This window comes from Candoia aspera, chromosome 2 (assembly GCF_035149785.1).
Source record: "Candoia aspera isolate rCanAsp1 chromosome 2, rCanAsp1.hap2, whole genome shotgun sequence".
In the NCBI taxonomy this organism is placed as follows: Eukaryota; Metazoa; Chordata; class Lepidosauria; order Squamata; family Boidae; genus Candoia; species Candoia aspera.
This window is the reverse complement of record NC_086154.1, coordinates 125,987,728-126,249,338: the sequence shown is the minus strand read 5'-3', so window position 1 is coordinate 126,249,338 and position 261,611 is coordinate 125,987,728. Positions and strand designations below refer to the sequence as shown.

The window sequence follows — 261,611 nt, the reverse complement described above, 5'->3', positions numbered from 1 at the left end:
CCTTTTGCTTTCCTTCTTTCTTGGGCTACTTCTAGTGTCTCAGCAGACAGCCATTTTGCCTTCTTGGTTTTCTCTTTCTTTGGGATGTATTTTGTTGCCGCCTCCTGAACAATGCTGCCAACTTCTGTCCAGAGTTCTTCCGGGACCCTATCTACTAAGTCCAGTCCCTTAAATCTATTCTTCATCTCCACTGTATATTCCTTAGGAATATTAGTGAGCTCATATCTAGCTGATCTGTGGGTCTTCCCTAATCTCTTTAGTCTGATCCTAAATTGTGCAATAAGAAGTTCGTGATCAGAACTACAGTCAGCTCCAGGTCTTGTTTTTACCGACTGTACAGATGTCTGCCACCTTTGGCTGCAAAGGATGTAGTCAATCTGATTTTGGTGTTGTCCATCTGGGGAAGTCCATGTATAAAGCCGTCTCTTAGGTTGTTGGAAGAGAGTGTTTGTTATGCAGACTGAATTGTCTTGGCAAAATTCTATCAGCCTATGTCCTTCGTTTTGTTCTCCCAGGCCATGCTTACCTGTAATTCCAGGTGTCATTTGACTGCCCACTTTAGCATTCCAGTCTCCTGTGATGAAAATAACATCTCTTTTAGGCGTGTCGTCCAGTAGGTGCTGCAGATCCTCATAGAACTGCTCTACTTCAGCTTCTTCAGCATTTGTGGTTGGGGCGTATATTTGGATCACTGTGATGTTAGATGGTTGCCCTGAATTCGAATTGAGATCATTCTGTCGTTTTTTGGATTGTATCCAAGCACTGCTTTCGCCACTTTACTATTAATTATGAATTAATATTACACAACCAGAATTAGGAAGCAGTTATGTCGTAGCTTTATGTCTATGTAAATAACCATATTCCGTGGACTTGCTGCATAATTGACACATCTTGTCCATCTTCTCTCCCCCAGAATATCAAGATTCTGGCTCTTTACCCAGGTGCTGGGTAGAGTGATGGGAGCCTGTGGATAGTTGTTGGGGCATCCTAGGAGGATGACTGAGGCGCTGGGTTTTTAGTTTTTGTTTCATGGCTTTTATGGTTTTGCAGTTTTATTGTTGTTATGAGCTACTCAGAGTTGTTCTCTAAGATGGGTGGCTATACAGATCTTTTAAATAAAATAAAATAAAGGTTGGGGTAGGGTAGGCAATTGAGTGTCTCCAGATGCTTTGGACTAGGACTTCAAAGCAGGCTATGCTAGCTGGGAATATTGGGAACTGAAATCCCAGCCAATCAGCAAGCACCAGCTCTCTTACCCCAACTCTGTGGTTTACTAAATATTTATAGTTACTGTGAGAGTAGCAGATGGAGAGAATTTTTTTATCAGTTCTGTTGCATTTAACCAATTCTTATTTGGCAGTCATGAGGATAGGATACACATCTCCTGGCTTCTAGTCAGTTGAGAATATTCAAGCCCATAACTGACAATAAGACAGACACTTCTTTGATCACCATTGACAGGCGCCCACTACAGTGTGAAGGAAGTTTGCCAGCAGTTTTAAAAAAGAAACAAAACAAATGTAGTGGCGACCAGTTGCCACCTGATGGCAGCCTGGTTTCAAAAGCCTCATGAGTGCTTTCTGTTTTTACCTTTTTAACACACTTCGTGCTAATTTAAGAGCAACTGTTAAATCAAGGACATAAAGGTGGACTTTGTAGAAAGTGATGACTTCGTTTCTGAACAGTCTTTAATTACACAAAGCAGAATTGAGCCTCTATTTATTCCCCCCGAAAATTCATTTCCTTGAAACACATGGGACCGATGGCATCACAACTTGAACTGAAAGGTCACTCAGGACCCATTCCTTCCTTCTGTCTTGCTTCTGTTAGGTATGCTATTCAGAGCACACAGAGAACCGATGCACTGCTGGTGCAGCAAATGGTTTTAGATTATTTTTGCAAGTGTGCAAGTTACCTGTGGACACAACCCAACGCAAGTGCTTGACTGACTGTATTTGCATACATTGCACCCTATATTTGATTAGATCCAATTCTGTAAAGGCTGAACCCTCCATTATGGTATGCCCTGAATTGGGACCCTACCAACATTTCTTTTTTTCTGATTCTTACTTGCTAGAATCTTCTCTGCTTTTGCAAATGTTCAGTTCTAATGGAATAGAAAAGTCTGCAACAGGCACCAAGGTCCCAATGTTCTATCTGCAGCTTATGCTACTATATTTGAATTGCTGCAGAAAGGAGGGAGGGTCTTTTACTAAAAGAATCCATTGTGACATCCTCATTCACATCCCACCAATCAGTGGGCAGAACAGTATTAAATAATCTCATGCTGCATTAGATTTTTTTTTCCAAGTTGTGCTGCATCAGTTTCCCCCCTAGTTTTTTGCAGTTGCTTTTTCAATTAACAGGGAGGTGGTAGTGGAAAATAAATTTCAAAATTTAATAAAAACAGTGAGCAAAGGAAGACAGTTCTTAATAACAAGTTGTCCTTCACAAGGAGAAAGGGCGACTGACAAACTAATCATTCCATGGGTTGATTAGGAACAAAAGGAAAGAGAGTCACTCAAGATCTACATATCTGGAAATTAGAACAGCGACAGTTCCATTCAAAATTAGGCTGGGTCTGCTCCAATAGCCTAGTAGTAAAGTGGGTTTTGCTTTCACCGGCAATCTTCATGTTAGATATTACACAAATAATAGAAATAAATACACAATATTTATTATGTGCAATGAAAGGAGAAAGAGTAAAAAAATCCCATAGTTTTAAAAGTTGAAATACCCAGGTTTCTCAGTGTGGATCAGTCTGAAGATGAAACGGAGGATCAAGGATTTTGCCAACTCACTTAAATTAGAGCAGGGATCCCCAGAGCTTTGGGGCCAGGGACATTGGCCCCAATGCTTGGAACATTGAGAGTTGATCAGTCGCAAAACAGCTGCCCCTGTCAATTCCTCAGAACAAATGGGTGAGGCTAAAGGAGAACTGTCAAATTCAAGGTTCTTCAGTATTACGCAGGAATGCTGAGTTCCCAATTACCATTCAGGAATCTGTTTTCTCTTCTGACAGACAACTCACCTGTCCAGAAACTGAAGAAGAGATAATAAAGATTTGAGCCGCCAAAGCCAAACTGCATATTTCCCATCACAGAAAGGAATAAAGTAGCTATTCCACAAGGGGCAGGCTGGGGATGCTCAGAAAATACATTCATAACTATGCACAAGTCCAAAACCCTTGCAAAACACCCAGACTTGCTACAGGGTCAATCAATAGCCCAAACTTGCCAGAGGTTCAGTAAATAAATCAACAGCCCAAGCTTGCTACAGGTTCAATCAATAAACAGCTAGCTAGCATCATTTCAAACTCATGTTCCTGCTTTACTAGTACCTTTCTACAATTCTATTCTTTGCCTCATATGGGCTCAGTTCATCCGAGTAACTCTAGAGCTAAATAATAAATGTCTCTCTTCTTTTACTAAGAGATCATAACTATTGTTCCTTCACCCCAGTGTAACTTGGTGTATCCTACAATTTTTTTTCTTTGTGCTGGGCTGCCCCTAACTTAGCACAGTCAGCAGCACATCTGTTGTAGCCCCTCTTAGGCCGATTACAGACTTGTCGCCTTTTTATCATGTTTTGTAGCACCCTTTTGTCTGTCCAGCATTCAACCTGCAGGTGGATCTCAGTGAACTCCAAGGTAAGATCAAACAGTCAATCAAACAGCACATCTTGGAACAGAAGCAATTCTGATGTGCCAGATCGGCTATGGGTGAGAATTAGCTATATGGGAGCAAGCATCTGAAGACAGTCATTTTCAAGTGTCAATATTAGCACCAATTACTTTTTCTGGAGAATAGGCTTTCAGGACTTATCAGAATAGGTTTAATCCTCTGTCTAGAACAGCAGTTTGATTTACAAAGATTAGCAAGTGAAGCTTTAGTATGAAGGAGTTGATTTTTCCCAGCCGCTGTCTGCCAAGTGAACTTCTCGCTAGGATGTGATGCCTTTGAGGAGAACAACCTAAGTGTGGAGTAGGGGGTGCTAGCCTGCCCACCGTTTGTCAGAGAGAGGGCTGACCATGCTACTATCCATGTTAGGCCTGTGCAGAGCAATCTGGCCTTCTCCCTGAGCAGTTCAGGCTGGGGGAGTGCGGAGCTGTCAACTGCTTGGGGAATAAAGTTGGATTGGGACCAGCGTCCTGGAGTGAAAGAAACCTCAGTAGTGAAGCCACCTAGGTCCTTAGACTTTCAGTCTGAAAGACGCACAATGATAAAGGGAGAGGAGGAAAGAAAATACAAATTCTTATGAAAACTATTGGCAACAATTCAGGTGGAAGCTAAAGCAGAGGCAAAGAAATAGCTCTGTTTCTTTGCTCTTTTGCTGCTCTGCAGCTTGATGGGTCTAGTGTGGTCCTTCAACTTCAGAGAAGCTCTCCTGTGCTGTAAGCTATGACGAGCACCTGCCCAGACTTTTTTTTTTTAAGGAAACATCCTCCACCCTGAGCTCTTGTTCTGTTGCCGAACACTTTATGCAGAATACAGTAGTTTAGGTTTTTTATTTTTGTCTGAATCTATGGCATTCCAGAAGAAATAAAATTGGGGGAATTCCCACCTTCTGCCAACTTCTCGGTTAGCTTTTTCTGACAATGGATATTCCCTAGCACTGGAAAAGTCAAAAATCAGGATTCAGCAGAGATGGGACTGTGTATTCAAAACTGTTGAGTAGTCCCAGCTGAAGATCCCCTCCTAAGTTAGAGCAATTCTCATGTCACTCTATTTCTCAAGGCTTGCCAGAGAAAAACACAGAAAGAGAAATGAATGCGGTTCCTGCTGTCCTGGGCTGGTCTGTCTGCCCACTTCCTGTCATGAACATCCATTGCTTCTGCTGACCTCTGTGGCTATCTGGTTAATCATTCTTATCTCCCAGCCCTTCTGAAATACTTGACCCTGGCTGGCTCATTGTCTGTTCTGCTTGCCATTCCTTTGTGCCGGCAAAATAATCCATATCAGTCATTCCTTTGGTTACAGGATTCGCCTTGTAGGGTCCTCTGCCCCCCACCCCCTTCTGGCTGCCTTGCAAACAGCAAAATGTAATCTTTATGGCTAATTGCTCCATGAAGTGAGAGCTGTGTTGCTCATTTAGTGCTGCAAACAGTCCCCAGATTGAGGGGGAGGGGGGAGCAGAAGAATCATTGGTGGTGTTTGTGTTTTCTAATGGAGAACCCTTGATTTGGGGGCAGGGCGTGTTCCCACTCCTTTTCAGAATTCAAGCTAACTCAAGCCTTAAAGAGAGAGCCAGTGGTGTAGCATGAACAAGTAGAGCAAGTAGTTTGTTCCAGGCGAGGAACTCGGAGACCAGATTTAAGCCTTAGCGTGAATGCCAGCTGGGGACTGTGAGCCAATCACTCTCAGCCTTAAGAAGGTACTGGCAAGCTACTTCCGGAAAGCGTCATCAAGAAAACTGCATGGACTTGTTCTGTAATCATCAGGAGTCAGGATTTCCCTGAAGGACCCTGGCAAGAGCAAACCCTACGGTGCCCAAACTTTCTCATATGAAATGAATGTCGGTCTGTATTGCAGCTTCTCACAGAAATAAATACACTCATTACTACCACAGCTTCCGTAAATGCCAACATGGCCTTAGAACATTCCTTCTCTGAAGATGTGCCCAGGTGATAATTAACACAGACCTTGCTTTTGGATTTGGGTATGATCAGCGTGGGTTTTTGACTCTGCAGTGTGTACACGTATTGGGAAGCAGCGCTGCGCTTCTCAAAAGTTACATAAGTCTTCCCTAACTTGGTGCCCTGCAGATGTATTGGTGAGACTGCCAGTTCCCAGAATCCCCAAAAGTTGTGTTCCATGGTGTGAAGCCTTCCCCGTCTCCCACATAGCCAATGATGCTTCTCATAGTGAGCAACCAGAGCACTGCCAATGGTTTATGGGAGATTATGGCTTGTTCTCCTTGTTACCCTCTGGGAAAAGGTCCCGCTGCATTCAATGCAGAACAGCTAGATCAGGTAATAGGTTTGTCCCCTGGGCTGTTAGACTCCTGAACTCTTAATAGTCCCCTCTTATTTTATTGTGGCACATGTTGTATGTAGGACCGTGATATTTATTAGGGATAATGATTAGGGGAGTGGAATGGAAAAGAATAGGTATTATATATTATAGTAATTATTGTTTGTGAGCCAATTGCAACAAAATTTCATTTTAACGTGCACCTTGGTGTATAGTGGAATGACAATAAAAGTCCTATTCTATTCTATTCTATTCTATTCTATTCTATTCTATTCTATTCTATTCTATTCTATTCTATTCTATTGTGTTTTAGTTCTTTATATATACATATTAATCCTTTTATTCCATATCTCCTTTTTTAAAAATCTAATCCTGATTTTGCCTAATCCTGGTCTCTCAGCATGCCAAAAAAAAAGGCAAATAGCAGCAGGTTTTTATGAGAGCTTCATGAACTATCATCCTGAAAACTGATGACTGTCCATGCTGACAAACCTCTGTATCCATGATGCAGCCAGAGTTGCTAAGGTAGGGGGATAAATCCAGGTCTCAGATAGGCAAACAGTGACAGGAGAGGCCAATAGGGAGAGAGGAAACAGCACAGCTTCCAGTTGCATAACATCATTTTAATGGGACTTTGCTGCTGGGAGTGCCCTGGTTTGAGGGGCCCTGGTCTGGAAGGGGCCACAAGCTTAAGCATCCCTATGAGCTGGCACAGGACTGAGTCATCCATTGCGAGGGATGCATAAAATCTTTGCAAGAGATGAGCTCAGAACTGGCTTTAGACTGTGCTTCAGATGGTCACTCATGCCCTGGTCACCTCATGACTGGATTACAGTAATGCTCGCTACATGAGGCCTCCCTTGAAGACCATCTGGAAGCTACAGTTGTTCCAGAATGTAGAGGTGCAGGCAGTGTGTGTAGTGTCATGTTATGCTTATGGGACTCCACTGTTTTGCAAGCTACACTGGTTACCAGCTGGCTTCCAGGTGTAATTCAAGATGCTAGTTATCACCTTTAAAGGCCTGCTTTCTGAGGGACTGCCTCTCTCCAGTTGTTTCTGCCCATCTGGTGAGCAGAGTGGGTGCACTCTGGGTCCTATTGATTAAACAGTGCCATTTTGTGAACTTTCTCTGTTCTACCACCTGCCCTCTGAAATCACATTTCCCCAAGATTCATGCAGCTCCCAGTCATGTGATGTTTGGGAAGCTATTAAAAACCTGATTGTCCTCCCAGGCCTTGAGATAGGATGGTTGGGGGCCCCCTTTTGTTATGTCTGCCAAATGGCTGGGTGTATTGTTCTTCTAGCCAGCCAGGGTCCCTTGATACTCTAGACCAGCCTTTCTCAACCTTTTGACCCTGGAGGAACCCTTGAAATATTTTTCAGGCCTCAGAGAACCCCTGCACATTCAGGCTCAAATATAGGCCAGAAGTTACAAAATTATTATATTTGTTTCACGTGTAGGCCTGTATATGTACATTAACAGTGTTCTTAAACTAAAAATAAAGAATGAAACTTACCTCTTCAATGTGAAGTTGCCCAAATTTGAAATATTTTTTTAAATAAATCATGATCTCCCAGGGAACCCCTTGTGACCTCTTGTGGAACTCTTGGGCTCCACGGAAGCCTGGTTGAGAAATCCTGCCCTATAGGCTGTTCTTTTGTATTTTAAGCCACCCAGAGTCATTAAAGAGTTATTAAGGAGTCAGTGACAGGGAAGGAAGGAAGGAAGGAAGGAAGGAAGGAAGGAAGGAAGGAAGGAAGGAAGGAAGGAAGGAAGGAAGGAAGGAAGGAAGGAAGGAAGGAAGGAAGGAAGGAAGGAAGGAAGGAAGGAAGGAAGGAAGGAAGGAAGGAAGGAAGGAAGGAAGGAAGGAAGGAAGGAAGGAAGGAAGGAAGGAAGGAAGGAAGGAAGGAAGGAAGGAGTCTATGTGGATTTGAGAACTCATGTTCTCTAAGCAAACCAGATTCAGCAGCAGCTGGGTATAATGCAAATGAAAGGAGACACAGAAAAAGGTATGAATCTAGGCTTCCACACTGCCTTCAATACAATGGGGTTTCCACACTGCCTTCAGTACAAATGTAGGTTAAACTTCAAATATGTGATTTGAAATCTTTAGTGAAGGTGCAGGTGTTCTGAAAATGCACGCTAGGTTAGGAATGTCTTTCACCAGTGTGGTTAGACTACCACCACCCCACTTTATCCCACCTAGATTGGCATGCAACTCTGAAACTAGCCTGAAAGGATCTCCTCGTTGGGACACTGGTACCTTTTATCTACCTTACCTGGTAGCATCTTCTAAATGTTTTGGTCTTCTGCCTTCCTGGCTGGGAGTCAACGTAGCAGTCTAAAACCTTTCAGCACTGCATTTCTGACTACTGCCTTACAGTCCTTTTTCTCAGTCAGAACGCAGAAGAGTTAGAAAACATTCCTACCAGTGTGAGACTGAATGTTGGATGGTACCAGGATCTATTCTTGCATTCAGAGATACAGCTAATTAAGAAAGCAGAATAGGCTCCTTACTACAGGCTGTGGCCCATCTGATTAAACTGTTTTGAAAGTTGTATCTCTTTAACAAGAACCCCAAATGTGAACAGCAGAGATGATTCTGCTGATGTTGCTGGGAGTTTCCAAGGAAGTCTGAAGGGAGTAGCCTAAGCAACAATGACATTAATTGTGCTGCTTTCTGATGAGAGAAGACAACAGAGACACTTGCTTCTAAAATAATTACTCTTTGATCCTGTGCATCCCAGAACATAATATTTAAAGATAGATGCTACCTGCCCTGCTGTTTATTTAGTCGTCTCATTCTGCCATCTTTCCTCCCAGAATCTTCCTTGAGTTCTCTGGGCTACCGAAATATCCTTCTTTCATTTCTGCCTGATAGATGATGTATATGATGTATGATGGCATAGCTCAAAGTATAAGAACATTTAGAATTCCCTCTGAAAGGAGCAAAACTAATCTAAACTGAGCACTGACATTTCTGTAGCAATATTTCCATCTATTCTACAAGCAAAACAAGCATTTATTACAAATAAATGACACACATTTTGCTGAGAAAGTAAAACAAGTCCAACTAGGTAATACATCCTAGAATTCAAATAGTAAAGGGAACACATTTGCCCCTCATTACTTACTGGATCACTGACATCACATGCTGTCTTTTTCCTGAAAGCTTGCTGTGGTGGCACGTCTCTGTTTTTCATAACCAATGTGTACTTTTCGCAGAAGAACATTCAGTATACCCCAGTGATGAGCTAAAGCAAGTGCTGTAGTCTGCTTCAGGCATGCAGTATTGGAGTCTAGGCATGTGTCCATGTGTGCATAGGCAGCCAGTACCCCTGAGAATGCTATCTTGGACCTTCCCTTTGCCAAGGTAATGGTCCAGGTGAACAAAACGATGTGGTCCTATGTCTTTCACATGAAGATAATGGAGAAAAAAAATACTTCAAGGAGAATAATTGTGCCTTTGGTGCCCCAACTAGGCTGGGATGTGGAAGCAGAAGTCAGGGCTCTTCTCAGCAGGATTCAAATATATCGAAGTTGGCTTCCTGGATGGAGAAATCCATGACATAATGCATAATGCTGTAAGGAGCTGCCTCCCACAGTACATTATGTCCAGGATTTAAGACTACCTTAATGAACCACACTGTACCCACCCAAATGTCCTCTTTGTGACAACTGTTAAAGGAAGGGCTGCTCTTATGTTGAGGCTCATCTCAAGAGGGCAGGGAATTGGTATGAAGTCCGCCCCCTCTCTCCAGCCTCAAAGATGCCAGTGTGCAGTTGGGTCACTTGCATCTGCCTCCCTCCTGCACTGATCTCAAGATGTGGGAGCCCTTAATTTTACTGCATATCAGAACTGATTAAGCTCGGGTTTGGGGCTGCTGTTAGGCAGAGAGAAGCAGCTGCCTCAATGACATGTCCACTCGGGCATGCCCTCTCTCAGAGAAGAGAGGGAGATGTTAGAAAATGAGAACATAGAATCTGGGTTGCCTGTTTTGACCAAAGGCTCAAATCAGGGAGTAGTGGTGGAAACAGAATTGCCTCCTTTTGAATTCTGCAACTTAAATCCCTGATCCATAGCTCCTAAGCATTGTTGATGCTGAGTGGGCCCTTGGAAAGACCATTTCTCAACCATCTCTGTAGGACAGATTTCCCAGTTCTCTCTAGTTTGGCTATAAGACTATTCTCTTTCTTAATCCTTGCATCTCTGTGGGGCTAAATCTTCTGGCCTATGAGGTTGCCATATGAATTGGACATAGGTAGGAACAGCGCTTAGTTCTGCTCTTACAGCTTGTTTAACTGGGTCAGTGGGGTGGTGGTTGTGGTGGTGGTTAGAACATAAGGAAGGGTTCAGCTGACCCAATCAACAAATTCCCAATAGGTTAATTTTAATTTGAAGAAGATTCAGTATAGCCAGTCTGTTTTAAGAACATCAAAACCTCATCAACTGTCCCATGTTGCATATCTAGTCCCCTGAGGGAAAGAACTACAGAACAGCTAAAACAGCAAGCCTTTCAGTTTACAGCACTTACTGGCAAAATCTGGCAACACAAACATATCCCCCAAACGCAGACTGACTGCAATGGCCAGGCCACATCTATTGCCACCTGACCAACTGGGAAGGGCTAGAGATGTCACCTCCCTTTGGTGATAGGATCTGAGATATCAGGAAATTCCTGGCAAAAGTGGGTAGTGACTTTGGAATAAGGTCATTTGATACGCCCTTGGCAAAACCACAGTGAGGTGGTTTAGTCTATTTATTTATTATTGATTGATTGATTGATCAAATTTATCACCGCCCATCTCCTACAAAAGGGACTCTGGGTGGTTTACAATAAATACAATACAATTGTATTGTATTGTAAGAACAGCATCTTTGCCTGAATGAACACCAATAAAGCTACAATTTTTGTGGATGTATATAAAATGCATTGATGTATAAAAGACCCTTTTGGAAGGATAGTTGATGCTGAAAATACAACAGCAACCTTTTCGTTTCTTCTCCTGCTCTTTATGCAGTGACTTTGTCCCTTGAGAACCAGCTCCATGTGTGGACAAGCTATGGCAGCACTGAGCCTGGGTTAGAGCAAGTATAATGCTGACAAGAATAGGACTTTCCCATTTCTTTTGGAAGGTTTCTGATCTGAAAATGCTCATAATTGGGGGGTGGGGGGTGGGGTGGCAGGATGATCAGACAGAGAGAAGGGCTTTGGGTTTTTCAGAAGCATGGCTTGAGGCAAACCTCCCTCCAAAACCCCCAAACCACCAACAAATAAATTTTTAAAAGCCAGAGGAAGTAAAAAAAAAAAGAAAGCTTGTTTCATTGCTGTATAAATAATGAAGAATGAAAGGGCTGAAAGGCAGAGGAAAGTATCACACAGTTCAGTGTTCTTTCCTGTACAGAGACAAAATGGAATCTTGGCAGCTCTCTATCTACAAAGCAGGGCACAAGCTGCAGAGATGCTCTTGAAGAAGCTGGGGAAGAACATCTGCATTCTGAATGTGAAGAGAACCCACTTCTTATTTCCTTGGGAGACCAAAGAGACAAAAGGGGTTCTGTATAACCTGTGGTTAAGAAGTAAAGCTTATTTTGCAAAAAAGACCGGACAAGCCAGACTGGAATGCTAGTGAGATCTTTAACCTTAAAAAGAACGGGATGTGGGCTTGGAAGATCAAGAGACTACCTGGAGCAGAATTTGGGGAGGTACATCAGCAGCTGGAGAGGGAAAGGGGGAATTATCCCCTTTAGGTTTCAATAATGGAAGTGCTTCCTCATTGATGTTTGCTATCGCTGGCAGTGTTTCTCAACCTCGGCGACTTTAAGATGTGCAGATTTCAGCTCCCAGAATTCCCCAGCCAGTGTGGCTACACATCTTAAAGTCATCAAGGTTGAGAAACACTGATCGCTGGTATCCATGAGCTAATCGCTTCAAGGCTGTCTGTCTGAGCAAAAGTAGTGCAGCATGGATCCAGAAGTAATCTTGATTTGCCTCAGCATACGGTGGAGTCATCCTTCCAGCCTCCTCTAGCATGGGGTCTGGATAGATAAAAGAACACTTCCCACTTGAATCGAATCATATCTGAAATTATTCCCTGAAGTCCTTCTATAGGTCTTCTTACCCTTACAACTCAATGTTTTTTGTGACCAGGGCAAAGGCTGAATTAGACCAGGCCAGACTTTTCCTTTCTGCTTCCTCTGAATGGCAGTGGCCCTCCACAGCCAGAAGATCTTCCATAATATCTGTTGCTAGAGATGCCAGAGGCTGAAACTTGATCTTCCTGCACAATCTGGCAGAAGGTGTGGATGAGGTGGCGGCCCAGGAAAAGGGAGTTAGGTGGGATAATACGTTTGTCTGTACCAGGATGGAATTAGCCTGCTGCCTTTTGACCTCACCGAGCAGCTTCTACACTGAATCCTGTGAGGAATCTTGAGAATTGGGGAACATCCTCTTTAGTTTGGGCTAATCCCTCTGTGAGGGTGAGCATGAGAGCTGGCCAGGACTCCTCCTTGTGAAGAAAAGTTACAACATCTGGGGCTTTTCCCATTTAGAGAAAAGCTAAGGAAGGGAGATGGGATATATCACATTATACATAAAGGCACGGGGAAAGAAAATGGGGAGGCAAGTAAAGCAGGGTCGCCATCAGCTCTCCTGAGGAACAGCTCCTCCAGGATTGGCCTCTTCCCCAGTGGTCAGCCAGCAGCCGTTCTATCAGGCTGCAGACAAGATTCTGAACTCATTAAAAATGGGCGTGGAGGCATTCCTTTTCATGCCTCAGCTCATACCTCAGTTCTTCCCCCTTTTTGTGCCTCATTAAATTGTGAGCTATCAATGGGAAGGAAGGAAGGAAGGAAGGGCTTTTCTCTCAAAATATAAGAACCTGGGATGACTGAATAATGGGGTAACTAAAAATAAACTTCCATGCAGCACAAACAACGCAATTCAAGGTGTTGGCTGTCACCTACAAAGCCCTTCAAGGCACCGAGCCAGGATATTTGCGGGACCATCTCTATCCAATTGTCTCAACCCGCCTAACAAGATCAGACGGAGTTGCCATGCTCCAGATCCCATCTATGAGACAGGGCTATCTAATGGGGCCCAGGAATTGCACCTTCCCTGTTGCTGCCCCTTCCCTGTGGAACAGCATCCCTCCTGAGCTCCAGATTACTCCGGTCCTGCTAGCCATCTGAAATGCCTGGAGGCTTAGCTCTTCCCTCAGGCCATGTGAGCCATCAGTTCTTGTTAATATATGTCAGGTTAAATGTGACCCTGGTGCTATAGGTGTTTAGATGTGTTTTCTTGTGGTCCTTTTTTTCTTTTCTTTTCTGGATTTTGATTTTTATTATTTCTATTTTTATGTTTATTTTTAATGCTGTTAGCTGCCCAGAGCAGTGTAGAAAGGAGGCAGCCATAGAACATGAATTAGTTAAACAAACAAATTGCTATTGCAGTTTGTAGGGAAGGCTACCATCTTGGGTGACTTTAAAAGAAAAGACAAGGTCATCAGTTATGGTTGCACATGACCACCAGGAAGAAAAGCAGAAGGCTATTCAATGTGCATGGCTGCAGAATATGAGCAGGAAAGGGCCACTGTCCTCATGTGTGATATTTAAGGATACCCAGCAACGGACTTATCATTATTACTATCCAGTTATTCCTGTGGCCATAAAGATGCAGAGGGAGACATTCTAGCTTGCCTGCTCATTGGCAAACTTGCTGAGCAACTGTTTTTGCATTCCCCCTTGCAGAGATGTAGCTGAGGGAAAACTCCATGCAACATGTGTATATTCCATATATATTATGTTCCATTGCTTATATTCCATTGAGCAGCAATCTTACAATGAATACAACCCAAATGCTTGCAAGCTGTTAAACATCCACATGCCAAGGCTGCCCTTGATACAGAGGTAAGCACCCTTGGGTCATTGAAAGCAGCTGCACATGCAAATACTGAAAATAGTTTCCCTGAGGTTCTTGGCAAGCAGAGAAGGTGGAACGTGCTCCTGTTTACTCTTCCATATTGGGAAGATTTTGTTAAAAACTGTACTGAGCATTATAAAAGAATCCCTCAAACAATATTCCCTTAAGAATTGTGGGGGGGGATTAAGGAGTGGCAATGAGGACATCCAAGGAATCCAGTAGCCATCTACGGAATAAAATTACACTGAGCTCCGTATATTCCTTTATAAGCAAAAGCTGTATATGTTCCTCATTTCATTTACTCAGATAATGTGTATTACTGGATGGACAAAAATATGAGCAGAATCCAATGTTGAACAAGTAGAAACTTGCTTATGCCAAGGAACTATATATTCTTCTCCCCTGCAGGGCGATACACACATTCACAATCTGTTCTGAGCAGTCCCCCTGAGCTCCTTCAAATATGGCAAGGATTTCCAATTAGAAATGGATGATAAACTTGACTTGAGGAATGATCCACAAAGTTGAAGGGAAGAACATGATGCAGGGGACTCTGAAAGCATTTTATCTGTTTCTATGTTTGTGGCCTGTCAGAGTACAAACTTCTATCCTGGATCTCACTGTCCTTCAGAAGATCTGTCTCTTCAACTCTTTTGAGCTTCCCTCAACATATAGCAGAACCAGAGAAAAGGGGTGTGCACTTCTTTTAAAAAGGAACTCCAGAGTTTCAGGATTTCACATTCTGTGCAGAGACAGAAACAATAGACACAGATTGTCAGAACATTGTAAGCACTAGATATTTGGTAACTAGCAAGAGAATTCCTAGCAAGAAATAACAATTCTACATCCTGAATTGGTTATTTACAAAACAAACATAGTTTTTAAATCACTGCTTCAGATACACAATATATTTGGATACTGTGTGTGTGTGTGTGTGTGTGTGTGTGTATTTGTAATACTGAGCTGCATTAGCAGGTTAGATTGATTTATCCTGGTGCGATCAATTGTAAAAGGTACAAGCACAGCCATGCCAGTGTCTGTGGTCAGTTGATAATCTGAATTTAACCAAGTGGCCAGTCTTGCAGTATAAGTTTTTATTTGCTAGAAATATTAAGTTTCCACATTCATATTTTCTTTGCAGCAAGTGGCACCACAATAACAACAACAACAACAATTTGCCTTTAAAGTCCATGCTATACTTACTAGTTTCAGTGTTTTCACAAAATCCAAAAGCTAGTGTCAGTGTTTTTACTAAATCCAAAAGCTACTGGGCAGAGAATTAATTACAAGCATGAGTTCTTTTATGTTTTAATTAAGCTATAATTACTAATAAGCCTTTTGGATCATTCAGATCACTTGCTGCTACACAAGCACAGGAACTCCTCAGTGCGTTGAGGTGGTAAGCCCAGTACTTTGAGCAGATAATAATTTGAAAGGGTTGTATTAGTGTCAGTTTTGTGGTCCATCTAAACAGGGTACCCTCCATTTTAGTTTAGCAGCAATCTTCCTCCAGCTGAGTTGAATTACAACTCTCAAATTTCCCAGGTAGCATCATCTATCCCAATTGCTAATAGGTTGTACAGATTGCTAGACTTAACTTTATACTAATTTTATTGAAGTTTAAAGATACAAAGTTAAAAAACTAATACAAACTAAGAAAAATATGAAAAATAAAATGTGCAGAGGAAAAAAGAAAACAAAGAAAAAATATATAGTAAAGAAAAAATAAATGAGATATATAAAGAAATGACTTCCCCCTTCATCACAAGTACAAACTATTTCACTACTTGAGGTTGGGGATCAGCTGCAGGGGATCCTAAAGAAAACAGACCCTTGATCACTGGGATGGGGATGGATGACCTTTGTCCCAACGTAAATGGGAGGAATGCATTCCTCTTAGCCCTACTAGACCTCTCAGTGGTGTTTGTTGTTATGGATGAGAGTTTCCTTCTAGATGACTTTTACAAGGGAGGTGAGTCTATTGTGCCATATTATGGAGGTTTCGTTCCAATATGAGTGTATGGATCCAGGGAGTAGTTAGGGATGGGGGGTGGCAACTCTCGAATCCTTAGTTACTTTACTGTGGGATTCCACAGGACTCAATGCTCTCCCCTGTTATTTAACATCTATATGAAGCTGGCAATAGAGGTCACCTGTTGGCTTGGAGAAGTGTTTGATATCCAATTATCCATTGCCACTATAGGCTGAGCTGGAGATATTGTAGAAAGACTGAATTGGTATCTAGAAGCTTTTAGGGATTAGATGGGGGAAAACAACAAGGAGTTACGCTGTCAATCAACATCTGGGTAATCCAGTAATCAGTCCCAGTAGCTGCTCTGGATAGGGTTTTGAATTCCTTCTGCCCTTGTGAATCCTGCTCAGACAGTGGGTGAAAGCTATAGTTTGGAGGGCCTTTGCCCAGGTTCAAGTGACGCACCAGTTCCAAGCATACCTGGATCACGATGCCCTGGAAAGGGGAGCTCACATTTGTTCACCATGCAGCCAGACTATGCTAATGTACCACAGGAGCAGCACATGGGGATGCCTTGGGAAGCTGCAGCTGGTACAGAATGTGGGCATCACGCTGAATGTGGGCAGGACAGACCCACCACTGCAGAAGAACACCAATTTTAATGTTGCTGCCCTGGTTATCTGTAGGCTTCCAGGTCTAATTCAAAGTACTGGTCATCACCTGTAAAGCCTTATACCTTGCAGCACCAGTATACTGTACATCTGGCACCACTGTGGCCAGATTGAATTTTCCTGTGTGGGCTAAATGGCAGGCCTTTTCCATGGTGGTCCCCAAGCTCTGGAACATGCTTAGGCTGGCTCCATCTCTCTTTGCATTTTGCAAGCCTGTTAAACAGCACTTTTCCACTGACCTTTTGCTACAATTGATTGTGGGTGTCTATCCTAGGTATGTATGTGTAAATTGTATTTTTAAAATTCATTTGACATTAGGTTTTTTTGTGGAGTCCTTGGTGCTCTCTGAGCCTTGCAGTTGAACAAACACCAACTAGCAGTTGACTAGTCTGACTGCTAGTTGGTGTTCATGGACAAACACCAACTAGCAGTCAGAAGACACGATGAGAACTCCTTAATCTCACAACACACGGACAGACTCAACCATAGTTTCAACTGGGAAACTGTGAGCATCCTAAACAAGGCCAAATCCAAAAACACCAGAGAATTCCTGGAAGCCTGGCACTCAGATAAACAGCCATCAACAAACACAAAGAGGTAAACAACATTTACATACCATTCAGAAGAGACAGTAGAAAAGCCAAAAGACCAGGACACTCCCTTGCCAGCAATCAACACCCAGATATGCAAAAATCAATACTAGGATTAACACCAGATGAACCATCAAACAGCACAATATACCCTAATCAAGGAACTATCAACTCAGGCAATCAACCAAGCAGCAAACAACAGCCCAATTAAAGCACTCCCAAGGAGAGAACAACACCCCCAGCAACACAAGCAGGGCAAGCCACGGTATATAAACTGAGAGCAAGGCCCACTCCCTGTTCGCACTGAAGGTGTTGCCTAGTCTGGCAATGAAACTCCTGCAAGAAAACAACAAGGCTCAGAGAGCACCAAGGACTCCACAGTTCAACCCTGAGCTACAAATATTCGCTTTGTTTTTTTTTTCTGTCTTATTCTTGCTTTGTATTTCATTACTCAGAGTCTTAACTGATTGGGATGGTCTACAAGCAAGGTAAATGAATAACTGGATCTTCTATGACTCTGTCTAATCTCATTTTAAAACCATCTAAATTGGTGGCCCATCTCATACCAAGCACATTTACAGATTAACTATGGGTTGCATACGGAAATAATTCCTTTCGACCATCTTGAATCTTTCTGCATGCAAGAGGGATTGACCAATCCCCCTCCCCTAAGTTCTAACACTGTGAAAGAAAGGAAAACTTCTCTTCCTGTTCATGCTTTCCACATGTAACACACAATTTTATAAGCCTCCATCACTTCTTTCTTTACCTGATCTCTTTCTAAACAAAAAGAACTGAGGTCCTTCCTCATGGGTGTCGCGTGTGTGAGAAAGAAGACATTTTGAAAAGAGACGTACACACACACACACAAGCTGAGTAAGGGCTAAAGCACTTCTATTCATAAGTGGTTCTTCCTACAATGAGGGTACTACATGTTTTATCTTGTAGTAGTCACTGCTGTTTCCTTTCACTTAGGTTTTGCTTTAATAAGAGGAAAATCTCTCCCTTGAGCGGAGCTTGTGAATTCGTGGCCAAATCCCTGTAATTTCCTTGGCACAATATAGAAGTGGTTGGCCACTGTCTTCTTCTAGGATGTTTTTCTTTCTTTTCTTTTAATCCCTGCCTATGCTATTGCCCCAGGTTTCCCCAGAGGTCTCCTGTGTAAGAGGGCAGAGGGAATGGCCGGGAAGGCCAGGAGGAAGAGCCGCTAGCAAGGCAACGGTCAGATAAGAGGGGCTTGAGCCCCGGCCAAGAAAATAATTTGAGAAAACGTCTCAGACAAACCCCTCCCTAGTTCCCACAAAGAAGGAGGGGGAAGCGCGTTCAGACGTGCAGGATTCTGTTACAACACAAGTAGTCCTGACCTAGTATATGGCATTGGTTTCTTAGTCTGGTCTACCTGGTTGAGCTGACACAAGTCAGACAAGGTCAGACAAGTGCTGCCACTTGTGGAGACTGTATTTTTCTATCTGAAAATAAAAAGCCAGTCTAGGTATCCAGGAAAAAGAGGAACGTGTCTTAAGATAATCACAAATCTCACTTGAACTTCTTTCAACAGGGAAATTAACATTTCTGTTTGGGTCCGGTCATCTAACAGCCCTCAGGCTCTTAACATCTCTCTCTTATTTGTCACTGCATATTCATGAATTGACCTTTCTGCATTATTACACTTGAAGGAACCTATTATCCTCTCAAGATCACAATGCAGGTTGCAATGTCAGGGAAGGCTTGCTTGTGTTCTTCAAACTTTATGGAGATACAGGACCGATATCTTTCCAGAGTGCTCACACCGTAGATGATCGTTTTATAAGCTCCAACCATCTGGAACTCAATAAGGAGAAAATAAACCTGTCTAAATCAAGAGGCTCTCAAGACGTCATGTGAATAAGCAGCAAATCCCTTAATTTAAAAGATGCAATTTTTCTTAGAAGTCAATGGTAGCTCAGATGTCATTCAGATTTCTTGGATAGAATCAGAGCTGTGGACTGCACACTTTTAACTAGGGTGACGGAATAATGAAGAACTAGAGATATCTGACTGCTGGGTTTTTTTTTGCAGAGACGTTTACACCTCCTGAAATAACTCACTAGTGTGTGACTGTATATGAGAAAGAGTGTTAATCAAAGGTGTTACATTATCAGCCCACAATTTTACAGATGATTCCTTTGAATTGATATAAACAGGAACACTACGCATAAAGAGAGAACACAGTGAGATTCTTGAGTAGTTGCTGGAAATGAGTCTGTTGTGAGAATAATGCCATTTAGGCTGTGTGATCTTGTCTAGCAACAAGCCCCACTAAATTCAGTTGAACATAAAACAGAGCAAACATGCGTAGGATGGTGGCCTTAAGCATGGTTTTAGATGCAGGATTCTTGATGCATGGTCAGATGAGCATAGTGCATAGCATCTTCCCTTGGTTGTTGTTGTTTTTTTCTTTTTTAAACAGGCCAGCTATTCCGTGCTGGGAGATTACTAATTTGACTACCATTATGTATGTTCTACTAACACCCAGCCAAGGTTAAACTGTATGTAGGGATCCCTCCTACAAGAATTTAGAAATTGTAGATTGCTAACCTGCACTGGTTGTCCTGAATGTTAATTAGTTTGCTTGAAGTGTTTGTATTAGCTGAGAGATGCACAATTAAACAATAACAACTGAAGAATTACAGTACATGGGAGGAAGATCAAATTAAAAAAGATTGTGTACAAATCTGAAATAAAAAGTGCCATTACCAACACCAGTAATAAAAATTATGATTAATAAAATATTACTGTTGTTACATTAAAACGCCTAAGGAGAAAAAAAGGCAGAAAAAAAGAAATTGCTAGAAAAAAATATTTATACTGTTATGTAAGAGCAAGTCGGCTCCTAGTTTGTCTGGAGCTCAAACTGCTGCTTTAATCTTCAAAACCTTAAATGGCCCAAAATTTTCAGATGAATCTCCTACTTAGTTCTGAGACTTTTCTCCATATATCCCTGCCATTTGAAGCTTCTGTTTTAATTTATTTTAATACAAGGCTTTCTCATACTAGTCCTTTCTTTCTAATGTATATAAGTTGTACATTAGTTTTAAGTGTATATTTACCACATTCCCAGAAAGTCTGCAGAGAGGGCAAAACATGAAAATAGGTGTGGCAAAGACCTTGGGAGATGGGGCTGCCCAGGGAATGGCCAGATAAGAGACAGCATAGCCCAGAGCTGGAAAGTGGGCGGGGCAAGAGGCTCAGAAGGGACCTTCCCTAGTTTCTCGGGCTGTAAAGGAGATGGCAGAAGATTTGTACTTTCAGATTTGCAAGATTCTCTTAATGTAGCTTTACAATAAAGTAGAATTAACTTATCTGGTCCTGTCTGGTCTACCTGGTAAGGATGACAATAGGAAAACAGATGTTGAGCAATAAAACCAGTATGCTAAGAAACCTTAAGTTGGATAGGGGACATCAGAGTGATATTGCTGTGGTTCCTCCTATCTGTCCCATTTCATAGCAGGAAAAAATTATTCTGGTCAGACTTTGGTGAATATTGCCCCACTGTCTGGAATATTTAAAATATTCACAGGGCTGCCTAACTGGTGCACTTTAAGCTACAGATATCCACTGAATCCTGACTGGTTTAGCTCAAAGCAAGCCAACCTTTCTGAGGACAGAGCTGCACTTTTGCTATTTTGCCAGTTACTGAGGGCTGTTGAATTTATTTCATTAATTTACTAAATAATTTAAACTGCCCACTAGCCAAAGTTCTCTGGGTACTTTACAATAAAACACACTAAAAGATAAAAATTGAATTAAAACATATACAATAAAATCCACTAAATGCAAAAAACAAAAACACCATACAGTACAAACTAGGTAGCTGCAAGGTGGTCAGTCAAAATCTAAAACAATATTAATTAAAATACAATTAACAATCAAAATGCAAAACCCAGGCAAATAGAAAGGTCTCAACTGGTGTCAAAACAATGCTAGTGGGGGTACCAGTTGGGCCTTTCTGGGGAGAGAATGGGATGCCACCCCAGAAAAAGCTCTCTTCCTCACTTTTTCTGTGGTGACATCCCATTCTCTCCGCAGAAAGGCCCAACTGGTACCCCCACTAGCATCGTTTTGACACCAGTTGAGAGACCCATCTTTCTTCCTTGGGTGGGGAGACTTCTAAGTAATGACAATGATGGGGGTTCAAGAGGTTACACAAAGAGGTGAGAGGGGTGTACATTCTGCCCACAGGTAATCTTCCCCTGGTTTAAGGGAGACATACAGGTTTGAAAGAACCAGTAATGCAGAAAAGAAGATGTGAAAGCAGATGCAAGATGCTGACAAGCTGTTGAAAGAATGTAGGCTCCCTGTTGATTCAGCTTCTATGTGTTCTTGCAGGTGGCTCTGGGCCAGCATATTTTCAGTGGGTTTCCTGTAACAGGAAGGCCTAGAGATGTGCTTTAAAATGCAAACTGATAGAACAAAATACTAGAGTTAAGATTCCTATAGGTCCTTCTGCACAGAAACCCCAACTATTTCCTTGCTGCATTCCACCCACTCCTCTACAATTATTGGCAAAAGGGATCTGCAGTCTCCAGAAATATGAATGTACTGCAGCCAGATGATCTTCATCAGGAGCACTGTAGAGTAAACATCAGACTTCACCAGGCACAGCAACAGATATTGACTCTCCAGAGACTCAACTCTGCATCTATTATCAGCAGAAATTTCACAGCTTGACACAACAATATGAGTTACTTTACTGCAGATAAGCAAGAAGTCACATATAGGCAGACCCCGAGTTAGGCAAGAGTTCCCTTCCTGGAGTTTTTGTGGAAGCCATGCAAAACTCTGTGTGCACGCAGAAAACGGCAGCCAGCCGCCACCCGACTACCTCAAGTCACGCTTGACTCCTGGAAACTTAATGTTGTTTTCTTTTACCAGTATGGATGTAATTTGCTATTGCTTCTTCCAGGTCGGCTTTTGACTGAGATGTTTGAGGTTGGCTTTTGACTGAGATTTCCTGATGGTCTGCTATCCAAATACTAGCCTGTTCCTAGCTCAGCTGAGTTTTGCCAATTGCTGCCACCTGCTGAAAGCCAAGACAGCAAGATAACCTTAGAAAACCTATAAATGCTTTCCCACATCTTGCTATGCCATGGTTTGTTCAATTATGGTCTTCTGAATTGACTATAATTTGTTGGGTTCATGCAGCGGCGAGAGTTGGCTCCCCCCCCAGTCAGGAAGAATGAACTCGAGAGCAAATAGTTTTGACCCTTGTCAGAACCAGGGACAAACGGAAACAGAGTCCCTGTCTCAAAATAGGGGACCAACAGCCCATTGAATAGGGCAGGCAAGAGAAAGAGGTGTAAATATTCCAGAGAAAGAGGTGTAAATATTCCAATCTATAAATAGGGTTTTGTCCTGCAAAACAACAGCTGTCCAAGTGGTTCCAGGCCTGCCTGTTGTCTGAAACCTGACAAGGACATGCTAAACTATTTTGGCTTAAGATGATGCGTGAACTCAGCTTCCAAATCCACTTATGCAGGTCTAGTGTGAAAAGGATGGAAACACTTGTTGGGATCCAGGCTTAGGGCTCGCTCTTCCATCATGCTTACAGTGGTAGGAAGGTACCTTGACACCTGTTTTTAAGGGACATGTCCTCCTGGTCTTGTGTCTGTCTCATCCCTAACTCACTGTGGAAGCAATCTAAAGTTGTCTTCAGCTCTTCTTCTCCCAATCAAACTCTTACCATATAAATCTACAGTGCCAAATTGACGATGTAGTCAATGAAACAATCAGGTGCAATTGAGAGTCCTATGTCAAACAAACGAACACAGCTGGCTGGCTGGCTGGTTAGTGGAGATAGGAGAGTCATGGGACAAAGCAGGAGACAAGTCTATTCAAATAGGGTTTTTTCCATCTGCTTATTTTCAGTGTGGAAATATTGATATTTCCTTACTTTTGTCCATCCATCCAACTCCTGGCTGACTGGTTGGTAGCTGTGCTTCCTATTTCTGTTCTCTAACAGAAGTCCAGAAATGCCTACAGAGATTATTAAGCAAATGCTCTCAAGGAAAATAAATCATTTTTAAACCAAAAAGTTTGGTTCCCTTCTTGTTCCGGTGGATCATACAGCTATGTCTCCACACAGAGAGAAAACCTGCCATTTCACTGGGTCCATCTTTTCCCCATCCCCCTGAAATGAAGCTCGTCTTTAAAAATTTGGGAGAGAATAATGAGAACTTCCGTGGTGAACTGGGAAGAAATAACAGAGATTGTCCTGTCCACTTCAGGGCTTCCCAACCTGGTGGTGATTTGCCCATGAGTACCACAGCTCTGGATCAGGCTGGATGTGACATTTCCTCTCACTGGGGAGGAACTGGTGGGTGAGAGGCTGCCCACCTCCTCTGACAGTTGCACCAGCTGAACTCAAGTCAACCCTCACAGGGGTGAAAAGGACAAACAGGTGTCCCAAAGCATCAGAGCACCTTTGCAGCTATTCACTGTGAACTACTGTTTAAAGGAAATGGAAATTCTCTACATTTCCAAGCAGACACTATCACCAAAGGAAGGAGTTTCCACATTTGAGGATTCATTTCTAACATCTTTTGAGGTTTCGTCTCCTGCCAAACTTTTTTGCCACTCTGAGAGAGAATCCCTGGCATCTCTAAACTCTACCTTGCCTCACATCCCCCTTTTATTTGCTTGAACAACAGGTTTGGTACAAGAACTGCTGAACTAAATGGCAAATACAAAATAGGTCTTCAGAGTGATGTAGTTCCTTGCTTCATGAATGCCCCATTTCACTGTTTTGGTTTTGGTTTTTTTGTGGACAGGAAAGATGAGTGGGAACCAGTGGCACTCCCCACAGTCCTCACAGGTTGCTTTCATTTGGTCACTGTTGTAGAGAGCGAGGAAGGTGATCTTGATGCAGTTATGCCAGCTTTGTGCCAAGGCAAGAAAGGGCAAACTATATTTTAAGTCCAAATCAGACAGATAAAATTTGGAAGAGGCTCAGACAGACACCTCCCTAATTCACTGAACTGTAAGGAGGAGGAGGAAGCACACAATCAGTTTTGCAAGATTCTCTTAGTGTAGCCACTCCCAGTAAAAGTAGTTTTAGCCTTCCTGTGGAGCTGATTTCCTGGCCTGGTCTATCTAGTGGGCTGACAGCTGTGTTTTCACTTAATACATTTTAAGATCCAGCCAGTAGCTTCACTTGTACATCCAGGGAGGTGAGATCCGAACCAAAATAATTGGTTTGAATAATTGGTAAGGTGAGGTTTGAATGAGATTAATTAGTTCACCAACTTTGTTTTTGCTTTATTTTTCCCCCCATGGGACAATTGATAGTCCTAGGACAAAAACTTATCAACAAAAACATTTGACTGGCCACAGCAACCCTATGTCCAGATGGTGGGTGTCTTTGCCGCTGGTAGATGACACTTGCCAGGAGTGGAAAGAAGGTGGAGAATCCACCAGTCACTTCCTGGAACTGTCCCCCATTAAGCCTGTAAGGAGAGGAAGACTGCTCAGCCTCATTGCTAAGGTACAGTAAATCTCTGCTGTGGGGACAAGGCTGTTTCTGCTGACATCTTTTTTTGTAGACTCAAGAACGGGAGAGTCCCCCTCTTGGGAGGAGATGGGCGGTAATAGAAATGTGATAAATAAATAAATAAATAAATAAAATGTGTATACAGTAAATGCTGCCATGAGTAAGAACCTGATTCATTCTCAAAAGACCCCTCCAGAAATCAGCATGCTTTCTTAAGACATGACTACATCTTAAGCAGGATAAGAAAAGTGTTGATGCTTCTGAACTTTGGTGTTGGAGAAGACTCCTGAGAATACCGTGGACAGCCAAGAAAACAAACTGATGGATCATCAAACAAATTAACCCAGAGTTCTCACTCGAGGCACAAATGGCCAGGCTCAAATTATTCTACTTTGGACACGTTATGCGAAGACCCAGATCTCTGGAAAAGGCTCTGATGCTGGGAAAGGTGGAAGGAAAGAGAAGAAGAGGACGACCAGCAGCAAGGTGGATGGACTCAGTTACAGTGGTGATGAGTGCACCATTGGAACGCCTGAAAAACCAGGTTAGTGACTGATCGCCGTGGAGAAAATCTATCTATGTGGATGCTAGGAGTCAAAAACAACTTGATGGTACATAATCAATCAATCAATCACAGCTTGAAAGCACAATTTCTCATTTCCTCAGGTGCACAACATAACACTCTGGCAACACTGAAAGGGCTGTTCTAGCCAGAGTTCTTCCTGCAACACTCTGGAGTGTGAACAAATTGACGAATTGGCTTGGGGGGGAAAAGGCAAACTAAATAAAACCAGATGTTAACAGACCAGTCAAAGAAGGCAAAGTCTTTTTGAAACAGACAGATTATCAACAAATATTAGCCAAGACTCTAAGGGCAAAAGCAGTTCCTTTCTGAATGGGAGATCCCGACATCTCTGCCTCTATGTCTGCCTGCAAGCTTCAAAGGTGGAGACAGAGTATTAGTTCAAAGGGATTTTGCTCTGATTTGGCAGGGCTATTCAAATGTTCTTACGAAGGGGGAAAAGGAAGACTGGTTTGATCACCAACATTTTGAGTGATCTTACAGCAATATTTTCTAATGGGAAAAAGAGCACGCCCATTTGGTTCACACACAATGGTGAGCTTTTCCTTCTTCACTTGGGAAACGGCAGATGCTGAGTCATAGAGCTGCAGTTAATTCATCCCTGAAATGCTATCATCCAGGTGTCAAATGGACCTTAATAGTTGATACCAAAATTAGAAGCAAAGTAATAATCGATATTAAAAAAACAAAACAAGAGGCAGATGTTTAATGCAAACCTGGGAATTCTAATATGAAGTGATAAGCCCGAATGTGGAAACATTAAACATGCACACACTTTAATAGCAGCTTGCCATCTGTCTTCCTGTGTGGATCGAAGCAGTGATAAATCTTCAGAGTGCGTGTGTATGTGTGTGTGTGTGTGAGAGAGAGACTTAAAAAAAAAAGAGAGGACATTATATTGTGAATTTTTCTATCACCACTTCTCCAAGGAGCGAGCCTGTCTGCATAGATGGGCTTTGCAGTACCATGACAGAAACAAATTGCACTAATTTGTATGGTAAGGATGTAATTCTGCTTCTATGGATCTGGTGCTTAGTGCCTGTTCCTGTGCTGCTATGATCAGTGCCTCAGTGCTGTCTTTTAGTCCAGCCCTTTCCAGCCCCTGGTAGGATTTCCCAAGGTCAGCCACCTCAGCTATCAGTCGATGGTACATCCCATGCAGGGTCTTGTCTTGCCATGGCACTTCCTCTGCTTGATCTTCCTCCCATGTCTGCTGCTGCCTCAGGCATTCTCTCAGCAGCTCATCCCTGGGTGCCATCTTACTGATGTACTCCTGGATGCTCTGGGTCTCATCCCTGTGTGTGTGTGTGTGTGTATCTTCTGTATGCTGAGAATCAACTGAGGATGGCAGGAATTCAAACCTTTCACTTGAAGTAGACTATCAGCTACATAAGGATATTTAACAATTTATTTCGTTTTATTAAGCTAATATAACCAACTAGAGACAATACACATATTATAGAAATAATAAAGGCGGGATAGAAAAAATATATAAAATACACCGACACACACTCAACAGTATTAAAGGGTGAACACAATCCTGCATTTGGCATGCAGAGCAGTTTTTAGAAGAGAGAAAAGAAAGCACTCTCTGTCTTACACACAGCATTCTCTGCTAACAATAAGGACAGTCCTGATCAATTTGGGGACATTTGGGAGAGTAGGCCACAAGTGCAAGCACAGCTCAGCATGTTCCTGCTATTCTAGGCAATACAGGACTCTAATTTACAGGCTACCTTGAAAGCCAACACATGGTTGCTTGCATTTCACCAGCTGGGAGGGACGTGAGGGAACTGATACATGCTTGGATACCAAATAAATATATGAAGGAAGAGTGATGAGGTCTTTAAAAAAAAGAGACAACATGAAACAACAATGCATGAATCAATTGATGGGCATGGTGGAAGCAGTAATGATTTGTAAGGTTAGGAAAGGGGGATAAACCAGTTTTAGCTGTATTTCTTTTTCTTATCTCATGCCTTTAATTTCTCTGGCTTATTATTTCATGCTTCCTTGTTTCCCCCAAAAGGGGATCGTGTAATGGGTATGTCTGTATGGAGAACTCCAAAAAAGTTGACCATTGTGTTTGTTGACAACTACAAATCAAGTAGTTTTCTCCTTCCAGTATTGCATAATAATTATTTTAGCTACCCCACTTTCCATCACCACAGTATTTGTAGCTTTTTCCCCTTCCTTGTATAGACATTATTTATCCTGGGGAGTGGAGTTTAATGTAGGGTTTTAAAAAAATCTCACCATTAAAAAAAATTAAAACCCATTCCTGAAAAATCCACAATCCTTGATATTTTGATTGATCTCAAATCCTGGGGATAGAGCCAATTGGAACATGCACATTTTAACATACAGTAATGGGTCCAGAGTCATGTCTGAGAGCCAGTTTGTGTCGTGGTTGAGGTGCTGGTCTAGAAACCAGGAGAGTGTGAGTTCTAGGCCTCCTTAGGCATGAAAGCCGGCTGGGTGACCTTGGGCCGGTCACTCCCTCACCTCATAGGGTTGTTGTTGTGGGGATAATAGGAGACAGGAGCATTAGGTATGTTCACCGCCTAGATAGATACAGGTAGTCTTCGCTTAACGACCTCAGTTGGGACTGGAATTTCAGTTGCTAAGTGAAGCAATCATTAATGAATCTGACCTGATTTTACGACCTTTTTTGCAACAGTTGTTAAGTGAATCACCACAACCATGAAGCGAACCACATGTCGTTAAGTGAACCACGTGGTTCCCCACTGATTTTGCTTGCCAGAAACCAGCTGGGAAGGTCGAAAATGGCAATTACGTGACCACTGGATGCTGCAACAGTTATAAATGTGAACTGGTTGCCAAGTGCCCAAATCATGATCATGGGGACTCTGCAACAGTCGTAAGTGTGAGGACTGCTCCTAAGTCAGTTTTTTCCACACTGTCATAAGTCCGAACCATCACTAAACAAATGGTTGTTATGCGAGGGCTACCAGTAGATAGATAGATATAATCTAATAATATTGTTAAGAAACCTACTGATGTCAACAATGTATTTCTAAGGCAATGGCACTATTGAGAGACAGAAATCTTTTGCTCTTAGTTCATCCAAATATTTTCAAAGGGTGAACCTGTATAAGAAACAATTTGGTCTAAGAAATCAAGGTTTAGATCCCTCTCAGCCTTGTATGCAGCAAATTCACAATTCTTCAGGTTCAGTTTTCCAAATGGGAAGCTAATTATCAGGAACTAGATTATTAATGGAAAGAAAGAAATAGCTGTATCCAAATAGCCTACTATCCTCTGCTCCCGTTGAACAGAACTTACTCATTGGGGCCTTCCTACCAGTCAATAAAGAATACTAAAGACTGCGTTCAAGTAACCAGCTCTTGTCTTTAAAATAGATTAATCTGCAGATACCAGCATGAGGGAAAGGCGATCTTCTACTGAGAAACAGCTGCAGGTAGGTCCAGAGGATGTGGTTGTCGGGCATCGGCTTGCCAGGAAGAAGTCCTCAGCTCCACTCCCGTCGCCTTCCCGGGCAGCGAAAGCAGAGAAGGAAGCTAGGCCGGGCTTCGAGTCCCCTTCTCTGATGGAAAGCCTCATTTGCATCTACAGATGAATGACGGGGATTACTGGAGAAAAACGGGCCGGTGGGATTACTCTCGATTTAGCCGCTCCCTCCCCAAGCCACAGCCTCCCCCGCCACCTGCCGGCCGAGGATTTCCGAAGGAAAGCCCTGTGCCCAGTCGCCCCCCCCCACCGCCTGGCTTCGGACTCTTCACCGCTGGCGCATTGACCACGTGCGACCTGCAACGCGTCATTCTCCCTATGTAAACAAGGGGGCGGGGCTATGCTAAACAAGATCCCGCGCTTTCTCGAAAGTAAGGGGGACTCCCAGTTCATGAGTCCTCCGGGGATCGTGGCGGGTGATTAATAAACTTCCAATAAATCACTCGTCTCCCTTCTCCCCCCTCCCCTCCCCCCCCTCCGCTTGTAGCGCAGAGTAAAGCGAAGAGAGACCGAGGCTGCTGGGCTCGCGGCCAGGAAGGGCGCGCCCCGTCCCGTCCCGTCCGTCAGATCCTGCGGGCAGCCGCAAATCCCCCAGTTTGCCAAGCCGCGCTCGGATTGAAGAAAAATCCCGGTGGCAAAGCAATGCAGCAAACGGCGCTCCTGCGGCCGGTCCTGGCGGCGAGGACGCGCTTCGCTCGCTCGCTCTAAGCGCCCCCTCGGGCTTGCGATGCCAGCCCGGGGAACCCACGTGCTGTTTAGATCCACAGCCGGCTCGGAGCGTCGGTTCCTCGTCTATCTCCATTTTCTGCCGCTTCGCCCCGGCGATGATCTGATCGCTCTTCCCTGCTGTGGCTGGAGGCAATCGCCGTTGAGTTCTTGCAGCGATCGGCTGCGTTGCCTTCCGCAAAGAGGACCTATGGCAACATCGAGCGACGTTCTTTGCCTGGTCGTCCCGAGGTGGTCGCAGAGTTACCGGCTCATCAGAGGTCGAGATTGCAATTCTGACAACGCCGGGAATCGGGGAGCATCTGGGAGATAGACCTTCTTTGCAAGGTCACCGGAGAAGAGAAGGAGAAAGGGCTGGCGCTCTTTGCACGCGTGCCCTTGCCTTATTTGGGGCTTGTTGCAGTGGTTTGCAGCCGGAGAAGGAAGCCGACTTTGGCACCATAGCGCGGAGGGCTCCAAATCCTCCGCAGTCAAGGGACTGTGGACGGAAAGTTGTGCGCCTTTGCAGCGCCTGTAACGCGGCAGCCGCTTTCCCTTGGCAATCGCGTCTGAGGAAGGACAGGAACTCTGCGCAGGCGGGCGACCTTCTTCCAGGATCCCTGTCTAGGAAATCTCTTGGTTGGCTCCCTAGGGTGTAGCCCCGAGGCGTTTGCCAGCCGGGGTGGGGAGTGGGGGTGAGGCGTCCTGCCAATCTTCGGAAGAAGCGCGGCCCCCACTTGCTTGAGAGAAAAGGGGAGGGATGAACGCGGCGACGGCTCTGGGGCCGCCACGGAAGAGCGGTTGTCCCCTGCCCGCGTGGCGCGGCGCTGCTCCCGGTGAGACTAAGGCGGCGGCGGCGGCGGCGGCGGCGCGGGCTCCGTGCCCGAAGGTGCTTTGAACAGTCGCCTGCTGGTCCCGCATGAACCCGGAGCGGAGGAGACGCTGCCCGAGTGACAAAAGTTTGGCCGAGCCTCTCTCCTCTTTTTAAAGTGAGCCGGCCGTGGTAAGTTCGCATCCCTTCCCCGGCGCGACGGATTCCGGATCGCCATTTGGACTTCTTGTGGACTTGGACCCGAGACAGCCCAGCCTGATCATGCCCGTTGGAGAGCTCGACCACGTTGTGCCTCTTGCCCTCTGGGGCTATCGCTCCTAAGGCGCATTCGCCCCTGCCCCCGGGCTGCGAGCGGCATGGGAGAGCGCCGGAGCAGCGGCACGCTGCGGGGGCGGCGTTGAAAGTTGGGCGCGCCGTCCCTTCTAGGGCGCTCGCGCCCTCCGCCGCTCGCACCCACGAGAGGAGTGCCCAAGAAGGAGGGGAGGGAATCGGCGGGCGAGGCGTCGTCTGCTGCTTCCAAGGATGGGAGACGGATTGCCGGAGCCAGCCCGTGTTGCAAAGCCTTCTCCCGCCGTGGCCGCCTGCTCCGAGGCAGAAGCGATCGAGGTCCTGGAGAGCGCGGAGGAGGGCTTTCCTGGAGCTCCAGAGGACGTAAGTTTCATCTGAGGTCGCCCTCCGTGGACGTTAATCGCTTCAAGCGCTTTAAAAGTAAACGTTAGCATCCCAGAGAGGGAAGTTTGACTCCTTCTAGGAAGAGAAAGTCGGAAGATACTTCCCGGGATCTTTGTGGGTGCCTGCCCTGCCGCAGATTTACGGGAAGTAGCCCCGCTGAATTCACCGAATTTACCAGTGGGAAAGTGTGCACGGGACCCGAGTTTTTTAACAGGAGGGGAAAAAAGGGTTTTCCTCTCCCCCTCCCTTTTAATCTCTGGGACACTGAATAAATATAATGACCAGTGATGTTTTCCTTCTTTTTTATTAGCGTATTTCAGCTTTCCCAACCTGGTGCTTCTGAATATGTTGAACAACAAAACAGCCATGGGGGGGAGGGGTTATGGAAGTTGAAGTCCTTTGCAACTGGAGGCACCAGGTTAGGAAAGGCTAGTAAAAACCAGATTCATTTCCTGGTTTTATTTATGTGGCATAACAAGCTTTTTTTTTTTTTTTTTTTTACTAAATGTATCTTTCCACAGTCTTCTCAAATGCTTGGTGATAGTTGCCACCAACATAAGCTAGTCAGCCTCTGTACTCCAGCGTTTCCCAAACCAGGCAGCTTCCAGATGTGTGGACTTCCAGAGCTTCCCTGTCAGCAGGGCCATTGCTGAAAAGTCTTTGGTTGGGAAATACTGGTCTAGGCCATAGAAACATAGGCTGGCTGGATATATATGCCCAGGAGTGGCTGTTATTGCTCTGTGTCTCAGCAGCTGAGTTAAAGCGGAATGAGCAATTCCAAGAAAAAAGAAAAGAATTTCAATAAATCTCATATTCTGGACCATTTTGGCCCCACACATGGCTCTTATTGAGCTGCACAGCATGCTGGACAATCTTTGGCCACATCATCTCTCAAGCTGACCTGCTTATCTGGCAGGGTTGTTTTGAGGATCAAATGGGATCATTCCTTACACTGTTTAATTAGAGAGTTTGGAAAGCAGAATGATGGTTGGGTTTATTCATCATGAGAATCCATAATGTGGCTTGGTTCTGGCTTGGCCTGATATGTGAACTCAGCCATAGTGGCTTATTCAACAAAGCAGGATGAAAGCATAGTTTAATGTCATGTGTGAACCCAGCTAAATCAGTGTTGTCTTCTATACTATTGTTACCTCCTACTTCAGTATTGGATAATTGCTTCAGGCTTATCACCACTTACATTACTGCTGCACCTCTTTGGCTGAATGATTGCTTCCTGCTGTGCACTGCAATGGGGCATCAATGTCCTTCCCTTAACTTACTTGGGTTGGTGACATGGGAACAATAGTGTATAACATGATATAGTATAATCTGGAAAGACGTGGTATATATTGAAGCAAGTCCTGAATATTCTGTTCTCCAAAGAATTCCTAATGAGATTTTATTGGTTTTACTGCAAGCCATGGGTGTCCACACTATGACAATGTGTGTAGTGACCTCATGATGCACGCCCCACACTTTTGTACCTGCATTCTGGTATCAGTATAGAAAGGAAGGGATTTGTGTCCTGATGTCATGATGTGTGTTTAATCACTTCTCTCCCCCACCACAGATGCCTATGTTACAGGTTATGACTATCATTTCACCTCTGCCCATTTATTTACTCCTTAGTAATGTTAACATTACTTAAAAGAAATAAGTTCTAGAATTTCTGAAAATTTCTTGACAATGTACATTCATCTGAAGCCCCACAGCCTGTTTAGAATGTGTCCACATGTATGTTCGTTTTCATTAAGTGTGACACCATGCTTTAAATGTGAACCTCCAATCTTACTAAGCAGCCTAACTTAGTTTTAAGCCTTAATCTCTAAAGATTCTTAAACAGTGAACCTTATTATTTACCATGTATGGCATCTTTCTTTGAGGATGCATCCCCCTTCATCTCCACAACTGTGTTCTGGAAGATTTTAAGATGTCCCGCCTTGCTCTTAACCCACTGTTGTTGCAAGATGAATTGCTAAGGGGTCCCAGGGACAGCCTGCACATATATTTACACATCTGAATAGTGAATTGCCTTATTCCAAGGAGGAATTCTGTGGATGCTCATTCTGGCAGGATTCTAAAGAAGGCCTCTCTTTTCCGTACTGCTTATTTCTGAAAACTGACCAGTAGAAAAAACAGCCAAGTATTCAGATGCCTGGTGATCCCATTCTGCTTCTCCACAGGGGGATCTGTGTGAACCTTCATAATGTTTTGCTCAGTGTGGGATATGCAGAACTCTCCTAGCCCCTCAATACGTTCTTCGTAAAATTATAGGGGACGGGTTGCATCTGAAGATTCAAGGAAGTTTATCCTATCCAAATTGTGCACCACTAAAGTTCTTTGGAACTGCTGGTTTTTTTCCTGGCAATGTGCAGCAAGTTTGATATGGGCTGTAGGGCAGGGCTGTGAAGCTTGTGAACTCTGAACACAAGAGTTCCCAAATCTGTTTTTTATAGATCCTAGAACCTTAAAAAAAAAATTGACAACAGGATTGCCAGAAGTCAGCAATGTGGCATGCTGTGTTTTTGAGGTAGCATGGAAGCAATAGTCTAAGCCTAAAATGGCCTTGGCATAATTTTAAAAAAGCACCACAAAACGGAAAGAAAAACCTTTGGAAAATCTCAGACTTTCTATGCGAATTATGCAGCTGCTGATTTGCATAACCCCCCTGTCTCAGTAGCTCTTGATAGCTTTTGGTCTCTGAAAGTTTTCCCACCCTCTTCTTGGTCACCGTCCAGGTGCATTGAACTACAACATGTAAGATGGGCATTTGGTCTAGCAGGCGCTGTAGCAGTCCAGATGTTTGGAAGGCGTCTCGTTTGGAAAAGCTGTTTTAGAGAATGGAGTAATCCTGAAGCTCAAGTGGCCTCTTTGCAAACTAGGAATCCCCCTGCCATTACTTGAAGCACCTCCTGGGGGGTGGGGTTCAGCTGAGAAAATAACATGGAAAGAATTTGCTGGATGGAAGGTCTGGAAACCATGGTGCAAGTCTAGGTCTCTCTCCTCGGAGAGTATTGCTCTCTGCACTAAATCCCATCCCTTGTTCATGCATGAACCAACTCTGCTCGTTAAACTGAATGTCACCCAAACGTTCATCCAAAATGTCACCTAAAACTGTCATGCATTTGAGAGATGCTTTTGCAGTTCAAGAAACGTAGTAGGTCCTGTACGTGTTAAAGATATCTATACCACCAGTACAGTCTCCAACAGCTTTTTCTGATCCGGGGCCTATCCACACGTCCGAAGTTTGGGAAGTTATGGGAGTTGCAATCTAACACGTCCGAAAGGCATCTGTCGGAGAAGACCAATCTGTGGTGTAACCTCATGGCAAAGCTAAGCAGTTTAGTTTTTGGCTTGGGTTACTGTTTAACTCTTTCATGTAAGTGGCTTCAGGTTAATGGCATCCCTAAAGTGTTTTTATTGTAAATAAAGATGCTGGACTTTCTTTGTGAATGACCCCCAGCAACTTCACAGGTTCTAGGATTCCTTGGATAGGAGCCATGGCAGTTAGAAATGGGCTTAGATTTCCAGTGCAGACATGCAAGAGAATTCTCATAGGATGTCAGGTAAAAACAAACAGAAAAATGAATCGATATGGATGCTGCTGATGTGGGGTGAAACAGCACTCAATCAGGTATAATTTCCTACGTTCAGATGGAGCCTGTTGGGTTTATTCATGAACCTGGAGAAGCAACATGAGATGGTCCCTCATCTCTGTGCACTTTATAACCCCTGCTGATGGAACTTTGGAATTCCAACTCAAGTCTCGCTTCCCAGTCTATTTGAAACAACATGGAACTGAGGAATCCATTACAGATTTTGGTCGGGTTTGTGTGTGAATCATCTGCACGACAACCCTCTGAACTGCCAGTTTGCTCATGCAGGATTGATATTTTTTGCAGTCATGTGAGAAATATCCCTCTCACCCCAATCTCAAGTACCCCCTTCTCCCCTGGAGATTTCCAGCTTGACTTTTTATTTATTTAAAAGCCTTTGTACATCTCCCTAATCTAACAGATTTGAGCGAGAACAGCCTGATCCTCCAACAGATATCTTGAGGGATTACAACTTGGTAGGCATTCAGCATCTGACCCATGGAAGGAAGTGGGTGCTGTATTTTGCTAGTATTTTCAGTTAACCTCTGCCCAAGGGGCAGACAGAAAATCTATCTGTTGTTTCTTGCCTTCTCCCTATCCATGCATCCCATTACTTCCTGCTTTATAGAACCCTACAGTGGGAAGGAACCAAAGTTCATCTGCTCCAACAGGCTGCCCACAGGCAAAGCTGCCAAGCCACCAGCCCCCCACAGACCAGCCTTTCCCGACCAGAGCACAGAGTGACCCAAGCAGAGGGCAGAAGCATGCCAGAAAGGTAGGTGCAGATGCAGTAGATGTAGCTTAGTGTGAAAAAGCCCTGTCTCTAGATCTGTGTGTTTTTTCACTCACTAAATGGGAAACACAATTACATGGGCAGGGGGAATCATGGGGAAGGTTGGGGAAAGGGGCTGTAGCAAGCTGCATTAAACTGCTGTACAATATTCTTGGCCTGGCTCTGTTTACACTGCAATATGAGGCAGTTTCATTTGGGGGAAAGGAAGGTAAGTGTACCAGCCCAAAGTGAGTGTGACCATGACACATAGCAGTTACTGCACACCTCCTGCAGAGTTCTGTTCATCTGAGGTCCCAGGGTGATTGGATTACACTTGCAAAAATGCATTCAGCATTTTTCAGGGACCAGGTAGCATTGCACAATCTCACTGAAACCCCCTCTATTTTTTTCTCATGCAATCTTAGCCCCCAAGATCTTATACAATGGTTGTGTTGGTATGACTCATATCCCCACAGCTAAATGAACTGTCATTCATTCAGCTAACCCAGTTTTCAGGGTCTGCACAGCACACTGAACCAGACACAAACCATGAGTTGGGTCTGCACAACATTCTGTACTAAAGTTTGTGGTTAAGAGCATTGTCTGAACCCAGTCTTAAGCAAGAACACTGGAATCTCATGTGGGGTGCTGAATTGCAGATCCTAGCATTATGGTCTCCTGTGGCTAGATATCAGTACTAAAACACAAACAGTCAAACAAGCTGAGAGTTAAGTGTGAGTACAAGGAAGATTAGGTTCAAGGATGGATTGAGATAGTCCTATTGATTTAGTCCTAAGTGCAATTTCATAGGACTGAGTTCTCCTAGATTCTGTAGCTCTTGCTGGCACTTTTATTGATTAGTGTCTTTATTTATAGAACAATTTTCTGTCCTGCACTTCTAATGTGAGTACATTACTCAAAGTGGCTGAGTCTGTGCAGGCAAAAGAACCCACAAGTTGCCCATAGGATGGAGGGATTATTACCATAATAAACCTACACATTGTAGGTTAAAATTTCAGAAAGATAACTGCAGAGATAACAGGAATAAATTCTACCAATAGGAGCACTGGCCTCAACACATGGGTGAGATGTCAACATGCTGCCTTGCAATGTCTTTCATTTTTTCTTCCCCTGTGAAACAAGCTTCTGTTTTACTTTCCTGTCCTCAGGGAGCTTGAGAACTTTTTTTGCATTTCTCTTGATGATGTTTCTGAGCTCACTTTTTTTGTCAGAGCTGCTAGAGGAGGCGACTGTGGCTGCCCCTCTTTCCCCTATGAAGCCTCCTTGGCAACTTATACTTCCCAGAGAATCCCCTTTGGATGGCTTCCCTTGGGATCTAATTGAAAGGTAGGAAGCCAGGAAGGCTACTTACTGCTGGAGAGACAGCTGTACATCAAAGGACAAGTTATTCACACACTCTTAGTCCACCTTGTAACTAAATAAAATGCAAGAAAGCAGCATTCCTCCCATGAGACTCTATGCAAAATTATCTTCTCCTTTAAAGGAAATGTTGAAAGCAAGTTCTCTTTCATCAAATTAAGTAAGAACTGGTAGAAAATACACAGGACAATTAATTGCACATAATATTTTCAGCCTCTAGCTGAGTGCACAAAATAAGTGACTTTAGATCCCTGTGATAGGAACCAATGCTCAGGGAGTTGTACTTGCCCTATTGCTGTGCTTGGCTAAGACTACCATTCAGAGAGCTGCAAGGTAAAGCATTTAAATAAAGGGTATGAAAGACCCCAAACCCCAACAGTGCTTCCAAATTTTTCAAGACAGACTATGCATCTTTGGGGGCAAGAAGAAGCCAATAGGCTCCTTTCATAGGTTTATACTAGCCAAGAAAAGGGAGGCTTAGATGATGGCTTAATTTTTCCTCTTGCCTGAATGAGATCCATGTTGAGAATGAGATCCACGTTGGCCCAGGATTCACATTTCCCAGGAATATGATGATCATGGGAAGGATTTTCTACACAGCCCCAGTGGGAAGTATCAGATTCCTTAACGCTTGTACCCATCCTTAATATTTAAAGTCATTTGACTTGCTGGATTTTTTTTCCCAGGGAGTAATAATAAGCCTGGTATTATTACCTGGGAAAGCTGTGTTTAACAATACATGTAATTAGAGAGAAGAAGCTGCATTTAATATTACACAAGAGACCGGAACCAGCCTTTCAGAAGCAAACAGGCTTTTAACCCTCCCTAATTATAGCCCCCTGAATGTCTACCATTTAAAGTGTCTCCAATCTTGTTTTTGAATTCCTTCTTGCAATCACTTGGCTAGCCTGGCTGGGTATGTGCCTTTTCTACTGCAAAGGAGTTAAAAGCATACAATTCTTTTAGACTGGAGGATGAAATCTGCAACAACTCCATTGCTAGAGCTGATAACTGACTAGGGAAAAGAAAGGGTCTTGGAATTTTTTACAGGCTGGCCAAAATCATCTGGAGAAGGTTAAGATTGCATGCCATTAAGATCTGCGGTTCATACTCTGTCAAAGGCCCAGCCATAGAAGCTGGTGGACCTGAGGGCAACTGGATTTGGTGGGAGAGTTCCAGAGGATGTTCTATCAGTAGCAGCATCTCTTGATGAGCATTCTGCTTCAATTTATTTTCCTGGCAAAACGAAGAGGTTGCAGCATGGCTTTGCACGTGCTTTCCTCCATGCCTCTTTCCTAACACCTTCTCATAAAGCACAGACTCTTAAAAAAAAAGCCTCCTCCCTTTTTCCATCAGAGGGATTTCACTGCTGAATCAAAAGCTTTTCAGGGTTAGAAAGATCAATCCATGGGAAGCCTATTCTGGATGCCAATGAGTCTTAGTCTTGCCCTCTCTTCTAAGAGTGTCCAATAGCTAAGCCCAGATGGGAGTTCCATTGGTGGAGATCCAGTGGGCTTAAGGACAACTTTGGAATGTGTGAAGTAGTAAAGAAAAAAAAAAGGAATGGAGTAAGTACCCAGCACATTTTGCTAAGCTGTGACTGATTCTTTTTCACACTTGGAACTATCACACCTGGAAAGGTGGTCTGTCACATCTGTAAAAGTGAGATTGCCCTTCATGAGTTCAGCTGGTTTTCTGCATTGGTACACTGAACGATAGCTAAATTGGAGAAAACCAGAGCTCTTCCAAGTGCAAAGCATGTGCTCTGTCATCAAGCAATGCGCCCTTTCACACGTGCTCCTATCATATTTGCAACAACAGCTCATGTGAATTCAGATTCTGAATTTCCCAGAGCGAAAGAATGATGAATTCATGTACTTTATTATAGTCAGCAACCAGATCATGCCAGAGAATGTTTGGTCCATTATTGTTCTTTGGCATAAACATCTGACCTTCTGTTACTCTTCAGACAACCAGTTTGGGTGAGCAATGCAGCTCAGCAGGAATTATGTCACACAGGGCCCCAATATGGCTCTGTTCAGCTTCTGAACTTGGGTCAGCATGTGGGTGTGAGTTGCCCTTCTCTCTGCTTCCTTGCCAGACACACTAGCATGGCCTTTTCCAGGCTGATGCTCTCTACATGTATTGGAAATTCTGGGAAGGGTATTTGCAAGGTTGAAGAAAACTGGTCACATCTTTTCCAGACAATTTAACACTTGGTTGGTAGATTCTACATGGTGGCCAGGATTAGCATCCATATATTTTATGGAAAAGTAGCAGCTTCCTTGCACTTGAATTGGGGCCTGCGTCCATATGTGTTAAATATTAAGAATGTCATGTCTTACAAGCACTAAGACGGTCTTTAGTTTATAAGTTGCATTTGGCTCTTTATAGGTTTGTACCAGCGAGCCAGTTTTTAACAGCAAAAACAAATCGAACCTGGGAATCGTCAGAGGCAAGGCCTTCACTGTGTAGCAGTAGTAGGTGCTGCTTTTCTTGCTCGTGACTAGCAAGCTGTCCCCATCAAAACACCCCTTCTGCAAAACTATGATGGCTGCAGGAAGCCTCCTCTCCATCTGTCCATTCTAGAAGGGAATAATAGACATGTGAGTGGAATTCTATTAAGCAGGCCCTCATGTTGTAGATTGGGATTAAAGGTGACTCTGGGATAGTTGAGATGTGATGTACATCGAAAGCATCAAAGTACCATCCAGAGTTGTGGGGATTCCCGCTCTCAGCATTTCAAGCGATTGCAGCCCAAAGCAAAGGATTTTGGAAGCTGGGGTCCCAACATACCTGAAGGGTGCCGTGGTGAGAGAGGGAGAGACTGTTGAGGCATTGATGCAATTTGTCAAAGTGGTGTCCAGTTGTATTAATGCTTATGAAGGATCATTGAAAGTTTTGTGCAAGCATTTTCCTACCCATCTCCTTTCTTTCGGGATTTTCACCAAAGAGAATATAATATTGGCCTTATGGAGATGTATTAAAAGCAGTGGTGACAGTAATGTTGGCAGCACATGCCCTACCAGGACTGTTGCACAGGAAAGTTTTTCAATAGCGGCTGAGCTGTGATGTTGCTATTCTGTCTGGCAGCTTCTGGAATCATATTAAATAAAGCTGAGACTGAACATTAAATCACTGGGAAGATTTACAGTGACAAGTGGGAATTTTATATAATTGAATATTCACTTAGGCAAGAACTTGATCGTTGTTAATGTGTAAACTCTGGACTCTCCAACACTTTCTGACGCAGATTTGACTGACAGACGTTGTATGATCTTCTTGGTGTAGAATCTGCTGGTCTTTCTCATTTGTGATACAAATTCTTATTCCTATCCCTCTTGCAATCAACATAAAAGTAATACTTTATTATCACCTCCTGAGTCCATGCAAAGATGTAAAAATTGATGAGTTGTGTGATCAGGCAGACTCTGTCCGTGCTAGGAAAAAAATGAATAATCAAGGATTGAAATGGAAGTGTGAGGTTCCCTCCAAAGTCCTGGAAATATTGCAGAACTAACAGAAAAACATAAGAAGAGAATGGAAAAAAAGGGGATTTGCATTTTCCCCTGATAAAGGTAGTCCTTGCTTCATGACTACTTGTTCAGCAACCTTCAAAGTTACAACAGTGCTGAGCAAGAGACTTATGACCGGTCCTCATAGTTGCTGCCATCACAGTGTCCCTGCGGTCACATGATCATCATTTGGGCACTTGGCAACTGGCTCACAATTACAGCAGTTGCAGTGTCCTGTGGTCATGTGAATGCTATTTGCAACCTTCCCTGCCAGCTTCCAACAAGCAAAGTCAATGGGGAATCTGGCAGAGGGTCACAAATGGCGATCATGTGATGCCACGCTTAACAATTGCATGGGATTTGCTTAACAACGGCAACTGGAATTACTTCAACTGCTGTCAGAAGTCAGCACAGTCACATGACATTGTGTTTTATGACTACATCACTTAGTGATGGAGTTGCTGGTCCCAATTACTATCATTAAGCGAGGACTACCTATACTTCCAGGTCTTCTGAAATATACACTGGAGTGGTGCTCTCCTCCTTTAGGGTCTGACTTGTAGATCATCTAGGGGGAAACTACTCATTGTCCCGCACTTCTGAAAGGTGAGGGAAGCTGAAGACAGAAGGCACTGCTTCTCTGAGGCAGCCCCAGGGCTTCAGAATATCTCCTGCTGGAAATTAGGCAGGCCCCCTCTTTGTTGGCTTTCAGGAAGATACTAAAAACTGAACTATTTTGGAGAGTGTTTTAACTGAGCTGATGCACTCTGCGATCTTTTATTCCTTTTTATTTTCGTCTCCTTTTTCTGGTATTTTATTTTGGTTCCATTAAGTATTTCAGTTTGGGGGTTTATGACTGTCATTTTATTACTATTTTTAATAACTGCAGATGTTTTAACTTGTTGCTATATTGTATATCACATAAGCTGATGGGGGTTGTTGAATTGCAGTGGGATAAACTGAAATAAATAAGCCAACAAATAAATAAATAACCATCTTTGCCAAAATACCCCTACTGAAAGAAATGAACTCTCTGCAATATATAAATAACAATTTTAAAAAGTCAATAAAGATGTACTGAAATCAACTCTCTTCAGGAGTGTTTCTCAGCCTCAGCAACTTTAAGCTGTGTGGACTTCAACTCCCAGAATTCCCCAGCCAGCTATGTTGGCTAGGGGGTTCTGGAACTTGAAGTCCACACAGCTTAAAGTTGGGGAGGTTGAGAAACACTGCTCTACAGAATACTGTGCGAACGAAAGCTACGCTCTCCCGAAAAACTAAATGTGGCTCTGAAGGTGTTTGGGTTGGGGGAGGGGGGAATAGCTCTCTGAGAACTAGGGATGCCCCTTGTACGTTCTTCCCCTCCACCTCCCTCAGGCTAGACTAAAGTAAGCAGATCTTCCCTTTCCTATATTCCCTATTTGGTATTTTGTTTCTTGCAAGTAGAGTTCTAGCATGAATTGCATTTCTGTGTTCTTACATTTTCCTCCCCTTTCCTTTTTCTTTCCTTTATGCCTCACCGCTAACTTCTCAGCACTGGAAAGCTCTGTTTGATCAGGTAAGTGAACAATTTGGAAATGTTTGCTTTAACACCTGTTAACAAGGGGGATCAAATGAGTCTCTCCATCAGGGAGGAATTCCTGAGTGTCCTGTAATGTATGACCTTTTATGCTGTTGGCACAACACCAACTGGTTGGGTTTATATTATGTCCTGTGTCCTTCCTTTGCCCTCTACTTCCCGTTGTGCTTTTTATTGTGTCACTTGAATTTTTTCCTTTATTGACTGAGTTTTTCCTCCAGATTGATGTCCTTAAAAAGCAAGGAGCTTAATGTATTCAAGTTTGTTTTGCCTTTTTGTAGAACTCATACTTCAAGATTGCCTTTGCCAGCCCAGCTCCTCAGAAGGAAGGCTAAATTCATCCTCCAGGGGTCAGTTTCTTAGGTAGGGTATACTGATTCTGAATTTAACGTCAAATTATTTGCAAGTGTTACCAAAGAAGGCCGAGGGTAAGGGCTGATAAAATCTCCATGTCTGAAGTTCCAACAACACATGGAGCAGATAAATACTAGGGATTTATGTTGATTTAACCAAGCAGGCCACCTGATCACTGAGTTCATTCAATACAGGCTTTAGTATTGAGGTACCTTATGCCTAAATATTTTATAGTGGTATGTAAATATTTTAAATCTTTTTATCCCTTTGTGTGCTGCTGATACAGTTAAGTTAAATCAGCACATGCAGAAATGGAAACATCATGGGGATATTACTGTCCCACACACGTGCAGCAGAACCCTGTGCTGACAAACCGTGGTTGCTTGTTAAGCAGGTGGAGTTTGTGGCCTGTTCAGAAAGCAGAGTCCTAGAATGATGGAGCCAGTCAGAGTCTGGTGATTTGGCAGCTGAAGTGGGCCCCTAGAACACCATTTTGAGATGAATTGAGGTGTATCAAGGCCTTTTGGATCCAATAATAAGGAACAAAATATTTTCACCCATCTATACATTAAGGTTTTGTTGTTGTTTATTCATTTAGTCGCTTCCGACTCTTCGTGACTTCATGGACCAGCCCACGCCAGAGCTTCCTGTCGGTCGTCAACACCCCCAGCTCCCCCAGGGACGAGTCCGTCACCTCTAGAATATCATCCATCCATCTTGCCCTTGGTCGGCCCCTCTTCCTTTTGCCTTCCACTCTCCCTAGCATCAGCATCTTCTCCAGGGTGTCCTGTCTTCTCATTATGTGGCCAAAGTATTTCAGTTTTGCCTTTAATATCATTCCCTCAAGTGAGCAGTCTGGCTTGATTTCCTGGAGGATGGACTGGTTTGATCTTCTTGCAGTCCAAGGCACTCTCAGAATTTTCCTCCAACACCACAGTTCAAAAGCATCGATCTTCCTTCGCTCAGCCTTCTTTATGGTCCAGCTCTCGCAGCCATATGTTACTACAGGGAACACCATTGCTTTAACTATGCGGACCTTTGTTGTCAGTGTCATGTCCCTGCTCTTAACTATTTGATCGAGATTTGTCATTGCTCTTCCCCCAAGGATTAAGCGTCTTCTGATTTCCTGACTGCAGTCAGCATCTGCAGTAATCTTTGCACCTAGGAATACAAAGTCTGTCACTGCTTCTACATTTTCTCCCTCTATTTGCCAGTTATCAATCAAGCTGGTTGCCATAATCTTGGTTTTTTTGAGGTTTAGCTGCAAGCCAGCTTTTGCACTTTCTTCTTTCACCTTCATCATAAGGCTCCTCAGTTCCTCTTCGCTTTCAGCCATCAAAGTGGTATCATCTGCATATCTGAGATTGTTAATGTTTCTTCCAGAGATTTTAACTCCAGCCTTGGATTCCTCAAGCCCAGCTTGTCGCATGATGTGTTCTGCATACAAGTTGAATAGGTAGGGTGAGAGTATACAGCCCTGCCGTACTCCTTTCCCAATCTTAAACCAGTCCGTTGTTCCGTGGTCTGTTCTTACTGTTGCTACTTGGTCGTTATACAGATTCTTCAGGAGGCAGACAAGATGACTTGGTATCCCCATACCGCTAAGAACTTGCCACAGTTTGTTATGGTCCACACAGTCAAAGGCTTTAGAATAGTCAATAAAACAGAAATAGATGTTTTTCTGAAACTCCCTGGCTTTTTCCATTATCCAGCGGATATTGGCAATTTGGTCTCTAGTTCCTCTGCCTTTTCTAAACCCAGCTTGTACATCTGGCAATTCTCGCTCCATGAATTGCTGAAGTCTACCTTGCAGGATCTTGAGAATTAGCTTACTGGCATGTGAAATGAGTGCCACTGTTCAATAGTTTGAACATTCTTTAGTGTTTCCCTTTTTTGGTATGGGGATATAAGTTGATTTTTTCCAATCTGATGGCCATTCTTGTGTTTTCCAAATTTGCTGGCATATAGCATGCATTACCTTGACAGCATCATCTTGCAAGATTTTGAACAGTTCAGCTGGGATGCCGTCGTCTCCTGCTGCCTTGTTATTAGCAATGCTTCTTAAGGCCCACTCAACCTCACTCTTCAGGATGTCTGGCTCTAGCTCACTGACCACACCGTCAAAGCTATCCCCGATATTGTTATCCTTCCTATACAGGTCTTCTGTATATTCTTGCCACCTTTTCTTGATCTCTTCTTCTTCTGTTAGGTCCTTGCCATCTTTGTTTTTGATCATACCCATTTTTGCCTGGAATACATTAAGGTGGCACAACCAATTTGGTAGGGGTGCTTATCAATGTGTTAGTAGCATTTAAATGTATTTTTGTTGATTAACTCAAGCAGAGGATCTTTAAACTTGGGTTTAAAAAGGTAACAAACTGTAGTTTATTATTTCTCAAGAATGTGATGCAAACAGGATCTCCACTGCACACAGGTAAGCTACAAGCTTGGCCCTTAGAATGGATAGACCAAGGCCTTCTGCTGTGTTTTATAGTAAGCCATCACCCAGTGGTTTTGCCCTGTGGGCTATATATTCCTTGTTTGCATTTATAGATTGGATGGTGCTTGCAGAATGCTTGTTTTGAGGCCCCTTCTAACAGGTGAAAATTCATATGGTGCTTATGAATCTTTTAACACTGACATGTTAAAATGCCCATGTGGAAAAAAGTAGTGTTCAAGGTAGAGTTCCTCTCAAACCCCATTTTCTTTTTAGTAGCATCTTAATAAATATTTAGAAGAAATATGAAGCATGTGCATTCTTATGCAGAGCTTAGCCACAGACTCACTTGTAGCTTAAAGAATTAGTATCTCTTTATGCCACTGAGCTGTTGTTACTTCATCTGGACTTGCTGAAGGGCAGGGTCCATCCACAGATCTATGAGGCAATTTACTAATTTGGTTCCTGCAAGTGGCTGAACCCAGAAACTCCTACTGAAGCAGGCTGGCCTGTCAGGGATGTACTCCTCTAGTCCTAGAGATGGCTTATTATCATTCCCTAAGTAATCTTGCTGCCAGTGGTGATGAGTGTCTGTTTATAACCTGGTAAGCTGAGCCCTATATTTAGCCCATAAATCTGGTCTGAGCAATATTCTTCATGGTATGCCCTGTACATCTGGCGAGGGCAGGGGAAGGATCAGGCAGTCGCGTTATAGAACGGCCTCTGACCTGTGATAGTCAGGCAGTGGGATGAATTACTCCTGTTTTTACCAGATATGGGCAATCTTCTAGGCAGACCAAGGAAAATACCTGAGTCTCTTCCCTGCTTACGTACAGTGAGTTACTTCATAAGGGAAGGAGGTTCTTTGCTGCTCTCAGGATGGAGGTAGTTGTGACTTATTCTCTTGCCTTCTGTTTGAAGAGTTCTGTGGAAGAATGCCTGCTTTGCATGCAGACGTTCCCAGATTTGACCACTAGTCTCAGGCAGGCTGAGAAAGGCTTCTGTATGAAACCCTGGAGAACCATTGCCTGTTGTAATAAATCTAGCTGGGCTACATGGACAATGTTACTGCTCGTGGCAGCGCCTTGTAGAACTTGGTTGTTTTTTGGGGGGAAATAAGCAGGGTTGGATCTGGTAAATATTTGGACCCAGGAAATCTTAGGTCTTTAGATTAGACTGGGAAGTCAAAAGCCATCCTAGGAGGAAGAAAACTATATGGATGTATCACCAGGATTTGAGCTCCACTTGAGAGGGCCTTTAAAATCAATTTTAAATGGACAAATAGTCTGGCTGGCTGAATATGGCTTCCAACAATCCAGTGAACCCCTTTCTCGGTTCAGAGCTAGTGCCTGCGTGCTTCTCATCCCCACCCCTGGTATTTCCCAATTATAAAGAGAAGTGATATGCTTCATTTGTGGCCACAGCCCTTTCAATTGGAAAGAGAGTGCGGTATTAGTCTGGATCATCCAGCATGCTAAGCTGTAATGTGGCTGTCTTGTTCGTGGCAGTGTTAGCGTACACCAGCTCTTACAATTTGTTAATGATCTTTTCTGGATTAGGAAGTCATATTAACCCAGAAAACTGTGTTTTGTTCAATATGTGGTGGCTAAACGAATCGTATTAAAATCTCTTTCAAGTCAAGGTGGAGCCCTAGTGACATCACAGACACATCTGTCCACTTATTTTGGCATGATACATTGGTCATTTGCTGTTGTGTTCTTCTGATTTTTTTTTTAAAAATTGACTTCCCAGTCTAGTTTACAGTCCTGCTACTCTCTTCTGGTCTCCCATCCAACCACCAACAAGACTCAACCCTGCTTAGTTTCTGAACTTAGACAAGGTCAGCCATGTGCTGCAGTCTGCTGGGACAAGGAAACCATAGCTGGGTGAACCAAATAATTGTGTTAAGTTCCCAACGTTTTCCTGCAAGGACCCCTGTCCTGATGTTTGTAAGGTATCAAAGAGCTCCTGAAATTACTATATCATGGCTGAGGAAAAGAGGAGAATATTACTAAACTCTGGCTACATATTGGAGTGCTTACTTTTAGTGTAGTTGTGCTGCATTGATGGCAATAATGGCATCTTTCAGTAGCTAGAATACTGGAATGGGAGATTAATCTTGCTTCATGCTGAACGATCTGGATACTCCCTGCACTGAAATCTCTTTGGACCTGCAGTGAAGTTACAGATGCAAACCAAATATCATTCTCAGTTGATCCTGAAGTTAAGCCTAGAATCCAGGCATGCCATTCAAGCTGTCTGCTCTTTGCAACTTCTCTCCTGGAAGCATTGGGAGATACTGAGGTTCTTGCCCACCCAAACTGAGCAGGAGAGTGAGCAAAAAATAGAAGGAATAATGTTGTGTTGCCAAATAAGAGACTAGTACAAATGAGCTACTAACATCACCTTAAGAACTACAGAGACTTGGTTAGAATGGACTAGAAGTTAATTCACATCTCAAAATAATTAGCTCCTCTCAAGACAGGGGCCTGTGCTGAAATTTAATCTGTCTCTGGGGCATGATTACCAAAGATAGCACATCGCATGAAAACTGGTCTTCAGGTCTTCAGTGAGTTTGTAAAAATTTTTATTGCCTGTGGCAAACCAGATGTCCTGCGTCTCCTAGATTCTAAAAACCAAGGCTGGAAGCCTACTAGAATATGTGTGTGTAACAAAATATGTCTTTCTTATAACTAAAGATCTATTCTTCCATCTGGGGTGTCTGCAAGCAGATTTTAATAAGCCTTTATTTATTCCATTGGTATGACACTACTACAGTTTCATGCCAATTAAGTGTGGCTACATATGCTTTTTCAATGTTTGTCTTTACATAGCCTTGTGAGATTGGCTAGTTAAAAAGTGACTAATGGTTACCGAGTAAGTTTCATGGCTAAAAGGAAATCTGAATCTAATGTTAAATTAGGCAATATTAAGCCCAGCATTCTATCCACTGTTCCTGTGGTCAATTAGTGGGAGGCCAGGAGGTATAACTGAAAATAAGCTATGGGACACAAACTTTTAAACAGACCACAATCAGGACAATTGTTCAGCAAAGGAGCTGCCTGGAGATGAAGTCCTATTGATTTAGAAGAGTCTGCTGGCAAGTTGAGAATCATTGCTGAAGAAGCTACTCAATCCACAGCTAATGGCTCATCTCATCTCATCTCAGTCTCAGACATTCAGAGTTGAGGGGTGCTAGTTGTAGTCCCACTGTGTCCCACCACCCACTAACAAATAAAGGTTTGCAGTAGTATGGTGAAAACCTCCAGCTCTGCACGATGTGCTGACATACATTAAAAGCTTACTATATGGTAATAGTGTAAGCCATTTGGTCACAGTGTCTAAACCAACCCTCTGTCTTAATAATAAATCAGGAAAACCAACACACAATCCACTAATCCAGTGCGAAGTATTGTGTAATGACCTACTGCAGCTTTTACTCTTTCTTTTTTTCCTCTCAGTTTCATCTGCTTAATGGGTGGTAATAAGGGTAATGACATTACAAAATTCATTTGTCATTTCGGGTACTTTGCTTGGGTATGAAAGTCTAAAAGTGTAATGGCTGCTGTTCGGCTTCTCAGATCTATGAAAAGAGCTTTGAAGAAGGGCAAACTCATTTGCTCATGGAGGGCAAGGGAGCCAAGCAAGGTGCAGATGGGTGGCTCCTCTGCCTAAGGATTGTTCTATTCCTTTTCAACAGAGGACACCTATCTGTAATACTTGTAGCCAAGTGAGTCAATGTAGTCTTTTCCATCATGGTACCTTCCTGGCATCTCCAGCTAGGCTTTTCCCATCCCTTTTCCATAAGAGCCTTTTTCACTTGAGGTGCTGAGTGTTAAACCTGGCTGTGTACATAGGAGAGCACACACTGTGTTACTCACCTGTGGACTTCTCTACTCGATTGTACACCAACTACAGTTCTATGAGATACATCAAATGCATGAGGGTGGGTGACAAAGTCACAGAAGCCAGTTGCTGCATGGCCAGACTGGGGTTGCAGGACCCTGGATAGCTCCAGGCAGGCAATCAAGCCTTTTCTCCCTCTTGTGCCAGGCTACCACTCTGAGGTTCAGAGCCTGAAAAATAGTCTTGTGAGAATCCCAGTGTGTGGAATGGGTGCTGAAGTGGGGACTATTTGTGATCTTATTAGAGAAGAAGAAGGGAGATTGGAACATGGGTGCAACCAAGTGATAGAAAGAGTTAAGAAGGCAGGGGTAGGGGGAAGGATGTTAGTCTGGGGTCTCTATGTATGCATATTTCGATACTAGATGTGCTTGAAAGGGAATATATGTGCTGGTAGGTGTGCATAAAAGTGAAATGAAAGAATGGAGAGAATGAAACCTACATATTTGGGATATGAATGGGAAAGAGGGGGAGGGGAGCGTTATTTGCAGAAGACAAAACCTATGGGTTCCAAGAAGTGTCTCTGTGTTTTGAAATTTAAACTCAACATTTGTCTTATATTCAGTTCTTGGGCAGGTAAATTCTTTGTCTTTTAGTTTATTTTGCCTCCGCTTCCTTGAAATGGAACATGTTTTGAATCCCCCACTCCCCCTTGATCTAAAAAGTGTAGTGTGGTTCTTGCACAGAAATATGGTAGGTTCTTCCCCACCTTCATCTTTTCACCTTTCAGGGCTGGAAGTATTAACAGGATAAGTCATTTACCCAGAAACAAATAGAATGCAAATTGCAAGACTTGACTTCCTATATTTTAAACCATCCCAAATCCATCCTTACCTTCCCAGGAGAAATTCACCTGTAGAAAACACTGGCCTTGAGCTGGATGTCTAGTTGCTCTATTGAAGCTCTCCCCCCCCACTCTGCAGAGGTGATGCCTGCTCTTTAATGATTCAGCAAGCTGACTTGAACTTGCTGTTTCTCACTAGTAACGTCACTTTTCTCCTTTCTGGTAGTAATATAGGTGAGCTTACTCTGACAGCTCTGTATTCCAGCTGTAGGCCAGGAAAATGCAGCAGTGGCATCATTATGCTTACCGCATCTTGTCTGTAAGTATGAACATGTTTTGCTTATCCGAATGGCTAAGCTGATGCCTGAATGAAAAAGGGCTGCAGTTCCAATTGTTTCACACTGTGGGGATCTTTACTAGAGCCCATAAACTTCAAATATAGTAAGAATATTTCTAGAGTAAAGCTTGCAACCGCCTTCCCAGTTTGGCATTCTGCAGATATGATAGACTAGAACTCACAGCCTATTGAAACAGCCTTCGGTCATGCTAGCTGGCTGGAAATGATGGGAATTGCACTTCAGTACATCTGGAAGGCAATAGGCTAGGAAGACAGGGATATCCCAGTGAGCCTCTCCATGTTGCCTAAGTTCAGGTTTCATTTTTACCCTACCCTGGTAGTCTTGTGGACATAAGCCTGTTCAGCAGCTTCATGGAAAGGAGGCCCTCTTTGTCACATGTTATGTTGGGTCTCTTGGGCAGAAGTCAGCACTGTCACATGGCACCATCTTGAATTACAGGGATGCTTAGAGTCACCTTTCTGACCCAAAACATTGAGGTAGATCTACCCAGGCCTGTATGGGGCTGTTCCAAAATGTTACCTTTCTCATGCTCTGAAACCTCTTTTCAGGCCTGAGGCTAATTTTTACCTTCTCTTCTGGGTTGTGCTTGTTGTTTTGCATGTGCAAAGCAGTTGGAATTACGTGTACATTCCCCAAACTTATGCATTTCCTACTATCTGGGTCCCCCAGCCCATCACTAGTGGGTGGATGAACAACAGGAGCTGGTACAGATGCTGAATTTGAACTATTTGTCCTTTTGCAGCTTCCTTTTTCATTAATGAAACCACTTACATTCATTTAGTGCTCCTCTCATCAGTGCCTCTGATCATAGCCACTGGCCACTAAGCAGGGACATCCCATTCACACGTGGTTATGTGTTTATCTCCTTGTGTTCATTGTGTTGGGTCTTTGTAGTATGCAGATGGGAAGCACACCCAGAATCACAGTTACATTGGCTGCACATGGCAGGAAATAGGATTTCTACTCATCAATCCCCTTGTAACCTCAATTGGTCTCCATCTTGGGCTGTGTTAAGTCTTCTGATTTGTGCCTGAAACAGATCAGAAGCATCCCACTCCACCACAGCCTCCCCTTCTTGATCAGTGCTCTCACAGTGATCTTGACCAACTTCAGCTTAGTTAATCTTGGTTTGGAAGATGAGAGTTTTGGCCTGCATTCCTAACAGGAGTTAGTACCACACCCCAGTGTAGAGGACAATCTTGGAGATGCTTCTGCCTGTTTGTGGAGTACTGACTGTAGGAAGGAGGCTTAAGTAAGCAGCTTTGCGTAATTCATCTGTTTGCTACTCCTCTGGGTTGGTAAATGTTTCAGGGGCTTTTCTCTTCTCATTAAAAATATATACATCTGCTTTTCTTCCCACCTCTGAAATGCCTGGAAATAAATCTTACACGAAGGACTGCAAGGCAAGAGCAGAACAATTGCACTAGATGTGGCATTGAAAGGAAACTGTGCTTGAAGTATTACTTCTGGGTTGCCTTTATTCCCCAGTGTTTCCTTACGTGCAAAGATAGAGGTTTGTGTGTTTCTCAGAAGCACATAATGTACTGACGGTGTACTGACAATCCAGCCAAATATGCCAAGATATTTTTTTCCTTGGTTAGTGCGTAGGTTCTTTTTAATGCATTGCTCTGATCACCACCTCCTTCATGTGCATGTCCATTAAAGCAAGATTATATTTTAAAACTTATGCATAGATGGGAGGGTGGGAGGAAATGCTCAGCATCTTTTGGCCAAGTATTGTTATGCAAGTCAGCCGTGTGTTTATGGTCTCATTCCTCCTGGCTGCCCTATTGTCCAGGAGAGAATCCTGTCTCTGTAGGAACAGTGCCAGCTGGCTGGCTAGCCTAAACAAGGTCCTTCTTTTCTTTGAAGGCTGCTGTCTGTGGGGACAATAGACTGTCCTGGGATTTGTAAAAATCTTCGGGTTTTACCCTAACAATTCCATGCCGGGTTAGCAAGGTTTCCCTGTGGTTGAAAATGACTCTAGAATGCCTGTGTTTTATTTATAGTCCTGCATTTTCCTGCTGTACACAATCTATTAAGATCTATGCCTGTGTCTAGATTTGCTGTATTACTGTTGTCAATTAGAGAAGGCAGCCTGCAGCCCTCAAGCTAATTCATGTAGCTCTTGCTGCAATTTCAGCTCTTTCTATATAGATGAGATTAGCTCGGACCTCTAGCAAACACCATCTGTCCTTTACCTGCAGCCTGTAGCTTGGAAGAGAAAATGGACAGCCAGAGAAAGAATGGTTCTTCCCACTGATTTTTGGCTCTACCAGAGGGCCCCTTAGCCCAATGTACCATGCAATGTCAGTGGAGGAAAAAGTTACTCATTCTTGACTAAATGCTTTCAGTAGGCAAAAGACAGACCATTTTATTCTCCCTGAGTTTGAAATAAATCTAAAACAGAGGTCATGACTTTTGATTTGCAGGCCCATACCATTTTTATCTCCAGTAAACAGGATTTGGGGAGGAGTTGGGCTTGTCCCCCTTCCCACAGCTGTTTTTTGTTGATCTGGCAAAAGAAATGTGCCTGCACCCTCTAGTGTCTTCTAGAGCCACTGGAATTTATAGTCTAACACATTCACAGGGTAACAGATTGGGAAAGACTGGTTTTCAAAACAGAATGAGATTCCTCTCCTGTGTTGCTTTCACTTCAGTACATCTAAAGACCCGTATAGACACCTGAGTGCTTGATCTGTGTGGTATCAACAATAACACTAATTTAGGCATTCTCCTGCTGTTTTCTCCTGCTAGATCTTTGAACATTTTAAATAAATATAGCTGAAGATCTGTACACTGACACTTATTCATTACTCAGTAGTTAAATTCTGTAAAATAGTAACTTTTGGAGGAAGGGGAAAAAAGCTGCTAAAAGAAACTGAATCAAAAGAGAACATGAACCACAACCAAAGCTCCAATCCCCAACTGAAGCATCATTTGAAAGCATGAATCCTTGAAGTCCTAGTTAGTAATGCAGGCTCAGCACTACAGCCTGGAGCCCAACTAAGTTATCTGTACTTGTTCTGGTTAAAATCAATAGAGCTTGACACAACTAATTTGCCCCACTGATCTCAAAAGCTTGTATGGTAAGCTAATTAACAGCACAATCCTCCATCATGTCTACTCTAAACAGGATTCTACTCAACTGAATCCAACCAGTCGTACTGCCAGGGAATGAGTATGAGACTACAGCACAGTCTGGATCCAGTTTTGCACCCAAATTCACTTTCTCTTTCCTCTGATGTGCCAGAAAGTTGCCTGTCACGTTGTATGTACAATCCTAAGGCAACGTACCATTTAGCCTTCAACATGTTGGCTGTACTTGATGCCCAGTTGATCAGCTTGAGTTCTTCTTGAAGAAGTATTATATTCTCTGAATCCCCACACGCTTGCTTTGAAAATTTAGTTTCTCTTCCTATAGAGATAATTCTTTTCTTGACCACAGAACAAAAATGAAAACTACAAGTTAGTATGAAGGGCAGGCTTTAGAAGGTATCTCTGAAGGTATTCAGTGGTGCTACAGGTATTAATCTCGTCCCAATTTGGGGCTACTACTAAAACAGCATGCTCCAATTGAGATCTCCATTATAACACGCAAGGATACGCCTTTGTTATAATGTCGTCATGTTGTACATTTGTCTATTCCCATCCTACATCAGTAGCTGCTCTGATGAGTGTGCTGACATGATGTAGAGGGAACATCCTATGGAAGAGAAGGGAATAATTCAAAGCAAGGAAACCATTCCCAGGGTAGCCCAGTGGATCACTTACTGGCTACATTCATGTATTATGCTAAACTATAACAGACTTTCTTTGGGTTGGGCTTAAGGCAGCAGTCCAGAATTATGGAGAATGCTGTGCTCCAAGAAGGGCAAATCAATATTTAATTTAAATGTAAACTCTATTGAATTAATTGTTATTGTGACTGAATACCCAAATATTGCACCCAGCCAAAACTGAATAAACCACGATTGAGCCCTGTTTCATGTAATACATGAACTCAGCTGTAGTTCCAATCTGTAGATTTTCACCTTTGCATTTGGATTGCATCCTGGCTTGATGAAGATAGTTTTGCTTTCCTCTGGGATTCTCTTGGGCAGCTATTATTATTATTATTTTAGGCTGCATCATTGCAAGATGGTGCCTGGCTTTTTACCTACATAGTATGCATACCCCGTGATGGTTCCTGCAGCTGAACCAAGGTCCAGTTGCATTGATTTATAGCATTACTTAGGATGACTAGTGGAAAAAGAAAGTTGCAGTTGAAAGACGCTTGCTGACAGCTGATTTGTGAGTCCAGGAAAGAGTCCTGAAAGGTTCACTGAGAATTCATTTGCCTCCACCTAGTTTGTGATGGCTGCCATTTCTGCTGCTACCTCCTCCTTTATAAGCAGTAGAGCCTAGAAAGCAAATTAGCATCTAGGCCTGTTGCAAAGTAAGTCACAGGGAAAGGGGGTGCATGAAACTCTCTTCTGGTTGGAAGAGTTGAGCTTGTGAAGAAGTAAGCTGGAGTTAAACAAGAAAACAGTGACAATGCTTGCATGTTCATTGAACACCTATTAAGACTAAATGTTATGCTGCCCTTTAAAGCCATCTTATTATTTTCTGACCAAACCACCCTTCTGTTCTATATAACGGCCAAACTGTTCAAGTCATTTATTTGACAAATATGTGCCGCATAGGCTTTCTGTGTGATTTGTTCAGACCCTTTAAAGGGGTGGGTAGCAAGGCGTTGTCTGGTAGCAGGAACACAAAAGCAACCTGCGAGTTTTCCCTGACTTTCAGTGGAGCCCCCAGGATGAAACAGGTGTCGAAGAGTAGCTTCCTTAGTTTGTCAGATAGTGACTTTACAATTCAGCATTTTCCACCTCCTTTATTTTAGGCTGCTGGCTGCTTCTTGGGTTGGGATAATGACAGGGGCTGGGATCTGGGATCCCTTTTGGTCCCTGCTATCTGTACCACTTCGGCTGGAAGGTACCAGCATTCCATGCATGTCCTGCTGGCCACATGACTGCGGAAGTGTCTTTGGACAACGCTGGCTCTTCGGCCATGAAACAGAGATGAGCACCGCCCCCTAGTGTCAGACACGACTAAACGGGGACCTTTACCTATCTTGAAACAACCCTTTGCTGAAGAGTGGAGGGGGGCTGCCAGTCAGAGTAGGCAGTACAAGGCTAGCTGGACAAATAGTCTAATCTGGAATTAGGCCATAGGTTGCCTCCAGCACGATAAGCATTAGGATTTGCTCTTGAAGGCATTGTGTTGCCAGCCGACTGAGCCTTTTCTTGGTCTTTGCCCTTTGGGAAGCTGCTGCTGCTGCTGCTACTATATGTCCTGGCAAAACGTTGCAGAACGGCGGCCCTACCGGCTTCTGAACATGCGTCCTGCCTTCTGGTGCATCTGGCAGATTCCCAGCTTCGAAGAGCTCCAAACAAGAGACCACACACTGTGCTCCCAGGCTGCCGGAAGTTTTCCTCACTGCCAAAAAGCAACCTGCGTGTGCAGCTTGCTGGAACGGTGAATGAAATGCGTGAGAGCAATTGTCCGCTGTGACTCTGGGCTCAGTTGTGCTGCTTGCCAAGCCCGTTACTCAGTGAAAGCCAGCAGGGTGAAGAACCAGCAGCTTAGCACCAGCCGTTAGCACCTCTTCTTGCATCTTGGATGGATGAACTACATTTTCTTAGAAGATGCTTATCTTGATGATAGTCCATGTGAGGGAAGGTCCATAAGCTGTAGCACCTGGGACAGAAGGATGCTATGATGCTTTTTTTTTTTTTTTGGTTTTACAACCCTGTTAGCTGTATGAGTTTTTTTAATTTAAAAAAAGTTTTAGTTGCTCAGGCTTTCTAACATTAATAATTAGGTGTCAAATTGAAATCCCACTGGAATGGATCAGAGTAGCTGGAAAGAACATGTTGTATCTTCTTGATTAAATAGTATAGATTGTTATAAATAGTATAGATGTGACACATACTATGTCTTGGCTGCACAGTGTTTCCAGGCACTTAGGATAGGTGAAAATCCAAGGGAACAGTTGAGTGTGTGCTCATTTTTCTAAGTTTCATTTGCTCCTTTTGAAAATGTTCAGCATTTGTTTCAGAAGCTCTCATGCTGTCTTTTGGAATGCTGTAGAGCAAGGCTTCCCAAACTGTGGCTTGCAGCCCCATGGGGGAGTTGCAAACAACTTTTGTGTGAGGGGAGGTCGTCACATATTTTTTGTCAAGTTGATCAGGCTTGTACAGGCAAAGCAAGAGGGCTGTCAACGTTTGCTTCTGCTTTGCCTGAGGGGGCGGGGGGGGGCAGTCACAGAACTTTGTCGGTGGAGTTGAGAACCCCTGTTACGATTTATAATAGCCATCCTCAGATGGGATGCCTTCCAGGTAAATTGGGATTATAATTTCCAGAATTCCTAGGCAAAGTTTGGTTCTTCTGGCTGGGAATCCTAAAAGCAATAGTCCAATGCACCGGAATGAAATTGATGTTAGTTACAATTTGTACTTCAGGCTGCAGTCTTCTTGGTTTTGGATGTACAGAAGCTTTGAGGGTGGGATCATTAATATTATAATAATGCAAAATATGAATGCCTAAGGATGATCTGTTGCATTGTCACATATGTCTATTTTCAGCATTCCTTCTATTTACCAATATTCTACTAATGCCAAATGCAAGAAGGCATGTCATTGGAGAGAGATTGCAGTGAACACTCCATAACTGTGGATTGTTATAACATTGTGTATTATACATTACTGTATATGCATACTGAATTTTAACCTAACCACAGTGTCTTGTTGCATTATGCACAAATATGACTGCATGGAGTAGGCCATTCTACAAACCACTACGCAGTGGAAATTCCCTTTGGCACCTGGGGTGCAGAGTATGATCTGGAGGCTGTAGGTTGATGCCATCAGTGGCTGGACCAATCTCTTCTCTGGGTCAGGGTCCAATAGAGTTGTCAGCCTGGGTAGCTGCTCTTCTCCCTCTAATGGCAGCTCAGTATACATGATGAAGCTCATATATGATTAGGGGAAAGTGGCTGTATGTTTTTGGCCCTGTCTTCAACTCAGTGTCTCTTCAAACCTTGTCCTCTGACTTCTGCTGATTGAGATCTAACAAAGGGAACGTTGCGGTCTAGAACTTTTCATCCTGCAGGTTCCATATAGCTTCAGTACCTAGATGAGGGCCTCTGCTCAGTTCAAAGATCATGCTCAAGGGTGACTGTGTGTGTGTGTGTGTGTGTCTGTAAAGAGGTATGTGACATTGGAGGCAGCCTCCCAATCAGATAAAGCTCCCTGAATAATGCATGCTGTGGACTAAGGCTTATCTCCATTGTCTGCAGATCAAGCTGTCTTTAAAGGCACAGGAGCAGGGCAGTCGCCTAACTGATCAATTTATGTATGTATGTATGTATGTATGTATGTATGTATTTATTTTCTATCCCTCTATTATTTTTATAAATAAAGCAAGGCAGTGAACATTTATTTGTTTGTTTGTTTATTTAATTTCTCCCCACCCATCTCCTCCCACCGGGGGACTCTGGGCGGTTTACAATAATTGATTAAAACAACAACCATACAATAAAAATAGAATATACAAATATAAACTTACTCTAATAAATAAATATAAACAAGAGTAAAAAGTAAAAAAGTCCAAGTCCCTCCTCCTATTTTCCCCACAACAACAGCCCTGTGAGGTGAGTTGGATTGAGCGAGAAGGACTGGCCCAAGGTCACCCAGCCGGCTTTCATGCCTAAGGCAGGACTAGAGCTCATCGTCACCTGGTTTCTAGCCCGTTGCCTTAACCACTAGACCCAAGTGGCAACACTAGACCATTTGGCAACTATAAAAGGGGCTAAGCTTTTGAAGGAAGGGAGGGAGTCTAATTCATTTTCCTATCCAAAGTGCAGTCTGAAATCAACCGGACACTGTCAGCTGTCACCCATATTTGCAAGAAATAGACTTACATGTAGTCTAGCTAATCAATATCTTTAAGTTCACATTTTAAGTTCACCAGCAGTTGATTTTAATTTTGCTTTTATTGTTTTAGTATATTATTATTACTTTAAATACTTCTATTAAAAGCAAAATCTTAGGTCTTTCATTGTTTATATATACTGTTATTTTTTAATATATTGTGTTCTGCCTTGGTGACTTTTGTAGAAAGTTAGCATACAGATGCTATAAGTAAATGACATGCAGGCCACAGACCCCAGAGACCTTGCTTGAATTCCCAGTTCAGGCTTGGGGCCCTGCTCTACTTTGTGCTCTTTGGACACCTTTCTGCCCCGTTCCCCAAGCCTGCAGATTAAATTGAGATACGCTGGATGTTAATTTCTGTTTTAGGGATTCATGTATTCATACAGCTCTTGCCCACTGACCCTTGCAGCAGCTTGCAGGCTGGGTATGTAAATTGCTAGTTACAGAGAATGACTGATCCATTCAGAAATGGGATTTGATACGTAAGAGGTAACTGATGTTGCTGTAATGGCAGGGAGGCAGTGGCTTCTTTGAATGTGTAAGGAGCTGGCGGACCTCTGATTGGAGTCCGCGTCCCACATTCTCTCATCGTGGGAACCCCAGAGCCAAGGTGAGCAGATGGCTCCTGTCTGGCCTTGTCTGGCACATCATGTTGCTGGCTGGGTTTCAGATCAGCTCCAGTGAAAGCAATCTGGTGGTGTGCCAGATCCGCGCCTGGAATGGAGTGGAGCAGCGTTACTCCAGCAAAAGGGAATGCCACTGCTTTACAGAACTGCATTCTGATAAGAAACGTTGGTGCTGATCCTAGGGATGTGCATCATCGTGTGATTGCATCACGAGCCTGATGTAAAAAAAAGGTGCTTCGAGTTTAATTAATTAAAAATAAGGAAACAGATCACATGGCCAAGCCAATTAAAGATGGTATGATAGAGGTATTGCTTCTTGGGTTAGAGGTGAAGGGAGAGGATAGGTGCTCTTATTGTAAAAACAAACATCATTGTTCCTCAGTACTGTTTGATATGTTCCATTTTTCCCCAGAAATTCAATATGTGTATATATTTTGACTGAAAGTTATGGGCTAGAGCCTGGCCCTATAGTCAGTCACAGATTTTTTTTTTCATTTTATGGGTGTAACAAAAAGCCAAGAGTACTGTTTACTTACTGCAGAATCGATTAAGCACATTGCAAGCCGTTGTTGAATACAAGGGGATGTTTCCCTATTAATCAATCTACTATCCCCGGAAATAAAGATTCACAGCATAAACACCAGCCATTCACCATCTTGCTATATTTATGTTGTCCCCCTTCTGCGGCAAATTGTGCTCCCCTGGCCGATGTTGGCTGATTATGAAAAAGCCAAACTGGTTTAAATTTGGTCCATTCATGGATGGGAGACCCTAAGGAAACCTGTGGCACTTTTGTCTTGTTGGCACAGCAGCTATGTGGATGTGTCTAAATAATCCCATGAAGCCAAATTTGACTCAGAGGAATCTTACAATTTTGCCTGGTGAGAATTTTGACCATTAGAGAGCTTGCAAACTATTTTGTGACCTTAATGACCTTAATGAATGTAGCTTAATGAAGGTTAGGGTTAGGGAAACACTGTGTACTACCACGGTGGTAGTACAAACCCAACACTGGGTTAAAAAACAGTACGGGCTTTTTATTTTGATGAATGCAACAAAATAAGTACTCTGGGAATAAGACAGCTACACCAAATAATAGGCAACTTAGAGCTACGTTTCAAAGCTAGCAATTCTTTCCCTGTAACAAGACCAGCAGACATAAGAACATCCAGTAACCAGTGCCCTGCTGGATCAAACCCCAGGTCCATCTAGTACAGCGGTCTGTTCTCACGGTGGCCAACCAACTGCACAAGGAAGCCCACTAGTCTCCCAGCAGAGAGGGAGGAGTGGGACTCCCTTCAGAGGCAGTCCCACTCCATCCAGCCTAATAGCCATTGATCCCCATGACTTCCATGAATTGTTCCAACACCTTTTTGAAGCCAGCCAAGCCTTGTGGCTGCGGATTCCGAAGTTTAATTACTTGTTAATTGTATAATTACTTCATTGGGTGACCTCTGGTTCTAGAATTTTGGGAAGGGGAAAATAGCTTCTCCAGGCCCTTGTCCTCCTTTGAACCTTCTCTAGCTCCACTATATCCTATTTTATATTTATTTATTTTGAATTTCGTCACTGAAACGATTCTGGGCAGTTGAGGTGTGACAACCAGAACTGCACACAACTCTCCAGATGCACTCATACCATTGACTTATATAAGGGCACTATGGAATTGGCATCTCTATTTTCAGTACCATTCCTTATTATCCCTAACATACTGTTGACCCATTTTACTGTGGATGCACGCAAAGAAGGAAGAGAAGGAGGAAAAGAATTAACAAAGGGTCATTTTCCACTACGTATGTATGTCTAAACCTTGTGCTTCAATGGGTGCAGGTGTGGTAAAGTCACACCACTCCCATCATGACCAGATAACAGAGATACTTGGCTTGCCATCATCATTTGAGGCACCCATCATGGCAAACTGCTTTCTGGCTAAAGGTTATGTTCATCTGATATTAACTCTTTCAGCATCAGCCACTAGCTGCATATTTTGATCAGAACATATTAAAATTGAGAGCCAGTTTGGTATAGTGGTTAGAAACCAGGAGACTGTGAGTTCTAGTCCCACCTTGGGCATGTAGCCAGCTGGGTGACCTTCAGCCAGCCACTCTGTCTCAGCCCTATGAAGCAGGCAAGGGCAAACCACTTCCGAAACGTTGCCAAGAAAACTGCAGGGACTGGTCCAACACTGACTCAAAGGCAACCATCCCCAAATACTGAAATTAGTCAAGGTAACTTATTTATGTTTTTAAAGTGTGACTGAAGCTCAGATGTTTTTATTATTGTTTTTATTGTAAGCCACCCAGAGTCCCCCATTGGGGGAGATGGCCAGTAATATAAATTTAATAAATACATAAATACATAAATAATAACTTGTATAAGATCCCAGAGAAGAATCTATTTTTACAAGGCAGAATGGGCAGTCGCCTAAGAATACTGTATAATACCCACTCTGATACTTTTCTGATCACATATTTTCGTCTGATGTGTGCTAGAATTATCCTTATTGTTTGGTCAGTGCTGTGATCGCAGTTACCAGGGACTAAAATGTTTTTAAAAATATCAAATCAAGAAACCAGCATCTGTTTTAGTTATTAGAAGCTGTGATTGTTTCAGTGTTGTTTACACAGAAACACTCAAAGTTGGTTTCATTTACTGCATTAATGGGTTTTGTTGTAGAATGTGACCCCCACAAATTATGACTACATCAACAAAGTATGGCTAAGTGAGTGATCGCTTAATGTGATTGGAGACATTTTTGGAAAGTTTTTTTTAAATAACCAGAATAACCTAAACATTATTTGAATTTGTGGTACCAGTCTACAAAAAGATGGGGGAGAAAAGTATTATCTCAACCAAACTTTTAGCTTGTGGAGAAGCAATATAATACATTTTAAGTCAATCCTACTGCATTCAGATGGATGGATGGATGGATAAATGACAGGTAGAATGTGATTTGGAAAGATGTGAATATTCCTGCTACCCCCACTCTAAGAATTCTCAAGAAGGAAGCATCAAATCTGGAATATGTTCTTGTAGCAACAGGTCTGAGCCCATAGTAAAAAGTTGTTTTTATTTGGCAGCAAATATATGGGGATTCCACTGGTTGCAAAAGAAGGGGAGAATGGAGGCCATGCCTGTCCTGTGGCCCATCCACTCTTAGTATCAAGAGATATGAAATGGAGATGAAAGATATTGGCTTTTTACAACAGAAAGATTGCAAAGGGTTACCTTTTGAAAGAAGGAAAAAGATAGTTAGAAGCTAAATATATTCTTGTTGCCATCCAAAAATATCTTGCAAATTTCTCCAACTTGCAGAGATCTGAGACTCATCTGAATTGGCTCACAAGAGCTGCCTTAGGGAACAAGCAGGCAGCTACAGGTTGGAAGCAACTTTAGTCCATTTATATACAGTAATTTAATTTTAGATATTATTTTAATGTATTCCCCTACTTTGCCTATACAGCAGCCAACAACTTAAAATATAACCAATTGAAATCATTGCAAAAATTGCAGTTGTTCTACTCAAAGACCTGGCTGGCTTAACTTCTTTTTTCAACCCCTCTCCTAGTCTTAGCAACCAGCTATGACCATCCCATCTTGGTGGAGATTCATTGAGCAGACCCATGGGGAATGGAAAGGATGGAAACCTCCTCCTCTTTGGCATATGCAGGGGAAGGGCAGGAAAAGAAAAGATAATATGGCAGCAGTGGCAGCCATCTTGCCTTTTTTGTTACCACCTATGGATGCTGCTGCTTTATGTAATATATTCAATTGATTACATAGAAATTGAATTAATGAACTTAGCCAGTGCTATTAATTTGCTCCAAATACCATTCTGGAAAAGACTTTGCACCTACCGACCCTAGATACAAATGGATGGCTCTTTGCGGTGCTGTGGGGATCTCAGGCAGGCAGTTCAGCTTTGGTTAGTCCTTCCAGCCCAATGGAATGTGGGAAAGAACTGAGGTACCGGGGCTCAGGATTTCTTGGTGGGATAAATCTCTGAAGACAAAACAGAATGGTACCAAATTGGATGTAGCAGGAGAAGCCAACAAAAGAAAGACTGAGTTTGAAATGGGCCAGGTCCCTGCAGGGGGCTGCAGACAAAAAAGAAATCCAGAAAAGAAAAGTCCCATGGATTCCTATGGAAGAGGCAGCTGGGCAGCAGCTTGGAAGGTTGGAGACTGTGAGGGTTCTTTGCTTTCCAAGGACTGGACACACCACAGGATAGCAAATCTGTACACAGTGCTTTATTACAGCACACACCTTCCCCAACATCAGACTATTGCTCTCCACCCTTCTAGGACTTGCAAGGTGATGCTGCCATGTAAATACAGATGGTCCTTGTTTAACTACCACAGTTGGGACCGGAATTTCAGTTGCTAAGCAATGCAGCTGTTAAGCAAATCTGATCCAATTTTTCGACCATTTTTGGAGCAGTCGTTAAGCGAATCACATGGTTGTTAAGCAAACCACATAGTTATTAAGCGAATCATGGAGTTCCCCATTGATCTTGCTTGCTGGAAGCTGGCTGGGAAGGTTGAAAATGGCTATCACGTGACTGCGGGAAGCTGTGATGGTTGTAAATGCGAACTAATGCCAAGCACCTGAATCATGATCACGTGACTGTGGGGATGCTGTGACAGTTGTAAGTGCGAAGACTGGTCATAAGTCAGGTTTTTTTAGTGCTGCCTTAAGTGTGAACTGTCACTAAATGAATGGTAATTAAGCAAGGACTACCTATTCTTTAATACTCAGTCCTTTAACACTCAGTTCAAGCAAAAATCTCAAAGTCTGCAAAGTGGAATACAACCTTCACCTCCTTCCAGAAGTTCTTACACTAGTTGGGTTGAGGTGCTGCCTCAGTATAATTGTTCCTCTTCTAGTTGCTACTGAGCTCCCGGCAAAGCTCCAAGCTCCAGGCAGGACTCCCACCAGGATATGCTGCTCACCATAACCTGTGGTCTTCAGCAAAGGATCGTTACCTTGTCGTGGTGCTGGAGCTTAAGCACCTCAGTGATGCCATGAGCTAAACCATGAAGGGCCACCCAAGACAGGAAGGTCATGACAGAGAGGTCAGACTAAATGCGATCCCTGGGGAAGGTAATGGCAACCCACCCCAGTATTCTTGCTGTGAAAACTAAATGGATCAGTACAACCAGAGATATGTCGGTATACCATCAGAAGATGAGACTCCCAGGTCGGAAGATGGTCAAAATGCTACTGGGGAGGAACAGAGGATGAGCTCAACTAGCCCCAGACGTGATGACGCAGCTAGCTCAAAGCCGAAAGGACGGCTAGCGGCCAACGGTGCTGGTGGTGAACGGCGAATCCGATGTTCTAAGGATCAACACACCATCGGAACCTGGAATGTAAGATCTATGAGCCAGGGCAAATTGGATGTGGTTATTGGTGAGATGTCAAGATTAAAGATAGACATTTTGGGCGTCAGTGAACTGAAATGGGCTGGAATGGGCCACTTCACATCAAATGACCACCAGATCTACTACTGTGGACAAGAGGACCAGAGAAGAAATGGAGTAGCCTTCATAATTAATAGTAAAGTGGCTAAAGCAGTGCTTGGATACAATCCAAAAAGCGATAGAATGATCTCAATTCGAATTCAGGGCAAGCCATCTAACATCACAGTGATCCAAATATATGCCCCAACCACAGATGCTGAAGAAGCTGAAGTAGAGCAGTTCTATGAGGATCTGCAGCACCTACTGGACAACACGCCTAAAAGAGATGTTATTTTCATCACGGGAGACTGGAATGCTAAGGTGGGCAGTCAAATGACACCTGGAATTACAGGTAAGCATGGCCTGGGAGAACAAAACGAAGCAGGACATAGGCTGATAGAATTTTGCCAAGACAACTCACTCTGCATAACAAACACTCTCTTCCAACAACCTAAGAGACGGCTTTATACATGGACTTCCCCAGATGGACAACACCGAAATCAGATTGACTACATCCTTTGCAGCCAAAGGTGGTGGACATCTATACAGTCGGTAAAAACAAGACCTGGAGCTGACTGTAGTTCAGATCATGAACTTCTTATTGCACAATTTAGGATCAGACTAAAGAGATTAGGGAAGACCCACAGATCAGCTAGATATGAGCTCACTAATATTCCTAAGGAATATGCAGTGGAGGTGAAGAATAGATTTAAGGGACTGGACTTAGTAGATAGGGTCCCGGAAGAACTCTGGACAGAAGTCTGCAACATTGTTCAGGAGGCAGCAACAAAATACATCCCAAAGAAAGAGAAAACCAAGAAGGCAAAATGGCTGTATGCTGAGACACTAGAAGTAGCCCAAGAAAGAAGGAAAGCAAAAGGCAACAGTGATAGGGGGAGATATGCCCAATTAAATGCAAAATTCCAGAGGTTAGCCAGAAGAGATAAGGAATTATTTTTAAACAAGCAATGTGTGGAAGTGGAAGAAGACAATAGAATAGGAAGGACAAGAGACCTCTTCCAGAAAATTAGAAACATTGGAGGTAAATTTCAGGCCAAAATGGGTATGATCAAAAACAAAGATGGCAAGAACCTAACAGAAGAAGAAGAGATCAAGAATAGGTGGCAAGAATATACAGAAGACTTGTATAGGAAAGATAACAATATCGGGGATAGCTTTGACGGTGTGGTCAGTGAGCTAGAGCCAGACATCCTGAAGAGTGAGGTTGAATGGGCCTTAAGAAGCATTGCTAATAACAAGGCAGCAGGAAACGATGGCATCCCAGCTGAACTGTTCAAAATCTTGCGAGATGATCCTGTCAAGGTAATGCATGCTATATGCCAGCAAATTTGGAAAACACAAGAATGGCCATCAGACTGGAAAAAATCAACTTATATCCCCATGCCAAAAAAGGGAAACACTAAAGTATGTTCAAACTATTGAACAGTGGCACTCATTTCACATGCCAGTAAGGTAATGCTCAAGATCCTGCAAGGTAGACTTCAGCAATTCATGGAGCGAGAATTGCCAGATGTACAAGCTGGGTTTAGAAAAGGCAGAGGAACTAGGGACCAAATTGCCAATATCCGCTGGATAATGGAAAAAGCCAGGGAGTTTCAGAAAAACATCTATTTCTGTTTTATTGACTATTCTAAAGCCTTTGACTGTGTGGACCATAACAAATTGTGGCAAGTTCTTAGCGGTATGGGGATACCAAGTCATCTTGTCTGCCTCCTGAGGAATCTGTATAACAACCAAGTAGCAACGGTAAGAACAGACCACGGAACAACGGACTGGTTTAAGATTGGGAAAGGAGTACGGCAGGGCTGTATACTCTCACCCTACCTATTCAACTTGTATGCAGAACACATCATGCGATATGCTGGGCTTGAGGAATCCAAGGCTGGAGTTAAAATCTCTGGAAGAAACATTAACAATCTCAGATATGCAGATGATACCACTTTGATGGCTGAAAGCGAAGAGGAACTGAGGAGCCTTATGATGAAGGTGAAAGAAGGAAGTGCAAAAGCTGGCTTGCAGCTAAACCTCAAAAAAGCCAAGATTATGGCAACCAGCTTGATTGATAACTGGCAAATAGAGGGAGAGAATGTAGAAGCAGTGAAAGACTTTGTATTTCTAGGTGCAAAGATTACTGCAGATGCTGACTGCAGTCAGGAAATCAGAAGACGCTTAATCCTTGGGAGAAGAGCAATGACAAATCTCAATAAAATAGATAAGAGCAGAGACATCACGCTGACAACAAAGGTCCGCATAGTTAAAGCAATGGTGTTCCCTGTAGTAACATATGACTGCGAGAGCTGGACCATAAGGAAGGCTGAGAGAAGGAAGATAGATGCTTTGGAACTGTGGTGTTGGAGGAAAATTCTGAGAGTGCCTTGGACTGCAAGAAGATCAAACCAGTCCATCCTCCAGGAAATTAAGCCAGACTGCTCACTTGAGGGAATGATATTAAAGGCAAAACTGAAATACTTTGGCCACATAATGAGAAGACAGGACACCCTGGAGAAGATGCTGATGCTAGGGAGAGTGGAGGGCAAAAGGAAGAGGGGCCGACCAAGGGCAAGGTGGATAGATGATATTCTAGAGGTGATGGACTCGTCACTGGGGGAGCTGGGGGTGTTGACGACCGACAGGAAGCTCTGGCGTGGGCTGGTCCATGAAGTCACGAAGAGTCAGAAGCGACTAAACGAATAAACAACAATAACCTGTGGTCCTGGCGGTTGAATGATAGTCCTCTTGCCTCCCTGTAATAGCTGTCAATCTCCAGATGTCGCCTCCCGCTTCCTTGTCTGCTTGCCATTTTCCTATCTACTTTTCTCCTACATACCCACACACACTCTGTCTTAGCGTTTGCTTTTGTAAGCTAAGATCCTGGTGGGGTGAGGCTGTCTCTGGATTTTGGTGCATCCTTGAAAATGCCAGGGTGTGGCTCAATTATCACAGGCAGCTGGAACACCAGCTTGGATGCTTATGAGTAAAGTTATGAGTTAATGAATGAATATATGACAGAAATGGGGTGAGAAGTATTTCTGCCTGGCTGCAGCTACTGTTCCCAACTTCACTCCCTCACAGTGACCCCTCTGTTCCAAGCCCCCTCCCTCTTCCTTCCCAGTCATGCAGTTTAGAGCAGAGATATTTTAAGGGGTTCGGAAGAATTCCAGGAGGCCTGCTCTGGTCCGTCTCCCTGGCTGGTTTTTTAATTAGGCCTTCAGAACAATCAATCTGGATGATGCTCAGAAATGTTCATTCAGAATTCTGAGCCCAGGAATTGGCTAAGAGCACCAGACCTGAACTTAGCATGTTCCCACTTAAAATCCTTGATTATCCTAAGCAATGTAATTATGGGCAGAGGGAGACAACAGTCATTTTTTTATTGCCATTGTAAAGGAATTAGGACTTGGCAATTCTGGGCTGTTCATCACAGATTGCCCCAGATTCCTTCCACTGTATCCAAATCTACTTTCTGTCCATCCTAGTCTTTGATCCTAGAGTGTCTGCAGGCCTACAGAGACTCAAGAGAGGCATTTCAGTACCCACCTCGCAGCCAGCCCTCCCACAAAGTGTTTATGTTCTCTGAATTGTTTTGCAGTTGTGTTGGTACAGCAAAGAACTCAAACAAAAAAGACCACCGGGGAGTGGAGGGTAAAGGGTTTTCCCGCCTCTGCCTGCATTCAAAAGCCATGGTGATGGGTGGGGAAAGGGTCTTGTTCTTCATGGCAGGATTTAAGATGAGGTTACTTTGTTTTGTTTGAGAGTTTTCTTCTGGGGCTGCCATGCCGACCCGAGCGGACAACAGTACAAAGCCAGCACATGAAATTTCATAGGACTAGTGCATGAAAGGGTTGGGGCTGGAGAGCATAAATGACAGAAGGAGCGTTTCTCTGACAGATGCTTTTCTCTGAAAAAGCGGCCTGTGTCCTATCATTCTTGTAGAGGAAGGCTTTTGGCTTTCTGTCCCTTTCACAGCTCCAGCTAATGATGATCAGTGCTTGGAGAAATGTAGATGAGAAATGAAGGGTGGTGGTTTGGGGCAACCCCCTCCAATATGCTAATGTTGCTTGGTGACCTCTCTAAGGATAGTTTACCCAGGCACAATTCACTGCATAGCTCACTGCCATTCGAGGCACGATACAAATCAGCCTTGGACCAAAACCAAAGTGTGAGTTGTGACTTCATATCCATGTATTCCATTGGGCCTTTCGATTTATGGTTGCTGCTCCTCCGCTTACTGCAGATCCCCTTCAGCAGTGCAGAGCTTAGCTAATGATGCTGAAATGCTGCCGAAATAGAAACGCATAGGACGGTTGGGGACACATAAAAACTGACCCAGGTAACCTATACGTTGAAGGTCCTTTCTGGAAATTAGACCAGGTAGAACGATCAGAACAATCTTTATGGGTTGCATGAAGAACCGAGTCAAGACATCAGTGGCAGGTTTTCCTTAGACTGATGTGCTTCCTTCAGTTAATATGTTTACAAGCCCAGCGTTTATATGGAACATCATTTCACAAGGTACCCCTTAATTTTATACTTAAGAACCTGAAGCTTCTATCTCCTACAGTATTACTGCTGTAATCTGTTTTGCAAAAAGGACCTATAGGGGTTTAGATTATGTGATGATGTATTAAAAGCATTCAAATGTTCATGTAAATAACAAGATACTGGTTTCGGAAACGGTGGAATATTGTGTTATGGTCACAAATTCATGCCTGAATAATTTTGCATCTTTTACCCCCTTCTTTTTTAATTAAAAATCAGAATGGATTCCCTCCTCCAGGGTTGAAAGGATAGTACTGTATGGCAGCACAAACATAAAACTGAGCATCAGTCTTAATGGTATCATTAAGCAGATCGTTTTGTTTTTTTCTCTGCGACTGTTCTGCATCTAATTATAGGGATTCATGTACTACGTGAAGTTAACTTTTTCGTTTGTACATCCAAGATCACGCATCTCATTTAGTCAAGATATCAAAGATGGGCTTATTTCAAATATTTTAATTAGCTGGTGTAAACATATCGCAGTCTTAATTGATTGGCTGGTGTAAACATATGTATGTTCGCTGTGGCTTCTTCAGCAAGCCATGTTTTTTTAAAAAACAAAATTTAGTGGGATTTGAACCCAGGCCTCTGCGTTCTGGTCCTGTTCTTTGTTCACTAAATCATTCTGATTACACCTCTGTTGCTTTTGCAATTGCCTTTTCCTGCCTGGACCTCCCTTTCTCTTGCTGAGACTTTTCTTAAGTATTTTCACCTACCTTCATTCCCGGTACAATTCCTTCTCCATCTTTGTGATCTTTTGCTATATCGCTTCCTTTCCAGTATATTAAGTACTTTTGGGATTCATTGTTGAGAAGAATTCACATTGTAATGATTTCTTGAAGTACCTGAGCTGTTTCTCACGCTTGCAAAAATCTAATGTGGTGAAGACCTCAGAGAAGCTGTCTTAACTATCTCCTGGTTATTGGGTATGAATTTTCCTATGAGTCACCTGTTTTTTGAAGTAGAAATGACCTTTGCTTTCTTGAATTGTCTAGAAAATCAGGTCTAAAAGGAAAAAGCTTAGGATTCTTAGGAATCCCCCCCATGGGGGAGAGATGGGCAGTGAATAAATTTATAAAATAAATAAAATAAATAGAAATAAATTCTTCTCTTCTTTCTTCGGAAGGAAGTTGTCTTGTGTCATAGACCAGCCTTCACCTTGTGGCCCAAAGATGTGCTGGAATTTTGCACCTCCCAGAATTCCCAGCCAAGGGGGCTGAAGGAAACCATCATTCAGGAGCATGCTAGATTTGGGAAGACTGCCATAGATATACTCCCACATCATACACTAGTGACAAGGAAGTACTGGTTAGAATTTGGTCACAGAAAAAGCCTCCAGAAAGCACACAGTGGACTTTGGCTTGCATTATTTAACAGTACCCAGCCTTTCCCCTCTCTTGAAGAATTGCATTAGAGGCAGACATGGAAGAGGTATAGCATTTCTCATAGTCATGTTCTCAGAATAAGCTTAGCAGCTGGGGATTTCCTCAAATCATCTGGATATTCATGCTGGGTTTCACACTGTATTTTAGCCAAGGGCTTCGTGGCTGGCCCTACTAAAATCAGGTAGATCTGACAAGAAGGAGTGAAAACCAAATTTGACTCAAATTAAATTATATTGCATCAATGCAGTCCATAGGAGTACACCTTTGTATCTAATAATTTCCCTATTCTGTCACATTAACAGCTTTTTGAGGAACTTTTTGAAGGGCCTGGGGAAGCTGCACCAGGGCTCTGGAGTGCACGGGCAGGACTGGGTCTCTAGGCATGACCTCCCTCTCCTAAGGCTTAGAAGCTGCTCCCATAAAAGGAAGGGGGCACTTCTTTGGCTGATCATCTCTGTTCTGGGCTAGGGCCCTCTTCTCAAAACCTGGAAGACACCTGGGAATGAACTGTCTCCTTAATGGTGGGTCTGCTATACAGACATAGCACGAGGCATGTGGTGGTGGGTATTACCTTTTTTTCTCTCTTTCTCTCTGCTGGTAACTCCTCACCCCTTCACAGACTTTTGCCTGAGGCAAAGTTCTACCAGAAATGTGTGCAGGGGAAGAATCAAGAACAGACACAGTATTTTTGTATTATCTGTTGTACCTGCCTCACTATATCTCATCTAGTGTGGTCACCTGCAGTAAAACCCAGAGACCCGTTTACTCATCTCTTTCCAACTCCTAGCCATTTTCATGTAATCTCCCCTGGATCTCATAATTTCATCCTCAACCCCTTTGTAATTTGACCCAGTCGGTTCCAAAGGCCAGCTGCTAAAGAGCAGGTGTTATCAAACATGACACTGAAACCTCATCTTGATAGCTTTTCAAGAGGTTACTTTTGACCTGTTCGCCTCACAAAGCCTCATCATGTGTAGGAGGTGGGGGCAGGCAGGCAGGAGTGGAGCATTTCATAGGTTAGAGAGCTGGCAACAACACAATCTATTGTGTTTTCTATCTACCTTGTTGAGCTGAGCTTCCTGTGTAATCTGATATCTTTAAGTGCAGACTAGCAGATGGAAAGCAAGAATCAGTTACATGGACAATTACGATTCCTGGTTGTTTTGGCTTGCCCTGAGATGCATCTAATTTTGCAGTGTGTGGGTGTTCTGGAACTACATTTCTGTCGCCCCCACCCCCCACCCACTTTCCAATTTAACTCTCTATTACTTAGCAGAAGCTTTCTTGCTTGCTGCAGTTTTCTTCAGAACCTCCCAACAGCCTGGAGGTGCCCTTTGCTGCTTTAGGCTCTTCTTCTGGATTCACAGATTGCCACTCTGGCTGACCATTGCCAACTTTTCATGGTTTTTCTGCTAACAGACTTTCAATGGAATTTCTTTTTCTTGGGCAGGATCAACTCCAATAAGTGTTTTGGAAACAGCAGCAAAGTGCAAACACTGTCTAAAGCTGACATTTCTTTAATGGCCCTCTGGATATTTATAAATAAAACATATCATTTCTAAATTTTCTTTCTCCAGTATTGTGATTATCCTCCACTGAACTGCAGATGCAGCTGACTCTGGATGAGAATCTACCTTTCTAAGTTCCCTTTAAGGTCAGGCATGTATTCTCCTAACTCTTAAGGTCAAATGTGCAAGTGGACCTTGCTCTGGATGGGATTCTATCCTTGGAAATTTTTCTCTTTTCTCTTTAAGGTCAAAGATGTATTCCTTGCAGCAAGGTGAGGGCTATAGCATGGTTCTGGTAATGCTGACTGATCCCACCACAGATGTGGTGCTTTATATGGTTTCTTCTCACACCAGTGGCTCTTCAAGATTACTAGCATAGCTAAGGTCATTGCCGTCTTTGGATGCTAAGCAGGCATTCTATAGTAAACTCTGTGTTGCCGTGATTAATACATGCATCTGGCTGAAGGCAAACCAAACCTTCATGGCATGCTGCCAGTCATTATTAGTTATTTGTGATAGACAAAATTGGTTTGAGGAAGTTACCTCCCCATGGCAAGCCTGGACTTCTTTATGTTTTGGTGAGATTTATATCCACATTTCTTCCAGAATCTGAAAGCAGCATACATAGCATCCTTCCTACAATTTTATAATGGACTTGGTTTGCCCAAAGTCACCCAAACAGCTTCTATAGCTAAGGGTGGGCTTGAACCTGGTTTCCAATAGCCAGAGTCTAACATCTGGAACATTCCATTAATGGTTAGAAATATTTCATGTATGTTATCTGAGGATCCTTGACTGGTCTTGTTGTATTCCAGATACGTATGGAATATATTTTCAATCTCAATAAAGTAAGTTAAAATAATCAAGCCCCCATTCAACAGTGAAAACGGCAAAACTAAAAACAGGCTAACAGTAACCGTGTGCATCCAAATCAGGGGTAAATCCAGCTCAAGGCAACTGATGTCTCAGGAGCAGGGTTAAAGCAAGTTACCTTAAACTAGAAGTGGAAGGAGGCCTTCCATGGGCCCTAAAGATGGATCTCCACCAACTGGATGCTACCAAAGGTTAGGCCCTCCAGTTTTTTTTATATGGACAAAAAACCATTCAAATCTAAAGGCCCCAAAGAGATGTTACTTCAGTTACAGTATCAAGAAATTATTGAACTCAAAACTATATTACTTTGCGCTACAGATTTTGTCGGTTGCATTCATTTTGCCTTGTTGGTGATTGTCACTGTGGGATGAGGTTAATGTACTACCCTGTATTTCTACAGTGCCAAACCTCACTGCATATCTACTGGGTCCTGCTTGTTCTGTTGCAGAGACAGACCCTTAGGCCTGCCTGGGGCTGTGTCCTCTGGCACCGTGGCTTTTCCAGCGTCCCACTGGTTACTTTGGAACACGTTTGTTGTTCTCTTGATGAATCAGGGTTTGGCCACAGGTTCCCTTGGGACAGTGTTTGCTCAGGGTTCGTGAGAACTTGGTGACTAATAGAAGGGAAGGTGCTTGGCTCACAGGGATTATGAAGGGGCTCTCAGATGGGAACAGTCTATTGCAGACTGCTTGTCTTGCTTTTGGATTAAAGTTCACGCTTGGTGTTTGCCGCTCCTTTGAAAACCATGTTGAGTGATGTGAGATGCCATTCTGTTCCTGTAATTCTACTTTGCACCATTCTTCTTCTCGCCTGCTTCATTTAGCCTCTCATTTTTAGCCTCCCATTCAAGTAGCATCTTTTACTCTCCCTCACCCATTCAGCTTTCCCTTTGCTGTCTGCTCCTTGTGAGCGTTGCTGCCTTCAGCTCCATTCATCCCCTCCTCTGCTCATTCACATCCCTGCTTTCCTTTGCTCCATTCATATCTCACAATCTGTCTGGCCAAGCAAAGAACTTCTCTTCTTCCCCAGCTTGTCCTTTTGTCCTTGGCAATCCCCTTAAACTTTGGACATCTGACAAAGCATGATATTTTAGACCGATAATTCTGATGCCTACAGGTTTCCTGTCAACCCTTACAATTTATCCCTGGAACATATTAAATTGACCCTCCTAAAAATAATTCAATGATGTGTTCCAAAATGACAGTACAGAAGCGTGGGTTATCCCACCTATACTTTGCTAGTTATGTGCCGTTTGCATAATGGATATCCTGTGCTTGTGGGAGAACTGAGCAATTCCTAGAAGAGCAAAGACGGCTGTTCTAACTTTATACTGAAATGTAAGCCTGATGTCTAAAATAAGACAAAATAAGGACATTTTATATTCATGTTTTAAGATATGCATATATTCCACTTTTCCTCATGCTTCTTCTAGTTCTTGCTTTTATTCTTTTTATGCAGGGGAAAATAAAAGCAGCAGTGAAAAAAGGTTTTTAAAAGAGTGTTAAAATTGACATGATTAAAACATGGCAGTTATTTTATGACTTAAAAGCATTTTCATCCTGGGGCAATTATTATTCTACAAAAGTATGGGGAAACAATCATCCTGTAAGTTCTCTGTGTAGCCTTCAGACAGACTTTGTTCAGGAAGAAGTTCTAAAATGGAGGTGCCACCAATGAGAAGGCCCTTGTCACAAAACCATGAGCCAGATCTCCAGATGGGACTGCAAGCAAGGCCTCCTTAGATGCCCTTAGTGTCCTTAGTGCCCAGGTTGGATGGGGTGGTTTAATTGCTTTCTAAGAAATTTCATAGTGAGGAGTCTGGTCATGGATGGTGAATTGAATGTTGTCGTTGACAAGGGGAGAATAAGGGCTTAAAGCCCTTAGAGGATGGTCTTTGGCAAATAGTAACCCCTCAGTCCCATCTACTGGCATAACTGGGAATCTGCTTTCCTGAATCCCTTAGAAACAGGACAAAAACTGTCAAATTTCCATGTCTACTTTCTTTACTTTAAAAGCTTGCATAAAGAATATAAATAAATAAAGCACTGAGTCAATAGAGAAGTTATTCTAAAAAAGGTTTCCCTAGGAATATTTTGAGGTATAAAGTACACTGGCTCTATAATCAACCTGGCCCTTGCAAGGTCCAACACTGACTGTGATCATTGTCCCTTTCCCATCCAGATTTCTGACAGTATCAGACTTCAGGATGAGAATCTATAGGATCTGCACAGTGAAAAGAAATGAACATTATAATCGCTCTGTATGCTACTTGACATCTTCCATCATGCTTCAACTTGCACTTCTAACTTAATACTAATGCATCAAATCTGCAATGGGAGATGGAGGAGTGGCTGGTGAAGATGACAGAATTAGCAGAGATGTTAAAATTGACTTGTTAGATTAGAGAAAAGACAATAATTACATTTATTAGTGACTGGAACCCCCTTATGGACTTTTTGCTGAAACAAGAAAAAAATGAACTTGTGATTTATGGGTTTGGTGATTTAAAAGGATAGACTATGGAAAGAAGGAAATTATGTTGTAACCATAGAGAGAGAGGGTAAAATATAAATGTACTTGTAACTACTGTTAAGAAGACCAGAAGCCACTTCTTTATAACATTTTCCTTTCCTTTCCTTTCCATTTTTCCCTGCTCTATTTCTTTTTTTGCACTTTTTTCACTTACTTATTACTTTTCTTTACTTCCTTGCTTTTTTCTTTCAAAATTTGTATTGCTGTTATTCTTTTAAAAAATTACTTAATAAAAATTATATCATATATGCACACACACACACAAACACACACACACATACAGAAAGAGAGAGAGAGAGAGAGAGAGAGAGAACTGCAATGGGAGAAATTGCTGTCTGATCCAACCCTGAGAAGACAGAGAATGATTCCTAATTCTTATTTATATCAGTCTTTTTTTCAGTGTTTCCAAATTGTATCCTTCTTAGTGCTGGCTTATTGAAGTCTGAGAATAAAGACATGCCATATTTTCATAATAGGCCTTGAGTTTCATTGGTTTCACAACTTACTGTTTGCTATTTTTACATGTAATACTATGCCCAAAATTGTTTCAACCACAGTTGATTGAACAAGGCAGAGTTAGTTTTGCAGACAGAGACTGGGTTTCTCCATGGTTTGTTTAACCAGGTTTTGTTGAATAAATAACAACTGGCTGATTTCATGCAATATGATCATAAGACATAGACTATCTTTGCTTATTTGAATGGTGTATCATGAAGTTGGCATGTTGAATCCCATTTTTCATTGAAGGAACCTACTTCAGGAATTCCATAGTAGCTTGATATGCTCTGCCAGAACCAAACAAATATATATATAACAATGGACATATAAAAATATTAAATATAAATATAAATATATCTTTTTGGGCAAAGATGTAGAAGAATGAAGACACCCAAGTAGAAGAATGGGGACTTTTCTCCTCTTTGGGCTGTTATAAAACCACAAGGTGACAAGGAGGAACTAACTGGGCCTATTGGTGGCTATCATCAATTCCCTCTTTATTTCCTTCTTATTAGGATTATTTTTCTTCCTGAATAGATCCTCCACTAAGCTGATGCTTAAAACAGATACATTTCACCATGTATCAGGTTTCCCCAATCTAGTGTCTTCTCTACATGTGGGACTAAGCCCTCAGAATTCTCAATCAACATGGTCACATTTGCTGAACCTATCACCTCCTCAGGACGTCTATACGCCATTTTAACTTACTGTATGCACATATGTCAGGGTATAGCCATGACAGTGTTTGTGCTCATGATTGAGGAAATGAGCTGACTGTATAAGAACCTACTCCAGTTTTGCACCAGTCTTTTCTTAAGAGTTACAGCCATTTCTCTTGCTCCTGGCTTCAGCCTTACTGAAAATGACAGACAAGTCAGACATTCCTGGGAATCTTGTGCTGAGGTCTGGAAAGTTGATGAGGATCACATGAAGGTGCGTTATGTGACCTGTTGGGTCTTGAGAGTATTACATGGTGATCTCAGAATATGATGTCTAGGAATTACCATATTCAGATATCACCACACCCACAGATCCTTTAGACGGTCTGGGGAAGTGGCCCTCTTTATCTGCCATCACTTTTTCCTAACCCACTTATTTTGTGGGGCTGTTGTTAGAATGATTGGGATAATCTACACAGTGTACTTTGAATGTTGTAAATGTACTACCCAAAACCCTGATTTTGAGTGCTTTGAATGTTTGCTGGAAACAGATGGTTATCATCTAATCCAGTAGCATTTCCTGCAGGGTCCCCCGTTGGGGGAGATGGGCAGTGATATAAATGTAAATAATAAAGAAATAAATAAAATGTCTTACTCCAAATTTCCTTTCCCTGTTGCAGATGTCAGAGGTCACAGGATAGAGACTGAAGGATGGCATATTCCTTGCCACATATTGAGCACCGAGGAAGTCGAAAACCTCAATTTCTAAGTTGGGAGCTGAAAAGGGCTCCAAGTCTCATCCTGTTCCTTTTTCCATTCATTGTAATGGACATGCATAAATAATAGAAGAGGAAGTAGCTGAGCTGAGAAGGGCTGGGTTGACAAATGCATCACTTTGTTGTAATACAGACAAACTAAAGGCATCTTCTGCTGCTCTTCAGTTTTCTTAAAAACTTCACCCCTAAGCGTTACACCTTATTTGATTGATAGCAAAACTTGTTTTAATGTTAGCCAAACCTGAAATGATAGAGAGGGTTAGAGGCAGGCAGGCAGGCAGGCAGGCTCGGGTAAACAGGCCTGTGATCTGGCACGAGCATACGGTACATTCTTAAATTTAAACAACTGTCAGTTATCCCTCCCTGGAAACTCATTATGTCTCAGCAATAAACTAGCAGCAGAAAGCATTCTTTTGACCCCAGTGATCTGAATCAGTGGTAGGCTGGTGGCTAAAACTGCAAATGGGTTACCAACAACTGGGGCAGGCAGATCTCGATCAGCTGTGGGCAGTCTCTTTGGCTGGAGGGCCCTACTTCCTCTTCCATTCCTGCCCCGAAGCTGCAAGATGTGGCCAGTGACATCCCCATCAGAAATGGGTGGGTAGGGAAGCTCAATGGTCTTTCACTCCTTTTTCACTTTGGGGTGCTTGGGAACTCTTTGACTAAAGGCATTCATTTCACCCCTTCAAGCTACAGAAAACGAGAAAAAAAAGTCAGCCCAAGTTCTGGAGGACATACAGAGTTTTTAATAGTGCTATGCATTATAGAGATTTAAGGCACCCATTTTTCACCCTGAAGAATGCAAGAAGGGACCCCGATTTTGGTAGAGCTCTAGAGGGCACATATAGGATGCTAGGATTGCATGTGATCTGTAAGTTGCAGGGGGTGAAAAAAGATGGAAAACACTGCATAGTCCTCTTTTTAAAGTGCACATTACAATGGGGAGGGAAGGTGCAATGCAGGAGCATTTGCAGGGGGTTAAAAAAGTCAAGGTGGTGGCCACAGCTGTATGATTAAACCCCCTTTTTTATGTGCATTGTGCATGTGTACACACCCAATACAGTGTGGTCCCAGGAGGGTACAGCAGCTCTAGACCTTCTCATCCCAGTGTGTTGATCCAAGATAGAAAATTAATACTTTGCATACATTGCCAGGTAGGTACATGTGGGCAAAAGATAGCCCACTTCTGCTTTACATTGCATAGCCTCTTAGATAGATGTCATTTGCATCAGATGACCTCAAGAAAATGAAATAAAACCAATGGAGAAGGCAACTTTGATTTCCTATAGATGTTCTTAGGACGTTATAGTTGCCTGAGGAATGGAAAGTTCTTGCCCCTTCTTTAAAAGAAGGGCTTTCTCATTAGGAAAAAAAGTAGTCTTTGAACAATATGACACTCATCTAAATGGGGAGCCATATTGTACCTCCATTTCTTTGAATGAAGATGAAAGAACATGTAACTTTGGATTATGCTGATTTTTGACATTAATTCCATAGTTTTTCTTCTCTTCTGGATGTGGAAATACAGTCTCTTTACTGGAGTTTCTTTGGCAGATGATCTGTGTCTACTGGAGATCCACAGCTGCAAAGTTTTTTTTTTTCCCTCTAGATTCATCAGCTGCTCTTTTTTTAAAAAAAAAAAAAAAGAAAAATTAAAACCTGGACATGATTGTGATGGATTTCCTAAGATTTTGTACATTCAGAAAACATAGACCATCCAATCCATCAAAACTGGCCATATGGACAATAAAGTACAGTATCGTGTTTCACTTGCCAGAAGCCCTGGTTTGATGATGGATATCTTTAGTGAAAAAGACGTTCTAAAGAGAGATAGAAAAGCCATTTTATACTGAATACCAGTACATCTAGGTCAGAGGATTCTACATTGATTTCCCCATCTTTACTGGAGATGCAGTAACTTCCCCAGCACTCCAAGGAAATGCCACTGTTTCAACCTGGGATGTTTGCAATCAAGACAGCTGCTCTGCCAGAGTTAACTGGACAAAACTCTGTGATGAAAGAATCCAGCTGCTACAGCAGTTCTGATCTTTGCCCTAGCCTGGTTGTATGCCTAGACTTACAACATCCTTTTTCCAAACTAGCATATGCTAGGAAATCTAAATCTCCTGGCTTTCAACTGTCTGACTGGTACAGTCACTTTTGGATTATGCTTTTCGGTTCCAAATCAGCCCAGCTATTCTCATCAGCTAGACTGGAGTTGCTTTGAGCATCTGTGATGCAATTCCACAGCTCAGGAGCTGTCCAGCATATTGGCGTGGTGGTTTAGCAGGGCACTTAAGTGATATCTGGCTGCTTGTGAACGGGAGGGTACTTCTATCGCTCAGATTTGCCGTGGGTCAGAGCAATCTAAGGCTTGTGAAACACCCAGCAGGATGGTATTTAATCATCTGGGGCTGTCTGCAGAAGGAAAGAACTTTAACATACAGAATGTTCTCTATTCTGTGGTATGAGAAAAACGGAGAGAGGCTTAGGTGAATCTATTAATTCTTGTGGAGGAACAGAGCTGAGTTATAGCCTGTTAAAGTAGCCTTCTTGGGCACTTCCCTTTCTCCTCATTCATTCTTCCTCCTGTCAGATGGTGGAAGGAAGGAAGGAAGGAAGGAAGGAAGGAAGGAAGGAAGGAAGGACGGACAAATTTCTACCACAGTGGCTTCTATCACTTCTCCACTTTCAGAGGGATTATTATATTAAAAACTTCAGACCAGCCAGATGTTTTTGCAGTTCAGTCCTAGTGAACAAAACTGCCCTATATTGCTTTCATCTTAGAAATCGTATTGGCGATGATGCAGTTTTGAACAGGGCTGTAAAAATGCAGACCACCATTATATGGCAGCAAAAGAGACACAGAAACCTGTATCCCAGATCTGGTAGGCCTGACTATGGTGATTCAGTGGAACTAGGATCTGCCCCAAATTTAGAGTCACATCCCAAATAACTGGAGATCTGGAAGCTCCTGCCCGGGTAGTTTTCTTTCATTCTTTTGCTCTGGGCCCGTGGTCTATTTTGTAGTGTAGATACGATCATCCTATTTTTTAATGTGGAATGTGCTATATTGTCACCAGCATCAAATGGAGTTTACTGCATCAGAACATGGAGGCCATTAGCTCAATATTGTTAATAGTTATTAATGACTTTTCCATAAATTTGCCTAAGAATACAAACATGATGGCAGAAGGTAGCTTGGTGGTCTATGTAAGTAAAAAGAGGTTGAGGGGAAGGAAGTCAGAGGCAAGAAAGGAGGACCAACATTCAGGAGGAGAACACAAGCTTTGTGTGCAGAATATCCCAGTATCAGTCTCATATATTCTTAGAGTAGGGCTGGGAGGACCGTTTGTCTGAAACCTTTGCATTCTGCTGGCACCCATTGTAAACCAGAGGTAGAAAACCTATGCCCTTTCATATACAACTTCCAGAATCTCTTTCAGTTGGGCATGCCAACAGATGCTACTCCATGTTGTTATTAGCAACACCTGGATGCTGCGTGTTCTCCATCCTTGGGGTAGAAAAGAATGAGCTTAGTGGACCAATGAGTCTATTTTAGTATAAGGTGGTTGTTGTTAGTTGCCGTTGAGTCATTTACAACTCATGGCGACCCTATGTATAACAGAATGAAATGCTGCTCGGTCTTGCGCCATATGACTGTCTGTTCCAATGTTTGCATCCATTGTTGTGGTAATTGTATAAATCCATCACATACAAGGTAGGCCCCTATATTCCTCCTCCTTCCCCTGGTAACACAATAATGGTAAAAGCTTTGTAGCACTTCAGGGTAATTTCCAAAAAGGTGCTTTGGAACATGAGGAAGTATATATGTAGCACCTTTCTGCATCCCTTTAAGCCAGCTGCATCTTTTCTTGAGATTGCACATCAGCTGTGGAAGGCAGTGGGGCAACCCCAAGAAATGATATAGCTGCTCTAAAGAGTTGCAGAAAGGTGCTATGCTTGTATTCTGAAGCACCCTTTTAGAAATGGATCTGAAGTGGTGCATCGTCCTAGTAGAAGAGCTACCATACCTGACCTCCAAAAATCTGGGTGACCATTAGAGAGGAGCAAGGAGGCAAGAAAAGCTTCACCTCTTTGCTGCCATCTAATGGTCATCTAGATTTTTGCAACTACAGTTATTGTTTTATTGTGTTGGGGGGGTACAATCACACTGTACTCTTTTAAATAAACATTTTTAAAAGGCTCCTTCTCAAGGCAGATTTGTTTACCTGGCAATGGATCTATGAAACAGGGCTCTGCTCTCCCTACTTCATTTCGGGTGGATGGAGGGATGTCTCTGTTTCTATGGCTCTGATAGGTCCCAGAGCTACTTGAAATGGGAAAGAAGATATGGGTTGAGCAGTGTTGTGGCACTGATTTCCCCAGATATCAGGCCTTTGTTTAACAGCCATGTGTTATCCACCCTATTTGTGAGCCCAGACGTGACTAATGTGCCTTTAATTAAAGCAGAAAAAATAATTTTGAAGTTCTGGATTAAAAACTAAAAAAAAAGCTTCTCCCCCTATAAAGGAAAGATTCCTGAATAATCTTTCCCCAACTTCTTTATTAGAGCATCTATTAATTTCACTAGATTATAGAAAATCTAAGAGGTGTGAGAGAAGCCTATCTCAGGTTGGTTTGTGATTAAGTCCATGAACATATTTACATTTTTGCGTAAAAGCCTGGTAGGGGGATCGAGGGAATTAAGGGCAATTGTCATTAAAATGCAGAGGAAATCTTGCATGAAATTACTGTTAGTGCTCTATTGTCAAAGAGATTCCCAGCCTTCCACACTCTTGAGCAGTTTGGTTGCATTTTGTTCATTGAAGTATGAAGTTAGAGGCAAGAGGAATGCAACTGAACTTAAAATAGGAAAGCATTATGTCGGCCTGATGATAATGTCTCTGGCTGTGCTCTAAATAGGACTTAGAACTCAAGGGACGAGGAATTAGTCCTGACTTGACCTCCAAATGCAACTGGAGACAGTGACAGCTCCCCCATTCATATCTCAATAATGCTTAGATATTAAACCAGTTTTCCCTTTCTTTTTTCTTTTTTCCACCCTTTGTAGCGAAGGATGCATGTTTCTGTGAAGTATACACACCCACACATTTCTAAAAGAAAGAGGAAAACCTCCTTTTTAAAGGATGGTCCAGCATTCTGAAATGTCTCCCTTGTATTTATTCTCAAAACAAGACTTGAAACAGTCGGGAATGTTTTTCCTGATATGCAGAAGCAGATCTTACATGTATGTGTGTGTGTAGGTGTCTTCTTAAAGCAAGCAATTATGGGAATCTTGTTTCTAAAGATGAAACAAATGGATGCATGCATATTTTAAAAGGGAATTAAATTCGAATTTTGCGGTTCAACTACCCAAAAAGTGTACATTATGAAAAAAAGCATGTATTAGTGGAAACAACATTAAAATGCATTGTTCTAAGAAAGAAATAGATAGGCAAAAATAACAGAATGGTTTGTATTAGAAGAGGCATGCACATTTTTCTAAAAAGAAGAGAAACAATGAATAGATGGCGAAATGGGAAGAACCATTTCTTAGGAAAAATATATAACTTAAAGAAATGCTTGTTTTTCTGAAATGGTTATCTCCAAACATTTAAAAAATCTTTAATAACACAAAAGTGAAACAATATAAACAATTAAATCACTTTAAATAGTTCAAGGTAAATGGATTAAAGACGGCAATAGCAAACAATTCAAAATACCTGATTGCTCTCTGTCTCAGCTGACAGTAATAAGCCACCACAAATGTCATGAGTACTGATGGCAAGCAGGAGGGGGCCTCTATCCAGGGGGGAAAACACATGCGCAGTAGTGAGGAGTTGAGCAGCCATTCAAAGAGACTCAGATCAGACCCGCCTTGACTTTTGGGGTTTCTCTGTCTGGGTTTTCCCACGCTTCTTCAGTTTGTTAGGATTGTCTGTCTAATGTAGCAGCAATAAACACTAGAGACCTACTCCTCGTCTCAGCGTGATTCCTGACTGTTAGGACAACAAAGCCCATTGAAGAGTAACCCGTATCCTTACATGTGTAGGGATACTCAAACTTGCTGTACATACAGAGGCCTTCTAAGGCTGCTTTGCCCAAGTGCGTGTGTGTTTAAGATGTCTGTGCTCTTGAAAACATCGCCTCTGAGTTGGTGAGAGAAGGCATGAAAGTTGTGATGCCCCATTGGTTCATATAAGCTGTCATTTGATGTTGTGGCTATTGATTGCTGAATGGCTGTCCAAACTTTTCTTGAATACTTCCACTGGCAGCTTCAGGAAGCAGGCTGATCCACTGCTTAATGGCTCTCACAGTCAGAAAAGTGCTCCTAATTTCAAGTTTGGATCTCTCACTGTAAAGCTTCCACCCATTGGTTCTCATCTTACCCTCAGGTGTATGGAGAATAATTCCACACCCTCTTCCCCATGACATCCCCTCATGTGTTGGAAGACAGCTATCATGTCTCCCCTTAGCCTTTTCTTTTTTAGGCTGAACATACCAAATTCCTTTAATCACTTTTTGTAGGATTTAGCCTCCAAGCCCCTTACCATCTGCTCCAGAAGCTATGAATCCAGGAGGATTCCCAAGCTGCAGGCTGAGTTTCTTTAACCCCCTTGAGAGTCAAGGTTGGAATTATCCTGGAATCAGTAGACTTCTGAATTAGCAATTAACTCTGTCTTGCCTGAGTTGAGCCTGAGCCTCTTTCTTCCCATCCAGGCCCTGACAGCCTCCACTCCTGGGCTAAGACTTCTGCCACATCCCTCACTGAGTCTGGAGTGGATATACCTAGGTATCATTAGTATATTGATGATACCTCATCTCAAACAGATGAGCTTTCCCAGAAGCTTCATATACATATTAAAAAAGATCACGGAGAGGACTGAGTCCTGGGGCACCCCCTAATGGAATGCTTAAATATCTGACCTCTTCCCACTGCCACCACCAGCTGGATCTGTCCACTGGGATAGGTATGGAACCACTGTAAAAGAGTGCCTCCATGTAATGGGCTGGCACTCCCAACTTCTAACCCTCAGAGGCAGCACTGAAGGAGTCTGCTGTTGACAGTATCAAGTGCTATCCAATAGGAGGATGGTCATGTTCCCATCATTCGAATCCTGTTACAGGTCATCTATGAGAGGGACCAATATGGTTTCTGCCCCATGGCCAGGTCTGAATCCAGACTGCCATGGATTCATATAATCCATATCCTTCAGGGCTGTTTGTAGTTGTCATCCCATCATTTTCTCACAACCTTCACCCAAAAGGAGAATTTGGTGATTGGACTGTAGTTGTCAAGAAGAAGAGCTGGCCTCTTGAGCAGGGGATGGACCAGCAGTCCTTTCAAAGCCACTGGAAACCCCCTCCCTCAAAGAGGCACTGGCTAACACCTGAATCCAAAAGTCCTGCAGGAGGTGAGTATGTCAGAGTGTGCTGGAAAGCGTTTGGCCCGAGAGATCAGAAAAATCACATACCAGGCATTTCTATAAAAATAAATTTATTTACAGAAAGCGCAAAAACATCTGCACGGCTTGGTCCGTGCAAAAAACTAAGAAATGCCGACACTCCCCTTTGTTTTGCTAAGGAGTAAGACACAAACCAATTTTCTTTGTCAACTCTGTATGTCTTGGTAGAGCAAGAGATTTGGTTAAAATATCAGCAATCATGTATTTTGATTCACAATATTTTAACATTATTTCTCCTTTGGCTATCACATCTTTGATATATTGATATCTAATATCTATATGTTTTGTCCTATTCTTGCAGGCTTCAGTTTTTGCCATTGCAATGCAAGCTTGATTATCCTCATAAACAGTTATAGGCTGGTTCACTTCCATGCCTATGTCTTTTAACAACTGTTTAAACCATACAACCTCGTTACAGGTTTGTGCTAGAGAATAAAACTCTGCTTCTGCAGTGGAAAGAGCAACAAGTGTTTGCTTTTTAGAATGCTTTCTAGAATGCCAGCCTAAGCTTGACCCAGCAAATTGAATTAAAATCCCAGAAGTGGATTTCCTGTCACTGACATCTGCTCCCCAGTCAGAATCGGCAAAAGCCTGCAATTTCTCTGTTCCACAGGCATTTAGCTTCAGGCAATAATACTTTGTTCCTTGCAAATACCTCATTAACCTCTTCAATGCTGCTTTTCCAGTAGATGTAGGCTTCTCTATCTGTCTACTTAAAATGGCTACAGAATTTGAGATACCTGGGTGAGAGTGATTTGCAATGTACAGTAAACTTCCAATTGCAGATCTATATTTCTCTGCCTCAGTTAATTGAATTTCTCCTATTTTTTTCTGAAAATCTGGTATCGTAGGAGTAGAGACTGATTTACAATCTTGCATGTTAAAATCCTCTAGGAGCTTTTGAAATTTACTATGTTGGCTGAACAGAAAGCTACCATCCTTCTCCCTGTGTATTTCCAAGCCTAGGTAATTTGTTACTGTTCCAAGGCTTTTTAATGTGAAATGGCTTTTCATGCAGGCTTCAAAATCAAGCCTTCGTTTTTCTGTTGGTGTGAACAGCAGCAAATCATCAACATAAATGCACAGATACATACAGCCTTGTTTGTCTTTCTTCACATATACACATGGATCTGCTTGTCCTTTTTCAAAACCAAAATTCTGCAGTTTTTCATCCAATTTTTGGTTCCAGGATCTAGCAGCCTGTTTTAATCCATAGATTAAAACTTTTGCAGTTCACAGACCAGATTCTCCCCTTTTTCATAGCCAGGGGGTTGCTGCATATATAATTTGTGGTCTAAATCACCATAGAAAAATGCAGTTTGAATGTCATAGTGATGAACTGACATTCTTTTGAGTGCAGCAATTTTTAACAGCAATCTAATTGATTCACCTTTAGTAACTGGTGCAAAAGTCTTGTCAAAGTCTAAATCTTTCCTTTGAGTGAACCCTTTTGCAACCAACCTTGCTTTATATTTTTGGATTTTTCCATCAGCATCCCTTTTCAGTTTGAAAACCCACCTACAACCTAGACAGTGTTCATTGGGAGGTAGATTTACCAGTTTCCATGTTTTATTTTCTTTCAAGGATGCTAACTCCTGTTGCATGGCAGAATGCCAATTTTGTGCAATCTCAGGTGGTAAAGCATTCACTTGTTCTAAGAACTCAGGTTCTGTGAATATGTGAAAAGCCTTTACTGTTTCAACCTGAAAATGTGATGGAGGAATGCCTTTATTACGCCTCTGAGATCTGCGAGGTGATACAGGGCTTAAATTTTGACTCCTATCACTTTCCTGAGAAGCATCTGTCTCATCAGACAGATCTTCAGTTTGCTTTTCTGGTTTAATGTCCTCACTAAGCAAAAGATCACCATCAGCAAGTCCTTGCTGTTCTGTTGTTGTTAAATCAACTGGAGAGCTAGAATTTAATCTCCCCCAGTTTTGCTCAGCAAAAGAAGCGCTTTTGCTAATTATTAATTTCTCTCCCACTATGAACCTGTAGCTCCTCTGGCTTTGTTCATAGCCAACAAAGATGGCTTTCTTTGTTGTGGGGCCTCCTTTCCTTCTCTGCTGTTTTGGAATATGAACCCATGGAGTGCTACCAAACACTCTAAGGTGGTTTACCTTTGGTTTCACACCATAAAACAAGTGGAATGGAATGTCCTGGATCACAGAGTTATACAATCTGTTTTGTACATAACAGGCAGTGGGTATTCCTTCTGCCCAAAATGTGAACGATAACCTGGAATCTTTAAGCGTGCATTCCACTGCATTTTGCAAAGTTTTGCCCTTGCTTTCAGCAACACCATTTTGCTGAAGGGTGTAAGGGTTAGAAAGAATATGTTCTATCCCCTTTTCTGCTAAGAACCTTTTGAATTTGTGAGAAAGGTACTCTCCTCCTCTATCACACTGGAGTACAGATACAGGCCTTGGGAATTTTCCATTTGTCCATGTCACAAAACTTTTAAATTTCTCAAATGCCTCATCTTTATGTTTTAAGATGTAGAGAAATGTGTATCTTGAGAAACCATCAGTGATGGTCATTGCATACCTTGCTTGTCCAAGACTTGGAGCAAAAGGACCAATAATGTCAGAGTGTACAATTTCCAAAGGTCTAGTTGTAACTCTGTCACTGTGCTTACTCACAGGAGCTTTTAGTGTTTTGCATTCTTTGCAAACTACACAATCTAAGTATTTGTCACAGGGTTTTATCTTTAGGTCAGCACACAGCTGTGGCATTTGCGCTATATACTTGAAATTAGCATGACCTAATCTCCTATGCATCAGGTCATGATATGGAGTGTTGCCAATTGCAGCCTTGCAGCTTGGCTTCCTTGCATTTTGCACAATGTACAAGGAGTCTTTTAACATACCAATAGCACACAATTTTCCATTTTTACGTATCTCACAACCATTTTTCTTAAATGTTATGACATACCCTGTTGCAGCCAATTGTGCCACAGATAAAAGGTCTGACTGTAAATTTGGAACATACAGCACACCTTTCGCAGTTTCTCCCAAGCAGGATAAATACAAGTCACCTTGTCCCATAATTTTGGTCACAGACCCATCAGCCAAAGATACACTTTGTCTTTCAGTTTTAGACAGTGATACAAAAGAGCTTTTACAATTACATAAATGGCAATTGGCCCCAGAATCTAACACCCATACATCAGAATTACCCTTCTCAGCAACCTGTGCAATCTGGGTTGTCTGAAGAGCCTTCTTCTGTGTTGCCCTTGTGTTCTTCTTCTCTGTCTTTCTACTCTTGGGTCTCAAGGCACAGTCTCTTTGCAAATGTCCAGCTGAATCACAACTGACGCAGCACTGGCTGGCTAGTGCTGTAGCCTCAGCTTCATTTGGTTTCTTTTCCTTTGTTTTTTGGTGCTGCAGCTTTCCAGAAGAGATGGGGGTGGGGATCTTTCCTCTCTCTTCTCCCATTCAGCGAGTAGGCACTGTGTTACATACAATGGGGTGAGTCCTGCTTCAGGCATAGGCTCTAGGGTACAAACAGCGTGTCCCATGTTTTATTCAGTGAGGACAGCAGGATATAGGATTTTGTGAGAGGTGTAAATTCCATTCCTCTCTCCTGCAACTCAACAAACAGCTGCTGAATATAATGCAGGTGCTCAGGAAGGCTATCTCCTTCTGCTAGGTAGGCTTTGTACAGCTTTTTTGTCAGGGTAACTTTACTCCCTGCTGTTGCCTTTACATACAAGTCTCTCAAAGTGTCCCAAAGTTGCTTTGCAGATTGCATGCCTCGCACGTGGACTAGCTGATTGTCCTCAACTCCCAGGATAATGGTGGCTCTAGCCCGCTCATCCTGTCTAAGCCATTCAGCACTGGGATTTTGGAGGGTTTGCTCACCAATTGGCATCCAGAGATTCTCTCTGCGAAGATACATTTCCATCTTCAGGGCCCAATTCAAGTAGTTGGTCTTTGATAGGTGCTCAAGAGGCATCGCTGAGGGTTGGGAGGTAGCCATGGCTTCTTCCTTGTTTTGCAAGTCACCTCAGCTGGCTTCTTTGTCCTGTAGACCGGCAGTAGCTGGAAAATCTCCAGGAGGCTCCAAAGGAGAATCTTCACAGGTCTTTGCTACCTGCCTTCAAAAATGTGCATGAGGTGTGGAGCTGATCTCTCTGCTCTCTCTGGGGTTTCCCTGGGCTGCTTACTGGGCCCATAGCCTGCCAGAGTGTGCTGTAAAGCATTTGGCCAAGAGATCAGAAAAATCACACACCAGGTGTTTCTATAAAAATAAATTTATTTACAGAAAGCACAAAAACATATTTACAAGCTGTGCATTCACACGTGCTCAGAGAGGACTGAGCTGCACCTGGGCTGGCAGGCTACAAAAGCAAAACTAAACAAGTCCGGGCAAGTACCTCCCCCAGGTAATGCAGCTTTTAACACCCAAACTGAGGACAATTAAGCTCGACCTCTTCACCCTGCTGATACTTAAAAAAGTACTCGATTACCATGGTAACCTAGTGGCTTGGTCTGTGCAAAAAACAAAGAAATGCCAACAGAGTAGACATCAGTCTCTCTCCACCCCCTTTACATGCTTTTGATGCCATCCAAAGCAACAACTGAGGTTGTAGACAATGAGCTCAATAGCTCACCATGCTAAGGTGAGAAAAAGGTGCTGCCACCACCACTGCTGGTGTGTTACTCTTTGAATGGCCTGTCCCCCAAGTTCTACAACATGTAGTCATCTAGCCTGGATGCTGAACTGGGCAGCCCATGTGTGGTTGTCTTGAGGGCAGGAGGAGACACACACTATGGTGCCATGTATCAGGTGCCAAGCACAGCATGCTACCTTGTTATTGCCCTTGGCAAAGGAGTCGTGAAGAGAAGAGCAAAGAGCTTCAGCTGTCATTTTTGCCTACGATTTGTTTTTTAGATGGAGTCCTGGCTTTGCTCTTGACCTCACCACTGATGTCAGGATGTCAGAGTTTGCATAACGTGCAACTGCTGGTTGATGCTTTTGGTTGAAGGTGGAAATGTGGCTTTAACATTGGTGCAATGAAAGACAGCTTAAGCCTGTCTTTCTCATGGGCTGGGAATGAGGTGAAGACAACATCATGATGACATGGCAGAAAAAAGAGGTTGCCGTGACATGTTTGTTCCATGGTTAGATGCAAGTAGAAAAAGCTTCCTATTTAGATATTGATCAAGAGACTCTCAGGGAATGTTAGGGCTTTAGGTTGAGAAGTTTAAAAAAACTCCCCAGAACAAAGCCATGGCAACCCACATCTATACTGGGGCCAAGAAATCTAAATGGACGTGTCTGTGAAATCACCAGGACCTGAGCTTGACTCCATGGTGTCTTTACATTTACCAGGATCAACCAGTGAGATTTATTTTGCGGTAGAGCATCTTTCACCTGCATTGCAGAATTGACTTATCCACTGCCTCCAGTTATGGCGATGCCTAATGGTTTTAAAAAGCGACAAGACAATTTTACGGGGAATGGAGCTATCAGCTCACCAGAGTCATTTAGGTGAGATGGACGGCCATACAAATCGAATAAATAAATAAACAAATAGTAAGAGTAGCCTCAGAGACTCTCCAGCAGTAAAGGTCTGAAAACCAGCTGTACATGGACCATCAGGTAGGTATCACAAAGGGGAAGGGTCTTCCCTTGTTGCCTGGATGTTCAGAATCATCTGACAGGATGCCACTTGAAATGGGATGCAGTTGCATCTATGTCTCATTCTTTCTTGGAACTGGTCCATCCCTTTTTGCCCTCTTTCTTAAGATGTTTATCAAGTCAGGCAGCAGACTCTTTTCCTGGCTGATCTGAGACACCCTGTTTGAAATAGCAGAAGCCAATTCTAAGCCATCTGCCTCAGCCAACTTGGGTAACTATCTTACTGTAGCTTTCTTTTCTACTTGAAGGCTCAAAGAAAAAAACAATCACTGCCCAATTTAGCTGCTGGCAAGCTGCTACTTTTGCCCACCACCCTGTTCCCTGCCTGTTTGCCAAGCCAATCAATCCTAGCCAAAGGTGGAAGCTTTGTTTGCAGTCAGCAAGAGCAAGCTTCTTCAAAAAGGGTTTTGTTGCTTTTACCAAACTGCCTTTTCTACATACAAAATGTTTCCATGGAAAAATGCCCTCCTGGGCTGAACTTTTCTCATGAATCTCCACCTCTTTTCTTCTGCCTTTCAACTCAAGTGACAAGCTTGATATCATTATTATTGGCAATTAGAAGCCAGCAGACCAAGTTGGGAAGATCAAAGACCAATCTCTGGACAGCTGAGGCCCAGCCGAGATGAAGCTGCATTGGATTTACTGTAAATTGCTCTGAACTTCTGTTGGGATTTCAGTTTATAAAGGAAAATACCTTTCTTCTGATGCCAGTCTTAGCTTTCTCTTTTTGTGATCGCAAAACCGTTCACTGTAAAACAGCATATTTTATTTCTCCATTAATCACTCTTCTGTGTGCAGAAATAAAACTACAGTACTTACAAGAGCAGTATTGTCCATCTTTGGCACCTAGAGAATCTTAAAGCCATCTTTGTAAGATAAAAACTTGTTCTGTTTGAAGGTTTTTCAGCTACAAAAGGGCAACACATTAAACATTCTTTTTTTATACAGCCACAGTTTTCACTTACATATTCCTTTCTCAGAATCACAAGCACTTAAAATCATTGAAGTTATAACACGTAATATGTTAGACTTTACAATATATGTGTGTATAAGTCTGAGATTCTCAAGCTTTTTTATATTCTCTTAGAGGAGTCCATTTCCAAGAAAACATCCTTGAATATCTTGCAAGGACAACATTTCTCTTCCATTTCCAAAAGGTGACAAATGGCTGCTGGATAAATTAAGCTTTTGAAAAAGAATCCTTTGCTTCTGAAAGTTTTTCAAAAGAAGCTTCTAAGTCTATTACACTTTAAAAATTATTTTGGGTTCTTTCTCTTTCAAAGTTTGCTTATGTCATGGCCATGAATTTCATCATGCCTCAGGGCTGGGATCCTTGTAAACCTCTTCCAAATGGCTGCAAATGTGGTCTTGTGGTCAGAAGAATTAAGTGATGAAAAGAAGCAGCCTGGAGAACTGGACAGTATCCTCTGCCTTTTCAGGTGTGCTTGTGAATCTAGAGAAGAGGCTGGGCTAAAGGAAAATGCACTCTGTGGTTATTCATTGCTGAGATTGCTGTATGCTGAGAAGAGAACTTCTGAAGGTTACCTTGATCTATCACATCTGCCCTTCACAAATGTGAGTGCACACGTATAAGCAGTCCAAAGTGGGACAGTTGGGGGTTGTACCATTTTAGCTTCCCAACAGTTCCATGGCAATGACAGCGGGTGACACTCCCTGATCTTCCCCTCCATGGAAACCGAGTCTCCCTGAAGCAGGACCAGCCGGGCCTTTTAAACCACAGGTGGCTCATCTGCCAAGGTGTGCATCTCCAGTGGCCTCGGCCCATCCTTTATGACTCTGCTCAATCTAGCTCTGCAGCACAGTTTTGACCTGACTGCCCTCCGGAGGACAGGATTGAGTTAATATTCCAGAGTACTGCAGGTTGCTCTGATCCTGTTCTTTAGACCGTATTTTCATACCCAACAGCAACCAATTGACAAATACAGGAAGTGTGAGTCGCTGCAAGAACTTAGTTCAAAGGTTGGTCTCTATAAAATACTCTCGGTAGCCATGATGGAACCAGAGTCTCTAGATTTCAGACTTCTGATATTTCCTTTATGGGTTTGTTTGTTTTTGCTATTAAAACTTTGCAATTTTTTTAATCAACTGAAATATTTAAGGATACAGGCAACAACCACGTCATATCCCCTGACAGACTTTTTCTGTTACTGTACTAATTTAGGCTGCAGTATTGGCTCCCAGAAACACACCCATCCACATCATCGGTTACTGGCTTTCACTATTTTTCCAACTTTCCTGATGCTACATTTTGATGCTGCATTCAGACAGTGCATTTAAATATAATGAATCTGTTTGGCTTTGATTTAATGTGTTGTGTGAATCCAGCCATTGTGATTTGTTAAACACGCCTTATGGTTTAACGTGTTCATGACCTCAACTAACTGGGGTTTGTTTAACTATGGATAAATAATTCATGGCTTAAATACTGAACCATGGTTTTTGAACTATGGCTTGTTTAGCAAGTCAGAGTGGACTGGATTATCCATAACACGAAGCCTTAAACTGTGGTTTACAAAATACAGTGGCTGGATTCACACATTCATTTGCTAGTATTGCACCATGGTTTAGCAGCAGCTAATCTCAAACATGCATACCTTACTTTTCCTTTCACTCTTCTTCCACTTTCCTCACTTTTTTCTGGGTTATTGTGGAATCTAGATACGAGTTTCCTCCAACCCTAGTTTGGAATCCTGATGCTTGGGCAAACCTTAATTTAAGGAAACCGTGCTCAGATGTGGCAACAGACCCTAATTTACTGTGAAGCAAGTAGGAAAGTTTGGAATAATGGCCTGTAAGAGGAAGCAGAAGAAGGAACGATGATGGTTGTGTATGCTTGTTGATGCACCTCTTTTTGTGGCCCATGGAGCTGCCTCTGACCACTGTTGCTGAAAATTAATGACAATTTCTTACAGTGTTGAAGTAGGAAAGACTTCGAAACTATAATGCAAACCCTACAATAGGCTGAGCACAATTTTTAAAACTTAGCAAATCCCCAACTCTTCTCACAAATCAAGGAAAAATTAGCTCTACCCTGCGCAATATTGCTATGCCCAATGTAGCCTTGGGCTCCCCAGAAATGTGATGGGTAGCCTCTTGTTATCAGAAGATCTCCTGTCTTGTTCTCACGGAACAGCATCACTTGCAAAAATGATTATAATTGGAGTCACCATCCAAAGTTATGGCACATTGTTTGGCACATGGTGCCTTATTTTTGCACGCACGGATCATCACTCTATCTGTAGGCTCCTGTAGGTTCATCCTGAAATGATGAACATGCATGTATGAAGCAGCCCCAAGGTGCACCTGGGTTGAGGAATACTGCCCTCCAAGGCTGTATCAGTTGGGTCCTACTTCGGAAGCTAGTGATTGATCCAGCAATATTTCTTAGGGCTGTATGAGGATGAGTTTGGAGATTCAGATTCAATCATCAAATCAATTTGAGTTAGACCAGTGTAGATGTTTTTGTGCACACGTGTGAATTTTTCAGATCCAAATCAAACTGCTTCAAATCAGCCTGATTCAGATTATTCAGTTCCAACTGATTCAGTCATCCAAATCAAAGTAGATTAATTTTCCATATCAAATCAGGGAATTAGATCAGCTTGTTGATCTGATTCAAACTGGACTGGACCAGATTTGTGCAGACCCTTTCTCTCTACAGTGGGCTGCCATAGGAGCCTATTTGTAACCACTGTGTTCTCCTAATTGGGACTAGGACAAATATTACCATTGTCTCTGTGAAGGTGGAAGGACAGCATGAAAATGGAAGATTGTGATAGCGTGGCAAACAATAGAGCAGAGATGAAGGTCTCATGTGTCTTATTGATTGTTGGGAGGTTAAGAAGAATAGAGGTCATTGCACTGACATGAAAACATCCTGGAAGAAAGGGGATTGGAATTTTGGCAAGTGTGTGTGTGTGTGTGTGTGATATAGGGGTTTGGGGAGTATACTTTTTAACATTAATCGATTGTTATAAACTGCCCAGAGTCCCCCGACGGGAGGAGATGGGCGGGGATAAATTAGATAAATAAATAAATAAATAAATTGATTTGTTGAGTATTTGAAAGATACCTGATATCTATTTCCTTTAGTTTCCTGACAAAGACGGGCAGCACACATTGATGGACCCTGAGGACTGCCACAAGTGGATTGGGGGGCCACATGTAACCCGTAGGCTCCAAATTGCCTGCTCCTGCAATACGCTTTGATGCGTCTGCTGCATTAATATATCGTTCTCTTTGTTCCTCTGTTTCTTCCAGCTTGATCCTGACAACACTGGTTATATTAGCACTGAGAAATTTCGGAACCTCCTCCAGAGACATGGCTCTGAACTGGATCCCCATAAACTGGAAGTGCTTTTGGCCTTGGCAGACAACAATTCTGATGGGAAGATTTGTTACCAAGACTTTGTCAATTTGGTAAGCGATTCTCTAGCTGGCAGAGGAGAAAATGGGTAGGTGTGTGAAAGCATCTATGTCTGCAAATATGTGGGAAAGGAAAGGAAAGGAAAGGAAAGGAAAGGAAAGGAAAGGCGCAGGAGCCTAGTGACAAGGCAATAATCCCTAAAAGGATTATTCCCTTCTCACTAGGCTCCTGTGCCTTTCCTTTCCTTTCTACCTGTAAAGGAAAATGACGGCACTGGTGGATTAATCGACACAGGAGCCAACCAGCAAGGCTTGCCTTCCTTGCATAGATTGGAAGGGCAAGAAGGAAAGGGAAGACCCATCAGAGGTAGGCCAGACTGAATGCCAGCCTGCTGCAATCTGGACTGGAATTCGTAAAGTTGGCTTTGGGAACAGCCAGCAGCATCACAGGAGACAAGCAGTTTAGGTTGCTGTCCAGAATTGCCCTGGAGCTTAGAAGCCCTTCTCATGCAGTATTTTGGTGCCTGCCCAGGTGTGCATGTATAATCTGTTTGTTTATGTATTTATTTATTCAATGTATTTATTCAGTTCACTGCATAGAGATGCATTTCCCAGCACATAGGGTTACAAAAATAATGTTTATGCTCCTTTCTCATCAGTACGTTTGTATTTCCACTTTCTAGAAACACAAATGACCTTAGCTGGAGTGTTGGGATTCCCAGCCATTTTGAAAACTGAATTATTTTAAGCACATCTGTCATCAGCCCTTGCTTGTCCTTTTTCCAAAACGGAATTATTCCAAAACACAATTCAGTTTTGGAAAAAGGCCCGGTCAATACCACAGTCTCTTTCTCTTCCTGTTTTGAGCAGGAAAAAAACCAAGGGAAGGAAACAGAAAACTTTAAGAAAGAGCAGAGAAAAAAATTAAATTAAAAAAACAAACAGTTGTGGTTCCCTGCTTTAGAGTGAAATGAAAGATGAGCCCACAGTGTGGGAAAGTTGAAGATTGATGGGGTTAAGACAGCTGAGCTGCTTTAGAATGTGCACATCAACGGGGGGGGGGGTGCGGGGGAGGAGTGTTCTCTTAATTGGATGGCAAGGGAAGGAGCAGAGAAGACTAAAAAATGCATTCAGCAGGGCCAGAAGACAAAGCAGAAGCAAGCTATCTTGCAGTGCATGCTTGTAGGTCCGTTTCAAACCCATACCTTTGACGTGATGTGGAAATTGGCTTAACTCCCAAGCAAATATTTTGGCAAATGACTATTTGTGTCCTACATAAGAAATTGTTGCTTTGATTTCCAAAACTCGTGACTTTTTAAAAAACAATGCTAAAGGTACGCTATCTTCTCTAAAAGGAGCTGAATTCTGCTGGGAAAGCTCTGGATGTAGTTCCTTGGTATTCTTCCTTTCTATTTACCGCCTTTGGCTACCGCATTGGCTTCTGAACAAGATTGCCCTCGGTGGATGTATAAAGATCCTGCTACTCTCATGGTGAAGAAGTATTGCTTTGACAACCAGTTTGCCATCTTTCCCAAACTCCTTCTACACACAAGCAAGTCACAGTATCCCAAAGCACATCAGTCTCATTACTGTAACCATCTCCAGTACCCTTGTATTCTGTCCTCAGCACAGGCGTATAAATGCCGAAACATCTTGATCATCAATGAAAAAGACCCCCATACCTTCTGATGAAAAGGCGCTCTGCTGCCACTGTTTCCATTCTTTCTTTGGTTGTTTTTCACTTCTTATTTTCTCTGTTACAAAACATTTTTTCTTTCTTTCAATCTTTTGTTCTGTTCGTATCCACTTAACAGCTTTCTGAAGGCCAAGGTGACTTCACCATAACGGTGCTCAGTAAATATTTCTCTTTATCGTGGAGTTTCTTTGGATCATCTCTGTTCCAAAGGTTCCATTTAGCCAAGCAATCTGCAGGGTGCTACTATTAGCAACACTGCGTTGCATTGTAAGCCCAAGTGTGATGGGCACATCCATGTGTAATCTCATATGTCTTCTAAGTGGTTTCCCACACATAGTGAACAGCAGCTGCAGTGAAACTTGTGGCTTTAGTGTTACTGAAATGAATCAGGAGCATTGCTAAAACCAAATACAGTCTTCCTTAGTCTGCTGCCCTTCAGATGTTTTCAATCCCCCATAAATTCTGGTCTCCCCTAGACCATCAGGATCTTTGACATGAAATGTGGATAAGCATAGGTTCTTCATCTCTAAGCTCACGTCCAGAAGTTAATTGCTTTTCATAACACCCTGTCTCTCTATGTCTGTATGTGTGAGTTGAAGTGCAAATGTAGACTTTAAGAAGGTGACCCCCACCACTGAGTAATTTTCTGACTTGCTGGCTAAATAATGGACATAAAAAATGGAACAATTTGCTAAGGGCAACCTTTCACTGATTTCAGATTCCCATAAAACTGAAATTCCATTCTGTATCTCTTGGTTCTGCCAGAGATGCTGCTCTCACAGCCGCTTCTTAGCAATGCCTTCTGGCCATGCTTAGGGTTAAATAGGTAGCACATAACTGACCAAGTTAATTGCCTTTATTGCTTTTCTGTCAAATTGTTTAAGTGCAATTTTTGCCTTCCCTTGTTCTTCTATTTTGCTTCTTTATCCCCTGAATAAACCTTATATAATTGTGCAATTGACTGTAATGATTTTAAAGAAACCCTTCCCTAAACTTTCCCCTAAATGATTGGCACAAGATTTCATGATTGCTAAGCTCCCCTTGTTTTCTTTCCATTTTCACAAGATTTTGTTAAATTCAGTCTTAGGTTTCAGCCCTTTTCTTTTAATTTTCTTTCTAGAGCTGGACTGAAGAAAGAGGAATGCTTGCTAATAGGGCATCAAATCTCTCCGATTAGCTATACATCATGGGCATGGATTAGCTTGCGATATCTGGTGTGGTAGTTGCTTTTTGTGATTTTTTGTGGGTTTGGAAACTAAGCTGAGCTGGGTCTGGTTACCACTTGGATGGGAGATTACCAGGAAATACCAGGTAGTCTAGACTGGGAAATCCAAACATCCTGGAAGAAAACAGTAGTAAACCACTTCCATACCCAAAATCAAAGACTGAAAAAGGAGTTTACTGTCAGCTTTTGAACCAGTTCTGTATTGACATAACGGAAAGATTGATGAACACAAGTTTTGGAGACAAGGTTTAATTTGTCCTTTAAAAAAGAATTGTTTTTATGTATCTATTTTATGTGTGTGTGTGTGTGTGTGTTTTGGATTTTGTTTGTTTCAGACACACAAACACACAAATACGCTTCTTTAAAAAAATGTTTTTGCACCTATGCCATAAAATCTCACAAGGGCTTTTCCCTATGAAGACAGCAAAAATAATAGTTACATAACTATAACTAACAGTTTGCTCAAGTTCATGATAGTGAAGACCATCTGCCTAAGCAGATGCCTCAATCTGCCCTGTTTCTCATATTTGAAGATTGCCCGCCCATTAGCCCCATATCCTTAGAATGCAATAACTTACTCAGTAAGTATGATTAATCCATTTGTTTTCTAAGATTGTAGTGGTGAAACTGGAGAGTCAGGGGGAAGAAGTATCATTGGTCGCATCTGTCTTGCCTGAGCAGTGTACAAGTGTGACTGTATGTTCCCATCAATATTCATGAAAGAATAACAAGAACTAATTCTGAATTGTTAAAAAATATTGATAATAGAATTCAAAGCATTTAAAAAATGTTCACATGACTTTGACATTATTGATAGCTTGTTGCACGACTAGAGGAACTTCTAAGGCTCTTTGACTGATGAACATAGAGCTACCAATGGAGAAAAGATGTGGTATCAACAGCCTAATCATTGGGAGCAATGTCTGCTTTTGATGTCTCCCCCTCCAAGTAATAGCTTCAGAGTGGTAGGGAGAAAACTGGAGGTACCTGCAGAAGGGGTAGCTTAGAATGCCTTTTACCCATTAGAGTTGGTTTGTCAACCACTTACTTACTGGTAGATAGGAATGTAGCTGCTGACATAGTACACTCTCTTGTGGCATCTTTCTTGAAGATCAGTTGTAAAGTTTGATTGGAAGAGAACCTGGATATCAAGTTCTTGGGAGGCCGTATTCAAGCAGGGCTTATGTACCTTCAAACCCTCTGGGTTCCAAATATCTCAAGGAAACCTTTTCTACTGGGATCTCTCTCTAGTTTGGAACTATTCTGAAACAAATTAAGTTTAATTAAGTTTCATATTGCTTTTTTATTAAGCTGCTTCCCCATCTAGCTGAAGAATTGTTCTTTGTCCCTGTATGCTAGGTGTAATCTGACACGGATGACACCTACAAGTAATTAACGTGGCCTTCCCCAACTTGGGCACCTTCTCAGCAGTGGCCATGCTATTTGTGGAATTCTGGGAGTTAGAGGCCATGTCTAGATGGCACCTAGGTTGAGGAAGACTGGGCTAATGTTTCAGTCTATGATCTCAAGACTGATTTTGCACTGCAAATGTCATGACTGAAATATCTTGTTTAATTTTTGAACTTCCTTGCTTGGTGAAAGATTCTCAAGGGTTCTAAAATATCACAGCCTTCTGCAATATTTTGGTTGGTCCTCACAAGGATATTAAATATCCAGCTGTGGAATTTTCCCCTATGAACCAGCATGACCATGACGGCTGTTAGTGGCAATAAGGAGCACACCCTGTCCAGTGTAAAAATGGGAATGTAGGAAGGGGGACGTCGTATATGCAGAACTGAGATGCAGTTAGATACTTGTGGCATAGCTACTGTCTGGCACCATCTTCTATGTCTCTTTTCCTTATTTCCCAGGAAAGGAAAATAAATAAAAATGTGGAGCGCTTGCATAGCAACTGCTTTTGAGGACAAGTTTATCTTCTGCGTGCAAGAGCCTTCCTGTGGGCCAGGGATGCAATTGTCAGAAGCATATTTTTAGAACAGCATTCCAGTTTGTCTTACAAACATACCAGTGTTGAGGGGGGAGAGCATCTCTGAAGAGTTCAGCCACTGTGTCTAAGGCAACTGTCTCCACTGCTTCTTATGCCAATCTCCTGTGAGGGGTCCTTGGACAGATTCAGTGTGCCATGTCAGGATGGGAGTGGGTGGTTTAGAAAGGGTAATTCCAAGGAATCCTCTATTTCTGGAATCTGTCAAAACTCTTTTGGAAGTATTGTCACTTGGGCTCCTCTTTTGGATAAAAAGGGAAATTCCTTAACTCCTGGTGATCTCCATGCAGTTTTCTTGTCAACAATACAGAAACAGTTTGCCACTGCAGTGTCTTGGTCCAGGTTCTGTTTCAACTTCCCAGTCTGGTCTCCACCCCCTGCTGTTCCCTGGAGGTCCCCATTCAGGAAAGAGGCCAACTCTCTTTAGCTTCCAAGCCCAGAGAAAGTTGGCCAGGTGCTGCCGCTTGCTGTGAGAGTCCTTTTCAAACGCCTTGCCTCAAATTAATCAATCGTCTAATTAATTGGCTTTTGCACTTTTGTTCTCTCTCCTTCTGGTTTAGCTAGGCTGTAAATTAAAATAAAATAAGAATGTCATTCAGGATTGGCTGATGGGGCTATTCTCTTCTGAGCCGAACCCAGCAAATGGGTTGGAATTGATTAGTATGGCAAGATATCCCTCAAACAGGTATGCATGGGTGATTATACATTTTTAGGGTGAGCAGTTGGTACTACAGCCAGCACTGAATTACATGTTCATTTGGTTTTCTTAATATTTAATTTTTATTGAAAATTTTTCACAGAACTAAAAGGTATATGTGAAATAATGCAAAGTAAAAATAAAGAAGAGAAAAAGGAAAAAAGAAAAAGAAAAAAGGTGAAGTAAGAAAATAGAGTATAGAAAGAAATACAAACAAACAAAAAATACATATAAAGAAGCAACTTCCAATCTTCTTTACAGGAGTTACAGACAACCTTATCCTCATTCCTCCCTCTATATGGTTACACCATACCTCCCTTCTTCCTATATTCAACCCTTTTCAATCAGCAAATCCATAAATCACCAATTCATTTTTTTCCATTTTCAGCAAAAAGTCCGTAAGAGGTTTCCAGTCTCTGATAAAAGTACTTGTCTTATCCCTGATCAAACAGGTCAATTTTGCCATATCCACCAATTTCATAATATTTAGTATAATCCACTCCTTCATTGTGGGTATTTCAGAATTTTTCCATCTTTGACTTCTGGGGGAGGTACAGCAAAATGAAGACAGCTCTGCTAAAGCACATCCAACAACTGCGGCAAAGATCAAGGAACCAGTGAGTAGACCAGTTCCTTGGAATATCTCTGGATAAAGAGAGGACGAGAGATTGCCCACATGTGCTCCAGACAGCTTCTCCCTGTGAGGAGACTGCAGGACAGTGGTTTTCCTCAGGTTTGAGCACCAGGAGATGACAGGATTAGCAATCTTGCTCACAACCTCAGCAGAGATTTTAAAGGACACTAAATTTGAAAACCTCACTTTCCAATCACTTTTGGTAATGGATGATTAACTACTTCTAAGCAATTAGAGACCTTCAGGATGACAAGTTTGAAAATGCCAGGTGAGTCTGCCTTTAATTCTGAATGAAAGAGAACTTTAATTATAAACTGAAGAATTTAAAGAAACTGAAATAAACAGCAAAAAGCTAAATAAGATTTTGATCCTAGAAAGTTATGAACAGACTAAAGGTCCAGATAAAACTGGCATATTGAAACTTTTACAATAAGATTTTGAAATTAATTATAAGGAACAAACAGCTTCTTGTGGGAAATAGATCCTGTTTTGGTTTTTATAAGACATAACATAGATAAAGAATTTCATGATTTCAAAAACTGGACACTAGAAGGGACTAAAGATTTTAGGTAAAGGAAAGATGTACAGGCCTGCAAGATGGTATAAAACTTTATGACAATAAAATCTTGAAGGAGACTTTTGAAGAATGGAATCAGAAAATAGTAGCCACAATATCAACAGTGTTAGTAATGATGTCTGCTTCTATGGACAGATTATGTCCAAAAGATGTTATTGAAGAAATGTCAGATGTAGAACAAATTTTATTTGACAAGATGAGATAGTATTGAAAATGGATTTACAGCTGACAGGCCAAGAGAATGATTTAGAAAAGCATGTTTCACTGGATTTACAAAAGAAACTGGCTAATGTTTTAAAATTCAAAAGGGAAATACAAATGATGAACCAAGAGAGTGACCTGGGCAATATTTTTCTATTAGATTTACAAACGAGACTTGTTAAAGCCTTGAAGAACTTTGAACAATGGGACAAAGAAGAAATGAAGAGAAATCAAATCCTACAAAAATATTTAAATGAACAAAAGATCAAGACTGTGAGAAGTAAAAGAAAGGAATGTAAAGTTGGTTTATTTGATCAAGGTTAAAATAAGATATGTTGTTACTTCTGGCAACACTTTATGGACTTTCTGATGATAACCAGGACTGAAAAAATGAAGCTTTATGGATATATCTATAGATAAGAGATAAGGGATATGGGATATGGGATGAAGAAATAAATGTTTGTAACTTTAGAGAGGGTGAAGACTTACTAAAAAATTTTAAACTTGTGATGAAGGTTGGAAGTCATTTCTTTATACATTTCTTTCCTCTTAAATGGTGCTATTATTACATCACACACCTGTTGGCAGGCATGGTATGGCTAGAAACATGTCTGAACAACTTGCTCATACAAACATATTATTCAAGGGAAACATTCTACATGCCAACCAAGCTCTTTTGTGGAAAAAATACTATGGTAGAATTGGTCCTTGGTAACGATTATGGCTGAAAAGTCTGGGTTTTTGGGTGAACATTTCTTTGTAATGAAAAAAGGCCATGTATCTCCTGCTAACATCCCCATGTCTTAGTATTAAGCACTGATGATCAACAATTTTCCCCCAAAGGCCTTCCTGCTTTTAAAATATTATTTTCTCCTTGATCCAATAAAAACTCAGCATTGCCTTAAATATCATGCTCTCTTTTGAAACTATGGATGGATGGTAATAAATCAGAGGCCTCTTGGTTGGTAGCAGCTTTGTGTTATGCTGACAATATGCAAATATTTCATTTCTATGGAACCTTCTGTCCTTAGGAGTTTGTCATGGAGATTTGGTTGAGTTTGCTTGGGATGGACCTTTTTTTTGCACGTCTGGCATTCTGCAGAAATAAATGGTTTAGGATTGGGAGCTTAATGTTGAGCAGTTTCCCCCAACCTGAAGCCCTCCAGATGTTTTGGATCTCAACTTCCATAATTCCCAGCTGACATGGCTGGGAATTATATGAATTCCATGTCTGCTTGAGGATTCACTTTCTTCTACTTCACACTAATAAATAATACTACAACAATACTTTGAACTTGCCTAGGACTTTAAAGCATTTGAATCTCTCTGCCATAAAGGCAACTGCAAAAGAAAAAAGAAAAAGTGCACAACTAGTCATCCTATTGTGAGCAAACAACAGCGGCCCCTGGCAGAGATAAAGCACAAAGCTGTCTAAGGAACTTTGCTATCAAGATGAGCCAGCGAGCCTAATTACAAGGAGAGACATTATTTACTATGCTCCCGGGGGGGAGGTGTAACTTGTTGTTGGCAGCCGTGGCCCACTCAGGTCACTTTTCTCACGCAGTGTCTTGCAAATCCAACAAAGCCTGCACAGTAGGGAGGCCAACCCGTCTGCCATGATAGAGTCTCTGTTTCCAGGTCAAGCATTCTTCCTCCATTCTCTCCCTTTTGGAACAAAGGGCAGGCTTGTTACTTGGGACAACAACTCCAACTGCTGAAGCCAAACCAGGCTCCTCTTCAGATGGTCACCAGGGGAAGGGGTGAGACAGCTGCTGCTGAGCTGAGAGCCACCTGCTTGCCTGCTCCTGTGGTGGCCTAGGTGAGAAGCAGATGTGAAGCAAAGCAGGACAGAGGGACAATGCTGCTGGGCAGGCTGCTCTTGCGTGGCTTTAATCCTAGATGCTGATTGACACCCCAGAGTGGAAAGATCAGAAGATTCTCATCTGTTGCTCCTCCCTTCCTCCCCTCACAATGGAAGATTGGTAGCCTAGGCTTTGATTGGAGATGGGAAGATTTCATGCCTGTTGAAAGATTTCGTTTTACTCCAGTTGAGAACCTGACACCTGCATGGATTCCTGAGAAACATCCCCCCCTGCCCCATTTTGTCCTTTCAGCTATAATTTATTGGTGCTTCTGGAGCACAGACTTTGTACCCCAGATACAGACAACCAACACAGTTTTATTGCAGTGTACAGTTGCAGGTGCATCCATCCATCCCATCTGCATGAGGCATCTACAAAGCCTTTTGATTCATATTTCCTGAATGCAGGTATTCCCCTTGTGCTTGTCTCTTTTTGCACCTGTGAAAGGGGCAGATAAACAGATAGGGACAGCAAGATGGACAAGGAGGCTGTGAATTCTGACAGATGCCAGTGATGTCAGCCTCTGGACAAAGGAGTTTGTCATTTGTACTATTACGTGACAGGCAAAAGCCAACTGGTCAAGCTTTCCTTGTTTTGCATTGGAAGTAAAGAAGTGATACACCTGCTGATTATTGTTTGTCAAGACATAGTTAAGTTCACCAGCCCTTCATCCTTTAAAAAGGTGACAAACCCTTCTGATAGCATACAATCCTTCCTTTTTCTTAACTTCCAGCACTGCTACCTTTTCCCCCAGCACATCAACGCATAATTTGTTCATGCTTTTTCAGTTGTCACTACCCCAGTATCTTGCCAATAAATAGTTTAAATTCTATGCAAAATGAAGAATGTTAGGCTCTAAATAAATCAGGTACTGGAAGCTGTTTAAGGCGAAATTGGTGTCAGCCTTGCAAGGTGGTCCAGACAAGAAGCACATCCAGGAGTACCAGCTCTAACTTTCTTGTAAGGTTACATTAACAGAATCTACTGTACAGGCGAGGAGGGGAGAAATGTACTTGCAAGTCCAAAAGTACATCTCTCCCCTCCTCGCCTTTACAGTCCAAGAAACTAGGGAGGGTCCCTCCTGAGACATTTGCCACGCCCCCATTCCTTCTGCAGGATCAGCTGCCGCTAATCTGACCGCTGTCTCTTCTGCGGCTCTTCCTCCTGTCTCCCAAGGTCATTCCCACACACCATTACATCTGGTCATTACACTCGTTAGGCATTTGAATGAATGTATTCTGACTGGAGTATGTGGATTTCCTCAGAGCAGACCTCTGATCTGCGGATTGTAGGTGAGAGGGAAAACACAGAATCAAACCTTTGTTTCTAGAATAATACAGTACAAAAGAATTTTATAGGACGAGATTCTTTGACACAGAGACTGGGAAGAAGAAATCTCCATGGGAGAGAACAGGTACTTTGACACTTTGGAAATGTTGGACTGACTCCTAGAAACCATCCTTATATAATTTACCTGCCAAAATGCTCTCTGTTCCAAAACAAATATTTGGCTGTAACACTTAAATTGATGCTGTAATTTTTTATAGTCTACTCTGTTGCCTAATTTAAACCAGATGACTTACTATTCTATTTCTACTGGCTCCAAATTGATGCCTTGTCACAGTAGGGAAAAAGAGTCTAGCATTACTCAATCAAAGTAAATAAATAAACCTCATGCAGCTGTATGGTAATAATCAAATCACCCTAACACAGGCATTTTCCACTGCCAGTGAGCTTTTCCTTCCCACTGTTTGCCTAGGCCTGCTTTTTTGGCTTGCCTTTTGGCCTCTAAAACTTCAGACCCTGAAGTTTGACCACAACTTTAGCCTGATAAGAACAGAAAAAGTGCTTGTCTGGAGCAATTGTCCCAGGCCACTTGGAATTCTGAACAACTAAGAAAGTTATGTCTTCAAAGGAAAGGGTGGAGATGTTAGAGAAGATGACTGTTTGCGCATGGTGAGAAATTAGATGCTCATAGTTTCCTGGTGCAGCAGATTGTCCTCGCTTTCAGAGGATAGCTATCCTGACAATATTACTTATACATTTGGGCAGGGATGCAGTGGGAAAATATTTGTATTATGTGCACTCTATAAGGTTTCAGTAGAGACATGGTGGCACTGTGGGTTAAACCGCTGAGCTGCTGAGCTTGCCGATTGGAAGGTCGGTGGTTCAAATCCGCGTGACGGGGTGAGCTCCCGTTGCTAGTCCCAGCTCCTGCCAACCTAGCAGTTCGAAAACATGCCAATGTGAGTAGATTAATAGGTACCGCTTTGGCGGGCAGGTAATGGCATTCCGTGTAGTCATGCTGGCCACATGACCACGGAGGAAGTGTCTACGGACAAACGCCGGCTCTTCGGCCTTGAAACGGAGATGAGCACCGCCCCCTAGAGTCGGACACGGCTGGACTTAATGTCAAGGGAAACCTTTACCTTTACCTTATAAGGTTTCAGTAAGTCTTTTTTCTATTCGCTCTTACTGTACATGGTCCAATATTATGTTTTTCAATGTTATTATTATAGGCCTAGTTCTCCTTGAGACTTGTTGGAGTACAAATCCCACTAGTGACAGCAGTGCAAAGATTTACAAGGTATGGAAGTTGTACTCCAAAGCTAAAGAGACGGCCTTGCTGTGAGGTAGAATTAGGCAACCACGTATTATCCCTGACCTATTTTGAAATTCACAGAAAATCAGCAATTTTCAGAGGTGCCATTTTTTTTGTTTTGTTTTGGAAACCCCTATAAAATAGGTGTGTTGACTTTTTAGTAGTTTTAACATACTTGGTTTGCTTAACCCTCCTCTTCCTTCTCCCAGTTTGAAAGTAAAGAGGAAACGGAGATACCAATAAAAACAGAATTAGTCTTGAATCCGGCTAGGTATATTGTCTTCTTTATGATCTCCCCATTTTTCCCTCTTTCTCTCCCTCCTTCCACTCCTTGGAAAATTATGGTTACTGTTTATCAATGTTAACAAAATTACTGTAATGCATAATTCATCCCTATAATATGCACCTTCCCAAACCTTCAAAGCAGTCTGTCTCCATCGATAAAACTCAGGGAGAGGAGCAACATTTTGACTTTCCAGTGACGGAGTGCATATTCTATGTAATGTTTTTTATTGTTACGGATACTCTAATGTGGCTTGAGTGGAGAGAGGAAAGGCTTTTGCAGTGGTTAAAAACATGCATAACCCACCCTCATGATAAAGAGGAGAAAACTTTACACTTCATCTTATTTTGCACACTTACTCTGTGGATTATATACCACCATTAAATAACATTTTTTGTGGGAAGAGTTATTACAGAGTAGCATACCATATCACGTCCACAGTGAAGTGGAGTATACACATTTATTCCTTGTCTTTTATTATAAGTATTTTATGGCGCTTAGAAATACTTCTGTAGCATAGACATTTAAATTACGTAAAACATATGCCCTCTACTTTGCAGTGCAAGATCCCAGTGTTGACGCTGCTCTTTCAGAACCCCGATGGCCCTCTGCAAAAGGCAATCAATTAAATCTTGCCAATAAACTGGAAAGAAAACAGACAACAGTCGCTGAATGACAGGGACTTGGAGGCTTTTCCTAGGAAATTTATAATCTGAGTCTGGAAATTTGCACAATGTGTTATTATGACATGCTTGGGTCTGAGAGTTCTTTATGAACCCAGAAGCACATTTGGCCTTGTGACTGGCAGGTAGTTCGGGGCCTCTGGATTGGTCAGGCTTGGAAGAAATATTGGGAGCTTGACTTTTTTTTTTCCAATTAACAGAACGTTGCCCTTGGATTTCTGCACTTTAGTTTCCATTTTCTGTAGCTGAGGGACAGGAAGTTAAAAGACTGCAGTCTTTGTGAGATGATAGACTAGCGTCCTACATTGCACTGTTATTTGTTGAATCATGGTTTGCTGAATAACTCATAATGGACTTGCTGAAGCTTAGTGATAAACTACCATGTTATGGCTTAATTCACTGCTTGCATCTGGATCCCAGTAGTTCGGTCCTTTTGTAGTCTGAAGTAGCAAAGACTTAGGCCTTCACTCTTCTCCAATGGAAGGGCCTGGCCCCATTGACTAGTTTCTTGGAAGCAGTCAGTGTGCTGACGAAAGCCACAGACTTTGTGGTTCCTGTTGTGCGGATGAGCTTACCGGATCTGACCTTAAACCCTGAAGTTTCATGTTACAAGGAACTTGGGATTTGACCATTGACTTGATCCATGGAATGATTAAGAACTGTCTTCCTTCTGTAAAAGAATATAGGGATGATCTTGGGAAAGCAATGAAGGAGCTGTTATGGGAGGAGAAATGGCAAGAGTCCTGAGAAAGTGGGAAGCATGAAAAAGGAACTCAAATAACCCTGCCTTGATTTTCTGTGGTATAAGTTGGGCCAGAGAGAAACTCTGAGAGGCTTTCACGATTGCTGTCAACACTTCAAGGTGGGTCAGGTCAAAAAACAGACACTACAGGGATTCCAGGAATACTATTTTACTGTTGTTGGGTATAACAACAGAATCTTGAGACCCTACAAGGGTCTCTCTGCCCCATCACAAAATTGAGATGAGGTTATTTTGAGTTTCTTTCTCACACTTCCCACTTTCTCAGGACTGAGTTGCTGTTTCTCCTCCCTTAATGGCCCATTCCTTCTTTCCCCAAGGTCATCTCTACTTTCCTTTACATTTCCCACTTAGTGATTCTACTGAGATTTGCTTCAGAAATGAGCTCCTGACAGGGCTTTGGACTGTTTTGAGGTGCTTTATCCCACCTGACTCATGGACCAGCAACTCTAGGGGTCTTCATCCATCACTCTCTTCTGGAACAAAGTCCTGAATTATTGGAGCAGGTCATGAAAGCTAACCAAGTACTGCAGGAATGGAAGCCTCATGTTTTAAGGGTGAGCCTGTTCCTCTTAGCAGCTTGCTCTTTAAATGGCCTAAGGATGAACACTTTGGCAAAAATCCAAGTGAGTACTTAATTTTCACCATGTAAATGCTCCAGTAATTTCCTTTACTGGTAGCTCTACTATGGACTAATTATAGTTGCCTGAAGTAGAGTTATAGATGTCAGATGCTCTAAGTTAATGGCTCAATGAATAGCACGGAGTGCTTCCTCTTGCTATGGGTTCAGAGTTGGGTTGAGTTGCAGGGGAGAATTATGGATGGTTAGTGAAGGGAGCTTTTTGGTTCGGACCATTTATTTATTAAGTGCATAGTGTCCAGACCACAAGAGCAATAAGAAGTTAGATAAAGCGGGTTTCAATATCACACACGTGTATAAAGGGGATGGGCCTCGTAATGCCATGCCTGCCTGCCTGCCATTTTGCATGCTCTGACCCCTGCTGTCCTGCAGACACCATTGCCCATATATTAAACAAACATATTTAAAGCTTCCTCCTCAAAGTGCAAACCAGGCTTATACAGGTTGTAAAACACATGTATGCGTTCTTCAGAAATTCAATTCCCAGGGTTTGCAATGCTTTAAGCAACCTAAGATCTTAGGATTTCGAGCCATGGTTTCATAAATAGGTTCACAGTTGAAATAAGTGTGTATCTATTGGCTAATAGGAAAAGTTTCAATTTACTCTGCCAGCAATTTCAGGAGGCAGCATACATTCTGCTAAGATGTAACATGATTTATTTAGGTCTGGATGTGTTGTATGAGCTCATCCCCAGTAGTTTGTAAACCATATTTTATGGCTTGCAATATATATGGTTTGGTCATGGTTAAACAAGGGAAGACTTAGTGCATTGGGTGAACCAGGTCAGAGTATTTGTATTCCCATAAAACACTAAGCCATACTTAGCCAAATCAGTTTCACCCAAGTGCATTTTACAAGCCTAGCACATGTGCTTAGTTTATGCTCAGTACATTATATGGACCCAGAAAATCGGCTCACTAAGTAAGCCATAATTAAGTTGTTCGTGGAGTATGAGTGTTATGAAAACAGCCAGTATGCCCATTATTGTGATGTGTGCCTTGTGGTAAAGTGAGAAAGGATTGTTATGTGTTCAGATACACAAAGTCTGACAAATTTTCAGTATAAGTCTTTTACTGGCTGGAACAAAACAGATACGTTTTATTTATCTCTTTAGAGTAGATAGTGATGTGGCCAAGTTCAGTGTCTAATAACAATAAATAACTGTCCAAGTAAATCAACATATAGGTAGCTTTGCTTAGAGTGGTTATCTGAACCTGGCTTAACTGAACCACTTACCTATTCAAAGGCCTGCATCATAGACCTGCCTTCACTAGCCTGGTCCCTTTTGCCATTTGGGAAGCACCAAATTGGGAGTAAGACTTACAAGCACTGTTACAAGCACAACTGTTTGTTTGTATTCTTTCCAGCTTAAAGGAATGTTGGAAAGAAATTATGTAAAAGAGGCTGGGGGTCTACCTGTCTCTCTGTCAGCAGGATAACCCGCTGAAAATGGAACAGAAGACGACCAAGTTTAGTCTGAGTAGGAGATGTCAACAAAAGAAAGAGTTTGAAAATCGGCAAGGCCTGTAGAGAGAGAGAAAAAAAGCAGAAATAATCCCCCAGTTCAAGAAGTTGAATATGGACCCAGAATTCTGCCAACTGCTCCATTCCAAGTCCCCCCCCCCTTCTACTGTCAGCCTTGCAAGGTAGTCCAGACAAGAAGCGCACCCAGGTATACCAGCTCTATCTTTATTGTAAGGTTACATTAACAGAATCTTGCAAGTCTGAAAGTATTTCCCTATCCCTCCCCTTTACTCTCCTGAAAACTAGGGAGGGTCCTTTCTGAACTACCCCTCCTCCTTCAGGCTCAAATTTCATTTATCCGACCATTGTCTAGGCTGCAGCTCTTCCTCCTGTCTCCCAAGGCCATTCCCACATGCCATTACATCTGCCTTGTAGTCATAGTCCAGGCAGGAACATTTTGCTGCCCACCCTGTGCTTCCCAATCTGTACATCCATGCAGACAGATGCCAGATGAGGAGAGTGCAGAAATATATAAACACACAAAAATACAGATAGAACATGTTTATATTATTATTATTATTATTATTATTACACAGAAGAACATACAATGGTAAAGGGATTGGAAAGAATTTCAGAAGCCATACTCTGCATGCTTTCCTTACCTTGTTTCAAAACAGCGTCAATGATTCCTTCATCATCTATCTTGTTGGGAAGTAGGCTTCAGAAGCATTTCAGAAGTACATCTAGCTATGGTAAATAAGCATATTGTAATAGTATTCCATTACACATTTCTCCCTCAAGCGTGAATGTATTTGAGAAGGCACAGCATGTATTGTTAGGAAGTAATCTGAACCACTTCCTTCTTTGCATGCTGAATAATCCAATAAACAATTTTAAGGAAAGTGAATATTTAATGAATGAGAGGATGATTTTTTAAAATCCCTCTTTCATTTTGTACCTTATCCACCTGCCCCCACTTTTAATAACCAGGTTATTAAAGAAGCTGCAGATCAACTGCATGGGAAAAAAGCAGGGTGGGCTTCCTTGGTTTTTTGGACCTGAAAGTGTTGTTCCAGGCCACAATCAACTCCCTGTTCTTTCTGCTGGTGGTTAAGTATTTGATTCAAAAACTCCAACCCTAGAAATCAAGTAAGTAAATTATAACCGTATGGGAGCTGTTCTCTATATAGCAGTGAAAGGCCCTTGATAACTTGAGATTATAGCTCAATGAAACTTCATTGCTCTGAATTTGTTGGATCTTCTCACACAAAAGGAGAAATCTAGTTTTGCTACCACATATGATGTGAGACCACTAGGAAGGACCAGAACTGCAAGGGAGACTGGGAAGCCAAAAAATGCATCTAGAAAGAAGGCAGGGACAAAGTATTACTGTCCTCTACTGCTATTGCCATTTTAAGTTTTCTGAGTAAAATACCTGCAATGGACATAAAAAAACAACAACAACAGAATTTCAATTGCATCATTATGGTCACCATTTTGACTTTTTGGAGTATACCTGTGGATACCCCTGTATATGATCTATGTGTTTTCAAACATCCATCTGTCACATCTATAAAATGTGATGCCTTAAAAAACTGAATAGAATTAGGTATTCTCACTGGAATATGGACTTCTTTGAGATTACATTCTGTGATGTGGAGTGTGTTTCAGTTTCACATACACACACACACACACACACAGAGGGATAAATGGAAGTAATTTCTACAGTCATGCGGTCTTGGTTTATGGAATATTTGCATTAAAATTATTGAAAGAAATCTCAAAAGTTTACATGTTTGCTAGGTATGATAAATACTAACAGACTTACCAATATTTGTCAGCTATGGTGAATATCTAGATATTTTTATAAACTCCCTCACACCCTGCGTAAAAGGGCATTTTCTTTTGTCTGAATCAATGCCTTGCCCTCGATGGTGATAACAGGAAATTACAGTAATATCCCTTACCAGATCACCTTTGCATTTGTTCACATACCGAAGCTAAATCCATGATTCATGTGATTAAACTGCCCTTTATTTTATACCTGACATCTTAAGGTCATTTGCCACATGTCAGCAAATGTTCAGCCCAGCCCAACCATCAATTACAGAACAGTTAATTTATTGAAATATCTAGGAAGGCTGAGAAACTTCTAGTTGTTGCTGTTATTAATATTTTGTATCTACTGTATTCATTTTCATGTTTCTATCCTGCTGCAGTCCAAAGGCTCTTGGCAGCTTTTACAAACTGTTGAGTATATTCTGTAGCTAATTGTTCCGAGATTGTGGAGTCCTTGGTGCTCTCTGAGCCTGGTTGTTTTCTTGCAGACGTTTCATTGCCAGACTAGGCAACATCTTCAGTGCAAAGAGGGAGTGGGCCTTGTGTTGATGGAGGTACTAGGATTAACACCAGATGAACCATCAAACAGCACAATATACCCTAATCAAGGAACTATTAACTCAATCAACCAAGCAGCAAACAACAGCCCAATCAAGGAACTCCCAAGAAGAGAACAACACCTCCACCAACACAACACCAACACAACAAGGCTCAGAGAACGCCAAGACTCTACAGTTCAATCCTGAGCTACAAATATTCGCATCGGTATTCCGAGATTGCATTTTGCACTCACTTTTATGAAGCTTGTCTGTTTTGTCTCCTTGTTTCTCTTAACTTGTTTTTTGACTTGCTTTATTACAGAAATCCTCACTAGAATGTGTCAGGTCTGTCCTATTTATAGCCGTGATTGTTTTTTGTTGCATACATTTATCTTCATTTATAGTATAAAAATGGGGAGGGAGAAGAAACTGAAACATCTGAATTTTTTCCCCTAACTCTCTAATATAAGTTGTTGACCCTTCCTCAGTATGTCAGTTTCTAAATCTTCTAAGGGCTAAAATTGAATAATATTGGGAAAATATAAAGAAAAGTTTTCTAAGCAAGGGGGAAAAAAAGCAAATATTCCTGCTAATGGATCAATCAGATCTATAATCTATAATCAAGCTGGATGGGTATATCTGATTTCCCTCCATTCAGAAAATCCTACACATTAAAAACAACTGCATAATCATGAGTAACATAATAGTTTTTTAAATTAATATTTGATGGTATCTTTAGAGCCAAAATAAAATAGGTTTTTGTTGAGACGGAAACCCACGTATATAATGCATGTATTTAATTTGTATAATGTGTTCTGACTTGGCTCATGAATTTCTTTCCATTCACAGAACAGCTTAGAAATTAGAGGTGGAGCCACTAATGAAATAGTGGAAGGCAACTTTCTCCAATTTCCCTTTGGGCAGAAAAAGTTCTCATTAGCGTCAGCGGGAGCTTTGCAAAGGGGACGGTTGCCAATGGGAAATGCTGGGAATCACAGAAATATAAAAAATGTTTTTATAGATGTTAATTGTTATTATTACAGTCTTGATTTTATTGATTTTATTGTAAACTGCCCAGAGTCCCCCTTTTTGGGGAGATGGGCGGTAGCAAAATTCGAATAATAAATAAAATAAATAAATTCCCATAAATGGAGTTCCATGCCAGCAGAAGAAAACACAGCTTATTTGAACTCATAATATTTAACACAATTTCAATAGTATTTCTATGAAAATAAAATACATGTTAAACGATCAGCCACACACTAATATAAGTAAATAGATGTCCTTAGTCCTTAATCTCAGAAATGGATTTTGACCAAAACTTCCCAGCTTTTTCCCTTTGTCTTTATAGAACCTTGCAGGTCCAAGTGCTGAGTAAGCCAAACAACACAGTTAATTCATATTTCCTTTATTGCGTTTATAGGCTGTCATCATAAAAGCGGTTGCATAAATCAATTAAAAAATAAGTAGTTTGGAAAGTGAGGGCTGAAACAACTACTCATCGATCTCTTGTCTCACACCTGCTTAGGTGGTAGATAAAACAGTGAAATGATGGCAAGATCTAAACTAAGGCATAATTCTGGAGAAAAAGAGAGATTGTTCAGATCATCCCTTTCCCAGGGGAGATCAAAAAAAGCTTCCAGATGATCAATACATTCCTGTTCTAGAAAGATCTCATCTCACCTACCCCTTAGCTCCTTGGTTCTCCCTTATCTCTCAAAATCCCTACTTTGATACAGACTAGGGGTCTGAAATGGGGTGAGGAACTATTTCAGCTTGCATACATTTCTGTCCACTTCCGCCCTGGATAACAGCATTTTTAGTGCTACTCTGCTGAAGAGCCCTTAGAAATGTGAAATATTTGAAACTGCCGTGAGTGATATATTTCTGTCCAGTGCTAATGGAGGAGAGTGTTTGTTTGTTTATAAATCGCAATTATAAGCTACCTAACTCATAACGGCTCTGGAGAGTCTCATTACAAGAACTCTTAAACAGACCTTTTCAAGTTTTTAGGGCATCATCTGGGAAGCTTAAGTGTTCTTTTAAAGCACAGAAAATATTGTTTTCCTTTCCTTTCCTGCTGTAACATGAGTTCTTTGTTCTTGAGGAAGGCCATTACAAGCATAGTTCTCTAGAAAGATGTCAGTTGGTTTCCTAATTTTTTTTCTTTCCTCACCTGAGAGAATTTAGTGCTTTTATAAGAGGCCCAGTTTAAATGGCTCTTGGTATGGTAAACACCTAGATGCAACCAGTATACAGCCTGTCATGAAATGAGTGAAAAGTGAGGATAGGTTGGGGTGAAAATGAAGAGTTTTTAAATGTTGTGCATTCCAGTCAGCAAGTATCATTTGTTTTCACCATTTTTCTGGCAAATCTTTGGTTTATACGACGTCTGCATATTTAAACAACAAAATAGCTTGATTATCTTGCTTGTTGATAACTGAGCAGTGGGTAACGATAGAGTTTTAGAACTGATTCTGATTGTTCCCACCTCTATAAACTTATGTTATCCTTCCCATTCCACCATAAAATTATTGATTTTGTCTGGCTTCCCACATAGCTCAATTTTCTTATGTGCTGTAGGTGGTTTTCAAGATACGTAATTGAACAGGTGTTTCCTAATAGGAGTGTGCTTGTGTTACACTATGTTTATTTGCCTATGTGCATGCACCTTAGATACTCATACTTGATACATATGTTTAAGATCATGGGTATGTAAGGAAAATGAGATACCTGAAAAGACCACAGTCAAAACTCTGAAAAATAGTAGTTGATTTCTTTATTGCAGAAAAACTAAAGCAAGTTCAGGATGCGTATCAGGAGAATTATACCTAAAACTGTGTGAGTTACTGATTCAGGGAATTAAAATAAAATTCTAATAAAATAAACAGGAGAAACCAGTACTACGGCATGCTCCTGTGAAAATAATATTTATATTTGAGGAAGAGGGATCTTATTTAATGGAATGAATATGCTGATTTTGCAGAAGCAACCCAACTGTGTATGGAGATGTACTTAGAGGGTCAAACAAAGTGACATCTAAGTGACTCAATCATGGGGGTGTTTTCTGCTCAAGCGGTTTTGAAATAAGGGGGTGCTGGGCCAGGGCACTAGTTACTTTAATGAAGTTGATTCAGGAGAACTTCTTGGAAGAAAAGATGCCAGTATTATGCAGATCGTTCAGGGATGAGCTGAATCTAATAATCCAGCATCTAACCACCAGAGGTTACAGTGCCTCTGAGCATGAAGATTCTATTTTGACAATTAGAGAATATAATCATTGAGCTGACACAAGCACCCTGGGGTCACAAGCAGACAGGTGGTTGATGGTGAGTTATAACTGAAAATTCAAGGAAGCAGACATGGTTCTGGCAGTGTTACGGAGGTTTTCAGTGCCTTGTTTTTCAAGCGTTTTAATTGGATGGTTTAACCTGTGTGATTGCTGCATATTTGCTGCTTGCCTTGTTATTTTCTTAACATGCAGTTTTCTTGGTTCTTTTTTTTTTCTCTTGTCACTCTGCGATGATTTGCATCATATTCTTGTATGCTGCCATTCTCCCTGAAGAAATTAAAGGCAGCTTAAAAATTATTATACATAACTAATGATAAATAACATTTATCATCAAGGCCCTTGCAGCTCAGCCCTCCTCATTCAGAACAAGGCTCATAGCTGTGTGATTAGCTTGTTTTTAAGCAGTTTGGCTCAGCTTGGAGCAATTACCCATGCACATTGTATGTGTGAAATAAGGAGTTTTAGTCTTTGAAATTTTGCACAGATGAGCCAAAAAGAAAATGACCAAACAGTAGTAGCAACACCACCAACCCAGAATGCTAATGCTGTGGTGCTTTCTCTTGCGGGCTGAGTTAAGTCTTGGCAGCTTTCTCTAAGCAGATGTTAACTGAGCTGTAGTCTATAGGAATAAAGGGCTCTCGGAAAAGTTTTTGGCAATTGCACAAGAGTGTTTATTCTATGTGAAGGCACATGTGTGCATTTGGAACATCTTATATACTTGTACTCTATTATGCAGGAATAGATGAATCCTGGGAGCTAAGTTAATTAGGTGCCATCGAATCAGGATCACTTTCTGGCAAACATAGGGACAAATGCCTGTCATCTCAACTTGACGTTGGTGATCATCCATAGCTCTTCCAAGGACCATTCCAGTGATCTATTTGATCCCACGCATTCACTGTTTTTTCTTCCCCTCCTACCTACCTACCTACCTGTTTATTTAGCTGTGGCCAGGAGGGCCTGCACAAATGCATCTTGTGCATCAGCTGCACTCATTCCTGGATCAGAAAGTCCTACTCACGCCCTAGTCACTTCCCATTTAGACTACTGCAATGTGCTCTGTATGGGGCTACCCTTGAAAACCATTGTGAAGCTGCAATTGGTATAGAATGCAGCAGCTTGAGCAATTATGGACGTACAGTATCTCGGTGTGCCTGTATAACATCATTATTTTGCAAGCTGCGCTGGTTCCCTATGAGCATTCAGATGCTATTCAGGGTACTGGCTGTCACCTCTAAAGCCCTTCATGGCACAAGACCGGCTACTTACTTGCAAGACTGTCTTTCTCCAATCGTCTCTGCTTGTGAGATCTGGCAAAATGGGCGTGCTTTGGCTCCCTTCCATGAAACAGTGTCACCTCATGGGACCCTGGGCTCTGCTTTCTCTGTTGCAGCACCGGCCCTCTGGAACATCATTCTCCCCAAGGTTCAGATGGCTCTGACCCTTTTGTCTTTCCACAAGGCTCCAAAGTCCTGGCTCTTCCCCAAGCATTGGGCCAGAACAGGGAATGAACCTGGTAGAGTATAAGACCCAAAATGAGATATATATTGGTTGATCTCATTTGTTTCTGTTATTATTGCTATTTCTGTTATTCATTATCCTGTTGTTTTTTATGTTCTGATGCTTTATGATATAATACTATTTATATATTATATTGTTTTTAATTCCTTGCTTTCATATTTCTTCAAATTGCAAGTTGTCTAGATTCTTGAATTGGGCAGCCATATAAATTAATGAAATAAAGATTTACTGAGGTCAGGGCAAACCTCTCTTTCTCCTTCCCTCAATATAATCATTTTTGTCTAGTCCATCATCAGATTGTACCCCATGCCCAAACTATGTGAGTTTTTTTTTGTTGTTGTTGTTCATCATTACCATCAAAGAAGCAATCAGTTTTGATCTGAAGCAGAAATGATCAGTTCTTCCTGCAGAGGTTGCTGATGTCAGGATCTGTGTCCAGTTTATTGTCACAGCCTTTATCTGACATTATGCATAACAAGCCCTCTCTTCCATTAAGAGTAAAAGAATAAAGTAGCTACATCTGCAATAAAGAGTAAAACCCAACAATTAGCCTTTTTATATTTCCAGATCCAGTTGTGATTATTTGTTCAGAATTGTTTTTTTTAAAGAGCAAGTAATTTTTTTTTAATGGAACTACTAAAAAGTTGCTCTTATCAACCAATTTGAAACTTACTGCCCTTAGCAACAGTGCTAACAAAACAGAAAGTACATTTTACATTTGGTTTATTTGGTTTGCACCATAGAATGAGATCCAGTTATAATGGTTTAAATCAAAAAGCTATGTCAGAGTTTAAGTAGAAAGTTAGTTTGTTCTGGATTCCTACTGTTTGTATCTTGTAAAATTCTGCACTGTGGCCAGTGGTTGAACCTATCCCGATAACTCATTTGAATGCCCTCAGCCTGAGCAGCTTATAGTTTGATCTGAGCATGTTAATTTTTTCTCTCCTTCTTCTTAAATGTATCCTCAGATGAGTAACAAGAGGTCCAATAGCTTCCGCCAAGCCATTTTGCAAGGGAACAGGAGGCTATGCAGCAAGGCCCTTCTGGAGGAGACAGGACTCAGCCTTTCTCAGCGGCTGATTCGACATGTTGCATATGAGACTTTACCACGTGAGATAGATCGGAAGTGGTACTACGACAGCTACACCTGCTGTCCTCCACCTTGGTTCATGATTGCCATCACAATTGTAGAGGCAAGTATCTTCAAGCAGATAATGATGTGGGTGGGGTTTCCCTATATTGTATTCTCTTCACTTGGAGGATTACAGCCACAGCCTGAAGGTTGCTCAGCTTGCAAGCCATCAGCAAAGGTTTGGTGTCAGCCAATCCCGGTATAGTTTAGACCCTAATATTTGCACAGATAAAGAGAAAGTCCAGAGTTTTCTCTTAAACATGGTTTGGAGGTCAGCTGCTGGTAGAGTCTGGGAGCAGATGACTTATTAAATTGATTCTTATGTACCTGCCATGGCAACATGTGTGTTTTCCAAACCAGTTTATTGTTTTGATTTAATACCTTTAAAAGTTTTAATGCAGGAATAGGGAGCCTGTGGCTTTCCAAATGTGGCCAGGCTCCAACTCCCGTAATCACAGGCTGCGTGGCCAGTGGTCAGAGAGAATGAGATTTATATTCAGCAACTGCAGATTCTCCACTTTTTTCTCAGTGAATCGGTACAGCACCCTTAGGAACGTCTCTTCTCTTGCAGAGCTGCTTTTGTAGAATAGCCTCTTTAAGGAGGCCCATCGAGATTGTGGTCGTGTTGAGATAACCAATATTTACTTAGAAAGAAGTCGACATTGTAAGAGATGTGAGCTGGTACCATTGTGTGTCTGGCATTAACACAAAATATGTGTTACACCTTCAGTTCTGATAACTACCATATTTAGGAAAGGAAGAATTTCCCCCACAAATAAAGACTTCTGAACTGGGGAAGTCGTCTCGCATTCCCCAAGAAGAATAGAAAATGCTGCTAAAACAGTGAAGGACAAATGGCTGCGGGCACTGTTGAGGGATGGTGTGGGGGCCTTTGAAGATCAGCTGTTGCTTTAGGAAGGGCGGCTGGCCTGAGGAATTAAGCTGTTTTTAGCCTTTCCCTCTCTTTGGTCTCCCCTCCCAGTTATCCTGGCCTCATCTCCAGACAGGTTTGTTCTCCACTTTCCTCTTGCCCTGTTTCCATCTTCTTTCCTCCTCCTCCTCCTCCTCTTCTGTTTTTTCTGCTGAAGGAGGGATGGGAATGCATCTGTGTGTATGTCTGTGTGCATACGTGTGTTTCTCTTGTGAAAGTGGTTTGCGTGTGTGAGAGAGAACAGATGGCACATAGGGAATTAATTAATTTTATAAATGGGGTGCCTAATTTTACAGGCAATTAATTGCAATCAGTGATTCTTAATTTAATTTAATTTTGTCCTGGTTTTGCCTCGCTTTTTATAAAAGTATTGCTTCAGGAAGATATAATATATACCCAGACACACGTACAAGTGTGCCATATACATATTACGGAGGGAGGAACCCCCGAGGTTGGTTTAGAAGATACTGGCAACCTTAGGTTGGCAAGAAGGGGAGTTGGGCATTGCATAGGATTTGGTGTGTGTGTTTTTCCTGCCTACTCTCTTTGGGAGGTTGTCCTCAGTTCAGAGTAATCTTCTTTTCAAGTAACTATGATATTAATATGAGATAGGATGGAAACAAACACAGAAATCAAAATGTACAGTGCAGTATTGAGGTGCCTCCAATGCTACTTGGCAGCTCAGTCTCAGGTGGTGCTGAGAACTTCTGTTCTGCTGTTCACTATTGACTTCGGATTATGGTGTTCTGCAAGGTTTTTTTTTTATCCATCATGCTCTTCACATGACGGTGGGAGAGGTCATCGGCAGTGTGAGCTGCAACATTAGCAATTTTTGAGGGACAGGCAGCTGTACTCCTCTGTTCTCCTAGTAATCCCAGAATGGCAGTAGACTTCCTGAAGAGGTAGATTAGATGAATAATATGAAGCTCAATCCAAGGAAGTCCAAGGAGCTTTAGTTGGGGAAACCTGAGAAGTATGATTCACCTAGTCTTGGATAAATTATTGTCTCTGAAGGACCATGTCAGTTTAGAGAATCAATCGAACGAATGAATGATGTCAATTTAGAGTTGCAAGATGAGGTATATTCCATGCTACTAGGGAAATGGAGATAACACAGAGCAGGAATAAGCCTTTGGCCTTTTAATTTCTGGTTCAGTCCTTTGACGTCTTAACCAAAGCTTTATTAGTTCAGCATATTGCTCAAATATATCTTCAGGCATTTTACAGTGGTTTTAATTACTCCATATTGAGCAATTAACAAAAGCAATGGGATTTCAGTAGAAAGGATGACAGTGGATTTTAAAAATGGGAGATGGTGCAGATGTTCTAGCAGTATGTTTACAGGGTATTTGCAAAACATACCTTTGAGTTTTTCATGTACATTTGTGCAATGTATGAACCTGGCCTATATGTATGTTTACTTGTGTAGATTTTACATTTGCATTACAAACTGATTTAGTTGATAAAACTTTTTGTTTCATAGCCGGACAATGTAGGAAATATGGTATGTTGTGCTGACCCAGAAGAAATTAAAAGTCATTGAATCCTCCTGGAATAGATTAAGCTGAAGAAAATATGTCATGACTTTCTTTGTATCTGCTGCCCTTTCCTCCAATGGCGTACATTTGGCATCAGTATGAAAAGGACTTAAATCCAGACAGATGTATTTGTGTGGGGTTACTTCATAGAAAAAGAAATTCTGGCCAGTTATGGATTCTGCCACTGCAAGGATTGAAGTATGCCATGTAGTTCCCCTTTAACGTTGGCTGGATTCACACATTGTCTTAAACCATTATGTAATTTGCTTGGCTTTGGCTCAGCATGATATGAGAAGCAGCTATTGCAACATAATCAAGGTTTCTGGAAGTCACACAATGTAGTTTCTGGAAGTTCCCAAAGGTTGCTATTTCATATTCAACAATGAGGTAAATCAAAAAGTTTGGTTATAAATGCAGCATGCATTAGAGATTAACATCGTGCCTTCATTGTTCATTATTCAGGTGTTTTGGTTTAGCTTGTTGTGCAGACAAAGCTTAAATATGGGGTTCTTGAGGGTGAGCTAACAGATAGGTTGTCTTCAACAGGTGGGACTAGTATTAGAAATCTACTGCCTCCTCCACCCTTAAAGCAAACAAGTAACAGAGAAGGTCCAATCCAACCACTAGTTAGAGATACTTTTGCTGAACTGAGTGTTTACGTCCCCTGAAATGCACAGATTTCTTCCTAGGGCTGTCAGGGATTTGGATTCAGGAGTAAAAAGGTACTTCAGAATATCTGTGGGACAATCTGCAACTCCTTAAATCCCACATGCCTTTTCCCAGGATCACAGTGCAGCTCCAAACGATACACAAGTCCAGGGAAAAGTGCAGGTGTCATGTGGGCACCCCCTTAGACTCTGAAGTGCCTTTCCCCCCTCCAGTTGAAAGTGCTACACCGTTCTATTTCTTTCCAGATATGCAAATGGTTTGTGGTTAATTGTGGGCTTTCCCTGCTCTCCTAGGTTGCCTTCTTTCTTTACAATGGAGTGGTCCTGGATAGGTTTGTGCTACAGGTCACCCATCCCTTCTATCTGAAGAATTCATTATTATATCATCCTCAACTTCGTGCCCAGGCCTGGAGATATCTCACCTACATCTTCATGCATGCAGGGTGAGTGCTGAGGAAGTGCTGACATCCCCGTTGTTGCATGACGCTAGGGGCAGAGGCCAAGGAGGACCTTGCACCTGGCATCCTTGGGCAGCCCTCAGGGTACCATATCATGGCACAGCCCACTGCTCTCCACCACTTTAAAATTAGCTCCAAACAGTAGTGGGCAGCTAAGTGCCATTCTAACTTCCCACAGTATCCCTATCATAATTCCTAGTCACCTGTGGTTGCGAAATCTGGGTTTACTCAACCCAATTTTCTGGGTTTTCATAATTGGACCATAAACTAACCAGATAGGCTGGGTTCCTACAACATACAAGGCTAAAATGTGATTGGCTAGTTTGTGGTTCAATGTATTGTGCAAATACAGCCATGGTGAGAGATTCAGATGACATCCCTGGGGTTGGCTGCCATTGCTTAAATGGATGTCTCTTCCCTCACATCCCGCAAATGTTGATGTCTTGTATTTGTGGTCAACATTTGTTTGGGATGGGATATGTCTAAAATTATTCCTATGGGATCCATGGCTTAGATAATTCAATAATAGAACTGGGTGTGTTTTGTTTGTTTGTTTTGCTTAAAATTAAAGCTCCCCATGTCAAAAGAAAAAGAGGAGAAAATCAAGCAGCTAATAAAATTGATAAAAGCAGAAACCACATATAAGTCCAAATTTTTGCCAATATCAATATTTAATATAAAACAATATATTTTTAAAAAGTAAAAGAATGTTTAAAGAGGCTAGTTTTGTTTGAGGGGCGTTGTTTATCAGACAGGTTTGCTGATATTTGGTTTAATTGAGAGCCAGACTAAAGCTTTAGGACAGTTGGTTGGGTACCACTGAGTTTGGCCCAATTTCTGTCAACCACATAAACAAAATCTTGAGCTGCCCTAGCAACAATTCATAGTTCTTCCAAGGATATTCCAAAAATCTGGAGGATCTGGTAACATCTTTTTAGAGAAAAAATTGAAAGGCACAAACTTTTGTGAGCTACAGCTGACTTCATCAGATAGGCCTGTTGGTCTGTTTGTATCTATTTGTGTTTTCATCAAATATTGTAGCTCACAAAAGCTTATGCCTTTTAATAAAATCCATTAATTTAAAAAGATGCTACTGGAGTCTTTCTGGGTTTTGGCTACCATAGACTAACATCTCCTACAATTTCTATAAGGATATTTCAGTAATCCCATCCATCTATTTAATCCATTGATTTCTACTTTGACTTCCTTCAAACTTGCTAAACGTATTCATTTTTTTTAGTTTATCATCTGTTTGCACCATCTGCCCAAATGTACATGAATTTTTCCATGCTGACCTTTGCCTTGTGGAAGCATTCAATCTTTATTTAGTCCAGGAGTGATTGATAGCCTTTTCTTGCAGTCCATGGTATTCTTACCAACTATTTCCAAGTCCATAATTCAAAGGTGTCTATTTTTTATCCCTCTACCTGGTGTGGTTATCTCTTTAAAGTAGGCCAGGTCAGGAAACAGGTACCACAAGGACTTTGGAAACCCTACTTTACTGTTACAGGATATAATAACAAAATCTTGAAAGCCGGACATAAATTCTCTCCCCCCACATTTGTACCAAAGAAAATCAAGGCGGGGTGATCTTGAGTTTCTTCCTTACTCCCTTCCCGCTTTTAGGACTAAGGTGATGCTTACCTAATGGCTGTTGAACACCCTCTTCAAAGACATCTCTAGCTTTCTCTATAGGTGTCCAGCTTTCAAAGCCATAATAGCCCTGGAAAGGCTACTGCTCTGTTCTGATTTTTATGTCAAAGAAGTATCCTTACCCTTGATCATCCTATCTGTTTCCCTTCCCCCCCACGCTTAACTTTCCCTTTAATCTCCAGCATAATTACTGCCTATCTGTTCTTGCACCTAGGAGATCAAAATAATATATTACCTTTACTTTTTCACTGTCCATCTGTGAGTTCACTGAACATGTTGATTAAGATTACATTTGTCATCTCAATATTTATCACTAACTGGGATGTTTCACTTTACATTTTTTCTTTCCAAATGACCTTTCTAGTTTTTCTTTATTTTTGACTACCACAGTGGTGTTGTCTTCATATCTGAAAGTGTTCGTGTTTTGATCTCCACTGTTTATTCCATCTGCCATTTCTTCCCGTCCTCTGAACTTTATTCCATCATTGCTGCAGACATTGAACAGATACAGGGACAGTGTGCATCCTTGTCTCACTCCCTTCCCTATTCTAACCATCCTGTTTCTCCAAATCCTGTCCTTCCAGTAGCTTTTGTTCATTAGGAAGGTTCCTCAGAATTCTGGCACCCCCATTAGTTTTAATATGTTCCACACTCTGGCATGACCTCACATCCAATTGCCTTGAATGAAGCAAAGGTCGTGAAGCAAATAGAAACCCCGCTCTTATATTCCTTTGCCCTCTCTGTTACTCATCTCATATCAGCTGTCTTACGTTGTGTCCCTCTGCCTTTTCTGAAACCTCCCTGTTCATATGGCATTTTTCTCTTTGTTTACAACTCTATGCTTCTTGGTAAGATCTTAAGAACAATTTTGCTTACATGAAGAATTAGTGCAACGGTTTGATAATTTGTGCATTCTCTTGCATCCCTCTTCTCTGGTATAGACGTATATACCAGACTTTTCCACACCATCTGTTCCATATTTGTGTAAACAAAGCTATTAGTCCTTTAAACACCTTTTCTCTACAGCTTTAAGCAGTTCAGTTGGTGTTTCATCTGGGCTTGGTGCCTTCCTGTTTCACAATGGCGTATTGCCTGTCTTACTATTTTTAATGGGGTCAGTTTCTGAATATAGTTATGGTATCACCTCCCGATCTACTTGTGGAAGGCAACCCAGCTGGTGGGTCTCATCATCTATCACTCACATTCATCAAATTGTTATAATTGTCTTCATACAACTTTCTAGGCAACAATACGAAGTAGTTTGCCATTGGCTTTTTCAGTTTGATCTTGGAGTGTCTTCTCCTAGGTAGGTTGACTTCCCTCATGCTTGCCAATCCCATTTGCCTTCATTCCCTTAGGGCAGCCTTTCTCAACCTTTTGATCCTGGAGGAAACTTTGAAATATTTTCCAGCCTTGGGGAACCCCTGCACATTCAGGCTCAAATATAGGCCAGAAGTTACAAAATCATTATATTTGTTTCATGTGTAGGCCTGTATATATGCATTAACAGTGTTCTTAAACTAAAAATAAAGAATGAAGCTTGCCTCTTCAATGTGAAGTTGCCCAAATTTGAAATAATTTTTTAAATAAATTGTGATCTCCCAGGGAACCCCTCGTGACCTCTCGCTGAACCCTAGGGCTGCACGGAAGCCTGGATGAGAAACCCTGCCTTAGGGGATTGTTCTTGGCTTTCTCCCTCCCCTTTCAACCTTATCATCCATGGTGATTCCCTGTGATGAGCTCAGGGATTGCTCTCATATCATTCCATCTACTGAGTCCTCCCACCAAGTCAAGGTTTCTTCTGGGAGAGAAAGCTTTAGGGTTGGGTAGGATTTCTGTTTCATCACTGAGTTATGTCTGACAGGAAAACAAGAACATTAACATTGTGTCAGCTCTTGAAATTATGTAGGATCTCTGACTAAAACCAGCTTTGTAAATACTGGTATATTTTGCTTGATAGTCATTTCAGAATCAGTTAGGAAGCCTCTCTTTAACTGGGGCCACCAAATCTAATCTGAACATTCCAGTCCTTCTGTTGATAAATAACCTTTCCTAACAGATTCGCAGAAAATATTTAACTTTTACATACTTTCTAATGAGAGCTTCTTCTTTAATTTGAGAAGATTTTTCCCAGTCCTCCTTCTGATGGCATCAGGATAAATTATTTACACGCAGTAACAGTTTTCATGCACTTATTATAATATCCTGTTTTACCCTTCATCCTTTCTGAGCCTTCTGTCCTCCAATTTCCAGCTGGGTACTGCAGGAACTTAATTTCAGCATATCTAAAGAAAATCAGGCGCCCTCAATTCTCTGGTATTTCTTTGAATGAAAAGAATTGGCTTATTTCAAACTCTGCCAACCATCCTGGAATCTTGAAAGATTTCAAAGTGCTTTAGCCATATCGCAGAACACCTTCCTTACTCTCAAAAAGCTAACCTTTGCCTTGACAAGTATCTTGTTGTCACTAGGCTGCTGTATTGCTTGAAAAATGTGCTGAATCTTTTAATTATCCTGGTTTTTTTTCACACCCTTGGCTAGTTTCCAGGGGAATCTCTAGGAAGATCAAGTATCTGATGTCTGCTGTCTGTAAATATTAGAGACTTAACTGGCATTGGATGATTACATTTTTGTGGTGGATTCTAAATCATTTGGAAGTGCAAACCATCACAACCACACACACATTCTCTACTTGAGAAGCAATTGGAATCGTTGTTTTTAAGAAAACAGTGTAATATTTAGAGTGCTCAGCAATCACTTCCAGCCAAGTTGCCTGTGTTAGGTTATTTCTCCAGCAGGAGAATAAAATAAATCTCAGAGAAAGTAATATTGTGTTTGTGCTGTTTAATGGTGAGACCATTATTCTGCCTCCCCTCCATCAAAGGACAAATGGATACAAAGGTAGTGAAGTCTATTGTTCTCCTACTTCCTGCTGTGACTTTAAAATGTTAATTTGGATCTCTTAATTTACTGTGCTCATCTGCTTTTTTATAGGCAGCATGACAGCTAGAAGGTATTGTGGGAGAAGGGAGTTGGGGGGGGGGCTGCTGGTGCTTCTTGAGAGCATTCCCAAATGTGTGCTGCTCATGTTCCAGCCCTGATGGGGAAAACCTTTCTAAGGCACCACAGCTGTAAATTTTAGCTTTCTGCTTTAAGGCAGAGTGGCCGTTAATGATCTGCGGGGCCCCACCCATTTGTATTCCTGCCATAACTAATGACTTGCATTGATTCAAGGGCCCTCTTGTTTGGTCCCAGAGAAGGTGCAGCCTGGATAAATCAATTATTTTGTCATCCAAAGAATGACACATTCAGAGCATGAGAAAGCTAATTATGTTTTATGGACCCTTATTGACTAGGGGACTCTGATGCGCTTGGCTGCTGCAGGAGAAGTTTAGCTGAATGGAAGGCAGCTTGACTCATTTTTAAAGGACCAGCCAAACACTGGGCATGCAGAACACCGCCCAAAACAAATCATTGCACCTCAAAGAGGGTTAAATTCTTTGTTAGGATAAAACTGCGAACCTTCCCACGACGTTTCTTGTTGCTAGCCCACATCTAGCTCTGTTTCTTTCAGTATAAGGAAAGGTAGATTTTAAAATCTTGTTCCAAACTTTCACCCTCATTTTCACTCTAAACATCTTTTTGTTAAATGTTATGACTGGTGATTATTGTACACAGGATGCACACAGAGAGAGTTTGCAATCCACACTGCTTCAACTTAAATAATTATGATAATCAGCAGCATTTTTTAAAAAAACTGTACAAGGAAATCTGGGCCTAACACCAAATGGTAAATCTTGAACAACTGAGCTGTTCAGTATTCTTGGATAAATACCATCTGGCTCAGAAGATTGGCAATTTTTTAATTAGTTCATTTATCGCCTTTATTTGTGCTATTCGGGCAGAATGGTTCATGCATCCAACTTTTTTTTTGTGTTCTGATGAAGACTGGATGTAAAGAATTAACTCGTTCTGCAGTTTCCATCTCTTCTTTTTAATACTCCTGTTAAATAATGAAGTACCTATTTCCTTTTTCACTAGTTGCTTAAAATCCTATGCATTTTGCTGACCACATTATACACAGTGTTCAAATCCTGTGGGGTTTTTACTTCTGGAGTGTAGAAAAAATTACAACTGTTTACATGTGCAAAATTTCTTAACAGGGAGTCTTTCTATGCATTTTCCTTTAAATGTTAACATAAATTGCTCAAAAAGCTTAAAAAACCAAAGAAATCATTCTGTTTTCATTCTTTGACATATCAATTTGCCTGATACTGACTTTTAAAATACACGATTCTCCAATGCAAGTTTTCTTTTAAAATGTAACTACTTATTTTTGCATACAACTTTTGGTAGTATACCTTATTTTTCACACAGGGAGATCATTTTTTTTTATCAAAAAATGATATATGATGATTGAGTTTGATGTTAGCATTCAATTCACTACAGTACAGAAAAAAAACTTTTCTGAGTGCTTTTATAACTTTACTCCTCAATTTTTTTTGGTCATATTTATACCCATGACTTTTATTTCTGTTGTTCAGGCAAGAGATTTGCCCCCCCCCCCGCATTATTCTCTAGAGCAGGGATGAACATCTGGCAATCACTATGTGGTGCTCCACAGCCTCTGATTTGCAGTTTCCAAATTCCCCTGGAGTGATTGGGTTCAAAATGTTTTCCAGTTTTTCAGGGAAGGGATTAAGAGGCAAAATGGTTCCCATTTCATCTCTTAAACATTTCCAATGCTTCCAAAAGGATTTTTTCCCCATTAGAGGGCATTATACCTCTTAAACTGCCCAATCTCCCCAGACAGGATGGTCCATCCAGTGATAACATCAATGTCATTGGAGATATCCACTGGAGCATTAAAAGCCAGATTATTTATTCATTCATTCATTCATTTTCTCACCTTCAGTGTGAAAGATTTCTACCCCTCTACGAGATAGCTAGGAGTAATATCTTGGATTGTCAAAAATTATCCAGTTCATTCAAGATTGAGTTCAGATGTGTGCCAGCCCATGGTCTTAATTACTATGTCTGATTAATAGTTAATTAATTATGATTAATGTATAATGATTATGGTTAATTACATTTAGTGGTTAAACATGTAGTCCTAATCAGTAGTGTTCGAAGACAGAATTCTTAAACCAGGATTATTACATTATTTTTAAATTATGAAAAATGTCTCTGAATGCTCTTTGGAAGACTAAGAAGCTAGGCAGTATAGTGCTTTTAAATTGTCTTTTAAAATAAATAAATAAATAAATAATATTTTATCAAGGGGTTGTATATAGGTTTTTATAATGTTCTTATAAAACATCATTCTGGGAATCATCATCATCATCTAAAGTGAATAAAAATAATCAGTGTTGTTTCCCCAGGATAGAACACCTTGGACTCAACGTGGTCCTTCAGCTTCTGGTTGGAGTTCCCCTTGAAATGGTACATGGTGCCACAAGGATTGGGTTTGTCTATATTGCTGGAGTGGTAGCAGGTAAGTGCTGTGGCTGATACTGGATGACCATCATTACTCTGGGGCTTGTGAGAAAGTTTAGAAGCTGCCCGTTGTTTTTCATGAAATCCTTTCAAAAGGCATTTGCCTTAACATCAGCATTTCTGAAGCAGGGTTGCAGTTCTGAAATTCTTGATCCTGTGCCATCATGAGGTTGTCCATAACAATGAAGCTGAGGGTGAGAGTCACTGTTATTTAAAAAACAATATTTTGTTCATCTACCAGCTCCAGAATTTATCAAGTCTTTTTCCCCTGGTTCTTTGAAAGCTCTGCTTGGCATATAGTGTTTCAACCTATATAGTCCTCTTCTAGGGGCTTAACTGTTAGAACCAGAATGGCCTTTGCAGTCTTCTATTGCTTGACCAGAATAGTGCTTTTCACTATTCTTTAAATCAGACACAGGAAACATCTAGCTAGGGTCTCCTGAGTGGCCTACTGAAGCTCAGGTGGAAACCTGCCCACACAAGTGTGCTTTTCAAGGTCTCTTTCCCTGACAGGCATAGCCCAGATCACTCCAGGCTCTCATCCAGCCCTATGGGATCTGTGATGTAATCCCAGATGGACAGATGTTCCCTACCCTGATTTAGGGTTCATTTCCAAATGCAGCCATAGTTGGGAAATTATGCATAGAAGGTCCAGGAAAGCAAATGTGTTAATGCTGAATTTCTATCAGTGGAAGCCCAAGAATAATCATCTGTGTTATGCTGTCCCTTTATTATTGGAGGTATCTGCTCAGGTCTATTGCTGTACTGGATGCTGGAAAAATATTCCTGTATAAAGGGCTGTGACAGGAGTGGCTGTTTCATACTTCCCCATAGTTTCTTTGATTTACACATATGGCGTGTGCACAAAGTCCTGTTTGGAACCTTCTAGTGCTTACAGAATTGTTTGGGGAGAGCTCCATATCACGCACATACGCCATGACTAGGTGTGGCTCCTGCTGACACTCTTCTATTTGTTTTCAAGTGCTGCAGTGTTAGCACATTCATTTGTGAGCTGATCATCCTTGGATTTTATTGAAATTCCTTACTCTCAGTTCTTCAGCGTTCCTTATTCTTGAAGATACCTCATCCTCCCACTGCAGGCATCTGGCCTTTGTCCCCTTTCACAAATGTCAGTGATGTGGCAACAAGCGCCTCCCTTGCATGGGCATTAATTATATCGTTTTGCCTTGGTGAAGATCATGCGGGAGACCCTTGCAAGAACTGGGAGGCATTGACCAAACAGGTTTGCCACAATTTTATTTCCCATTTGGGAGCCATCTCAGGGAGCAAGCTTTAAGGGTGAAAGACTGTACTCCCTTTTCTTTCTTTAAGCTTCTTATTATGTCCCAAAGAGGGCATTGTGGCTCCCTCATTTATCTGAGAGACGGATAGAATTCTCTACCATCTGCAGAGGATCCTCAGGCCTCTGTTTTGCCACTACCATTTATTAAGGGAACAGTCTTCTAAGAGTCTGACCTGCACAATTCCAACCAGGCAAGAAAAAAAAAGAAAAAAGGGATAAATGCCTTGTTGCCTCTCTGATTCCAGCTCTAGCAACTGTGCGTTCCTCTCCACAGTGGACTTCTCCAACTCTGCTACTACCAGTTCTGTCATCAATGGACTCTTCAATTTGTACTGTTTAGTCATTAGTAGCTCCTCTTCAAGCACACAGATTCATCTGGGAAAGGGAGATGCAGGTCAGTTCTACAATAAGATCTCCTCTTCCAGGTTGCCCTGTGATCCCCCAGGGCGGTCAAAACTGAGGCTTCCTCTTGTTCATTTTGATATCACCAAGATCATAGCTGTACACCCACCTGCACCTGCAGTTCTTCGAGTGGTTAACTGTGAAGTCCTACAACCTGCTCTCCTGCCTTGCCAAGTCTTAGGTGACCTCACTGTTCCTTTTGTCTCAGTCTCAGGAATTGAATGGTCTCCGTAGTAGCTGTAACTAGTCATGTTGCTCATAATGAGGGCAGTGCTTCTGCCAAACAATGCTGTAAGCTCTAGAAGGTGGGGTGCGCTTCAAGCACATACATAACCTGTGTGTGAATTAACAATTGGCTACTCAGAGAACTGGAGGTAAAGGATCCAGTTCTTCTTTTTGTTGCACTTCTAGGGCCACAAAAACAACACTCAGTTTAGGACTTACTGCTCCTTCTGTTCCTCTGAAAGAAATTCCTTGCAGTAAAAAGATCCTAACTTCCTTTCTGTCTTCTCCACTGTTAGTAGTGATCAGCTGAGAATTTTTGGGTAGAACTTGAAAAGGCAACCTAACAGCCCCTCATGCACTGGTTTTTACATTTGTGTGGCATTTGTCATGTTTGTCTAGCTCTTCTGCTGATTTTTGATGAAGATGAGATATTCTTTAAGTTGAAGGATACTGGGTAGGTGAAAGATCAAGAGTTTAATTAAAACAATAAGGCTGAGCAAGAGACAACTTCAAAATACATTTGTAGTATGGCTGGAGCATTGATGCTTTGCTGTTCTTCCTCCCAGCTTTCCCCGTCAGACTTTCTTTTCTTCTCTCTAATAAACACATGACATTTTAACAGAAGCATGGTTTAACTGAGCAGGAATAAGATATTCCCTGCCATGAGAAAATAAACAAAGGTGGAAAGTGTAGTTGTTGTAATTGGATGACAAAATTATACATGGGAGCTCAATAAACACATTAAATCAGAGGATTTGTAGCTTGGAGTCTGGATATCTGATGCTAGTGATGGAGATGTCAGGAATTATGCAGAAAGTGAGGGAGAGAGAGGAAGAGGGAGAGAAAATTAATTTGGACAACTCAATTTGTATAGTGAAAGGGTTTTTCTATGTGGAACATTCCATTATGGAGTTCTTACTTCAGATCGAACTGAACTCCACATTCAGTAGCTAAGTGAGAACAAGTGCCGAGATGAACCATATTTAACCCTATAACCATATCTGCAGACATCACATAGGAAAATCTCTTCATCTTTCCTTTTCCTTGTTATTTGTTACCTACCTAAAGTGTGTCCTGTCTCAACAACAAGGGGTTTTCCCTCTTTAACAGATTTTTGTCTGGAAATGAAAATGACAGGAGGAGTGGTGGGAAGAGCCAGGAAACTTTTACAAACAGAGGCTGGTGTCATCTGGGCCCCTCATAAAATTCTGTAAACAAAACAAGGCAATGGCAAAATAAAAACCCTTTCCTCCCCTATTCGTTTCCTTTTGATTTTCTGGCCTATTCTTGCTTATGATATTCATGAGAACCAGTATGATATAATGGTTAAGATTTTGGTCTTGGACTGGAGAAGCTCAAGATTCAGGTCCCCCGGTAGACGCTGGGGTGACTTTAGCATGGCCGCTCTCGCCCGCTCGCTCTCAGTGCACACTCCGTGCTCTGGAGGTAACATTGCTGCCTTGAACTTCCAGAGGAAAAATGGGATACAAATGCTAATACTAACGATGATGATGACGAAGACGATGAATAATGCTGCAGCAGCTCCTTTTTTGTTTAATTTTAGGGAGGTATGTTATACATTACAGAATAATTACTTTAGCAACAAAAACAATTGGGAATCTTGTAGCACCATCAAGGCACTTTAGTATCGCATGAGCTTTTAGTGATTACAGACCATTATGTGATCATAAATTTGCTAGTCTTCAGGGTACCAAGATCTTTTTTTGTCTGTGCATATAAGCGTGTTATATTCTGTTTTTAAAAGTTTTAAAAGTATGGTACCATACATACTTTCAAATGAATGCATGTATAAAACAGGTTGTAAATGTACAAAAGGAACAATACACACATATATGCAGAGAGAGTACATAAACCTTAACTGACTTTTATGATGTAGGCACATATGTTGTATGGGTGCCATGGTGAATTGGGCTTTGACTCCTCTTCTAGCCTTTTTCAATACTTTTTCCACCCTCAGATACCTTTGATTGGGGGGGGGCACACAACAGGAGGGATTAAAGAATGGAAACAGTCCCATGTGAAAGTTCCCTGGGAGAGCAGCAAGCCATGCTGCAATGTGTTGTGCTTGGGGCTGCCTTTCCCAGAAAGTACAGTTAATCCAGGATTCAGTGGTCCAGGTCATAATTAGCTCCCCACATTGGGAGCATATTGCACTTGTATGGCAGGCCCTGCACTGGTTACTCGTTCATTTCTGAGGACGTTTTGAAGTGCTGGTGTCAACCTCTACAGCCCTACAGGGCTGGCATCTGGGTGCCTCAGGCACTGCCTCCCCCAATTGGTTTCAGCTTGGCCTGTTACGGAGGAGGTGGTTGTCCCAAGTTGCTGGCACCTCAGGCGAACTGAAGTTCAGAGGGACTACTTTTCCATAGCAGATCAGGCAGATCCCCTCCCTGGCAGCTTTCAGGAAGTTACTAGGTTACTCCCCCAACCTTTATTTATAAATAAATAAACAAACAAATAAACCTACTGGTGCTTCAAAGGGTCCTGAAGACCTGGCTTTTTGCCTGGGCCTTCAGCAAGCATGATTGAAGCCCCCTTTTCTTCCTTTTCTTTGTTCCCATCCGGGTTTGTTATCTCTGCCATCTTTGCTCTTTTTTGCTTTGTGTTGCTTTCTTGTTTTAAATGTTTTTAACAATTTGTATACTGCCCAGAGTCACGGGGAGTCAGGCAGCATATACATTGAATAAATTATTATTAATAATAATAATAATAATAGCAGAAGTTTTTCTAAGAGCCTTTCAGTAACATCACCTGCCCTTCGTAGTTGCTTTTATTTTTCTCTCCTACTTTAATTTCATATCTGAGATTTGGATTGTGTGTTATTTCAGTTCTATTGTTGTTTTTACTGTGGCCTTGTAATCACCGAGAGTCATAAAATTGTGGCAGGATAAAAATCAAAAATAAGGCAGGAAATAAATAAATAAATAAATAAATAAATAAATAAATAAGCAAGCAAGCAAGCAAGCAAGCAAGCAAGCAAGCAAGCAAGCCTTTCACATCTGAGGTAACCTGCTTGAAAAGGGGCTGAAGTTCAGAGAGGGAAGCCAAAAAGTGAAACACCGGAAGGAAAAGACACCTGCACAAAAGAAGGAAGTAGCAAGAGAACGGTCAATGGGGGTAAAAAACAGAGGAAAAGAAGAGAAGAATGGCAGACTGAATGTGAGGCAGGGACTTGTGTAAAAGAAAGAGCAGGGAACAACCCTCTCCAGCTTTTCCCTTCCCTCAAAAGATGGTTTTTAGGCAGAACTGTAGTCTCTGTGGGAGATACAAAACCAAAGTTATTGAAGTGACATTGTGCTAGGGCAGCCATTGGCACCTGTAGGGGTAGTATTAGTTGTCTGAGTCTGTGTGGTACTGAGTGAACTTAGGGAGATCATGGGATGAGAGAGAGTCACAGAGGCTGTAGAAGTTCAGGTGAGGGATGAATGGGTGCTAGAGGGGTGAATCCCTTTGGATGGCCAATACTGAGAAGTTAGGAAGGATGGTAGAGAAGAAGACTAGGTGGTTAAGAAGACCACTGACATTACTAGAGCCAGTGGCTGATGTTGGGAGATCCGTGCTTGTAGAGTTGTGGAAATTGTGGGCCAGGGATTACCATGGCCATGGAGAAGGGACCTTGGAAAAGTAATCTGCTGCTGACTGGATGAACCAGAGGCTGAAAGGGCAGAGGGCTGTGGAAGGCAGTAACAAGGAGGAGGCCCTGGTGAAGTGGCAAGGAATGGGGAGAAAGGAGAAGAAACCCCAACAGGCTAAATTTTCTTAGTGACGGGGCAAACAATTTCAGCAGCACTGCTTTCTGTTGGGAAAAGTTGGTCAGAAAGATCTGTTGCCACTGTGCTGTGGCACATTTCCACAATTTGCCAATAAAATCTTTCAAATTTGCCAGAATTTTGACTCTTTATGGGCAGGATTGGAAGCAGTGGCTGGGTAGCATTGTATAGTGTCATCTTGGATTTGTTTTGGCCTGTGGAGAATGATGAAATGGATACTGTACTCTCCGATATGAGTTCTGCCACCTAGGCTTGGATCCATGTCCCACCTGGCTGATTCAGTTGACAGTGCCTCTTTCGGATGGGATTCTTGGGATGAAAGCATTGACAGATATAGTAGTGTAGCCCCTCATGAAGAAGCCTTCCCTAAATATATTAGACAACTACCACTGTCTCCAACCTCCCCTTTTTAGAGAAGGTGGTTGGAAATGTGGTAAGCTTCAATTACAGAATGCTGTAGAGGAAGCAGATTATCTAGACATCTTTCAGTCAGGGTTCAGGCCTAGGTGTGGGATGGAAGAAGCACTGATCCCTCTGTTGGATGTCTTCCATCAGGATCTGAATGAGTGGCATATTGCCCTCCTGGTCCTACTTGATATCTTGGTGATGCTCAATACCATTAACCATGGCAATTTTCTGGCTTTCCTGCAAGAATTAGGGTTAGGGGACACTGTAGTTTCACTTGTTCTTAAAGTGACAAAAGGGAGCGGAGAAGAGAGTGTCCCAGTAGACATTCCCACCTGGAGTGCTGCATGGTGTGGTTCTCTTGCCTCTACTTTTTAACATTTTATTTATTTATCTATCTATCTATCTATCTATCTATCTATCTATCTATCTATCTATCTATCTATCTATCTATCTATCTATCTATCTATCTAATTTATCCCCGCCCATCTCCTCCCGTCGGAGGACTCTGGGCGGTTTACAATAATTGATTAAAACCATCACAATAAATATAAATAAACATCTCTATGAAACTGCTGGGAGGGCTGGCTACTGATTCAGGCTTAGGAATCATCAGTACGCTGATGACACCCAGTTGTATATCTCTACCCTGGACTGGGCCAGAGTTGCTGTGGAAGCCTGAAAGCCATGAAGCCCTGGACAGGATAAACCAGGCTGAAATTGAATCCTACTAAGACAGAGCTGCTGTTTGTCCAGAAATGATATAGCTTATCTGCTGTGCTCGTAATTCTGGATGGCGTGTCATTCTCCCTGAAGGAGCAGGTCTATGACTTGAGAGTCCTCCTGGACCCCTGGCTCCTGCTGGATTCACAGGTAAAAGTCATGGCTGGGGGGCCTTTACCAGGTTCAGCTGAGACACTATTTGTGGCCCTGCCTAGAGCAGGAAGCCCTGGCAATGGTAACCCATGCCACTGCTACTAGACTTGACTACTTCAATGAGCTTTTCATTGACCGGCCTTCGAAGAATACTCAGAAATTGCAATTGGCAGAAAAGGTAGCAGAGCCCCTGTGCTGGTTAGTGAGAGCCACTATAGCCATATAATATCACTGTGGAAACAGCTATATGGATTTCCAGTAGGTTTCTGGGTGCAATTCAAAGTACTGGTTTAACCCCCATGTGATTTTTAAAAAGTACTCCAGAGGCCAATTCTCTTTAAGTAAGCAATTAACAGCTTAAACATAATGGAGCTACTATGACTGTCCCCAGAGCCTGTCCTTTGAGCCAGAAACATAAAATGGAGAGTCAGAGGAATTAAAATTTCCAATACCTTCCACTATCTTTTTCTCTCTCTTGCATGAATATTTTTTCCTAGGTATGAATTTGTTATTAATGCCAGCTTTGACTTTGTGTGCCGTCTCTCCAGTACCTTATTTTCAAACATTTATCAGAAAGGAAGCTCTGTAAACCAGCCCATAGTCTGTCAAGGTGCCCTGTTATGGCATGTTATGTCATGATCAGTGTACTTTTCATTCGATTTCTAAAACTGTTGACAACCACTTGGCTATCCTGGCAATAACTACAGCAAAGACAGTCTTGTTGCAATTAACTTCAATGAATAATCATTCTCCCTGATGTGATTTTTGCAGTATAATTTACCAGTTGGTTGCCCATAAACTGTTGACTGGTTGCAACCTGGAAATTTTTATCCACTTAATCAGAACAACCAAGTGGAAGAAGAAATGTGGAGTCTCGTGGTTTATTATCATGCCATTTTCTTTGGCCTCTGAGCTGGGCACCACTAGTTTCCCTCCCAATATGTTTTCTGGCTACTACACATGATTTAAATGCCTTTTGTGCAGGCAAGTAAAAAGACACTAAACACAGTAACAGTCACATTAGCTCATGATTTGTTTTAATGTTGCTTTATCGAATAGGCTACAATGGCCTGGTGCACACATAATGCTAAGCCATCAATTCTGTTTTATAAACACCAGTGGCTGGGTTCCTACATATGATTTTGCTCAGGGATGGGCTGCATGCAAGCCCCAAATTACTGTTATGTTGCTGATACAGTCCTCTCTTATCACAATTACTAAAAATCAGTGGTGCAGTTTCCCAACGTTTGAGGCAAGAAACATGAATACACTAATGAACATTTAAGGAAAGAACAGGACCTAAAACTTACCCCCTTCCAACTGAGTTTCATCACACCATGTTATCACAGCTCCACCTAGCTTGCGTTATCACCCATTCCACTGTGACCCTCACTCTCCTAAAATATTTTAAGTTCAGCTTTTAAATGTTTGTGAGTCATGAATGCCAAGCACCAACTCATGACCTATTTGTGGTTTCTTGCTGCTTATTGGGGCATTTGAACAGCTTTTGGGGGAAAGAAGATATTGGACTAAGCAGACATTGTTCTGATTCAGCAGGTTTGTTTCTAGGTTCGGAGGGATTGTCCAGCTGTGAGCATATGAGCTCAAATGTTTTATTTCAGCTACTTAACACCATTCCTCTCTTTTGAAAAAGGAGCTGCTCAGAGTGGTTTACAAAATATCAAAAGCATAAAAACAGTCACCAATATTTGAAATACATGCACAAGCTCAGGCTTAAAGTAAGAATATAGACCAGAAGAGCAATCGAGGAATAAAAATTAAGCAATAGCCAAGTCAAATGTCTACTGAAAAAGAAATGTCTTTGCTTGCCAGTGGAATGCACTCTTCTAAAAAAAGATGGTAATCAAAATTCTTGAAGCAGTATAAAAGAAACTGTAAATATTTTTAATACATCTGGCAGGCAGACTTTCTTTTAAACCTATCAGCAACAACCCCCCCTGCCCACTGATTTAAGAATAGTTTGACTGAAACACATTCATTTTGAACCCATTAAATGCTTTATACATTTTTAATGTTTTACTTTTAAAAAATACATTTTACAGATGCCGGGGACATCACACAAAATCATGTAATGGAGCGTGATAGCTGAAAAGGAAGCTGACCTTATCTTTTTTCAAAAGTGATCATTAAAACAATTGTTTCTATGGTGAAAAATATGCATTTTTCCCCTACTTTGGAAAGGACACATTGATTTTCTCTGCAAGAACTGAGTAACAGGAGAAGTTACTGGACAGTAAAATGATTATTAGCCCTTAAGCCACAGCAGATGGCAATACTTACCCAATCTTGGCTGATCTCAAAAAAGCTAAACAGGATTAGATCTGGCTGGGTACAAGACCAAGAGAAAGCCCTAAGGTTTTAGACCAGACTGGGTAATTGAAAAAAAATCTTGGTAGAAGATACTTGCAAACTGTTTCTGTTTTGCTGTTAAGTCAACAACATGTCCATATAGGTTGGGAGTTGAACTCTAAGAATTCTTAAATGCCTTTTTCCAGAAAGTATTCAGAGAAAAGGCAGGATAAGTTGTTTTGTTTGGCAGTCATTTGAACTTGTCTTTTTTTTTTTTTTTTGTATTTTTCCAAGGTTCCCTGGCAGTGTCCATTGCTGATATGACTGCACCTGTTGTGGGTTCATCTGGAGGGGTGTATGCTCTTATTTCTGCCCATTTAGCCAATATAGTGATGGTAAGCCCTGGATTAAACAGAAATGCAGATTGCATTTGAGACTAGAACGCGCTATTCGCTGGATGTGGATTCATTTGTGTGACAGCAGAATTGTTGTTTTCAATCCAGCCTGAACAAACATTTGGTTGTTGTGATTGTTGTTTTCTTTTTCTTGGGCTCATGTGGATTCCCAGCAGGTAGACAAGCATCTCACATATTTCTGTTCAAAAGGACAACCAGGTCTTATTTTATAAATTCTATGAGCATTTGAGAGTTAGTTCTCACAGAATCAATAAAAAATAAGACGGCAGTAACTCTGACCATCACCAGAGCAAGGGGCAGATAGAAACCATTTCCTCTGTGCGAAAGGAGGAACTGGGCAACCCATTTAAAGGTCTGAATATTGTTTCTATATATAAGGCTTGCAAATGCACAGCATGCAGCCAATTCCCAGTAAACGGAGATAAGTCAACAAATTTGGGTCCATTGTTACGTGTTGTTCAACACATTTGGAGGGGTCCAGGTTGGGAAAGGCTAGCCTATGGCAAAGGTACAGCCCAGGGAAGACTACTATTAGATTTTCAGGGGCCCAAAATACACTTCGTTGTTTGTATTCCATTGCAAAAAATTCTCATTGTATCCAGCCCTGCCAATTAAAAATATAAGTATCCCCAGCTTAATGTTAGTGAGGGGGATTCTTAGATGATGAAAATGATGTGTTGCATTTGCCGCTCTAGCATATTCATGACAATATTCATCTTTTCGTTATACTTTGCTTTTCCTTCTGAATGGCAAAGTCCATCAGACCTTTTTTCCTTTCCTGGAATCCTTTGGATAACTGCAAATAATAAAAAATGTCTGTGCCTGTAGAATGAAATGTTCTGGAAATAAATAAAGTTAGAAGAAACGTAAGGCATTTCACCCTTTGGGAAATAATAGACAAATAAACCAAATAAAAATGCAGTATTTAGCAGTAGCTTCTGGAGTCTTCCAACTACCTTATTATCTCCATGGAGAATTGAACCAAAGAAAGCTTTAAAGATACCTTTTCCCCCAAAGACTGGATTGATTTATAGCAGCTTTACGCAACCTGATGACTATCTGAAGTGTTTGTACTGCATCTCCCAGAATTCCTGTCTATCCTGGTTGTGGGGAAATCTGGGAGTGCAGTCCAAACACATCCAGAAGGGCACAAGATTGGGGAGTGCAGGTCATTGACAAAGGGCAATTATGTATGACACAGAAATGCTTACTGATGGTTTAGGTCACATCTTGAATTATTAGCTTGAAGGCCTGTTTGTACCTCTCTGGTGGCCTTTGAGAATTGTCAAATTCATTTCCAGGGCACAACTGTAACCCATCAGTAACCACAGTTACTGATGATACTTTTTCCCATTCTGTGCCATGGAGGGATGGTCCATGCGGTATTACGCCTGATGTCAGCACAGGTCAGTTCAAAACCTGTTTCCATCTTAAAGGTGCCCTTCCTTGGCTTTGTTCGTGGCATCATATGCAAACAAGCAGAGAAGGGGATGGTGCTATGAAATGTGGATTCCATGTGTGTTATTGTTATGAATGTTTTATTTTACAATATGTAGAAATTTCTCAGAATATTCACAATTTGTCATAACATTGTAAAATTTAGGTTCTGTTACAAGATCTTTCCAAATCAGATGGGGACATTTTACTTTTAAGTTTATCACCAGAATTTCTATTGTATGATTTTTTTTCCCTATAGGTCACAAATTCTAGTCATTACCTTCCTCCACTTGGCACATTAAAATATTTCTAGAGCCAACAGGGGGGAACTAACTTTACATGTAACTAGGAAGATGTCTTTATTTTTATAGAAAATCTTGAAAAAATTAAGGAAAAAATTAAGGAAATAGAAGATAAATAATAACTTGCCTGTTCTGCACTAGTATACTTGCAAAATAGGCCCACCTTTTATGAATAAAAATCTCCTTTCCACAACATTTTTTCCAGCAAGTATTTTCTCTTGATCTCATAGTATTTCTAAATTTTCCAGTGATATAATCTTATTTAGAAGTAACCTTGGGTTTCTTTATTACTATAAAGAAAGATACTCCGGTTTTCCAGATAAAATCAAATATTTACAGGCTTTAGTATCTTGCAGCTGAGATTAGAGACAAAATCTTTATTTTGGAGATCTTAAACAAAGTTTCTTTACCAGATTTATCTAAATCTTTTATTATTCTCAGTTTACCAATTTATTATTTACTTCTGAGTGATCAAATGAAGAAATCTTCCAGAAACCCAAACTTACTTTAACAGGTAGTTCCTGAAGAGGAGGAATCACAGTTAAACTCACCATTGTGAATTGGCATTACAGTGTATTGATTTTAAAAGTGCTGAATCTGAATCAGTCCCATCACCTTTGGGGGGCTTGAATCAAAACCAATTGGTTGTAGCAGAATCCAGACCTGAACTGAAGCCAAACTTTTAATGTAGTTTTGGTAGCAGACAGCAATTGTGGTATCAACTCAGCTGTCAAACCAGTCTGCAGTCATAAATTCTAGTCTATTTGAAATGAAGTATTATATTCCAAACCTCTTGACCATTTTTCTGCAATTCATGCATTTGCTTTTTAAAGAAATAGACTGGTAAATCTGCAGAGATGAACTAAAACAGGAAAGGACCAGCTGCTCTTTAATAAATAGCTCTTCCTATTTGTTTGCTTTACTCTCTGATTTCCCAAAGGGTGTTAATAAGGGACAGATGCTGGTGAATTTAGTGAACAGCTATTATATCCAACATTCCTCTCCTTTATAGATTCTCATGAATGTATGCATACAGTTCCTTATTAATATGTTCTCTTGAAGGAAACAAAAAGAGGATTTCAAGAGAGTTATAAATGGGTTTCCTCTTGGACAATAACAAGGAAACTATAAATCCCATCTAATCCATATGATCCTATGGCATAGATAGTGTGATACCTCTTTATCTTGTACGTGTATAACGTATGTATCAACTTGACTGATTTTTCTTCTTTGGGATCTTAAGGCCAGATTCATTGTTCTGTACTATTTTACTTGTATCAGGATATGGTGAAGGTGAAAGGTCCTCTGTGCAGACAATGGCAAACCACCTCACTATAGTCTGCAAAGAAAACGTCGCGAAAGCGGCATCCCCCCAAAGGGTCAGACATCAGGATATACAAGTCTACAATTTAGCTAACAGAAGTTTGAAAAGATTATGAAATATTGTGTGTGGGTGTGTGTACAAACTACACAAACACACACACAATCCTGAGTGGTAGCTGTCACTGTCATAAATGTGTTATTAGGAACACACAAACATACACTGTCCTGGCTAAAGGATGTGTATGTTTGTGTGTTTCTAATAACACAGATATGACAGTGACAGCTAGCACTCAGGACAGTGTGCAATCTTCACAGAATGATAGCATTTGGAATCATGGAGTCTAGCCCACTGCTGGGTGCCAGGATCCAACTCAAAGCATCCCTGACAGATATCTGGCTTCTGCTTGAACCCATCCACTGCTGACCTGTTCTTCCTGTTTGTTTCCTAATGCTTAATTGGAATCTGCCCACCCATAATCCAACCTTGCCTGTTCTTGAAAAGAGCTAGTATATCCCCCTTCAGTCCCTTCTCAAGCCTAAATAGGCCCAGCTCCTTCCATTTTTCTTCACAGAAACTTGTTTCCAGTTCTCTGATCAACCTTGATGCTCTTCTCTGAGTCTGTTTCTGTTTCTTTCAATTCTTCTTAAAAGAACAGTAAGATGCCCAGCATTGGGCTTAGAACTTGGTTTGACTCTAACCAGAGCAGAATAAAGTGGGAAAAAAATACTTCCTGTGATTTGGAAATAATATTTCTGTCTATGCAGTCAAAAATTATACTTTTGACTTAGATTCAATTTATAGTCAACAGCTATTTCAATATCTTTCTTTACAAATATAATTATGAAGCTAGATGTCCTCTGCTTGCATCTGATTTTTGTTTCTTAAGTGAATAACTTTGCATTTGTCCCTGTTTAACCTGACTGTTTTTCTAATCCATCAAGGTTATTTTGAATATTATTTTTCTCTTCTGAACTTTTAGCAATCCCATAGAATCATAAGGTTGGGAGGGACCTTAAGGGCCTTCAAGTCCAATCCTATGCCCAGGAAGGAATCTTCATACCATTCCAGATAAATGGCTGTCCAGCCTTTGCTTGGAACCCTCCAGTGATGAAGCACCTATCATTCCAGGAGACAGGCTGTTCCTCAGCTTAATAGCTTTCATGATCAGGAAATGTCTTATTTCAAGTTTGGATCTCTTTGTAAAGCTTCTGCCCATTGGTTCTGGTCCTACCCTAGGGCACTGTGGAGAATAAATCTGCACCCTCTTTCTGTAACAGTCCTTCAAGTATTGGAAGACTCCTATAATGTCTCCCCTTAGCCTTTTCTTCTTTAGGTTAAATATACCTAGTTCCTTTAACTGTTCTGCATAGGATTTAGCCTCCAAGCCCCTCACCATCTTTGTCATTCTTCTCTGCACTCCTCCTTGTACTGTGATGAGCAGAACTGGACACAGTTTTCCAGGTGTGGTCTGATCAGTGCAGCATAGAGAGGAACTATCACTGCCTGTGATACCAACATTATACTTTTGTTGATGCAGCCCAAGATTGCATTGGCTGTCTTGACAGCTGCAGATATGCTTAATCTGTGGTCTACTGGGACGCCCAGATCCTTCTCACAAGTACTACTGCCAAGCCATATATCATCTGTTTTGTACCTGTGCACCTGTTTTTTTTAACCTAAGTACAAAACTGTACATTTCTCACTATTGAACTGCATATTGTTGCATAAGGCCCAATGCTCAAGTCTTGAAGATCTGTTGGAAGCCTGACCCTGTCTTTCGAGATGTCAGGAATTCCTTCCAGCTTTGCATCATTTGCAAATTTGCTGAGCATCCCTTCTATCCCCCCATCTAAGTCATTTATGAAAATATTGAAGAGCACTGGGCCCAGGATAAAATCCTGGGGTACCTGCATAACTCACTCCGTGTTAATATAGATCTGTTAAGGACCACATGTTGGGTATGGTTGTTCAGTCAACTGCAAATTTATCTGGTGGTGGGATTATCCATTCCACATTATTCCATTTTATGAAGGAGGTGGCTATGGTTAACTTTATCAAATGCCATACTGAAGTTTAGGTGCACTGCGTCCACAGCATTCCCTTGGCCTACAAATCTAGTCACTTTGTCAAAAATAGTGGTAAGATTTGTCTGGCACAACTTCTTTTTAATAAAGCCACACTGGCTCCTAATGATCACTTGTGCTTGCAAACCCATTGCTTAATTTTTCTAGGATTTTCACAGGTACAGATCTCATGCTGATTGATCTGTAATTTCCTGGGCCGATTTCCCCCTTTTTAAAGATTGGAACAACATTAGCTCTTCTCCAGTCTTCTAACGCTTCCCCTGTACTCCAAGAGATCTCAAAGATTGCAGTCATGCCCCAGTTTCTTCAGCATCCTTGGATTCAATCCATTCAATTCCAGAGGCCTGAATTCATTCAAAGCTGCTAGATGTTCTCTCACCAATGCCTTACCTTTCTTGACTTGCAATCTCTTCTGTGACTCCCCCCGCCCCCGATTTGGCTTCAGACAGGTTGGACCATTTTTTCCTTTTATGAAAACACATGTGCAGACTAGGAATTAAGCACTGAGCTTTCTCTCTATTAATTGTCAGCTGTCGCACCCATCTTTTCTAACCAACAGACTAATATCTTCCTTGACTTTCCTCTTGTCATACACATACCTAAATAATGTTTTTGTTGTTGTTATATTAAGCATTCATTGCAGGCTCAGTTCCTTCTAAGTCTGAGCCTTCCTGAGCCCCATATAACAGATTCACCCTATTCTTTAATATTCAGCTTTTGTTATATTCCCCTCTTTCCATTTTTTAAATTTACCCTTCTTTTGTTTCTCCGTTTATCAGACAGCCTCTTTATGCTGTCTCATTACTTTCATCGTGTCTCCCATTTTTGTTCCTCTTTGGTATTATTTGTCTTTGAGCTTTAATGATCCCAACCCAGCTTGTGTCATCTACAAGATTTAGTAATGACTTCATCCAAATTTTTAATAAAAATATAGAAATATAGAGATCTTAAGATTGAATCTTATTGTACACCATTCAGTATCTGTCTCCTTTGATAACTACTGATAAATACTCTGTTTTTTTGAACTGGCTATTCAGCTATCATAATGTCATTTAGTCCACATTTTTGTCAAATGCTTTGCTGAAGTCAAGATATATTATATGTGATTAGCATTCCTACAATCTATTAAGGAAATTATCTAATTTTTTAAAAAGGATGTAAGATTTGTTCTTGAAAAATTCATGTGGATCTGATAGTTACTGCATTGTTTTTAAGATACTTACAGATCAATCTCTTTATGGTCTGCTTCAGAATCTTCCCAACGATCAGTGTCAAAAATATTCATCTGTACTTTCCTGGAGCTTCCTTTCCCCCCATTTTTAAGGTATGGACAATGTTTCCCTTCTTCCAGTCCTCTGGCACTTCGTGAGTGCTCCAGCATTTTTCAGCAATAACCTTTAAAGGTTCAGCTTTGCTTAGACAAATGTGTTCTAGCATAATCCAAAATGAGTCCATTTATCCATTAGCAATGGGGCCATCTCCACTAATGGATTCTTCTGCTACTATGGTACCTGGCTCACTTCCATAACACACAGCACATTCTCTGGCTTATTCTCCTGGAACTATTTTTCCCATAATATTTTTTCCCAATTGAGTTATATAATCTGCAATCTAAAGTGTTATCATTTGTTCTGGTGTGTGTGGTGTTGAGATTGCAGAAACTTTGTTGGAACTTTTTCCCAGTCTTTTCCTTTGATCTCAAGCAGAGGGAGAAGGATTTGCAGACCGGAAACACATGGCCCAATCTCTTTTTTCCAAGTTATTTTTCCATTGTGTATCTATATAAGCAGGCTGCTGAAAATAATCCCAGTCTTTACTGTATTCTTAAGCCCGTATTTACCTGTTTTTTGTTGTTTATTCGTTCAGTCGCTTCCAACTCTTCATGACTTCATGGACCAGCCCACGCCAGACCTGTGGCTGTCATATTTTTTTAGTGACAGCAGTGTGAAAGAGAGGAAGTTGAAATTATGTGTTTATTTCACTTTGCCTAGAAAATGATCTCATTGGTCTCTTATGGGGATTTTAACTTCTCTCGTAATTGCAGTAAAACGGTTGTGGTATGTGCTCATCCTGATGGGAGAGATCTGGGTTCTAAAACCCTGTTAGGCTATGTCCCCAGTTATATCTAACTACAGCACATTCATTCTTCAACAACAACAATTTTCCCTTTATCCCCACAACGTTGTTTCATCTAGCTCCCAGAATATTTCTAAAACAGCATTGTTAGTTGTACTGATATTAAAGTAATATTTTTCCCCTTATTCCAACGCTGTCTAAGGATAGCTTCAAGGTGTGTGAAACCTGTTAGCCTTTGTCACCCACTGTTTTGGAAGTCAAGTAACTGGCAGTGCCTGGAACAAAGTAGTTTATAAGAATTCCTTCTCACTACCCAGAAACTCAGTCTGATATGGATTCCTGGTGCCCTGTCCAGTTCACTAAACAGTACCCTCCTTTCCTGAGCTAGCCTGGTATGGCAGTGGATTTCCCTAGATTTCTTGCCCTGGGGGACTTCATCTTCCACAGAGAGGTCGCTCAGTTAGGTACAACTCAGGGTTTCATGTCCACCATGATGTCTATAGACCTGTCCCACTTGTTATCTAGACCCACACATGCAGCATGGCACACTTGGACTTCTCCTGGGCTGCAGCGGGTGATCTGAAAGCGGAGGAACTTCCTGTAAGTCAGGGAAATGGCCTCTTCCCTGAGGCCAAGCTGGCAGTTTTCTGAAAGCTAGTTAGAATAAGGGAAGTTGGTTGGGGGATTAGGCTGTTGCATTATTGTTATGGTTTGATGTTATATATTGTTCTGTTCTGATTTTATGGTACTTTTAACTGCCAGGACTGGGAGCCTAATAATCTCACTGTTATGGCAGTTTTCATATTTGATACCTACATATGTATGTAGTTACTTACATGCTGTTTTTTTTAAATTACTGTTTGGTGACCTTCCCAGATCCATTGATATGATTGGCAAGGCATAGACTTGTCTTTGAATCAGGCTACCTTGGCATCGTCTGGTATCAAGGGCAAACACGTAAAAACATTGATTTTAATTAGCAAAAAAAAAGCAGGCTGTTTCAAGTCTCAGCTCATAATCTTTGAATTTATTGAGGTTAGGTAAAGGTAAAGGTTTCCCTTGACATTAAGTCCAGTCGTGTCCGACTCTAGGGGGCGGTGCTCATCTCCGTTTCAAAGCCGAAGAGCCGGCGTTTGTCCGTAGACACTTCTGTGGTCATGTGGCCGGCATGACTAAACGGAACGCCGTTACCTGCCCTCCGAAGCGGTACCTATTAATCTACTCACATTTGCATGTTTTCGAACTGCTAGGTTGGCAGGAGCTGGGACTAGCAACGGGAGCTCACCCCGTCACGCAGATTTGAACCACCGACCTTCCAGTCGGCAAGCTCATCAGCTCAGCGGTTTAACCCACAGCGCCACCGCATCCCATTTATTGAGGTTACTAACCTACATTATGGTGATTTCTGTAGATAATAGTTGATGCACCTTCAACATTTTAATATGGCTAGGCTCATACAGTGATACAAGCCATAATGGCTAGGGTTACACTGGGTTCATTCAGTGCTTAGTCACAAACCACAGTTACAAGCCATACGGTAATGGTTGAGTTCATACGGTATGTTGATTCAGTCCACATAATGTGCTAAATCATACTGTGGTTTGGTTTGGTTTGGTTAGTTTGTTCCATAAATGCAATAACTGTAGTTTATAAACTATGGTTTATAGTTTTGTGTGAGTCCAGGGAATTTAATAAATTGTGGCGCATTCATCAAACTATGGCTTAGACAATGTATAATCCCAGTCGCTAAATTTCAGTCAAATAAGCCAGTTTATTGGCCTGCTGATGCTTCTTGTAGAGCTATCTCTACGTAAACAGATGGAGAGACAAATATAGACAGGCTTTCAAGGCTGCAATCCTTTATAGCTTACCCAATTGAACCTAATAAGGCTTACTTCTAAACAGATGTACACAGGATTGTATTGCTCACTATTTGGTACTGTGGAAGAGTGTTTTCATGGTTGATCTGAGTCTCAGCTGATTTAGAACAAATGTGACACTTTATCAAAGGCATTTATTGCAGTGATTAACTCATGTACTTCTAAATTCCCCACCCAAAAAGGGCCTAATACATGTTGTCCATAGAAGTAAAAAGAAAATAAATAATAGCCAGGATAATATTTTTAGAAAAAATGAGAATCCTGATTATTGGAGAGGAAACATGACTACATGACAGATGTTTTCGCCTAGATGTCAACCAAAATCTTTGTAAAATCCATCACTTTTGTCAAAATAAGAGCAGCATTGTGCCAATGTGATGCAAACTCTGACTGTCATGTACATCTCCACCTGTCACCCCACAGATGCTGCTAGATGTTAAAAAGGTGAATGTTGAAACTGATCCAAACCAAAGAAATTCAGAATTTGATAATTCAGAGCAAGATCTAATGTAGCATTTCCTTGGATCTGGGCATTTATATATGTGAGGAGGAAATAATAAACTTGTGCTTTTGTTCAATCCTTAATTATTCTTTTTCTTCAGAATTTCTCTTGCTAATATATCAGATACTAATTCTTGAAGTGTTTCTTTCTGCTACATGTTAATGAAATGAGAAATAAGTCTCCACACTCAAATAATCTGCATAAAGAATTTATAATTTCCTAAAATAGAGCAGCAATGATCTTGCAGTCCTAATTTCAGCTTGCTTGCTTCTCAAAAGGTCACAGCTATGGTTAGCTACAATCTTCATTATCACTGAAAGTGGAGAGAGACTGGGGGAATGAGAAAAATCATTGCTACTCTCATCAGTGTAGCATGGAGCAACTTATGCATCACAACTGGGCTCTTATTGCCACCATTTTCACCTCCAAATTGTCAGAGGCAGTTTAAAAGAAACCTGGATTTATCTTCACTGCCTCGCCATCAATTTGCAGGAACAAAAGTGCTCTCACTCCATGCAAAAAGGAGAAAAAAAGAAAAGAAATTCTAGGAAACAAGTAGACTTGCACTTTGCAGTTGGCTCCTCCTTTGCCAAAGAAAAAAAAAGCTTATTATTAATTTCATCCCAGTTCCTTTTGTTTGGTCTGCTGAACGGGAACCGCAAAGCCATCAAGCTACCATTTCCCTTAAAGGACCTGAACTTCAGGAGCCAGAAAAGGATGGTGAGGCAAGAGGGAAGATAGACAAAAACAAAAAAGACAATCACTTCCTTCACAGCCATTTCAACTGCCCTGCAACCAAGCCAGAAGTAGGTTTGTTCAGCTGTCCAATGCTGCATCCATTGTATCAGTACAGAGTCTGGAGCTGCATTCAGGCTGGCTCAGAATCCTCATGTGACCATCTGTCAAGCTTGTGTCACTAGCACTGAACTGGCAACTAAACAAGTATGTGCCATAGCAGCACATGAACCTGATCAGACTATGAGGTGGCCAGGCAGATTTAATATCAAAAAATACTCTTTATTAAATCACTATTTAATTCTTAGAATCAAGAAGTAAACTGGTTTCGATCAAGAGCCACTGGGCAGCAACCAGGAGATCAGCAAAGTTGCCGGGAGAGTTGGTAGCAAAACAGCGGAGCAGGATTCTCTGACAGAGGCTGGAAGGCTGCGAGAAGCGAGCGCACATGGCGCTACTGGAACTGGGATCGTATAATCATGAACTAAAACGCCACTCGAACTAGGCTGGCACCGGAATGCTGGGTGAGGCTGGGTGGAACCCTCTGGATAAGTCTTGGTTCCAACAACAGGACTGGACTGAACTTGGTGACTCAGGCTGGACTGGAGGCTCAGAACAAGGCTGAGAACTTGAAACAAGACTAGATTGGGCTGGATACTCTGGACTACAGGCTCAAAGCAAGGCTGAGGATTCGGAGCAAGGCTGAACTCGGCTGAAGATTCCTGGCGAGGCTGGAAGCTGGGCACAAAACAAGACTGGACCACAGGTTCTAGACAAGGTTGCAAACCTGGTTCACAACAAGATAGGTGTGAAACTCCAGAACAATGTCGTGCAACCGAGGCGCAGCTAGACTGGGCTGGAGATCGAAGGGGCAATGAAGCTGTACTGGAGACTTTGGACTAGACTGGGAGCTAGGAGTGTGGCAAGGCTGAACTGAAGACTCAAGGCAAGTCAACGGACTTGAAGCACGACAAGACTGGACTGGAAACTCTGGACATGGCTGGAAACTCGAAGCAAAACTGGAAGCGTGCCTGCAACATGTACAAGGTGAATGCGGAGGACCGAGGCTGGACGTGAGACTGAGGTTGCTGGGTCTGGCGAGAAGAAGATCCTCGGTGGCAGCAGAAGCAGGATCCAAGTCCTCTCTGATGGAAAACACTAGTGCTGATTCCTCTCTGGTAACAGACACTGAACTGGCAACTAAACAAGTATGTGCCATAGCAGCACATGAACCTGATCAGACTATGAGGTGGCCAGGCAGACACTGTGGGTAAGGACTCTTCTGCGGGAGCTGCAAGCTCGAAGGATCAGTTGTCTCCAGCAGCTTGCTCTTCATTCGTCTGCCTTTTATGCCGATCCTTTGCACCCCTATTTCCTTCTGCAGCCAACTGGGCTGCCTTCTCCTTTGTGCGCTTTTCTGCTCATTGTCGGTGCACGCTGATTGGAGGATTCAAATCCTTCTCTGAAGACTGGCCAATCAGTGTCCATGACTCTTCCCACACTGCTGGCTCTTCTCTGGGTTTTGCTTTCCTGGTTTCAGCCCAGTAACTTTCTATTTCCCCCTCTGACTCAGAAAGAGTTTTGTTTTCTGAGTTAGAAGCTAGCTGGAATCTCACACCTTGTGCCCTTAGGTCACTCTAAACTGGAATCTCTTTCCACAGCCATTCAGAAAGTGCATACAAGATAAACCTAACAGAGAATCAAACACTATGTGTTATTTAAAATTCAAAGGGCCAAGGGAAAGGGTCAACCAGTAGAAATGTTTGGTGACCTGCTCAATAAAAAAATGCTACTGATATGCAAACTTGGCAGATACATGCTTGATACTCCACCAGCCTTATCCATTGTTATTTGGATCTCCATCATTGTTCATGTGATCTATGCTATGAGTCAACTAACATATATTGATGTATCAAACAAGGTCCCATAACTGTGTCTGTTCAGAAATATTCCAAATTGTATTTATGTTTAAATTTTCTCCCCCTATCTGTTGGAGGTCCTGGCAAATCCAGCATGCCTCATTAGCATGTGCATTAGCATGTAAATTGAGTTTGTCCCACAATGCAACTCTGAGGAAGCTGTTTGTTGCCACTCCCACTTCCTCTCTCTCTCTCTTCCTCCTTTTTCCACCGACCGAACAGGCAGCATGGATGCTGCTCTCTTCCACAGGGCCATGTGCTCAGGCCTTGATGAAGAATTCTGCCCCTACCTTCCACTCAGCTCTTGGCAGCTGTATGGCCAAGGGTGAATTATGTTTAGGGACAAAAGGAGAACAAAGATTTCATCTTTTCCACTGAACTTGGATGTAACCAGACCAACAATAAAGTCAGTAAGATATTCTTTTTAACTTCTTAACCTACTCTAAATGTATGATTCTTTATGCTTGGGAGTTTCTCTGATGTGCTCATTAAAGCTATTTTTAAGATAAAATTCTTTTTCTGTGTACAGCTTCTCAGCTGTGTTAAGCTCTGCTCCATTTCAGTGGTTCTAGCAGGCCACTAAATGGCTTCACTATCTGCTCCAAATTAGAACTTAGTCACTCTCTCTCAGCCCTAGGAAATAAGTTACTCTTTATGATACCACAGGTTCATGGCTGTTCTTCCTACTGAGCAACAGGTGAGTTCTTTCTGATTGCCTGCTTGGGAAAGAACAGTATATGCTGCAAGTTCCTTGTCTTCTTTCAGACAAGACTGCTTGGTGGCAAGACCACCACATGTAACACCTTGCAGGGACAGAAATATCTGCATAAGCAACTTCAAGCCCATGGATTTCTTAGAATTATTACAGAATTTAAAAATATCCTTCGTAGCAATGCTGCTTTGCTGACCACATTTCAGAACTTGGAAAGCACAGAGAAATGAGTAAAATGTCTGCTTGGGAAGAATGAATCTCCTCTTCTAACCAGTGAATGGCAGTGTTCCAGATGTGCTCCTGAATGTTGGTGTTGGTTGGGTAAGATCTGAAATTTAGGAGCACTATCTCTCTACCTGTCTGATGTATGATGCCATTAACTTGGATAATTCTTAAAAAGAGATATGAGGAGCATGATGTTCTGGCTTGAAAACCCAGAATTTATTGGGCAATAACTCCTATCATCCCTGGCCAGCCTGTCCAGAGCTCAGGAGAGAGTAGAGTTGTAATCACTGCACGGGCAGACTTCATCTCCCAGTCAGGGGCAACCCTGACTTTCCTGGTCCTTTAAATCACTTTACTTACATTGCCCCTTCTTTGACAGCTAGAGATGTAGTAGCTAACATGATGTGCTAAGGTTGCCAAGTGTTGACTTTGAACTACATCCCCCCAATTTCTAAAAACTCCACTTTTCTTCTATTGCATAGGGATTTAAATGCACATATACAAACATTAAGGCAATTTTAATGCAACGGGTATACCATTTCATGGACCAATCTATATTCCCTTATGATTTCTTCACCACGTCAGATTTTTTTCTTTTCTTTTCTCTTTTCCCAGAACATTATTTTGTACCTTCTTGCTCAATAAAAAAGATGTGGCAATGTCAAAGGCCTCCTGAAGTTTTTGTGTTTGTACTTGCTCCTAATAAAGATATAGTTTGTAAGAAATTCTCATGGAGTTGCCGTGTTTTATGAAACACTGTTTTGTAACATAATATATGTTAACAGCAAAAACAAACAAAACAAAACAAAACCCTTCTCTGAAACCATTCACAAGATGGGATATAGCAAAATAAGTGAATACAGCATCTTGCAGCTGGAGAAGAACATTCAGAATTATGAATGGTGAGCAGATAGCCTTAGGCCACTGCCTGTGCTATGAGAATAGGGTGCTGCACACAAGGGTGCCCTTATTCCCAAATGTAAAGTATTGAAGGTTATTTCATAATTAGGCTGACCATAAGCCCCATTTTGGATGGGACAGTCCCGTTTTTTTTAACATTTCCCAACCGTCCCCTCATTTTAATATAAATGTCAATTTTGTCCCATTTTTAAAAAAACATTGGAGCTGTTATTGGGAAAAGCGGGAAAAAATTGAAATTGAGAACTACTGCAAAGTCAACCTCCTTTTCAATTTGGTGGGAAACCTACAGTGGGAACCGCAGGAACAGCTGATTGGCGGTGAGCAAGAGGAAGAGTCGCTGCCGCCAATCAGTGCAGTGGAAGATGGTTGGAAAAGCGGGCCCAGCAGAAAAGAAGCTGATTAGCTCTTGGGTCAAAACGGCGGGAAGAAAATAAAATAAAAGGGCGCGCCAGAGAGGAACAGGTTGTTGGGGACAACCATTCACTAGACTCCTCCGTTCCTGTCCTCCCGTCCCAGCTCGCCGCCACCCTCAGCCCTCCTGCAACCTCTCTGCCCAACGCCACCCCTGCACCAGCCTCTCCGGACCCAATCATTGCCTCACCTCCCCCTCCTGCACCTTCCCAGCTTACTGTCGATAACCTTTTTTATCGTCTTTTTCGTGAATATGGATTATTAGATAAGTTTAACCCTATCCCGTTTTGCCATCCTAATGGTCCATTTTTGTCTCAAGGAAATATGGTCAGCCTAGTCATAATTTATCATTGGACAGATCAACCTATTCCTAGAACTCCGCTCTGCCAAACACGCTGATGGCCTGAAAGAACTCATCAAGGGAAACACCATAATGTTGTACTGCATGTTGTTGTTTATTCGTTTAGTCGCTTCCGACTCTTCGTGACTTCATGGACCAGCCCACACCAGAGCTTCCTGTTGGTCATCAACACCCCCAGCTCCCCCAGGGACGAATCCATCACCTCTAGAATATCATCCATCCACCTTGCCCTTGGTCGGCCCCTCTTCCTTTTGCCTTCCACTCTCCCTAGCATCAGCATCTTCTCCAGGGTGTCCTGTCTTCTCATTATGTGGCCAAAGTATTTCAGTTTTGCCTTTAATATCATTCCCTCAAGTGAGCAGTCTGGCTTTATTTCCTGCAGTATGGACTGGTTTGATCTTCTTGCAGTCCAAGGCACTCTCAGAATTTTCCTCCAACACCACAGTTCAAAAGCATCAATCTTCCTTCTCTCAGCCTTCCTTAAGGTCCAGCTCTCGCAGCCATATGTTACTACGGGGAACACCACTGCTTTAACTATGTGGACCTTTGTTGTCAGTGTGATGTCTCTGCTCTTAACTATTTTATTGAGATTTGTCATTGCTCTTCTCCCAAGGATTAAGCATCTTCTGATTTCCTGACTGCAGTCACCATCTGCAGTAATCTTCACACCTAGAAATACAAAGTCTTTCACTGCTTCTACATTTTCTCCCTCTATTTGCCAGTTATCAATCAAGCTGGTTGCCATAATCTTGGCTTTTTTGAGGTGTAGCTGCAAGCCAGCTTTTGCACTTTCTTCTTTCACCTTCATCATAAGGCTCCTCAGTTCCTCTTTGCTTTCAGCCATCAAAGTGGTATCATCTGCATATCTGAGATTATTAATGTTTCTTCCAGCGATTTTGACCCCAGCCTTGGATTCCTCAAGCCCAGCATGTCGCATGATGTGTTCTGTGTACGAGTTGAATAGGTAGGGTGAGAGTATACAGCCCTGCCGTACTCCTTTCCCAATCTTAAACCAGTCCGTTGTTCTGTGGTCTGTTCTTACTGTTGCTACTTGGTTGTTATACAGATTCTTCAGGAGGCATACAAGATGACTTGGTATCCCCATACCACTAAGAACTTGCCACAATTTGTTGTGGTCCACACAGTCAAAGGCTTTAGAATAGTCAATAAAACAGAAATAGATGTTTTTCTGAAACTCCCTGGCTTTTTCCATTATCCAGTGGATATTGGCAATTTGGTCCCTAGTTCCTCTGCCTTTTCTAAACCCAGCTTGTGCATCTGGCAATTCTCGCTCCATGAATTGCTGAAGTCTACCTTGCAGGATCTTGAGCATTACCTTACTGGCATGTAAAATGAGTGCCACTGTTCGATAGTTTGAACATTCTTTAGTGTTTCCCTTTTGTGGTATGGGGATATAAGTTGATTTTTTCCAATCTGATGGCCATTCTTGTGTTTTCCAAATTTGCTGGCATATAGCATGCGTTACCTTGACAGCATCATCTTGCAAGATTTTGAACAGTTCAGCTGGGATGCCGTTGTCTCCTGCTGCCTTGTTATTAGCAATGCTTCTTAAGGCCCATTCAACCTCACTCTTCAGGATATCTGGCTCTAGCTGACTGACCACACCGTCAAAGCTATCCCTGATATTGTTATCCTTCCTATAGAAGACTTGCCACCTTTTCTTGATCTCTTCTTCTTCTGTTAGGTCCTTGCCATCTTTGTTTTTGATCGTACCCATTTTGGTACCCTGGAATTTACCTCCGATGTTTCTAATTTTCTGGAAGAGGTCTCTTGTCCTTCCTATTCTATTGTCTTCTTCCACTTCCACGCATTGCTTGTTTAAAAATAATTCCTTATCTCTTCTGGCTAACCTCTGGAAGTTTGCATTTAATTGGGCATATCTCCCCCTATCACTGTTGCCTTTTGCTTTCCTTCTTTCTTGGGCTCCTTCTAGTGTCTCAGCAGACAGCCATTTTGCCTTCTTGGTTTTCTCTTTCTTTGGGATGTATTTTGTTGCCGCCTCTTGAACAATGTTGCGAACTTCTGTCCAGAGTTCTTCCGGGACCCTATCTACTAAGTCCAGTCCCTTAAATCGATTCTTCACCTCCACTGCATATTCCTTAGGAATATTAGTGAGCTCATATCTAGCTGATCTGTGGGTCTTCCCTAATCTCTTTAGTCTGATCCTAAATTGTGCAATAAGAAGTTCGTGATCTGAACTACAGTCAGCTCCAGGTCTTGTTTTTACCGACTGTATAGATGTCCGCCACCTTTGGCTGCAAAGGATGTAGTCAATCTGATTTCGGTGTTGTCCATCTGGTGAAGTCTATGTATAAAGCCGTCTCTTAGGTTGTTGGAAGAGAGTGTTCGTTATGCAGAGTGAGTTGTCTTGGCAAAATTCTATCAGCCTATGTCCTGCTTTGTTTTGTTCTCCCAGGCCATGCTTACCTGTAATTCCAGGTGTCATTTGACTGCCCACCTTAGCATTCCAGTCTCCCGTGATGAAAATAACATCTCTTTTAGGCGTGTTGTCCAGTAGGTGCTGCAGATCCTCATAGAACTGCTCTACTTCAGCTTCTTCAGCATCTATGGTTGGGGCGTATATTTGGATCACTGTGATGTTAGATGGCTTGCCCTGAATTCGAACTGAGATCATTCTGTCATTTTTTGGATTGTATCCAAGCACTGCTTTAGCTACTTTACTATTAATTATGAAGGCTACTCCATTTCTTCTGTGGTTCTCTTGTCCACAGTAGTAGATCTGGTGGTCATTTGATGTGAAGTGGCCCATTCCAGTCCATTTCAGTTCACTGACGCCCAAAATGTCTATCTTGAATCTTGACATCTCACCAATAACCACATCCAATTTGCCCTGGCTCATAGATCTTACATTGCAGGTTCCAATGGTGTGTTGATCCTTAGAACATCGGATTCGCCATTCACCACCAGCACCGTCGGCCGCTAGCCGTCCTTTCGGCTTTGAGCTAGCTGCGTCATCACGTCTGGGTCTAGTTGAACTCATCCTCTGTTCCTCCCCAGTAGCATTTTGACCATCTTCCAACCTGGGGGTCTCATCTTCCGATGGTATACCGACATATCTCTGGTTGTTCTGATCCATTTAGTTTTCATGGCAAGAATACTGGGGTGGGTTGCCATTACCTTCCCCAGGGATCGCATTTAGTCTGACCTCTCTGTCATGACCTTCCCGTCTTGGGTGGCCCTTCATGGTTTAGCTCATGGCATCATTGAGGTGCTCAAGCTCCAGTACCACGACAAGGTACGATGCTTTGCTGAAGGTTGTACTGCATAAGTCAGCCTTTCTCAACCTTTGGACCCTGGAGGAACCCTTGAAATATTTTTCAGGCCTCGGGGTGCCCCTGCACATTCAAGCTCAAATATAGGCTAGAAGTTACAAAATTATTGTATCCGGTTCATGTGTAAGCCTGTATATATGCACTAACAGTATTCTTAAACTAAAAAAAAAGAATGAAACTTACCTCTTTAGTGTGAAGTTGCCCAAATTTGAAGTAATTTTTTAAATAAATTGTGATCTCCCAGGGAATCCCTAGTGACCTCTCGCGGAACCCTGGTTGTGAAACCCTGGCACAGAGAGCAACATTTAAAAAATCATGCAATTAGACAGTCTTGAGCAGTGAAAATATAAAACCAGGCTTCCCATTCTGATTTTTTTTTTTAAAAAAAAACAACACCTTCCTCTTCTGGCCAATATTCCTGCTGATTTGAAAAAGAAAGAAAGAATTGTTAGATTTCAGAAAGCAAGTCTTTAAATGTATTTCTCAGGAGCTCGTTCCAAAAGCTGCAGTGGGTGTGCAGTCCAAAAGCTCAGGATGTGCAGTGAGAGGAGAAGGGACCTAAATTAGGCCCCAGAGAACCGGGTCTCTCTCTCGATACTCAGCAGATGAAAATCTCACCTGGGGATTCTTTTATTTCCTTCTTTCTCAGAACTGGTCAGGAATGAAATGTCAATTCAAGCTGCTGCGCATGGCTGTTGCCTTGATCTGTAGTAAGTATCCTCATTAAATTACACTCATTAGTGCACCTACTAAGCCTAAAGATACTCTTGATCCCCTTTATTTTTCAGATTAATAGCCCAGAGATAGTAGTGGCAAATTAGAAAGACAAATGTTGGTACTGTCCCATTCATTACTGCTTGCTTCATTTTGTAAACCTGCAGAGGATGTTTGTGTGTGAATCACATATATTTATGGGACCAGACTGGATTACACAACAATTATTCAGTTATAGCTAATAAACAATGAATAGATCAATCTTTCTTTGATTGTTGTCTTGTGCAATCCAAGCTTCTGGCTTGTTTTATTTGTTCCTTTGGGTACAAGCTGTAGAAAGAAGCTAAGAATAAATGATGGCTTGTTGGAAATCCAAGAATAAGTTGGAATCCCTGATTAGCTAAGCTAATGGAGGCCACTTGTGAAGGCTTCAGAAAGCTGAAGTCTTCTTCCCTGAGGTCCATATGGCCCCGACCCTGCTGGTCTTCAGGAAGGAACTTAAGACCTGGCTCTTCCAGCAGGCTCTGAGTTAGATTTATTTGTGCCCATTAGTGATAATACAGTATATTTTGCCATGTTACCCAAATGCAATCATACTTTTGTGCTCCTTGAAGCCAAAATGAAGGATACAGGCCTGTTCCCTGTTCTCTCTCGCTGTGAGACTTATTTACATTTTCCCAATGGCTCAGTACAGATGTTAGTCTAAACAGTAGTTGGCTTAACTTGAAACCTCCATGATGTTCTGGAGAGCCTGCCTAGCCCTTCCTAATCTGCCTATGTTGTAGGAATCACCACAATGTTCTAATATCATTTGGCAACAGATATTGTAGCTGAACCATAATATGAATTCCCATCCATTATGATAGGACTAGTTGCTAAAAGACAGAGAGGCAGCTGACTTTTTCAAAGGAGGAAACAGGGTGGGGGGAATGCAAAGAAGGTTTAAAGAGAAGGCATTGTTTTTTGCCTGTCTCTTAATAATGAGAAAAAGACTTGTTCCAAAAGGGATATTTTATTTAAAAAGGTAAGGTTATCAGGGCTTCTTTTCAAGTCATTGGTCTTTGTTTCTTTTCTTGCTGTACATTTTAAATATATATTTTAGAATTGTGTATAAAATGAATTATTTAATAGAAGACACACCATTTTGCATATATATCTGGACAAACAGTCTGTTTAAAAGTGACCCAGAGTGGTAGAGGATCTCTCACTCTATATGCCAAAAAGTCTTGCAAAATCAGCTGTTCTGTTTGTTGAAAACTCTGCTAAAAGTGGTAAGGAAAAATGCTGCATCACAGCGTGATGGCATGGAATTATATGGGACAGCACATGGACAACGCAGTGCAATTTCCGATGGATAATGGGCATGTGTGACTCCTCCTTCTCTCCTCCTTCTCTCTTTCAGTGAGCTTTGAATTCGGAAGAGCTGTATGGCTGAGATTTTACCCATCTGCTTATCCTCCATGTCCTCATCCCAGTTTTGTTGCCCACCTTGGTGGGGTGGGTGTTGGAATCACCCTTGGTGTGGTTATTCTAAGGAACTATGAGCAGAGACTTCAGGATCAATCGGTATGGTGGATCTTTGTTTCCATGTACATGGTGTTTGTTCTCTTTGCCATCTTCTGGAACATTTTTGCCTACAGCCTGTTGGATCTAAAACTACCTCCGCTTCCTTAAGAGCTTGGGCTGAACAACTGTCAAAGACAAACAAATGACTTCCCATCTTCCAGCTTCATGGGCAGAAAATGAAACCAGAGGATTTATTTTTTTATGAATGTGACAGGAGGGGAATATATCCATGTTCTGGAATGACATGCATTAAGGGAGAACTATACTGTGCAGATGGGATATGAGTGTATTAAGGATGAGTCAATAGACCCTTGCTTGGAAGTTGTTTGGGCATAGAGATTTACAGGTACCATGATCTATATGAGCCACACCTTGTGCCCTTTGCTCATACAAGCAGTTTGGTGCTTCAGTCATAAGAAAGGTTCAGCCCCCTCAATGTTTAGCCCAACACATATGGGTGACATGTTAATGCACGCAGTGAAGGCTCATTTGGATGGTTTTATCTTTTCCAGCATCCACAGTTAGAAACTCTAGAAGAGTTTTCCTTACCTGATGACCTCCAGATGTGTTGTGCTATAAACCCATCATGTTGGTTCAAGATGATGGGAGCTGTAGTCTATTACATTTGATGACCAGTCTATCTTCAGTCCATCTGGAAAATATATTCCTTTCTTTAATGAATGGGTTGTGCCAGGGGGCAAAAAGAAAGGCTTAGAGGCCACAAATGACTTGCCAGCCCAGTATCCCTTTTGTAGCGCTATAGCTCCCCAAAGTGTCTAAGCCCAAATATTTTAGCCTTTCCCCCATTTGTTGAGTTTTCTGGGGAATTAAGAGGGAAAAATAGATGGAGGATTCAGTTGTTAGAGGTTCACACATGGTCACTTGCAGAGGCTGGTTTTCAGCTAAAGGATCAACCAAATCACACTGAAATATTTAAGGGTGCTTTAGTCTGGTTGTGAAATTCAGCTGCATATTTAATTGTTTTTTATGGTTTGTGGCTGGGGTTTTTAGTCATCACAGACTACTTGAAACTGTTGTCTTCTTATAATAATTATGTTATTTCCTTATGGGCTTTGGTCCTTCTGTGCATTCTAAAGCAGAATCTGCTGCTTGGAGAAGGATTGTCAGATGTTCTTCTTTTTAAAAAGTTTTTCCAGAATTTCACAACCCTTTAAACAACCTAATAGACGTTCTTGAAATTTAGCTTCATGTACAAGCTCTGCAGTCTTCTGTATTTGCAAGATCTTCATCTACGGAAGAAGTAGATGTGCTCCCTTAACAAAATATTCTACCGATTTTGGCTTGGGAAATACAGATTTGTTCTTTTGCCTATTGTGAATGCAGCCAGCAAAATTGTAATGATGTTTTGTTAATTTTTCACATATATTTTATTGCAGCCATTCTTAACCTGAAATTCTCTAGATATGTTGGGGAATCAGCATGGCCAAAGGAATTCTAGGAACTGAAATCTAGTTCTGGTATTTGTAACCTGAACACAATTGGAAACACTGGCACTGTAGAGGAGTTTTTAAAAAGTCAATATGGAGGGCCCAACTGCGTGATTGAAGCCCTGCCTACTTTTTACATGCATGTGATATGTGCAGTGCACATTAAAAAGAGGCAAAGTTTCTTTTGAGTTGGCACACTACCATACTGACTTTTTACACTTCCCCTGTTGACATCTCTGGAAAGCAAAAAGTTGAAAGTAGCTGATTTATTCAGGGCTACCAAATTTGGGCTGAAAAAGCTAGATAACCACTAGGTGGCAGCAAAGAGATCCATAAAACTCTTAACTCTTGCTATTGTTTAGGAGTTGTCTGCTCACTTGGGAATCCAAGTTACCATCTCAACATAGTGGAGGACATCAGACTAAAGAGAATTGCTTTAATGGATCAGGGATGTGTTTAACAGTAGTACCTCAACTGGTGTGCAGGCCTCAGTGAATTAATTATGCAATCTCATGGGATACACCCTTTCAGACAAGGAAGGGAGGTTTCATGTGGAAAAAAATATCTCTGTGGATTTTAAATATTTATATCTATATAGATGTCAGGAAGAAAATAATAGTAGAACTGGAAGGATGTTTATTTATTTATTTAGTCTAGAGAAAAGTCAGCTGGGTTCATGAAACACTAGACTAGATTGAATAGGATCAGGTACTTCGTAGTTCAGTATGTACTGGAATCGCTAGCATGTTGTGTGACTCTGAGGATCATGATCAGCCATATTCACGTCTTCAGACACAGCTCGCTATGAAAGCACAGGAATAATCTTTCGTTAACCTGGGTTTCAGGTTTAGCACAGGGATGCTCACCTTAGAGGGGCAATTCCTGTTTTATAAAACCCAGTCAGCCTTGCGCAGGCAAAGCAGGAGCATTATCAGAACTTGCCTGGACTTTGCTACCGATTTAGACTGCGGAAGCCTCAGTGGACAGCCATGGTGTCACGAAGTTTGAGAATTCCAGTGATAATATAAGTTAAAATTTAATTATTAAAACATTTAATTTCTTGTCCAGTCCTAACTCCAATACTTTTTGGGGGGTGTCACACAAATTTATGGATCATTTTAGGAGATCTCATTACCAAAAATTTTGAGAATCCCTGGTTTAGCATATTGTATGAACCCAGCCATTTAGTGACATGAGCCCTCAGTTCTAGACTTCAGAGATGGCCCAGGTTTGCCATCTCAGTGAAAACTTGGCATGCAGTGAGACCATACCTAACAGCTAAAGTTCTTTCTCCTTTAACAATAAATTACAGAATCACAGCCATCTGATAAGTCATGTATCACGATGCACATTTAATTACTTGCCCCTTCTCGATCCTCCCCCTTCCCCCTCAGGTTATATCTTTGGATTGTATCAAGGCAACCTGGAAATGCCAGGTCCTGCCCTGCATGGCAGCTGAACCTGAAATTATGAGTGCATATTTCAGTAAGATCTGGAAGCCATTTCACACAATACATACATTAAACCATGATATGTTGTGTGCCAAATAATTCAGGATCTCCAGCCAGTATATTTGTAGAGCACATGGTTGTTACAGTCACACTCTGCCACTGTGATATAAAGAGAAAGGTATCCTGGGTGGATATTTAAACCTGTAATGTGCAAAGAGATAAGACCACACCTCAGAGCTGGCAGCATATTAATCTTAAAAATGAGTTTACATGGCAAATCCTAATTTGATGTTACTCTTTGTATATTTTTGGAAACTGAATTTAGTAGACTCTAAGGCACTTGATAATGTCCATGCAAAGTATATAGAACAACAATAATGGTAGGGCTGCAGAATATTGGTCATTATTCCAGTAAGCAGATTCCCCATTTTGCAAGTGTTTGCCTTCTTGCACACTAAGCATGCTAGGAAGACCTAGCACATCAACATAAGTATGGGTAATCCTGGATGTGGAAAGAATGCTTCTGAACTGCCAGTATTTCACTGAGGGACAAAATACATTTCTCTCATTCTAAAATTATTCTGTCACCTCTTCCTATTGGTTTCTTCACCAGCTATGATCTGCCTCATAACGTATCTTGGAATCAGCTCCAAAATTACCATTCTCCCTTGTCATTCAGGAAAAAAGGGACATGTTTTCTGAAATGTTCTGCTGCTGGCTTCTATTGTTGGCCTGTACATGCTGCTTGGACTATTCACGCATGCCTCAAATGTTGCAAATTTTAGTCTTCGGCACCATTGTGGCAGAGAAATGCTTGAAAATTCAGTAGCCCCTTCCCCAAACACGAAGGCATTTGAGAAAGGGATCAGAGTATTAAAAATGTTTGCAAAAATAATTAAAAGGGAAAAGGTCATTAAATGAAACAAAAGCTTGACAGGATGATTTTTAACATTACAGTAAACCAAAACAGTCTTAACATTAAAGAGCTTTTGCATATGCATGATCAGAATTGTTGGCTTTGGGAGCATGTTGACATTTTATGTGTAGAGTTTGAACATCTCTTGCAAGCCAGAGAAGACTGTTTTTTAAAAAAATGCCACAGAAACCAAAATATTTTGGAATAAATAATGTCAACAGTGACACTACTCTTTGCATTTGGAAAGCATGTAAGATTTATTAACTATGTAGAATGGCCTTTTAATGAGAGATGACAGCACAGTCAATTCCATATCGACTGCACATTCTTGCTCAAACCAAGCCCTACATCAGGAACACTAGAAATAAAATTCATGAGTCAGAAGGAAAATGAAGTCATACAGAAACCTTAAAGGATTGCTTGCTAATGTCATTCTGGTGGGTCATTTAACAAAGAATTGAAAACTGACTTGTCATAATACTCTGTTCAGACATTCAGCTGAATGGATAGAGAACTTGAAACTTGAAAGATAATAGGAAACATCATCTGGCTTCTCCTGTTCTCTCCCTGACCTCCATGTGTTCATTTGTAGGTCTGAAATCCATACTTACATTTGCTTAGCTTCTCTCCACTTACAGCAGTTTACAGCCTATTTATGGCACACTGCCCAGCTGTGTGGTAGCATGTGGCTGATCTTGGCAGATCTCAAAAAGTATGTAAGCTCAGAACTGGTTAATACTTGAACAGGACACTGGCAGAAGATATCAAGGTTGTAGGTCACTCTGTGAAGTTAAAAACAACAACAACCCAGCTCTGGAAGAGGGCAATAGCAAACCACTTCTGTGTGACTGCCAAGAAACAATATGGAAGGGTCCATGAGGTCACCAGGGACTGAGCTCAACTCAAAGCTGAGTTTCTTTCCTTACTTTGATCTACAAAACTGAAGCAAATGTGATGTACATGCTCTTGCTGCATGAAAACAGCATCAATGGGGACCATTTCAAGAAGAAAAATGTATGGGTGGGGCATACAGATCCCCCCCAATTCAAATTCCCTCAGCGTCTTTTCTCATAAACTTTTCCCACCTATCCCAAATTTATCTTCAACTAAGTTGGAATTCTAGAATTGATTCTGCAGGGTGAAAACTCATAGGAGTGTTGAATGGAGCAAGTTTCAGTGTTGCTGACCCCATCACGCACTCATTTCTGCATCCCACTCCACCCCCACTAATGGGACAGGATCAATGTACAACTTCAGTGTGTTAGAACCAAACTTATCTGCATTGTTTATGGATAATTTGGAATCATTATGTCTATACAATTTACCAGAACAATTTTACGCTCAAGGGACAACCTATCCCACCACATTGTTCAGTCATGCAGTGCTTATTGTGTCAGAGTACAGAGTTCACATTTTGTATTAAGCTATAAACCATAGTTTACAAAGGGCAGTGGCCAAGTCTGTACATCAAGTAAAGCCAAAAGCTAATGAACTACATTGTAGCTTAGTTCAGTGTGAGAATTCAGCTGTTGTAATGTTCATGGCCTACAATATTGAATGTAGTTCTAAAAGTAGAAAGGGAATAGGTGGCAACGGCAGGGTGGGGGGAAGAGGGAAAGAGAGAATACTACATACATAGATACAGGGAGATCTGCGAGGTTATTATTCTTACAGTGCAGCATAAAGCATCATCCTGACAAATCTGACCTCCTTGTCTTTGTAAGAAATCAGCCCTTAATATGACAGCAAATAGAACTTCCAATAGAATCCAGCTCTAGATTGATAGAAACATTGATTAGAGAAGAAATCTGTTTTCTGACCATTTATATATCCCTTACTACAGCAATAGGCATGCCATCACAGACCAAGGACAACAATTTTTTCTCCAATATCAGAGGGTACTTAGTGTAAAGGTTCTCAATATAGTATAGAAATCTGGTTTTCAAGATTTCCTTCCACACATCTGTCAATTGTGAGACAATTAATATTCCACTATTCCAAAAGAGCTAATCCAGTATCACAAGCTGGAAGGACTTCGGGGCTAAACTTCCAATAATACCAAATCATTCCGGAGCATTGTTGTTTCAATGAGTGGAATATTTCTCTCTCAGGTCCAAATATCCTGGTTACCTTACAGAATTGTTCTGGCACAGAGACAGGTAGTTTTTGTATCCTGTACTCACTCTTAGCATTTTCTGCTCTGGTCAGAATCTCTGATAGCTTTCCTGACATATAATTTAAACCATTATATTGCTATCAAAGAGAGAGGTTAAAAATACTAGCAGGGATGTAGTTTCATCTTCAGTTAAGTTTTGCATGATCAGCCGAGAAGCAGAAAGTGCAAAATCAGTTAAGCTCTTTTCTTTCATAATGAAGAATCATAGCGCAGTTTTAAAAGCAATTGAACAGGAAAAGTAATGAAAAAGGAACATTGCTTAGCTTGAGTGGAGACATCACCTGGCCATTGTAATGCATAGATATGTAGCTATCTTTCTAAGAGGTACACTCACAATTTTTCAAATTGATGTTTCATGGCCACAGCTTGTTCTAAATTGATGCCACCTCTCCAAAGTTTGTATCATGGGGCTTTTTAAAAAATTGTCCTAGGCAAGAAGACATTTGTATGTGAAGTTTGTTGTAGAACTTGCGTATCGTTTTGTCAAAAAATTGTCCCAGGAAGGGAGACATTTCTACATGGCGTTTAAGAACTTCCATGCTGAGGGATTGTAGGACACACACAACATAGTTAGAAGCATTCAGGGTGGTTCCAACAACTAATGTAACTTCTGGATGTATTTTGAACTGAACACAAGGAAAGGGAAAAATATTGCCAGATTTGATCAGCTTTTGTTAGCTGATTTACAATTAGGTGTGCAATTTGCCTGTTTAGTGAGAGAGCAGCCTGCTTAATCCTCATCTATATACTGCATGTCTTCCCCCTCCAATTTTTTGGTTTTTAACTGCTGGAAGAAAATGGAAAGTGGTGTTCAGTTTTGTTTTGTCTTGTTTTGTGTTTACCAAAGGCAGGCAGGAAAAGATTACACAGCTGCCTGCTTCTTCTTTATAAATTACCAAACCATTTGGTGCCCTCTTGCAGTGCAGATGTGATAACCAGTGAATCCTAGATGTGAGTTTAGTATTAAAGACTAAGACTAGACTTGGTCCTGGTCAGAAACCAAAGGCTTTGTGCTACATGAACAAATGCTGTGTCCTCAACCAATAGCAAAACATTCCAGTCAGAAATGTTCACGCTCTTTTCAATGCCCCAGGTGGCCAAAGGCAAGAAATTTCAGTTGTCCTCTCATTGAAGAACAACCAGGATCCCAAAATATGTCTTGGTTCTGACCTGATTAGTTGCAGGAGAAACAGGTTACTCTTCAGATGTTGTTGGATTCTCAGCCTCACTGGCCACAGAACAAAAGCACAGCCAACAGGAGCTGGAGCGCTGAGTATCTGGTTTCCTACCACTACTTTAGTCTTTGCATTCAGACATCTGGGGGATCTGTTTGTTTAAAAAGGAAAACCGCACAGGTACAAGAGAAATGTTCACAATAATCCTTCTCCTTTATGTCTGAATTAATGAACTGTTCCATTAAGGTGTTATTGTTCAGGGCTTTCTCTTATAATAGCTATCACTTTCCAACCTATTTAAAATGTAATATTTAAATTGAAATAATGGCAAAGCAGCTTATCTCAGGAAATGGTCCCAGAAGGCTCTTCAGACTGGGTCTCTGCTATTTTAATGCCAGGTTTCTGGACAAGAAGGGGCAAAGGATGGGAAAGGACATTTGGGCAGGTTTTTTTAATCTGGAAAGGGGGATTTGCTAGCAGCAGTATCCCCCAAATACAGAGCCAGATCAGAGGTGCAAATTTAGTCTTTCAACATGAGTCTCTCAATGTGCGAGGGAAAAAAAGTGAGACTTTAAACGTGCATGGAAAAAATAGTTACCATCCAATATTACACATTAAAAGGAACGCCATAAAGGTCCTGCAAGTGCAGTTAAGGAAAACTAATTTGCCAAATTAAATTTAACCAGAGTGGTCATTTATGGCCTTCTGGTAAAATTATACACACTACTGAATGCATTATAGAGCAACAATGAATCTTTCCCCATTAACCAACTTGCAAAGGTGAGCAAAATAGAGTAAAGTCAGGAACAAGCCTATGCCAGTTAACAGAACTCAGGGATTTCTGAATTTTGAGCTTATTAGATGCTCGGGTTTCACAGGGGATTGCTTTCTAACATCTTCTTCACCAGATTTCCTCTGCTCGCTGCCCTCCAGATGTTCTGAACTACAGTTCTCCTAGCCACAGTAGTTATTGGCCATGCTGGCTAAGAATTTACAGGTGTTGCACAACGTGAGGGGGGCAGAGCATTCTAGGTGCCATTTCCTGATTTTGTATAGATGTCTAACATAATCCTGGAGCTGTATTAATACCCTATGATGTTTTTAATTCAAAAGATATTGAAGATGATGAGAGAGGAAAGTTGAAGTGATTTCCTCATGCCCATCCACACCCTTTGGAATGCCCCCACATAAAGCATTTATCATGCAATCACCATAACCACGTTTACCCAGCATTCCATAGTATTCTCCTGCAGCTGTGTTCTTCCACCAGCAATACCAATTTCCCTTGCAGTACAAAATCTTTCAAGGAAGAATTGGTAGTGGTGGCTGTCTTGTCTGGTTGCACCCAAACTCTCTGTACCCTGTTTCCAGTTGCTTGTTCTTTTCTTCTCCAACTCTTGTGAACTTTCCCTGGCTATATAACAGTTTCACTCTAATGTGGTCTTTACATCTGCACAGTTCTTGAGATCTCACATTTGCCAGAGCCGATAAGAATTTATTACCAGGCTAGATGCAATGTTTCCTGGGACGGTTCACATCTGCATTTTAAAAACATTTTTTACTACTTTCTACACACAACGAAATGGTAAGCATTTTTAGGGCTAGTGGTTCAGTTAAATAATCTTGAACTACGGCCTTGTTGAATCATACTTTATCTCAAAACGTATTCCAAATTCTTAGGGCATTTGGGAACCTTCTCCCTCATTTTACTCAATTGGATCCTGTACTGAGAATTAGAATTGGGTTTATAGTCCAACCCCCCTGCTCAGCATTTCTACCCCAACGTTCAACTCCAACACCACCACTGCTTGCTAGGAACCACCTTCCTGTGTTCAGAACAGGTGGAAGAAACGGGGCAGAAATATGGTGATGAGAGGAGTACATTCAATCTTTCAGTATAGCAATGAACAGAAACAGGAACAAAACCAAGCTTGCTTGAAGGTGAATGCATTTAATATCCTAATTAATCAATAGTCCTGCATTATAGAAAGCTTTCTGAGGCTCTCCAAGATCTCCAGATAGAATGCAAATCAGTATCACAGAGCTCACAGAATTTTACAGATTGAATTTATGCAGCAAAAATATATTAATTTTCACCAAATTTAATACTCATTATTAGTCACTGTGTTGATTTCACTGCCCCACAATATACACTGAATTAACAAATGCAAGAAGTATGAACTTTCTTTATTTTCTTACACAGTTAGTATCTTCCTCCATGGCTTATTATTATAGCACCAAACGAAGTGATTCTGCCTTAAAAATATGCTGAATAGAACATGCTTTTCCCATCGAGGGCTATTCAAGCAAAGAGTGTACTTGCAAAGCAGCATGATGTAAGAAATGCCAAAATATTTTTCTATTGTGTATGTAAGTATAGTTTTGCACCAACAATTTTGTGCACAGATTTTATTTCAGATGTACTGTTCAGCTTCTTTTTTCCCCCAATGAGTGGTCGATATAAATATACCTCACCCAAAGCCCCATATCCACAACTTGTAAAAATGGGGTCAAGTTTTACAAGTACAAATATAAATAATTAATAATTAATTTGACCAGTGTGTTAATTTATTTGGGGCTCAGGTTCAGCCACCGCGATAGACGGAGTGGGGATACATGCATAAATGGGGTGAGATCTGCGTTTATATGACAGCAAGAGAGAATGGGAGAAAATCCATACGCCTGATCCAGATTTGCAGCTATGTTGCTCTAGATTAGACAAGATCTGTACATGTATCTGCTAATAAGCCATTTTGGGCATCTACTCTGACATCCCCTCCCCCCCAAGTGATTAGTGCTGACAAAACCACTGATGCTTATTTTGTCTCCAGGAAGTGTAGCCTGGATCTACACTATGCTGAAATCTAGATCAAATCCATTGTTCTTTGTCTACCTGAGCTGGCTTAAGGAAAGCTTAAAACCACAATCTGGATACTACAGGGAAACAAGCAGTGGTTTTACAAGCCAGACAGACAAGAAAAAGCAGGAAAGAGAGTGAGCACCTGAATACTCAGCTTGTTCCCACACCAACAATTGCCTATTTAACTCAACCCCACAGTATATGCTGTGAGAGGATTTCCCCCCCCCCTTTTTTGACATGTTTGTGTACTGTGAGGAGCTGGGACTGAGTGCAGCTCTCCACGGTAAGTACACATGATTTAAAACAAAATAGCCCCACAGGCTGCCTTCTCAACCACTGTGATTCTACATGGATGCACACTGGTTTGGTATCATACAAGTCACCCTCTGTTGAGAAGAAGGATTTAAACTACAAGCTGGTCTCTCATGAATTCTTCCAAGACACTGATGACGTTTCTGGCTTCTTGCATTTCTGCATATTCTACTTTCACAATCTTCAAGAGCACATCTCCACTGCCACAGTTCTTCAGAAACAGGTAGCACTTGAACAAAGCATAATGGCTCATTTCTGCCTGCCGGATGAACCGCTTCAGGTTGTTGATGTCCTGTATGGCCTGGAAAGAGAGCAGCCAACATGTGCACTGGTGCCCTGGTCTGCCTGAGAGACCCTACATGGGAACAGATGTGGTGCACACTGTTCCTTCCCTGACAGTGTCATTAGGATAAAGTACAAAAGGCAGTTGTGTGGGGTCTGCTGGGCAAGAAGAGAAGGCTGGATGACTTCCCCCTGCCAATCAGTGCAGTTTTACAGGCTACTGCTGTACACTGCCAATAGATGTACGCATACAATGACTGTTTGGACACAAATGTGAACACATACACCTCCTTCATGCTTAATACATCAATACACAGAAATCAGGAACAGTAAATGAGAAATTCAGTAGGAAGAACTTCTCATCTTTAAAACAGTAGCCCCCAAAGTAATGGGCACCCAATGCACGTCTCTCAGAAGGAAGCCCATCATGTTCAAAGGGACTCCCACCCCGGCAAGCGCACATAGGATTGCAGGGCCCAAAGTATCACTGGCTTAACTTCGTGTTCCTAGAACGCACGGTCATCATTCTGGCAGTACCAGATCTTATAGATAAAAGCCACCCTTTCTACCACAGGATTCTTACCAAATTGAAAAGGAAAATATGGGCTCAGATTGCACTGTTTTAGAACAAATACACCTGAGCCACAACTGTGCCTCAGGATGAAGATCCAAGCCAGTGGAATATGATAAAGAAGCAACCCAGCAGTATTAAAACAACAGAAACTTTGCCACTGGCTTCAACTGGAGATTAATGTCAATCCCAGTTCTTTGTCTAAAATAGATGATGATCTGGGAGTTGTGAAACACATGCTACTCAAATGTAGTTATAGTACTTGAAAGGTTTCACCTACCATGACTTCTAAAAAACACAAATAGCAGCCATCTCCAAGCTGGTGCCCCTGCAGATGCATTTGGACTACAGTTCCCATTGTTCTTACCCAGCACAGATGGTTACCTTCAATTTAAAGTTTTCCAGTATTTGCCGAAAAAGGAAGGGATTCTCCCCTTCGGAAACATTCAGAAATGCTTGGGTCCAATCTTCGCAGAACTTATTTGTTCCTGAGACATTTGTTGGGAAAAGAAAAACATTATTATTTTCAGTTAATACAGTAAATTTGTGAATTTCTTTAAAGTTACCTGCGAAAGATTTTCTACAGGATACAGATGTTCTCTGCCTACTTACAAAGGAAGAGAGTATTATGGTCTCCTGAGGCTTGACAAATGCAGACAATTAGGATGCTGCTCTTAGGCCACCAATCTCACGATGGGAGATAAATAAGGATCAAAATTTTACCAGTCATTCTTATCCTGACACATTATGCAAAGACCCAGCTCTCTGGAAAAGGCTCTGATGCTGGGAAAGGTGGAAGGAAAGAGAAGAAGAGGACAACCAGCAGCAAGGTGGATGGACTCAGTTACAGTGGTGATGAGTGCACCACTGGGAGACTTGAAAGACCAGGTTAGGGATAGATCATGGAGAAAATCTATCTGTGCAATCGCTAGGAGTCGAAAAAGATTTGATAGCACGTAATGAAAAAAAAAAACCTTATCCTTGGGAAAATACCACATATGCTCATATTAAGAATGATGTGAAAGGTGAAAGGTCCCCTGTGCAAGCACCGAGTCATGTCTGACCCTTTGGGGGCATGCCGCTTGTGCGACATTTTCTTGGCAGACTAGAGCGGGGTGGTTTGCCATTGCCTTCCCAGTCGTCACCTTCCCCAGCAAGCTGGGTCCTCATTTTACCAACCTTGGAAGGATGGAAGGCTGAGTCGACCTGAGCCGGCTACCCAACAGAGAATCCAGCTTCCGCTGGGATCAAACTCGGGTCGTGGGGAGAGTTGTTGGCTGCAATACTGCTGCCTACTGCTCTGCGCCACACGAGGCTTAAAGAATGATACATGATAGTAAAGAATATATATCTAAGGAGCAGCAACATAGGAAGGCTGCTTCTGAGTTTTATGGAAACCCTTGGGAGAACAAAATGGTAAATAATGATGAGCTTCTGGTTTGGATCAAGGGAGTTCTTCTTAATGGTTTAGTTAGCATAAAATGCCACCAATGCTTTTGGACTGCTTTGGTTGAGTTTGAAGAGATGCTGAGGATATGATTTTCTATGCCAGCCTTGTTCAAGCTGATGGCTTCCACACATGTCAGATTTCAATTCCTTTAGGTCCGATGCTACCTGGCAATTCTTGCATCTGAAGTTCCAAACCTCTGGAGGGACCCCAGATTGTAGCTTCAGGCTATGCCTGCATAATGTTACAATGAATCTGAAATGTACCATAAGGACCAAGAAAAATTAGGCAGTGACCTTTCAGAGCCCTTTCCTTCTTTCAAGAGAGAGAAGAAAAGGAAGAAAAGTACTGTTTTCCCAAAGGACTGCCTGTGGATTTGATCTGTGCTTCTTCAAATGAGCCAAATAACAAAGCAATTTACATGAAACAACCTAATCAAAATGACTGCATTGGTTTGTGATGATAAGCCTTCCAAATCTGGGAATCAATTTGCTCTATTAGACCAGTGCTAATAGACGACAGAATAAGACTGTCTGCCTTCCAAAAAACCTCAAACAACTGTCTTTGTAGAGAGGTCTAAAACAACACCAGTTCATCAACATTGCCTGTTGCTAACTTCACTGAGCAGCCCTCGTAGGCTAGAAGCATCTCCTTCTGTGAGCTTACCTGCACTGTGGAAGCAAGGCTGTGGCCCATTCAGGTCAATTGTCACTGATTTGCACTGCTCCTCCTCTGCTGCTGCTGCTGTACATAAGGAAGCCATTGTAGCTTCCCGGACAAGATCTTGAAGACTTGCTGCTCGAAGGAACCTGAAAAAGAACGTAAACATTTTTACATACCTGTATAGACATTTGCCAAGTTCAATCAAGCAGTTATCTCAAAAGGAGCAAGGTTGGACCTAGGGATATCATCCTGAGGGACCTTTGCTTTTACCTGTTAATATCCTTCTCTGTCCTTTCTTCAGATCCATTTACTTCAACAGGAGTGCAACTCAGAGCCTTGAAAGAGCAGAGCACAATGTCAGTGCTTGGCATAATAACCTAACCTTAGACTACAATTCTATACAACTCACCCATCCCAGGAAACACAATGGGCCTTATTTCCACGCAGATAAGTAAACGATTATGCTGTTATCAACCAGCAACTTGCTAAAGTATCAGTTGTTCGTGTCCTTCATCCATCGTCCAGACCACTCAGAATGTATGTGTAAACCTCCCCCTAGTCTCCATTTGATCTTTAGACAGCTTCAGTTGTATTAAAATGATAATGAGCAAAGGCCAGAGAGCTTCCTGAGCAAGCAAGAATTGACCTCAAGTAATAGTAAACTAGAGCCAGTTTGGTCTAGTGGGTAAGGCATCAGGCTAGAAACAGGGAGATGGTGAGTTCTAGTCCTGCTTTAGGCACAAAGCCAGCCTTGGGCCAGTCCCTCCCTCTCAGCCCTGGGAAGCAGGCCAGGGCAAACCACTTCTGAAAAACCTTGCCAAGAAAACTGCAGGGACTTGTCCAGGCAGTCGCCAGGAGTCAACGCTGACTCAAAGGCCAAAAAGAAAAAGGGTAAATCATTCTGATATCCGTGAAGTCAAGAAGAGTCAAGCTCTTTTCAAAGAAGACCTTATTTTTGGCATCCTACCCATCTTTCTCTCTCTCTCATATCTGCAGAGAAACTGCTTTTCAAACTCTTTGAGCTGAAGGCCCTGTCTAAACATAACTGACTTTGTATTTTAAAAATATGTAAATAAATTCCAGCTGCAGTAAGGGGGAATACCTGTTTCTGAATTGCTGCCCCAGTTTTAAAATGGATGATACGTACAACTTAAGGCTAGTGTTCCTTAAAACAAAGGTGATATTATCATCTTATTAAAGCTGTCAAAATCTTAGGACTGTAGTTGCACTTCCTAGCAATATAGCTCTACAGCTATGTCGCATTTCTTTCCTGAAGGTAAAGAAAGATTTAGGGAGGGCAGCAACCAGAGTATCACGCCACCTAGGTCCCCTGTGAAATTCCAGGAAAGAGGCAGGACCATTGCACAACTAAAGCTTGTTTGGAAGTAGTGAAGGATATTGTATGTACTGTGGCTACCACAATAGTTGCAGCTCAAGCCATGAATAGACAAGACAAAATAGTTCAACAAGAAACCCAAACTGAACTGAACAAAACAGAGATCCAAGAGCAGTGAACTTGTATGGTACTCACAGCATGTAGTACAAAGGCAAGTTTCTCCTGGAAAAGCTTCACCACCCTCTGAATAGGGCACACCAAATCCTCAAACCAAGTTCTCAGGAGCGGCTTAATGCAGGTCTCCAGGTTGCTTTGCTGCATCCAATTGAAATAACAGTTGATCATCTATATGTGACTGTAAAGTGGAGTTCAGCGAAACAACTCCGGACAGCCTGTTCTGAAAGTGTAGATTATTTTTCAGCCATTCTCTGTTCCAGAGCCTGCAGTTTCCCTTGTGGCTAGTTTGCCATCTTGACTCAAGGAAGCAGGTGAGAAGTAGTGGCATAAGAGCTTATCCAAGCAGCTGCTTTAAGCACACAGGCAGTGGAATCCCTCCGCCCTGCTCCATCTTTTATCAGCTATAGTCCTCCCGTACTATTTTATAAATTATTCTTAAAACTCCCAGAGATGCCGAAAGTGTTTATGGCATGCCACAACACGCTGTATTCCAGAAATGCAAGCTCAGGACAAGCCCCTGGAAACAGGCATAACGCTCTTATAATGGGCAGAGGATTCCAACAAGGGATGCCATGTTCTTCCCAAGCTATTGTAAAGACAACATTTGAATTTCCCATGCCAGTAAGTATTCTGCAAATCAGAATACATACGTCTTTCAAGATTTCTGTTTAGGCAGCAGAGCTGTATTAGCAGCATTCAGAAGTGACACATTCAAAACCAAGGGAAATCCTGGGTGCTGTGTGTCAAAGCCCAAATGGTGACATGTGGGTGACACTGCACTCCTTAGCTAGAATGATTCCAACGTTTTCATAGAGATAGTAAGAAGTATGAGAATCTTGAGGATCTCCATATTGTCATATGCATAAAGAGCTTGATTTCCACAGAACTCTAAACAAAATCCTTATAAGGCCAATTCTCCTATTCTGAAGCCACATGAACAGTCTGGAGGGATACCATGTAGGTAATACTGGAAACGGCTAAGAGATGCAGGAGAATCAACAGAGTCAAATTACCCTGTTTCCCTTCCAACTACAAGGGAGCAAACAAATTTCCATCTCGAACTTGAAACAGAAACCAGACCAAGAGCTGCTTACTCTCTAAGTAACTTGGAGACGCCACACCCCTTTCCTGCTCCACCACCTAGATACATAGAACACAGAACACAGGCCTATAGCCCACCGACCCCTGGAAAGTGAGATAATGCTTCTTTAATCAAGATTTCTCTAATGCCTCCTAAAGTGCACTGAGGATCATAAAAATGAACCCGTCTTCCTCAGCAGATCTTCACTGTCCTAGGTCAGGGTTTCTCAACCAGGGTGTCATGAGTACCGTTGAGCTGAAGGCATCAGCACAATGGCACACATGACAATACCTAGGAAGCAGAGGAAGGGATTTAAGATAAGCAAAGCACGCACAACAACAGACACAGACCCCGAGGAGAAGGGAATGACCCCGGCCGGATGACCCAGCCATCAGGACACAAAAGAGGAAGAAGGAAAGACAAAGACAGGGCGGATCACGAGGCTCACCTGAAGCTGTCAGCAAAGCGCAACGGAGATCGCCCAGCTGACAGCAATCACCGGCTGGAGAAAGAAACCGATTATGGGCGAAGCCCGGGGCACCAGCAGGGGCCCTGCAACCCTTCACCTACCGGCACGGAAGCATGCAGGACAAAGGGGGGATGACGCAACCCAAAGTGGGGGGGGGCGCTGACCAGCGCGGGCTATTTAAACCCCGCACCGGCGCGCTCCCTTCACTCTCAGCTTTTTTCTCGTCTAGCACTACGCTGAAATAAACCTGAACCTGCTCTTCCCTGAATCAGTGTCTGTGTTTCACTCAGTGGTAGGCAGCGCATGACACAGGGTTCCATGGAAGCCTAGGATTCTGCAAGAGGTCACTAGGGATTCCCTGGGAGATCACGATTCATTTAAAAATATATTTTAAATTCGGGCAACTTCCCATTAAAGAGGTACATTTCATTCTTTATTTTTAGTTTAAGAACACTGTTAATGAACATATACAGGCCTACACGTGAAACAAATATAATGATTTTGTAATTTGTGGCCTGTATTTGAGCTTGAATGTACAGGAGTTCCCCGAGGCCTGGGGTCAAAAGGTTGAGAAAGGCTGTCCTAGGTAAACAATTCTGATCAGGGGTCTTCACAGGGAGCTCAAAATAACTTCAACAATCTCAGTTTGACAAATAGCTCACGAAGCAATCAACATTTTCCATCTTGTTAGGAAAAAAAGAGAAAACCGGAAGAAGTAACTCTACAAGGAGACAAACCTAAACCAGAAAGCCTACACTATCAAGCGGTCGTGGTGATGCTGTGGAAATGAAATTGCACAGACTTGGAAGATGTTAAGAAAGACAAAAAGAAAAGCAGCTATGCATGTAAAATTCCCTATATCTGGAAGGAAAAATGCAATTGCTGATAGGAAACAGATTTTTTAAAAGGCTCCTTGTACTGTGGAGGGATGACAGTGCTAAGCTTGAAGAGGAAAGGGAGCTATGTGATGAACTCCAGAATTCATATATGGAGCAGCTGGGCACTTTCTTATAAAGCACACAGGCAGGGAATCTAAGGGAACTTTTGAGAGGATGGCAGACAGGCTGTTGAACAGCTGAACAGGAAAAAGAACTGAAGGAAGAAAAAGGAGACAGCCAGTAAGGACATTCAACTCTTCAGATTCAACTCCAAAAAAATGCTGTGGAGCTTCTTCCAGGATTATCTGTTGGTACTCTGCAGCTGCTGTTGGATCCCTGGAAAATATGCAACTGCTTTCCGAAGCTGCAGATAGGTGTTACATGCAGCTCCCAAGTACTTCTTTGGAACCAAATCCAAAGCACTTCACAGCAACCAGGATATATAAAAGAAAAAAGAAGCAAAATGCTAGGGGTTCTTTTGACAAGTATATTATTAGTTTGTTAAATAAGCACAGGAGTCCTGTTGATGGACCTTTTAAAAGAAGAAAATGAACATATATTTGTATCTGTCGATATCTGTATATGCTATGTTATTGTTAAATAACGGGTTTTTAAATAATTTTCATTGAAAATTTTTAGATAGATACAAGATAAACATGAAAAAATATAAGGAAAAGTTAGAGAAGAAAAGATAAAAGTGAAGAAAGCAATAAAGTGAAAGAAAAAGAAAAAGATAATTAAAAAGCGACTTCCGATCTTTTTTGCAGCAGTTATAAAAAATTATTCTCTCTCCTCCCTCAGTCAAATCACATTACAGAGATCCCTTCTGTCCTATATTCAACTCCTTTTTTAATCAGCAAATCCACAAATGACCATTTCCCTTTTTTTTCGTTTCAGCAAAGAAGTCCATAAAAGGTTTCCAGTCTTTTATAAAAAGTACTTATTGTTTTATCCCTCACCAAACAGGTCAGTTTTGCCATGTCTGCTAATTCTGTCATCTTTACACTCCATTTCTCCACTGTTGGTATTTCAGTATTTCTTCATCGTTGTGCATATAATCATCTTGCTGCAGTTACCATATATAAAAACAATCTTTCATAAGTTTTTTCTAAATGATTATCCATAAGTTCCAACAAGAAACGTTCTGGTTTCATCTCAATATTTATCTTTAAAATTCTTTGTATCAACCTATGTATTTGTATCCTTTTTTCCCCTTGCTTTTTCACAAGTCCACCATGCATGGTAAAATGTCCTTTCATGTTTTTCACATTTCCAACATTGACTAGAAGTACCTTTGTACATCTTAGATAATTTCTCTGGTGTCATATATCAACAATACATCATTTTATAAAAATTCTCTCTTAAACGATAACACAATGTGAATATCGGTCCCTTTATCCACAATCTCTCCACAATCTTATCCACTGGTCAACCTGTATGTTATATCCAAAATTCCTAGCCCATTTTATTATGCACTCTTTAACTTGTTCTTCTTCCATTTCAAATCTCAACAAAAGGTGATCCATTTTTGCAATCACATATTCATCATTTATATATACATCACTCAGTTTCAAATTCCATCTTATGTTCAATTCCAATTATTTTTTTAATCTATATTAAATCTTTCTTTTAATTGTTCATATGAAAACCACTGAAAACTAAATCCCTCTGTAGTCAATTGTTCTCTTGACTTCCTCTTAAGTTCTCTGTGTTCCTGTACTAACAAAACTTGGTATGTACAGGTAGTCCTCACTTAACAACCACAACTGGGACTGGAATTTCAGTTGCTAAGTAAAGCGGTCATCAAGCAAATCTGACCTGGTTTTATGACCTTTGTTTGCGGTGGCTGTTAAGTGAACCATGTGGTCATTAAGCAAATAATGTCATTCTCCATTGATTTTGCTTGCCAGAAGCCAGCCAGGAAGGTCGAAAATGGTGATCACGTGACCATGGGACACTGCAATGGTCATAAATGCAAACCAGTTGCCAAGCACCCAAATCGTGATCATGTGACCGCTGGGATGCTGTGACAGCCGTAAGTGTGAGAACTGGTCATAAGTTGTTTTTTCCAACACTGTTGTAAGTCTGAACCATCACTAAACGAATGGTTGTTAAGTGTGGACTACCTGTAAACCATTTATCTTTCCCTGCTCTTGCTTTTCTATAAAATACTTCTTGTGCTGAGACCAATAAAGGTATTTTCGAGCACAGCCTAGGCTTGTTTTTATTCCATATTCTTAATATGGCATTTCTCACACAATAATTTTTAAAATCTATATTAACTTTAACTTTATTGTACCATAAAATGCCATGCCAACCACACCTCAGGTTATGTTCTTCCAATTCTAACATTCTCTTGTTCCTCAACAACACCCACTCTTTCATCCAAACTAAACAGCAGGCTTACTGTTAAATAAAGTTTTAACTGTTCATTATAACTGGTTCTCTGGTAAACAAGAGACAGAATATAATTCCCTCCCATGACAAAGATACTATGGTGCCAGGGAAAGAAAAAATAAGAGGCAAAACTATTAATAAAAGAGATGAGGCAAAATCAAACCTCAGTACAAGAACTCATACATTTGTCATTTGGAGACCAAACCAATGAGATTTTAAAGTATATTTATTTATCCCCAGCATAAACTTAGAAGAAAGTCTGCCACTTCTCACCAAATGCAATCAGTTTCATTACACTTGCCATTAAAACCAGCCCACTCAAATAGGGTTTTCTTTCAGCCCCCAATATTAAGCTATTTTTTTTCTCCAGAGAGGGCTCTCCTAAAATATCCAGGCCACTGTGATTGCCAAATGTAGTCTATCAACACTGGAATCTCCTAGCACTTTTCCACTTCATTTTACAAATCTTTATTTTCAAATTCATTAACAGCAATCAACAGTTACCTCTTAATCAAGACTTACCTTTGAATCTAAGTAAGTCTTCAGATCTTGAATATAGCCATCAAGCTCAAGTCTGAATGTAACACTTTTAAGAAAATAACTGATGCCTCAGTTCTGCCTAATTTTTATTTTTAATTCATTTTGTAACTGGTGTGCTGTACTTCTGTTCAAAAATATTTTAATATAAAGTTAACCACTGCACATTTTCTGGAACAATTTGTTTATATCTATCTTGGAAAGTCCGAAGGTTGAAAAACAAAACATTGTGAAATTTGGGAAGTACTATATTGTAGTCAGTATCTGTAACAGTAAGACATTATTAGTAACTAAAGTAATCTACCTGAATTACATAGTATTATGATTTTTTTGCATATGTGACAATATGTTTGTTAGCCTTAACAATGTCACAGAGCCTGCTTGGGCTGAGGTGACAGTTAAATCTCATAAACAAATACATCTGTTCTTTGCTGGCTCAGCTGCAAGAAAGTAACATACCTACTCTGAATTGTGTAAGCCCTTCTTTCTTTCAGAAAAATATATCTGAGAGGCAGTTTGAAGCCCCACTGTACTCATATTATTACAGTATGTCATTGTTCTCAGACATGAAAAATATCAGTTTTTGAGGAAAAAATACTGTTGAAATGGTTAAATCTTATCTTTATTTTCATACTGCTTTTTAAAAAACTATTTTAATCAACTGAATCTCAAATATAACTTTGAAACCATGAGGCCAAGATACTTCAAATTCAGGTTTCTTTATCTGTATATAGTTATCTTATCAGGCTATAATTTTAAATGAACACCCAGATACATAACTGATATTCTCAGAAGCCTAAAATAATTGTTTGGGAATGTGTATAATCTCTGGCCTAATTTAAGAGAACATTCAGAGCAATAGGAATAAAGAAGTAGGCCTTCTCCACCATCCGCATTTTACACCCAAACAGAAATACTGTATAGTAAAAGGATATAGTTCAAGCCCTTTCTCTGAGCCTCCCAAAAAACAGATCACGTATTCCAAGGGACTCTGGCTTGATTCGGGATCGGCTCCTTCTGCACACTTTTCTGGCTGGAACAGGCAGTAATAACAACCAACACGACTTTCTGGAATACTGAATTAATCACAGGGTGGTTGCACCAAATCAAGTTAATGCTGTATTTTATCCAGCAGTTTGTCTGCTCATCAATCTCATTACAAATGAAACCCTTATTTTAATTCAATCAAAATCAACCTCCAGTGGAAGAATCTACACAGGTTCTTAACTCCAGTCAACACACTGCTTTATGTTTCTGCCAACTTCTTGATTCTACCTGCTGACTTTGTGCCCAGGTCTTTCCCACCATACCAGTGTCGGTGAATGGAAAGCCAAATCACCAGCTTCTTTACCTGCTATTCCCAAGTAAGCTATAAACACGAAATGAATTAAACAGAGAGGAAACATAGTCAAAGTGGGCTTTTTAAAACAAAAAGCTGCTACCCCCAGCCCATTTGGATGTAGTTGACAATGAGCAGCTCCCTGGCTGGTTCCAGTCCCTGGAAGAGATTATTCCTGCCCTTTAGCCTGCTTTTTGAAAATTCAGTGGATCAAAGGAAATGGGCAAAAGGGTCATAAGGCTGTATGATTGGGAGGAAGAGACACAGATGAGAGGAGGAATTCATGGCTGCCTTGCCTAGAACCCAAGCATTCCAGTACCAAGGAAGGAATGTGGGATGGGTAGCAGAACCTGCTGACGGTTTCTGCTGGGAAGAGGAACCAGGCCCCTCACCCTGTACTGCTGATTTCTCCGTCCAAACCCTATGCATGCTTTTTAAAGGGATGAAATGCTTTTTTAACCGATTAGCTGAATCAAACACATTTTTAAACATTCTTAGGAAAGCAAAAGTAAAGTCTCCCTCTACTTGAAGTCTATTTCTGCTGGATATGTCCATATCATTTTCTTGACAACACTATGGGTGTGGTTTACCCCTACCCTCAAATTCACAGACTCCTCTATAGCCCTAGCATTTCCCGGTGGCTCAGGATCCACCTGAGGCTGACCCTCCTCAACTTTTCAAAGTTGATCAGGTGCTAGTTATAGCTGTGCTATTCTTAGTAAGTACAGTACTCCCAAAAAACTGCAGAGAGCACACAGCAGGCAGTACTTCAAATGCCATTTAGGCTCCAATCATATATCCAGTAGTTCATTAACCTGGAAGTAGCCCCACTAAATTGGGACTTTTTAAAACAGAGCTGTATAGCAGAGATGGGCAACTTGTAACCCCCAGCATCCCATTTGTAACACTGCAGCACCCATTTTGGTGGCAAAATGACTGAAGTTCAGCAACGCTTTTTTAAAGGGATGAATGGGAGGTCTCTTGCTTGGAAAGCTGCGATTTTGGCCCATTTTTCTGATAAAAGAGTAGTTTGCCTGCCAGAAACCTCCTACTCCTGTTCCCATCTTTAACCCATCCTCATTTCTGCAAAAACAGCAAATACTTTCATTTTGCCCTTTCTAGTGCTAACCTCCTATGGCTGACTGGGAGGCTGAGTTGCAGCCTTGAACACTGCAGCTCCCCTATGTTACAAAATGAGGAAATGTCTACACAGTTCTGATGCACAGACCCTCTGCCTGCCTGGTGGTGTTATGAAAAAATTAACTGCCACTCTTGCACTTCATGGCTGGGAACCTGCCACCTCCATCAAATGTTGCTGAAATATTAATCCCATCAATACCAGCCAGCACAGCCAGTTGTGCAAAATGCTGGGAGTTGTAATGCAGCGCCCTCTAGAGGACCAGAAGTTGTCTATCTGTTGTACCACTTGTAGTGCTTCATATATGGTTGAGATAAATATGAGATGATTACAAGTCTCAAAGCTTTACTTTACCTGTTTTCATTGATCAAGTGAGCATTCCAGTTTATTCACAAGCCTCACTGAGATCAGTGGGACTCATTCAGTGAACAAAAGTACAGTTGCAAGATGAAGTTTTTAGCTCAGAATTCAGAGCACACGTGTATTGTCTTTTACAAGTTTAAGCTCTTAAAACACCAACTTGTAATTATTCAGAACAGTAATTAAAAGTTTAGACAATGAGTGTGTATATGAATTTTTTCCCATATCTTGTAAATTTAGCTCAATTGTGCTGACATCAAAAACTCACAGCATCAGTATAAGAAAGCTGCTCCAAAGACCACAGGTTATTTGGGGTAGGGGTGGGGGGTTGTTTTATTTTGTTCTGCCACCTAGACAACCAGTGGTTTTCAGACACCTCAAAGGCATGAGAAGAATGAGACAATTCAGAAATAAATAGCACTGTTCAATCTTTGACTCTTAAAACTTAAAACTACATTTCCATTATGATTTGATTACATACCATTTAGTAAAAGAGTATCACTAATACTATTAAGAAAACTACAATTAATTAAAACTGTTTGACATCAGTGGAAGTCTCAGTACGTATCTACAGTCTTACCTCAACTCGACAGATACAACATTGCCCATCCCCTCAAAAAAAGCTCCCTTATTAAGATACTTGGCAACCAAACTGCGCAGTTCCACCTCGGCTTCAGTTGGTAAATTAGTGTCCACCAATGAAAGGCTTCATAAATGAAATAAAACAAAAAAATGATTAAGTGAGATAGAGCTTTTGTTTATCTATTCAGTTACATCAAAGACCAGCTACTCACAACGAGACCTTGACACTTGAGATTAGATGCCATGTTTTCAAGGAAAAAGATGCCACGTCCAGTTGGGTATGAAGTTCCAAGCATGTCTCATTTAAATAAACAATCAAAATACTACTTGGAGTAAAACCAAAGCTACAAAATTGCACACTTCAGTCATTTTGGACTACAACTCCCTATGTTTCAATGAGCATGAATAACCGACAGGAATGAAAGCATGGACCAATTGTAACTTTTTTTTCATTTCTATAATATCCTTGTTCATGGCTCATACTGGGAACATGAGTCCATTTGTAATGGTAGCAGCAAATTCAGTTGCCTTTTTAGGTAGGTATGTATTCTTAGAATGTTGAAGAATTTTTCCCCAGGCTGGGGAATATACAAAAAGTATATACTACTGAACTCACACACTTCTAATATTACTATTTTAATTCATAACTAAGCTTTCAGCCTAAAGGTAATATCTAATAAAAGCTATTATTAAAATGACTGATTAAACAGGAAAGAGCTGGCTGAAGAGGAAGGTTTTAATGCCACTCTTAGAAGCAGAAAGTGTAATGGTATGTGGGAATGACATTGGGAGAACGAGGAAGAGCCGCAGACCGGACAATGGTCAGAAAAGAGGCAGCTTAGCCCGTAAAAACAATAGGGCTGTGGCAAATGTCTCAGAAGGGACCCTCCCTAGTTTCTAGGGACGAGGAAGGGATGTACTTAAAGGCAAGGGGGAAGAGATGTACTTTCAGACTAGCAAGATTCTGTTAATGTAACCTTACAATAAAATTAGAACTAGTACTTCTGGGTGTGCTTCTTGTCTAGAATATCTCTCAAGGCTGACAGCAATCTTACAAATCTCAAAGTACATCTCTCCCCGCTTGCCTTTACAGTCTAAGAAAATAGAGTGGGTCCCTTCTGAGACATTTGCCACACCCCTATTGCTTCTGTGGGCTCTTATCTGACCTGTTGTCTGGTCTGCGGTTCTTCCTCCTGTCTCCCAATGTCATTCCCACATATCATTATAGAAAGAGTGGAAGATGAGTGCAATTCCAAGGGAGCACATTCCTTTCCCACAGGCTTGATAAACTGACCTTGGAAAGTAAGGAATTGTTAACAAGATTCTTTCTGCTGATCTTAATGTTTAGGCAGTTTAAACTGAGCTAGGGAATCCCTCAGATAGGTGGCCCTCAAGCTACTCAAAACTTCTACGAACAAAAGCAGAGCCTTAAATCAGGTCCAGAAAGCAACTGGCAAACCAATGCAAACCTTTCAACAGGAGAGCAGTGCACTCCCAGTATTGTGTGCAGATAAGTACCTATTCACAAGAATTCACTTGTGCTTTTTGATATGCACATGCCCCTACATTATAACTACCCAAGATGCAGCACACAAAATCATTTTGCCAAGCTCATTTACCTGAAGTCATCTGAAGAAGGCGTTTCAGCTGGCGATTTGCTTGGACTCCCATCATCACTACCTGTTCCATGGTGTAACCTGAAAAAGCCAAACCAATTATGAATGCCAAGACAAAATGCATGTGGCAGCAGAAAACTAAAATACCCATCATATCGCTATCATTTTTCTGGAGAGTGAGGGAGTGAAAACCTGGACTGGGAAAAGCAGACTGGGAATTCTGGGAACTGAATTGGCAACTCCAGGCTTCCTTTGGATTCACGCATGGGCAAATGGCACATTGTTTTGAGCAACCCAGTAGAGTTTGATAGCCCAAGATGTGTTAACTCTAAGGTCTGACCAACATTTTAAAATGCATTAGGTAAATTCATCAGTTGACAGATCTATTTGGATAATAGTTATATTCGAAGAAAACCAATGCACCTGGGGGGAAAAATGAGGCTAGGCTTCATGAGCAAACATAACCCTCTACATGATCACAATTGGAAACTAAAAACCGGACTAAAATAATTGTTGCTTGATCCGATGAACCATTTTTAATTGTTACTAAACATCTAACTTGGTGCACCACAGATGCATTGAATAATAAGCCCCATCGCTCTCAGTCACCTTGTTGGGGTGGGGAGGTGGGAATGAATTCATCCAAGAGCCCCAGATTCGGAGAGGCTGGATTAAAATAAAACATCATGAAGGACTGGTAAAAGATCTGGAGCCTTTTATCGTTCAGGCTGGAGACACCGGGCAAGGAAAAGCCCGCAGGGACACGGCCGAGCAGCCCTCGCTCTCTTACCGGCAGCCTCGGAAGTCGTACAAGCAGTGGTAGCTGTTGCTGCTACGCTCCGGTTTCCGTTCCTCGGGCAAGCCGCCTCCTTCCTCGCTGCTCTCCAGCTCTCTTTCATCTCCGTCTACGGATTCCTGAAGAGAAGGCAACATCTTTGCTTGCAAACTCGGAGATAAGAAAATCCGTTCCCCCTATTGCCGTACAGTGCAACGACCTATTCTACTCCTCGAGTCCGCACACTCTCCTCATAGCGTCACAAAGGTTCCGGCCACAAACATGTTGCCACGGCCGGGCGAGGACAGACGCAGCCATACTCTCCCGAAACTGTGAGGATGTTCCGGGCAAACACACGTGTGTAGATCTTCAGCGCTCACGCTGGTTCAATTAGTATTCATTCCCCAATTTTACGGAGTTTTTAAAACATCGGCTCAGAAAGCTGGATTGGATCGGCATTAGCTTAGTTGAACCATATTCTCATTGAAATCAGCGGGATTACATTCACGATTGATTCAAGTAAAAAGTCATTCCAATTGCAAATTTGTTTTACTTCTGGCCTTAGGGCTATAATAAAGATTTGATTTGATTTACACACGAATTAGTGATCTCAGTAGAACTCAAGTAAGCATCTCCCGGATGGGGCGGTCAAATACTGTATTGTTTATTAGTCTTATCCAAGTTGATGGATGCTGTCATAACGCCATTGATTTCCACAATGCTTTAGTTTATGGCCGTTAGTTTCCCACTGAATCTTAAGTGGACTTACTTCCCAACCAGCACGTACAGGATTGATTTATAAGCCTTCAAAGATGAAGCAGCATCCTCGCTGCTACAAAAAAAACCCCTCATTGAATTTAAAGAACGTTTCATTCCCAGAAACAGTCTCATTCACGTGGAAGGGAACATGAACGTCATCATCATCCCTAAACTACGGGGTGCCAAGCAACTATTTCAGGACAAGGATGTTGGGCTCGGCTACTCTCCTGCGCGTATCTCTCCCGATATTATTCAGTGTTTTAGAAGAATCGCGAAGTCGCAGTGGAAACAACACCCACAAAAGCAACCCACGCCCGTAAGAAGCACGCAGCGGAAAGCGCGGCCGTCGCATCGCATGCCGGGAAGGAACAAGTGACGCAACAATTCCTGAGGTCCTTTCGACAATACACGTGCCCGCGCGTTGCATTTTGGGAAGCGAAGGGATTCGGCGGAGGAGCGGCCATTTTATGCCTGGCTGAGAAGAGAGGAGAAGGGAGAGCGCGCGGTGTTCGCGGTCTGTCACGTTCGCCGTTTTGGAGCTTCTCGGCTGAACCGTTGTCTTTTCGTCATGGGTCGGAAGAAGAAGAAGCAGCTGAAGCCTTGGTGCTGGTATCCTTTGCTACGGGGCGGGCCGCTGCCTCTCGTTTCAAATCGGGAAGGAGGCCTCATTGGCCTGCTTTGGTGGCGATCCCTTTCCTCTGGTGATGGAGCACCTTACCGGCCTATTTTGTTAGGGTTGCCAGATCCGGGATGCAAAAATCCAGGCGACGGCAGGAAAGATTCAAAAAGCTCTCACTCTTCGCTGCCACCTAGTGGTCGTCCGGAGTTTTGCACTCCAGATCAGAAGCCTTATGTTTTATTGGGTCTCAGAGCTGCTCTCCTGTTGGGATTCGTGCCCCACCCTCTTTGTTCCCGCATCATTGGGGATATTAGAAATGGTTACCGATATTCGGGAGAAAATAGTTGAGTTAGATTTTTCTTTATCCAGCGTATCGGTTCCTGTTGGCTGCTGCCGCAAAGCCTATGCCCCTAGCACTATTTGCCATAACATTTATGGGTACAAAAAGCGTATTTTGTTAATGTATGGGTATCATGCTGGTAGTAGGTCAAAACTCTATGGATGCCTGTTTTTTGCTAGATATCTAGATTTATTTCTCTTACTTCTCAGCTTAGGTATTAGAAGTAGCATTAAGTATTAGGAATACCTAATGGTTGGATAGTTTTGTTCCTCCTATTTTCCATGTTATCTTTATATAAGCTAACTATGAAGATATGACTGTCCACATCTTTTCAAAAAGGAAGACGAATACTACAGTTGAAGAGGTTGAAAGCAGTCTTTCTCTGGGAAACATATTATTACTTCTGTATGTTCAGCGAGTCAGCATGACCTTCCCCTATCCCAGGCCCTCTAGTATGGTCAGAGAACATAAGATGTATGTGGTAGATGGCATCATAAGCAATGGTTGACTACTCAGCACACCGAAATTTGTAGGGTTCTGACCTTGAAAATTTCTCATCCTGCAATATACTGTGCTGCTACTTAACACAGGAGTTATTATAGTTACCTTTTGAGTCGGTAACTGCTGGATGTCTTTCCTGTTAAGGTTTCATAAAGCTTATACATTTTCTTAACTTATAAGAGTTATTAAAATTTAATTGGAAATAGGTTACCTTTAAAGATTGTACAGCTTTTAAAAAAAATGATTATAGTAATGTTAACTAATGTGTATGTTTAATTTTAGCATATGTGTTTGACTTCTTTAACAATGTGGAATAGGTATTGTAACAGGGATTTTGATGATGAGAAAATTCTTATTCAACACCAAAAAGCGAAGCACTTTAAATGCCATATATGTCATAAGAAACTGTATACTGGGCCTGGTTTAGCTATACACTGTATGCAGGTAAGTATTATCATATACCTGCATATGTATGATTATCTGTGTTATTGTTTATGTATGCTTTTGTTTCATAATATTTGCATTCTTAGGTAAGAAAATGCAAGCTTTACTAATATTTTATTTACAAATACCATTGATGTATTACAAAAACAGCTACATCAGTAGAAGATTGGAAGAGTTATTTGATTAGAAAATAAGCAGTATTTGTGATAGGTATAAATGGGGAGCTGGCACCTAATGTTTTGAAATTATCCATTAATAAGAGTGAAGGACGGGCATGCAAAATGTGCCGTGTTGGTGTGATTTGAGACCTGTACATTCTGTTTTTCTCCGAATGGAGTGGTCCAAACATTTTTGTATTGATTTGCATATTTCCAGAATTGTCCAGGAAAGCACAAGCTAGAGCTACAGAGTATTCAGATCCCAAGTGAGAAAGGTATTTCAGAACCAGTGTTGGTGTGTTTGTTCTACCTGTTGGTAGCACCTTAAAGAAGCTGTGCCTCTTCCTGGTGTTGCGTAGTAGCTAAACCAGGAAAAGGTGTATCATTTTTAAAGAGTTGCTGACAAGTACAGCAAGTATATATGCATTGGATCCATTTTATTTATACCTGCACATACAAAAATCTGAAGAAAAAGTGGGGTGCACTAATTCAGAAATTTTTGCCCATTTCTAGTGGAGGATTCTACCTTGATAACAGCATTATGAATTGTCTCCTCTAGACAATTTCTTAGGTTTCTCTACAATATACTTTCAAATGCTAAAATCTGCTTTATTTTTTTAAAGAAACATTTGCTCTACAAACAGGACTACCAATAATTAATTAGCAAATTGACAAATGTGCACAGAACTAGAGGGACAGAAAAGGTAAGCAAAGGTAAAGCTACCTAATTGGGTACAGGTAGTCCTCTCTTACCTACCACTTTTCAGCGACTGTTCAAAGTTACAAGGGTGCTGGAAAAACAGCTACAGCCAATTTACAACCTTTGCAGTGCCCCTCAGTCACATGATGGCCATTATAATCAGTAGGCATTGTCCTGTGCGTGGCCTGTTTTTTTTTTTTTCCCCCAGTTGTAGAACAGAGATTGGAGAGGAAGGGATTGCAAGAGAGTAAGCTGTTTGCTGTTCTACAGATTGAAAGCAATGTAGTCGTGCTGGCAGCCCAGGGCTCTGAGCCGTGGGCGTGCTATGCAAATAGCTTACTCTCTTGAAATCCCTTCCTCTCCAATCTCTCTGTTCTGTGAGGGTGGGGGGGGGGGGAGAAAAAAAGCAAGTGATTTCTGTAGGTACTCTCTCCTTTGCCTGACCCTCCCCCCTGCAGTTCCCTCTGCAGAGCAGAGAGATTTCAAGAGAGTAAGCTGTTTGCTCTTCTATACATCAAAAGCAGTATGATCACACCAGCAGCGGGAAAGGGTCAATTGATTGGGAAAAGAAAAGCTGCTAAATTAGACTAAATAGAATATAGAATCAGATCAAAATATTGTTTATTAGTCTAATCCCAGGTTTACTCTCATGGTGGCATTAAGTTCTGGCTAGGAGTCTTTTCCACTGTTCCTACCTGAACCTCAACCAAAGATGTCTGGCATTGAACATGATATATTTTTGTATTGTTAACTCACAAAGCCTTTAAAAGCAATAAGTATGCAAACACTGTGATTGCCTGTCTGTATTTTATACTTAAGGGCCTCATTTATGAGTAAAAAGTCAGGCTGTTTAAAAATATAGGCTGGATTTGCAGCAGACAATAAGGGTAGTTTGTTTCTCCTTTGACAGTTTGCTTAAGTTTTACATTGCCTTCAGCCTCTTCCTCTGTTGGCAGGCTGAAGATGAAAAATTTTAAGCAAGCTCTCTCTCTTTCACCAAATTCCTAACTTGCTTGGAGAGACTTTGTGCACTCCCATCAGTAGTGTTGAATAACTAAATGCAATATCATTCAGTATGTAAACAGTATATGTTAATGCATTGTGTAATTCGTTCTGATTGATTGTCCTTGAACAGAAAACAGGGATATATTTATCAAATAATTTAAGCTGCTATTAACCTCTGAAAAATCAAGGGCATGTCAGTCATAAAGGATTTTGGCACCATGTTACTGTGCTCCCTTTCTACCATACTGAATTACGGGATTATTTTTAATTGAAGGAGACCATCAGATAGTAATGGTTTTATCTATATTATTACACTTGTACATCACCTCTTCTCCAAAGAACTTCAGGCTGTATGCATTGTTTTCTGCCTTGTTGCATCATCACAACAACTCCTGTGAGGTAATGTTAAATTGAGACACTGATTGCCCCCCCTCCCCAAATCTGGTAAGCTTCATAGCTAAATGGAGATCTCAACTTAAATCTCTATAGTGTCTCTAATCTACATCCTGTTTATGTTGGCTTGGATTTCTCTTTGTTTAGGTACATAAAGAAACAATTGATGCTGTTCCAAATGCAATACCAGGAAGAACTGATATTGAACTGGAAATATATGGTATGGAGGGCATTCCTGAAAAAGACATGGATGAAAGGAGAAGGCTACTTGAACAAAAAACTCAAGGTAAATGGAAACACTTCACAATATTTATACTGAACCTTTGCAACATTATAACAGTTTGATTAGGCAGACTTTTCAGTTTCATTGTACTTGTAGTTGTGTTGCTGAAAACGTATATGAAACTTTTATGTGGGTAATGTGGAAATTGATGTGGATAATGGACATAGATTGAATAGATAATGTGGAAAATGATATACCTGGAGTGATATATTACAGTAATTTGTATGTCATCTACTTGTTAGATTCTAGGTGCCTTACAATAGTAAAGCATTAAAACAGTACATTACGTATAAAATTGTCTCAACTTTAATTGCTGTCCCCCAATTAAAAATATTTATCTCTACAAACTTCATGGAAAATAACTTTTTTACCATTTTACTAAAGGATAAGCAGATGGGGGTAATCTGATCTTATGAGGCAAGTCTGCTGCTAGGTACATTATAAATTTAAACTGGCAAAACTTTATTGAAGAATCCGGATTGGAATAAGATGAGCTTGGTTTTAAAATTGGAAAAAGAAACATCAATAATCTATGCTATGCTGATGATACTACCCTGAAAGTTGAAAATGCAAAGGATCAAGGAGCACAGTGAAAAAATGGGGCTAATATTAAATATAAAGAAGATGAAACTAATGACAACAGATAGAACAACGAGCCGTACAACTGACAATGAAGATACCAAAATGGTAGATGGCTTATGCCTTTTAAGATCAAGCATCAACAGTAGAGGAACAAGCAGTGAGGAAATTTGCTGTTAACTTGCACTTTGTAGAGCAGCTATGAAGGTCTTGGAAAAGCTATTCAAATGCTGTGATGCATCTATACCCACCAAAGATCAGAATAGTGCCAGCCATGGTATTCACTGTGACACTGTATGGAAGTGAAAGTTGAACTTTGAAGAGGCAGGATAGGAAGAGTATTGGTGTTGGAGAAGACTCTTGAGAATACCATGGACAGCCAAGAAAACAAACCAATGTATCATTGAACAAATCAACCCAGAGTTCTCATTTGAGGCACAAATGACCAGGCTCAAATTACTCTACTTCGGACACATGCAAATACCTCACTCTCTGGAGAAGGCTATAATGCTGGGAAAGGTGGAAGGAAAGAGAGAATGACCAGCAGCAAGGTAGATGGACTCAGTTACAGTGACGATGAGGGCTTTGTTGGAAGACCAGGTTAGGGGCAGATCGTCATGGAGAAAATTATGTGGTCACTAAGAGTCAACAACAACTTGATGGCACATAATTATTTTTTTTTAAAGTTCCCCGGATCTTTCTTCTTCCTCTTTTTAAAGATGGAAATAATATTTCTCCATTTCCAGTCATCTGGCATTTCATCAGCTAGTTCCTCCAGTACCCTAGGATAAAGTTCATTCATCTGATTTTGAAAATTAAATTCATTCAAGGTAATGATAATGCTTCTTGCAATTGGAAGCTTCAATCCTTCCCCTTCTTCCAAGTCTTCACAATTGACTCCTGGAAAGCTTAATTTCTCCGAGAGGACTGAGCCCAAATGGTTGGCTGCTTTTTCCCTTTCTTTGATAATTCATCATTGGGCAGCTGACATACTCATTTTTTCCTCCTCCTTATTTTGAATGTAACAGAAGAAGCCTTTTTTGTTGTTCTTTGCACCCTTCGACCTTAGCTCATTCTGAACTTTAGCCTACCTAATACCATCTTTACAATTTTGGGCAATTATATGTAACTACCTGTCACTTTTTCCACCCCGTCTGTATTTTTTGTTTGTTTGTTTTCATATCTTCACCAAACATTTCATGAAACCAGAGACCCCATTTCAACAACACACCTGTTTCCTTACATGGTGCACAAGTCTTTGTCTAAGACTCATTCTTCAGAGTTTCAGTTTCCAGCACGTATAAAAGTCAATTTAAAGCCTTTTTGATCAAACTCACCTTGCTTTGACCAAACAAAGTTTTACCATCCCTAGTGAGGTCCAGCCCATCTTGTGCCAGCAGTCCGTCAATCAGCTAACTCAGATCGTTGTTGCAGAAACTAAATCTCCCCCATCTACACTGCTTGAATAGGCAATTATTCACATTCTGTATTTGTCTTTTCTTTTCCAGTGTTCTTCCATGGATAGGAAGGATGGACAATAAAACTATCTGTCCCTTCTTCAGGTTCTTGAGCTTCCTTCTAGATCTAGTAATATAGTGGTAGCTGTTCCTTGGAACTTTATTTGTTGCCCGCATGGAATAGCTCACTAAAAAATGGGCATAATGTTTAATAAATATTCACTGGTTCTGATCTCACCAGCAGATGTATTGGGCTGGTTTTGCTGTATAATGTAGTAGCTGAGAGAAAACTGAAACACGTATCTGAATGGGTTGGAAAATGAGCCTTAGAATTGCTCAAAATGTTTGTGACAATAATTTGTTCTCTTGCATGGGAATACCTTCCAGTATTGAAAAAAAGATGATCATATTAAAAAGAACAGTTCCCCTTTGTGACACAAATTAACATTAACCTGAATATTTAAACTGTTAGCAGAAAGCCAGAAAAAGAAACAACAAGATGATTCCGATGAATATGATGATGATGAATCTTCAGCTTCCACCTCATTTCAAGCACAGCCTGTGCAACCTCAGCAGGGATATATACCACCAATGGCACAGCCAGGTTTACCTCCAGTGCCAGGTGCACCCGGAATTCCTCCAGGTAGTTATTATAGATAGAAATAATTATGACAGCTTTAGAATTTGTTTCACTAATATGGAAGACTTTAGAAGGAAGTTATTTTGAATCAGCATGGTAGTGTTTTACTGTATTTTAGCTTAGTTGTTAGTGAGCATAACCATTTTCTTACTAGACATTTAAGAACTGGAAAACATTCAGTAGAGATTAAATTGGAGAAGTAATGTGTTTTGCACCCATCTGTCCTCAGAGATGCTTCTGGTTTGTTGTAGTCCTCAATGTGTTCTTAAAAGTGAAAAATAGGCATTTATCTTACAAGCCTTTTGATTTTGCTAGCTACCAGACACCTTAACAATCCTGATCAGTAGACGTTTCCCTGCTTTTTGGAATTGGATTGTCCTTGCAGAGCTGTATCTGAGCATAGTAAAATAAACAGTGAGCAGATCTGAAGTGAGTTGCGAACATTTCAAAAACAGTTAAATTTCATCTGGAAAATTTGGTGGTGAAATCCAATGGATTGTAGTAATCGTTACTTAACCTTCATATGTTAAGGAATATTGTCATGAGTATTCCACATATTTTTATGTAAATATGTTGATATAAATCCAGTATTAACAACTTATTTACAGGTCAGTTAATACGCATTCTGTCTTCTAGGTATACCACCATTAATGGCAGGTGTTCCACCAATGATGCCTGGAATGCCTCCAGTCATGCCTGGAATGCCACCTGGGTAAGTGTCACTTACAGGAGAAGTGTAATTTATGTTTAGGCAACAACATGCTTCATACTTTCATTTTATTTACTTCACCTGTGGGATTATTTTTGAAAAGCTGCACAATAGGTGTCTGGCAATCATGTTCTTATGTGTGTATGTATAACAGTGAGGTACACAATTATCATAGGAAGGAGTAGGACAAAATATTTTCAGTGGTTTTAAGAGTAGGGATGGATGCCCCGAATATGAGAATGGTCCAAAATGGCTGGATCTCAGAATCCTGCATTTGGACTGGCGGACTGTTTGAACTTTTGGCTGTTTTTCAGATTCAGAATGCAAGTGATTTGCATCCAAAAAGCTCTCCACATCCATCCCACCCTTATTATGCAGACAGATTTCAGTGACACAACTGGGAGTGTACAAGCCCAATATTTCTCATTCTTGTTCTACAAGATAAAATCTTAAGACAGTTCCAATAGTAGCATTGCCAGCTTGTTTACTACATTAGGCTCAAGGATAGTTGAAACTACTTGGTACATACAGATAGTCCTCCGGTTAGGACAGCAATTGGGAATGGAATTGCTGTCACTATGTGACCCAGTCATAAAGCGTGATGTCACATAACCTCATTGCTTAGTGACAACAATTCCAGCAGTCCTGGTTGCTGCTGTTAAGCGAAGACAACATGGGTCGTTGAGCGAGGACCTCATATGACCCCGCCTTCCTGCCAGCTTCCCCACTGACTTTGCTTGTGGGAAGCCAGCATGAAATGTCAGAAATCACAATCACATGGTCACAGGTCACTGCATCATAATCATGAGCTGGGCGCCAAGTGCCTGGATTGCAATCATGTGACCATAGGGATGCTGTGATAGCCAGAACTCCAAGGACTGGACGTAGGTCCCCCTCATTCAGTACCGTTGCAAGTTTGAACAGTCATTGAATGAGTGGTCGTAACCTGAGGACCACCTGTAACGGACCTTTTTTAGAACATCAATTGTTTATTCTTTCAGCGTTGTTCAATACTGCTTTCCAATGTAGTTTTTGGCAACTGATTTTGAGATTTTCATAGTAATTTGAGTTGAAAGTAAGATTAACGGGGGATAGTCACACATCTTCTCTATACTGGGTTCTGTCTGTTACATAGAAGAGAATGGGAAGGAAACTCAAATCTGGTATAGAGAAGTAGGTGGACAATTATCTCTTACCAATCATATTTTTACTGAAAATACTGGCATTTGCAGACATGGAGATGGGTATGTATAGGCTGCTTCATTCTACTTTCTTTTCCCCAAAGAGGGTTGGATGATGAAGTATGATAGCTCCACCCTGTTTTGCCCATGCTTTGAATTAAGGCAGGAAGGTTTGCTAAAAATCAGGCATAGCTACAATTGAAGGTTATTTATATTTACACTTCTCAACTGGTGAAAATTCTTGGAATATTTTAATATCATACAGTAGCATTCTTTATGAGTGGTCTCATCAGTCTTAATTTTATAGGATGATGCCAATGGGTGGGATGATGCCTCCAGGACCAGGAATCCCACCTCTCATGCCTGGTATGCCACCAGGTAGGTCAGGAATGACGAATCCATATTGTGGTGAGAGTTATTTAATATTGTTTTTCAACTGGATCTAGGGTTGCTACAGTTCTGGATAAAAAGCATGGACACAGAGCAGCTGTTTATGACAATTTGAAAGAGGGTGCACAGAACAAAAATGTATTAAGTTCAGGCAGCAGTGCAGCTAATGGAAGCTTTTCTGTCCCACTCAGTTGACTGAGGTATTTCTATTAATGCTAGGCATTTTAGCCAGGAGTTAAGCTAACAAAGCACAGTTGCTTTGGACCCCTTAAGCTGCATTTTGGGTTGAAACATCCAGCAACCACAGAAGCTTTTTTTTTTTTTTTTTAAGCCAACCACCCTGAGGTAATTGTATCTGCTTTATTTTCCCTTCCCTCCATTTTGGCTGAAGGCTTTGGAGAATTTTTATTTATTTATTTATTTATTTTATTTAATTTAATTTAATTTTTATCCCACCTTTATTGTTTTTATAAATAACTCAAGGTGGCAAACATACCTAAGACTCCTTCCTCCTCCTATTTTCCCCACAACAGCAGCCCTGTGAGGTGGGTTGGGCTGAGAGAGAGAGACTGGCCCAAGGTCACCCAGCCGGCTTTCAAGCCTAAGGCAGGACTAGAACTCACAGTCTCCTGGTTTCTAGCCCAGCACCTTAACCACTAGACCAAACCTATATTAAACCTATATTAAATTTTGATGTTCAGACTAATGATGCCATATGATTCTTCAAAAATTGTAAAAAGAAAAATTCCTTCTTTCAAGAATGTATTAATGTAAGCAACAAAACTTTTCAGGGTTTTTTAAAATTAATTATTTTAGGTAATTTATTAATAGTGAAAGGCTCTCATTTGTCCAGTTGTGGCAAGAGGAGAGAGAGGATGCTTATGCTTACCATGATAGTATCAATTGTATGTATCATGGAGGCTGCAAAATCTGCAGATGGTCTCCATTTTTAAAACAGTTTGCTGGTTTTTTACTACCCATACATGTTGTTCTAATGACTGGGTTATAAATGCTTTGTAGGCCAATTTCTCTACTAAGAACAGATGAATCTAAATTATTATCTCTGCTTAAATTGAATGAACTGTTTAGTAGCTTTAACTATATTTACATATTTCATTGTTTACTCAGAATTTGTCTTGCTTATAAATAATACCTATTTTTAATTTCTGCTGTTAGCCATTGTAATAATACACAGTAAGGTTCATCCTGTTTTCAGAATTAAAAATACATCCATTTAAGCATTGGGTGATTAATAATAGTCCAAAACATTTGTTACAGGAAATTAGAAAATGCGATAGATTCCCACCCTGAAAAGGGTTTGCCCGTAAAGGAGGCCTAAAAATATTTTACATAAATAAATGTTATCTCCAAATTCCTGCTAATAAAAAAAAGATAGAGTTTTTCAACAGCTGGATTAATATTGATACATTAAAAGCATTCCTTAATACAGAGGTTGGGAGCTAAATCCCAGCCAAGAACAGTATTCATTACTTTCTTGCTTTCTAACAGTCCTTTGCTCTGGTCATGTGACTCGGAGCATTCATAAGTCATTGCCAAGTATATCTGCATTTAATGCTGCTTTGTCTGGTGCATTAGGTATAGCCCTCTGACTGAAGAAAAAGGTCAGTGTTTGTGATCTCGCATGTGGTATTGATAAAATCTTCACAAATGCTTAACAGAAGTATTTTGTTACAGGTATGCCGCCACCTGTTGGTCCTCGCCCTGGATTGCCTCCAATGACACAAGCCCAGCCGGTGACTGCTCCTGGTATTCTTAATAGACCTCCAGCTCCTGTCATTGCAGCACCAACTCCCCAGCCTCCAGTTACTAAACCACTTTTTCCTAGTGCCGGACAAGTAAGTTTTTTTATTCTTAATAATCTAAAAACTTCAGTGCGTTCATTTTTTTTCTTTTCACGTGTGTTGAAATAATGAATTATGGTTCAAAAACATTTGTGTGTTACAACCGAAACTGCAAAATGCTATTACCTCATACTTTATATTGCATTTTTGTATGGTGTATTCTTATCACAGGTTTCCCATTTACATCTACTTTTTTTTCTGCAAAGAATGTGAATACTTCTGTCAGTCCAAGCTCAGGAGGGAGGGAGGGATGGCAAAGATTGTCTACTTTAGCATGTATTCAGGAAATGGTTCCAATAGCCACGTAATAGTCATTTTATCATCCTTAAAATCATGCATTCCTGTTCTTATGAAAATGAATAATAAGTGAATAAACCAGAGTATTCTGTTCTGCACTTTTTATACTAGATTAAATTCTATTTATGTTGATGATGTTGGAAAAGAAAACCGTTACATGGATTAGCTATTTAACTAAAATCTAAAGTAACAAATGTTTTTGGAACCTGCTCTTTAACAGAACTGAGAGTGAATGAATTATGTCTTCTATTTGCATTATAAATGAAGGGGTTTTTTTTAACTATCGACTTGCAAGCAGAGTCCCCCGATGGGAGGAGATGGGAGGGGACAAATTAGATAGATAGAACTTTTGAATTTCTGCAAGGAAGAGAGTCATGCATAGGATTGTGTAGAAGGTTCACTCACAAGCTGTACCAAACAGCTGGTTTTCAGTGGTTAATGTCCAAACCCAAACATGCATGTGTGGTCCCCATATGGAATGAAATGATACTATTTTGTTCTAGATAAGGATTGAAACGCAGTCATTAATAGGCAGCAGTGTTTTGAGGAGAGAGGGAAGGGGCTTTGAGGATCACAGGTGGTGGGCTGGTGATACATGCCTTGTTGGGAGCTCCTTTGGGGACAAGAGGAAAGGGGGTGCAATACACGCCAGCCTTGCTCTACTCATCCTATAAAAACATCCAGAATCCTCACTAGTATATTTTAGCTGAAACGTGGAACAATGGAAACACTGTGTTTTTCTTTTTCTCGAACCATGGCCCATCGGGAATGGTTTGTCAGAATTTATGCATTGTGCTTGTTTCAGGCTCAAAACAAAACATGTTACATTTTGTGCACATCCCTGTTCATTTACAAAAATCAGTCTGAGCTTTTTCCTCTTGGTTATTTTTATGCATTCATTTGGAGACTGTTTACTGTTTCCTTTCTTTTATGCTACAGATGGGGACACCTGTCACAAGCTCAAGTACAACTTCATCCAATTCAGAACTGTCAGCACCTTCTAAAGCTCTGTTTCCTAGCACAGCACAAGTACGCAGGAAGTTGCAGTTAAAAATTGCTTTGCCAATTAACCCTTTAAACCGTTATGTACACTTTAAAAAAGTCTGCCTAAACATTGTCAGATAATTGTGGTTCCCTGATTATGTTTAGTTGTTCAGCACAATCTGAAAATTCATGCATAATATTTGGGTAATAAAAAGAAAAGAAAATTCTACATTTTGGTTCTAAAGGGTTAAAAAAAGAGCATGAAAGCAGTTAAGTGCATTTAGTGGGCAGTGGTTTACTTGATGCATGGTTTATTTTTTCTAATTTATGCTATTCTGATACATCATGTTAAATGTCAAATGCATCATGTGCTAAATCCCAATTTACCTAGTCTTGTTTTGAAGTTCAGTGATTAGTTCAAAATAATGTGCTGTTTGCTTGCCAAAGCATTCTGTTATGAGTGAAACTAAGAGCTCTTTTGTTGTGTATAAATAAAACCTTTCAAGCTTTCCCAGTGAACTTAAATATAGCTTTCATGGGTTGTACGACGGGAAAATAATTGAAATCTGTAAGTGATAATTTGAGATGTCTCAGAACATCAGTGTACTTTTATACAAGGAATTATTTTAAACAAACTTAACATAAAAAATTGACACCTTAGGTTCAATCTTAAACATTCGGTCTGAATACTAATTTATCTGAACTGATACTCCTAGATTAAATTAGCTTTTATTTTGGAAAACCAAAACATCTTACTGTACGGTGTGTAATACACAAAATGACATATGGAAATACAGCTTGTTTCTATTGTATTCGTTCTAGACATCTCAAACTTTGTAGTATGTTTGTATTGCAGGATTTATTTATTTTTAGCTTGCTCTTTTTGTGATAAAATTGAATTTTTACTTTGGGCTAATTTAGCGGTGTCAGTATATTATAATGTTATGAAGTTCATTTAAAAGATAGCAATGTGCTTATATTTTTAACTTTGTATTTTAAATACAGGCTCAAGCAACTGTTCCAGGCCCAGTTGGTACTGATTTCAAACCTTTGAATAATGCACCTGCAACTACTACAGAACCACCTAAACCTACATTCCCTGCTTACACACAGTCTACAACATCAACCACTAGTACAACAAACAGTACTGCAGCTAAACCTGCTACTTCTATAACAAGTAAGCCTGCTACCCTTACAACAACCAGCGCAACCAGTAAGTTGATCCATCCAGATGAGGATATATCCCTGGTAAGTTAAAGTTAATTTTCCTATGCATTTTCTTTATGATTAGATTACAGTTTAAGTAAAATTTTCAGCTTATCTTCCCACATGATTTGCTATGGTTAAGACAGTGTAATTCTCAAAGCCTATCCTTTGTAGTACTTGGAGTTCTTCATTTTTGAGAGTTCACATGATTTAACAATTAATTCTGTATTTAATTCCTGCTTTAACTGAGGTAGCAATTAATATAGAACTTTGAATTTATGTCCTAGAATTCATACCTGCTTAATAAGATTCGATGAGCAAAGTTCATCTGTTAGAACTTCCTGAACTATAAGTACTGCCATGGGAATGTTGTCTCAACTGTATCTGTGTTTCAGAATGAACCTTGATTTGATTTCACACTGATCAGATTTCCTCTATGTGTTTCCCTTCATAGGAAGAAAGAAGGGCTCAGTTACCTAAATACCAGCGTAATCTCCCTCGACCAGGGCAGGCCCCTATGGGCAATCCACCAGTTGGACCAGTTGGAGGTATGATGCCACCACAGCCAGGAATTCCCCCCCAGCAACAAGGAATGAGACCTCCAATCCCACCTCATGGTAATAACAAATTAAGTTTTGTTGAAAGCTCGTGAAATGCATTTAATCGTGGGATTAAGTGACATGTACTAATGGCTCAGTGTTGCTCAAGGTGGACATGACTTTATTCTTTCCAATTTTGCCTTTCAGGTCAGTATGGTGCTCACCACCAGGGCATGCCAGGGTACCTTCCTGGTGCAATGCCTCCGTATGGCCAAGGGCCCCCAATGGTGCCTCCTTATCAAGGTGGACCTCCTAGACCGCCAATGGGAATGAGACCTCCTGTAATGTCGCAAGGTGGCCGCTACTGATGCTGCTGCTGCTGCTGCAAACGTGCTAATAGGTTTGGAGATTAAACCTTTTCTCGTCTTGTGCTGTTAATATAGCCAAGCTTCCATCCATTAAAACTTCGTTGTGACTTTTAGGGGAAAAAGTCTTTCCGCATACAAGGAACTGTTGGACATTATTTTACATGGGAAAAAATTATTTAGAATAATAAAGCAGAACTTTCCCTGATGTTGCAATTTATACTGTATGGCTTCTTTTTCATGTTTCATCTAGGTTTTTAGAAGTGAAGTATAGTAAATATGGTTCGTTAAATTGTGAAGGCGCTGGAATTACATGAACATACCATCTTTAAAGGCAAGTTCTGTAACCTTACGTTGCTGTTCATAAATGATGCCTTCACAGCACTTCAGGTGCTGTTGGACTTCATGTCCCCAACAATAGTTTGGTGAGGGCTTTAACTGTTACCATCTACTTGTACACCTAAACCTGAATGTGTAACCATATTTAATGTATTTAGAGTTCCTCCTGTTGCAGGGTATATAGAATTGACCCACTAAATTCATGTGATTTTCTGTACTGTTTAACTTCATTGTAATAAAACAAAAGAAAAAAATTGTCCTTTTATTCACGACCAGCTGTGGACATCTGCCTGAAGGTTACGATAGCGTGTGGTATAATAAATACAAATTTCCTGATGGTACATTGACATATCCTGAATTATTTGATCTTCACAATGATTACTGCTGTAGCTTATTCTTGATCAAGTAGGTATAGACCTGTACACTTATTAACAAGACGCAACAAATAAATTTGTCCAATTTCCTTAATGGATTTTTTTTTTAGGGTTTGCCATTCAGTTGATTAAAAATACTGCTTGTCACAAGTTGTTGATATATGTTGGTTTCTATGAGGTACATTTTATTGTGGAATACTTTGACTCAGGCAGGCTTCTTAAGATAATATTTTACAAAGTTTAGGTATAAGATAATACAGTTATTGTTTGTATACTAATCTGTCATAAAATCTCACATTTAAAAAAAATTCTGATACAGAGAAAGACATTGCTTGCAAATAGGAAAGCGAGGACTAGTCTAGTTAAAAACTACAACTGAAGTTGTCCAGTATAACACTTAACTTTCATGACACGATTACTAGACCTGTAGAGGGTTATGCCTACATGACAGGATCTTATTCTGTGAAGATACTGGAATTGCTCAGTGAAATTTCAGCTGTTTTGTTAACTAGACTCATTCCCCTTTATGAAACTTAACTGGAAAGTAGGAACAAAATTCTTTAGCAGATGGTAATGAATTGTTCTTAGTTGTAAATTAAAAGGCAGAGAATGTTAGGAGACTGTTCAAACACTTCAGGCCTTAATTTTTTTAAAGTTCTTTTTTTTATAACATATTAACAAGATGAAACCTTTCCATGAGAGCCAGGCATAAGACGACGCACTTGGGTATTCTTTATCAGTTGATTATAAAGGCAGATTTTATAAATGAAATATTTTGCTCATTTCTTTGCTCCAGTGGTGATTATAGTTCTTAATACCAACAATTATTAATGTCTACATTACTACTAGTTAGTTTTTTCAACACTATTGGCTCATACTTGAAAATTCTGGCTCTGTGGTACTTACAGAGTCTTGCTAATTCTCTCTGTCTTTCTCTTTTTTCCTTAAAACTCCCTATTAAACACAAAACTGTAAAATTGGCACTCTAAATATGCATCTTTCTGGATTGATCACCCGTTTTTCCATAGAGGATATAAAAATGCAATCATGTTCACTTGGCTGTTTCTGTTTTGTTTTGTTGAGTTTTCTTTTTGCCCATGGCAGTAGCCTTTGTGCAGTTTGATATATTAACCATGTTCCAAAGTATATATATGTTCACGTAGATGAGAATAGCTAGTACAGTTGGAGCTTGCTTCAAAATAGTTGCTATAGATCCTTCTATTAATGAGGCAAGCAACTCCTCAGTTTAGAAATGGCTTATTAAATATAATTGCTACTATCTGTGCAGTTTGTGGTTGTATGTCTTTGGATTGTGTCATTTATTCGCTAGTTTTCTGTGGTGGTTGGTAGGGTGGTTCTAAGATTTTTCCCAAGAATCTTTTGCAAGATTTAATACACAGTTTTTTTTTACATGATTCACCCGAAAAGATTATTCTGGGAGCATGGATTATATCTCGTGAACCATTTGGAAACAGTTGAGTAGTATCAATTGCTTAATTGCTTAAAACTGTATGCTTTTAGTAATAGCATATTCTGATAACAATTTTAATTATTTCAGTGTTTGTATTGCTCCTTTAGCACTCCAGAAAAATTGATGTGCTGCTTGTACAGCATACTTGGCTTGCCAAGACCTTCATTGTTTTCAATGGGAGAGGACATTATGGAGTCAGTAGATCTTTCCTTCCTCTCCCAGGGGCAGATCTATTTGTATTGTTTCGTTCTGATTAGAAAAGTGCTACATGGTTTCTGTCTTCTGTCCACCAGGAAATAAGGTTGCTTTTGGTACTATAAAATTTGCAATAGAGCAACTGTGTCTTCAAGATTTAGGCAAGGTGTTTATTTTTATTTTGGAGGAATCCAGAATCTCAATAAAATACTTTCCTTAGAGTGTAAGGGCTTATTTATATTTTGTGTCTCTCTAGCCTGGGTTCAAACAGTTACCTTTTTTATTTGAAACTGGTATTTATATATAAATGCATAGTCCTGGCATTTATTAATACATATTACAATTGTCTTAATAATTGTACTGGTCTAGCTACTACCTAAGTATGGTATAAATTCCTGAAAAGCAGATGGTTTTTCATCTAACATTTTAAAACTTTTACTGAATTAGTACGGAATATTCAGTTGCTAATAACCCCTGCTGTCAACTGTATGTTACACAGCAGTTGTCAATTTTTAAGGTGAGCTCTCAATTGGAAATTTTTCCCTCTAGGAGTCAAAGCTGATTTATAAATTCCATGTCACATATGGACCTAAAATTTTGAGACCAAACTTTTGCTTGATCACTGGAATTTTGTTACTATTGATTGCATGTATTTTTAGCCTTAATTGGGTCGTGTTTTTCTAAAATTTTAAATTTTCTTCTTCCTATAGCCCTGCCATAGGACAGGCTGAGGCAGAGTCTCAGTGTTGCCCTGTTCAGTCTGAGGCAAGTGGGATTTATTTTATTCATTCTAGGGGCTTTCACAGCTTTATAGCTGTTGGATATTTATGTCCCCAAACTTGCAGCAAGTTTGGTGAAGGCTCCTATGTTTAATTTAATATAGGATTTTTATAATATTTTGATGGGCTCTATATTAATATTGATATATTAACACTGGTGCTTTCAATTTACTATTAGTAAGAAGTCCTAATGTGGGGTAAACATTTGCTGAATTATTAATCTCTCCAACATCCCCTCTGAAATTTTGGTTAGTGGTACCATTTTTTTAACAATGAAATAACTTGTTTTTGAAATGCTGTGATAAATTAATGAGATTCAGGAGTTCTGTTGCCTGTGTTTAGTATTGTTAAGAAAATGCCTATGTTACAATTTGCGTTTTCTTCATTGATACCTGTTTCTGATGCTTGGAGTAAATAATGTTTGCTTAAGCTAAATTTAAATTATTTTCAATTATTTATCATAAATATTAATGTAGAGCCTGAAGAGTGAAGAAAAATGTAGATGTGAGTTTTGTAAGGTGGAAAAAATGGGGTAAATATTTAGGAGGAAACAACTTCTTTATCAGCCTCTCTTTTAAAGGTAAACAATTTGCAACATTTATATGCTCTGGAAAATGTATTTGAGCATTTTCAGTGTTACTTGAATGCTTCAGTAGCAATCTTTTTACTGACTTCTTGTAAAAATACTCAGCATGCAGTTTGTTTTAAAGTAACAGTGTAAATTCTGAGGAATGCTTACAAGATTTCCCAGAAAAATTAAGAGCAACAACTCTTGAAACAAATAGTGCTCCAAAACTAGATTTACAGTATCTACAGAGAAATCCAGATTTTCTTGGCAGTCTCTTCATTTGCCCTTGCAGAGCCTCAAACTGCTTCTTAAAATCAACTTTTTAAAAAAGCTTGGGGATTTGGCATGAAAGCTCTTCCAAAGGGAAAATCTGAGAAAAGTACTGTGCTCATTGGTCATGGTTTTCCCTGATGTGGTCTTCTCCCCAGTCCTCAAACTGCTTTTCCAGCTTCAAGCAATGCTTACCTTTTTCTGGCATCTAATAACTACAGGTGTAACTTGTGCTTACCTTGATGCAGTTGTAAATGTTTAGAGCTATCTATGGTTTAATGGTTAATAGCATGGTTCTTTCCCTGTTATTTTTCTCACAGCTGTATAAAACCATCTGTGAGTAGTTCTGAAATTCTGAACAGATTAATTTTGGGAATTTTCCATGTGACTTTGTCATAGCTGAGTACCAATTGCATTCAAATTACTGTTCAGTGTTTAACTGACAACCAATAACAGTTTAGATTAAACACTGCAAAGATGAAATAGAACTAAACAGTTCTTACATGCTTTTGAAACCTCTGTTCAGTTTAATATTTGTATCATAACCTATTTATCTAGTGTTGCTTTACTGAAGAAACTTGAAATAGTAGCGTTGAATTCAAGCTCTTGTTAACTCAGTTCACAAGAAAAACAGCCAATATGTTATAATGCCTTTATTGTCTTCATACCATAACACGAATACATAAGTATGTCTCTTGATCTAAATGCATCATCTTAGACTGTTACTACTTGATACATAGGAAAAGAGAAAACATGTCATTAACATTGAATGTCTTCATCCACATTAGGTCTGTTTTATGACACACCACTGACTTTCTAGCCTAAGCTTTTGCTTTCAGTCAATGTTCATAGTTATAATGAGTATGGAGCAATGTTTCTCGTTGAACAAGTATGTCTGTTTTAACCACAATATAACCAGGAATAACACCTTCTTGAGATTTTTGGACTCATTCTGATAATTGAAATGTTCTGCCAACTTTGTAACAAATATCTCCACATCATTTCAAAATGCTACCCAAACTCTTCTGAAAAAGCAGTTTGGGGTTTGTGTTGACTAGCAATTCAAAGAGAAAGTACCACCAATTCCCACATTGTACATTTCCTTTCTCAATTTCCCTGTAAGAGTTCTAGTTTTGAGTTGTTTCTTTTCAAAGTTTAAGCAGTGGTTTTGGAGTTCTAGGAGGACAACTGTAGAGCAAAATATATTTGGTAATTATGCATGTAACCTGATGCATGCATGGTTAGGATGCTGTTTTAATCCTACCTAATAATCTGATGTCACAATAATAATGCTGTTGTATTGAGGTGCTTGTGGTTATTTGAAACTGTAGAAATCCATTTTAGTATGCTAGCAAATGCAGCTTTGCTTGGTTTGGACTGTTGCTGCTGGAAATGTGATGCTCACCTCGTCTAGATCTAAAAAGATACTTCAAATAATTCGTAATTAGATCAATTTGTAGCATATTTTAGGTTAATTTTACTAACAAACCTATTTATCAAGCAAGAGTTTGACTAATGTAACATGGCTTTGATTTTGGCCACTCATTATTTTAACTCCAGTTTTAACAGAAATATATAACGTATTAAAATTGCATGTGCATACATCTTTTGATTGATCTGTATTATGATATTAAAGTCACTTCCCAAGTGAAAAAATATTTTTATATAATTAAAAATGTAATATATAAATTATATATAAATGTAATATATAATTCATAAGAAACTTATAAAGTTGCTTCTAAAGTATTTACTGGACTGAACAGCATTAAAAGGTTTCGGAGATCTTGCTGGGTGAAATGATAGTAATGGTGTATTAGTTATAAAAATATCCAAGCAATTATAAATGGAATAAAAGAATTGAGTATTACTGGAATAGAGAAACCTTGCAGTCTACTTCATATTTTTACAAGGAAGTTTGGTATTACTTTTGAGCTCTGAGAGCTTAAGATTTGGAGTTGCTCTCTTGTGAAGTTAAAGCCAGTTCATAGGCTGGCTTTTGTGTTGTGTGTTTTTTCATTCATTATCCTAAGAAATCCACTTACAAGATATGTGCTGGACTTGAAAATTGTGTTCAAGATACATTCTCAGTTCATTTTTTTTTAAAAATGGAAGTCACTGCACTATTGCCATACCTTATAGGATAATACATATTTATGTCAGAAATGCGTTTATAATACAGTGTAATCATAATGCGGATAAGGATTTTTCCTTTCATTACCAATAAATATGAAGTCACTAATATATCTTCACTGACGGTTCTTGAACATTGGCATGTTATTGCCAAATGCTCCTTTCAAAATTTTGTTTTGTGCTTGGCATAATTTGGGCTAAACATTTGGAGTAAATTATAAATTATGTTGGATCTTAAAAATGGCCATCCCTTTAGTTCAAATTCAACCAGTGATCCTATTTTTATTCCTCTGTACGAACTCAACCTGTTTTTGAGGGTTTAATTGTTCAATATATGTGTTAGAAGTGATACAAGAACACAGTTTTCACTGATTCTCTTGAAAGACTTCCACATTATAGCACAATAACCACTTAACTGTCAAGTGCTTAACTGGCTACTTAATTTAACCATGAGGGTTTTTTTTCTTCAAATAAGTGCAAAACCTGGGGTTTGATTCTTACAATTTAAACTTAAATCATGATTTAAGCTCCTTTTTGTTTAATATAATTTGTGTTTTTGTTGACTAGCAGCAGAATTTCAGCATTTGCTTCTTACTGGTAGAGAAGAAAAAATCCCACAGCACTGCCAGTACAGGTTAGTTTAATCTGTAAGTACCCTGATGTTTGTTTGAAATCCTGTACTACAAATAACATGTTAGTACATAAGGATGGAGTCACTAGTAATATTAGGAGGGAAATACCTTCCTGCATCTAAAAGGAAGGCATGCAAACTCCCATTTCGAAAGGGAATGGGGGGGTTGCAATAAATAGCCAAATCGGGGTTAGTATATGGGTTTGTTCTAGTCAGACCTACAGTAATGCACTTCTTTCAAGTTCGAGATCATTTGAGTAGAGTTGGTTGAAAAATAACCTTAGTCCTTCATGGGGAAAATGGGTGTTATGCCATAAGCAGAAACGACAAATATTCTGATTCTTTCTCTTTACATCCATCCATCAGCTTTTATCAGTGAGAAGCACATCTTTGCTACAATGGGTATTTTTTATTACGATTCACTATATTCTGCTGAAACCTAGGCCCTTAATTCACAACACTGCAGAACATAGGCAATTCTCTTAAGTAGTTTCTTCTCTTTACAGCTGCTTCTGGGTGTCTAGTATTCTTTCAAGTAATCGTTTTTGTAGCACTGCAGTCCTACTTGAACTGGTGGTTTGTACAAAGCTGTAGTTGCATCTCATTAGTATTGCATGTCTCTGTATCTTTAATTTTCTGCTTTGTCTAGCCAACATTATCATATCTCAAATACTTACAAAAACCTACGGAAATGTAGCCGCTCAAGTTACCTAAATATGTTAATTAAGGATTATCCACAGCAGACGAGAAATAAGAATTGTTCAACGTGACTAGACAAATTTGTTGCTTTCCTAAGCATTCTGTGTATAAGAGACTGCTGCTTCTCTGCATTTGCAGTTTTCTCAATGCCACCTGTTCCATATTCATGAAAGAATGGCTGTTCCATAATTATGGAATTTCTTTCTGCCAAAATCTCCACCTAGGCAGCAAAGGTTTTTAAAGATTTTTCTTACAACTCGCATTATAAGGTTAAGCCAAAGATGCCAGAATTGGTGTTCTATAGTTTATTTCACTTGAATTTTATTCTTACTGATTATTCCTTCAGTATCAGTAATATTCACTGTAGGATTGGATTAGAATGCAGTTGAAAATAACAGTGTTGTTTTCTCTTATCAACATGGGAGCCTTTCTGTTCTGGGTTCTGGGGCTAAAAATTCCCATGATTCTCAAAACTACACTAAATCAATCACAGCTAAGGTTTTAAACGTAGAAGTATTTGACGTATTTATTCCATATTCTATATTAATAGATATAGCAGGAAAATAATTTCATTATAAGCAGTCTAATTCATGAATAAAGGCTGCCTACAGAAATACAACCTACTATTTATCATTCCCACTTCTCTAGATGTTCATGGTTATACAATCTTCAGTATGTATAATCTTTGCACAAATCTGAAGTCAGTATGATTTTTGAGGGTACAGGCACAGTACTGATGTGATCAGTATTATCAGCAAGCAATAATTCAGCACTCTACTTACTGATCTGAGTATCATGTCCAAAATTCTGAGTTCCCTAAAATAAAGAATATACACAAAATGGGGAAAATTAAACCCCAAAGAAATCACGTTCCAGGGGTTCTGCTGAACTATTTTGGATCTGCTCTGTTTCAGAAGAACCAAAAGCTCCAGTCTTCCCAGGACCTCCTGCCCTTGCTTTCCTCGGCCATCGCTGCTGCCAGTGTCACAGCACAACATAGCCCACTGGCTGGTCTGCCCCTTCACTTACCTTCCTCCCCTCCCTAACTCAGCTGCTGATGTCTGTAGCTTTTTCCTTGTACCTCCCACAATCCATTTCTGCCCAGGTCAGAATAGCTCCATTTTGTTCCATGCATGGAAAATTCGTATTTTTCCATTTAATCACAGACTGTCTGAGATCAGCTGCAGTATTCCACCCATGAAAAATGTTGCATATCCCTACCTAAGATTTAACTAGTTTTACGCCTATGGGAGAAAACAGAAACATTGAAAAGCAGCCGTTGATACCTCCCTTTTGACATGAATCTCCTAGGATATGCTTGAAATACTATCTTTGTGAGGAAGCGTAACAAATTAATTTGAACAAATTATTTGGTTTAGAGTTCTTACCTGGACCTTTTGACTAACCAAAGTTATACTTCAATCAGTGTGCGAATTCATGTACTGTCCTGGTGGTACAGTCACCACAATCGTATAATATGGACACCTATATTGATCCCAGAGTGTAAAATAGCGCTTAGAAGTTTGCAGAATTGTTGATGGTTAGAGAAACACCTAATGCCCTGGCAGAGGGGCAAGTGGATTGTATAACTGCACAGTTGAATATTTGCATAATAATTCACATATTAATCCTGTTACTAATAATAGGGTTGCATTAGCACCTGTTTTTTAATTTGTGGTTATAAGGATGTATCTCAAGCAGTGGAAATGCAGAATAAATTGTGCATATGTTAGTGCTGACTAGATTCATGCTATTTAGCATCTGTTGATTAATTAAAGCTAATTTTACTTGGTTTTGCATGACGAGCCTCCAGATTTTGAAAGAATGCACACAACACGTAGGCCCATTATTACGCATTTATGTTATATATAGCGCTGTGTTGAATGAAGCAGCAGACTTTTGTCCTCTTTGGACTTCTGCTTTGCAGTGAGATTGATGGTCTATTGAAGTATATTGTCAGTTTGAATGTTGTGACAGATCCTGTGACCTTGTTTTGATCAAATAAATGCAACTTATATAGTCCTGCAGACACCAGCAATTCCAGAAATCAAGAGAACTCGTTTCAGATCTGTGAAAGTGGTAAGTATTTAATAACAGTGCTATTTATCAATAACAATGTAAATGTATGTTGTTTTACTCATACAGCATTTTGTTGATGAGTGATGTAAAGATGGAGACGAAGAGATAGAAAATTAGCTTGTGTGTGCTCCAGTGATTATGATTCGTATTGCTAGCATTCTCAAATGTACACTTTGGGAACTTTGTGCTTCTTTCATTCATTAAACTTGAATCATAGTCAACTCCTTGGCCTTCGTATCATCTTTCATGCTGTTTATTTTACTTACTGAACATATTTGTGTACCACTGCAAAGACAACTCACAGCTCACACAGAAAAATAAAATATAAAACAGTTATAGCTGCTCAGTTACAATTAAATATACATATGAAAACTGGTATATTTTGTTTGTTAATTAAATGAAAAGATAGATTACAGATAGGACAGATAGATTCTTGTCAACTACAAATGACTAAATCAGAAATATGCCAAACAAAAACATTTTCCTCTTTTCCCCCTTTAGAAACAGAAAAATTTAACTGTTATTTGAGCATATGGCAGTCACATATGATCAACTGTACTCAGATAATAAACTGAAGGATTTATTCATGCTTGTGGCAACCAAAATGAACTTCAGAATTAGATGTGAGCAAGAGCTGGCAAACAAAGACAATTGAGGAATCAGTGTAACAAGAAACACTACAACTCTATTGCCTTATGTGTGTAGTGTCAGCACACCATAGTTTATTGTACAAATAACTTGTTTTACAAGGTGAAAACTGACTTCCTGCTATCTTACAGAACTTTTACTACTTGCAGTTAGATCTACTGTGTGCTAAGAGTGTGCATTCCGACTTCTTGGAATGAGGGTCATAGCAACAGAATGCTGAAAAATAATGCAACAGACATAAAAGTAAAGAAATCAGAATTGGGAAAACAGCTCAAGGGGAGAAATATATGTGGTGATCAATCCTACAGTTTGAAAAATAAGTATTGCTATTTTAAATCGTTCATTTTGTATTACAAAACTGAGTTATAAGGTTCAAATTGTTTAATAGATGCATACTCCTCTGTTTCCTAAAGTGTGGGAGAAGACTGGACTCAGTGATTTTATTTTTGGTTCTGCTGTCTTGGTACCAAAAGGCATGATATCTTAAACACATGTGCCCCAAAGAAGGGAGGAGACAGAATAGATCTTCAAAACTGGGTAGATTCATATGGGCTCAGATAGGTGGCAGCACTTAGCCAAACTTCCCTGGATGGAGACTACCCCCCAAAAAACTTAAGATTGTAAGCTAGACTGGGAAGTCGAATAAACATCCTGGAGGAGGGCAGTAGCAAACCACTTTGGGATAAAACAACAACATCAGAAAAACTACGTAATTGTATATGTGAAGTCACCAGGAATTAAGCTGAACTCAAAAAAGATTTTACGTCTAATTCATATGGGTAGATTCATATTTAGTTTTAGCTGCTTTCCCTTTGTATTTTAATAGAGTTGTGCATGGCTTCTGCTGAATGGGGCTGTCATTCACAATTAGGGCACAATACTAATGTGTTGTATATACTCTGTAGGGTTTCTGTTGTGCAAGAATATATTGTGTTTGAGTCAGAACCAGTTGTTGCATTTTTGACAGAAAAACAAACAGCTGAAGGTGTATTGGGGCAACTACAGAGTATGGGAGGATTTGTTTCTATCAGTTGTCTCTCACCATTATATACTAGTAATTCTTGAAGAAAATGGGCATATATGAAAAAGGTAAAAATATGTCCAAAACTTTGAGTATGTGGATTAAGTGACCTTTCCTTTTCACGTCATCAAGATCTGTAAAATGGGAACTGGCTGCATTTATATTACCACTGCAGTATAGTTGCATATCAACAGGAATAATGAGATCAGGCCTTCCAAATTACAGTAATAATCTAGGCACATGGTGTATGAGTTCATGGGATTATGTAATTCCCTTTCAGATTTGGAGAAAGTGCATTGGTAAAACGTCATTGCATGATTCAGACTAATCATGGGATTTTTTTCCTATGCGGGTCACTAATCATGTGATTGTTTTTGACGAATCATTCTGCAGTTATAAGAATTGGGCAAAAATGACTGAAATACAGCAATATTTCAGAGAGCCAGTTTGGTCTAGTGGTTAAGGTACCAGGCTAGGATCCAGGAGACTGGGAGTTCTAGTCCTGCCTTAGGCATGAAAAACTGGCTGGGTGACCTTGGGCCAGTCCCCCTCTCTCAGCCCAACTCCCCTCACAGGGTTGCTGTTGTGGGGAAAATAGGAGGAGGAAGGAGTATTAGCTACGTTGGCCTCCTTGAGTGATTCATAAAAATAATAAAGGGATAAAAAAATCTAAAGTATATATATATAACCATACATGAATGAATTGCAGTGCTTTACAAAAAAAAGTTGTGATATGTACAAGAACACTACGTTCTCTTAAATTCAGGGCAGAAGGGTTTATGTTACTAAGTACTGTGTGTTAGATACAACATAACTACAGTGTATGTTAACTCAGACTTGTGTATATTAGAGATCATCAGTTGATCACACTTCTGGGAGATGGGCATGTGGACTTCAGAAGCAGATTGTTTCCCCCCTGTAGGAAATTCTTAGTATTGGAACCTGTTCCTATGGAGATTCTGCACATAACTGCCCTGTTAACTCTGCATGGATTTAGGACTACGTATAAGAATGGTGAGATACAACTGACCAGCTGTGGTGATGAGTTTCAAGTGCCAGTGTAGCATTAGCATTGAATATATAATATTCTGGTTTACAGTTTATATGTATGTATATGAGCACACCCTTTGTAACATACTGGTCTTTGCTGTTTACAGATCTTTTACAAATACACATATAAATACCATCGCTCAACTGTTCTGCATCCTGTGCATGTTAATGCTGGTGAATGAGAGATGTTTGCAAGATTTCTGGACAGAAAAATACCAGACATTCACTTACCAGGATTTGAGACATGTTTTCACAGGACTATGATGGAAATTATCCTACCCCAGAGAGTAGCTTCTAGCCACTACTATTTTGAGTGGACAGAGGCACAAGAATTTGAACACTGATTGCAGTATAGGTTGAACCCACATTTGAAGTACAGGTCTTATTTAGCGAGCACAGTTGAGACTAGCAACTCAGTCATTAAATGAAACCATGACTGTCCTATGAACTTCCTTCAGCTTTCCTTTGCTTTACAGACCTGTGAAGCTCATAAATGTGAGGACTGGTTGTAAAGTTATTTTTCATCATCGTAACTTCAGACAGTCACTAAACAAGGCAGTCACTAAATAAGGACTCTGTACAGCAGTCACTGGATTTTTTTTTTTAAGGGTGGCTTAGTAAATCAGAAATACTTGTATTTTTGTGTTCCAATCTAGCTTGCCAAAGAGAAGCCTGATAGCAGTGTCTTCTGGTACAATTCAAGGTGCTAGTCATGACTTACGAAGTCCTGCATGGCTTCTGATCGTCTCCTAAGATCTGACAGCAGGCGCACTTCATGTCTCCTCTCTTAAGCAAAGTAATCTGATGGTACCTAGGAAGCGTGATCCTTGAAAACCCAAGCTCTGGGATAGATCAGGGCATTCATCTGTTGTGTATTGTCCGCCATGATTATGGTGCATGCTTGTTTCTACTGTTTATTTTTTGCTTTATTTTTATTGTATTTTATTATTTTTCAAATTTTATTACTGCTCATCTCCCCCAAAAGAGGGACTCTGGGCGGCTTTTAATTTGTATGCTGCCCAGAGGTAGTGTCATGAGTAAGGATGGCGAGCAGGGGGCTCTCACCCAGACTGTCAAGCGCATGCGTAGCACTGAGGAACTGTTCAGCCATTCAAAGAGACACAGATCGGGACCGCCTTAACCTTTGGGGTTTATATGGCTGGGTTTTCCCACGCTTTCTCAGTTTGTTAGGATTCTTGTTAAGTACTACTAATAAATATTAGAGACCAAGTCCTCGCCTCAGTGTGTTTCCTGGTAATCAGGACAGGTAGTATTTAGCAGAGCCACTTTATAAATCTAAATTAAAAATAAGAAATCCAGCCTGATAGGTTTGAAAGATTTTAGTGTAATGTATGTTGAGAAAACCACTTATATACACTAGGCACACAAAGGAGTACAGTTAGTCCTCAATTAACAACCATTCATTCAGCAACCATTGAAGTTATGAGAGTGCTGAACGAGGAGACTTGCGGACAGTCCTCAGAGCTGTGGCCGTCACAGCATCCCCATGGTCACATGATCATGATTCAGACACTTGGCAACTGGCTCGAGATTACGACAGTCGTGGTGTCCCACAATCACGTGATCACCCTTTGCAACCTTCACTGCTAGCTTCCAACTAGCAAAAGCAATGTTCCTTTCTAAGTGCTTGTTACTGCTTGCTGATCTTTTCTAGGAATTTCCTCATGCTGATATCAAGCTGACTGGTCTGTAATTTGAGTCCACTCCCCCCCTCCCTTTTCAATGATTGGAATAACATCCACTCTTATCCAAGTTTCAGGCACTTTCCCTGTACAGATTATAGTCAGTGGTTCTGAGATCTCCCTCAGTTCCTTTAGCACTTTGAGGTTACTTGAATTCATTCAAGCTGCTAGGTGTTCTCCCAATTACTTAATTATTTTGATGTGCATTCTCCTCTTCCCCCCATGGTGTGGCTTCTCATAGGTTCAACCACATTTTCCTTCATGGAAAGACTGATGCAAAATAGGAATTAAGCAGTTCAGCCTTCTCTTTATTGTCTGATACCATCTTACCATCTTCTCCAACCAGTGGATCAATACCTTCCTTAACTTTCCTCTTATTCCACACATACCTAGGGAACACTTTTTTGTTATTTTTGACATTCATTGCAAGTCTTATTTCATTCTGAGCCTTAGCTTTCCTGACCCAATCCAGATAGATTGGGCCATTCCTGATACTCTGCTTTTGTTATTTGCTCCTTTCTCCATTTTTTTAAACTTGTCATAAGGTAATATTTGTGGGCTAAAAGTCCATGAAGAGAAGAAAGTTAATCCCTTTTCTTAAGTTCTTGATCCCTTTTCAGGGCTACAGGTAAATAACAACAATCTCCTTATTTAGATGTAAATTCTCATTTTGTTATTAATTAGATTCTAGTTACTTTTGAAAATTTATTCCTCAGTTCCTTTTCCATAACAACCTTTTTAATATAAGCCATCTTTGAAGCAACATTGCATAATATTCATATTTGCATAGCTTTGAATATATTACATCATTGGAAATTTCAGTCCCAAGAGTACATATGAAGCAGTATCATTCAGGAGCAGAGCATAGTGTGCACACACAGAAAGTCCCAGATAGAATTCCTGGAATCTCCAGGTGTGTTGGGGAAAGACTTCCTTAAAGAGCTGCTGCCAGTAATTCTGATGGATAAGGAATTCCACTGGAGAAACATGTAGGAGGCAACTTTCTGTGCTCCCTAGACATCGTCTATGTACTATTCATAGGAGGAAAACAGTGGAGAGGAAGTCAAGAGCCATCATTTGCTTAGTTTTGGCTGTCCAACACAAGTCTCAGTTTGCTAGGCTCATGTGTCAAGCTGTAAAGTAAGGTTAACAAACGTCCCTGGCTGAGTTCACAGAAAACAGCCCCAATTAAAAAACCCTGAGCACGTGATGACTCAGCAGGCTCAATGGCAGGTTATATAAATAACACCACCTGCCAAATTCACCAATCTGGATGGCTTCTTGTGGCTAGCAAGTCCCTTCTATAGCCAGAACAAAACTTTCCCTTCCCAGCTTTCTACTGGACAGTGGAAAACACTTTGGAATTAGAATATGAAATGGAACACAGCTACCCCTATACTTCGAGTCTCCGCTCATTCTGAAAGAGTTGGCTATTAGGCTGTATGGTGGTGTGCCTATGTAAAAGCCCAGTTATGTCTTTGTGGCTGCAGTAAGGAGTGTCCAAGGGGTGGTCCCAACTGGCCAAGAGTCGCTTGAAAGCTGACATCTCCTGAAGAAGATGCTCTCACTGTCTATGATCTAGTACTGTTGTTAGATTAAGAACAACCATATGTTTTCTGTCTCTGTTGAAGAATAAGATGGAGGCTCTTCAATATTTTGCCTCATTCCAGGCAAAGCAAGCAGGCAGCTGAACCAAGAGTTGTATTCTACTTCAATAGCAACAACAAAAACAGGATAGTGCCCTCCCATACATCTGAGGTAGCATGCTTGTTTAGGAAACCCTGGCCTGATTATGTAGCTCTGTTTCCAGGCATTGGGGATCGTTCAAGGACTTCAAGAGAAATAGCCAAGTGATACGATCACTGCCTCCCAACATCCATGGCTTGAAGTGATTGCCTTAGACCACCTTACTGTAGAGCTGTCCCTGATTTTGAGCCATTTTCTTGGTCTATTGTCTCAGTAGATGGCAGTCCCTGAACAACTATGTCTGGGTTTGGAAACCAAGAAGGGTAGTGCCTCATTACTGCTTAGATGGAAGACTAGGAAAGCTCAGGGTTGTAGGCTAGACTGGGAAATCAAAAATCCTGGGAGAAGGTGATGGCAGACTGCTTCCATACTGCCACCGAGAAAAGCACATGGATATGCCCAAGAAGACGCTAGGGGCTTATCTTAATGGGAAGGAGACTTGGATAAGCATGACAAACACTTGCAGAAAAGTGCAATTCCATCTTTTCTCTAAACAAGCTTCCAAGAGAAATACACATCTTGGTTATTAGGGAAGGCTGGTAGGAATAAGGTTAGCCCGCTCTTTTCTTTCTAGGGGGGATTTTATTTTTAGTTCAGTTGAGATGCTTTGTTTAATAGTGATTATAACAGGAACTTGATTAGTAGGTTAATGTATGTAGAGTTATTAGCAGATATTTTAAGTTGCCTACTCTAGGCAGGCTAGAGAGATTATATGTATTTTAAAAATTAGCCTTGAAGAATGGATTTTTTTTAAGGTTACATTAACAATCTTCAGCTTTATACTCGAGAAATGAAAATGGTCAAAAGCAATGAATAGTCCTATGCACAAAGCAGTTCTTCTGAACTGTTCTATATACAACAACCTGTTACACTTCCTGTGCTACCTGCTCAGCTGATAATACCATTAAAAATTAACAGTAGTTTAATAAACAGTTCAGTAGGTTTTATTACAGAAAGCAAGGTATTGCCAGTTAAATTACAGACCAGTCAGGCTGGTTTTCCTAGCCACTACCCGACCACACTGGCACCAAACCGGCACTTAGGTTTTGCTGACTTCCTCTTTGTATTCCTAATGTGCTTGTGCTTTTGGTCCCCACTCCCCATATTATCGGTTAAAAGCCAGCCTCATTTACTCATCTGCACTCATCAGGCCTTAAATCGTCCATTTACATGACAAATCCACAGAAACATCACTCTTCAAAGCTAACTCAAAAAAAGGCTGGTTTAGAAGTAGCAACTGATTCCTCCTTTCAATCTATTGTTTTGGCCCTGTCTCCACTTTCCAGGTCTAAGTTGTTATTTTTTAATGCTTCATTTGAATTCTTAAATGAGATTCCAGTAAGTAACCTGCTTCACCTATAAAATGCTGAGTTATGTTGGACAGTAGGGGTGGCGGACTGATAAAGGCTGAACTAGATTTAAAGGGACAACACAGCTAATAAGCATAAGCTATTACGATCACCTTCAGCAAAGGATCATTACCTTGTTGTGGTGCTGGAGCTTGAGCACCTCAATGATGCCATGAGCTAAACCGTGAAGGGCCACCCAAGACAGGAAGGTCATGACAGAGAGGTCAGACTAAATGCGATCCCTGGGGAAGGTAATGGCAACCCACCCCAGTATTCTTGCCGTGAAAACTAAATGGATCAGTACAACCAGAGATATGTCGGTATACCATCAGAAGATGAGACCCCCAGGTCGGAAGATGGTCATAATACTACTGGGGAGGAACAGAGGATGAGTTCAGCTAGCCCCAGACATGATGACGCAGCTAGCTCAAAGCCAAAAGGACGGCTAACGGCCGACGGTGCTGGTGGTGAACGGCGAATCCGATGTTCTAAGGATCAACACGCCGTTGGAACCTGCAATATAAGATCTATGAGCCAGGGCAATTGGATGTGGTTATTGGTGAGATGTCAAGATTAAAGATAGACATTCTGGGCGTCAGTGAACTGAAATGGACTGGAATGGGCCACTTCACATCAAATGACCACCAGATCTATACTGTGGACAAGAGGACCACAGAAGAAATGGAGTAGCCTTCATAATTAATAGTAAAGTGGCTAAAGCAGTGGTTGGATACAATCCAAAAAGCGATAGAATGATCTCAATTTGAATTCAGGGCAAGCCATCTAACATCACAGTGATCCAAATATACGCCCCAACCACAGATGCTGAAGAAGCTGAAGTAGAGCAGTTCTATGAGAATCTGCAGCACCTACTGGACAACACACCTAAAAGAGATGTTATTTTCATCACGGGAGACTGGAATGCTAAGGTGGGCAGTCAAATGACACCTGGAATTACAGGTAAGCATGGCCTGGGAGAACAAAACGAAGCAGGACATAGGCTGATAGAATTTTGCCAAGACAGCTCACTCTGCATAACAAACACTCTCTTCCAACAACCTAAGAGACTGCTTTATACATGGACTTCACCAGATGGACAACACTGAAATCAGATTGACTACATCCTTTGCAGCCAAAGGTGGCGGACATCTATACAGTCGGTAAAAACAAGACCTGGAGCTGACTGTAATTCCAATCACGAACTTCTTATTGCACAATTTAGGATCAGACTAAAGAGATTAGGGAAGACCCACAGATCAGCTAGATATGAGCTCACTAATATTCCTAAGGAATATGCAGTGGAGGTGAAGAATCGATTTAACGGACTGGACTTAGTAGATAAGATCCCGGAAGAACTATGGACAGAAGTTCGCAACATTGTTCAGGAGACGGCAACAAAATACATCCCAAAGAAAGAGAAAACCAAGAAGGCAAAATGGCTGTCTGCTGAGACACTAGAAGTAGCCCAAGAAAGAAGGAAAGCAAAAGGCAACAGTGATAGGGGGAGATATGCCCAATTAAATGCAAAATTCCAGAGGTTAGCCAGAAGAGATAAGGAATTATTTTTAAACAAGCAATGCGTGGAAGTGGAAGAAGAGAAGAGAATAGGAAGGACAAGAGACCTCTTCCAGAAAATTAGAACCATTGGAGGTAAATTCCAGGCAAAAATGGGTATGATCAAAAACAAAGATGGCAAGGACCTAACAGAAGAAGAAGAGATCAAGAAAAGGTGGCAAGAATATACAGAAGACCTGTATAGGAAGGATAACAATATCGGGGATAGCTTTGACGGTGTGGTCAGTGAGCTAGAGCCAGACATCCTGAAGAGTGAGGTTGAATGGGCCTTAAGAAGCATTGCTAATAACAAGGCAGCAGGAGACCACGGCATCCCAGCTGAACTGTTCAAAATCTTGCAAGATGATGCTGTCAAGGTAATGCATGCTATATGCCAGCAAATTTGGAAAACACAAGAATGGCCATCAGACTGGAAAAAATCAACTTATATCCCCATACCAAAAAAGGGAAACACTAAAGAATGTTCCAACTATCAAACAGTGGCACTCATTTTACATGCCAGTAAGGTAATGCTCAAGATCCTGCAAGGTAGACTTCAGCAATTCATGGAGCGAGAATTGCCAGATGTACAAGCTGGGTTTAGAAAAGGCAGAGGAACTAGGGACCAAATTGCCAATATCCGCTGGATAATGGAAAAAGCCAGGGAGTTTCAGAAAAACATCTATTTCTGTTTTATTGACTATTCTAAAGCCTTTGACTGTGTGGACCATAACAAATTGTGGCAAGTTCTTAGCGGTATGGGGATACCAAGTCATCTTGTATGCCTCCTGAATAATCTGTATAACGACCAAGTAGCAGCAGTAAGAACAGACCACGGAAGAACAGACTGGTTTAAGATTGGGAAAGGAGTACGGCAGGGCTGTATACTCTCACCCTACCTATTCAACTTGTACAGAGAACACATCATGCGACATGCTGGGCTTGAGGAATCCAAGGCTGGAGTTAAAATTGCTGGAAGAAACATTAACAATCTCAGATATGCAGATGATACCACTTTGATGGCTGAAAGCGAAGAGGAACTGAGGAGCCTTATGATGAAGGTGAAAGAAGAAAGTGCAAAAGCTGGCTTGCAGCTAAACCTCAAAAAAACCAAGATTATGGCAACCAGCTTGATTGATAACTGGCAAATAGAGGGAGAAAACATAGAGGCAGTGAAAGACTTTGTATTTCTAGGTGCAAAGATTACTGCAGATGCTGACTGCAGTCAGGAAATCAGAAGACGCTTAATCCTTGGGAGAAGAGCAATGACCAATCTCGATAAAATAGTTAAGAGCAGAGACATCACGCTGACAACAAAGGTCCGCATACTTAAAGCAATGGTGTTCCCCGTAGTAACATATGGCTGCGAGAGCTGGACCATAAGGAAGGCTGAGAGAAGGAAGATTGATGCTTTTGAACTGTGGTGTTGGAGGAAAATTCTGAGAGTGCCTTGGACTGCCAGAAGATCAAACCAGTCCATACTGCAGGAAATAAAGCCAAACTGCTCACTTGAGGGAATGATATTAAAGGCAAAACTGAAATACTTTGACCACATAATGAGAAGACAGGACACCCTGGAGAAGATGCTGATGCTAGGGAGAGTGGAGGGCAAACGGAAGAGGGGCCGACCAAGGGCAAGGTGGATGGATGGTATTCTAGAGGTGACGGACTCGTCCCTGGGGGAGCTGGGGGTGTTAACGACCGACAGGACGCTCTGGCGTGGGCTGGTCCATGAAGTCACGAAGAGTCGGAAGCGACGAAACGAATAAACAACAAGTTTCCAAGCATCACTTCCCTGGCACAGTAGGACTACATGGCAGGACTATTGGTATTCTATAGGTTGGTATTCCTGCTGGTGCTAGTCTGGCAATAGGAGGAGTACCAATGTTGAGTACATATATAGTCCTCCCAGAGGGGCAGAATTTGTGCATGAGAGGAAAAGGTGATGGACTCGTCCCTGGGGGAGTTGATGACCGACAGGAAGCTCTGGCGTGGGCTGGTCCATGAAGTCACGAAGAATCGGAAGCGACTAAACGAATAAACAAATTACGATCACTCCTATAGCAGCTCATAATCATGTTCAACTTAGTCCCTGGCAGATGCTGTCTGATAATCCTGATGCCAGCCGTGATTGGAAAGGGTACAGCATTGATCTAGGGAAATAAAAATTCTATGTGCTGAAATTCCACCTTATGCTAACTCCTGAACATTGTTGTTAGCCATCAAGTTGGTGTCAACTCTTAGCAATCACATAGATTTTTGTCCATGATCTGTCCCCAGCCTGGTCTTTCAAGTCTTATTAAAGCAATCAAATGCACAAACAAGTTACTGGAATTAAGAAAATAGCCCAAGTAATTAAAACTTAGAGGTGGGGGAATCTGTAGACTTCCACATGGTTTTGAACTACAATTCCTAGCATAGTGAAGGAGGAGGGATGCTGGGAGCCAACGTGGTGTAGTGGCTAGGATGCCGGATCGGGATTGGAAGGCTCACACTGAAGTTTCAGCCACAGAAGCTCACTGGGCGATTTGGGGGGCAGTCACTATCTCCCAGGCCAATCTACCTCACAAGGTTGTTTTCACGGGGGCGCAATTGGATGTGTTAGTATTACACCACTTCGAGCTCCTGAAGCAAGACAGAAGTACCTTTCACTTGCACTTACTCCCAGAAAAGTGAATTAAACCAGGAACCAGATACAGGAATCACTCATCTGTGCGAGGAATGTTTTTCACATGTATTCCTTCGCCATGTTATTTCTCCCTCACCGCCTTTCCGTCTGCGAGAGTTTATAGCCTGCTAATTCAGAATCAGATCGAGCAGACTCTGGTCCACACAAGCTTCTACTCCACTTAAGTCCCAAGGCGGCTCCTTGCATGCAGGCAGGGGGGAAAGGCGCGCGAGGTCCAGGCAAGAGAAAGTCGGCGTTCCTTAGGCGCGGACTGAATCAGCTGCTGCTAATGCTATCTCCAACTCCCCGCGTCCTGTTGACTTAGCGGAGCCCCAGCTGACGACTCGCCGCTCCGGCCGCTTTTCCTTCCCTCCTTCACATGACCAGCAGCTGGGCTCCCTCGCACTGAGGGTTGCGCGGGCAGGAAAGGGCGGGGCAGGGCCGAGCCGAGAAGTGACGCCCGCGGAGGGGCCGGCAGAAAGCGCACAGCGGGGGGAGTATAAGATCCGGGGAAGCGAAGCTTTGCTCTTTATTGCCCCGTCGCAGCCTGTCGGTGTGGGCTTTTTTTCCCCTTGACTGAAGAGGTGAAAGGTAAGCGAAAGGACAAGGAGGGTTCCGTGATGAATGGCCGGTTCGGAAACGGGGGGGGGGAAGAAATGCAATCAAGGGGCCTACTAGTTGCATTGGACTTCGGGGCTTCTCCCTCCAGCCCTGCCCCCAGTCCACCCCGCCCCGGCCACACCTTGAGGTTCTCGGCCGTGAAATCTGGTGCTGCTTAGGAAGAGGTAGAGGAGCAGGAGGTGATCCAACGCGTTTCGGAAAAGGCGTAGTTTTAGGTTGGCGAGGCTGGATGATCTGCCACGCTGTTAAGGGGCCTCTTTCTCCTCCTCTCTTCCCCCTCCCCGTTTCGCCTCCCCGCAAAGTTCTAGGGGGCTAGGACTGGCCTGTGAGAAGGGAGTACGCGGTGCGGGTTTGCGCAGGGACGTGCGTAGAGGGAGCGAGGTGGGGAGAGAGAACAGGAAGTTTGGGTGTAGCCCTGGACTGGGAGCTCTTGGCTGAAGCGCGTGTCCTGTTTTAGCCAGCTTGCAGAAGCCTTGCTCCTTCCTTCTAATCGCCTGATACGTAGAAGTACTGTAGTTTTTGGCCAGGATTTCCCCTTCCTTCAATAACTCTGGCCACGATTCCTGGAATTACAGGCTGTCCGCTTCTGCCTGCTCTACTTTGAACTCTCCAACAAGTTTCCTGTTTCCTTTTTTGCAACTTCCATTGTATTAATAAAGGCTGTTTTTTATCCTAGTCCCTGTGATGATTTTCTCTCCCCCCTCCCTTCTTTTCCCTACAGAGGCGAAAACACAAAATGGGAGTGGAAGGTGGGATGAAATGTATTAAATACCTGGTATTTTTCTTCAACTTTGTATTCTGGGTAAGTTAATGGGGGACTGACTCTGGTCCCAAAATGGTGAAGAATATGGGTTACTTGTGGGCCCCTTCCCCAACCAAACCTTCTGGAATATGTTTATGTGGAATATGTTTGGCTTCTGTTGGTACTATCCCTGGAGAAGCTTCATATGTAGCCATCAAGGCTGCTGGTTAAAGCTGTCTGCTACTACGTGCTCCTGATGGCTTGGCCAGACATTTTATTGTCTTTTGACAGATTTTTAAAGCATTGTTAGTACAAGCAGCTCCAGATTTACAGTATTATCGTGCTGACCTGGTTGGTGTTTGGGTTTGTGCTACATTTCTATAGAAGTCAACATCTGAGGCACTTCAACCTGTAACTTGAAACCTATTAAATCAGTAGCTCTCTTGGTTTCCTGTAATTCAGACTTAAGACTGCTGGGTTTGGAAGAAATACCTAATTCCTTTGCAAGAACTATATAAGTTTGAGTCACAGAGCCCCAAACTTAAAATCCTGTGTTGAAAATAAAAATAAAACTGAATTATGGTACAGCTGCATGACACCTAAACAGTTCCCAAACAGCATAAACAAATGTAATTGTCAGATGTACAAATAAACTTCATTTTAAAGGTTTTCTTTAGATAGCTGAAATCTTGTAAGATCACCAAATCTCATGAGGTATGGGTGTTCCTGACTGAATTCTTGTGAGATTTGGGGGAGGAGCATCAAAATGTCATGAGACTTCAACCATATTTTTACAAATTAACTTTGGAGTCCCTCGGATAATACCAGAAAAAGGTTTGGTTGTGCCATGGTGCCCATAGGATTTGCATTGCTCACTTAGGCTTATTTCAGTGAAAAGGTTGGAAACTACTGTTATAAGAAAGTGGTTGGTTTCATACAATATTACTGTGTTGTGGCTTGTTCAGTCGTCATGCTGAGTAAGCCACAATTCACTCAGCTGTTACAAAACATGCTGAACCAAAACTGTTGGATCCACATGGCCTGCTGATCCAAACCAAACAAGCCACATTATTGCTATTACTACAATGGGTGGATATGATTAATATGCCTAAGGCAAGACGTGTTTCTCTGTCTCTCCATATAGGAGTGGTTGCAGCTGGTAGCTACTGCCCTAGTGTAAAACCAGGCAACTCACAAATACTCTCCAGGGATAACACGAAGAATTGCTGAAGTGGAAAGTTCAGCCCACAAACGGCTGAACATTTTGAGACTTCAGTATCATTTTGGCCGATCAAGTTGCCAAACACCAGGGTTCCAGAACTTGGTGGTTTCCTGTTAGATGAGAAGCTCCATGGTACTCTTCAGTGGCTGATGTGGCAAAAGGCTTTGCTTTTTCCAGAGCAGCCGCTGCAGCATTCTCTGTAAGGCAGCAAAACAGTGGTTGCTGCTGATCTGCTTGCAGTGCAGGGTTTGTTTCTAGGGTTCTGTGGCGTGCAGTGGGACTTCTAAAGCACTTTCACTGGTCTGGATTACATATCCCAATTCTGTAGTAATGTGACTTGCTACATTGCTCAACCACAGAAACAAACTTAGCTTTCTACATACCTCTTCAGTACTTACTGTGACAAATTCTGGTCGGTACAGACCACAGTATGTTCTTAAAAGCTGGATCTTCATTTTCTTGCAAGTTTAAAATGGGACATTTATTCATAGGAAATGGACTTGTCCTATTATTGCCCTGCGATTGTATCATTGCTGCCTCCTTAACTCAGATGCATACAGCATTTTCTGAGGGTCCCTGTGACTACCATGTGAGCCCAGAAAAAGGGGCAGCCTTTTTAAGGAGCTTCTGACAGGTGCATGAGTGTGCCCATACAAGATTTAAAACACCTTTCCCACTTTGGATCTGAATACCTGCATTTCCAATTTTTTTTATTCTATATTTGTGTGGGTTTTTTTCTTTATTTATATGAAGGAAATACTGCAAAAATAATGTTTTTTTTCATTCAGTACCCTCTAATATGTAGCTAGAGGTGATAGAGTAGTGCCAAGTTGGGAGTCGACTGGCATAGAAGGAGTAGCATGAGAAAATATGCATGTATGCAGACAGAAGGGTTGGCATGGGCTTTGTTTGTGAGGGGCAGGTGGCAGCAAGGGTACTACTTATCTGGAAACCTGGGATCAGTTAGGATTTTGTAATTAAAAAAGGATTTTGGTTTTTCTCAGTATCACTTGGGAGTGCTTTATGTTGATGCAGCTGGATTTGTCCCTCTTTAGTTAAATGGCAAGAGCTAACCTATAAGGAGGGTGTTCTTCTCTGTTCCTTCTGGCTCCCCAATACCCTCGCAGACCTTTGAATTTCCTTTAGAAGAAACAGGAGTTTTTTATTGGACCAAATGGGTGACCAGCTCTATGAACTTGAGTATTCACCTTTCTTAGTACTGGATAGTGTTTATTTTGCCAACTACAAGGAGGTGAATTAGCCATATGTTTGCACTCTCTGTTAATGCAATCAAAATGATAAATAACAGCTGGGTGAAGAACACCCTTGTGATATGGAACAGAGAAGGGGGAGTTATAATGTGGAATCTTGCTAAAAAAAAAAATTAAGTTTCTATCCTGGCTCTAGAATTTGAAATAATTTGTAGTATTACTGTCTCCCACATTTATATATCAGCACCTAAATTTCAGTAATGAGGTACATCCTGATATCTGATTTGTATTCATGGTTTTTCAAATGTATATGAACAGTGCTCATATTTTGGTGATAAAATGGCATCTGTTCTTGGATTCAAATATCTGCTTTGAAGAAATAGAGCATTTTTCTCCTGGAAAATTATCAAGATACTTAATAATTTGGGAGAAGCCTTTTTGCACATAGTTCCCCTGCCCAAATATGTGCTAGGTTTCCACTGTTTCATTTTCTAGAGAAGGAGTTGATAGTTGCTGGGATTTTACTTTCCAGAGATTAAAAAAACAAACCAAATTTTATGTGTAGGAGCCTGCGTCTTAGGCTTTGTGTAGGCTTTGAAGTTTAGATAATACAAGTTTATCTCCTGTTAGGCCCCATTTCCATAAGGGTAACTAGATGATGTGAAAATTCGTCAGCATGACATTTGGTGGCATCATACTTAATGGTATGGAAATAACATTATGATTATGCCTCCCTTTAAATCTGTTTGGATAAAAGTAACAAGAATTGGCATTTATCTCAGAACAGGTTCAGCTGCATATAGAAATTAGCTGGGGGTGGTTCAGGGATCAGATCATGAAAGTTGTAAGTTGTCCTTTTTCTTCTCTGGAAAAGCATCGTAATTGGTTTTTCTTCTCTAGAACTGTAAGCCAACTTTTATTTGGCAGAACGTTGGAATAGGTGGAGTTATTTGTTCTAATGTACACAGCAGCCAGATGTTGTCTGGATATGATGAAAGAACAAAGATAGCCTTTAATGGAGGCTGTTATTCAGAAATGGTTTCAAGATAGTCTGTCTATGAATGTCCTGACAGCATCTTCCCTCCACAGTAGAATAATGTGAATGTAAAGGGAAAAGCAAACGTCGGGGAAACAGTAACTGTTGTAGACACTTGGTGCATTATTTTCTTTGCTTGTTTTGTTTCTGGTTGCTGTGCCACTTGTGTTGAACCGTTTGAACTAGCAATTGATGTATTTTTCACGGGACTATGTAAAACAACTAGTAACAAGTAATAAAAAAATAGGGCTGATGACTATCTAAAAGCAGCCTGATAGTGCACAGAACTTAAGGGATTTATAAGGTCAGTTTTGACAGATAGTCAAAAGATCGTTCCTCAGTATATTTTGAATGAAAAATTCATGAGAAAACTGATAGGGAGAAGGTCTGCCATGTTGATTTGCTAGTTTGATCAGGAAACCCATATCATTCTCATGGAGATTCATTTTATTTTAGAAACAATTTGAAGACTCTGAGGAAAAGTTTAAAATCTTTGTTTAAATCGTTAGGGTGATTGTTTTGTTATAGAAACTTTAGTCCTAAATTATCCTGTTGATCAGAACATATCCCTAACAGAGAAGATAATACTGTTGTTTGTTCAGAGTCAAGGAACCTGGAGCAAAGTATACATGTTTGCCAAAAACATCAGGCAACGCAACACTGATTACCTTTTCCATTTTAAATGAAAAAATGCAATTATTTTGCATCCACACTTTGTAGTATAAATCCATTCCCTCCTTTCTTCCTCACCCATTCCACAAACAGTCCAAAAATGTGAAGAAATCAATGTTATTCCTGATGCTGGGAAGCAAACAGACCTTTCCTCTTGACCCTGAGAGGACTGGTTTACAATCGCAAGTGTTGAAGCCACTTCTGCAAAGCAGATTAATTGTGGTTCCTTTTCATTGTGTACCAGTGCTGGATCTCTGCCTTTTCTTTGGGGGGTTCCTCTATACATGTGTATGTATAAAGTATGTCTTCTAAAGAGTTTTGAGAGACTGGTTAATCATAACTAGTGTGGGTCAATCTATTGTAAATTACAGTGATAAATCAAAAGTGTAATCAGTTCTCTGTGCTCTTTCTGTACCCTCTTCCATCCGTATCAGACCTGGGGAGTCCCATGTTTCCCTTCAGTTGGGCCAGTGGGAATTTCTGCTGCTGGCCACCTATGTTCTGCTGGTTACAGTAGGAACAGGTCTCTGCGGATCTGCCTTTCGTGTTTGGGCTGACTATCATGGAAAACAGCTTGTACGCCATCAGGATATAGGCTGAGTCTCTTTGCCTTGGGTGGGTCCATCCTGCTGTGACAGGGTAAGGCAAACACTAGATCGAAGAAGTACTATTTGGGAAGTGGGTGGTGAGGCAGATTAGAGAGAAGACTTTCTGTGTTTTGGAGATCTAGAACATGTTTCAGTAGTTCCTTTTTATTAGGATTAGCCCTAGCTTGATTGGTAGCACTCAGTTTTTAAAAAATGTTCTTCTGCATGTTCTCAAGAAGAGGAACTGCAGTTCCTCTTCTTAAGCTTTTAGCCTCTCTGTCCTCTCCAGTCAGTCCCCCTTCCCTGAGAAACCTGTTAGTAACCTGATTCTATTAAGCACATGTGCCCAAAGTGTTTTCTAATATACAGCCTGCTGTTTTGTAGCCGTGGTTTGTTGGGAACTCCTACTTGTCACACTATTGTCTGCCAGTGAATCTTTAACAAAAGAAAAGCAAGCAGGCTTTAACATGATGTGATCAAACCCAGGCAGAATCTTAAGTACAAAATGTCTGTGGTTTAAGCTTTTTCCCCCCATCTTCATCTTAGCCATCTTCATAGATAAAGTTTCCAGGTGCATCTGAGTTCCAGATTTGTGCTGAGTGCAACCAGATCCTTTGTGAGATTAAATAGGCATTTTTAAAAATGAAACAGAAGCCACAAGCCAGCTTATTTACATATTTGATTTCAGAAACCATTTAAAGACAGGCTATTGTACAATGAATAGATTCATCACGGGGGATGGAGAAACCTTTCCTTTAAGTGAGGGAAGCAATAAACATTGCTGTGAAAATTAAATGTTACATATATAAACATGTTTGGTTTTCACCTGAATGGTGGAAAGAAGGTGTAGTTTTGGAAGTATTTGGCTGAGATCCATACAACACTAGACTGGTTAAAATAAACTTGTGTTATTTGCACATTTGGTTCTACTCTCACTGACCTAGTCATGGTAGTTCATCATTATCAGAACAGGAAGTGGTCACACCTCAGTGACAGTGGCTGATCTTGAAAAGGGTTGGACCTAGGTAATATTTGGATGGAAACGCACAAGGTTACAATTTCATTTACTTTTTGAAACTAGGCTAAGACTAATTTAGCCAGGAATTAATGAGCACTTAATTGCCCCTGTCATGAATTCTGGCTGGGTCTGTGGTGAATTGTTCATTTCGTTTGCTGTTTATTAGATTGATTGTTATTAGTTGATTTATTCTATTGGTGCGTAATGGTTTTACCAGCCTTGGGATTTTTATGAAATGTAGAATACAAAATAATAGGGACGCGGTGGCGCTGCGGGTTAAACCGCTGAGCTGTCGATCGGAAGGTCGGCGGTTCGAAACCGCGCAGCGGGGTGAGCTCCCGTTGTTAATCCCAGCTCCTGCTCACCTAGCAGTTCGAAAACATGCAAATGTGAGTAGATCAATAGGTACCGCTTCGGCGGGAAGGTAACGGCGTTCCGAGTCGTCATGCTGGCCACATGACCCGGAAGTGTCTATGACAACGCCGGCTCCAAGGCTTAGAAACGGAGATGAGCACCGCCCCCTAGAGTCGGATTCGACTGGACTTTACGTCAAGGGAAACCTTTACCTTTACCTTAGAATACAAAATAATTAAAGTAGTGGGGAATATTGTAAACAAATTACATGCAGAATTAAGGCAGAGCTCTTTGATCAGACCTTTTAGGGTTTCCTGATTAATCTTGGGGGATGGGGGTGGGAATAACTTCTCCACAATAGCATACAATAAGATGACCTTTAAATAGATGATCAGTTGTTTTTGAAAAATAATACATTAGATCTGTTCTGAAAACTGAAGTAATGTTTATTTTATTTGTTACTTTCTATCCCGCCTTTATTATTTTTATAAATAACTCAAGGCGAACGTACTAATATTCCTTCCTCCTCCTATTTTCCCCACAACAGCAATCCTGTGAGGTGGGTTGGGCTGAGGGAGAGGGATTGGCCCAAGGTCACCCGGCCAGCGGACTAGAACTCTGTCTCCTGGTTTCTAGCCCATTGCCTTAACCACTAGACCAAAATGGCTCTCATACCTACTCATTAATCTTATAAGTAGATTAATGATTAGGTATGAAGCAAGCTGTTTTTTAAATACCTTACTTAAAATATTATATAGATGGTTTGACTGCAATAGATCCACAAGTCCTGCTTTATTTATTTTGCCCCAGTTTAGCAGGTTACTAACCGATTTTATTTACTGTCCCCATATCATTTTAAGAAGCTTGTTCCGATGCGCCTTGTGGTCCACAGGAGTTCATGAAACTATTTCTTTAGTGTCACTTAGAATCTCTTAATGTCACCTAGAGTCACTTTGGAGTAGGGCGGTGCTGAAATTGAATTAAATAAATAAATGAATCAATTTTTCCCTTGTGATACATCCCCTACTGTTCAGAATAAGCAACCTGATGCCCTCCCAGTGTTCTGGACTGCAGTGCACACAGTTCTTAATTACTGGCTGGTCTAGTAAGCAAACAAATCTGGAGGATATCAGGTTGCCTACCTTGCGGTATTGACACAAACAATATATTGCAAAAATAGCTAACATACTAGATGCCCTCTTTCCAGCTTGTTACCCTCCTTAGGTATTGGACTTCAAGTCCTCATGACTCCATGCAGTACACTAGTGACTGGGCTCATGGGAATTTCATTCAGCATATCTGAAGGCAGCAGGTTGGTGATAGCTTAGCAGACTTTTCTCCAAAGTTGGCCCTGTATGTATATACTAGATGGAATAATTCTATGGGAGGAGGAGGTGGTGATATTGTGGACAAAACATTAAGCATTCCAAATGTTTCCATTGCTTATGCCACCATTTTGAGGCTGAGGTTGAGGCTGGGTAGGTGGGAGTTAGCATTGGAATATATAAAATAGGGGAACTTCTAAGATTAAATCCTTTGCTTGAGGGGAGGATAAAGTTTGGACCAAGGTTGATACATACTCCTTTATATCAGGAGAGAGGAAAGTGATTGGGGAGCTGCACTGAACAAGAACTAGTGTCATGTTCACATTCTAATGTCTGGTTAACATTGTAACGTTTCACATGTCATTCTCTGTTCCGTATCCCTTCACCCGGGGTTTTTCCATTCTGTTGCCCTCCCTTGTTTTGAGGGCTTGGAATGCATGTTTGGGTTTGCGCTCCTGTTCAAGGTTGCTTTCCCAGGCGCGTCTGACGGCATTCAGCACCTGGGAGGGGGAGCGTCCTGACGGGCGACCGGGCGGGACCGGCCCACAAGCAAGGCTTTTAAGTTTGTATTTGGCGCGCTTTTGCTCATTCTCAGCTTCCTCTGTATTTGCATACTATTCCTTTAATAAATCAGTTATCTTTAAGCCCGAGCTTGTGAGACTGAGTATTTGGGTTTAGGCAATCGTTACATAAAGCTGAGAATCATTTTTTCCATTTTCCGCTGGCCCCATCCAATCCTTGGATAAGAGGGAACGCTAGCGATGACAGAACCTCAACTTCGCGTAAGTGAGGGAGGCGAAGAAGAGCGGGAGGTGGTCAAAAGCCGGCCAGCGCTAACCTCGAGAGCGCAAAGAGCAGCACGTCGGGAGTTGCGAGATACCCAATTGGACGAGCTGTTGACATCCATACAGGAGAGTCTCAGGAGTGAACAGAGATCTGTTATGGAAAGAACCACGGGGAGGGGGTCTCCCCAATTGGCCTGGGAGCACGAAGTCCCTCTGTCACCGAAGGTGGTGATAACCAACCAACCCCTGGAGGAGCCGGTCACTCCGGCCCGTATGAGGGCATTGGAAGATAAAATGGATTTAATAGTGACGATCCTCAAGGATCTACCCAGAGAGGATCAGCCCAGAGAGGCAGAGCCCACCCCGGAGGATTGGGAGGAAGAGCCGTCACAGTACCCCAGGCACAGCACCCTGTCCACCCGGGGGAGAAGTAAGACTCGATCAGCCCATCAAAGGGGAGAGCGAGAGGCAAGACCTCCTAGGGATCGACCACTTGTGGGGGCTCGGCGCACGCTGTCATTCGCGGCACCGCCACAGCCAGCTGAGCCGGCAAGAACCTTCCCACCATTTGGAGTGAAGTTTGATGGGGATCCCGCAACGCTCTCCTTCTTTATTACTAATGCCAAGCATTATATGGAAGATTGGGGTCGGAACTTTCGGTCTGAACACGGCAAGGTCAATTTCATTGCCAACAAGCTGAGAGGAAGGGCAGCGGATTGGTATGTGCAACTATGCCAAGCTGAGGCAACCGAGTTAGAGGACTTCGATGAATTTTTGTGGGCACTTAAAGAGCACTTCGAAGACCCCCTAGCTCAAGAAACGGCTAAAAATGACCTGCGGAAACTTTACCAAGGGTCCCTCTCAGTTGCCAAATATGCGTTGGAGTTTAAAGCTTTGGCAGGAAAAGTGGAAGACTGGTCTGAGCCAACAATCATCGAATTGTTCAAGCAGGGGCTTGAACCCGAAATCCTTCGATGGGCTCTGGGCAGAGATGATCCCAAAACGCTATATGGGTGGATTCAGTTGGCGGGAAGCGCAGAAAATGCCCTACGAACCTATGCCCATACCAAAGAGCTTAGACAAACACGTCTCGCTAGAGGAGCGCGCGCATCTGGACTTGCCAGCCGCCCCAAACCGAAAACCTGGGAAGAAGAGAGGGAGCAACGGTTCTCCAAGGGTCAGTGCCTCCGATGTGGGAAAGAAGGGCATCGAGCCACGTCGTGCCCGAGACGCCGTCCAGAGGAACGACAGACGAAACCCGCGATAAAGACGCCTGCTCCTGCTCCACCGCGAAAACTGAAGGCAGCCCTCGCGGAACTGGACCCCCCCAACCTACCCTTCGGAGAAGAGGAGGAAGAGTTGCAATTCGAGCAGCCGGCGGGAAAAGCCTACCACCTGCCCTGAAGGGCGCCCTAGGGCAGGTGGAAGAAACCGGGCGTAACCATGATTCGGTGAGTGGAAACTTTCCCACACTGACTGTTAAACTTAAGCTGGGCTCACAAACCAAAACCGTGGAAGTGTGGGCCATGCTAGACTCGGGTTGCTCCCGTTCTCTAATGCACCCTGATGTCGTAGCGGCTCTAGAACTGCCCACGTTCCCTTTGCCAAGACCCATGATTTTCACCCAGTTGGATGGAACTATGGCGGGAGGGAAAGCAGTTAATCTTTCCACGGGACTGGTCGCCTTGCAGATGGGCTCCCATCAGGAAAAGCTGCCATTTGTGGTAGCTCCAGTGGGGGGTCCTCTGGTGATTTTGGGGATGCCTTGGTTTGTGCAACAAAACCCTTTCATCAACTGGCTACATAGAACTGTGACGTTTGCGGATGGATTTTACAAAGTACCCGAAAAGGACCTATTGGAGGACATGGAGGGGGGAGGGGTAGCGTATACCACTGTACAAACGCTTCAACCTCTTGAGGGGCTACCCAATCAGTACCAAGATTTTGCTGAAGTATTTGGGGAAAAGGAAGCAGATCGCTTGCCACCCCACCGAAAAACGGATTGTGCCATTGAGTTTTTACCAAATGTAAAATTGCCTCACCCAAAAATATACCCCATGTCTCCCAAAGAGCTTACCACGCTAAGGGAGTTCATTGACAAAAATCTGGCTAGGGGTTTCATTGAGCCTGCTAATTCCCCGGTAGGAGCTCCTGTCCTATTCAGGCCAAAAAAGGATGGGTCATTAAGGCTTTGTACCGATTTCCGCGGGCTCAATGCGGTCTCAATATTAAATAAATATCCTTTGCCCCTGATCAAAGATATGTTATCACATCTGGCCAGAGGTAAAATTTTCTCAAAACTGGATTTGAGAGAAGCTTACTTTCGCATTCGCATAAGAGAGGGGGATGAGTGGAAAACAGCGTTCAACTGTCCTCTTGGGGCTTTCCAATATAAAGTTTTACCATTCGGTTTATCTGGGGCACCCGGGGTTTTTATGCAGTTAATCAATGAGGTCTTGCATGACCACCTATTTAAGGGGGTACTAGTATATTTGGATGATGTATTGATTTATACTGAAACCATGTCAGAACATATCCACTTGCTGCGTCAGGTACTGGCTAAATTGGAAAAAGCAGAGTTGTACGCAAAACTGTCAAAATGTGCGTTTCATCAGTCGCAAATTGATTACCTAGGCTACCGAATTTCAGCTCAGGGCATTGAAATGGACCCTGCAAAAGTAGAAGCTATTGTAGCATGGGAGCCTCCGCGTACCAGGAGACAATTACAAAGTTTCCTTGGATTCTCTAATTTCTATCGGGCATTCGCCCAAAATTTTGCAGAAATCGCCCTCCCCCTTACTGAACTGTTAAAAACCAAAGGACAGGGGGATACGCGACGTTCGAAGAACCCAGGCGCGCTCCTTAAATGGACTCCAGCCTGTCAGCAAGCGTTCCAAACGCTCAAACAACTTTTTACCACAGAACCAATTTTACAGCATCCAAACCCCTCTCAACCCTTCGTTGTACAAGTCGATGCTTCTGATTTTTCCATAGGCGCAATTTTGTTACAATCTGACCAATCTGGCGCTTTAAAACCCTGTGCCTACCTCTCTCGCAAATTCACTGAAACAGAGAGACGGTGGCACGTTTGGGAAAAGGAGGCTTTTGCTGTAAAAACGGCTTTAGAGACGTGGCGACACCTATTGGAAGGTACTTCCAACCCTTTTGAAGTCTGGACTGACCATAAAAACCTGGAAGCTCTAAGCACCAGCCGAAAACTCAGTCCAAAACAGCTGCGCTGGGCTGAGTTCTTCAGCCGCTTTGACTTCACTCTTAAATTTATACCAGGCAAGAAAAACTTTTTGGCTGATGCACTCTCGCGCAGACCCCAGGATGATGGCCCAGGGCCAACGGTCCAAGGCACCGTCTGGACCGACAAACAATTAAGTCTGGCAGCAGTGACTCGCAGCCAGACTCGAGCACAATCGACTCCGCCTCCGGCCGCTCCGCCTTCCAGCAGCTCACCTCCCTTGTCAATTCCCTCCGATTTGCAACACCAGTTGCTCTCCCACCTAAAAACGGATACTTGGTTGCAAGCCAACAGACACATGTTAACTTTCACTGATGATCTTGCCTGGCGCAACGATCGTCTCTATGTACCCGCAGCTATGCGAAAAACCATACTCCAGCGCTGCCACGATGACAAGCTAGCTGGGCATTTCGGCTACGTGAAAACTTTGCACCTCGTTCGCCGGCAATTCTGGTGGCCAACTTTACTCAAGGACTTAAAAGAATATGTCACTGCGTGCCCTGTATGTGCGGCGATAAAGCGCAAACCGGGCAAACCCCAGGGTCTCCTTCAACCCGTAGCCACTCCGTCGGTCCCTTGGCAGGATATCTCCATGGATTTTATCGTTGATCTACCCCCTAGTCAACGCAAAACTGTCATTTGGGTCGTCAAAGACTTTTTCTCCAAACAAGCCCACTTTATCCCATGCGCTTCTATCCCTACCGCGCAACAGCTGGCACGCCTCTTTCTCATCCACGTGTACCGTCTCCACGGTATCCCCGCCCGTTTGGTGAGTGACAGAGGCACACAATTTACGTCACAATTTTGGCGCGCATTTTTGAAACTTCTGGATACGAAACAATCACTTTCTACTGCTTGGCATCCAGAAACGGACGGATCTACAGAGGCTGTTAATTCTACCTTAGAGCAATACCTCAGAGCTTTTGTTAACTACCAGCAGGACAACTGGGTCGATCTACTCCCATTTGCTGAGGTCGCTTACAACAATTCCATTCATCAAACCACTGGTCAAGTTCCTTTTAAAACAGTTTTTGGACGCGAATTTGTTCCCATTCCTGAACTTCCTCATCCTCAACCGCTCCCAGCCACCCTCGCTGGCTGGGCGGACTCTCTCAAAGACTCATGGTCTAATATTCTACTTGCCCTCCAACATGCCCAAGCTGCCTATAAACGCCATGCTGATGCAAAGCGTTCCCCAGAACCATCCTTTGCAGTCGGGGATAAAGTCTACTTATCAACTAAGTTTATCAAGTCCCCACAACCCTCTAAGAAACTTGGTCCTAAATTTGTCGGTCCTTTTTCAATTGTTGCTCAGCTCAACCCTGTTACGTTTAAACTCGATTTACCTCACAACCTTAAACGTTTACATCCTGTTTTCCATTGCAGCTTACTCAAACCCTGCCTGTCATCGGACCGTTGGCACCCACAACCCACTCCTCCACCTCCCCTCATGATCGACAACCAGCAACACTTCGAGGTGGCATCTATTCTCGATTCCAGACGCCAGCGCTCTACTCTACAATACCTCGTCCGCTGGAAACATTTCCCTCATCCTGAATGGGTTGCTGCTCCAGACGTGCATTCTCCTCGTCTCGTCGCCCAATTTCACTCTGCCTATCCTGACAAACCGGCTCCCTAATTTCTTTTGGGGGGGCAATATGTCATGTTCACATTCTAATGTCTGGTTAACATTGTAACGTTTCACATGTCATTCTCTGTTCCGTATCCCTTCACCCGGGGTTTTTCCATTCTGTTGCCCTCCCTTGTTTTGAGGGCTTGGAATGCATGTTTGGGTTTGCGCTCCTGTTCAAGGTTGCTTTCCCAGGCGCGTCTGACGGCATTCAGCACCTGGGAGGGGGAGCGTCCTGACGGGCGACCGGGCGGGACCGGCCCACAAGCAAGGCTTTTAAGTTTGTATTTGGCGCGCTTTTGCTCATTCTCAGCTTTCTCTGTATTTGCATACTATTCCTTTAATAAATCAGTTATCTTTAAGCCCGAGCTTGTGAGACTGAGTATTTGGGTTTAGGCAATCGTTACAACTAGTGTGGTGCGATGGTTGAGATGTTGGACAGGGGTGGTCCAGATTCATCCACCATCGGTCATGAAAGCTCATTGAGTAACTTTGGGGCAGTTGCTGACCCGCAAGCCAACCTATGTCTCAGACTGTCGTTATAAGGAAAAGGGAGGAGGGAATGCAACATACTCCACCATGGGCTGCAGAAAGAACGGTGGGATCTAAATTAACACATAAACAAGGCTACAGAGGATGTGGTAGGAACGCACAGAGCTGCATCACCCACACATTGAGATGTGGTTTTCTGTTTTCCTGGATTTAATTGTTTTTTTTTTCTTTCTTAAAAACTCAGATAAACTTATTGTAAGGCCTGCACTACAGCAGGGTCTCCCAACTTGTTGTGAGCACACTTGGAATTCAAGAGCCAAATAAAATATTAAGCTTTAATGGTCTGTTTTTATTTTTTTAAGAATGTCCCTGGGTATATATGGGAATCGGAAGCTTTCTTGAAATTAAAGGTTTATGGCACTATAGCTTCCCATTTAATTGTTTGCTTAAATTTTAAACATCTAGAATAGCAAAATAAAACCAGGTAGGGCATAGTGCCTTATGGGTGTCAAAGCTGATTGCAGGTAAAATAGTAGTTATTTCACTGTTCGTATTTCATGACTCCAAACAATATGAAACCATGCCACCAACTCCTGACAACTCTGCCATTGAAATTCAACAGCAAGATGGCTTTAGAAGGAGGCAAACTCCTTGGCAGGTTTGAAGTCTTCCACACCTGGTGTCTGTAGTCTATTCCTCTTCATAGATTTAGCCCTTCTAAGATTATCACAGAATTGGAAGGGCTACATCTATGAAGTTGGGAGAGGCCATTTAAGTCCAGCCTCCTGCTCAGTGCAGTAATCAAATTAAGACATTATCAACCAAGACCTATCTAGCCTCAGCTTGGACACATCCAATGAAGAGGGGGCACCACTTCTCATACAACGCCATTCCCCTGCCTCCCATCATCACAGGACTGATGCTTTGTTTTTCTCCTCCACAGCTCTGCGGAATTGCCCTGATTGCTCTGGGGGTTTTCGTACAAATTGAGCTCAGAAATACACTGGTGATGACCGGTCCAGCCTCAGCTTCTGCTGCTCCTATTGTCATCCTGGCTGTGGGCGTTATAGTGTTCTTCATCTCCTTCTTTGGTTGCTGTGGGGCAGTGAAAGAGAACTACTGCATGGTGACCACGGTGAGGGGGTGATGGAGAAGAAATGGGGGCTATGAAATTGCTGATGTCCTTATTCCAGCTTCCAGTGCTGCATTCAGACAAAGAATCAGAGCTGCGGTGTCAGCTCTTGGACCCTGGGAAATAGGAAACATGAGAAATCAAACAGATTGTGTTATATAGATTTATCTTTGTCCTATTGCAGAAATGTTTCCTAGGAAAGTGCCACCTGGGAATTCTTAGCATATGTTTCAGCCCCAGGGATTTGTGGCTATCTGGCAACTGCTATTCCTAGTTTTTTGAATTGGTGGACATACCTGGGATGTTAAGAGCATGTTATTTTCTAATGCTACTTGTGGGATTCAGAAGCATTAATTGGAAATTTTTTAAAAAGTTGTTGGAAGTTAGTATTTTGCCTTTCAGCATGCCAGTTTCCCATTTAATTTAAAAAAAATACTCAACCATCAAGTCAAGTGAATCAGATGGCATGGTGGGCACCAAGAATGGTCTTCATCAGCCCATATTGGCAATTATAGTATTATGGCCATAAGACCATATCATAATACTTTTGCAGTTGAGGAAAAGGGTCAGATATTCCAGTCCAATGTAGAGCCTTTTAAAAATAAGTTATAAAGCATATTTAAAGTTTTGAGGGTTTTATCGGTGCCTTGGCAGTAATCTTTGCAATAAAGAGGGTTGGAGAAATGGCAGTAATAAGAACAAAAACATTCAGAGGTTACCAGTGCTTGTGAAATCCATTCAGGAACTTTATTTTGGCCTTTCTACAAGAAATGAACATCCTGGGGCAAAAGCTGTATTTTAAAATCATTTTTTTTTTAATCTAAATTCTGGGCGAAGTCATATCAACAACTGTGTACATCTTTTGCACAATTTAGGCTCCTGGTTCCATTATGGAAATCCTCAGTCAGTCATACACTGACATCAGAGAATCATCACCATGCCCCTCTCAACTTGTATAGCATTGCACATACATTCTAGCCTATTACCGCCCCCAGAAATTTGTTTAGAAAAACAACCCTAAAACCTCAGATAGAACAGTTCTACCTTAGAGCATATTTTTCCTTCTTCCTCCCCCCCACATCCCCAGCCATTGGAGTGTCCATCTGGATTGTTACTCTTTAACAGTTGTTTCTTGCAGCACAGTTAAAACATTGACTCATACCTAATCAGAAACCTTACCCACTCCCAGTTAAAAAATAGTACAAAGGGCTTGATAGGGATCGGTGCATAGATCATGATGTGTCGTGCTGCAGAGAAATACCTCTTGATACCCAACAGAAATCGCTTTTAATGTGTTTAAAATTATAGGGGCAAAGGACCCCCACTGGCCATAATCTAGCAGACTGTGAGTGGGTGTTTTCAGGGCAAATCTAAGGCCTGGTCAAGCTACAGATTGGTAATGAATATTAAAAGGACCCAGCAAGAGATGTAGAGGCCACATCCTTGTCTTTGAAAACTTGCTTGCCTTTGTGTTGCTGGGACTGATGACACTATGATTATTGCTGTAAGCTGAAGTGCATTGGGAAACACTAGAGAAAAGTATAAGGTCAGTGATGCTTCTCCTGAACACTAGGAGGCTGGGAAATCTGTTTTTCCTATATGAACATTAAAGCCTTTGAATAAAGGTAGCCCTGGTGGCTTTATTTGGTGGTGCAGCCTTGCTCAACCTGGTGACTTCTAGATGTGAGCGAATGGGTGGCCATATAAATAGAAGAAGTAAAGAAATAAAGCTAAACAACTTTTAGCTCCCCAAGCTCCCAATTAAACATCCTCAATTAGGAGAAGGCTAGTTTAGACCATGACAGAGAACTAGAACTGAAGAGTTGTTTGAACAAAATATTTTCCAGTTTGGAGATAGGGTTATTTCTTGAATAGGTGCAATCTATTACATAATTACATTGAACCGTCACATCCGGTCCACCAGGAAGGGCGTGTTATGGACTCTGTCAGCTAAAGAATTTTGACTGGCGGGTTTGAGGAGGAGAGCCTTTTCTGCCATTACCTCCGCCCTGTGGAACATCTTGCCCCCTGAGGTGAGGTTGCCCCCCACTCTTCTGGCCGTCCAGAAGAGCGTTAAGACCTGGCTCTGCCAACTAGCTTGAGGATGCAATAGTGGTAGGCAGCCCTGGGGGTGATTGGTGGTTTGAAGACGCGCGCTCCACCTTTTTAGTTTTTTAACTTTGTATTTTTTGTACTTAATGGTTTTTATGACTCTCTATTTGTAAGCCACTCAAAGTCACTTTTATAGTGAGATGGGCAGTGTGTAAATTTGATAAATTAATAAATAAACATTTGGTCTTATCAGGAGGTGGGTTATGTGGGCCAAACTGGCAGGACATTTTTGTCTCTTTAATCACATAACCCCAAATGAAGGAAACAGCAGTTTGGGTCCATTTGTCACTCCAGGGCGTTTACAGATTTTTTTTTCCCCCTTAGTTTGCTGTCCTGTTGACTCTGATCTTCCTGGTGGAGATTGCAGCTGCCATTGCAGGCTATATCTTTAAGGACAAGGTAAGGGAGATCTTCAGGAATTATGCTATGGTAACATCCTGACCCTTCTTATTGAAACCTCCTAGGGAAGAAAATGAGTTGTACCACAATTCCAAGCATCCCCAGCCAAAACAGGCCAAGGCTGGAATAGAGGGTTAGGCCTCAAATTACCATCATGAAAGAATCCATTTTGAGGTTGTTTCATTCTTCACATGGGATCCTATGGAAACTTTCTGAATCTTATCCTATTACCTCTCTTCCTTTTTTTTTCTTTTCCAGATCCAAACAGTGATTAAAAACGAAGTCCAGGAAGAAATGAATTACTACAACAATACTTCAGGCGTTGATCCCTTGGATCAATTGCAGAAGAAAGTGAGCATACTATAAAGGCTCTAGTGTTGGGAAAGCATTGATGGTAGAAATAATGGAAACAGTGGAAGTTTTAAAAATATGGGGTTCTGATTTCTCTGCAGATTCCCCTTCCCTGATCTCAGCATTGCCTGACAGCCCTTCAATTTCCAAAACAGCTTGTCCAAAGACCATAGTTACAAGCTGTGTGGTATTTGTTGTGTTGCTTTTCCTACACATAGCCCTGTTGAGCAAATTGGCCTGCAGCGGATTCCCTACTGCTAATAGCAGTGGAGAACCAGCACTTTCGCTTGAAGCAGGACGACTGGGGGAAAGGCAGATAAGGCTTTCTCCTCTTTTTGAAGAGGGAGACAAAAGGCATAGAAGACACTGTATGCAAGCTCAAAATGGTGGGAGCAGAATAGCTGGAATGTGTATGAAAGAACATATACGATAGATTTGAACATTCCGTGTTAAAAAGGGAGAGAAAAAGGCTGAGCCCTTGCAGTTCCAGTTTTACATATGTGAGAATGAAGCTGGTGGGTGGCTGGCATGGATATATGCTGTGATTCCTAGATCCCCACCCAGCATTAGATGATGCACAGCCATGCGTTAGAAAAAAAGCTTCCTGCCTTATGAGATGCAAGTCAAGTAATGAAGACTTAAAACCCCCAATCCTGTTTCCCTGAAAATATTCACCCCTTTTTTCTCTCCTCTCCTCTCCTCTCCTCCCTCCCCAACTGCAGTACCACTGCTGTGGAATCTCTCATTACACTGACTGGTTTAATGTCACACATTTTAAGGCCAAACATGTGCCTGCCTCCTGCTGCAAGAACGGCACTGCGTGTACCAACCATCCGACCCCTGAGAATGTTTACGAGGAGGTTTGTATGCCAAGAGTGTTGGGAAGACCTACTTATTTCTTCAGCCATTTGCATATGTCTCGCTTTGAGCTCTTGAAAAAAGGCGGTTTGCGGCAGGGGTGTGTGGGGAAATCTCCCCTAATATTATCCCTGCTGCAACCCTGTGAAGAAGGCTGGGCTTAGAGAACGTGCCTAACCCAAAGTCATCCAGTGAGCCTTTGGTTCAGGTAGGGGCTTAACGCTGAGTGTCCCCAGGCCAAAACCTTGACTGAAGAGCTGCACTGACTTTCTGCTCCAGATGCTCTAGTTTGAGTCTTTTGAGAGATCCTACAAACAGTTTTCTTTCCCTGCAGGGCTGTGTGACAAAGATAGAAGCTTGGCTACGGAAGCACATTGTGATTGTGGCTGCCGTTGCGTTGGGCATTGCCTTCTTTGAGGTACAGAAGCTATTGTTTGTGGGAATGGGTTCTCGTCTGAACTTGCCGACCTGCATCTTTGTTTTGCAGGAGAAAGCTAGTAGCCTCGTTCTGGTTTGTGTTCTGTGCTTGAAAAAGTGGATCCCACATCACGAAAAGCAGAATTCCACAACCACAATTAAAAAGTGGCTAAATGTTTTTATATTCCAATTCCTGGCAATGAAGAGAGGCAAGGACATTATATAATAGAGCTCCAGACCTCTGTTTAGTTTCCCATGGGTGGCTTTTGGGATTTTACTAAACCCTGCCCCACATTTCCAAGGTCTCCCCGCCCCCCGCTCCACAAACAGTTAAAATAATTTAGGAATAACTTCCTCTCTCAAACTCAGTCTGCTTCAGTGAATAGAGATGTTTGCATTTGGTTCAGTGTACTGTGTAAAATGCCACACGGCCCAACAAAATGTCTGGACTGCAGTTGCATCTATAAATCTACAGAGCTGAGTGCATCTAAACCAGTGTATCTCAACCTTGGCAACTTTAAGAAGTGTAGACTTCAACTCCCAGAATTCCCCAGACAGCTATGCTGTCTGGGGAATTCTGGGAGTTGAAGTCTGCACTTTTTAAAGTTGCCAAGGTTGAGATACACTGATCTAAACTTCCATAAGCAATGCGGGCCACCATCTCCCACCAAGCACATCTACCCCGAGGAAGGGAGATGAACATTGAGGAGCTCCCAAATTGTTCCTTGTAGCAGCAGGGACCATTGCAGGCTTGAACATTCTGAATGGTACAGGACAAGGTAGGAAACTATGCCACCAAAGCGCTTTCAGGTTTGCAGATAGATCAGAATAACACATATTAACACTTCTAAAGGAAACAATATGGCTTTGTAGAACATGAGACTGTTCCCAGTAGTCTACTTGTAAAATCACAAGTTCACAGAAGGGGAATTCTACAAGTGTTTCATGTATTGTGCTACGCCATGGCTTGTTGACTAAGCACACCTGTTGAATTCACACTGCTGTAAGCCAGCAATCATGTTTTATAAACAACAGGGAGTGACATTTACGTACTATATTAAACAATGGATGGCCAATCCAAGGACCATGTAGAACCCTGAGACTACATCAGCAAAATAGCCAATTTTCAGCAGCAAAATTGAAAGGTTGGGTGGGGGGGGAGAGTTGTCAACACTTGACAAAATTGGGAAATGACTTCTATTCCCACTTTTAACAGGCCAAGTCCCAGACCCCAAAATGCAGTTTGAATATCATTCTGGTGCTAAAAATTGGAAGCACAATTTTGAACTGTTTTTCACATTTTGAGAGTTTTTAAAGAGTGAGGGTAGAGGACATTTGCTTCCTAGACCTGCTCCTGTTCCCCTCCTTAACCCCCTCCCCCAATTAAAAGGGTTCAGTTTCTTTCTGTGCTGTCGTTATGACATGCAGGAAGATTGGGAGCTAAATTGCAGCCCTCAGACTCTCAGATGATGCCCACCCCTGTGCCACTATTGCTTGATTTTGGCTTGGTATGAATACAGTGAAATGTTTACAGTGTGGTTTGTGAACAAGGGGTTATGGCTTAGTATGTTTTGTGAATCCAGCCATTTGAGGTTTATTCAGCAAATCATGATTCAGTGAACCAAATTTTAGTACGATGTGTGAATTCTGTTCATGGAGCTGAGGAGGAAGGTTGGAAGTAAGTTATTGTTTACTTTGCAGAATGTGCAGTTGGTGTGGTGGAGGTGAAATCTGCTTTAAATCCATGTTCTTTCTTTAATATGCCTGCAGGTATTGGGAATGCAATTCCAACCTTGGGAATCTGCATAGAACCCAACAAGGAAAGGAAGACCCCAACTTATTAACTGCTAGGATAAGCTTCTATTGAGGAAGAATATGTGCAGTTACTTGTACAATTTGTAAAATGTGAAGTAGTGGCAGATGCAAAACTTCTTGTGGTGCAGAACATCTTTAAATAATTCAGATTGAGCAGCCATCTTAAATTGGCCACACAGTACTGACAACTATTTTAATACACTTAGTCATGAGATTTGGGGAAAAGAGAAGAGAAGCCTTTTATCTTGCAGTATGTTCTAACTTTGGCTGACCTCAGAAAGATAAACCAGGTTAGATTGACTAGTACATGAATGGAGATTTGCAGGAGCGCCCATGCTATAGACTGGGCTGGTAAGAAAAATTGAAAACAGCAAGCCACTTTAATTTAGTTGTCTAGAAAACCAGATGGACTGGTTTATAAAGTCACAGCAGTTCAACTTGTCTTGAAGGAGGCTTTGTTTTTACATCCTGATAATGAAGGCTGAAATAAAGGGACTTCCAAAACATTTTAGAATAATCCTTCTTTTCCCAATTTGTAGATGAACATTTGCCTGCTAGGTCTAGCCATTTTCTTTGCTCGTCTGGTGATAATGAAATGGTCTCCTGCTTCTTCTGTTGTGTCAGTGTGGCTTGTTAAAATTCAGAGTGCGCTCAGGACACCAGGAAATAGATGTTTTGTCTCACAGCTTTCACAGAACTTGAGTTGTTTGAGCTGGAGATGGGGGATACTAATGAAAAAAACAAGTGGCTTCCTTTGGTGAACCCAAACAGTTTGGGTCTGGTGGTCTGGAATGAAAGATTTCTGTGCCTGGAACATTAGAAAGACGAGAACAGAATGTTAGGAGGCTGACTGCCTCACAACAAAAGTGATGGCTTCTGTCATACTGCTTTCTTCTCTTGCTTTTTAAAGGCCTTTTAGAGACATATATCAGAGAAGTGCTGAGGGCCAGTTTGGGGGAAGAATGATGAAATATGAAATATGACTTGAAGTGGTCTGTCTAAAAGATGAACATTTCTCATCCCATTTGGGAAAAGATGTGAAAAATGGTTGCAGTGATATAAACAGTGCAGTAGTCCTGTGATTTCTAAAGAAAACATCAGGCCTAAATCATTTTTCTCTCACTTTTTCCCCAGATCTTGGGCATCATTTTTGCCTGCTGCCTCATGAAAGGAATCCGCAGTGGCTATGAGGTCATGTAATGGTTTCTGTTCCGGTACATCTGGCTGCTACGAGGCCAATCACAAAATTCTGGAATATTTCAGTCTCCTTTTCTGTGGATGCAGTTGACCATCACGTGCCAATGGGAGAGGGCTGGGTGGATAACTCTTTTTCTGTTGCCTGTTATGAAAATATACACTCCCCTCAAAGCACATGTTGCCTTATCTCTTTTCCTTCCCTCCCATAATGTGCAAGTTTGGATCAATTCCTTGCATCTCACTGCCACCCCTAGAACTTGCATTACCCTTCATGTTAGACTTGCGTGCCACCTAGTGGGCATCTACTGATATGCAAAAGATGTTCCTAATGTCCTTCATAGGTGTGAGCAAGCATCTTTCAAATTCTCACTTAAAGACATCTATTGTGCCTTTTGAGTCCTTTCAAGTAGACTGTCTTGTATGTTCAGCTATTCCTCTGTTCCTTTGGAAAGGTAGGCTCTTGAATCTTTATAGGTCATAATAAGAAGGAAAATTGCCAGGGTTAATATTTTTAGCCAGTAAATCACTATTTGGAAAATAAAAGACATTGTTTCACCCATGTGTTGTGACTTATTTGTATGGTCCTCCATTTTGTGCCTTTTCTCCATTGCCCATTTTTCGGCTTTGCCTTATCCTCTGACTCATTTAAAGAATAAAGGATGGTTGATGGGGCTTGGCTTCTTTGCATCCTATGTTGTTCCAGTATTATACAATTAGTTGGAAACCACCCCTGAACTGCTCCAGGAATGTAGGAAATGTTATTATTGTGTTATGGGATGTGTTTGGATCAAGACAGGGTTCTTGATGTGGACATATTTTTACCCTTTACTGGGAAGTATGAATTGTATTCCTTTATTCTGCTTCCCCTCGCCTTTAGCTTTCAATAGACGAAGGCTTTTAGTCCTTGGTCATTGCTAAACCACCCTTTTGTCTGGGCTTTTACAAGCCATGACAGCCATGCTTCTGGTCTAGCACTATGAGAGAAGTCTCATAATTCTTCTCAGTTGGCCCTATAAGTTACCATTTCTCAGTTGAGCTAATATAGTGAACTTCAAGATAAGTGATGGATTCTGCTTATCAAATTAATGTTATACAAGGAACTTCTGTGTTTCTGAAATCACACTGTGATAACCACTATGAGGAATAGTAAGTTGTTCTATCTTTTTTCCTCCTGTCTCTGCCTCCAGTTATCAGAGACAGTCTGCTTCCAGTATTTTCATGTGCCCAGTAGCCCTTTCTGTCTTGTGAACTGCTGCTAACCATGAGTATATTTGTGCTAGGTTTGCTGACATTTTTTAAAACTAGGTTGTATACACACTCCTTAATAGAGTTGCCTAGCTAAAAATAGAATTCTAACTTGAACATTTTCTTGCCTGAAGCAGAGTCAAAGGAAGAAGGGCTGTACATGTTAGATCATCCTTTGGTCTTGGCATGTCCCTTACTCAGTAATTTGAGAGATCCAGGATGTTGAATGTGACCCCAAACCATCATATTGAATCCTGATGAATTTCCATCATTCCATCATCCATCAGGATTGAAACTGGGAAAGCATGATAACTCTGGGAGGATGGTTATGTGCTAAGCATGTATTTAGGACTCAAGTTCTCCATATTCACCTAACTTACAGGTGTACCTGGTATCTTCTGCTCCTCCAAATAGAAGACCTGGGCATGTATGATGAAAAGGTAGCAAAAGTTTTCAGGTTATGGACTGGAGAATCGTTAGCCTCTCTTGGAGGTTCTACAACAAAGGCACCAGTAGAGTGTCCTACTTATTGCTTTAACGTTCCCTCTAGAGTGGATGGATGCATGAAAGTTGGACTGTTGGGCAATCCACAGCCTACCACAGCAGTAAGGAGCCCCAGGGTTTTTTGATTGCTTCCCATGAGCTCTCCCCAACTTCTGCTCCTGAAATTCTACAACGAAGTGGTGTGATTTGGTGATGGAAGTTATGGCAATGAGCTACAAATGCGTTAAGGCTCAGAACACCTATTTTACTTAAATTCTTCCTTCCAAGGCTGCAATTAAGATTTAAATGCTGCCCCTCCCTGTAAAGTTGTGATCTGTGCACTTCAAAAACTCATTAAAAAAGCTTATGCTTGCAAAAAAGTTACCCACTTTTTGTCAAGTGCTTTTATGTTGGCACTGGTTATTCAATTCATCTGCCCAACATTTCCCTTCTGCATCCTGTTCTTCGTGATTTCTCAGCATCTGTACAGGATCATGCAGCTTACAATATGGAATGTTTCCATACCACCCTGTGAAACCAAAACTGGCAAGGCAATAGCTTTCTCAGATTAATCCTTTTATTTTTTCCTAATTCTCAGAAGTATGATCTTTCAGCATTTAGGCCTCAAGCTTGGTCATAAGGAAGAAGCTTTTAGTGCACCCGCTGAGCTGGCTTTGGTAAGATGATAGATAGGAAAATATCCACCACAAAAGCAGGTAGATAAGAGACTGGCAGCCACAGAAATTTAGCATCCCAACCTGCACTGTAACGAGAGCGAGGATGCTTGGCTTGAAGGGCGTGTTCCATGCAGTTCGTTACTTTGCTGAGATCAGAATCGCAAATGATGTTCATGATGAACTTCTGGACTTTCAGGTCTACAAAGAGATGGAAATCACCAGAAATTACTGTAAACTTTCTGCCTGGTACATAAATGACCCTGATAAGTGGTTACTTTGTTTCAGGATGTCTTTTATCTTGATGTAATATACAATACATTGACTCCTCTTCCTGTTAGCTAGTCTCATCAAACTAACACTTGTCTTCTCCTAATCCTAGATTAGCTGTCTTCAATGAGATGGTCTTCAGACCTCTGGTTGAAGACAGATGTTTATACCCCTGACAGTATAAATGATGGGAGTTACAGTTCAGTTCTTCTGATGGGCACTATGTTGGTAAAGCTGTTCTCCACCTTGTATTTAACAAGCAAACCAAAATTTTACTCAGGTCTTGGACACACTGTAAGACTTGCCTGTGCAACCCTTTCTATGGTGTTAGAACAGATGGACAAGCTGTGGCAGATGCACATGCACATGGTCTCTCAGCTCCCCACAATGTTCCTATTGAAATTTAAGAGCAAAATACCAAATTCTGAAAGTTTTTAAAATGCAAAAGTAAGGGTGAAAGTGGGAGCAAGGCCTACAAACAGCTCTTTTTTCAGGGTGATTTCAGTCCATTTTTGGCAGGTTTTAGTGTTTTAAGTATGGGGATGGGAACAGAAGACCTCTTAAAACCCTGCAATTTGGCCACCTCAGCGATGCCTTTGTTTGGAAGAGTTTTTATATTGCTGGAAATGGGAGTAGCTTGTCTCCTGCTTCAACCCCTATTCTAATATCTTCCCTCCTGCCTAAAAAATGGGCCAAATATTTTCAGCCTGGCCCATTTTAGTTACCACCATCCTTCTGGTGATGTCATCTGTGGCTCTTCAGAAGGTCAGGAAATTAACTTCTGGCCCCAACCACAGTTGTTCACTGCTGAGTTATACAAATAGTAGACTGAAGTGCAACAATGGCATTTGCAATTACTACAGCAATTTCAAGAGAGGGAGTTTTCCCTAATTTCTTTCTTCTACATAGCACCTCTAAAACAAGTTGTTATGAAAACACTTGAGGCTTTAGTAAGCCATGATGAAATTGGCTGATATTTCTACTCCTGAGATCCCAGTTCCAGTCTCAGAAGGTGGAAGGTTTGTTGTGGCTTGCAAGATGCACCCTTCACAGCAGGAGCTGTCAGTATTAAAATCTAGTGCCAAAGGAGAAAAGGGACTTTGTAAGTTCCAGCAAACTCCAGTGTGGTCCTCTGGTCACAGGGCTGTCCTACTAGGATAGCTAAGAGAGTCAAGTAATGGTTGGGTTCATGAAAAACAAGCATAACAAAAAAAAAGCTGACATGGGATTGAATTCATTGTAGTTGCTTATAAAAACCACTGTGGTTTAACTCAGGTTTCTCAGCATCTTTTTTTATAGAAGTATAACCTGTAACAGCGAGTAGCACTGGTTTTCGCAATCCAAGCCTAATTCTTCCCCTTTCACTCCAGCAGCTGCGGCTGCATCAGTACTCACAACTGTGAAAGAAGTCTTCACCGTAGCTCTGCTGGGTTTTAGGGCTCATTCGGTCCCAGTATTGCCGCAAAGAGCAGTCTATTGATTCAAGATTAGTCATAGCTGTTTTGAAGAAGCCTGGCTCCACAATGGAGACTTTCACCCCAAAATGATACATGTCTCTCCTGAAAAACAAAGTACTGTAAAGAGTTGAACCATATTCATTACACCTATAGATAAAGCTTCCCATAACATTCATTTAGACTCCAGTGATTGGATAGGTAGCCGTTTGTTGCAACAGATTTCACATGATCAAGCTGCCTGTTTAGCAATACCTTTAACTCTCAAGAAATAATAGGCACCACGAAATCTTTGAAAATGGGAAAACAGCCCAGTCTGAATGGTTATCACATTGAGTGGTGTAAGATACTAGTTTTAATAACAATTGTTATTTTAAGAACAGGCATTAGGGAGAAATCTCAGAGCCGGGGGGGGGGGGGCTATTCCTATCTGTGAGCACCCCAGTGACTCTTGTGGACCTAAAGAATGAGCACACATAGAGCCCTACCTGTTCTCCTACCTGAGGCTGTCTGAGAAGGCCTCCACTGTGTATTTGGAAATGCAGTAGCCACCGCCGTTGGCTGAAAGCCGCCCCAAGACGCTGGAAATATTGACTACTCGGCCACGTGCTTGCTTGAGCAATGGTAGGAAGGCCAATGAGACCTCGATCATTCCAAAGGTGTTAACAGCCATGACTTTGCGATAGTCTTCCACAGTCATCCATTCTGTGGGGCCAATGGAACTGCCTATACCTGCATTGTTCACCAGACCAAAGAGTCCTGGAAGGTGATGGAGGGAGAAATGAGAAATATCATCTTGCTGTTCACCAATGAACTGCAGAGGGCTTCCTCTTCAACTACTGTACAGTACAGTGTTTTTGTGTTTATGCCACAGCACCAGTCACTGGGAAGCTAACTGATCATGGCCCAGCGTGGCCCAGTTTCTCTGGTTAGGATATGCTGTAGTACAGCAGCAAGCCAGGGTAAGCAGATGGATGTGATTCATAAAAATAATCTCTCCCTTACCAGGATACCTGTGAGAGACCTGGATCACACAATGTGTGTACAACTTAGATGTGGGATCAGAGATAGACTGGGGATTCTGTTAGTGTGACACCACCCCCTCCCCTCTGCTTCCTAATAAATCATGGACTGAGATGACAGCTGGATTTGGAGTTGATGCTGAAGGATTTCAAAATCTATTCTGGAGCTGTTTTGTTTGGGAGAGTTCAGGAGTTCATAGTACCCATGACAACTACAGGTCTATCCCAAGTGGTCACAGAGCTAACATGTAATGCAGGTCACATGCTTGTATTGGTATTTTGTTCCGAATATGGAAATGGTCTGTGGGTGGGGGCACCTCACTTTTTTCATTGTCTTGGATGGATTGCCATATAGTTAAGGTTGAATTAGTGGCAATGGACTAATAGTCCATCCGGAAAGGTTATTGGATCCAAAATTCCAACACAACATGGAAAGGTTTGGGTCTGATTGCACTAGTTACTGTTTTGGTGCTGTGGTTAGTACACGGAATATGGAGATCCATCAACAGAGTTGCTCCCAAGCATTTTGTTTGACTGCTGTTAAAGGTAGCCCTATACTACACGTGTGAAATGTGGGCTGAAGCACCAAGGTAGACAACTAGAGTGCAAGTGGAGGAAGATCTGACCCAAATCTGAAAAATATGCATTAAAACAGCAGTGTTTTCCCTGAATGTATTGCATATGCAACCTCATGACTTGTTGAGTAGTTTTGGTTGTAAGGGGGCTAAATTGTACTCTCCCACCTCTTCCTCCTCCCAGACTTCTGTTAGAGAACCCCCAAGGGCTTGTTATAACACTTTCCATGAGGGTTTTTGCAGATGAAGTCATATTTGAGCCTATCTGGATGGCACCTTTGGTACAGAGTTAACAATGGGGTGTCTAGTCATTTTTTTGTATAGTTAGAATGGGTTTTGATTTACAATACGTAAGGACAAGGACTAACTGCTTGAAATGGTACATTCCACCACTTTTCCTCTGGATCCTTGTCCAACTTGGCTTGTAACAGCCTGGAGCTTTTTAGTGATACCTTGTTAACATCATTAATGCTTCTCTGAGGGAAGGCAGGACATTTCCTTGTTCAAAGGAGGCAATTATTAGACCACTTCTTAAGAAGCTTGCCATGGATTTCTCAGAGAGGGGCAATTACAACAAGACTCTGACCTCCCATGGTTGGGTAAGCTGACTAGCAGAGTAGTGGCTTTTCAGGATCAGACAAACCTGACCCAGATAGAACTGGGCAGGCTATGAGGTTGAGACTGCTTTGACTGTTCTACTGGAAAAGTCTGATTCTGTTGGGGATTTTGGGGGGAGGTATGGTGAATTGAAGACAGCTGTGCAAAAATGAGCTGATTAGTACGTCAAAGACCAAGGAACCAGTGAGTAGACCAGTTCCTTGGAACCTTTCCGGATAAGGAGAGGATGGGAGATTGGTTACATGTGCTCCTTGCGAGGAGACTGCAAGACGGGTTTTCTGCAATCTGAGCACTGGGAGATGAAGGGATCAGCCATCTTGCGTGTAACTGCAGTGTAGCCTTTGAAAGGACACTAAGTTCACAAACCTTACTTTCCAATCATTTTCGGAAACTGCTCATTAATTACTTCTAAGCTATTAGAGACCTTTGGCCTGACAAGTTAGAAAACGCCAAGTGAGTCTGCCTTCAATCCTGAATGACAGAAAATTTTAATCATAAGCTTAAGAATTTAAAGAATCTGAAGTAAACGGCAAAAAACTAAGATTTTGATCTTAGAAAGTTATAAATGGACTAAGGATCCAGATAAAATTGGAATATTGAAACTTTTACAATAAGATTTTGGAATTAACTATAAAGAACAAACAGCTTCTCATGGGAAATAGATTTTGTTTTGGTTTTTACAAGACAAAAAACAAAGATGATTTCATGATTTCAAAAACTGGACTCTAAAGTTTTTAGGTAGAAGAAAGATTTACAAGCCAGTAAAATGTTACAAAATGTTATGACAGTAAAAATACTGAAGGAGACTTTTGAAGAATGGAATCAGAAAATAGTAGCCACAATATCAACAGTGTCAGCAATTATGTCTGCTTCTATGGATAGACTATGTCCAAAAGATGTTATTGAAGAAATGACAGATGTAGAACAAATTTTATCTGACAAGATAAAGATAGTATTGAAAGTGGATTTACAGCTGACAGGCCAAGAGACTGACTTAGATAAGGATGTTTCACTGAATCTACAAAAGAAATTGGCTGAGGTTTTAAAATTTAAAAGGGAAATACAAATGAAAAACCAAGAGTGTCACCTGGATAATTTTTTCCTACTGGATCTACAAAAAAGGCTGAACTCTCTGCTTGAATGTGTATGGAACACCCAGTTCTAAGTGGTTCATGCCCAAACCAACACACACATATGGTCATGTTCGCTGTTTCAATGTACAGTATACATCATAACGTTTCACATGCCATGGCGCTGACGCGCATTTCTGTTTGGGAGGGAGCTGCTGTGAAACCTTGTACCAAGCTGTATCTGTGTTCATTACAATGGAACGTGTTTGGGTTATGTGCTCTGTTCAAGGCCTTTTCCCGCAGACCATCAGAAACCGTTAGGAGCACCTGGGATTGTGAACTTGGGAAGATTCTAGGGGGGGAGGGATCTCATTTGCACCGAGGGTTTTTAGGTTGCGTTTGGCGCGCTTTTATCATTCTCAGCTTTCTTTGTGATCCTGCATGCTATTCTTTAATAAATCAGATATCTTTGAATTCCTGCTCATGAGTCTGATAGTGTTTTAGAATAGGCAACCATTACACATATTGGGTGTCTGGGTCTGTTCACAGGATGAAAAGGGACTGTACTGTTCTAGGCAGAAGTGGCTTGGGGTACAAGAAAACAGAGCGAAAGTTAAGGCATTGACAGCTGAGGGAAGATAGAAGAGGAAGGGAAAGTACTGTGACAAGAAACGGTAGATGTGAAAAAATGCATATAAAGGAATGATTGCTACAAGAAATGAAGATAAGAAAATATTGTACAAGGTGTGTATAGAGTAAAGGATAAATGTGAAAATACAGTCAAGGAATGGTTGAACTTAGAAGAGGCAGAAATGCAGGGTGACTTTGATAGAAATAAAAGAGTTTGGAAATGACTAAAGAGAGCTAAACCAAGAACCTCCAGCAGGGTGAATAGAATGAAAAATAAAAGCGATTAAATGAGAAATGTATTTAAATGTGAGAAAGATAACAGTGTTGATTTGGAGAAAGCATTAGGTAAAATGAATAGGCTTAAATGTTTTGTGTAAATTTGATCTTGAAGGTAGGTTGCTGGATGTGGTAAGAAGGGTATATGATGGAAGTAAAGCATGCATGAGAATAAATGCAATACTGTACTTACCAAATGGTTTATCACTGAACAGGAGTAAATCAAGGATGTGTGATGCCCCTTTACTTAATGTATTTATGGATAAACGTGTAGGGAATGCACGTGATGAGATTACTGGTATGATGGATGTGAATGTATAGTGTGTACTTCTGTATGTAGATGATGCCATGCTGTTGGCTGAGAATCCAAATTACAGTATTTGCACAAATGTTAGGTAGATTGTATGATGCAACAAGGAATCTGGATCTGAAAATTATGTCGAAGACCAAGGCAATTGTGAAGACAGGGAAAATGGAGTGAACAATTGTAAGCTATCTTTAAATGGCAGAAAACTAGAAAGAGGGATTTGTATACCTTGATAGAACATTTACTAAATGGAGAAATTTTAAGACATGCAAATGTTGATAGAAAGGTAGTGACAGTGTGTGGCCCGTTTTGAGGAATGACTACCTGTCAAAATAGCTTCTGCCCTCTTTGGTTTACAGGAGCCGAGTATGCCAAAACAAGCATAGGCATAAATCGAAAACAATGAGAACAGGTTATTTAGGAAGTGTGTATGATAAAATGAGAAGGAGTCCATGTAGAATGAATGCACAAGTGAGTGACTAGTACAAAAATATTATGTTGAGGTAGTTTTCAAAGAAATGAGGATTGAATCCCAAAACAAATACATGCAGGAAGAATGAATGGGTTGATTGGAAGAAGAATAAGTTGTGGCTGGATGGAATTGATGAGATCCTCAAAAAGAAAGAGGTGAGAAGTTTAAAGAACAAAAGGCTACATACGAAGCAGCATACAGACCTGGCAAGGATGGTTAGGATCAAAAAGTATGGAGAGGTAGGGTTTGATGCAAACTAGATTTAACTGTGTTTTCCTGTTTTTACCTCATATCTTTAATTTCTTTAGCTTACTACTTCTTACGCCTTTTCTATGCCCTGTATAATATTGCTTATGGGAATAATGTGTTGGGTATTTATGTAGGAAAACTGAAGGAGTTCAAGCCAATAATTCTATCCCTGGTTCCACATTCTGCCCTGTCTTCTCTTTGATCCCTGCTGGGGTGAAACTCACCTTTTCGACCCACTTCAGCTTTCACCCGTTCCACTGCTTTGCAGATGCTCTCTGAGCTGGTAACATCAAGCAGTGTGGTGCGCAGGTTTGGTGAGCTGGTGCGGTCCAAGTTATCAGCTCCTTTCTGAGTCAGGCAGCCTGCCAGCACTTGGAAACCCTTCTTGTCAAGTTTCTTGGCTAGCATGTTCCCAAAACCTGTATCACAACCCGTGATGAAAATATACTTGTCTTTGAAGTTGCTCAAAGTCTGCCGGTCACGGAAGAACCAAACCACAGCCCAAACAACACTGATGAGCAGTACACAGCACCACATTATAGACTCTCACTGAAGGCCTGCAGAGATAGGAAAGGATTGGCAAATGTACAGTGGGACCCCAGTACTCCCACCTTTGTTCTCTTCCAAAAGTCCAAATGGCACTTATCTACTCAATTTATATATGCCACATTTTTTCAGGGACAGGCAATCTGGGGTCTTCCATTTATTTAGGGTCATGACTTTCATAAGCCACAGTCAATACAATCAAGTGACCAATCATTATAGGATTTGCAGTCCTAAAGAGATGGAGGTCATTCGGTTGTCTGAGCCTGCATCAATTGCTAGGCTTCTAGTTCTAGAATAATGCCCTGGAAGGACATTGATCAAACCTGCTGGCATTTAAGCAACCATATTAATTCTCTTGATAAACATCTAGGATCTTTAAAATAATGAAAAACAGAGCTAATACAAAACAGTCATTTAATGAATCATCAACACAGTTTGAACTTAGAGACCCTTCCAAAAAGAGGGGAACTAGAAATGAATTTATTCCTGTCCAACAGCCTTGTGTTGCGAATAAATAAAAGAAATTAAATGGATGAGCCTGATCCAAATTAGCACCGTGCCATGATGTGGAGTGAGAATCTAATCTATTGCCTTCATCATGATCCCCAAGTAAGTGTGGACTCCTGTGATTATTTCAAATAGGGGGAAATTGCCTAATAACTCCTGTGGGATGTTCTCTTCAATAGCAAACAGCAAATGTGCCTCTACCTGGTTTAGATTTGGGACTCCATTTTTCACCATTCTACCATCTGCGGCATCTGACTGATTTGTGACACTTACACTTAGAAGGATCATTAAACGCGACTCATTAAGTCCAGTTCAGCTCCTAGGAATCTGATATCCAGTTTTGTCTCAAAGGGAAGCCTCAGCTACTACTGTTGAGTATTCGAGGATAAACCTCTGCTCCAGAATGCCAGGTTAAACCTATGAAATAGATTTAATAGGCCAGTTTTGTAACTGGCTTGGTCCTGCCTTGTGTGTGTCCAGCTCTATGCTTCATTCTAGTAAAGGTCAGGAGGAGATTAAAAGAATTTGACATCTATGCAAGTTGCATACACACTTTGGATGGTTTCTCTTAGCCTGGAATGGACCACAACTCTAGGGCCTCCTATTTACATTAGGACAATTCTGCAAGAATACATGTCACATCTTTTATGGTCATCATCATGGCTGATTTTCATAAGCTAATGTGAACATAGACTTTACATGAATGCACATTTACCATGAATGTTTATCATAAACTTGTCATTAACTGGATTTTTATAAAGCACTAGAATATAGAGTTGCAAAACATGTTGTTGGAACCCAGCCCCCTTCTTAACAGGTTCTGTGAACCAGGGTATCACGTTGGTTTATCTGTTTGTGCTATAGCATGTTATGTAGATTGCATTTTATTAATATAAGTGTAGCATTTTGCATGCTATGTGAACCCAGCCAACCTGATCTGGGTTTAATCCTGCCAGGTACAATTCAACATAGTACATTTTGCTGCTAGATGGAGGGTGACAATGACACCAACCATACACACAAGGCTACAGATGTTAAGGAGTATCCAAATCCAGCCAAGTTATTGTGGCATCTGAACTTCTTCCCTATCCCTGACAGTCTAAATGCAGTAACAACAACATAAAGAAGAATTTAATGCCCAACTCTTTTACCTGTCAATTACCCTATTCTGCCAGATTGGGCTGGCCTTGACTTCATCTGGCACAGAAATAAAGTTATAACTTTCCATCAGAGCATAAGGGCAAAGATGAGTAATAATGCCCAAAGATGGATGCAAGATGCAAAAATGGCTTTTTGCTTTGCTGAAAAAGGTAAATTCCAAATCTGTCATCATTTGCTGTCTCCTGTTCTTCAATCAGGTACATTTCTTCTCTGCTACTACAACTAATTATATGCTCTTTTTGCATTCTTTATAGGACCATTATGACAATTTCTTCCTCCCCTCCCTTCAATGAAATGGAAAGTATAACCACCATTGTCCTTGATTTGCTAGTTCTTTATTGGCAGGGATATATACCCATTCATGATTGGTATCCCTCATTGTGATCTGCATGTTTCACTGCAATTCTAATAAATGTGTGCAGTAGGTTAGGCGAAATATTAATTAATTAATTAAATTTCTTCACCGCCCATCTCAACAAATGACTCTGGGCAAAATGTGTGTGTATATTTTCTCCATTCTTGGACTATTCCACTCATGTTACTGGGTCAGTCTACATTCATATGTCAGTGCATTCACACAAACAGAACTTTTTATATTTTTAGATTGTGACCCAAATCACAAACACAACACAGGTTAAGAAAGGAAAAACTGATTGGCAGAGGGAGCCCTATCCATTAATGTAGTTACCATAACAAAGTCATTAGCCTTTAAGATGCCAGAGAACATTGCTGTTTTCCCATAACCCACTGTTGCCATTCTTTGTTAATCACGCTATAAACTGAAATGCTAACAGCTCTTCCCCTCAAGCAAGTGACAAGTCAACCCAAGGGGACAAAATTCTGTAAATCAAGTACAAGGCAAAAGATATTAGGTTCAGTTAAAGACACAGTGATAGAAGCAAGCACTACATCATATTTTAAAGTATAAATCCTTTTTTTCCCTCTTAACTATCACTAGTTGTCCCCTTTCCTTCTAAAGTTTGAACTTGGGAGTCCAATTTTCCGTATCTGCTCTCATCTTGCCCATGTAAGCTTTTGGTTCCTCAGATAGCTCCTACTTGCATAGCAAAGCGGGAAGTTCTTTTCAAGGTCAGTTTTTTCGGTTTACCCAGTTTTCAGCCTTGACTAATACTGGCCTGGTTTCCTGGCTGAAAGATCCTACTACTCCCAGGTTTGCAATCTTACAGCATGGGACATACAATGAGTCTATTAGAAATCCCTGGGATTGGATACAGAGCAATATCAACTCACCTCCCACCCCTTTTGTTCCTCCTTACCTCCTGGGAAGGTAAGTTTATGCAGATAACTTGAGCAGACTATGCAGTCAACGTTAACAGCAGCTCCTTACCCTGTCTAGGAATCTTTAGCTTGCTTAGCTTCTGCTGCACACAATGGGCAAAAGTTCTGCTCCTTGCCAAAGTCCACGAGGGCCAGAAGCAGAGCCCTTCCCAACCAGCGTGCTGGTGGGGGATGCCAAGGGCAAGGACTCAGCCCAGCATTAACTCTTGCTGCTGCTGCTGCAACAGTCAAAACAAAAAATATTGAGTCTACCTTCAATCATACAAATTCCAATTCGGTCTCCTGAGAAAGTGAAAGTAGAGAATGAAGATTCAGAAATAAGCCTGTGTGAAGAAATGTGTTGAAGAAATGAATGTGTAGGCTATGGGGCAAAAGGGCTGAGTTCCTTGATACACAAAGCAAGTTAATGCTAAGCAGGCCAGAATGGCAGTCAAAGGAAGTCAATCAGGCTAGAATATGGCACTCTCACTCATTTATAATCCCAGGAGCTCAAATAAAGTTTATTTATTTTCTATCCCGCCTCTATTATTTTTTTTTATAAATAACTCAAGGTGGCGAACATAGCTAATACTCCTTCCTCCTCGTATTTTCCCCACCACAACCACCCTGTGAGGTGGGTTGGGCTGAGAGGGAGTGACTGGCCCAAGGTCACCCAGCCGGCTTTCACGCCTAAGGCGGGACTAGAACCAACTGGAGCCACAACTTTGCCAACAGATGGAGCATTTCATTTCAGGCCACCTCCCCAGGCGCATTAGTGTTCCCATGTGGGGGTGAGATAAGGTGGAAAACACCACTTCCCTCCCCCCACCACCCACAATTCTTAGGCATATTTCAACAAGAACACCGTGTTGGATATCATCCAACTCTCTTAAAACCATTTGGGAATTCATTTTTTCCTTTAGTGCCATTAGAAGCAAAAAAAACCCCCTTTCCTCCTTCTGAGAGATCAGATATACTGTTTCAAATGGATGGAATTTAATTTGGTGTTATCCAAAGTGATGTGCACGTGTTCCTATTTAATTTCTCTTTAGCATCTACCCTACCCTTTTAAGGACCCGGGGAAGAAATCTGAGATTTTATTCTCAGGAAAAAGAGAACAGGACACAACAATTCTCCTCTGCTGGCTGCAGGGAGCCACTACAAGAGGGGAGAAAGTTTCTGTATTATCCCAAATACTCCAATATTGAGATAGCGATACATACATCGACCCATCCCACGCAGTCAGGCAGAAAGGTCATGTTATGGACCCTGTCCATGAGGGACTGCCGATTGGCAGGGTCCAGGAGGAGGGCCTTCTCTGCCGTGGCCCCCGCCCTTTGGAATAAGTTACCCCGGGAGGTAAGACAGGCCCCCACTCTCTCAGCCTTCCGGAAGGGGGTTAAGACATGGTTGTGCCACCTTGCTTGGGGTGGGAGAGGGGATAGGCATTCATGGAGGTGGTTGGCACCGTGATAGTGCCAAGGGTAAGAACTTTATTCGCCATCTTGAATTCTATTTTTTACATTTTGTATTTTTAGATTTGCATTTGCATTTTCATGTATTTATATTCACATTTATACTGTATTATTTTTAGCGATATGTCATTTTTATCCTTTGTAAGCTGCCCAGAGTCGTCGTATGCGAGATGGGCGGTAGAGAGATATGACAAACAAATAAATAATAAATAATTCACTCCCAGCGGGGCTGTATAGCACCACTTAGGAATCGTTACTCCAACCTGTACAGTACACTTACAGAGAGTCTCACTAATTGCTGGTAATGTCAAGGATGTGGGGCAAAGAGCACAGTGAAAGCAAGTGCTCTTACAAAAAGCTGCTAAGGATTTTGTGCTTTGCAAGAGCATAAGAGAGCGAGCTTAGAAGTGAAGAAAGCCTTTGTTGCTTAGCTCACCTCACTGCAAGATTCTAAATTAAGAGGTCTAAGCTGCTGAGCTTTCTGCAAGCAAAGAAAGCAGCCATGAATTCTCTATGCATAGCAGATCTAAGGGGTGCTATGCAAGAAGAAGAAAAAAAACCTTAAATCCAAGAAGTAGGTTCAGCATCTTCTGATAGTGAGATTTGATTGTATCTACTTGCTTTAATCCTGTTACAGAATTTTATGACTAAAATGTCCAAGTATTTCAGGTTGTCCAATTTAGCGTATTGGCAGAGGGAGGGAAGAAAAGGTAGACCACTGAGAAGGCAATTCCAGCTGGGTTTGCCTCTCCCTCAACAATCATTCAGCAGCCTTCCTCTGGGCTACAGCAGAAGGGACAAAGTTCCCTACACATTTAAGAATTGGTTCCTGAGTGGTTTTCCCCCCCTGCTCTGGACATTTTTTGTTTACTGTCATGTTTGTTTTTTTTAAGACTGTAAATACAAGATTAGGGACTCTCTTTTTATTGATATATCAGAGGCACTGGAAGCCTTTCTAGCTCAAGTGTGGGCTTTAAAAAAAATCACGTAAATTTCTTGCTTGGAACTAAAAGCTAGACAGAAATGAAGTAAATCAATCCCTTGCTTCTTTTCAGCTACCAGGTACAAAGAAGGGAGGAGGTGGGCATCCCAGAGTTTGTTTTTTATTTGTTTAGTCGCTTCTGACTTCGTGACTTCATGGACCAGCCCACGCCAGAGCTTCCTGTCGGTCATCAACACCCCCAGCTCCCCCAGGGACAAGTCCGTCACCTCTAGAATATCACCCATCCACCTTGCCCTTGGTCGGCCCCTCTTCCTTTTGCCCTCCACTCTCCCTAGCATCAGCATCTTCTCCAGGGTGTCCTGTCTTCTCATTATGTGGCCAAAGTATTTCAGTTTTGCCTTTAAAACCATTCCCTCAAGTGAGCAGTCTGGCTTTATTTCCTGGAGGATGGACTGGTTTGATCTTCTGGCAGTCCAAGGCACTCTCAGAATTTTCCTCCAACACCACAGTTCAAAAGCATCGATCTTCCTTCTCTCAGCCTTCCTTATGGTCCAGCTCTCGCAGCCATATGTTACTATGGGGAACACCATTGCTTTAACTATGCGGACCTTTGTTGTCAGTGTGATGTCTCTGCTCTTAACTATTTTATCGAGATTTGTCATTGCTCTTCTCCCAAGGATTAAGCGTCTTCTGATTTCCTGACTGCAGTCAGCATCTGCAGTAATCTTTGCACCTAGAAATACAAAGTCTTTCACTGCCTCTACGTTTTCTCCCTCTATTTGCCAGTTATCAATCAAGCTGGTTGCCATAATCTTGGCTTTTTTGAGGTTTAGCTGCAAGCCAGCTTTTGCACTTTCTTCTTTCACCTTCATCATAAGGCTCCTCAATTCCTCTTCGCTTTCAGCCATCAAAGTGGTATCATCTGCATATCTGAGATTGTTAATGTTTCTTCCAGCAATTTTAACTCCAGCCTTGGATTCCTCAAGCCCAGCATGTCGCATGATGTGTTCTGCGTACAAGTTGAATAGGTAGGGTGAGAGTATACAGCCCTGCCGTACTCCTTTCCCAATCTTAAACCAGTCCGTCTGTTCTTACTGTTGCTACTTGGTCGTTATACAGATTCTTCAGGAGGCAGACAAGATGACTTGGTATCCCCATACCGCTAAGAACTTGCCACAATTTGTTATGGTCCACACAGTCAAAGGCTTTAGAATAGTCAATAAAACAGAAATAGATGTTTTTCTGAAACTCCCTGGCTTTTTCCATTATCCAGCGGATATTGGCAATTTGGTCTCTAGTTCCTCTGCCTTTTCTAAACCCAGCTGGTACATCTGGCAATTCTTGCTCCATGAGTTGCTGAAGTCTACCTTGCAGGAACTTGAGCATTACCTTACTGGAATGTGAAATGAGTGCCACTGTTCGATAGTTTGAACATTCTTTAGTGTTTCCCTTTTTTGGTATGGGGATATAAGTTGATTTTTTCCAATCTGATGGCCATTCTTGTGTTTTCCAAATTTGCTGGCGTATAGCATGCATTACCTTGACAGCATCATCTTGCAAGATTTTGAACAGTTCAGCTGGGATGCCGTGGTCTCCTGCTGCCTTGTTATTAGCAATGCTTCTTAAGGCCCATTCAACCTCACTCTTCAGGATGTCTGGCTCTAGCTCACTGACCACACCGTCAAAGCTACCCCCGATATTGTTATCCTTCCTATACAGGTCTTCCGTATATTCTTGCCACCTTTTCTTGATCTCTTCTTCTTCTGTTAGGTCCTTGCCGTCTTTGTTTTTGATCTTACCCATTTTTGCCTGGATCCCACAGTTTAGATTCCTCCATATGTTCTGACTGTTTTCCACGGACCGCTAAATGAA

The 261,611-nt window shown here is 41.4% G+C and overlaps 5 protein-coding genes across 13 annotated transcripts; 3 read left to right on the top strand and 2 right to left on the bottom strand.

The window, feature by feature from the left end:
* The first annotated feature begins 41,742 nt into the window (after positions 1–41,742).
* RHBDL3 (rhomboid like 3) lies at positions 41,743–159,659 on the top strand. Its single transcript, XM_063293564.1, has 8 exons — positions 41,743–41,762; positions 93,875–94,033; positions 117,469–117,693; positions 121,064–121,212; positions 128,262–128,374; positions 137,983–138,083; positions 156,957–157,017; positions 158,424–159,659. The coding sequence occupies exons 3-8, from the start codon at positions 117,469–117,471 to the stop codon at positions 158,693–158,695; spliced, it is 921 nt and encodes a 306-aa protein (XP_063149634.1). The 5' UTR covers positions 41,743–41,762; positions 93,875–94,033; the 3' UTR covers positions 158,696–159,659.
* Positions 159,660–167,684: 8,025 nt separating this feature from the next.
* Positions 167,685–184,804, bottom strand: C2H17orf75 (chromosome 2 C17orf75 homolog). Its single transcript, XM_063293563.1, is given in 11 exon segments — positions 167,685–169,034; positions 169,037–169,226; positions 170,163–170,266; positions 171,892–172,034; positions 172,159–172,223; positions 173,420–173,539; positions 178,749–178,806; positions 179,699–179,839; positions 182,181–182,306; positions 183,802–183,879; positions 184,589–184,804. Coding segments are annotated over 11 exon segments (1,245 nt in total). The 5' UTR covers positions 184,732–184,804; the 3' UTR covers positions 167,685–168,957.
* Positions 184,805–185,763: 959 nt separating this feature from the next.
* Positions 185,764–201,976, top strand: ZNF207 (zinc finger protein 207). 8 transcript variants are annotated; one of them, XM_063293556.1, is made up of 12 exons: positions 185,766–185,941; positions 187,110–187,236; positions 189,640–189,778; positions 192,284–192,454; positions 193,088–193,163; positions 194,649–194,749; positions 196,427–196,587; positions 197,830–197,919; positions 198,880–199,122; positions 199,535–199,697; positions 199,827–200,019; positions 200,238–201,976. In XM_063293556.1, exons 1-11 carry the CDS (start codon positions 185,901–185,903, stop codon positions 199,985–199,987), a joined length of 1,473 nt encoding a protein of 490 aa, XP_063149626.1. In that variant the 5' UTR covers positions 185,766–185,900; the 3' UTR covers positions 199,988–200,019; positions 200,238–201,976. The 8 variants fall into 8 exon arrangements, with proteins under 8 accessions (XP_063149629.1, XP_063149627.1, XP_063149626.1 ...); XM_063293559.1 differs by having other exon boundaries at positions 185,764–185,941; positions 192,287–192,454; positions 194,649–194,719; positions 199,827–201,976; XM_063293557.1 differs by having other exon boundaries at positions 185,765–185,941; positions 192,287–192,454; positions 199,827–201,976.
* Positions 201,977–221,730: 19,754 nt separating this feature from the next.
* CD63 (CD63 molecule) lies at positions 221,731–245,039 on the top strand. The gene is made up of 8 exons (XM_063293553.1): positions 221,731–221,849; positions 222,601–222,681; positions 237,147–237,338; positions 239,772–239,846; positions 240,105–240,197; positions 240,920–241,057; positions 241,390–241,473; positions 244,422–245,039. Exons 2-8 carry the CDS (start codon positions 222,616–222,618, stop codon positions 244,485–244,487), a joined length of 714 nt encoding a protein of 237 aa, XP_063149623.1. The 5' UTR covers positions 221,731–221,849; positions 222,601–222,615; the 3' UTR covers positions 244,488–245,039.
* A 1,732-nt stretch (positions 245,040–246,771) lies between these two features.
* Positions 246,772–257,830, bottom strand: RDH5 (retinol dehydrogenase 5). Of its 2 annotated transcripts, none has more exons than XM_063293575.1 (5): positions 257,152–257,830; positions 254,054–254,386; positions 249,111–249,369; positions 248,552–248,715; positions 246,772–247,087 (listed from the first exon to the last, which is right to left on the bottom strand). In XM_063293575.1, exons 2-5 carry the CDS (start codon positions 254,364–254,366, stop codon positions 246,864–246,866), a joined length of 960 nt encoding a protein of 319 aa, XP_063149645.1. In that variant the 5' UTR covers positions 254,367–254,386; positions 257,152–257,830; the 3' UTR covers positions 246,772–246,863. The 2 variants fall into 2 exon arrangements, with proteins under 2 accessions (XP_063149645.1, XP_063149646.1); XM_063293576.1 differs by having other exon boundaries at positions 257,321–257,830.
* Between the last annotated feature and the right edge of the window lie 3,781 nt (positions 257,831–261,611).

Coding starts and splice junctions, on each gene's coding strand:
- RHBDL3 (XM_063293564.1), top strand. CDS start 117,469: ATGAGTAACAAGAGGTCCAATAGCTTCCGCCAAGCCATTTTGCAAGGG. Junction 121,213..128,261: donor TACATCTTCATGCATGCAGG/GTGAGTGCTGAG, acceptor TTGTTTCCCCAG/GATAGAACACCTTGGACTCA. Junction 157,018..158,423: donor GGCTGTTGCCTTGATCTGTA/GTAAGTATCCTC, acceptor TCTCTCTTTCAG/TGAGCTTTGAATTCGGAAGA.
- ZNF207 (XM_063293556.1), top strand. CDS start 185,901: ATGGGTCGGAAGAAGAAGAAGCAGCTGAAGCCTTGGTGCTG. Junction 187,237..189,639: donor TAGCTATACACTGTATGCAG/GTAAGTATTATC, acceptor CTCTTTGTTTAG/GTACATAAAGAAACAATTGA. Junction 199,123..199,534: donor CAGATGAGGATATATCCCTG/GTAAGTTAAAGT, acceptor TTCCCTTCATAG/GAAGAAAGAAGGGCTCAGTT.
- CD63 (XM_063293553.1), top strand. CDS start 222,616: ATGGGAGTGGAAGGTGGGATGAAATGTATTAAATACCTGGTATTTTTC. Junction 237,339..239,771: donor ACTACTGCATGGTGACCACG/GTGAGGGGGTGA, acceptor TTTCCCCCTTAG/TTTGCTGTCCTGTTGACTCT. Junction 241,058..241,389: donor CTGAGAATGTTTACGAGGAG/GTTTGTATGCCA, acceptor CTTTCCCTGCAG/GGCTGTGTGACAAAGATAGA.
- RDH5 (XM_063293575.1), bottom strand. CDS start 254,366: ATGTGGTGCTGTGTACTGCTCATCAGTGTTGTTTGGGCTGTGGTTTGG. Junction 249,370..254,053: donor AGCTGAAGTGGGTCGAAAAG/GTGAGTTTCACC, acceptor ATCACCTTCCAG/GACTCTTTGGTCTGGTGAAC. Junction 248,716..249,110: donor GCCTTCTCAGACAGCCTCAG/GTAGGAGAACAG, acceptor TTTGTTTTTCAG/GAGAGACATGTATCATTTTG.